At 41.0% G+C, this 288,358-nt stretch overlaps 1 protein-coding gene and 1 non-coding gene across 6 annotated transcripts; one reads left to right on the top strand and one right to left on the bottom strand.

Moving 5' to 3' along the window:
- Positions 1-69,301: 69,301 nt before the first annotated feature.
- LOC126186561 (U6 spliceosomal RNA) lies at positions 69,302-69,408 on the bottom strand. Its single transcript, XR_007537633.1, has one exon. It is a non-coding gene; the product is annotated as a U6 spliceosomal RNA (small nuclear RNA).
- Positions 69,409-95,407: 25,999 nt separating this feature from the next.
- LOC126184591 (peroxisome biogenesis factor 10-like) lies at positions 95,408-216,996 on the top strand. Of its 5 annotated transcripts, none has more exons than XM_049927030.1 (5): positions 95,408-95,513; positions 120,547-120,664; positions 137,946-138,103; positions 143,631-143,882; positions 216,463-216,996. In XM_049927030.1, exons 2-5 carry the CDS (start codon positions 120,553-120,555, stop codon positions 216,811-216,813), a joined length of 873 nt encoding a protein of 290 aa, XP_049782987.1. In that variant the 5' UTR covers positions 95,408-95,513; positions 120,547-120,552; the 3' UTR covers positions 216,814-216,996. The 5 variants fall into 5 exon arrangements, with proteins under 5 accessions (XP_049782987.1, XP_049782985.1, XP_049782988.1 ...); XM_049927028.1 differs by lacking the exon at positions 95,408-95,513 and adding an exon at positions 97,782-98,053 and having other exon boundaries at positions 216,463-216,995; XM_049927031.1 differs by lacking the exon at positions 95,408-95,513 and adding an exon at positions 98,181-98,201.
- Positions 216,997-288,358: the final 71,362 nt, after the last annotated feature.

Raw genomic sequence — 288,358 nt, 5'->3', positions numbered from 1 at the left:
CGACACGTCTCCATTCGTCCCTCCATTCACGCCTGTCGCGACACCACTGGAGGCGGGCTGCACGATGTTGGGGCGTGAGTGGAAGACGGCCTAACGGTGTGCGGAACCGTAGCCCAGCTTCATGGAGACGGTTGCGAATGGTCCTCGCCGATACCCCAGGAGCAACAGTGTCCCTAATTTGCTGGGAAGTGGCGGTGCGGTCCCCTACGGCACTGCGTAGGATCCTACGGTCTTGGCGTGCATCCGTGCGTCGCTGCGGTCCGGTCCCAGGTCGACGGGCACGTGCACCTTCCGCCGACCACTGGCGACAACATCGATGTACTGTGGAGACCTCACGCCCCACGTGTTGAGCAATTCGGCGGTACGTCCACCGGCCTCCCGCATGCCCACTATACGCCCTCGCTCAAAGTCCGTCAACTGCACGTACGGTTCACGTCCACGCTGTCGCGGCATGCTACCAGTGTTAAAGACTGCGATGGAGCTCCGTATGCCACGGCAAACTGGCTGACACTGACGGCGGCGGTGCACAAATGCTGCGCAGCTAGCGCCATTCGACGGCCAACACCGCGGTTCCTGGTGTGTCCGCTGTGCCGTGCGTGTGATCATTGCTTGTACAGGCCTCTCGCAGTGTCCGGATCAAGTATGGTGGGTCTGACACACCGGTGTCAATGTGTTCTTTTTTCCATTTCCAGGAGTGTATTATCACTGCTAATAACTGACTCAGCGTCTTCAGTGTTACTCTTCGTAACTCTCTCCTAAAGATAAGGCCGTAAGAACTCTTGTTTGACTCTCGTATTTCCATTTTTTACTTTTAGTAGCACCATCTCCACTCTTTCATTTGCGTTTGTTTATACTTCCATGACAGCTGTCTCTCAAAGCTTTCCATTTCTCTTTGCTACGTGCCTTGCTACTGGTGTTTCGCACAATATTTTCATTTGGGATATACAACTGTACAAGCAAACGTACACACTACATGTGCAGCCTTGTAATGCCCGCACCAGATGAAAAGAAGATGGAAGAACACTGAAAAAGAATTTTGTGAAAAATGCGATTATCCCAACTGCATTTGTGCACTAGACCGGAAAAACATACAAATTTTATTGCCACCAAAAGTAGCTCTGTTTTATAGTTCTGCTTCTTTTAGTAGATACATACTATAAATTTATGTATGTGAATGTTGGTGACCTTGGAAAGAATAGCGATGCGGGTATCTTCCCATGATCAGATTTAGCAACAGAACTGGAAACAAATACCTTGAATATGCGAGGCCTAAGAGAATTACAGGGAAGGCAGTTCGACTGCTTCGCGTGATTGTTGGAGTCAAAGCATTTCCATAAAAAACCTATTTGATGAGACACTATCCTGGCACACAATTACATTACCAATCGAAAAATGTATACTGTTACAGACATAACAGAGCTCGAAGAGTTTCAGAAAATGCTTCTGGAATATTGTGCCAAAAATTTAGAATTTACTATCGCAAGATCTGTCTCTGTCCGGAACTTGTAGACAATGTGATTGCGTAGGCTTCCCCTGCCAGAGTCAGTCAGTAACCATCGCCGAAACGTTGGTTTTCTCCAGCAGTAGTTTTGTACTATATGACGCGGTACCATAACCAGAACACTTTTATGTCGAATGTGGTTCTTGCCACTTGTGTCTTGCACACTTTTCTCAAGCATGATACGGTGTTATTTGACAATGAAGGGACTAAAAAGATACTATTAAGATCTTTCTCATATAGGAGGCAATTCTGTAAATAATGCTATCCAGATGCAGGATAAATTCAAAGATTATTTCAGTTCCCTCCAAACTAGGTTGGTTTGGAAAAACGACACGATAAATAGGGGATGTCGTCGAAGATAAAATGAGTACTAAAAACGTGTAATACTAAATATGTAGTCATAAAAATACATACCTGAGCGCCCACTTCAAAAAATAACAAAAAATGTAATTTTTAAGTATTTCTACGTTACGTTTGGAAGAAAAAGGTCTTGCACCAACAGAGAAAAAAAATGTAATTTGTTTATCCTTTCCTCCCATTTCCTTGGCACTTTCTTTCCAAATGCTGCTTTTTTGGTACTATTCATATAATTTTTACTTTGAAGGTCATATACAGTAGAGTCCCGCTATTCCGAACTAATTGGGACCTAACACTGTTCGGTTTAGCGGTAATTAGGAATAGGCGACGTTCACGGATAATATAAAAGTGTTGACTTGTTAAGGCGTAAATTAAGTGACCTTCGCCGACTCATAGGGCTGACGCCCTGCCTATCCCTCCCGCTACCGCGTTCCAAACACATTATTGCAAATTTATTGTTAAGCTTTCTTCCGTGAGTGTTATTTTACCGAGTCACTGTGTCTTTTTTCTTTACGTTCGTAGTCCTTGACGTCAACTGTTAAACATTAAACATCACAAGTAAACGAAGTCGTTCTTCGTGTACTTTAAAACAAAAACTTGAAGTCTTGAAAGGTTGGACAAGGAAGAAATTGCTACTAAATTATCACTCGAATATGGAGTAGGAAAAGCAACGATTAAAGACTGGAAAAAATTCGCGTTAAAATTGAGTAGTTTTGTTCTGCTTCAAGTGAAATAACTATTGAAAACCGGCAAAAAACAAATGTGTCTTAATATGAAAAACTTGACGAGGCCTTATTGTTGCGGTTCACTCAAGAAAAACAGAAACGAATCCCCATTTCTGGTCCTTTGGTAAAAGAAAAGGTACTCCAACTGAACAAGCTTATGGATGGGACCCATCATTTTCAGCTAACTGTGGTTTTTTTGGATCGTTGGAAGAAACGACACGGAATTAGACAGCTCACGATTGCTGGGGAGAAGCTGTCAGTTGAGAACGAAGGAGAGAACGAAGGAGCTGTCAATTACCTAAAAGAATATAAAGACCTTGTTTTTTTTTTCAAAAATGCTCGCTGCAGCAAATTAGGACACACATGAAATCTGACGGAATTTTAAGGCTTTACGTACCAAAAGTCTTGCTTCGCAAGAAGAGAAATCTGCCCCTGGGTTTAAAATTGACAAACAGCGTCTAACTGTCTTAGCTTGCAACAGCGCCTCGGAAACAAACAAACTTCCGCTCATGGTAATAGGCAAATCGGCGTAACCACAAGCGTTCAAAAATAGTAACATCAACTTACTTCCTGTGTATTATAAAAATAAAAAAAATGCTTGGATGGAGCGCGACTTGTTCAAGGAATGGTTCGAGCACGAATTTCTCTCTAAAATGAGTGCGTTCAGTAGAGAAAGTGTATTGTCTAATCATTCTCTGCTGTTTACCGACTATGCTCCGACCCACACAGGAGAAACTAAACTTCTTTGTGGAGACATCAAAGCAGTTTTCTGTCACCGAATATGCACTATGTGATCAAAAGCATCTGGACTTAAGAGTCTTTCCGTATCTGACGATATGTAGGGCACTTTGCAAGATTTAATTGGGGGTGCAATATGGCTATCTGTATAAAATAGTTTTTTGTGGCTGGAAGTCTCGTGCCGGTCGCAGTGGGCGAACGGTTATAGGCGCTTCAGTCTGGAACCGCGCGACCGCTACGGTCGCAGATTCAAATCCTGCCTCGGGCATGGATGTGTGTGATGTCCTTATGTTAGTTACGTTTAAGTAGTTCTAAGTTCTAGGGGACTGATGACCTAGTCCCATAGTGCTCAGAGCCATTTTAACCAATTTGAAAGTATCGCCTGCAGAAAGAAAAAAAGGCGGACGGTGCTTCCACACTAGCGGCATCAAATATTCGGCGGGTAAATTCGATAAGAGCGAATCATAATCCCCCATTCATTCACAAGACATCCTTTGTGCTGCGATATAGGAGTCTCTACATAGCGGTGAGAACGTTTGTGTATGTTGAAAGCAGGAAGGGTAAGAAGAGATGGACGGGGTGCCACGTTAGGACCATCAGGAGGAATGCATTCGGCGTTATTCCGCGTTATTTTCGTAAACAGGTTCTGTTAGGACAAGAATTTCCATGCGGACAAGCTGAGACATCATAAAAGCTCCTACAAAAGCGACCGTTAACTATTTCTGGGACACTATACAATTTCGAAGACGTCGACTTGGCTCTTATTTTACATAGCCATGTGACGTCAGTATAACATTGAGAACCTTTTAGATGGTGAGTCGCCATGCGGACGCTTCGCGGCGATGCGTCAGCCACGCTGGGGCAGGTAAGCACGGCTGGATGCAGTTCGTATGTCCCGTTAGGACCGCTAGGGAGAAAGCAGCCTTTGCTATTCTGGAACAGATTTCTATAGCGCGATCTCTGACGTCAGTATCCACAGGTATAGTGGCAGCCACAGTAAACACACGTGCTGCCCAGAGGCGTTTCGCGTATGGGATCGGTGTGAGTGCGCCTCGGAGTTCTGCGGCGAGGTGGACAGGGGTGCGTGCTGTACCTCACGTGTTCGGCGAGGACGTGACAGCGGAGGAAGAGATGCTGCAGCATCGGGCCGCTGCGAACAGCCTGGCTGCTGCATCCCTATCCCGCTAGCCTGATGGAAGGCAGCCCATGGACGCCAGAGGGATGCTGTGGCGGCCGGGGCAGTGTTGGGGCCGAGGGCAGCGGCGGCGGCGGCGTCGGGCGTCGAGTGGCTGGATGTGTTTCTTTTATTACCCATCTTTTGTTTAAACTGTATTCCATCGATTTCACTGACCAATAGGATGCTGCGTCCATACATGTGAAAAATATCGATTTAATTAATTTCCATAATTTTTTTATATCAACGTGGAGTTAGCGGTACAATAGTTAAGGAGAGCGTGTGCGTGAGTGGATGACATGGAGTAGAACAACAGGTTAAGTGCAGAACACTATGTTAATTTGCATAACTTTTATGTAAAATGCAGTACAATAGTTTAATGGGGTGGGTGACAAAGAAGAATGCGCCAGAAATGGCGTTCAAAAGCAATAGTGTACCAGAAAATTGTGTGAGGACATAACTAATTACTTAATCTGGTATCAAAGGCGGTACAATAGCTTAAGGAAATGGGGGTGACACGGAAAACCACTTAACAGAACAATAGGTTAAGTGCTGAAAAAGGGCCAAACATTAAGACACCCAGAATACAGTGCCGAACATTAGGTTATGCAGCATGTTTGCTCCCTGTAATTATTTCTTACAAGACCTATATGTTTCCAAACAGCAGAGGATGATGAGTAAGAGAAATCCAACCCCTACAAACTGTTTTTTTTATAAATAAACAACATATCCTTGAATTTCTTGTAATGAGACTCTTCCTCTCCACCACCAGACCACCGTCTTGGATTATGTCACAGAAGAGACGACAACGCTCTATGGTGGTGGTACTGTGTACTAGGCCCAGACCTCGTGGCGAACACACTGTTTCCCGCCATTTTCCCCCACCCCCGACCACCATCTTGGATTACATCATGGAACAGATGACCGTGCCCTCTGGTGACAGTACTGTGAACTAGGTCAGTTGGACTCTGGAGCTTGTGGTTAACATATTGGATGGAACTACCGCCTCTAATTGTTTAAATAAAGACTGAAAATAAAGACTTATGTCAAGCACGGGTTGAGTCCTCTTCCCACAATTTCCTGGGACGAGATGGTGGTCAGATGACTTAGGTTAGATGAGGTAGCCCTAGTGCCCTTTCTTTCCCACCATTTTCTTATGTTAGTAGAGATAGCCCAAGTGGCCTTTCTTTACTGCCAAAATTCAAATTTCCCTCCAATCACTAGGAAGAGGTGGTGGTCGGATGACTCAGGTGAGTGGAGGTGGCCCAAGTGCATTTTCTTTCCCATTTTCTTAGGTTAGTGGAGGCTGCATTGTCCTGATCGAATATGAACTTCCCACCAGGAGGGTGTGGCAGGGGGTGTAGCACTTTCCTGACATAAGCCGCCATCTTGGAAAACGGTGCTCACTTTATCAGCTGACATCATGGCCGCCATCTTGGATTACATCATGCACTGTTGCCAGGTCTACCGGCCGCCATCTTGGATACATCTGGCAACAATGGAGAGTGTCGCCACGCCGGCCTAGTTATCCTACTGATCCTGTTGAAAGGTGCAATCGCCATACCCGAATTGCTCTTCAACAGTGGGAAGCAAGATGGTGCTTAAAACATCAATGCAGGCCTGTGCTGTGATAGTACCACACAAAACAACAAGGGATGCAAGCCCCCTCCATGAAAAACACGACCACACCAAACACCACAGCCTCCGAATTTTACAGTTGGTACTACACATGCTGGTAGATGATGTTCACCAAGCATTCGCCATACCCACACCCTGCCATCGGACCGCCACATTGTTTACTGTGATTCGTCACTCCACACTTTTTTCCACTGTTCAATCGTCCAATGTTTACGCTCCTTACACCAAACGAGGCGTCCTTTGGCATTTGCCGGCGTGATGTGTGGCTTATAAACAGCCGCTCGACCATGAAATCCAAGGTTTCTCACCTCCCAGCGAACTGTCATAGTACTTGCAGTGGATCGTGATTCAGTTTTGAGTTCCTGTGTGATTGTCTGGATAGAGTCTGCCTATTACACATTACGACCATGTTCAACTGCCAGAGGTCTCTGTTAGTCAACAGACGAGGTCGGCCTGTACGCTTTGGGCTGTACATGTCCCTTCACGTTTCTACTTCACTATCACATCGGAAACAGGGGACCTAGGGATGTTTGGGAGTGTGGAAACCTCGCGTACAGACATATGACACAAGTGACACCCAATCACCTGACCATGGCCGATGTCCATGAGTTCCTCAGGGTACCCCATTCTACTCTCACGATGTCTAATGACTACTGAGGTCGCTTATTTGGAGTACCTGGCAGTAGGTGGCAGCACAATGGGTCTAATATGAAAAACTTATGTTTTTGGGGATGTCCGGGCATTTTTGATCACATAGTGTAGTTTCATTTCTTCAGTCAATGGACCAGGGTGTGTTGCAGGCCATTAAACAAAAATACAGAAAAGTATTCCATCGCACCTTACTTGAAGAGGCTGAAAATGAAATCGCAATATTGCAAAAACTTAAGAAAATTATAATAAAAGATCTGGTCTACTGGTTGGCCGAAGCATGGGTGTTTTACTAAAAGTCATGGATAAATCTCTGGCCTACAATGGAATTTGCTGAAACAATTTTAATAGCACTGAAAGACTGTGTCCTTCTTCCAGTAGTCAAGAAAATCGCAGGCTGTGAAGACACAGAAGAAAGCCGTGTTGAGGAGTGGACTGCTATTGACGACAATGGCCATCAGCAGTGTGGAGACGAAGACATCGTAGCAATTGAGCAGGGCTCATCAGATCAGATCGACGCGGAGGAAAGCGAGGGGGAGGTGAACGGTCAAACTGAACTCACATGACACACAGACGCGGCAATTGCACTTGACCTCGCCTTACGCTACGTCGATCACGCTTCATCAACACCAAATGATGTTACGTTCATGCAGCGATGGCAGAACACTGAATCCTCATGTCGATTCAGTGCTCTTCGTCAGAAGAAAATGACTTACTTTACTTCTTAAATGTGTGTAAATTGGTTATTTTTTGTGTTTAGCAGTCATTAAAAATGATTTTATACATGGAGCCGGCGTGTACTGTGTGTTTTGTATTGTAAGTAACCAGCTTTCATTTCAGTGTGGTTTCAGGCGTTTTCATCAAGCTTAGACACTGTGTATGTCTCTATTTGCCCACCCGGTTAGCTGTGCGGTCTAATGCACTGCTTTCCATGCAACCCTTATTCCGCCTCAGTTACACTATGTCGGCGATTGCTGCGCAAACACTGTCTGCACGTATGCGTACACCATTATTACTCTACCACGCAAACATTGGGGATACACTCGTCTGGAATGAGACGTTCCCGGGGTAGGAGGGGGGGGGGAGGGCGTATCCACTGGGGCCGCACTGCGCAATAACCCTAGGTTCGATGTGGGGCGGCGGTAGGGTGAGTGGACTGCTGTAGCCTGTTGTGGGGTTGTGTACCACTGAGGACTATGGCGGGGACCAAGCCTCTCTGTCGTTTATAGGTACCCAGTTCCATACAGTACAATGTCTCTGTTTAGCTTCTTTGTATAATGACAAATTTACGTTTTTTCACGGACGTCTTTTTAATTTCTCCTGTTTTTTTAAGTTTTAAAAAAATCGTTATTTTCTCTGAACTTTGTTCGGCATTTTCGAGACAGCGAGGTTCGGAACAGCGGTACTCTACTGTACATACAATTAACTTTTCCTCGTGTAACGCCAGTCTGTTACGCAAACTTTCGTTTCGCACGTCAAAAAAGTCACCATTTGAACAACGAGCTGTGTCGCGACGCTTGCTGTACCGCACTAGCGACAACAGAACTACGCGACGCCACACGGCGCATCACAGTTGGCCAGTTGGTCAACTTTGCCTTGCAATGTTGCGTGGCGCACTTCTGCTGCCGCGTAGTGCGTTCCTTTCCGTACGGTTTCATGTAAACAACATGTAGTCGCGTCGAGCGCCGCTCTTCTGCAACGCAGTTCCGCTCAGTGCAGGCTTTCTCACGTTTTAGCCGTTCTGGTGTAATTCGAGAGACGTGTTATGCTCCTGATTTCAAATGCAATTACGTGCCTGGGCACGTAGGTGGGTCCACATGATGCCTTATTCTGTTTATCTTAGCCCGAGCGGTTATCTTTGGTGACAATGTACAGCACTGTTCGATCCATAGCAGCCATGTGTGATCAGCCTGTTAACAAAATGTTCATGCATTTGATAGTTTTGTTGAGTGCTTCTGACCGCAACACTCATTGACAATAAACAAAGACACACTGGCATTCATAAGGCACTACACCGTTATTCGGGAAATCCAATTACGAAGATTATCTTAGCAAAAATATGAGAACAAACAACTGTATAGCACACGAGGTAGTAAACTTGAAGCCTGGTAAACTGAGAAAGGTTGTTTAACTTGAATTTATAAATCACATATTTCACACACAAATATGTGACAGTGACAACAAACTTCACTTTTTCTTTGTGTGCAGGCAGTTGTCTACGATATGTATATGTTTTTATAGTTTTGTGCTAACTCTCAATACCATACAAGCAACAACACATGTGATGCTATTTTATTATTTGTGACAGTAGGGGCTCTGGCTCAAATCGCTGAAGTAGCAACAGGTCAGTACTTTTTTCCAGTGTCATGTTACTGCTGAGGCAGTTGCGCCTGTTGTATTCAAGGTTACCCCTGGGGAGGGGGAGGGGTGAAGAGGGGTACGCCAGCCAATTGCTTTATGTCCACGTCATCATGCTCTTGGCTAATCGCCAAGGACCCTCACTGCTGTCGGACAATAGGCATCATTCGAGGTCTGTTTTGTAGTGAAATAACAGCAGGTCTGTAATGGAAGAATAAGATTTGTTCAAGTACTTATTTCTAAATAATAATATATACAGGGTGAGTCACCTATCATTACCGCTGGATATATTTCGTAAACCACATCAAATACTGACGAATCGATTCCACAGACCGAACGTGAGGAGAGGGGCTAGTGTAATTGGTTAATACAAACCATAAAAAATGCACGGAAGTATGTTTTTTAATACAGACCTACGTTTTTTTAAATGGAACCCCGTTAGTTTTGTTACCACATCTGAACATATAAACAAATACGTAATCAGTGCCGTTTGTTGCATTGTAAAATGTTAATTACATCCGGAGATATTGCAACCTAAAGTTGACGCTTGAGGACCACTCCTCCGCTGTTCGATCGTGTGTATCGGAGAGCACCGAATTACGTAGGGATCCAAAAGGAACGGTGATGGACCTTAGGTACAGAAGAGACTGGAACAGCACATTACGTCCACATGCTAATACCTTTTTATTGGTCTTTTTCACTGACGTACATGTACATTACCATGAGGGGTGAGGTACACGTTCGACGGGCGTTTCATAGGACGTGGATGATGCATAAATTGGCCAGCCCGTTCTCCTGATCTTACACCTCTGGATTCTTTCTGTGGGGTACGTTAAAGGAGAACGTGTACCGTGATGTGCCTACAACCCCAGAGGATATGAAACAACGTATTGTGGCAGTCTGCGGCGACATTACACCAGATGTACTGCGGCGTGTACGACATTCTTTACTCCAGAGATTGCAATTGTGTGCAGCAAATGATGGCCACCACATTGAACATCTATTGGCCTGACATGTCGGGACACACTCTATTCCACTCCGTAATTGAAAACGGAAACCACGTGTGTACGTGCACCTCACCCCTCATGGTAATGTACACTCTTTGCCATAAAACTCGACCGGCGGCCGGCCGCTTCAGAGACTAAGTCCGCGCCGATCGCGACATGGGACAAAAAAACTGGCCAACTCGCTAATTCTCTAAGTCCGGTTATCTGCACAATCTGGCAACACTGTAGACTGCGGCACTTCCTGGAGGAAAACCTGTCCCAAGATAGAGAGACTATAGGCTGATTACGCCTGTGGTCTAGCGGTAGCGTGTGTTGTTTCTGTTCATAATGTCAGTGGATCGAGAGCAGCTGGCATAGAATATTTTTATAGCCTCTTCTGCTGAATGCTGAAGACGTGAATGTAATGGTAGCGCAGATTCAATCTATTTCGCTTTATGACACACCGATATCAAAATTTTATCTAGTAACGATTTTGCGGCAGATTTCCTGCAGACTGTCCTCCTCTGGATGCCGTATGCGGCAAAGCTCCGGGATCCATTTGCTGGCTACTGGCAGCGGCCGTGGCGACAGCAGCGGCGCTGCATTCCCCCGTTCTTTATCGAAAGCGCCTGCTACCGCTCATCGCTTTTGATGATTTAAAACGCTTTATTATTAAATGTTGCTCCACAGAAAATTTCTACAATTTTCATTCACGCTCAAAAGCAACGGAACAGACGCCCTGATTAGTAGGCGGGTAATCGGCAAGAGCTGAGTATGGCCCGAAATTAATTTTATAGACTGGGACGAAATTAAACCACCTCACTACATTCGATGAATTTATAAATGCTTCGAACCTCGTTTCTTTTCCTTTCAAACTTAATTATTTGTGCAACTTTTGGTCAATGTTTGGATGTTTTCGTCAAGCCAGAGTGAGCGTCTGTGGTGTAAAGCGTATTACAGTTCTTGTTTCATTCCTTATGGTAAGTCTATGCGATAAACTGTGTGAATACCTTGCAATGCATGCTCTGTAGCAGTGCAGGCACACTGCACATTTGGAGTTCCATGTACGGGTTCATGAAGTATTTATTATTGATCGGAAGTGATAGTTAAGGTCATCAGATTTCAACCAGAAAAATGTGTCGTTTTGAAGGTTTCAGAGAACGGAAAGGAATTGCTAACGCCGGTGTTAGAAAACGTCTACAGTTAAATGCTATTGCAAAAATTTAGAAGATGGGAACTATATTAATGAACAGGTGCACTTCATAAACAACCTTCCGACATGTTAGACCTATATGACGAACAAAGCTCAAATTTATATCGTTGACAGTCGGTTTGAATCTTTTCAGGACCTATTTTACAGTGAAGCACCTTGGAATTTGCAAAGCAGAAATCCATGATATTAACTTAATTTACTAAGTCGAAATCGGACGAAGATTGATGTTTAAAGGCATTCTTCAGATTTCGCATAAGAAATTTTTACTAGCAGTTTGCAACTCCATTAATTAAAATGGAAAATAAAAGGTTGTAGTCAGCGGCTTCTACCGTGATTCGAACTTATAGTACAAGCACTGCAACGCACAAGGGAACCTCTGAGCTAACGACACACTGGCGGCCAGAGGCGGACTATAGTCACTGCGATGTTGCCTGAGCCTCAAAACGCAACCTTAAACACACAAACAGAGGAGGTGGAGATTACTGTTTTAACATCCCGTCGACCACGATGTCATTAGAGACGGAGCACAAGCTCGGATTAGGGAAGGATGGGGAAGGAAATCGGCCGTGCCCTTCCTAAGGAACCATCCCGGCATTTTCCTGAAGCGATTTAGGGGAATCATTGAAAACCTAAATCAGGATGGCCGGCCGCGGGATTGCACCGTCGTCCTCCCGAATGCACACACAAACTGGTGTTACTTATGTGAAGAACGCCGTTCTTGGAGTCCAGAAATTAAATATACTTTCTAATTGTGTCATCTTGCAGTGGATTATATCGTACGAGTCTTCGATGTGAAAAACGAATGTCAAGTGAATTTAGTGAGGTAACGCCGACCTACACCCGGAAGTAAATGCACTATCAGAGTGTTGACAAATACTTGCTACGACGCTGCCATTTCTCGGCTCTCTGACGAGGCAGCTCTTCATCGAAATGCTTGCCGTGATTCTCCGATACGGTTCTTCAGAGTGGAGACGCGCGCGCACGTTTGGTTTTTATGCGGCGTTCTCCCCTGATGTTTTCTGACGTCGCCTTGTGGGCTATGTATACATATGAGACATTCAATTATCATTAATCCAGAATGATACAAGTTTCAGCTTCCGGCGTGGAAGAAGGCTGTTGACGCCGACATTATATCATTTCAACGTAGGGAAAGCAAAACGGATCATTCAATGTTTCTCATTCAACATAAAGCATGTGAGATAAATTTCCGTAACGTTCATAATCATCTAAAAATACAAACGAAGTAAAAATACACCGGAAGCTTATTCGAATTGAATATAATGTAAGATACCAAACGCTTTGCACCTCGATGTCGAATTTGTCCACTTGCAATCATTTGCAGCATGCACATAGAATGTCATGATTACCACGAGAATGAAGAAATATGTTGGTAAGGATGGAAGCAAGAAGAGACGCAGTCAACAAATATTCTATTCCTCATGGCATTCATTTCATTTGACACGTAAGAAGAGGTAAAGCGGGAATTTACTTTCGTTAACACGAAAGATATGCCGCACATATTGATAACGAGGAAGTCTGCGTCTTCATACGTTTCCTCCTTGAAATCTGTATGCTCTATTATGTACTAAGTAGCCCGATCATTGTTTCAGTAATGTTACCTTCTTGTTTGACCCCGTAACGATGAACAGATTCCAAATGCATGTCTCTGCGTGAAAGTAGCTGTTCGAACCCTTCCTGGGTTGTTTTTTGTGTTTTATTGCTTGGAATTCCTGAAGCAGACCACTGTGCCTTCCCCCCTCGTGGGTTAGGTCTCAAAACTAAACCGCTTTGTATCTAATGGCATAATTTATTCATACAGCATCAGCATAAGACTCTTCCGAGTGAGAGAATGACAATAACAATCGTAACAAGAACAAGCAAATAATGAATGATGTTTATTCCAACGCAGAACGAGAATGGCTTTAAATATAAAAATCTATATCTATATCCATATCTATTGATCTTTGAGTTGGCACAATGCAAATATATTCTTAGCAATTAGTTACTGAATTTAGTTCTGGATGTTTGCAGAGAAAAGGAAAAGTCGGTACTTCACGCTAGTGTAATATAATGTGAACCAGCAACTACCCTTTCCTTAGAACACGACTCAAGCAGGTCCTCAAGCAGGCACTGCTGCTTTCTGTTCCGTGACATTGCTCTGATGACGGTTAATGCAGATAGTTCCGATTATGAAATACAAAACGTATTGTAGGTTAGTTCCTAGGATAGTAACATTGAATTTGCGTTGTAGATGGCACATGAACGTGATGACTATCCATATTATTCATCAATATAAAAAGACAATATTTTGGGAATTTAGCGGGATTACTCAAAATGAATTCTGAAATTGGGTGACTGACCGCACAGGTGCTAAACGTCGTCAAGAGTATACGATGTCCTAATCGCATTAGGAATATGAAGATCGTCTTCGACAGCTCGCCACTTTCACATTGCTATCTCCACCCTACCCCAGACAGCTCTCGGTGGAGTTGCACTACGTTGCCGATGTTATGGAAGGCCTTCAAACCGACAACAGACCACATATTGAAAAATACAAGCGAATTCTCTTGCAGCGTAAGCTTATTGTAACTAATCTAAAAATTATTGGAGAGGAACATTGTCCTATTCAAAAAAAGTAAAATGTTACACACTGTTGACGTCAAACGGACATTATCTATGTCCTGTCTTGTGTCCTACTCATCTATAATATCAAGTGTACTATGAAAATGATTATATATAATGGATTATAAGGTAATGCATTGATACCAGATGGTGGGGGCCGGCCGATGTGGCCGTGCGGTTCTAGGCGCTTCAGTCTGGAACCGCGTGACCGCTACGGTCGCAGGTTCGAATCCTGCCTCGGGCATGGATGTGTGTGATGTCCTTAGGTTAGTTATGTTTAAGTAGTTCTAAGTTCTAGGGGACTGATGACCTTAGAAGTTAAGTCCCATAGTGCTCAGAGCCATTTGAACCATTTGAACTATTTAACACAAAATGACATTAAAAATTTAAGTTATTCACGAGCAGCTAGTTGAGAATATGTATGAACATTAAATGACACGACGAACCGTCTTGTTCTGCATATGGATTCAAACCCAGCTCATGCAGACTAAGCAAAGATTTCGTGACTGACGGAAACTAACAGTCATTCCTGATTAGGCATACAGAGAGTGATATACCTCGATTTTAGACAGTATCAGTTAGCAAATATCAACTTTAAATTGCATAACGCAAACACTTTTAACAGACGTGAATTCCTACCCAGCATCTATTGTCCCTGTTAACGAACTACGAGAGATGTTAAATATGGCTTCTTCACAAGTAACTTACTTGAAATGCCGTGAGGTAAAGCTGTGTGTTGGACACGGATTCGAACCCGGAACCTAATCGGATTGCCATCGAAGCACAGTCAAATGTGACATATCGGAATTTCGCGGCAGTAACTAGATGTTTTAACTGAAATGACGAGACGAAACATTAATTTTTTCCTTCCCAGGACTCCAACCCGGCACCTATCGCTGTTATATTCTAGAGAAAACTAACGTTAAATATGGGTTTGTTGCACCAGCAGTGACATGTGAGCATGTTTGAACTGAAATAATATGACGAAGAGTTCAGCGCTCACTGGGAATAGAGCCCCACACATATCGTTGTTGACTACACACAAAGAGACGTCAGCTACCGAATTTTTCTCCACCAGCTGCTCAGAATAGCATCTTGAACTTACAGTCATCTCGCAAATAGTTCTGTGTCTCACTGGGAGTTAAAAACGTCGGATATCGTTAGTGTTGACAGCGAATGAAAATACATTAAAAATCAAAATTATTATCCACCAGCAGATAGGTGTTCTCATGCTAGAGCTTGATAATACATAATTAAATCTTTAGTGCTGGGCCAGGATTCGATCCCATTCACGCATAATATGTGAAGGTGTTGAGGAATCTGCAGTTTTGAACAAACAACAAATTGTAGTCGAGCTGTATTGTCACGAAGGGATCAAATATCGCGTTAAGGGCGGTCTGAGTTGCATTCCCAGTTCAGAACCAATTTTATCGACATACAGAAGCTCAAATAAATAATGGAATAAGTGTCCTGTGACCACACATAGCGTTTGTGTCGTCACTTGAAATAAATAACTAGTATAAGAAAGGTTACTGGTGATAGAGTTTCTACATGTCGCCACTCCAGACTTTATTGTGGTTCAACCTACCGTCTACTTGGTAAAGAAGGAATATCATCTTTAATGTGAATTTTCAGACCACGCAGCCATTATATCTCCTTCACTTGGTGTAGCCAGGAGAGAATGGAATCTGTCTCTCCCTATCTAAAATCATTGACAGAAGTGGGAATCGAACCCAGACCATAGGTATAACAACCTACCATCCGTCCAACAGACCACGAAATCCTATTCTCTGCGAGTCATTTTTCTATCGTAACGCAGTTGCGCCACACTGGATGAGAATTCTGACACACAGGCTCCCTGTAGTAATTTGCAGCATGTTCAGTAAATTCATTTACTTGGTTGACCAAATCACCATGAACTAGCTGCCTCGGCTACCCAGTGCATACATTCGACTATTTTGTAATCACAGAAATAAAATCACGTTACTGCCACCTACACACAACTGCCAACATTGTAGGATGCAGAAGTTTAAATAGGAAGTGTTCCTTTCCACTTGAGCTATTCTATTGCGCTATCTGTTACTAGAAAACGTCGTTCAGTCCAAAAGAAAAGCTGTAACTGTTTGTCTCTCAGAAGTCAAGACCTGGCCATATGCATAATCTCACAGTGCTGTGGAATCCAAAAGTTCTGGAGGAATAGTTGCCGAGCTCTGGAGCTGTTGTAGCTACGTGTCAGCTTGTAGCATAGATAAGATGTCGCGAGTTCGAATACATGCAGTACTATATTTTTTAAAACGCATTTCTGCTCTCTGCTGAAGTTATCAATCTAATGGAACTTTGAACATAATTCCCTTCACTTCTCAACCCAAAGTAGTCGCATGTGGAAAAAGGACTAACTACTGTGACATTTTGTTCTATTCAGGTTTAATAGACAGCAGGCAGCAGATGCATCTCGAAGATGTGCAGGGAGAGCGCATCGTGCCATAATATGTCAGAAAAGTATTTTCTACATTAGCCGTCGTGTGGTAGTGATATTTGATTCTTCTTCAAACTTTGATTGACAGCTTTAACTCAGATCAAATTTTCTACATGCATGTAATCAATAAACTGCATGTGCATTGTCAGACTGTCATAGGTAACATCAGAGAATTCGCATATATCGTTGATGATTAATTTCTCTCTCATATTTGCTATTGTTTTAACAACACTAAAGGAAACCTTACGAAAATTGTGCACTGTATTATAAGAAATGAAATAAAACTAACCATGATAACCTTACGACGAAAGTATCTGTACACAAGCATGCCTCTATCGACACGAATTAATAAAATTCTACTCACTTAGATTTTGATTGGGTCTGTGTTTAATTGGTATGCTGTGTCATACTCAAGAGGTATGCAAATGTGGCATTTCATAAATATAGTTACGTATTCCTAGAAACCCAAAATTCGCTTGTCAGCAGCGGAAAGAGGCGTTACCTGTTGTGCAGCATTGTAAGTTTTTCAACATTGCACTATGAGCTGAAAGCATTTTCTTGCGATTTCCTTATTGATGTTTGATCTGATTGCTTGTAGCTCTTTCACAGAAGGGATAAAAACGTTTCAGTCAGTGAGACTGGAACTGCGAACCGTAACAGACGCGGTTTCACAGGTCAGCACATTACCACAGAGCTGGCGAGGAGGTATGGGTCTCAGCTTCCTATTACGACGGCAATAGTAACTACAACTCGTAAACCGCTATTTAAAGGTCGAGATTAGTTGCGATTTCCACCTGCAACGACTTTCCTGGGCTGAAAACCGTAAAATTTCAATCTTTTGTTACCCTTCAAGCTATAATAACTCAGATTATTCAATGGAAATGACAGGTAAAATCAAGTGAACTTTGAGGCTTAATTCCATGCACACCAGGAAGTAACTCGTCGATCACAGAGTTGCCAAACATACGTTGCCTTGTTGCCAAATCTCAGTTACAGTACCAGCAGGAAGAAGACGAACCGATGTGATCCTACAGCGGTCTGGGAAGTGACCATAGCTGGTGTCTCCAAGTCGCGGCTGCTACGTCCTGGAATACGTAATGCGTCTGATTCGCTTTCTGTAACTAGGTTTAGGGACTGGAGCGTAGTTACTAATAATACTCAGAACTGACTGCAAACTGAGCATCATAAATCAGTAACTCTCATTATTGTTTTTATATTTCTTTCGTAAGTGCACTCAAAACTAAGAAAGTCATTCACAGGCGTTTTCGTGCCTCGCCGATAGTCGAGCACAACATACAAATAAAAAAGAATGTGTGTGTGTGTGTGTGTGTGTGAGAGAGAGAGAGAGAGAGAGAGAGAGAGAGAGAAATAAAAAGCAATGAGAGAGAGTGTAAAAAATTGTTGTAAAGAAATTGAATCATGGTATTTAAAAAAAATCTTTCATTAAAATGACACGTTCCACATCATTACGAAATGTCGTATTCATGATCTATGGAACAAGAGTTAATCTAATGTAATCTAATCTAATCTAATCACATCATATTGATGATTAGCCATGAAGAGTCATGAATTACCGAACGTTTTGCCAATACCAGTAACCAAATCTAAACTTGAAAATAAAAGACGACAATTTTTGTAATAAACCGTGACTCCTATCAAGACCCTTTCATCCCTGTTATCTAACCACGAAAGATGTCTGATATACCTCCATTCTGAAGTAACAAAGTGTGCATGCATTTAAAGATGAAGTGCATGATGTGAAGTTCTGTGACGGAGATACGAACCCAACACGTAATCCGATTGTTAACTAAGAAAAATCAAATGTTACGTATCGGTTTTTCTTACGAGCCGCTAGGTGTCTGAATCTAAAATAAGGATACAAACTTTTGTGCCTAAGCGACAATCGAACTGCACACCTACCGTGCATCCACGAATATAGCTTAAGTATCAGTTGCTTACTCATGAACAGTAAGATGTGTGCGTGTTTGACCAGAAATAACGACACCTGTTGCGATTGTTGGCAACACATGAACAGACATTGAAATTGCGCGTTAATTTTCACTAGCAGGTGGGTGTGCACTTGATAAAGCTAGAAATGAAATTATGAATATTTTTGTACTGGATCAGGTTTCAGACCCACATACTTACCTTTGGAGGAGACCTAGAGAAGATTGCAGTCTTGGGAAAAGGAACGAAATGACTGAACTATACTGTTCCGAGAGATTCAGATCCTCGAAAGAGGAGATACGAATTCGAATCACAGTCCAGCACCAAATTTTTAAACGTCTCTAGTTCAATCAAGTACAAGTAAAATAAGAGCCCTGTCCCTTTAAATGGCTATCGGTTCATCAAATAAAATAAAATTTTCTAATGTAAGTAAGCTTACTGGCGACTGTATTTCTTTTTACCATGACTTCCGCTGTGTCATTTCCCAACGTAAACCGGCTCTGCCCAGTTGGTAATGAAGGAACGTGATGTTTAATGCGGATTCTGGATTATAACGTCTTTCTCTTGAGGTTACCAGAGGTAAAATAAATCTGTTTGTGCCTCTTAAAAGTAAATGCCTGAACCCACGCATTGCACCTGTGATAGCTCGTTCCACCAGACCATTGTGGCCACATTACCCAGCCCCAGGAGTGTGCTGTAACGGATGATGTGCTTAGCTTACAAAATTAGTCACGGTGGAAAAAATGCGAGTCTATTAAATGGTCAAGTAGAAGCAAGCTTCTGACGCAGAGATTATGCTATTCTCATGTCAGCAGGATGTAAAGACTCTTCTAGGCATCGTAGGCTGGATGTGAAGCCATTTTGATTTTCCACAAATTCAGCAAATTTCTTAGTTCGAGAAAATCCACTGTGAAGTGTGAAGTTGCCGGATAATTCGATTATTACTGTTATTATTACTATCATTTTATTCATACCGCTGATGGAACACGACCGTAGTCTTGAGGTAAAACGCGAGACCAGCTAATATGACGTCTGGCGACCGAAAGCACATATCCACAAAATTTTTATCGCCCCTTTCCTCTCAGTGCTGAAGCTATGAGTGTAATTCAAGCGAATCTACAATATTATATTATCTGGTCTCGCGTTTAACCTCAAGACTACAGTCGTAGTCAAGAGTAATGTACTAAGACTGGAGTCAAGACTTCCTCTGGGAAGTACCGCAGTCTACATGTTGCTAGATCGAGCATATTGCCAGACATAGAATTCTGAGAGGAGCATGACTGTATTGTCCACCTTACGTGAACGACTCGGCGGTCAATTTTTTGGTCTGAGACTGTATCTACAACACATATTGCACGCTTAAGACCCAGAAGAATTTTTTTAAAAAAGTAGTTTATGAGAGCAACGTTAACCATAGCGTTCGAAGTATTCATAGTATTGTATACGTGTGTGTAAACGCCTTCCAATGACCACTCAAGAAAGACAAGGATACACAGTCTAGCTTCAATATTATAAATACGCCTCAGTTTGTGGATGAACTCAGACTTAGGTTGATAATAATTGTGAAAATATAGCAGCACTGTACCCATTGGTGTTAAACTCGTTTTCAACCAATGATTCCCACAGCTACAGGGATACTACTTGTGATACCTCTTAGACAAAATACTTAAGCAGTGTTATCAGACGAAAAGATCAACCTGACACAAACTGTGGGAAGTTTGTTTTACAACCTTCGTACCTGGATATTCAGCTTTTTCCTATTTGAGATATCTGTGAACGTTGCTGCTTAAGACGATTTAAGCAGAAACTAAATTCCCTCAGCTTCGACAATGTTTAAAGAAATCGTCTTATCGGCACTAAATCGTGGTTTGTGAATTGTTTACCGGCCGTACTCTTCCGTATTTTGCCGGTTGGAAGGCGAAAGCTTACTGACAAATTTCACACAGAAATTACTGTTACAGTGTACTTATGGAGCCAAATGAGTCAGTTGCGTGTTTTCCGGTGAGAAAGAGCACTGGCAAACAGTCTTCGCTACATTAGGTTATTTAAACTGGTGTCACTCTAAGCTAGAATTTATGGTCAGCGACTAAGTGTAAGGTCAACGTTTCGAATTCGAGTTTTGCGACTGTGAAATACTTTTATACATTATAGAAGCGAATATTAAAATTGCACTAATATTGCGAAAATTTTGTACTTGGACAGCTTAGAATGAAAATACTTCTGTTTATTGCAAAGGGAAACAATAGATTTTCTAAAACACTGTCTGTCATACACTACTTGAAACAGGTCATGTCGACCAAATCATGTGGAAGAACTAACAGCAACGTATATCGGAAGGCAGTAAGATCTCTTGCCTTTTGGTTTGTCAGTACTCGATAGCCATTTCTAGGCGAAAGTAAATGAAAAAAGGCAGTGCGTTTTTTTTACCAAGTAACGTCTTCGTCAATTACTTTAGTTTTAATGTAATCTACGAGTAATTGCTGGTGTTTGATATTAACATGAAAAGGATTCCGTAGACAGGGAAAGAACCTGTACTTGGGAAACTACTTCTATAGTGACCAAAAGGCACTAAATGATGTTCAAGCACTTGTGTTACAGCAGCAGTATTAATAAAATGATATTAATAATAACAGTAATAATCGAATTATCCGGCAACTTCACACTTCACAGTGGATTTTCTCGAACTAAGAAATTTGCTGAATTTGTGAAAAATCAAAATGGCTTCACATCCAGCCTATGATGCCTAGAAGAGTCTTTACATCCTGCTGACATGAGAATAGCATAATCTCTGCGTCAGAAGCTTGCTTCTACTTGACCATTTAATAGACTCGCATTTTTTCCACCGTGACTAATTTTGTAAGCTAAGCACATCATCCGTTACAGCACACTCCTGGGGCTGGGTAATGTGGCCACAATGGTCTGGTGGAACGAGCTATCACAGGTGCAATGCGTGGGTTCAGGCATTTACTTTTAAGAGGCACAAACAGATTTATTTTACCTCTGGTAACCTCAAGAGAAAGACGTTATAATCCAGAATCCGCATTAAACATCACGTTCCTTCATTACCAACTGGGCAGAGCCGGTTTACGTTGGGAAATGACACAGCGGAAGTCATGGTAAAAAGAAATACAGTCGCCAGTAAGCTTACTTACATTAGAAAATTTTATTTTATTTGATGAACCGATAGCCATTTAAAGGGACAGGGCTCTTATTTTACTTGTACTTGATTGAACTAGAGACGTTTAAAAATTTGGTGCTGGACTGTGATTCGAATTCGTATCTCCTCTTTCGAGGATCTGAATCTCTCGGAACAGTATAGTTCAGTCATTTCGTTCCTTTTCCCAAGACTGCAATCTTCTCTAGGTCTCCTCCAAAGGTAAGTATGTGGGTCTGAAACCTGATCCAGTACAAAAATATTCATAATTTCATTTCTAGCTTTATCAAGTGCACACCCACCTGCTAGTGAAAATTAACGCGCAATTTCAATGTCTGTTCATGTGTTGCCAACAATCGCAACAGGTGTCGTTATTTCTGGTCAAACACGCACACATCTTACTGTTCATGAGTAAGCAACTGATACTTAAGCTATATTCGTGGATGCACGGTAGGTGTGCAGTTCGATTGTCGCTTAGGCACAAAAGTTTGTATCCTTATTTTAGATTCAGACACCTAGCGGCTCGTAAGAAAAACCGATACGTAACATTTGATTTTTCTTAGTTAACAATCGGATTACGTGTTGGGTTCGTATCTCCGTCACAGAACTTCACATCATGCACTTCATCTTTAAATGCATGCACACTTTGTTACTTCAGAATGGAGGTATATCAGACATCTTTCGTGGTTAGATAACAGGGATGAAAGGGTCTTGATAGGAGTCACGGTTTATTACAAAAATTGTCGTCTTTTATTTTCAAGTTTAGATTTGGTTACTGGTATTGGCAAAACGTTCGGTAATTCATGACTCTTCATGGCTAATCATCAATATGATGTGATTAGATTAGATTAGATTACATTAGATTAACTCTTGTTCCATAGATCATGAATACGACATTTCGTAATGATGTGGAACGTGTCATTTTAATGAAAGATTTTTTTTAAATACCATGATTCAATTTCTTTACAACAATTTTTTACACTCTCTCTCATTGCTTTTTATTTCTCTCTCTCTCTCTCTCTCTCTCTCTCTCACACACACACACACACACACACACATTCTTTTTTATTTGTATGTTGTGCTCGACTATCGGCGAGGCACGAAAACGCCTGTGAATGACTTTCTTAGTTTTGAGTGCACTTACGAAAGAAATATAAAAACAATAATGAGAGTTACTGATTTATGATGCTCAGTTTGCAGTCAGTTCTGAGTATTATTAGTAACTACGCTCCAGTCCCTAAACCTAGTTACAGAAAGCGAATCAGACGCATTACGTATTCCAGGCCGTAGCAGCCGCGACTTGGAGACACCAGCTATGGTCACTTCCCAGACCGCTGTAGGATCACATCGGTTCGTCTTCTTCCTGCTGGTACTGTAACTGAGATTTGGCAACAAGGCAACGTATGTTTGGCAACTCTGTGATCGACGAGTTACTTCCTGGTGTGCATGGAATTAAGCCTCAAAGTTCACTTGATTTTACCTGTCATTTCCATTGAATAATCTGAGTTATTATAGCTTGAAGGGTAACAAAAGATTGAAATTTTACGGTTTTCAGCCCAGGAAAGCCGTTGCAGGTGGAAATCGCAACTAATCTCGACCTTTAAATAGCGGTTTACGAGTTGTAGTTACTATTGCCGTCGTAATAGGAAGCTGAGACCCATACCTCCTCGCCAGCTCTGTGGTAATGTGCTGACCTGTGAAACCGCGTCTGTTACGGTTCGCAGTTCCAGTCTCACTGACTGAAACGTTTTTATCCCTTCTGTGAAAGAGCTACAAGCAATCAGATCAAACATCAATAAGGAAATCGCAAGAAAATGCTTTCAGCTCATAGTGCAATGTTGAAAAACTTACAATGCTGCACAACAGGTAACGCCTCTTTCCGCTGCTGACAAGCGAATTTTGGGTTTCTAGGAATACGTAACTATATTTATGAAATGCCACATTTGCATACCTCTTGAGTATGACACAGCATACCAATTAAACACAGACCCAATCAAAATCTAAGTGAGTAGAATTTTATTAATTCGTGTCGATAGAGGCATGCTTGTGTACAGATACTTTCGTCGTAAGGTTATCATGGTTAGTTTTATTTCATTTCTTATAATACAGTGCACAATTTTCGTAAGGTTTCCTTCAGTGTTGTTAAAACAATAGCAAATATGAGAGAGAAATTAATCATCAACGATATATGCGAATTCTCTGATGTTACCTATGACAGTCTGACAATGCACATGCAGTTTATTGATTACATGCATGTAGAAAATTTGATCTGAGTTAAAGCTGTCAATCAAAGTTTGAAGAAGAATCAAATATCACTACCACACGACGGCTAATGTAGAAAATACTTTTCTGACATATTATGGCACGATGCGCTCTCCCTGCACATCTTCGAGATGCATCTGCTGCCTGCTGTCTATTAAACCTGAATAGAACAAAATGTCACAGTAGTTAGTCCTTTTTCCACATGCGACTACTTTGGGTTGAGAAGTGAAGGGAATTATGTTCAAAGTTCCATTAGATTGATAACTTCAGCAGAGAGCAGAAATGCGTTTTAAAAAATATAGTACTGCATGTATTCGAACTCGCGACATCTTATCTATGCTACAAGCTGACACGTAGCTACAACAGCTCCAGAGCTCGGCAACTATTCCTCCAGAACTTTTGGATTCCACAGCACTGTGAGATTATGCATATGGCCAGGTCTTGACTTCTGAGAGACAAACAGTTACAGCTTTTCTTTTGGACTGAACGACGTTTTCTAGTAACAGATAGCGCAATAGAATAGCTCAAGTGGAAAGGAACACTTCCTATTTAAACTTCTGCATCCTACAATGTTGGCAGTTGTGTGTAGGTGGCAGTAACGTGATTTTATTTCTGTGATTACAAAATAGTCGAATGTATGCACTGGGTAGCCGAGGCAGCTAGTTCATGGTGATTTGGTCAACCAAGTAAATGAATTTACTGAACATGCTGCAAATTACTACAGGGAGCCTGTGTGTCAGAATTCTCATCCAGTGTGGCGCAACTGCGTTACGATAGAAAAATGACTCGCAGAGAATAGGATTTCGTGGTCTGTTGGACGGATGGTAGGTTGTTATACCTATGGTCTGGGTTCGATTCCCACTTCTGTCAATGATTTTAGATAGGGAGAGACAGATTCCATTCTCTCCTGGCTACACCAAGTGAAGGAGATATAATGGCTGCGTGGTCTGAAAATTCACATTAAAGATGATATTCCTTCTTTACCAAGTAGACGGTAGGTTGAACCACAATAAAGTCTGGAGTGGCGACATGTAGAAACTCTATCACCAGTAACCTTTCTTATACTAGTTATTTATTTCAAGTGACGACACAAACGCTATGTGTGGTCACAGGACACTTATTCCATTATTTATTTGAGCTTCTGTATGTCGATAAAATTGGTTCTGAACTGGGAATGCAACTCAGACCGCCCTTAACGCGATATTTGATCCCTTCGTGACAATACAGCTCGACTACAATTTGTTGTTTGTTCAAAACTGCAGATTCCTCAACACCTTCACATATTATGCGTGAATGGGATCGAATCCTGGCCCAGCACTAAAGATTTAATTATGTATTATCAAGCTCTAGCATGAGAACACCTATCTGCTGGTGGATAATAATTTTGATTTTTAATGTATTTTCATTCGCTGTCAACACTAACGATATCCGACGTTTTTAACTCCCAGTGAGACACAGAACTATTTGCGAGATGACTGTAAGTTCAAGATGCTATTCTGAGCAGCTGGTGGAGAAAAATTCGGTAGCTGACGTCTCTTTGTGTGTAGTCAACAACGATATGTGTGGGGCTCTATTCCCAGTGAGCGCTGAACTCTTCGTCATATTATTTCAGTTCAAACATGCTCACATGTCACTGCTGGTGCAACAAACCCATATTTAACGTTAGTTTTCTCTAGAATATAACAGCGATAGGTGCCGGGTTGGAGTCCTGGGAAGGAAAAAATTAATGTTTCGTCTCGTCATTTCAGTTAAAACATCTAGTTACTGCCGCGAAATTCCGATATGTCACATTTGACTGTGCTTCGATGGCAATCCGATTAGGTTCCGGGTTCGAATCCGTGTCCAACACACAGCTTTACCTCACGGCATTTCAAGTAAGTTACTTGTGAAGAAGCCATATTTAACATCTCTCGTAGTTCGTTAACAGGGACAATAGATGCTGGGTAGGAATTCACGTCTGTTAAAAGTGTTTGCGTTATGCAATTTAAAGTTGATATTTGCTAACTGATACTGTCTAAAATCGAGGTATATCACTCTCTGTATGCCTAATCAGGAATGACTGTTAGTTTCCGTCAGTCACGAAATCTTTGCTTAGTCTGCATGAGCTGGGTTTGAATCCATATGCAGAACAAGACGGTTCGTCGTGTCATTTAATGTTCATACATATTCTCAACTAGCTGCTCGTGAATAACTTAAATTTTTAATGTCATTTTGTGTTAAATAGTTCAAATGGTTCAAATGGCTCTGAGCACTATGGGACTTAACTTCTAAGGTCATCAGTCCCCTAGAACTTAGAACTACTTAAACATAACTAACCTAAGGACATCACACACATCCATGCCCGAGGCAGGATTCGAACCTGCGACCGTAGCGGTCACGCGGTTCCAGACTGAAGCGCCTAGAACCGCACGGCCACATCGGCCGGCCCCCACCATCTGGTATCAATGCATTACCTTATAATCCATTATATATAATCATTTTCATAGTACACTTGATATTATAGATGAGTAGGACACAAGACAGGACATAGATAATGTCCGTTTGACGTCAACAGTGTGTAACATTTTACTTTTTTTGAATAGGACAATGTTCCTCTCCAATAATTTTTAGATTAGTTACAATAAGCTTACGCTGCAAGAGAATTCGCTTGTATTTTTCAATATGTGGTCTGTTGTCGGTTTGAAGGCCTTCCATAACATCGGCAACGTAGTGCAACTCCACCGAGAGCTGTCTGGGGTAGGGTGGAGATAGCAATGTGAAAGTGGCGAGCTGTCGAAGACGATCTTCATATTCCTAATGCGATTAGGACATCGTATACTCTTGACGACGTTTAGCACCTGTGCGGTCAGTCACCCAATTTCAGAATTCATTTTGAGTAATCCCGCTAAATTCCCAAAATATTGTCTTTTTATATTGATGAATAATATGGATAGTCATCACGTTCATGTGCCATCTACAACGCAAATTCAATGTTACTATCCTAGGAACTAACCTACAATACGTTTTGTATTTCATAATCGGAACTATCTGCATTAACCGTCATCAGAGCAATGTCACGGAACAGAAAGCAGCAGTGCCTGCTTGAGGACCTGCTTGAGTCGTGTTCTAAGGAAAGGGTAGTTGCTGGTTCACATTATATTACACTAGCGTGAAGTACCGACTTTTCCTTTTCTCTGCAAACATCCAGAACTAAATTCAGTAACTAATTGCTAAGAATATATTTGCATTGTGCCAACTCAAAGATCAATAGATATGGATATAGATATAGATTTTTATATTTAAAGCCATTCTCGTTCTGCGTTGGAATAAACATCATTCATTATTTGCTTGTTCTTGTTACGATTGTTATTGTCATTCTCTCACTCGGAAGAGTCTTATGCTGATGCTGTATGAATAAATTATGCCATTAGATACAAAGCGGTTTAGTTTTGAGACCTAACCCACGAGGGGGGAAGGCACAGTGGTCTGCTTCAGGAATTCCAAGCAATAAAACACAAAAAACAACCCAGGAAGGGTTCGAACAGCTACTTTCACGCAGAGACATGCATTTGGAATCTGTTCATCGTTACGGGGTCAAACAAGAAGGTAACATTACTGAAACAATGATCGGGCTACTTAGTACATAATAGAGCATACAGATTTCAAGGAGGAAACGTATGAAGACGCAGACTTCCTCGTTATCAATATGTGCGGCATATCTTTCGTGTTAACGAAAGTAAATTCCCGCTTTACCTCTTCTTACGTGTCAAATGAAATGAATGCCATGAGGAATAGAATATTTGTTGACTGCGTCTCTTCTTGCTTCCATCCTTACCAACATATTTCTTCATTCTCGTGGTAATCATGACATTCTATGTGCATGCTGCAAATGATTGCAAGTGGACAAATTCGACATCGAGGTGCAAAGCGTTTGGTATCTTACATTATATTCAATTCGAATAAGCTTCCGGTGTATTTTTACTTCGTTTGTATTTTTAGATGATTATGAACGTTACGGAAATTTATCTCACATGCTTTATGTTGAATGAGAAACATTGAATGATCCGTTTTGCTTTCCCTACGTTGAAATGATATAATGTCGGCGTCAACAGCCTTCTTCCACGCCGGAAGCTGAAACTTGTATCATTCTGGATTAATGATAATTGAATGTCTCATATGTATACATAGCCCACAAGGCGACGTCAGAAAACATCAGGGGAGAACGCCGCATAAAAACCAAACGTGCGCGCGCGTCTCCACTCTGAAGAACCGTATCGGAGAATCACGGCAAGCATTTCGATGAAGAGCTGCCTCGTCAGAGAGCCGAGAAATGGCAGCGTCGTAGCAAGTATTTGTCAACACTCTGATAGTGCATTTACTTCCGGGTGTAGGTCGGCGTTACCTCACTAAATTCACTTGACATTCGTTTTTCACATCGAAGACTCGTACGATATAATCCACTGCAAGATGACACAATTAGAAAGTATATTTAATTTCTGGACTCCAAGAACGGCGTTCTTCACATAAGTAACACCAGTTTGTGTGTGCATTCGGGAGGACGACGGTGCAATCCCGCGGCCGGCCATCCTGATTTAGGTTTTCAATGATTTCCCTAAATCGCTTCAGGAAAATGCCGGGATGGTTCCTTAGGAAGGGCACGGCCGATTTCCTTCCCCATCCTTCCCTAATCCGAGCTTGTGCTCCGTCTCTAATGACATCGTGGTCGACGGGATGTTAAAACAGTAATCTCCACCTCCTCTGTTTGTGTGTTTAAGGTTGCGTTTTGAGGCTCAGGCAACATCGCAGTGACTATAGTCCGCCTCTGGCCGCCAGTGTGTCGTTAGCTCAGAGGTTCCCTTGTGCGTTGCAGTGCTTGTACTATAAGTTCGAATCACGGTAGAAGCCGCTGACTACAACCTTTTATTTTCCATTTTAATTAATGGAGTTGCAAACTGCTAGTAAAAATTTCTTATGCGAAATCTGAAGAATGCCTTTAAACATCAATCTTCGTCCGATTTCGACTTAGTAAATTAAGTTAATATCATGGATTTCTGCTTTGCAAATTCCAAGGTGCTTCACTGTAAAATAGGTCCTGAAAAGATTCAAACCGACTGTCAACGATATAAATTTGAGCTTTGTTCGTCATATAGGTCTAACATGTCGGAAGGTTGTTTATGAAGTGCACCTGTTCATTAATATAGTTCCCATCTTCTAAATTTTTGCAATAGCATTTAACTGTAGACGTTTTCTAACACCGGCGTTAGCAATTCCTTTCCGTTCTCTGAAACCTTCAAAACGACACATTTTTCTGGTTGAAATCTGATGACCTTAACTATCACTTCCGATCAATAATAAATACTTCATGAACCCGTACATGGAACTCCAAATGTGCAGTGTGCCTGCACTGCTACAGAGCATGCATTGCAAGGTATTCACACAGTTTATCGCATAGACTTACCATAAGGAATGAAACAAGAACTGTAATACGCTTTACACCACAGACGCTCACTCTGGCTTGACGAAAACATCCAAACATTGACCAAAAGTTGCACAAATAATTAAGTTTGAAAGGAAAAGAAACGAGGTTCGAAGCATTTATAAATTCATCGAATGTAGTGAGGTGGTTTAATTTCGTCCCAGTCTATAAAATTAATTTCGGGCCATACTCAGCTCTTGCCGATTACCCGCCTACTAATCAGGGCGTCTGTTCCGTTGCTTTTGAGCGTGAATGAAAATTGTAGAAATTTTCTGTGGAGCAACATTTAATAATAAAGCGTTTTAAATCATCAAAAGCGATGAGCGGTAGCAGGCGCTTTCGATAAAGAACGGGGGAATGCAGCGCCGCTGCTGTCGCCACGGCCGCTGCCAGTAGCCAGCAAATGGATCCCGGAGCTTTGCCGCATACGGCGTCCAGAGGAGGACAGTCTGCAGGAAATATGCCGCAAAATCGTTACTAGATAAAATTTTGATATCGGTGTGTCACAAAGCGAAATAGATTGAATCTGCGCTACCATTACATTCACGTCTTCAGCATTCAGACAGAAGAGGCTATAAAAATATTCTATGCCAGCTGCTCTCGTTCCACTGACATTATGAACAGAAACAACGCACGCTACCGCTAGACCACAGGCGTAATCAGCCTATAGTCTCTCTATCTTGGGACAAGTTTTCCTCCAGGAAGTGCCGCAGTCTACAGTGTTGCCAGATTGTGCTGATAACCGGACTTAGAGAATTAGCGAGTTGGCCAGTTTTTTTGTCCCATGTCGCGATCGCCTCTGAAGCGGCCTGCCGCCGGTCGAGTTTTATGTCAAAGAGTGTACATGTGCGTCAGTGAAAAAAACCAATAAAAAGCAGTTAGCATGTGGACGTAATGTGTTGTTCCAGTCTCTTCTGTACCTAAGGTCCATCACCGTTCCCTTTGGATCCCTACGTAATTCCGTGCTCTCCGATACACACGATCGAACAGCGGAGGAGTGGTCCTCAAGCGTCAACTTTAGGTTACAATATCTCTGGATGTAATTAACATTTTACAATGCAACAGACGGCACTGATTACGTATTTGTTTATATGTTCAGATGTGCTAACAAAACTAACGGGGTTCCATTTAAAAAAACGTAGGTTTGTGTTAAAAAACATACTTCCGTGCATTTTTAATGGTTTGTATTAACCAATTACACTAGCCCCTCTCCTCACGTTCAGTCTGTGGAATGGATTCGTCAGTATTTGATGTGGTTTATGAAATATATCCAGCGGAAACGTTAGGTGACTCACCCTGTATATCATTTATTAACAATAATTTCTCAATCCCTATTCCTTTACAGCAACTGCAAGATCCTAGTCACAATAGTGAGAGGGTCAGGACGACAAACAGGGTTCATTCGAGGACTGCACTCTGTAGTGACAGGATGATCATGAAGCGCTATCTGCAGAGATCGTCCGAAAACCGGAGTAAGAAGGAAAGTATTTATTCATCAGTCATTAATGTTATTGATATTACTAATATATTCATTTATGCTTACGTTGCTGTTTTATTGTCCAGCAGCACAATGGGTTCCTGATCGGGTAGTAGTTGAAACTGAACAGCCCACAGATAGTCATCCAGATTTATGGAACCTGCTGTCATTCGACTGACAATAATTTCTGAATCCTTATTCCTCTAGCGCAATTTCATGTGTATAGCCGTTGTTGTGAGAGGAACACGACGGCTAATAGGGATCATTCGAGCACTATAATTAATTTGGTCAATTGGCATGCAGTTGCCTTATGTTAAGATAACAAATTAAGCCCAACACCTTCTTTTACTGCACATTGAATGCATGTCATACAGACATCACAGACACATCATTCCAATGTTGTATATGCATTTCGCCTCATGAAACTTTATGCTGATGTGTAAATGTTTCCATTCTTGTAGAAAAAATGTGTGCAATGCACGTTATTAATAAGTAGCTGCCTCACATTAAGATAAGAAATTAATTCCAACTCTTCCTTTTGAGCAATTGCATTTATACTCTGCAGTGATGGGATCGTATACTTTTGTAAATAATAATAATGATGATATATAACACAATAACATGCATTAAGACACTTTAGAGTTGTAGGATTAATGACATCATAGCATAATAGCGGTAAATGTTACCATAAAATATTTTGATGATGTAATGGTAGAAAAATGTTAGTCTATTCATTCCTACAGGTGAATGGTTATCTTAATTGTGATTAGCAGTAAAGTATTGGACATTGGCTATAAAACAGCTGCTAACACACCTTGCACTCTTTCCATAATTTCGGAATGATAATGTGCTCTAAGAGTATATTTCGTAGTGGAATGAGCCCCAGGCATGAATATGATAAGCAGAGAAAAAACTATTACTACACACCAAACAGTTGGCATTCACGCACCTACTGCCGCTGCCACAGTCGTTGATGTATTGAGTAGCGCCACCAGTAGATGTACCTGTCTAAATGTTTAACACTCGACACCACCTACTGTAAGCTCTCAAAGGGTATGCAACACTCCCCTACGCTAGACAGCCGCCGTATGAGTATTAACAACAATGAATAAAAATGTTGTCATAAGCAATATACAGGATGGTCCATTGATAGTGACCGGGCCAAATATCTCACGAAATAAGCATCAAACGAAAAAACTACGAAGAACGAAACTCGTCTAGCTTGAAGGGGGAAACCAGATAGCGCTATGGTTGCCTCGCTAGATGGCGCTGCCATAGGTCAAACGGATATCAACTGCGTTTTTTTTTATAGGAACCCCAATTTTTATTACATATTCGTGTAGTACGTAAAGAAATATGAATGTTTTAGTTGGACCACTTTTTTTTTTTTTTTTTTTTTTTTTTTTTTTTTTTTTTTGCTTTGTGATAGATGGCGCTGTAAGAGTCACAAACGAATAAGTACGTGGTATCACGTAACATTCCGTCAGTTCGGACGGTATTTGCTTCGTGATACATTACCCGTGTTGAAATGGCCCGTTTACCAACTGCGGAAAAAGTCGATATCATGTTGACGTATAGCTATTGTGATCAAAATGCCCAACGGGCGCGTGCTATGTATGCTGCTCGGTATCCTGGACGACATCATCCAAGTGTCAGGACCGTTCGCCGGATAGTTGCGTTATTTAAGGAAACAGGAAGTGTTCAGCCACATGTGAAACGTCAACCACGACCTGCAACAAATGATGATGCCCAAGTAGGTGTTTTAGCTGCTGTCGCGGCTAATCCACACATCAGTAGCAGACAAATTGCGCGAGAATCGGGAATCTCAAAAACGTCAGTGTTGAGAATGCTAAATCAACATCGATTGCACCCGTACCAAATTTCTATGCACCAGGAATTGCATGGCGACGACTTTGAACGTCGTGTACAGTTCTGTCAGTGGGCACAAGAGAAATTACGGGACAACGACAGATTTTTTTCACGCGTTCTATTTAGCGACGAAGCGTCATTCACCAACAGCGGTAACGTAAACCGGTATAATATGCACTATTGGGCAGCGGAAAATCCCCGACGGCTGCGACAAGTGGAACATCAGCGACCTTGGCGGGTTAACGTATGGTGCGGCATTATGGGAGGAAGGATAATTGGCCCCCATTTTATAGATGACAATCTAAATGGTGCAATGTATGCTGATTTCTTCTATCGATGTTACTACAGGATGTTTCACTGCATGACAGAATGGCGATGTACTTCCAACATGATGGATGTCCGGCACAAAGCTCGCGTGCGGTTGAAGCGGTATTGAATAGTGAATAGCATATTTCATGACAGGTGGATTGGTCGTCGAAGCACCATACCATGGCCCGCACGTTCACCGGAACTGACGTCCCCGGATTTCTCTCTGTGGGGAAAGTTGAAGAATATTTGCTATCGTGATCCACCGACAACGCCTGACAACATGCGTCAGCGCATTGTCAATGCATGTGCGAACATTACGGAAGGCGAACTACTCGCTGTTGAGAGGAATGTTGTTACACGTATTGCCAAATGCATTGAGGGTGACGGACATCATTTTGAGCATTTATTGCATTAATGTGGTATTTACAGGTAATCACGCTTTAACAGCATGCGTTCTCATCAATGTAAGTTCACAAAGGTACATGTATCACCTTGGAACAACCGAAATAAAATGTTCAAATGTACCTACGTTCTGTATTTTAATTTAAAAACCTACCTGTTACCAACTGTTCGTCTAAATTTGTGAGCCATATGTTTGTGACTATTACAGCGCCATCTATCACAAAGCGAAAAAAGTGGTCCAACTAAAACATTCATATTTCTTTACGTACTACAAGAATATGTAATAAAAAATGGGGTTCCTATTTTTAAAAAAACGCAGTTGATATCCGTTTGACCTATGGCAGCGCCATGTAGCGGGCCAACAATAGCGCCATCTGGTTTCCCCCTTCAATCTAGACAAGTTTCGTTCTTTGTAGTTTTTTCGTTTGATGCTTATCTCGTGAGATATTTGTCCCGGTCACGATCTATGGACCACCCTGTATATTTAACTATTTTTTTTCCTTTGGCTATAAAGCGTAGTAGTTGGGGTGCAGGGGGGGGGGCTACGATTGATCTGTCACTAGGTTGTGCCCTAGCTATTCTATTTCGCTAGCTCATGGGTGTAGGGAGGTGGATAGCTGCTATTAAACTAGCGTCAGGGTATGCTCTGGCCAATGTACTTCAGTAATCACTGTGTGTGAAGAAGATAGCTGCTGTTAATCTGAAATTAGTGATGATGTCTAGGAAACAGGAGCTGAAGATAAGAGCGCTTCTTCGACCAGAGTATCTACAAAGTGTACTTCTTCCACATGTCTAACCCGTAACCAGAAATTGATGGCTGACTTTACATAATTTCTTTACATAAAGTGGTATGCATAATTGCAATTTAACCTCAGTGATGCCAACACGACATCACACGGACACTGCACACGAGGTCTGCAGATGCTGCGTGGGGGCTGCATACACTATGTACTAATATTAGCTGCTATTCTGCGTCTGTCCGCCCCTGGTAGCTGAGTGGTCAGCGCGACGGAATGTCATACCTAACGACCCGGGTTCGATTCCCAGCTGGTTCGGAGATTTTCTCCGCTCAGGGACTGGGTGTTGTGTTGTCGTTATCATCATCGTTTCATCCCCATCGACACGCAAGTCGCCGAAGTGGCGTCAACTCGCAAGACTTGCACCAGGCGAACGGTCTACCCGACAGGAGGTCCTCGCCACATAGCATTTCCATTCTGCGTCTGATGTGCGCCTTGGCCGTGAACGTACACAGGCCTGCGACATCTCAATCCCACAGACGAGTGTAAGCAACTCTCTTCTGGCAGCTCCAGTGCTGTGCACCAGTGTGAAAACAATCAAATCGACGTAATTTGTTAATGAATGCACTGCCGAAATTGCTCAATATCGTATTTACTTATGCACCGTATGTGTCGGCCTCGAGGACAATGTTGTGCGCCACTGTGTGAAAAATTATTCGACAAGCTGCTTCCATGCAAACCACATAAACTGTACATGATGCGGACATTAATATGAGATCTTCAACCACTAATCTCATTTAAAAAAGAAATCGATGTGTTTCACCTTCTAAATATATACAGAAACAGAAACAAAATGTGATTACAGCAGCGTGAGGTATACTAACCATCTATTCTTCTCTGTCAATCACAAAGTCTCTGCCACTATGCAGCATTTTAGCAGAGGATCTGAAAATAATTGTTGAAGTAACGTAAGCATATTCCATAACTGAGCAGCTGAAAGAAAATGCTAAATTACAAGTCAGCTTGGGTCTTCAACATTTTCCTTCTAAAAGTCACTGAAAACTTGGAAACCTTTGTCTTTTTAACTTGATGGTAATACTCATTGCTGCTTCTGGCTATCTGTGCAGCGTCATTTATTAAATAATTATCATTTAACGGACTTTCATTATAATACAAATATATATATAAAGCTGCTTTCGTGGTTGGTAAATTCATTTACTCTTCTTCTTACACGTCATTTTTAACCTGTCGCCACTCATTTCCATGCACTTCTCATGTTTCTTCGGCGGTGACTTATAATTTCATGAAACGGTTTCCAAATGCACACTGAAGCTATAACGAGCTGTTCCCACAGTGACAGTGACCACATTGCATTACTTTTGCTTTGGCAGGTGGGTGCCAATGACAAACCGGATCGCTCCTTGTCAGAAAGCTGAAAAAAGCACCAGATATGGAAGAGAATGTATTACTCATTACTGGCGGCGTCAGTAGTCAGCGTGTTGCAGGAGCATGCACCCAATGTACACTTTGACATCATATCATGGATTCCCCGACTTATAACGATACACAAACAGTTGTACTTCAAGTCAGAATTGGGTGATGTGTTCACGGTGTCGCAGCAAACAAGCCAGGAGAATTAAAAATATCGTTGTGATCAGAGATATATAATCATAGTAGAGTATTACGACAACCAACACATATATGTGTTTTTGGTGGTACTGAACTGGTATTCCATGGAAGATAGTCAGATTATAAGGGGCATTCCATTTGGGGGCATTCTTGCAATGTATATGCAATATAGTATGACTCTGATGCAAGTATTTAAGCACCGACATCTAGGCAACGGATTAATGTGGCAGTCGTGTCTTTCCAATGTACATGTGGCTAATGTGGAAATGTGAACTATGGCGAGGTTATTACCAAATGCATACAAACAGGACCAACGTTCTGTTATTATTTTCTTAGCTGCCAAAGGAAAAGTGATGGCCGACATCCACTGGAGAATGAAGACTGTGTATGGGGCAGTATGTCTGTTGAAATCCACCATAGTGGAAAGGTGCGCTAAGGGGTGCTACTGCTTCATGATAACGCATGTTCTCATATCGCAAATGTCGTAACACAGAAGTTATACCAACTCACGTCAGGGACACTCCAGCATCTGTCCTATACACCTGATCTCGTTCCATGTGATTATCACTCCTTCAGTTCCTTAAAAAAAGCCTTGAAGGGTCAATGACTTCTGTCGGACGAGAATGTGTAGCAGACAGTTGCAGACTTCTTCCCACAGCAGAACACTGTGTTTTACCAAACGGGTGTCTTCAACATCGTGCATAGGTGGGTTGATTAGCTCAATGCTCATGGCGTTTTTGCCTGATTGACATATCGAGCCTCGACCATATGGCCTTCAAATGGAAACCTTTAGATCACCTGTTATAATTCTCACGATATCCTGGACTGTGCGACAATTCTACCTTCAGCATTGTCTATCTCACATAGAGACCACAGGATTAAGATAAGGGCATGTGTATACAAACAATACTCTGCTTATGACACCTAATGTACTGACATACAGTATTGGCCATTAAAATTACTACACAAAGAAGAAATCCAGATGGTAAACGGGTATTCATTGGACAAATATATTATACTAGAACTGACATGTCATTACATTTTCACGCTGTTTGGGTGCATGGATCCTGAGAAATCAGTACCCAGAACAACCACCTCTGGCCGTAATAACGGCCTTGATACGCCTGGGCATTGAGTCAAACAGAGCTTGGATGGCGTGTACAGGTACAACTGCCCATGCAGCTTCAACACGATACCACAGTTCATCAAGAGTAGTGACTGGCGTATTGTGACGAGCCAGTTGCTCGGCCACCATTGACCAGACGTTTTCAATTGGTGAGAGATCTGGAGAATGTGCTGGCCAGGGCAGCAGTCGAACATTTTCTGTATCAAGAAAGGCCTGTAACAGGACCTGAAACATGCGGTCGTGCATTATCCTGCTGAAATGTAGGGATTGCAGGGATCGAATGAAGGGTAGAGCCACGGGTCGTAACACATCTGAAATGTAACGTCCACTGTTCAAAGTGCCGTCAATGCGTACAAGAGGTGACCGAGTCGTGTAACCAATGGCATCCCATACCATCACGCCGGGTGATACGCCAGTATGGCGATGACGAATACACGCTTCCAATGTGCGTTTACTGCGATGTCGCCAAACACGGATGAGACCATCATGATGGTGTAAACAGAAACTGGATTCATCCGAAAAAATGAAGTTTTGCCATTCGTGCACCCAGGTTCGTCATTGAGTACACCATCGCAGGCGCTCCTGTCTGTGATGCAGCGTCAAGGGTAACCGCAGCATGGTCTTCGAGCTGATAGTCCATGCTGCTGCAAACGTCGTCGAACTGTTCGTGCAGATGGTTGTTGTCTTGCAAACGTCCCCATCTGTTGACTCAGGGATCGAGACGTGGCTGCACGATCCGTTACAGCCATGCGGATAAGATGCCTGTCATCTCGACTGCTAGTGATATGAGGCCGTTGGGATCCAGCACGGCGTTCCGTATTTCCCTCCTGAACCCACCGATTCCATATTCTGCTAACAGTCATTGGATCTCGACCAACGCGAGCAGCAATGTCGCGATACTATAAACTGCAATCGCGATAGGCTACAATCCGACCTTTATCAAAGTCGGAAACGTGATGGTACGCATTTCTCCTCCTTACACGAGGCATCACAACAACGTTTCACCAGGCAACGCTGGTCAACTGCTGTTTGTGTATGAGAAATCGGTTGGAAACTTTCCTCATGTCAGCACGGTGTAGGTGTCGCCACCGGCGCCAACCTTGTGTGAATGCTCTGAAAAGCTAACCATTTGCATATCACAGCATCTTCTTCCTGTCGGTTAAATTTCGCGTCTGTAGCACGTCGGCTTCGTGGTGTAGCAATTTTAATGGTCAGTAGTGTATTAAACAAAATATAAGTGGCAGACAAATAAACACCTACTACAATGGGGCCATGGAATGGTGCTATTCAAAAGTAATCACCACATACGTTAAGACATTTATCCCACTAGTAGACGAGATGATAAATTCCTGTTTCATAGAATGTGATCAGCCACTGATGGCCCCACAAGTGCACTCACTTCCTTGTCTGACTACAACCGACGTACATGCATGTGTTTCTTCTAGTCGCCAAAGATGTGAAAACCGCACGGTGAAAGATCTGGGGTGCACGGAGGATGCTGCAGTGTTTCCCAACCAAATCGGCTAAGCTTAGCTTTCGTCCAATTTTGCAGTGTGCGGACAATGTTATCTTGCAACAGGATGCTTCCCCTCCGCGTCATGTCCTCGAACGTGGAATCAAAATCAATGCACAGAGAAGTGAAGACACTTGCAGGAACTGCGACACGCCATGAAGACAAAACGACCAGAAATGCTGTTAGATTGAATCATCCAGTTGCACGAAAATGCCTACCCCCACTCTGAAATGTGACAAAAGCTACACTTCATCGATTTGGTTGGGAAACACTGTAATACCCTCCATATGGCACAGATCTTTCACCATGTGATTTTCACGTCTTCGGTGACCTGAAGAAAGACATACATCGACATTGGCTTTAGTCAGACGAGGAAATGCAAGAGCTGGTGCAGCTGTGGATGCATCAGTGATCAACCACATTCTATGAAACAGTTACTGTTCATCTCATCTCCCAGTGGGATAAATTTTTAACACATGTGATGATTATTTTTGAATGGAACCATTCCATGTTTGTGTTGTGTCGGGTATTCGGTTTTCATTCGACTGCCCCTCATGATATTACCACAACCGACCTATATGTGTGTTTTGTTGGTGGAACTGATATAGTACTCAGTGGAAAAAAGTTCCTGCGAACATCTTACCCCCAAACAAATACCCTACAAGGTCAGTATATGGTTAGGGCACATTGTACCATTATTATCACCGATCCCCCCCCCCTTCCCCCACAGGTCTTCCTGCAATTCGCTGCTCCCTTCTTATAGACAACTGTGCATTAAGGCCAATGAAGTTCTTTAACTTGTCGTGTTACTGAATTAACCCAGAGACGATTATGCAAATCTTCCACAAGTTATTTTCTAAATGAGTTAACTGCATATCGTGTCTGCGAGGGAGTGGTTCGGGGTACCACCAACATTGAACCAAGCTTTTTACTCGACGGTCTCCTACATAGTTGTTCGCGATGTCGGCAATCACTTTTATTAAGTCTCTATGCGAGCCTTCTTGGAAAAATGTTAAGTTGATATCGTTTCAGATCACAGTGGATTATCTACCCATTCAAATAGTATTCTAGACCTTGCTGTGTGGATGTGGAATGATGGTGTTCAATTAATGGTGGATAGGAAGGCAAAAAAAATTCAACACTTGAACCTGATGTGCTGGTATGACAGGTTATAACCAGTGGTACAGCAACATAAGCATAATGCAGATGGAGAAGCAAGGTGTCCAACGGACATACAGATCACAGGGAAAGTATAAAAATCGCGTCACCTGCGGGCACGCAAGAGTGCCTAAGGAATTTCAATTTAATGATCACGTGATCAGCTTATGACAATACACTGCTTTTATAATTAAAAAATATGTTTCTGTGGGTTTGAGTGGGTTTTTCATAGCTAATTTTAAGAGCAAACTTACCTCTATGTTAAGAACAACTTGCGATGTGCAAGGAACTCTCAAACTCAGTCACAAATCTAGTCTGATGTTTCCATGTTTTATTCATATGGTGACAGCATGGAACTGTCTCAACATAAATGCATGTATCTATCACTTTCTGGATCTCGTGGACGAACAGAGCGAGCTAAGTTCCGCACTGTCAATGTTTACGGAACGCACGGTGATAGTCTGTGTCCAGAAAAGGCATAAGTTGTGTTCTAATTCAGAGCCAGTTGACTCTAGCAGTATAGACCTTTCGTTGTGCACATCAACTCGATGATAGGTCACACAGTATCCTCGAAAAAGTTTTTTTGATAGCTACACTAAACACCTGTTAGAACTCATGTGGTTCAAATGGCTCTGAGCACTATGGGACTTAACATCTGAGGTCATCAGTCCCCTAGAACGTAGAACTACTTAAACCTAACTAACCTAAGGACATCGCACACATCCATGTCCGTGGCAGGATTCTAACCTGCGACCGTAGAGGTCACGCGGTTCCAGACTGAAGCGCCTAGAACCAATCGGCCACACCGGCCGGCTAGAACTCATAAAGTGAATGAGATGACGAATATCAGACATCACAGATATTGTGGAGACATACATATAAGTGCTGTAAAGCTGTCATATCTTTTTTCCTCACAACATAGACGAAACTAGTTCACAGAGAACACTTAATGTATGGAAGTATGCGCTCGGTGAAGTATTGCTACTTGATGGGTAGTATCATCGGCCAGAGCACTTTGTCACAGGGTCCAGATCACACGAATTTGATGACTAAGACATCAGTGTGAGTGCTCCTCAAACCATTATGGCCGAATTCAGCAGGGCAGGTTCATACTGCGGATTAAAACAGGTTCCCAACTAGTTGTAGTAGTATAGATTCATAACTATGGAATCTCAACTAGCTATACCACAGCGAGCACACATCTCTTTTGATGGGTGACAGTACTGATGGTACTGGTGTTTAACTAATACTGATTTTCGCTGTAGGTGTGTCTTGCTGTTACAGAAACTTTAAACTCCAACCATAGCTCCTACAAACACAATGTGATCGAATGAGCAGGATAGCACTGAATTTTAATGTGATTTATCACACAAACTGAAGTGTATATAGAATGAAATTTTCACTCTACAGCGGAGTGTGCGCTGATATGAAACTTCCTGGCAGATTAAAACTGTGTGCCGGACCGAGACTCGAACTCGGGACCTTTGCCTTTCGCGGGCAAGTTCGGAAGGTAGGAGACGAGGTACTGGCGGAATTAAAGCAGTGAGGACGGGGCGTGAGTCGTGCTTGGGTAGCTCAGTCGGCAGAGCACTTACCCGCGAAAGGCAAAGGACCCGAGTTCGAGTCTCGGTCCGGCACACAGTTTGAAGTGTATATGTTACACGTAAAGCATGCAAATTTCTCACCTCCACTCACTCTCAGCACCAGCCTCACTAACGAACAAGAACACATTGGAGGAGGACACACAGAATTGTTTCCAGACTTTGGGATTCACTATCACCAATCTCTATGTCACTAGGTTGCATTAACATGGTGTTACTCTCTACAACGTTAAACATCTTGTTAGAAGATTGTCACCAGATACAGAATTCAATATAATGTTAATTTTTTAAAAAAAACCACGATCTTCTGACACTGAAGTGACGCATTCTGATTATAGCTAACACCAGTAGAAAATTGCCAATCATTTAATTGTGAACTGGTGTACACTTAACAGCAAAAAAACTAGGCCACTGTAGACAAAAGACAGAAAAATAGGACCATTTAAAATAACAGCATAAAAACGGAGCCAGGGAGTGATGCTAGACAGAGATGGCTCAAAATGGTTCAAATGGCTCTGAACACTATAGAACTTAACTTTTGAGGTCATCAGTCCCCTAGAACGTAGTACTACTTAGACCTAACTAACCTAAGGACATCACACACATCCATCCCCGAGGCAGGATTCGAACCTGCGACCGTAGCGGTAGCGCGGTTCCAGACTGTAGGAAAAGTGATATATCCAATGTTCACTCTGTATTCACCGATGCCCGATGTGCTAAGGGTTGCTTACTTTGTGACACAGTTTATGGACCTGACTGAATGTTCGAATCGCAGTGACAGCATCTGGATACCAACAAATATGACTCAGTGAGGCTATAAGGCATTCAAGGATGCGCATGTAAGAGCTCGCAATCTACCATTCACGCTTAACTAAGAATGAAAGCCCAATTTTAACAACACGTTCTTCTTTCTAAAATCGCTCATATTCATCGTTTTCATTCAAATGATAACTTAGCCCATGTGATGGTTCAAATAGCTCTGAGCATTATGAGACTTAATTTCTGAGGTCATCAGTTCCCTAGAACTTAGAACTACTTACACCTAACTAAGGACATCACACACATCCATGCCCGAGGCAGGATTCGAATCTGCGACCGTAGCGGTCGCGCCGTTCCAGACTGTAGCGCCCAGAACCGCTCGGCCACCCCGGCCCGCGACTGTAAGTGAGATGTTGTCCATGTCAGAGGTAACATATTGATCTGATATTTATTTATCTCTCTGTGGATGTCGAATATGTTTAAATTAGTTTTCTTCAACCATACAGCTTGCCCTCCAATGTGAGGCCAGCTGCATCTGCACATGGACTCTGCAGGCACCTGCAGTACATCGATAATGTGCGCGTGTCACAGTGGCACAGTTATAAGTTTTCAGGTATCATGCATCCACAAGACAGAGATAAAGTGGCAGTAACATTTATTGTTAAAGGCTAAACAAGTTCACTTCAAGGACGACTATGGGATTAAATTTACCTGTGTTTTGGGAACTACAGATTAAATATCCACTTGTACGCTGATTGGAACCTGGGAAAGTCAAAGGTGTGTTCCTATAATCGAGCTCTGAATCCAATAAATGCATGGTATTCAGGACAAACCAACAACAGCCTGACATACGTTACTAATACAGGGTGCCTTTCCTAAGAGTAAAAAAATAAAAAAATAAAATTAAAAAAAAAGGCTCAGAGCAATATGGGACTTAACATCTAAGGTCATCAGTCCCCTAGACCTTAGAACTATTTAAACCTAACTAACCTATGGACATCACACACATCCATGCCCGAGGCAGGATTCGAACCTGCGACCATAGCGGTCGCTCGGTTCCATTCTGAAGCGCCTAGAACTGCTCGGCCACTACGGCCGGCTTCCTAAGAGTCGTCAGACGCATTTTCTCTGGTGTTTCGCCAAACATTTGCAGTTTCGTTTTTTTTATTGTGTAGCTAGAATCAGCCTAAACAAACACTGCTCATCACGTCTTTCACGAGACGTGCAGTGTCAACGGAAAAGTGTAGATTTGTTCCCCATTACAGACTAAATGATTTTTAAACCAGAATCTTACATGCCCATTAGACAGAGCGGTCCCAGGTTAATCTGGTGCGATATTTGTTTTATCGATATGTACTAACAGGAACAGCAGAACTCTCAAGAATAACCAGTACTCCAACAGCTACAGCAGTGCGCCGGGCCGCACTGACTGCTACCGCCAAGCGTGAACCCTTACCTAGTCGCTGCTGGACTACTGTTTATTTTCCGGGATTTACTGCCCCTGTTAATACATGTCGATAAATATAGGACTAGGCTAATTTGGGGGCCCTCTGTCCCATGAGCATACTAAAGTCTGATTTAAAAATAGTTTTATTAGTAATGGAAAACAAACTGACGCTTTCTGTTGACACTGGGCGACGCGTGAAAGACGTTATGAGCAGTCTTTGTTTGGGGCGACTCCAGCTACGTAATGCAAAAACCAAATTGCACATATCTGCTGAAACACCAGAGAAAATGTGCCTGATGAATCTTTTATATCCTTTCTGTATATCTGCTGTGGAAATTTCCAGCATACACGATTCCTTTTCCTTTTGTTTAAGAATTCGATGTTGGACATGTATGTGTTACATGGTTCATATTCTCAGAACTGGTATTCGACATTTAGGCCAATTAGCCATTTACAATATTTTATCATCATCATTATTACTGACTGAGAACGCAAAAGGACAACACAAACAATGTACGAAAATCACTGTGCCTTGGAATACATTTGAAACAGCGATCTCTGTCTTTTCACCTTTGTCTGACCTCCTGTTGCCCATAGATTTAAAAAAAAAGTTTCAAATGGCTCTAAGCACTATGGAACTTAACATCTAAGGTCATCAGTCCCCTAGAACTTAGAACTACTTAAACCTAAATAAGCTAAGGACATCACACACATCCATGCCCGAGGCAGGATTCGAACCTGTGACCGTAGCTGTCGCTCGGTTCTAGACTGAAGCGCCTAGAACCACTCGGCCACTAAGGCCGGCTTTCTAAGAGTCGTCAGACGCATTTTCTCTGGTGTTTCACCAAACATTTGCAGTTTCTTTTTTTTTTAATTGTGTAGCTAGAGTCAGCCTAAACAAACACTGCTCATCACGTCTTTCACGAGACGTGCAGTGTCGACGGAAAAGTGTAGATTTGTTCCCCATTACAGACTAAATGATTTTTAAACCAGAATCTTACATGCCCATTAGACAGAGTGGTCCCAGGTTAATCTGGTGCGATATTTGTTTTATCGATATGTACTAACAGGAACAGCAGAACTCTCAAGAATAACCAGTACTCCAACAGCTACAGCAGTGCGCCGGGCCGCACTGACTGCTACCGCCAAGCGTGAACCCTTACCTAGTCGCTGCTGGACTACTGTCTATTTTCCGGGATTTACTGCCCCTGTTAATACATATCGATAAATATAAGACTAGGCTAATTTGGGGGCCCTCTGTCCAATGAGCATAATGAATTCTGATTTAAAAATAGTTTTGTTTGTAATGGAAAACAAACTGACGCTTTCTGTTGACACTGGGCGTCGCGTGAAAGACGCTATGAGCAGTCTTTGTTTGGGGTGACTCCAGCTACGTAATGCAAAAACCAAATTGCACATATTTGCTGAAACACCAGAGAAAATGCGCCTGACGAATCTTTTATATCCTTTCTGCATATCTGCTTTGGAAATTTCCAGCATACACGATTCCTTTTCCTTTTGTTTAAGAATTCGATGTTGGACATGTATGTGTTACATGGTTCATATTCTCAAAACTGGTATTCGACATTTAGGCCAAGTAGCCATTTAAAATACTTTATCATCACCATTATTACTGGTCCGCAGCTCGTGGTCGTGCGGTAGCGTTCTCGCTTCCCGCACCCGGGTTCGATTCCCGGCGGGGTCAGGGATTTTCTCTGCCTCGTGATGACTGGGTGTTGTGTGATGTCCTTAGGTTAGTTAGGTTTAAGTAGTTCTAAGTTCTAGGGGACTGATGGCCATAGCTGTTAAGTCCCATAGTGCTCAGAGCCATTTGAACAATTATTACTGATTGAGAACGCAAAAGGACAACACAAACAGCCGGCCAGCGTGGTCGAGCGGTTCTAGGTGCTACAGTCTGGAACTGCGCGACCGCTACGGTCGCAGGTTCGAATCCTGACTCGGGCATGGATGTGTGTGATGTCCTTAGGTTAATTATGTTTAAGTAGTTCTAAGTTCTAGGGGACTGATGACCTAAGAAGTTAAGTCCCATAGTGCTCAGACCCATTTGAACCAACCAACACAAACAATGTACGAAAATCACTGTGGCTTGGAAGACATTCGAAACAGCGATCTCTGTCTTTTCACCTTTGTCTGACCTCCTGTTGTATATATACACTCCTGGAAATGGAAAAAAGAACACATTGACACCGGTGTGTCAGACCCACCATACTTGCTCCGGACACTGTGAGAGGGCTGTACAAGCAATGATCACACGCACGGCACAGCGGACACACCAGGAACCGCGGTGTTGGCCGTCGAATGGCGCTAGCTGCGCAGCATTTGTGCACCGCCGCCGTCAGTGTCAGCCAGTTTGCCGTGGCATACGGAGCTCCATCGCAGTCTCTAACACTGGTAGCATGCCGAGACAGCGTGGACGTGAACCGTATGTGCAGTTGACGGACTTTGAGCGAGGGCGTATAGTGGGCATGCGGGAGGCCGGGTGGACGTACCGCCGAATTGCTCAACACGTGGGGCGTGAGGTCTCCACAGTACATCGATGTTGTCGCCAGTGGTCGGCGGAAGGTGCACGTGCCCGTCGACCTGGGACCGGACCGCAGCGACGCACGGATGCACGCCAAGACCGTAGGATCCTACGCAGTGCCGTAGGGGACCGCACCGCCACTTCCCAGCAAATTAGGGACACTGTTGCTCCTGGGGTATCGGCGAGGACCATTCGCAACCGTCTCCATGAAGCTGGGCTACGGTCCCGCACACCGTTAGGCCGTCTTCCGCTCACGCCCCAACATCGTGCAGCCCGCCTCCAGTGGTGTCGCGACAGGCGTGAATGGAGGGACGAATGGAGACGTGTCGTCTTCAGCGATGAGAGTCGCTTCTGCCTTGGTGCCAATGATGGTCGTATGCGTGTTTGGCGCCGTGCAGGTGAGCGCTACAATCAGGACTGCATACGACCGAGGCACACAGGGCCAACACCCGGCATCATGGTGTGGGGAGCGATCTCCTACACTGGCCGTACACCACTGGTGATCGTCGAGGGGACACTGAATAGTGCACGGTACATCCAAACCGTCATCGAACCCATCGTTCTACCATTCCTAGACCGGCAAGGGAACTTGCTGTTCCAACAGGACAATGCACGTCCGCATGTATCCCGTGCCACCCAACGTGCTCTAGAAGGTGTAAGTCAACTACCCTGGCCAGCAAGATCTCCGGATCTGTCCCCCATTGAGCATGTTTGGGACTGGATGAAGCGTCGTCTCACGCGGTCTGCACGTCCAGCACGAACGCTGGTCCAACTGAGGCGCCAGGTGGAAATGGCATGGCAAGCCGTTCCACAGGACTACATCCAGCATCTCTACGATCGTCTCCATGGGAGAATAGCAGCCTGCATTGCTGCGAAAGGTGGATATACACTGTACTAGTGCCGACATTGTGCATGCTCTGTTGCCTGTGTCTATGTGCCTGTGGTTCTGTCAGTGTGATCATGTGATGTATCTGACCCCAGGAATGTGTCAATAAAGTTTCCCCTTCCTGGGACAATGAATTTACGGTGTTCTTATTTCAATTTCCAGGAGTGTATATATATATGGTTCAAATGGCTCTGAGCACTATGGACTGAACATCTGAAGTCATCAGTCCCCTAGACTTAGAACTACTTAAACCTAACTAACCTAAGGACATCACACACATCCATGCCCGAGGCAGGATTCGAACCTGCGACCGTAGCAGCTACGCGGTTCCAGACTGAAGCGCCTAGAACCTCTCGGTCGCAGGGCCGGCGCAGATAGATCTAACAGACTTTTTCTGTTTATTTGGATATACATGCACTGAAGAAATGTCTGCTATAGATGCTAACTACTAGCGCTTAGTAACTTGAAGAAACTGCCTGCAATAGACCTAACTACTGGCGTTTAGCAGCTTTACAGTACAGATATCAATTATTTGTTAAAACTTAAAGCATTTTTTTAAGAACCATTTTCAACATGTTTATTCAGGGACACACACATAGACGAACACAATTTCGAGAAAAAAAACGTCAATTTAAGGGCGGGATTCATATGCATGATCTCTCAAAAAGTATACAAGTATCTTACTTGTTAGTCTACTCGGTCTTCACAAGCTGGAGCCACATGAGCTTAAGGGCAGACCTAAAGCAGTAAGAGTTTTTGAATAAGTCTTCCTTCAGTCTGAAACAACTAAGTGTCCTTTTGACTGAAATATGTTTACTTCCTCCCCAGGCAGCAGTATAGGAATGACAAGCAGAAATCACATGGCGGGCAGTTAGTTGCGATGCCTCCCTGGGAGCATTCAGTTCAAGACAGAGTAGGCGCTCTGACTGAAGAAGGCAGGTGTCTCTTAGAGATGTTGAAAGGAGGTATGGTGTGCCACATACTATGGACACTCGAGTTCGAGTTTTAATCACAAGCAAACCAATAGGCCTACCGCAAAATGAGTTACACCAATATTTTTCTTGTTTTATTCTGCATGACGCTATATGGAGCAATTAGGTTTTAAAGTTTAATATATAATATACAATTTTAGATTGCAGTAAGAATCGTCTGGTTTTCGACGTCTTCGCTACGAACTGCTCACTTCAAAACTATGGAGTTTAAAATGTATTTGCCCGATGTTAATGAAATTTTAATATGCTATAGACACATACACTGGCAGTGGAAATCTCAAGTTACAGAATTTTTCAATCATTCACCAAAACGTTCATATCATTTTTCTAAAGTAACTTTTTCTCAGCCCAGAATAAACACAAAACAGAAAATGTGGGTTTGTTTTGAAGGTCGCTTTTGTAGTTGTAAGAAGCTGCAACCACTGTAACTGTACAGTGTGATACGCATTTTATGAAAAGTGATATTTAGAACTGGTTCTGTGCGTGCTGGACCTCGCGATCAAGAGAGTGCACGACTGTGAAAATGAATGCGTCGTAGGCAAGAATCCCTGGGATGTTGGAAAACAGCTTCCCTGTTACTGGAAACGCAGTTCCACTGCGCCCACTGTCATTGCAACGGTCCAGCAAGCTCGGAGCCAGTCTTAAATATCACTCTGTGCATACAGGGTGTGTCACCTAACATTACCACTGGAAACAACTCTAAAACCACAACAAACACTGAATAACCTATTCCGCAGACCGAAAGTGAGGAGAGGGGCTGTTATAATTGGTTAATACAAACCATTGAGAAATGCACGGAAGTATGATTTTCAACATATGCTTACGTTTTTTTTTTTTAATGGAAACCTGTTGTTGTTTTTAGCACAACTGAAAATAGAAACAAATACTTAATCACTGCCGTTTGTTTCATTGTAAAATATTAAGTACATCTAGAGCAATTTGAAACTTAAAGTTGACGCTTGAAACCTCAGATGTTTAGTCGCGTGTTGTAACAAACAAGATCTGTTGGGGTTTGTTTACGAAGACTACGATGTTTACAAGTTTAGCTGTCTCCGTGTCTGCATGTAGTGCTTGCTGAATTAGTCCTTGTACTCAGAATAACTGTAGTACTCTGTGTTACCGGACGTCTGTGATAGTGTACTGTACACAAGTAAGTACAGAAGTACGCACAGTAGGAAAGTGAGAAGGTCGCAAGTAAGCAGTGTGTACAGTGTTGTAAAAACTGTGAAAATGGTTTATTCTAACTCTGAAAAGGCAGAGATGATACTCATCTATGGCGACTGTAGATAAAATGCAGCTGCAGCCTGCAGGTTGTATACAGAAAGGTACCCGGACAGAGAGCATCCAACGCGCCACACATTTGAAAACATCTACAAACAATTGTATGCAACAGGTATGGTCGTAAGACGCAAACGTGTCCGTAACAAACCCATCACAGGAGAAGCAGGTGCAGTTGGTCTGTTAGCTGCTGCTGCCGTGAATCCACACATGAGTTCACGTGACATCGCTAGAGGCAGTGCAATGAGTCAAAGCAGTGTAATGCGCATACTTCACCGTCACAAATTTCACGCGTATAATGTGTCACTGCATCAGCAATAACATGGAGATGACTTTAACAATTGAGTGAATTTCTGTCAATGGGCATTAACAGAGAATGCTTGGCAGTTCTACCTGTTGACCGATGAAGGATGTTTCACAAACCACAGTGGAGTGAATTTACGAAACATGCATTACTGGTCCATGGACAATCCTCGCTGGCTTCGACAGGCAGAGCGACAGCGACCGTGGAACGTAAATGTATGGTGCGGAGTAATTGGCGACCATCTCTTTGGTTCTTACTTCATTGAAGGTTCCCAAACAGCTGCAAAATATATCGAGTTTATACAAAATGTTCTGCCAACATTGCTAGAAAATGCCCCGCTGGAAAAGCGTAGGCTTATGTGGTATCAACATGATGGTGCTCCTGCACATCCTGCAATGAACACTAGGCTGACCCTTGACAGAATGTTCGACGAGCGTTTCATAGGACGTGGCGGACGCATAAAGTAGCCAGCCCGTTCTCCTAATCTTACACCTTTAGACTTCTTTCTGCGGGGTACGTTAAAGGGAAACGTGTACCGTGATGTGCCTACAACCCCAGAGGAAATGAAACATTGTACTGAGGCAGCCTGTGGCAACATTACACTAAATATATGAAGATAGTAACTATTCTCGAAAGAACAGATACCATTGATGACCGTGCAGCTTCTCTAAATGTACTGCGTCGTGTACGACATTCATTAGGCGGTAGATTGCAAATGTGTGCAGTAAATGATGGGCACCACTTTGACATTTATTGGTCTGATAGGTCAGGACACTCTCTTTTACATTCTGTAATTTAAAACAAAAAACAAATTTGTAAGTTTAACTAAGTTCTCATGTTAATGTACAATTTCTTCTAACAAATGAGTGCCGTACAGTATTCTTCAGAGAAAAAGACTAATAAAAGTGTTAGCATTTGGGCATAACGTGCTGTTCAAGTCTCTTCTGTACCTACGTTACATCACTGTTCTCATTGTATCCCTAACTAATTCGGTTCTCTCCAATACACACGATTGAACCGCTGACGAGTTACTCAAGCGTCAACTTTTCGTTACAAATTACTTAGGATGTAATTAATATTTTACAAAGTAAGAAACGACATTGATTAAGTATTTTTTTCTATTTACAGTTGTGCTGAAAAAAATAACAGGTTTCCATTTACAAAACGTAAGTATGTGTTGAAAATCACACTTCCGTGCATTTCTCAGTGGTTTGTATTAACCAATTACACCAGCCCCTCTCCTCACTTTCGGTCTGCGGAATTGGTTATGCCGTGCTTGTTGTGGTTTGGGAGGTGTTTCCAGTGGTAATGTTAGGTGACTCACCCTGTATTAAATCCCTACCACACCGTACAGTGACAGTGGTTGTAGCTTCTTACGACTACAAAAGAGACCTTCAAAACAAACGTACACTTTCTGTTTTATGTTTATCCTGGAATCAGAAAGAGTTGCTTTAGAAAAATCATTAGAACCTTTTCGTGGATGATTGAAAAATTCTGTGACTTGAAATTTCCGCTACCCATATATGTGCCTATAACCTACTAAAATTTCATTATCATTGGGCAAATACATTTCAAGCTACAGAGTTTGGAAGCGAGCAGTTCGTAGCAAAGACGCTGAAAACTGGACAATCTTTACTGAAGTCTAAAATAAAAAATACATATTGAACTTTAAAACCAAATTGCTTTATATAGCCTAACGCAGAATAAAACGAGAAAAATATTGATTTAACTCATTTTGCGACAGGCCTATTGGTTCGCCAGAAGTTAAACCTTAAACTCAAGTTACAATAATAAAAAAAATCCGATAGTAGTACCGCAGAGAGATGTCTCTGCCAGGAAGAGACTCAGAACGCACCAGCAGACAGTTTCCCTTCCTGAATGCGAAGAAGTGCGGCGAACGACCAACATGGTTCAAATGGTTCAAATGGCTCTGAGCACTATGGGACTTAACAGCTGTGGTCATCAGTCCCCTAGAACTTAGAACTACTTAAACCTAACTAACCTAAGGACATCACACACATCCATGCCCGAGGCAGGATTCGAACCTGCGACCGTAGCAGTCGCGCGGAACGACCAACATCTTCAATTACAATGACACAGTCCGCCAAAGGGTGAGGTAAAGTGACTGGACGCACAAAGATCCGATGTGAACAGGAACTTAGAGAGGCAATTATTTCACACCGGCTGGCATTCATGGAGCACCTGGTGCGGGAAAACGTTTTCACAAGCAACGACGGCTCCAGAGTGGTTTAAAGGTCGCGAGGGATAAAACACAGTGAAGAATATGTAGCGACGACAAGATGAAATGGGCGTCTGTCGGTTTCCTGCTAGAGCTGGATTTGTATGAGAGAAGCACGAATATTTCACAGAACTGAGAGAACTATTGACAGGAGGCACTACGCCCATATAGTGAAGAACGTGATGCTTCGTTAAGTGCGAAAGTTATATAGAGAAGGAAAAAATGAAATGTGTGTACCGTATTATTGGCAAGGAGACCCGATTGGCATATTCGACCAACTAGTACAAGTCTTTTTATTTGAGGCCACTTGCGGGTTGATGGTGAGAAGAACACACACATACAGTCCCGAGCAGAGACTATCACTAAATCGGCCGGGAATCGAACCCGGAGCCCCATGATCGAGGGTCGGTAATGTTAACCAAAAGACCACGAGCTGCTGACATGGTGAAGGAGAATTCACGTTGCAGGAAGACCGTTCTCTTGTTCATAATTCCTCATTCGTTCAGCAGTAGGTGTCTAACATGGGCATCAACGTCATGGGCTGGTCCCCAACAGGCTGCTGCTGTGAATCCCATGAGGTACAAATGGGCTGAGGTAGCATGAACACGGTTACCCGTTACATTTGACGCCTTTTGAGGCTCTGTTATTAAAGCTTGGGAGGAAGTTGTCTCCTCCGGCAACTATGTCCGACTCCTCATTGGATTAATACCAAGTCACATGACTAAAGTTAGAAATAATGGGGGATTTTGGACAAGGTATTAGATCTTCGAAAACATTTCATTTTCTTTACTTGCTCTTTTGCTCAATTTTCTGTCAATGAGAGCCACTGAAATATCGCATGGCTGTAAGAAAGTATCGAACCCGAGAAAATAAAATCTGATTCAATTTTCTGGTAAGTCACCATTTTAAATGATATTAATTTTTTTTAAATATGCTTTTTAAATATTACATTTCTCTTCCATTTGCTTTCTGCCTACATACTTAAAATAATAAATCACGAGGGGCTTTTTTAAGGCTATTTTCTGTTACTTAATTTCTCTCTTGCCCTCTATTGCTACCTCCTGGACCTTCCTAACATTTATTCACTTTTAATTTCCACTCGCAACTTTTTCTCTAATTCTAACGAGTTATGGGCTGGGGTTGGTAGCTAAGCTTTATGCCTCTGTTCGTACACAGCAATTAATTATGGGAATCCACTTTTCTCAGCTGTTTTGGACTTGATGTGACGGTTTCCCGTGACATCATGAGAAATTTTCTGATGTTTAGAGTGAGAGAGTTACTTGATCATAACATTACAGAGTAGTGTTTCTTGGGACGCAGGAGGCTAGACTAGTGTACTGGCCAGTGGGTGTGGCAAGATTGATCGCCCGCAGCTTGTGGTCGTGCGGTGGCGTTCTCGCTTCCCGCGCCCGGGTTCCCGGGCTCGATTCCCGGCGGGGTCAGGGATTTTCTCTCTGCCTCGTGATGGCTGGGTGTTGTGTGATGTCCTTAGGTTAGTTAGGATTAAGTAGTTCTAAGTTCTAGGGGACTGATGACCATAGATGTTAAATCCCATAGTGCTCAGAGCCATTTGAACCATTTGAAGATTGATTCATGCAATAGTTACAGCACCGACTAGCGAAAATGCGCATGAATCAAAAATTTCAAGGACCGCTGTGGATTAATGGAAACGGCGAGTCGGTTGTTATCCCTCGTCGGGGATAGAGGAGAGGTCATAGCGGCAAACGAACGCAGATTTAATTCGGTAGTATACCAATTTATCAAAACTGACATTTGGGATCCATAGGGATGTTCAAATGTGCGTGAATTCCTAAGGGATCAAACTGCCGAGGTCATCGGTCCCTAGACGTACACACTACTTAAACTAACTTATGCTAAGAACAACACACACACCCATGCCCGAGGGAGGAGTCGAACCTCCGGCGGGAGGGGCCGCGCAATACGTGACATGGCACATCAAACCACGCGGTCACAGCGCGAGACCCAGAAGGATAGTCAACCTCATTTCGAGTATGGAAAGACTGTGAGAATAATTTCTGTTTGCGTATGTGAGCGACCAGTATCCGACATTATTGAAGGCGAGACCCGTGATTTGGTGCAGAAGCGCTTGAGTTGACGGTGGGAGCTTTCGTTGTTGATAAGTGATCAGCAGTTTTGTTCTTTAAAGTGTAGAGTGTGGAGACAGAAGAAGATGGGGCAATTAAGCGAATGTAGCATCATAGAGCAAATAACTATGCGAGTTAGTGGTCGTTATGAGGCTCGTTAAACTGGGAATAAACCACGTTATTTAGTTTGACTTGCTTTCTTATTTTGCTGAAATTTCTAATGACATTGCAGGACGGTAGTATGGGGTCATTTTACGATTTTCCAATGGCTTTTTCATGTTTGTACATGCTGAAGGCAGCTGGTAGGCCTCTAGTTTCATGTCTATTGCCCATTCTGGTTTTGCACTAGTCGCGTATCCAAGTGTTTTCAATTAAGAAAAGAGCTGGTGAGCTGCTTTGGCAGACAAGTAAATGTGCTCAAGGCATTATTAAACTTGTGCAGCGGTCTACAGGTTTTATGATTATTTTGGGACATGTTCAACGCTTCAACGTTTCAGATCAAACAATGAGCGCAACCGTGTTTCGCAAATTGACACAGTACATAACAGTTTGTTCTAGCAATTGCTCTTCAATGATTCTTATGTAATTATTGTGATGGCCTAGAGAAGTCATTAATATCATACTATCACGCAACAACAGAAGAAAAAATTGCACTGGCTACGAGGCATTACTTTACGAATGTGGCTCACATTCAACTAGATGAATCTCTTTTTGCTATTTCTGTCATACTCATACTGAAAATTGAACACTTTATTCATAAGAACATTTTCGTTTTGTTGATATTTCGGCCCGTGGGCAACTCGGCAGCGCATCTTTGAGACGCAGGCTACATCCTAGTACAGACGGATTCTTTTCGTACGTGTCGTGGATTATTTATATATGTTGCGCACACATTTTAAAAGTATCCATTTGATACCGGGAATAAACCAGCTACGTAACTTTTAAGGGCAAGTGATATTGCATTCTACTTCTTTGCGATAGGTGTCACAGTTCAGATGCACTCGATTTTTGGTAGTTTTCGGTATGATACGGCACTTTATAGTATTACAGAGCCTGATGTACATTTTTGCAGTGATAATCTTGCAAAACAACACCGAATTTGCCACACATTACCGATTATATCCCTGCTAATTCGTCCATTTTTCTGCTCTTTCTGCGTATTTATTTTCTCGTTTTTGCGACCTAAAGCACAATTTTTCTTACTGGTGACGCTTTGAAGTGTTTATTTAACGCATTTTACGTACTTGCTCCCAGTTTATTAAATAAATAGTAGACTGAGTAAGAAGGGGGAAAAACGGCGATCGGAGAATAAATGTACTGTAAAGCAAATACAGTTGGTCATGTAACAGTCAACCCATATAACACCATTAAGGGAATGTGGATAGTGACACAAATGAAAGAGTTTGGGGAATGTTTACTAATATTTTACGCTTCTTAATCAAATGGTGAAGAAAATAGATTGAAGGCAAAATACACCAAAGAAGATGAATGTGTACTTTGATTAGCTACACTATTGTGCTTTTTATTTGATTTGTGCAGAAAATGTATTTAAGCTGAATGCAGAAATTGGTAGTAGGTGCTGTGGAAAATTAAAAATTGTTGGTATAGCATCTACCTTCAGCCGCACACGTCCAAATTTTTCTCTGTCTAAACATTCCTCTTCAAAGTGTTTTGAACAAACTTTGGAATATTTTGTGGGGACAAAATTACTCCTTATTTTCTGGAGTCATGTTTACTCATTGTTCATCCTTCGGGAAACTAAAATATAAATCACACATAATCATTCTCCATGTCCTACACACTTAACATGGTCTCCTACTGTAACTTTATAGTAAACAAAAAGGTTTGGACACACATATTATACCAAGACAATTACAGACTCCCACTCTATTGAATTTATCTGTCTCCCGTATTTCAAATCTATATACATAATCGACAAGTCACTGATAAATGCATGGAGGATAGTATTTGCTGAAACAACTAACCATTCCCTTTACTGTTCCACTGGCAAATTTACTAGAGGAAGCGATTGTTTGTAAGCTTTTGCACGAGCCGTAATATCTATTATATAGTCATAAAATCGAAGGAAAAATAGGTCTACAGAATCAAGTCTTAATTATAATGCGTCTCGTAATTTTTAAACATAGTACCCATGAAAAGTTACTATTCCTCCTTTCACATATTTTTCTTTGCATCCGTAACAGCAACAGTAATTCACCATCGCTATTACACTATCAACAAACGGTGAAAACACAACAAAAACTCTTTGTATTATAAACTTCAAACTCTGCGGGAAGGACACACGCACAGCGAAGTCCCGAAAACACGTGACAATCCTGGTTTAATGTTGACAACATGCGCAGAACGCAATGCTCACTCCAGAGATATTTACTCTCTGGGTTCCAGGCTGGCTAGAGGACTATTATAATGCATCTACGTTTTTCATCTTCTTTAAATTGCCGTACAGAAAATCGGAAAGGAAATGTTAAGAACACTTCTTCATTGTAAGTCTTCTCCTAACCATAATTCAGTACGTTTTAGATTTGAAAGTGAAGAAAGTTACGAAATTTCTGAATTACACATCTTTTAATCCAGCATTTTTCTGCTTCAGGAAATAATAATCGCGAGACGTTGATAAAAAAGGCGTCACACATTACTATTCTGTAGCTCTTAGCACGCTCATTACCAGCGCCGGATCGACGATATTTAATTTTCTTGTTTTGTGAATCGTAATTTGATTAAATACTGAGTGGAAATGAACAACTGGTTAAGTAGGTAGAGCACTTAATTGACGAGGAAACGATCAAAAATAGTTCCAGACTATCAACTCCCAGCATATAGATGGAACGTAAATTATGTTCCTGGACATCATTTACGGCTGTGTTAAGTGAATATCGTTCTCTGTATCGGCTAAACCCTCTGCTAGAGAAATGTAGCTGAAGTGTTTACGGTTACGGTAGATTAAAGAAATCGTTTGATATCAGCCCATAAAGTGTTCAGCATGTCCTAAACTAGTAAAAATTCTTGGAGGCTATTGTAAATTACACTACTGCGTTCGAGATAGGGTCTGCTAACATCAGCCTGTCTCCTCATGCTACTGTTCATTATCTCTTGCTTCACTGAAAAATTATGGCTTGCATAAATATAACAGAAGGGAATGACAAACAGATATCGAGACTAGCAACCTCACATCGTCATGCAAGAACTTGATAAAGCCATTAAGAAGTCGAAAAATGCTGAAGCAACGGTTTTAGATTATATGAGAAAGGAATGGAGGAATGGATTGAACATTTAGGCACCAAAGGAACACCATTGGATCTCTCAGTTTTTCTCTATTTATTTTTCCCTCAATGATTAAAGAACCTCTAATAGACGTCATGGACGATTTCTTATTTTCGCAGCTTGTGGTCATTATGTCGAGCATCAATGTATTCACGGGGTAACTATACCATTACGCGAACATTTTATCAGCGGATCCGGATCAACTGCCAACACTTCAGTATTACCGCAACAGTTTAGTCAAAGCTCGTCAGCCTCCCTTGACTGGCGAGACATGGATAAAAAAGGCGTCACACATTACTATTCTGTAGCTCTTAGCACCCTTATTAGCAGCGCCGGATCTACGATATTTCCGAACCGAGGCAAAAACTTGATAGTGCCCCCTACCCCTCGAGCGTTTGATATAGGACGTCAAAAAATATTTAAAAATCGATTTTTCAAAAAATATTTTCATTTTGCAGCGCACGTCTGTTTCAAGACTTGGATATATGAAACATATACGTTCGAGGAAATGTAGGAATGTTATTCGGTCTTAAGCGTGCCAAAGTGCAGTGCCACGCCTCTTCTTCACACTTATTCTTCTATCGCACACCACTGTATTTCGCTCTGTGGCATTCAAACGTGTATATTTTTTAACGGAAGCCATCAAACCGATATTCATGATAGTGGAAATTAAATTGTCCTGCGGTGACTCTTCTGGTCCCAGTCGGCCGGTTTGACATCCTACTCCCACAAAAAAAAAAGGATGGTTCAAATGGCTCTAAGCATTATGGGACTTAACATCTGAAGTCATCAGTCGCCTAGACTTAGAACTACTTAAACCTAACTAACCTAAGAACATCACACATAACCATGCCCGAGGCAGGATCGAACCTGCGACCGTAGCAGCAGCGCGGTTCCGGACTGAAGCGCCTAGAACCGCGAGGCCACATCAGCCGGCACAAAAAAAAAATAATAAAAAACCCTCACGCTTAATACTGAGGGGGATTATTTGTGACTGAGAGAATAAGAACTCTTCAGAAAATATGTACTCTTCATTGTATATTAGCTAATAACTTTCTCTTTTTGTGTGACATAAAATTAAACATAGGAAGCATAAAACCAGTAAAGAAAAAAAGACAAGCAAGACAGGGCACATTTCTTCAATCCTTAGGTCCCAGCATTTTTTTTCTCTCTAATCTTGCTACAACCTTACCTGACGTGCTTGCCTTTCTGCGAAAGAATCTATCACCTGATCAAAGTTCGTCAAACGTTTTGCTACATGAAAAATCAAAATGTCGTCTAATACTGAAAAAGCTGTTAGTATAACACTACTCAAGACTAGTGTGGTTTCTCGATTTGATTGCGTCTATTTTTTCACTATCTGCTGGATAAAACGAAATAGGCGTTTCTAATATTGCAGCAATGTAAGACACGCCAAATAAGCGTGGCTGTTTTGGCACAAATGGTCATTTTTATCTACTTCAGCTACATAAACAACACGACGGAACGTAATTCACTGAGCCCGGCCGCGGTGGCCGTGCGGTTCCAGGCGCTTCAGTCCGGAACCGCGCGACTGCTACGGTCGCAGGTTCGGATCCTGCCTCGGGCATGGATGTGTGTGATGTCCTTAGGTTAGTTAGGTTTAAGTAGTTCTAAGTTCTAGGGGACTGATGACCACAGATGTTAAGTCCCATTGTGCTCAGAGCCATTTGAACAATTTTTTTTAATTGCTACACAACGAAGATGACGTGCTACAGACGCGAAATTTAACTGACAGGAAGAAGATGCTGTGATATGCAAATGATTAACTTTTAGGAGCATTCACACAAGGTTGGCGCCGGTGGCGACACCTACAACGTGCTGGCATGAGGAAAGTTTCCAACCCATTTCTCATACACAAACAGCAGTTGACCGGCGTTGCCTGGTGAAACGTTATCGTGATGCCTCGTGTAACGCGGAGAAATGCGTACCATCACGTTTCCGACTTTGATAAAGGTCGGATTGTAGCCTATCGCGATTGCGGTTTATCGTATCACGACATTGCTGCTCGCGTTGGTCGAGATCCAATGACTGTTAGCAGAATATGGAATCGGTGGGTTCAGGAGGGTAATACGGAACGCTGTGCTGGATTCCAAAGGCCTCGTATCACTAGCAGTCGAGATGACATGCATCTTATCCGCATGGTTGTATCTGATCGTGCAGCCACGTCTCGATCCCTGAGTCAACAGATGGGACGTTTGTAAGACATCAACCATCTGCACGAACAGTTCGACGACGTTTGCGGCAGCATGGACTATCAGATCGGAGACCATGGCTGCGGTTACCCTTGACGCTGCTTCACAGACAAGAGCGCCTGCGATGGTGTACTCAACGACGAACCCGGGTGCACGAATGGCGAAACGTCATTTTTTCGGATGAATCCAGGTTCTGTTTACAGCATCATGATGGTCGCATCCGTGTTTGGCGACATCGCGGTGAACGCACATTGGAAGTGTGTATTCGTCAACGCCATACTGGCGTATCACCCGGCGTGATGGTATGGGGTGCCATTGGTTACACGTCTCGGTCACCTCTTGTTCGCATTGACGGCACTTTGAACAGTGGACGTTACATTTCAGATGCGTTACGACCCGTGACTCTACCCTTCATTCGATTCCTGCGAAACCCTACATTTCAGCAGGATAATGCACGACGGCATGTTGCAGGTCCTGTACGGGCCTTTCTGCATACAGAAAATGTTCGACTGCTGCCCTGGCCAGCACATTATCCAGATCTCTCACCAACTGAAAACGTCTGGTCAATGGTGGCCGAGCAACTGGCTCGTCACAATACACCAGTCACTACTCTTGATGAACTATCGTATCGTGTTGAAGCTGCAAGGGTAGCTGTACCTGCACACGCCTTCCAAGCTCTGTTTGACTCAATGCCCAGGTGTATCAAAGCCGTTATCACTGCCAGAGGTGGTTGTTCTGGGTGCTGATTTCTCAGGATCTATGCACCCAAACTGGGTGAAAATGTAATCACATGTCAGTTCTAGTATAATATATTTGTCCAATGAATACCCGTTTATCATCTGCATTCCTTCTTGGTTTAGCAATTTTAATGGCCAGTAGTGTATATACACTCCTGGAAATTGAAATAAGAACACCGTGAATTCATTGTCCCAGGAAGGGGAAACTTTATTGACACATTCCTGGGGTCAGATACATCACATGATCACACTGACAGAACCACAGGCACATAGACACAGGCAACAGAGCATGCACAATGTCGGCACTAGTACAGTGTATATCCACCTTTCGCAGCAATGCAGGCTGCTATTCTCCCATGGAGACGATCGTAGAGATGCTGGCTGTAGTCCTGTGGAACGGCTTGCCATGCCATTTCCACCTGGCGCCTCAGTTGGACCAGCGTTCGTGCTGGACGTGCAGACCGCGTGAGACGACGCTTCATCCAGTCCTAAACATGCTCAATGGGGGACAGATCCGGAGATCTTGCTGGCCAGGGTAGTTGACTTACACCTTCTAGAGCACGTTGGGTGGCACGGGATACATGCGGACGTGCATTGTCCTGTTGGAACAGCAAGTTCCCTTGCCGGTCTAGGAATGGTAGAACGATGGGTTCGATGACGGTTTGGATGTACCGTGCACTATTCAGTGTCCCCTCGACGATCACCAGTGGTGTACAGCCAGTGTAGGAGATCGCTCCACACACCATGATGCCGGGTGTTGGCCCTGTGTGCCTCGGTCGTATGCAGTCCTGATTGTGGCGCTCACCTGCACGGCGACACACACGCATACGACCATCATTGGCACCAAGGCAGAAGCGACTCTCATCGCTGAAGACGACACGTCTCCATTCGTCCCTCCATTCACGCCTGTCGCGACACCACTGGAGGCGGGCTGCACGATGTTGGGGCGTGAGCGGAAGACGGCCTAACGGTGTGCGGGACCGTAGCCCAGCTTCATGGAGACGGTTGCGAATGGTCCTCGCCGATACCCCAGGAGCAACAGTGTCCCTAATTTGCTGGGAAGTGGCGGTGCGGTCCCCTACGGCACTGCGTAGGATCCTACGGTCTTGGCGTGCAACCGTGCGTCGCTGCGGTCCGGTCCCAGGTCGACGGGCACGTGCACCTTCCGCCGACCACTGGCGACAACATCGATGTACTGTGGAGACCTCACGCCCCACGTGTTGAGCAATTCGGCGGTACGTCCACCCGGCCTCCCTCATGCCCACTATACGCCCTCGCTCAAAGTCCGTCAACTGCACATACGGTTCACATCCACGCTGTCGCGGCATGCTACCAGTGTTAAAGACTGCGATGGAGCTTCGTATGCCACGGCAAACTGGCTGACACTGACGGCGGCGGTGCACAAATGCTGCGCAGCTAGCGCCATTCGACGGCCAACACCGCGGTTCCTGGTGTGTCCGCTGTGCCGTGCGTGTGATCATTGCTTGTACAGCCCTCTCGCAGTGTCCGGAGCAAGTATGGTGGGTCTGACACACCGGTGTCAATGTGTTCTTTTTTCCAGTTCCAGGAGTGTATTTGTATTACGTATTACACTTGTGTTATAAACAGTGCTGCACAATTTTTTTAATGATTTCTTGAAGCCTTCATCTGCCATTTTTTTATTTCCTGTACGATTGTACAATTTCGGCCTTAGGCCATTTTCAAGTATTTTATGGATGATTTTTTGGTATATATTATGTCATATACGTCGTAGCTTTGCCATAACTGCTCGAAAGTAACGTGCTCTTAAAATAGCGTGAACAGCTGGAACTAATTTATGAGCATAACATGATGTCATAGGAGCAACGACGTATATGACATAATCTGTTACCAAAAAAATCATCCATAAAATACTTGAAAATGGCCTAAGGCCGAAATTGTACAATCGTACAGGAAATAAAGAAAATGGCAGCTGAAGGTTTCAATAAATGATTCAAAAAATTCATCACAGCTGCGGACCCTATCGCATTGAAAATTATAGCTGCACAGATAGCCGGAAGCAGCAGGTGGTATGGAGCATTAAGCTAAGTAGACAAAGGTTTCCAAGTTTCAGTGACTTATATAAGAAAAATGTTAAACATCCAAGTTGGCTTCTAATTTAGCATTTTCTTTCAGCTGCTTGGTTATGGAATATACTTACAGTGCTTCTACAATTATTATCAAATCATCTACAATGATGATGTAGAGGGCCAGGGACTTTGTGAGTGACAAAGATGAATAGGTGGACAGTATACCTCACTTCCTGCAATCACGTTACTTCACTCTGTTTCTGTATATATTTAGAAGGCGGAACACATCGATTTCTTTCTTAAATATGACATCTCATCGACAGATCTCAAATTAATGAGAGGATCATATGTAGTTTATGCGGTTTGGGTGGAAGCAGGTTGTCGAATAATTTTTCGCCCTGTGGCGCACACCACTGTCCTCGAAGATGACTTGTGTTGCGCGTATGTAAATCCGATGGTGAACAGTTAAAGCTGCACATTATTTAACGATCTACGTTGATGTCCCATGCACACTGCGTGGATTGATCGTTTTCACATAGAGGCACGACACAAGGGTCCCGGCGGAGAGCTGCTTACATTCGTCTGCGAAAATCATATGTCGCTGTTTTGTGTATGTTCTAGGCCAAGGACGCATGGCCATGGTACCCCTGAGGCAGAGCAGTGGATGATGTGAGTACATCTCACGTGCAGCAGCCGCACACCTCAGGTGCAGTGACCGCGCGATGTCATGTTGGCATCTCTGAGGTTAATTTGTAGTTACACTTGCCAACTTTACATTTAAAAAAATGCAAAATCAGCCATCCATGTATGGTTACAGGGAGGACACTTAAAAGAAGTATACTTTATAGATACTCTGGCTGGAGGAGCGCTCACAGCTCCAGCTGCTGATGCCTAGATAAGTAGGGCTGTTATCTAGTACTAGATCAAAAGCAGCTATCCTCACCACTCCCAGCAGGTATTGAAACAGCCTGGTGCCAGATCAGTGGCAGCTACACTCCCCAACTCCTACATTTGGCAACCACTGGAGAAAAAAGTTATTAGTTAGGTATATACTTTTTCCGAGTACATTCTTATTCATCAGCACTAATACTCACAGGGTGGCTGTTTTGCACCGCGGAGTGTTGCTTACCCTTTGAGAGCTCATAGTAGGCAATATAGAGTGTTAAATTTTTAGGCAGGTACATTTGCTTTTGGTACTAAACAATACATCAAATGGCTCTGAGCACTATGGGTCGTAACATCTTAGGTCATCAGTCCCCTAGAACTTTGAACTATTTAAACCTAACTAACCTAAGGAGATCACACATATCCATGCCCGAGGCAGGATTCGAACCTGCGGCCGTAGCAGTCCCGCGGTTCCGGACTGCAGCGCCTAGAACCGCACGGCCACCACGGCCGGCAAACAATACATAGACAATTGTGGCAGTGGCAATGGGCGTATGAGTGCAAATTCTTTGGTAATTAATAATAGTTTGTTTCTCTGCTTACTGTGTCGTTGCCTCAAACCCATTCAATTACCAAATATACTTCCTAGAGCACATAATAATTTCGAAATTATTGAGACAGTGGTTGGGAAGGGAGTGGGACAGGATTGTAGCCTCTCCCCGATGTCATTCAATCTGTGTATTGAGCAAGCAGTAAAGGAAACAAAAGAAAAATTCGGAGTAGGTATTAAAATCCAGGTAGAAGAAATAAAAACGTTGAGGTTCTCCGATGACATTGTAATTCTGTCAGAGACAGCAAAGGACTTGGAAGAGCAGTTGAATGGAATGGACAGTGTCTTGAAAGGAGGAGGAAGATGAACATCAACAAAAGCAAAACGAGGATAATGGAATGTAGTCGAGTTAACTCGGGTGATGCTGAGGGAATTAGATTAGGAAATGAGACACTTAAAGTAGTAAAGGAGTTTTGCTATTTGGGGAGCAAAATAACTGATGATGGTCGAAGTAGAGAGGATATAAAATGTAGACTGGCAATGGCAAGGAAAGCGTTTCTGAAGAAGAGAAATTTGTTAACATAGAGTATAATTTTAAGTGCCAAGAAGTCGTGTCTGAAAGAATTTGTATGGAGTGTAGCCATGAATGGAAGTGAAACATGGACGATAAATAGTTTGGACAAGAAGAGAATAGAAGCTTTCGAAATGTGGTGCTACAGAAGAATGCTGAAGATTAGATGGGTAGATCAAATAACTAATGAGGAGGTATTGAACAGAATTGGGGAGAAGAGGAGTTTGTGGCACAACTTGACAAGAAGAAGGGACCGGTTGGTAGGACATGTTCTGAGGCATCAAGGGATCACAAAATTTAGCATTGGAGGGCAGCGTGGAGGATAAAAATCGTAGAGGGACACCAAGAGATGAATACACTAAGCAGATTCAGAAGGATGTAGGCTGCAGTGAGTACTGGAAGATGAAGTAGCTTGCTCAGGATAGAGTAGCATGGAGAGCTGCATCAAACCCGTCTCAGGACTGAAGACCACAACAACTGTGGAAGATGTGTATCACTGGTTTTATAGCCAATGCCAAATACTTTACTGCTAATTGTGTTATAGATGGCCATTCGTCCAGAGGAGTGAATGGACTAACATTTCTTTACCATGACATCATCAAAGTGTTGTATGATAATGTTTACCGCTATTTTGCAGAAAATGCTATGATGTCATTAATTTCCCTTGTATTATTTTGTTACATATAACTGTTATTATTTACAAAACAACACAATCCCTTCATTGCAGAGTATAAATGCAGTTACTCAAAACGAGGAGTAGGAATTAATTTGTTATCTTAATTACAATTATTTTCAAAGTACCTCCAATACATCTTTTCTACAAGAATAGAAACATTTCCATATGAGCATAAGGTATGGTGAGGTGATGTGCATGTGACATAGGTACGATGTGCATATATTATGTAGTAAAAGGAGGTGTTCAAGTTAATTTAACATCAGGCAGCTAATTACTTACAAAGTGCATTGCTTGCATTCTTTCTACAAGAATGGACGCATTTACGCATCGAACAGCTACATCTGCATGCCAACTGACCAAATTAATTATAGTCCTGGAATGACCCCTGCTGGTCGTCCTGATCCTCTCACTACAGTGACAAGACTCACGAAATTGCTCTAAAGGAATAGGGATTGAGAAATTATTGTTAGTCGAATGCAGCAGGTCAGATAAATCTGGAAGACCATTTGGGGTTGCTGCATTTCAGCTACTATTGGATCAGGGACCTGTTGCGCTGCTGGACAGAAAAACAATAACATAAGTATAAACAAACATATTAACTATATCAATAATATTAATAACTGATGAATAAATACTTATTTTCAGTCTTCTTCTGCTTATTGGCTGATGTGTGCTGACAACTCTTCTTCACAATCCTTTCACTACAGAGGACATACTTTGAATGATTCATATTGGTTATTATTATTAATACACAATATACATTATTATTGATAAATAAGTACCAAAACAAAACTTATCCTTCCACTACAGGCCTGCTGATCCTTTCACTACAGAGCACAGACCTTGAACGAGCCCTGTTGCCTAAGAACAGCGGGGAGACTCCAGTGATCAGCTGAGAGCATGATGGATGTTGACATAAGATAATTGGTCAACCTATACCTCCCCTCCCCTGCCTGTCCCCACTGCCTCTTACTAGGGATGACCTTGAATATGACAAACACAATTGCCTCAGCTGTAACAAAACATTGGAAAAAAATGCTGACTAGTTGCTGAGTCAGTGATTTGAGCCAGAACTCACATTGGCCTGATCCTTTTTTGTACATAGGTCACTACTGTCCAAAGCAGTTTCATTACACAAGATCTGAAATGAAATAAAATTCATGTAAACTTCATAATCACATCCTCATGTATTTCAGTTTCGAGAATTTAAATAGTTTACAGTTGCGTGAATTTATTGATTAGATGGTGTCTATAATAACCAACACTCTAAGTCCCCAATATGCATGCTTTATTGTGTTACACAATCAATGAAAGCTTGAATATTTGTAACTCAAGGTGTTGGCTACTGCACTTCCTGTATTTCACATTCAAACTTGAATAACCTGTTTACATTTAATGAAACATCATGACCAATCTTAACCATGTGCGCAGTGAGTGTTTCAATTCCGGTTCAAAAAAATAAAGCAGGAATGCCGACAATCAAAAGTTAGTAGAAATTCGAGCTTCTATAAAAAGATCGATGCACGAAGCTTAGAACGTCCGCCCAAGAACGCAAGCGAAAAATCTTACCGAGAATTCTAGAAAAGTCTAGTCCTACGTGAAATCGTTAAGCGGTTCAAAGGCTTCTATTCATTTACTCATAGATCAGTATGGTGTGGCAATAGAAGACAGCAAAAGGAAAGCTGAAGTTTTAATTTCGCGACCACAAAAATCATTTACGCAGGAGGACCATCGTTTGACTGCCGCACAAACACCCATATGGATGGCACAGGATCATCCATCCCTGGAATTGAAAATCAGGGGAATGAGGTGAAAACAAATAAGTCACCAGGTGTAGATGGAATCCCAGTTCGGTTTTACAGGGCGTGGATCATTGGCACCACACTTAATTTGCGTTTATTCCGAAAATATTACATTATTAACTGACGTCAGGTGGGTCGTGTACATCTTTCCAGTGTGCTAATACGATTAGTTTCTGGTTATTAGTCATCAATTCCGTTTTCATTCATTAGATTATCTGCAAGTATTTACACAATTTGTTTAGACAACTTCGATTTGTCCATAGAAATATTGCCAATAGCAGTACTGCTGATTACCATAAATCTTGTTATAAAGACCATCACGGCACTATCACGTCGGTGTGTATTCACACTGTCCATCACATCACGTCATGTCAAGTCAATTCGCTTAGCCCATTACTGAACGGTGAAACTGAGGTTATGAGTTACGATCGATGATTAACAAAAATCTGTGTGTAGTCTCAATACTGAGGAACTAACAGCGATGAAGTTTACTAATGGCCAAAGCAAACTTCATAACGTATGATCTTGACCAATTTTGTGTGTAGAAGTGAAACAACATTTCAGAACATCGCTTCGCGGGATTAGCCGAGCGGTCTTAGGCGTTGCAGTCATGGACTGTGTGCCTGGTCCCGGCGGAGGTTCGAAATGGTTCAAATGGCTCTGAGCACTATGGGACTTAACTTCTGAGGTCATCAGTCCCATAGAACTTAGAACAACTTAAACCTAACCAACCTAATGACATCACACACATCCATGCCCGAGGCAGGATTCGAACCTGCGACCCTAGCGGTCGCGCGGTTCCAGACTGTAGCGCCCAGAACCGCTCGGCCACTCCGGCCGGTGCGGAGGTTCCAGTCCTCCCTCTGGCATGGGTGTGTGTGTTTGTCCTTAGGATAATTTAGGTTAAGTAGTGTGTAAGCGTAGGGACTGATGACCTTAGCAGTTGAGTCCCATAAGATTTCACACACATTAACATTTCAGAACATCGACGTTTGTTTACTAGAGGAAAATACATACAAGCACATACAACAATATATATTCTGGGTGTCCCTCCTAAAAGGGTGCATTTTCTCTGATATTTCGGCAGACGCTTGCAATTATGTTTTTTGCAAATATTTAGGTGCGGCCAGCCGAAACAAATACTGCTCACCAAGTCTTTTATGTGTGTCCTTACGTATCCATTCGATAGAGCGGTCCCAAGTTAGTCCAGTACGATATTCGTTTTACCGATAGGTATTAACAGGGACAATAAAACACAAAGAATAACCGGTGGTACAGAAGCGACTGAGCAACGCTTTTGGAAGACGGTAGCAGTCAGGGCGGGCCACGACGACACACGAGTAATCCTGGAGTAATGGTTATTCTTCGTGTATTACTGTCTCTGTTAATACATATCGATAAAGTGAGTATCGCACTAGAATAACTTGGGACTACTTTATCGAATGAGCGCGTGAAATTGCGCTTAAAAAATTGTTTGTAAATGGAAACAAACCAATGCTTTCTGTCGACATTAGGCATTTAATGAAAGATGTGATCAGCAGTATTTCTTTGAGCTGACTCCAGCTACACACTGCAAAAACGAAAGTGCAAATATCTGCACCTAACGACTCTCATGAGGGACAACATGTACACAAACACATCAAATACTACGTATGGAAATAAACCGAGCATGTTTACGTTTACTATACCATTTTTTTTCTTACGTAACTAAAAACGTCATAAACAACTGTATTTTTCTCCTACATTAGAGCTTACTTTCTCGCTTTCTCGCATTCACATATATGACTTCACTTGGTGAAGAACACTGAACGTATAAAAATATCCAAGTCGACATGGAACATTTGCAAGTTTCCACGAAAACAAAGTGTTGTGGGTTGGCAGGAGAGCCAACACCGAGTACTAGAGGAAGCCGAAAGGCACGCGTTTTAGCTCACGCAGGCTGGCGTGAGGTCTGGAACAGGACAAGGAAATTAGACTTTAGAAAAACGGACGTAGCTGGTGGAATACTTAACTTTAATCCATTAATGATGAGCGTCGCTCTTGACGGTACATGATTACAGTATCAATAGTAACTGGTACTGGCGCCTTGCTAGGTCGCAGCAAATGACGTAGCTGAAGGCTATGCTAACTATCGTCTCGGCAAATGAGAGCGTATTTTGTCAGTGAACCATCGCTAGCAAAGTCGGTTGTACAACTGGGGCGAGTGCTAGGAAGTCTCTCTAGACCTGCCGTGTGGCGGCGCTCGGTCTGCAATCACTGATAGTAGCGACACGCGGGTCCGACGTATACCAACGGACCGCGGCCGATTTAAAGGCTACCACCTAGCAAGTGTGGTCTCTGGCGGTGACACCACACAAAGCACAACAGATTAAGAAAAAACAAAAGCACGGACTGAAATGCATTGTGGAATTTTTGACGTGACCTGGCCACCAGTGTGAACTGACCTAAAATTGTGTGAGAGAGAGTTAGATTATATGACATGACAAGGAACTTGAGTATAGCTCTATAGTAGATTTGCCCTCAACATTTAAATAGAAATGTCCACTTAATTTTACAGTGGGTCATCCTATTTTGAATGATAATTAATTGAAACCCTCAGCTGCCGACAGGTCCCCCCTAGATGGGGACAGCTGAAAATGTGCGCCCCGACCGGGACTCGAACCCGGGAACTCCTGCTGACATGGCAGACGCTCTATCCATCTTCTTTTTTTGTGACATCCGTTCAAGTTCGTTTGTTGAGCCTTCCACTCAGTTTTTTTATTACAGAGGCCAACCAGCTCTCTGACCGAACACGCTGAGCTACCGAGACGGCATGAAATGATGATGATTAGGACAACACAACACCCAGTCCCTGGGCGGAGAAAATCTCCGACCCAGCCGGGAATCGAACACGGGTCCTTAGGATTGACAATTAATGTGGAACGCTTCACGATTTTGCGTGTCAGCCTTGTGCAGGGGCCATGCTAATCTTCTCTGTATCGTTCCAATTTTAGTATACGTACCGCCGAAGCGAGTACGCTAAGGTGATGATTCCCGTAAGGGTTCGGGCAACCTGTGCGCATTCGCACAGACGAAGATCAATGGCCGGGTAGCCTTTACTTTGATGAAATAGATGACGAGGAATTTAAGAATTCTTTCAAGCTCAGATTTAAAACGGGGCCTCGGGACCGTGATGTAGTACACCACGTCGCCGAGGTCTCTGCACCAATGTGGAAAAGAATCGGGTCAATGGGCAGATTATATGTAGGCTTCCACGCGGTAAGCACGAGGGATTATATCGTGGTACCTCGTTGCCACAACTGTGGCGACCTGGATCACATTCTGAGGCACTGCACCAGGGGGTCGGCTTGCTTCAAGTGTGGTAAGAGTGGTCACACTCGGAATGAATGCAGAGCAGCAGGAGATTGCATTCCATGTAAAAGTCGCGGCAAGAAATCCTGTGGTGCCACGGGACGGAATTGCCCCACCTACCGGATGCTCGAACAACGCTTAATTTGAAGAATCGACTACGGCTGAGCAGCGCTCAGTAAACAGGATGCCTAAGCGTAAATCCCCGAGTAAAAGGAGGAGGGATGCCATGAGGGCAAACAGATTTAAAGAATTTATAAGGTCGCTTTCGGGCGCCGCTAAAGTGATAACAGCAGAGAAAGGTATTCAAACAAATCTCCCTATGATGGACATAGCCACTCAAACAGATTTCCCTGTGAAGACCACAGCTCCCCCCTCCCAAAACCGGGAAACGAGGCCGATTAAAGATCAACAGCGGCAAGAGCATCCTGTAGTGGCAGCCCCGCCCCTGTTACTTTCGAAAGATGAACCAAGCAAAGTAGAGCATCAGCCACTTCAAGAATGCAAAGTCACCAGCACCAGTGCACACGCAACCGTATCAGACACCCCCGTAATCAGGCTACCGCCTGATAACACCCCACTTCTGTTGTGGGTGGTGGTTCGAATCCCGGTGCAAATAACGGTCCGTGTGCGTGGGTTTGCTGTTGGGAATCGACACAGAATTCATCAACCGACCACGGCATAACAGCCCGGTTTGCGGTTGGGAATCGACACAGAATTCATCAACCGACCACGGCATAACAGCCTGGATAATTATAACGGACATGATATTTCCGGCCGTGAAAGTCTACATTTTAGTATTAGAAAGGTCACTTTCTCGGTAATGGAGGCTGTAGACAGAATACAGCTTAAGTCAGTGAACCTTCCCACCGACTTCGGAGTCCTGCGAGACATACTTAAGAAAGTATTTGAAAGACGTGGTGAGAAATTTGATCTAAATGTCATCTATAGTCAGTCAGTGCTAGCCAACGGTCGTATCGCCTTTGATTGGAGCAAGACCTGGCCTGACGACAGAATACATACTTACTTCCCGTAATGACCAAATTAACTATCGGACAACTGAACGGACGTAACAGCAGACTTGTGATGCAGGAGCTTCGAAGGGAGGTGGAAGAGAGGAGGCTTGATGTGCTCTGCCTACAGGAGCCGTACTCTCAAGCTGGGAAACTAACGTTTGCAGCCGCTACATGGCAGATTGTCAGCAGTGGGGATGCCCCCAGAGCGGCAATAGTCGTCACAAACCAAACCTTACGGGTAACAACACTCTCGCAACACTCCAACAGTCACTGCAACGCCGTGGAGATACAATCTCCTGCGGGAGTTATAACTATCATAAACATGTATTTCCAGTATGAAGATAACATTGAAAAACACCTAGTCCACTTAACTAGAGTAGCCACGGCGTTGCGGGGGCGAAGAATGGTTATAACAGCTGACATAAATGCAAAATCCCGCCTATGGTACAGTGGCACAAGAGATGAAAATTGTGGTAAAGTGGAGGAGATGATCATGGCTTTACAACTTGTGGTGGCTAATAAATGCCACCTATGCGGCGGGAGGGGGCCGAGGTACCAACATCGATGTGACACTAGTCACACCGAACGCTGCAAACATGATACATAACTGGAAAGTCGAAGAGAATGCCACAAAAAACGATCATTATCTTATTACCTTTACTTTAGGAGACAGTGTGTGCCACTGGGCCATGGGGTGGGAGCTGCAACTGAATTACAGAAGAGCAGATTGAGAGCGACTAGCGAGAGAGTGCGACATTCCTCCATTGCCAGAAGGTGACGTGCAACAGGACCTAGACGTAGACAAGAGGGCTGAAGAACTGGTGAGTGCAGTAACCAGAGCGGTGAAGTCAGCCGTTCCAACCACGAGGAGCGCCATGGCGGCCTCTCCGTCACCGTGGACAGCTGAGCTACAGGAATTGCGTCAGTCTGTCACAAGGCTGAGGAAGCACTACCGGCGCAGTGTCGTCTGGTGGGAAAAGCAAAGATGGCTATTGCAGTACCGGGAGGCAAAAGGGAAATTTCAAAAAGAACTTCGAGCAGTTAGAATACAGAGTTGGGAGAGCTTTGTATTAGATCAATTAGCACTAGACCCATGGTGTGTACCCTATAAACTAGTTAGGGAAAAGATCCGCTCCCCAATGATGATATCAACGATGAGGCATAGGGACGGGATGACGGAATCCTGGCAGGAGACCGCCAAGGTCCTTCTCCGGTCCCTATTGCCTAATGACGATATGATTGGAGATACCGAAGATCAGTATCAACTACGGAATGAGGATCTTGACAAACTTGTAAACGATAGGGCAGTCGACCCCTTTTCCAAAGTGGAGGTGGCTGCCCACATTAAATCACTGAAAAGAGGGAAAGCCCCCGGGCCAGACGGCATTGTGGCGGAGGTTGTGCAGTTCCTAGCACCCCAACTGGTAGCCCCACTTACCCACTTATTCAATGAATGTCTTAGACAAGAAAAATTCCCTAAGATCTGGAAGGTAGCCAATGTAGTAATTATTAAAAAAGGACCTGATAAAGACCCAGCTGAAGCTAAGATCTGGAACGTAGCCAATGTAGTAATTATTAAAAAAGGACCTGATAAAGACCCAGCTGAAGCTAAGTCTTACAGACCAATTTGCTTATTAGACATTTTTGGGAAATTATTCGAGAAATTGCTAGCTGACGGAGCGACCGCACACCGAGTGCTGTGGGATGAGCAGCAGGCAGTTCGGCTTCAGGCCGGGGCGATCGGCAACCGATGCAATCGCTCTGGCGGCCGAGGTCTGTGGCTCTACCCAGTACAAGTACGTTGTTTGCATCATGGTTGACATCAGTGGCGCCTGTGACAACCTGTGGTGGCCTTCGCTCTTCTCCTGCCTGCGGGAGAAAGAGTGTGCTAGGCCGCTATATGGTTGCCTGAGGAGCTATTGTGAGGGTCGGGAGGTGTGGCTATCATCCCCTAGCAGTAAAGTTGGAAAAACCTTAACTAAGGGATGCCCCCAGGGTTTCGTTTTAGGTCCCCTATTTTGGGATATTCACATGGAACCACTTCTAGACAGTTTGCAACAGAGTGAAGAGGTGCTAGAGGTGATAGCCTACGCAGATGACCTCCTTCTGCTGGTTGGCAGCCGGACCCGCGAAGACATAGAACCCAAAATAGAAAGGGCCTTCGCGAAATTGCAACTATGGTGCAGTAATACTAAAATTTCAATTTCACCAGCCAAATCAACATACCTATTGCTGAAAGTACAGCTAGTAAGAAATCCTACAGTGAGGATTGGGGGCTCACCAATTCTCAGACGACAGGAGACTCGCTACTTGGGATTTATCATCGATGAAAGGTGGAACTTCAGGAAGCACATTGAATCTGTAACCCAAAGAACATTACAAGTATTCAATAACCTTATCTCCACAGGACACAAAAGATTTCACCTCTCCCCCCCCCCACCTAATAAAATTGTACCATAACAGTATACTAACTTCAATAGTGGATTACGGCTTGGGAGTCCGGGCACACAAGCTCACAAGGATGGTGCCTGCCAAGACAGTGAGAAGAGTACAAAGGAACATGCACCGGATTTGACGTAGGTTAGTTAGTAGTTAGTAGGATTAGAAGTAGATACTAAAATAGGAACCTGCAGCGACTAGTAGTTTTGGCCTGCCCAGTGTCAGGGGCACGCTCATCGGGATTAACACGATGAGCAAGGCCTTGTAGTAGGTTTATATCTATACTGACACATTTGTAACGCTGCAGGCAGTCAGGATTACTAACAAGTAGGTAGTAGTGTAAAGTTTAACAAAATCGTAATTTTGCCCATTAACCTGCACTGTTCATACTGTCTGTAGGCCGGCCGGATTGACCTTGCGGTTCTAGGCGCTACAGTCTGGAGCCGAGAGGCCGCTACGGTCGCAGGTTCGAATCCTGCCTCGGGCATGGATGTGTGTGATGTCCTTAGGTTAGTTAGGTTTAAGTAGTTCTAAGTTCTAGGCGAGTGATGACCCCAGAAGTTAAGTCGCATAGTGCTCAGAGACATTTGAACCATTTGAACACTGTCTGTAGTTTACAAATTAACTGTAATAACTGTAACAGCTGCAAATAACATAAAACATTGTATTAACATAAGGACCCACTAATCATTAAGGTGGTGGGTTATTTTGTATAATTATTATGTATTGCAATAAAGATTTTTTTTTAAAAAAAAGCCTTTACCTATATGTGAAGATAGTAACTGTTCCCAAAAGAACAGATACCATTGGTAACCGTGCAGCTTCTCTAGAATAAATGGTAATTAATTGACAACCTCAGCTGCCGACAGGCGTTGTTGATATCCCTCGATGGGGACAGCTGAAAATGCGTGCCCCGACCGAGACTCGAACCCGGGAATGTATAGAGCGTCTGCCATGTAAGCAGGAGTTCCCGGGTTCCAGTCCCGGTCGGGGCACGCATTTTCAGCTGTCCCCATCGAGGGATATCAACAACGCCTGTCGGCAGCTGAGGTTGTCAATTAATTACCATTTATTCTAGAGAAGCTGCACCGTCGTCAATGGTATCTGTTCTTTCGGGAACGGTTACTATCTTCATATATCCTATTTTGAGTTAAAAATCGACTTTTATTATGAACTTCTTGTCAGTCTACTTCTGCAGCACAAGTTTCACAATGCTAACCACTGCAAAATCGGTAGGTGTATTTTGTATTACTTCTTCATATAAATGGCCACTTCAGCCTCAACATCACATCTAGAGTGGTTCAAAAATGGTTCAAATGGCTCTGAGCACTATGGGACTTAACATCTGAGGTCATCAGTCCCCTAGAACTTAGAACTACTTAAACCTAACTAACCTAAGGACATCACACACATCCATGCCCGAGGCAGGATTCGAACCTGCTACGCGGTCGCGCGGTTCCAGACTGTAGCGCCTAGAACCGCTCGGCCACTCATGCCGGCTCTAGAGTGGTTCGTGGCTCCCGAAATATACGGCGTGATTTTTTCCACCGTGCACAAACTCTAGGGATTGACTGATGAGAGGATACAGAACAAAAAAAGTCTAATCAACTTATGTCCAGAAATGCATGGTTTCCATGTTAGAGGCCATTTATTCAATAATACATTGTTACAGAGACTGCGGTCTAATACGCGCTGTATCGTGCAGCCACTGTTATAAAATAAAACTCGATCAAAGCGAAACTTGTATAATTCGGAAATCTGCCCACATCCTACAAGTATTTCAGTCCCGACGCATTCAATACACTTTTATACACTTATACACTCCTGGAAATGGAAAAAAGAACACATTGACACCGGTGTGTCAGACCCACCATACTTGCTCCGGACACTGCCAGAGGGCTGTACAAGCAATGATCACACGCACGGCACAGCGGACACACCAGGAACCGCGGTGTTGGCCGTCGAATGGCGCTAGCTGCGCAGCATTTGTGCACCGCCGCCGTCAGTGTCAGCCAGTTTGCCGTGGCATACGGAGCTCCATCGCAGTCTTTAACACTGGTAGCATGCCGCGACAGCGTGGACGTGAACCGTATGTGCAGTTGACGGACTTTGAGTGAGGGCGTATAGTGGGCATGCGGGAGGCCGGGTGGACGTACCGCCGAATTGCTCAACACGTGGGGCGTGAGGTCTCCACAGTACATCGATGTTGTCGCCAGTGGTCGGCGGAAGGTGCACGTGCCCGTCGACCTGGGACCGGACCGCAGCGACGCACGGATGCACGCCAAGACCGTAGGATCCTACGCAGTGCCGTAGGGGACCGCACCGCCACTTCCCAGCAAATTAGGGACACTGTTGCTCCTGGGGTATCGGCGAGGACCATTCGCAACCGTCTCCATGAAGCTGGGCTACGGTTCCTCACACCGTTAGGCCGTCTTCCGCTCACGCCCCAACATCGTGCAGCCCGCCTCCAGTGGTGTCGCGACAGGCGTGAATGGAGGGACGAATGGAGACGTGTCGTCTTCAGCGATGAGAGTCGCTTCTGCCTTGGTGCCAATGATGGTCGTATGCGTGTTTGGCGCCGTGCAGGTGAGCGCCACAATCAGGACTGCATACGACCGAGGCACACAGGGCCAACACCCGGCATCATGGTGTGGGGAGCGATCTCCTACACTGGCCGTACACCACTGGTGATCGTCGAGGGGACACTGAATAGTGCACGGTACATCCAAACCGTCATCGAACCCATCGTTCTACCATTCCTAGACCGGCAAGGGAACTTGCTGTTCCAACAGGACAATGCACGTCCGCATGTATCCCGTGCCACCCAACGTGCTCTAGAAGGTGTAAGTCAACTACCCTGGCCAGCAAGATCTCTGGATCTGTCCCCCATTGAGCATGTTTGGGACTGGATGAAGCGTCGTCTCACGCGGTCTGCACGTCCAGCACGAACGCTGGTCCAACTGAGGCACCAGGTGGAAATGGCATGGCAAGCCGTTCCACAGGACTACATCCAGCATCTCTACGATCGTCTCCATGGGAGAATAGCAGCCTGCATTGCTGCGAAAGGTAGACTGTGCAGCAGTGACAATGCTGTGGAGCAGTGCAAAACCAAGAAAAAGAGTTTTGGCGCAGTGCGGCGTTGCTGGTGTAGGCACCAATCCGCGCCGCTCTGAGCGACAACGAAGAAATTGGGCGCAGTGTCGGTACACCAAATGGTTCGCTCGTTTGTCGGCTTTTCTCGTTTTCCATTATTACTGATACGCCCTGGAGAACACTGGAAACATTGTTGCGCACTCACGAACACTCTGCTGCAACATGCGCAGTGAAAGAACTGGCCGTTGTTCGGTTAAACAATGGCTTTACCCAGCATGGTCAAGCATTCCAAATAAATGCACTGTGTGCATTATCTTCTGTCAATTTTAGTTCACTAGGAGCACTTTAAATGATACCGGTAACATGATGTCGAACAAAAAGTAAGTGTCGGTAACATTTTACGAAAAGATTAAGGTAGTCGAGGCGTGTCAAAAAGAAACTCTCGGTGCGTGAAATGATAGTGCGTTTGAAATGCGGTAAAACACAATGATACCTTAAGAAACAGGGATAGGTTAGATGAAAGGGAACGGTCAAATGAAAGCGAAGAAGACGGGAAATAAAGACACTAACGAGATAGTGTGGGAATGGTTCGTAGGCGCACCGGAAAAAAAAAACTCGCCTTTGTCTGGACCCGTGTTGCAGAGTGAGGTTCTGAAAGTCGCTAAAGAGCTTGGAAATTTGACATCCACATTATGGCTTGACACATTCATAAGTAATCACCACATCGTGTAACATGAAGTGAGTGGGAAAGTTAAGAACGTGAAGGAAAGAGTAGCAACACAATGGATGACAGCACTACACAACCTAATAGCGAATTAATTAAAATGCAAAACACTCCATGTAGTGCAGACGACTACATTCGAAGTGACGTCTTCCTGTCATCTCGCTCTACTTTTACTTCAGCAACAGTAGAAATCCGCAACACAGAAGATGATCAGGAAGAAACAAAGAAAGAAGAAGAGGAGCAAAATGACGTCCCTAGAAAAATTAACACGTCTGAAGAAGCTATTGCACGCATAAACAATGTTATGCAATTTGCAGCATATGCAAATCCTCCCAAGCTGTTGGAACCACTGTATAGGGCCAAAAATTGCATAGAATAAACATACTTGAGGAAGAAAAAAGTGGCAAAAAAGTGAAATATAAGGCAAATAAACGCAAGAGTAATATGTATGCATGTACGTACAACAATAAAAGAATTTAAAGTTAGAGAAACAATGCAGAAATGCCGTGTTATTTATCAATTTCTGTAAAGTCTAGTGTTCTGCTGTACATACAGAAAAATCAACATCTATTTTGCGAAAGTGAAGGTACGTAAATACATGCATAATTATAAATTTATACTACGGTATATTGATAATTTTTACTTATGGACCGTCTGACAGCAACTGAATAAAACACAATTTTAGTGCCATACGCGTTTCGCCTTTATTTTCTGCAAGGCATCATCAGTGGCCTGGAATATGTACATATGTTAGGTATTTAATTTACATTTTTCTCACTGTGCCTATAGGTTATAAACAGATCTGTTGGTTGGTATTTCCTATTAAGTAGTAATGTTTTGAACTGTACTTACAGATTGCGTGGACAATTTCTTACATATTACGCTCCTGTTGCATTTTTGGTGTTGTTCTTCTTCTTATGAATGCCAATTTGCTGTTTTTTTCCCACATCCCACAGCACTATGAACTGAACGATTGTTTCAATGCAATGTTTCTCTTGCCGCCTGTCAAATGTTTTTGCCAAAGATCGCATGTTATTGCCAAATTTTGGAAGTATCTGTGATCTGTTCGTGTATGCAATTGTGTGTGCGTTTGTTTGAGTGTGTGTGTGTGTGTGTGTCCAGATGGTGTGGGGAAGAGTTTTTTTGTTTTATGTTATCATTTCCTTTATTAAGTGTAGTAGGGAGCCTGTGCTGATGTGTGTTTCTTCATTTATCACATGTTTGTTTTCTGCTATGGCTTTCTGGATGTGTAAGTTTTATTACGTTTGTATAAGATTCAGAAAGCCATAGCAGAAAACGAACATGTGATAAATGAACAAACACACATCAGCACAGGCTCCCTACCACACTTAATAAAGGAAATGATAATATAAAACAAACAAAAAACTCTTCCCCACACCATCTGGGGACACACACACACACACACACAGTCCACAAAAAAAATTATACCACACCAAAATACACACACACACGCATAATCAGAGCCAAAAAGAAATTACCACACCATAACACACACTCACTCACTCACACACACACACACACACACACACACACACACACACACGTACACAGCGCACACACAAATGCATACACGAACAGATCCTTCGAAAATTTGGCAATAACATTCAAAATGGTTCAAATGGCTCTGGCACTATGGGACTTAACATCTGGGGTCATCAGTCCCCTAGAACTTAGAACTACTTAAACCTAACTAAGTGTCGGAAGTTCCATGCGGCTTTTCGCGGATGATGCTGTAGTATACAGAGAAGTTGCAGCATTAGAAAATTGTAGCGAAATGCAGGAAGATCTGCAGCGGATAGGCACTTGGTGCAGGGAGTGGCAACTGACCCTTAACATAGACAAATGTAATGTATTGCGAATACATAGAAAGAAGGATCCTTTATTGTATGATTATATGATAGCGGAACAAACACTGGTAGCAGTTACTTCTGTAAAATATCTGGGAGTATGCGTGCGGAACGATTTGAAGTGGAATGATCATATAAAATTAATTGTTGGTAAGGCGGGTACCAGGTTGAGATTCATTGGGAGAGTCCTTAGAAAATGTAGTCCATCAACAAAGGAGGTGGCTTACAAAACACTCGTTCGACCTATACTTGAGTATTGCTCATCAGTGTGGGATCCGTACCAGATCGGGTTGACGGAGGAGATAGAGAAGATCCAAAGAAGAGCGGCGCGTTTCGTCACAGGGTTATTTGGTAACCGTGATAGCGTTACGGAGATGTTTAACAAACTCAAGTGGCAGACTCTGCAAGAGAGGCGCTCTGCATCGCGGTGTAGCTTGCTCGCCAGGTTTCGAGAGGGTGCGTTTCTGGATGAGGTATCGAATATATTGCTTCCCCCTACTTATACCTCCCGAGGAGATCACGAATGTAAAATTAGAGAGATTAGAGCGCGCACAGAGGCTTTCAGACAGTCGTTCTTCCCGCGAACCATACGCGACTGGAACAGGAAAGGGAGATAATGACAGTGGCACGTAAAGTGCCCTCCGCCACACACCGTTGGGTGGCTTGCGGAGTATAAATGTAGATGTAGATGTAGAACCTAAGGACATCACACACATCCATGCCCGAGGCAGGATTCGAATCTGCGACCGTAGCAAAAAAAATGGTTCAAATGGCTCTGAGCACTATGGGACTCAACTGCTGTGGTCATTAGTCCCCTAGAACTTAGAACTACTTAAACCTAACTAACCTAAGGACAACACACACATCCATGCCCGAGGCAGGATTCGAACCTGCGACCGTAGCAGCAGCGCGGCTCCGGACTGGAGCGCCTAGAACAGCACTGCCACCGCGGCCGGCTGCGACCGTAGCAGTCGCGCGGTTCCGGGCTGAAGCGCCTAGAACCGCTCGGCCACCAGAGGCCGGCGGCAATAACATTCGATCTTTGGCAAAAACATTTGACAGTCGGCAAGAGAAACCAAAACATTGCATTGAAACAAGCGTTCAGTTCATAGTGCTGTGAAATGTGGGAAAAAACAGCAAATTGGCGTTCCTAAGAAGAACACCAAAAATGCAAGAGGAGCGTAATATGTAAGAAATTGTCCACGCAACCTGTAAGTAAAGTTCAAAACATTACTACTTAATAGGAAATACCAACAACCAGAATTGCTTATAACCTATAGGCACAGTGGTTTGGTTGTTTGGGGAAGGAGACCAGACAGCGTGGTCATCGGTCTCATCGGATTAGGGAAGGATGGGGAAGGAAGTCGGCCGTGCCCTTTCAGAGGAACCATCCCGGCATTTGCCTGGAGTGATTTAGGAAAATCACGGAAAACCTAGATCAGGATGGCCGGACGCGGGATTGAACCGTCGTCCTCCCGAATGCGAGTCCAGTGTCTAACCACTGCGCCACCTCGCTCGGTATAGGCACAGTGACAAAAATGTAAATTAAATAGCTAACATACGTACATATTGCAGGCCACTGATGATGCCTTGCAGCAAAATAAAGGCGAAACGCGTATGGCACTAAAATTGTGTTCTATTCATTTGCTGTCAGACGGTCCATAAGTAAAAATTATCAATATACCGTAATATTACACGCAACTGAGGAAGACAGGACTACAAAAGATAAATTTATACTTTTGTGCACGATACCTGCCAAATTTTATGTAGCCTAATGAGTTTTGTGTAATCCGGAAACTTGTCCAATTCGGAAAATTGTTTCAGTCCCATGCGTTTCCATTTTGAGCAAGTTTTACTCTGTTATGTGTTGAAAATAGTTTCCATGTGCCTCGGCGCATGTGTGTACCTCCATAGCATGTACTGCCTCACACGTTCACATCAGCCAGACTGCGTCCGAACAGTGTCAAAGGCAGCATGAGTATGCTTGTCCAGTGTCTCCACATCTGGAATGAGTTCTGTATGCAGAATACTTTTGAGATGACCCCATAATCAGATGGGTTGAAATCCGGTAAACGAGCAGGCCATGCAACTAGACCCCCTCGTTCAATCCATCGATCAGGGAAGGCCCGATTGAGATGCGTCCGGATGTTAACGGCTAAGTGGACTGGAGCGCCATCATGTAGCAGCCACATAAGCCTTCGAATCATCAATGGCACTTCTTACATCATGCGAGGCAAAGTCACCCACAAGAAACGCTGATAGACTGTTAGGCGACGCGGAAGGAAGACTGGTCCCAAAACATGGTCGCCAATTATCCCAGCTCACACATTCTGGCTGCACCAATGCTGATAAGTCGCTGTCTCCATACCATGGGAGTTCTACATACTACCCCACAGACGGCTGTTATGAAAGTTGAAGACACGACTCTGCGTACAGGTGGCCTCACTTCTGAATAGGATGGAGGACACAAATCCCAGAATCGTCGTTGCCTGATGAAGAAACCAGTGATAAAACTGCTCCCGATGTGGAAAGTCTGTCGCTTGTAAGACCTGCACACGCTCTAAGTATAAGGGTAGTAACAATGCTCATGGAGAATGTTCCACAAGGTCGTCTGGTTTACCCTGTACTGGTGGGCCAAATGTCTGGCACTTACATGGTGGTCACTTTCCACAGTGTTAATCACATTTTCCTCCAAGTATGGTGTCCGAACATTTCGGCTACGTCCTTCATGATTTCTTGTGTCTTGAATTGATCTTGCCTCGGACAAACGGCGAAACACTGTTGCAAACGTTGAGTGCTGTGGTAGTTGTCAGTGGGGATAGGTCTCCTGATACAACCTTGGGACCACCATCCATTGCCATTTGCCTTTCCATAAGTAAACACCATGTCGACAAACTTTCAATTCGAATACGGAACCATTGTGTACAACGCTGTATCCCATCCACTACAAGGTGAGTCAGCAATACAAGTGTATTGGACACAACATTCCCAATTACTATGGCAGGAGAGGGCACTACGTACATGACGTATGAGGAACAGTACCACCCTCTAGGAGGGAACCATGTATACTGTAACTGTGGCTGCATAGTACAGCACGTATTACACGCGCTGTCTCTGTATCGAGTATGATTGAATAAATCGTCTCTACTACGCATTTCTGAACATAAGTTCATTAGACCTTTCTTGTTCCATATCCTCCTATCTATCAATCCCTACAATTTGTACAGGGTGGAAAAAATTACCCTGTATACGTTCTAACACAACCAGCCAAGCGGCAATACTAAAAGCATGAATAGTATGAGCGCTCCGTCAGACTGCCTGAGATTTCCATGCGATCATCAGAAATAAGGCTATCGTCAGGAGTCTCCCAGGGAAGTGTGATAGGACCGCTGTTCTTCTCTATATACATAAATTATCTGGTGGACAGTATGGGCAGCAATATTCAGTTGTTTGCTGATGATGCTGTGGTGTGTGAAAAGATGTCGAAGTTGAGTGACTGTAGGAGAATACAAGATGACGTAGACAAAATTTCTAACTGGTGAATGGTAGCTAGCTTTGAATATAGAAAAATATAAGTTAATGCGGACGAGTTGGAAGAACAAGCCCATAATGTTCGGATAAAGCATTAGTAGTGTCCTGCTTGACATAGTCAAGTCGATTAAATATCTGAGCGTATCGTTGCAAAGCGATATGAAATGGAACGAGTATGTAAGGACTGTGGTAGAGAAGACGAATGATCGACTTTGGTTAATTGGGAGTATTTTGGGAAAGTGTGACTCATCTGTAAAGATGATCGCATATAGCACGCTAGTGTGACCTATTCTTGAGTACTGTTCGAGTGTTTGGGATCCATACCAGGTCGGATTAAAGGAAGCCACTCAAAGGCAGACTGCTAGATTTTTTACCAGTTGGTTCGAACAACATACTGTATAAATGCTTCGGATACGCTTCAGGAACTCAAATGGGGACCCTAAGAGGAAAGGTGACGTTCTTTTCGAGGAACACCATTGAGAAAATTTAGAGAACGGCATCTGAAGCTCACTGCAGAACAATTCTACTGCCACCAACATACATTTCGCGTAAGAACCACGAAGATAAGGACGAGAAATTAGGGCTCATGCGGAGGCATATAGATAGTCGTTTTTCCCTCGCTCTATTTAAGAGTGGAACAGAAAAGGAAGTAATTAGTAGTGCTACAGGGTACTGTCCGCCACATACCGCATGGTGGCTTGCGGAATATGCTCACCCAAGTGCAAGCTACGCAGTAATCAATCGCCCATGCGACCGACTGTTGCGATCCGTTGCTTGTTTGTAAGGGCCTAGTGAATATGCTATTTTGTGATACTGTACTGTATTCTGAGTTTCAATAAAGTTTAATCAATTCTGTACTTCCAGAACAGATAGAGAGAGAGAGAGAGAGAGATCTGCTCAGCGCCTGTACTTCTTGTTAAATCAAGCTTTCAAAACAATAACGATAAAGACTGTTGTGTACATCATCACTAGCTTTTATTTCTGAACCAGGGATCGACTAAACTGTAGCTTTCAGAGATCAGTGGTTTCTGTGAATGCTACTTCTCGATTGCGATTTTTAGTTAACATCACTGTAAACGAATGTTTTCGCGATTTCTGCGGCTTACGCGATTTACCACCGTAGATAGTCGCAAGTAACGACTAAGAAGCACTGGCAAGTATAGTATACCTCACTGTCTGATAACTGATATTTCTGGCCTGGTGAACTGTGTCAATGTACCCACGTGATACGTTTTCGCCTGTAAAGGATCTACTAGTCAGGACCTAAGGTTAGCGTTTTCAGAAACTCAACTGGTAAGAAGCTACGTTGGAGTGTATTGTTAATATTTTTAACTATTCTTCCTGAGTTGTTACATGATATACAACAGTTGTGCTTGTGCAGAGAAAAAATTTCATGTCAACAGAACAGTCAGAACTAAGTATGGTTTACATTTCTTATTCCTTAGGCTTTAATTTTGTAATGATGGAACAAGTGCGAAAATATTAATAGCGCGTGTTGAGAATCGTAACAGAAATTGCCACACAGTACGGTAAGCGTCTGTGTTTAGAATACTGATTCTAACTGCTTTGTTACGTTCGCAGATATCTGAAATACATTTTCTGTCACACAATATAGCGATAATTCAAAATAGCACAGACTGCAGAACTAGAGAAGATGCCAGAAGAAGGTGTCTTTGTCAAAAGAAAGCTTAGTTGCTACGCTTGTGAATGAACTTGGTGAGATCTCATTTATTGCCAAGTGTGAAACCTCCATCATTTTACTGCTTTCATTACTGCAACTATTCACATATGTATACTAAGATGGTATGTGTCCTTTCGGACATGCCCGAAATAACAGATACCATCGGTGACCATGCAGTTCGACAGAATGAAATTACAGTGAAATGAACACCATTAGCTGCTTACAGGCGTTGACATACGTCAACGGGGACAGATGAAAATGTGTGCCCCGACCGGGACTCGAACCCGGGACTCCTGCTTACACGGCAGACGCTCTATCTACCTTTTTTTTCGTTGTGTTTGGTCGTTGCGGACGTCGCAAGACATCCTGTTCAAGTTCAGTGGTTGATCCTTCCACTCAGTTTTTTATTACAGAGGCCAACCGGCTCTCTGACCGAACACACTGAGCTACCGTGCCGGCTTCATTACTCGCAGCGCGTTGCCGATTCCCGTAAGAGTTCGGCCACTGTTTGTGCATTCGCATCTGTCCTTTCGGACAAGCAGAAAAGATGAAAATCTGAGGGCACAAGATTAGGTGAATTAGGTGGGTGCGGAATGACTTCCAAACCCAAGTTCTGTATAGTGTTTTTTGTCAGAATATGGGCAGACGTTATCGTAGAGTAGCATCCCTTTGTGCAGTCTTCCTGATCGTTGTTCTTGATTATGTCTGCAACATGTCTCAGTTGTTGACAATAGATGTCAGCAGTGATGATTATACCTTGGGGAATCAATTCGTAGTACACCATACCACCACTGTTCCACCAGATGCATAACATTATCTCTTGATGATGCACGCTCTAAAGACACCACTTTTCGTCACGAGTGATGAGACAGGATACGAATGTTTGGTGTTATTCACTAGTCAACTGATGACGAGAGATGCACATATGGCCACCCACTGATTTTTGTGATTTTGACTTACAGCATGCGGTACCCATACACCTGATTTTTGAATCTTTCGTATTGTGTGCAAATGTCGTATGATGGTGGAAAATTACATTTCATCAGATTTGCCAGTTCTCGAGTACATTGTCGTGAATTATCGTGGCTTAATGTGTTTAAATGATCTTCATACAACCTCTAAGGTCGTCCTGAATGGGGAGAGTCACTAATGTCGAAACAGTCCTCATTAAAACGAGAAAACGATTTTCTTGCTGTGGTCTGTACAATGGCATTATTCCAATACAAGGCGCAAAAGTTTCTGGCTGCCTCCGCTACCGTCACCCGTCTGTTGAATTCAAACAGAGAATATCTCTGAAATATTCCGATCTCTCTTCTTGACAGTCCATTTTCTAGCGTCCACAGCTCCACTTACTACCTCCAAATGACAAAATGCAAACGCAAATAGTAACAGTGAAGTAAAAATAAAAAATGAAAATCGATAAATAAACCTGTAGCAACCGGAATATTAACATGCAAACAAAAACGCTGCTAATTTCTCCAACAACCTGTTATGTGTTATGACACCTAGACATGTCATTATAGACAGATCTGAAGTCAAAAGACAACTTATTGATCTAACTCCCATACATGGAGACAAAAAGGTAACGCTAGGGCTTTGTACAACCATACCAAAAATTGCACAGAGAGGTTTCAATTATCTGTTGATAGCATTCTAGGGTTTTGCATAGATAAAGGCCACGTTATGTCACATAATACTGAATCATTCAACACCTATCTCTTAGGTGGAAACTCAGACACAGTTGTTTACAGTTATTTTTGTCATTCATCAGATTTAGTTGATATAGTCGGTTCACAAGAAATTCCTAGCTATATCGAAGCTCTGATACAGAATATTTACAGATCTTTTTCTCACTCTCCAGAGTATATTACTGTAGTCTCAGATGTTCACACATTCTCCTCAATTAAAAATATTAAGCAACAGTAACACAAGATGGTTAGAACTTTCGAACTGTGTTCGTGATGCACTGCAACAAAGGAACGTCCTTGTTGAGACTTTTATTAGGAAAGCAGCATTCAAGGACTAGAATCCTGTAGAAAATATGATCTTTTGTGCACTCCAGAAGCATTGCATAAAGCCTTAGCTTCATTTTTTGAACCACATGCAGTCACTAACTAATCAGTTCATTGATTTTTCAGTCACAGAAAGTCTCTGTACAAAATCCATATCATGCGAGTAGAAGATTTATCAGAATTCTGGAAATCATATCTATCAAACATTCCTTCCTCGGCAAGGGTGAGAAGTCAGACAATTTAAATGTATATGACCCTAGTGTGTTGTTCATTATTGAATAAGTTAATGTGGGGGTACAACCTGCGTTAGCACTGAAAGACTGTAATGAGACGGTTGTTGTTGTGGTCTTCAGTCCTGAGACTGGTTTGATGCAGCTCTCCATGCTACTCTATCCTGTGCAAGCTGATTCATCTCCCAGCACTTCCTGCAGCCTACATCCTTCTGAACCTGCTTAGTGTATTCATCTCTAGGTCTCCCTCTTCGATTTTTAGCCTCCACGCTGCCCTCCAATACTAAATTGGTGATCCCTCGATGCCTCAGAACATGTCCTACCAAGCGATCCCTTCTTCTAGTCAAGTTGTGCCACAAACTCCTCTTCTCCCCAATTCTATTCAATACCTCCTCATTAGTCATGTGATCTACCCATCCAATCTTCAGCATCATTGTGTAGCACCACATTTCGAAAGCTTCTATTCTCTTCTTGTCCAAACTACTTACCGTCCATGTTTCACTTCCATACATGGCTACACTCCATACAAATACTTTCAGAAACGACTTCCTGACACTTAAATCTATACTCGATGTTAACAAATTTGTCTTCTTCAGGCAAAGAGCAATTCTTACTAGTTTGGTGAAATTTTACGAAAAGTGTGTAAATGATGGCTGCCAGGTTTTTCCAGTAAACACTAGTTTACAAGTTTATGTAAGCCTTAGCTTAGCTTGTGAATCAAAAAATTGCCCTTAGTCTCGATACAAATGTGTGATATGACAGAACTTGCCGAGAAGTATGACAGGAAGTATGAAATGAAGATCTATAAACCATAAAGCCATCAAAAAGATAAACTAACTAAGGGTGTATTTTTCTGGTGCAGAAGAAGAGGCATTAGGTTCAAACAATAGCATCGAATGCTGGAGTGCAGTAGGTGAAATAAAAAGTTTTGATGAACAGTATGTGCTCTCGAATATTGTCAAACTATGAAAAATAATACTAGTGTTGTCACATGGGAATGCAGGTTCCAAATGGGCTTTCCCCATGATGACTAAAAAATGTAATAGGCTAAACCCAAGAATACTAAGTGACTTGTTAAGAGTACTACTAGACATGCAAAACAAGCGCCATTGTTGTACTAGGTATCCACTACATAAAGTTTGCAATATTTTACTTTTTATCCAACAAAATCACACACTTTTGTGCAGTTTTTTTTAAATAGTACACATAAATGAACTGTTAGAGAATTGAATTTTACATTCTGAAAAAAATATAGTATCTCTATAGCAAATAAATTTTCGTGTGAAGTTAAATTCCAGGGTTTAAACTTGCGCATAAAAATTGTCCTAGATAGGTATAAAAATAAAGTCTGCAAAATTGCATTTAGTCTGGGATCAACTCGGAACAAATTTGATTTTAACAGCTACATTAACAATTTTATTTCAGAAACAAAAAATTCCCCATTAAAACTGTCCTGAAGTCCTTCCTCTGAGTAATCCTCTGCTAGCAGAACTGTGATCACTGGCTATTGTGAAATATTTTCTAATAGGACTTGAAGTTCTACTTGACAAAGCTATTAAACAATTCCCATATTTAACAGTAGCTGGAAACCTAACCACAAAAGAGCAGCTGTACAAAATGTTTTCATGATGTAAATACATATAATATGAAGCTGCATGTATATAGCCCAACGAGGAGCACTTTATCATCAGACACCATAATAGATAAAGTTTTTACAAATTTAACTTTAAATAAACTGAAAGCACATAGAATTATCAGTTATTTCAGATCACCATGGTCAGGTTATCAGAAAGATAAATACTAGATACAGTAAGAAAGGGATTACCAGAGATATCACAAATGCTTGATAAGTGTTAAAATATTTGTATGAAAGATATAGGAAATGTAATAGTCAAACAGCCTATGAAATGTACATACATAAGAATAAAAACTACAACAAACTATAAGACAAGCAAAATCGAGATATTATAAACATCAAATAGGAATTTCTTCAAATGTTTCTAAGACTGTTTGGTCACACATAAAAATAAGTTAGAAAGTGGAAACATAGTACTTACAGAGAAGGAACTGACTGACCCATGTGAACGATGTTCCATCTTAAATCAGTATTTTGTAAATACAGTTCAGAAGCTAATGAAAGAAAACAAAACATTGATTAAAAAGAGTATAGCTTCATCACAAATAACAGAATGACTATTTCTATTTCCAACAGATGGAACAGAAGCTACAAATATAATCAGATCACTTAAAACAACGAAACAAGAGTGCATAGATGGAATGTCTGCACTGCTGATGGTATTTAGTTAATCCTCTGACACTCCTAATAAACTTGGTAATGGAGAAAGGACTGCCCCCCCCCCCCCCCCCACATGTCTGAAAAAGAGTAAAGCAGTCCCAGTTCACAATGGCAGTGAGAAAAGGAGGATCCTGGCAACTACAGACCTATAACAATTACACACACCTTATCAAAAATTGTAGAAACAGCTATTAAAACAGAGTTATAAAATTCATAGAAAAACAAAATATTCTGGATTAAGTACAATATGGGTTTAGGAAAGGGAAATCTACAAAAACATCTGTGACAAGTCTAATGACATATAATCACAGGTTTGGAAGAATAAAAAAAGATTTTAGAGCATTTCTTGATCTATCAAAATCCTTTGACTGTGTATGCCATACTACTCTATTACATAAAATGTGTAGATATAATACCAGGGGTAATGCACTCAGTGCAGGAAACCTTTTACATTGATCTTCAAGTGGTAAATTATGGGATAGGACAAGGCTCAATACTTAGTCCATTAATGTGTATACTGTATGTAAATGATATGACAGCTTAAGTAAAAAAAGTTATCATGTATGCAGATATTGCATCCCTCATTGTGTGTAGTAGCTCAGTCAGTGCTTCACAAACAAGAACTATCATGGACACATAAAGGGCACATGAATATTTAAGTGAAAACAATGTATTTATACTGAGAAAAACACCCTACATGGAAATACTCGCAAAGAAAACAGCAAATGAAGAGAAACTAAATATAAGACTTAAGGGCACATTGCCAACAGCCATTGACAGTTGAAAGTCTGGGTCTGACAATAGGCAGACTTAGAACTTGGGGAAATCATACAGAAAAGATCAGTTCAAATGTAAGAAGCAATGTATTTGTAATGAGAAAAATGTCCCCTACAGTTGATGTAGATACAGTATTAAAAGTTTATTATGGACTAATTGATCCACATTTATTTTACTGTGTAATAATATGGGTTGGGGCAACAAATGTGCATATGAACAGACTGCTGAACCTAAAAAAAAAAAAAAAAGCAGGTGGGGGGGATTTGATGTATTGGAAGGCAATCACCAACAAAATCCTGTTAAATAAAAGTCAAAGAATATAAAATTACGACTTACCTTCTGTGTATATATTTGAAACTATAACGTATCTCAAATTAAATTATAACTAATGCTAAACAGAGAACCACTTAATTACAGCACAGTACATCAACAGTACTCGACTACAACTTGCCACTATAGATCCAGATCCTATTACAGCAGGGTGCTTGTTATGCAACAGATTACTACACAGTTTAAAAATATAAAAGCACTACCAGTTTTGAAAACAGAACTAAGAGAGTACTTAAAACAGCATGTTTGTACAGTGTTATTTTGAGATCAGTCCAAAAGAATTACATAGAAAGAATTTGCTGTACTAAAGCCATATCTTGAAAATTGCGCTACACACGCTGTGTCAATAAAAAGCTAACTTGAAAACTTTTTATGTTTCACCTATTGCAGCAAAAATTGAAATTTGTTGCCTATATGTAGTAAATAAAAATAATGCCAAAATTTTTGTTATGTCTACATTTTCATTAATTATTTTACATATACAATGTTCAAATAACTTATGGGAATGCAGGAAAGTGAAGTCGTCGACAACCGTCGATATTTCGACAGGAACACACCCCATCAGTTTTGCCTTGAAAATAGTAGGGTCTGCTCCTGTCGAAATATAGGCGGTAGTCGACGACGTCACCCCGCTGTATTCCCGTAAGATATTTAAATAATATATGTGCTCAAATCGTAATTTGCCCTGTGATTGTAATTGTAAATGTATACTGATGTATCCAACATAGCTCTAAACAGTGATCAAATGATGAATAAATAAATAAATAAATCGTCGTCTTTTTCGTATATTTCTTGATCTATGTCACTGACCTTCTTCCTCCATCCACCAAACAAAATTTGAAGAGACTTGGGATCGTTTAAATTGAAACGTTCCAGCGAAGAGTGTGTTAATCGACTACGATATTATTGCACATGGGAATGAGGGCGCTTCGTTCGGCTTATCGTTTATCGTGAAATTTCACGAGGGTATTCTGAAACACTTGATAGTGTATGCACAACTGTTTTCGAATCATTCACAGTGCCATGAATTTTCCTTATTCCCCACTGAACTTGTTTTCTGTAACGTCACCACGTGTTTCCGGTAACGGCCACAGCAGACCAAAAGCGTAGTAAATATAGAGGTTGGGTCATTACCTATGCCAAAGAAAGAGTTCACGAGGCGTGGTCTAAGAGACCCCAACATGTATCAGTAACACGTCTCGACAACACACAAAGAAGGCGATAATGCAACCGGCAGCAAATCATTCTAGGATTGGCAACTTACGGAGGGTAGTAGGGATGTAGAAGTATTCCGCCAGAACTGAGCTTGGGGAACGAGTTCGAAAATTTTCGCGCTGAGACACCACACCACGCAAAAGCGGCGTACGTGTTGCATCAAACTACGATTATTATATTAAGAGCGACCTTTGAATATTCCTTAACCTTTCTATAAATATGTGGAAATACTTTTTTATAGTTTTAAGTCTTTATTTAGCCTATGTATCTTCTGTAATTTGTGTAGGCTATATTATAAATCTGACATTGTGTCAGAAATACCTTATTTTTGGCTGCCAATACTGGTTATTGTGAACACTGTAGCTTCTCAGCCATTGTGTTGCAACCACAGAGATATGTGTACACGATGCCTGTTTTCTCGTGAGCAATTGCAGACACATGGGAACAAAAGCGCATACACAAATGTTAGTGGAAGGAAAGCAAGCAACGAATGGGCGTCCTCGTGACCATTGCGCGATCAATTTGCTTTCTGCTATGCTTCTTTCCTTGGGAGTTTGTGCTGAGGTTATTGTCATGGAAAGGCGACGGGAAAAGAAAACACAAAGGAGACTGTGGGTAAAAAGGGTCTAAACACAGTAATAGAGGTACTAGAAATACAAAGTGACGACAACGTTTTGAATGGAAATTTCGGAAGGAAACAACAGCGAGACATTAGATTTTCAACTTCGAAAACTGCAGCAATAAGGTGAAACTATTTATTTCACATTTCAAATCAAAACATATCAATGATTATTCCTAAAACCAAGAAATATTTGGGGAAGTTCTTAGTTGTTAGGTGAGGGCTAGTTCAATGCATCGTTTGTATTTTACTTGTTAAAAAATGTTTACACAAGTTTCATGAATGATTATACCAGTATGCAGTGGTTGATTTGAAAAAAAGAAACTACACAGATTTGAAGTGTAGACTTTTTAGTACATTGTTTTACCGCTTTTCTGGGCGTTTTTAAAGTGTGAATACAACATTTGTACTGGCAAGAAAAATCTTCTATCGTACCGCATCTGACCATCTGCAGTTCTGGTTTTTTTCGTCAGAGGTACCCATGCCTACCGTCACAAATGAAGCACTGCCGGTACGTATCTACATCTACATCTAGACTCTGTAAGCCGCCGAGAGGTGCATAGCAGAGGCTACGTCCCATTGTACCAGGAATTAGGGTTTCTTCCTGTTACATTCACAAATAAAGCGCGGGAAGAATGATTATTTGAGTGCCTCTGTGCGTGTAGTCACTATTCTAATCTTATCCTCACGATCCCTATGTGAGCCATTCGTAGGGGGTTGTAGTATATTCCTACAGTAATAATTTAAAGCTGCTTCCTGAAACTTTGTTAGTAGACTTTCTTGGGATAGTTTACGTCTATCTTCAAGAGTCTGACAGTTCAGTCCTTCAGTATCTCTGCGACTCCATGGCTTAAATAAACCTGTGACCATTCATGCTGCCCTTCTCTGTATACGTTCAATATCCCCCATTAATCCTATCTGGTACAGGTCCCACACGGTTGAGCAATATTCTAGAACTGGTCACACGAATGATTTGTAAACAACCTCTTTTGTAGACTGATTGCACTTCCTCAGTATTCTACCAAAAACCCAAAATCTACCAACTGCCTTACCCATGACTGAACCATTATGATCATTCCATTTCATATCCCTACAAAGCGATACACACAGATATTTGTATGGGTTGGCCGATTGCAACAGTGACTCATTGATATTATAGTCATAGGATAGTATGTTTTGAAGTTTTGTGAATTGCACAGTTTTACATTTCTGTACATCTAGAGAAATTTGCCAGTCTCTGCACAATGTTGAAATATTATCGAGATCTAGCTGAATGTTTATGCAGCTTCTCATGGATGGTACTTCATTACAGATAACTGTATGAAGAGCCTGATTTTACTATTAACATTGTCTGCAAGGCCATTAATACATAATAGAAACAACAAGGGCCCCAAAACACTTCCCTGAGGCAGACCCGAAGTTACTTCTACATCTGATGATAACTCTCCATCCCAGATAACATACTGTGTCGTCCCTACCAAAAAGTCCTCATTCTAGTCACAAATTTCACTCGATACCCCATATGATCGTACTTTTGAAAATAACCGTCAGTGTGGTACTGAGTCAAATGCTTTTCGGAAATCAAGAGACACTGCATTTACCTGGTTGCCTTCATCCAGAGCTTTCAGTATGTCATATAAGAAAAGTGCGAGTTGGGTTTCACGTGATCTATGTTTCTGAAATCCATGCTGGTTGGCATTGAGGAGGTCATTCTGTTCAAGATACCTCTTTAGCTTTGAGCTGAGAATATGTTCTAAGATTCTACAACAAATCGATGTCAAGGATATTGGATGTTAAATTTTGGATCACTTCTACTACCCTTCTTGTAGACGGGTGTGACCTGTGCCTTTTTCCAACCCTGGGCACAGTTTTTTGTTCAAGGGATCTACGACAAATTATAGTTAGAAGAGGGGCTAACTCAGCCACAAATTCAGTATAGAATGTGACAGTGATTTCATCGGAGCCTGGAGTTTTGTTCAATTTTAATGCTTTCAGCAGTTTTTCAACTCCACTGCACTAACACTTATTTCATTTGTCTTCCCAGTGGTACAAGGATTAAACTGGGGCAATTCTCTTATGTTTTCCTTTGTAAAGGAAAATTTGAAAATGGAGTTAGGCGTTTTAGCTTTTGCTTTGCGACCCTCAATTTCAGTTCCTGTTAACTTTGGTGCCACTAACAGCCTTTACATACAACCAGAATTTTTTGGAATCTGTGAAAAATCACTTGACAATATTCTGCTATAGCAATCACTCAGTGCATCACACATTGCTCTCTTGACAGACAAACGTGTTTCATTCAGCATCTCTCTGTCTATAGTCTTACACTTTGTTTTACACCTATTATGCAGTAATCTCTGTTTCTTTAGAAATTGCTTTATAGTGATTGTATACTATGGACGTTGCCTGCCATTATGCACTGTTTTACTGGGCGCATATCTATCCTGTGTATGGTCAACTATTCTTTTAAGTTTGAGCCAGAGTTCGTCTGCATGCTCCTGACCTGTGCTGAAAGTATCAAGCTCCTCATTGAGGTATGACACTACTGATTTTGTATCTACTTTACTGAATGTTTATAGCTTTCTGCTTGTTTTCGTTGTCCTTTGTACTTTGTTAATCACTGTTGCCACACCTGCATTATGGCCACTGATACCAGTTTCGATGCAAACATCCTCAAAGAGGTCAGGTCTATTTATTGCTGTTAGATACAATATATTTCCATCATAAGTGGGCTTCCTGACTTATGTGTTATAGTTAGTTTTCAGAGAAGGCATTTACTTAATTTCCACAGGTTATCTCAACATGCCCACCACTAACAAAACTGTAATTTTCCCTATTAATTGTTGGATGATAAAAGTCTCCACCGATGATTACATTATGACTGGGGAACTTATGTACATTTGAACTGAGGTTATGTCTAAAGTTTTCGGTTACATCATTAGATGAGCCTGGTGGGCGATAGAAGGATCCATTTGCCACCCCCCATACTGAGTCTTGCCCAAAAAATCTCACATGCAGCTTCAATGTCTACTGTGACAAATACACCACTTCCATTTCCCATTTGCCTATCCTTTCGATATACACTTCAATTTTACCCAAAAATCTCACTTCTATTACTTTTTTATGTTGTGAGCTTCGTTGCTTTTCATGAGCACTTCAAACTCTGGCACTTTGTTACGAATGTTTTGGCAGTATTAGGATTTTAATTCTCCCACCTGTGGGAGGCATTTCTTTCGATCTTAAACAGATACTTCTGGGTTTCCTACACCTATCGTTATCTGGACTGGATGGAGTGTCGCCTCATCTAAAAAACGCTTGTATGCACCCCACACACAGTCAGCTACCTGAGCAGCAGCCTCTGAAGTGTAGTGCACACCTGACCTATTTAGGGGGTCCCTACAGTTCTCAATCCTGTGGCGCAAACCCAGGAAGTCGCAGCCTAGCTTGTCACAGAACCTTCGAAGTCTCTGGTTCAGCCCTTCCACTAGACTCAGAACCAATGGGTCACGATCAGTTCTGGGGACAATGTTGCAAATTGTGAGCTTCATTGAAAATCCACACCAAGGCTGGTCTTCTCAACCTTTTCTGCAGTCGCTGGAATCACCCAAGAATGACCACAGAGCCCAGGCAACAGGCGTCATTTGTTCCAACATGCGCCACAATCTACATCTACATACATACTCCGCAATTCACCATACGGTGCGTGGCGGAGGGTACCCTGTAACACAACTAGCATCTTCTCTCCCTGTTCCACTCCCAAACAGAACGAGGGAAAAATGACTGCCTATATGCCTCTGTACGAGCCCTAATCTCTCTTATCTTATCTTTGTGGTCTTTCCGCGAAATGTTTGAATGAGGTTATGTTGACCAAGGTCCGAGCTAACTGCCTGACGTCTGCGATTTGTTTCTTTCGACCGCTGCTTACCGTATCGGGAAACGGCGGAAGGCAAGTTGTACACCTTGTACTTTTCTAGAATGAATGGACTTCCTCTTCTATTTTTCTGCTTCGAGACTTATGGTATTTTATTCGTTACAGTATGGTAGAAGACTGTTTATGTAATACTTGACGTTCATGACATCACATCTCAAATTTTTATTTAAATAATCCTTAGAGGCTACATTCCTTATGACTTTACTGTTATCATTTATAAATTTCAACGTACATACTTTGGAGTCAAAAGACAATACTACACAAATCGTCTTACAGAGGGAGCTGAACGAAGTACACAACGAAACTCACATGGGCGTTATATACAATCGCACCAAAAAGTATTGGCACACGTGCGTATTTATCGTTGCTGGTTACAAACGCCGCACTTTCCGGTACACAGTACATGTACGTGCTACCTCACATACCAGACATTACAATTCTGCCCATAGTGCCTACCATTAACAAAGAAATGCAGTGTTATGGGCAAACACGTATCTCCTCTGCACACAAAAAGTATTGGCACAGAGCATGGCATCTCGGTATATTGCTGGGTTTTCAGGTACCGGAACGCCATCTGCTGACACATTAGACACTGCGTGTTGTTGACGGCCCGGTCGCCAGTATGTTGCTGTAGTGCGCGATAGTGGTCAGCATGGGGCCGAAGAAGAAGGAACATTCAGTGGCGTTGCGTGAGAGAGTGGTATTGCTCCATTCACAAGGGAGAAGCTATCGACAAATCGGAGCAGAGGTGTCTGTGAGCTACACCACGGTAAGAGCCATCATTCAGAAATATAAAGAGACTGGAACAACAGTGAATAAGTGTCGTCCTGGACGTCCAAAAGTGCTTACAACCCGAGAGCGTCGCCATATCATCGCACTTGCTCGGAAGGAACCTGCTACAAGTGCAGCAACTATTGCTGAGATTGTTCAGACAACGTCCGACAAGACGGTTAGTGTTCAGACTATACGAAATGTGTTGAATGAGGCTGACATGCATGGACGTTCTCCCAGGAAGAAGCCATACATTTCGGAAATTAACCGGCAGAAACGCCTGCAGTTTGCCAAGGACTACATCAGCAAGCCGATGGAGTTTTGGAACACTGTGATATTTAGCGACGAATCGAAGTTCAATGTGTTCGGATTTGATGCAAGAAAGAAAATTTGGCGCAAGCCGAATACGCACCTCGACATCAAACACATGCATCCCACAGTCAAACACGGTGGGGGCGGTATCATGGTCTGGGGCTGTATGGCGGCTTCCGGCGTTGGAAATCTAGCTGTAATTCACGGCACAATGGATCATATGAGATACATTGACGTGTTGCGAGGTAATTTACACGCTAGTGCACAGAAATTGGGCCTTACTGGGGTGTTTCAGTTCCAGCAAGACAACGACCCAAAACATACCGCCATGAAAACCCGGGAGTGGTTACTGTACAATGCCCCCAGAAGGGTTCTAACACCACCTCAGAGCCCTGATTTGAACCCCATTGAGAACCTGTGGGCTCATCTTGACACACAAGTCAGAAAAAGGCGTCCGTCCGGTAAAAACGACTTGGAGAAAGTGCTCCTGGAGGAATGGTCGAAAATTACCCCTGATATCACCCGGAATTTAATACAAAGCATTCCTAGGCGTTTACGTGCTGTTATAGATGCTAAAGGGATGCACACTAGCTATTAGATGGTGAACATCAATGAAGAAAACGAACACACTGTCCGATTCATATGCGTGTGCCAATACTTTTTTGGGTGCAGAAGAGCGATGTTTTTTTTCATGACACTGTATGTTACTTTAAGGACAGGTGATTTTGACATATTTGTAAACTATGTAATGTAAGGTGTCACATGTATGGGTTCTGTTCTGAAATATATGTTTCGTTTAACCTACAACCACTAAAATGTAACTGTGCCAATACTTTTTGGTGCGATTGTACCTGTCGGCTGCTGAACAGCACAGTACAAATGCGCAAGAGTAGTTGCGCTGTTGGTTAGGGAATATAAGCTCATGCGCAAGATTGAACAGAAAAAATGCATCATGTGGACGCACCTAAATATTTCACTTTTCTTGTAACAGTTCGCAATTTCTTGCCCATGACTACCAACCTGAACAACCAGAGCCATGTAGAATAAGGAATGCAATTTTGCGTTGGGGAAAGTGCATTCCAATGCTAGTTTTACGGAATGGAAAACAAATTTATAAATTCTAACTCCAACTTGCAGAGCAGAAAAAGCATTTGCAATTATGTTTAAGATGAGAATGTTCTGTGAATTTTTTTTCCCGCTGACTAGGAGATGGGGTACAGCAATGGATTGTATCAATGTTATCTGATGTTCAGTACTAAATCATTTAACGCTTCTTCGTAAATTATCTAATGAAGAAGTTTTTGATTAATTTGCGCCAGTAGAGCGCAGAATATCAATTCTTGCTCGTGCTTTTGTTTGTAATTGTGTCCTGTAAGGTTATAGAGAGACGTTGTAGTGTTGTGACAGCTTGTCTTTTGCTTTTATAGTTAAGTTAGAACGCCCTACTGCAGCAAAAAACACATTTTAGAGTGGTGAGTAGGTCGACTTGTGTCATTCGTTTGCATTGTAGATATCGAAGCGAAGCTATGCATTTGTCTTTAATCAAGCTAATCTTATTTTACATGCGATTTTGAATGTTGTGCACATCATAGGTTTTGTTATTACGGTTAGCTACCAAAGGTACTGTTTGGCATTCAAACAATAAATGATACGAGATAAAAATCATTAAAACAGACATTCGTAACGTTCTTTAAAAATGACAACGACACAAGTATGTCTTCGTGATCTGTCGTAATTCTTGCATAATGTAAGTTGGACTGTTTAGAAGTGTGTTTGCTTACAATATTGCGTTTAATGGAAGCGTTGGGTACCGTTTCGTCAACACTCTACGAAACTCACAGTTTTAACCTAACCTAGACCGTGAGGTATGCGACAGATCAATATGTCACTACTACGTTAAGGGCATGCAGAAAAGTAATGCCTCCGAATTTTGTGTGTGAAAACTCACTAAAGTTTCTAAATACAACAAACATTGTTAACATTCTACATCTTTCTTTTTCATGTCTACATATTTATTTGTCAACACAGTCACCCTGGCAACGAACACATTTCTCCCAATGAGAAACCAGTTTATTGATACCGTCAATGTAGAATGATTAACTTTGTTTACGGAGCCACAACCTCACATCAGCCTGCACCGCTTCATCACAAAGTGCAGTTCTTGAAGTTGTTCCTAAAGTTTTGGACACATGAAAATTGGATTGGCCAGTTTGGCACTATATGGAGGATGACTGATGATAGTGAACCCAAGATGTCAGACTGTTGCAGATGTCACAGAACTCGTGTATGGTGTGGCATTGTCTTGCTGAAAGAGAGGGTGGCACATGTGCGGACAAAAAAACTCATTACACCACACTGTTCCTCAAAGACTGATTTAGTTAAGTTATACACCACCATGTTACACACTACAATTTGAAATCCTCAGGTGGCAGAGGGCTGCAGATATGTAGACATGGAAAATAAAGATGTAGAATGTTAATAACCCTTGTTTTATTTTAAAAGCCTTAAGAGCTTCCACAAAAAATTCGGAGGCATTACTTTTCAGCACTCCCTCGTACATTTCAGAAACAAATGGAGACTCGGGAGAAACATTGCCAGTGTTCTGTTTGCACACGTATTTCATCGCAACCCCACATCATTGGTACATTACAGGATGAAGCTGACATTTGGTATTGGTAGGCTCAGTTGATCTAGTTGTTTTGCACTGTGATGAATTTAGTGTTAATGCACAACACTGCAATATGTTGATTACAATTACTTCCCTAAAATTCCATTTTCAAGACAAAATTCAGCCCTAAGTTGAAAATAGTGTACCTGCACATGAGCAAAGTTAAATCCTGACCCGTTGTACCGAATGATAAGAAGTACAAATAGCAAACCATAAACTCTCCATTCAGATCTATACAGCAATACTTGTTTAGTAATGTTAGTCGAGGGAGCAATAACTCTCTCAAATACGCATTGGTAAATATAATATTTGCCTTCTTCCGCATTTGAAATTTACAGCTCTGTAAATGCTGTGTATAGTAAATCTCTCTGATCACTGCAGAAAATACGGCATTCCCTGATCACCGTTGTACCAGAGAGGCTTGATTGTAAATGATTTATTGTGTTTATTATGTTAAAACACTCCAGCCAGTGACGTTGTAGTCCAGTTAATGACTATCTCTACAGCACGGAACATTGTTTAAATATGACTTGGTACACAACATTTGCTATAGAAGTTCAAGTAAGCCAGAAATGCATCTTTTCTTTTGACTCAGCTTTCTAACTTGTACATTTTCTATTACAGCTTTTCCACTGGATACCTTATCACCTCCTGGGTATAGTTAGAAATATTCTTGTTTGGTATTATTCAGAGCTACAGTTCACATAGTAATTGGAATGGCCTTGAATTATTCTGCACTTTCAGCAACATACTCAGAAATCGTATTCAGCCACTGAATTAGGAGAACATATGGCAGCTCAATATTGTCAATGGAGATGTATTTGTCAGCAATTTTAAAGTGAAAGTGATGAAGCTGCTCATGGAAGGCAGCAGTTTCTAGGTTTAACATCTCAATTGATAGAGCATAAGCTCAAATAGGGAAGGGTGGGCAGGAAATTGTATATGTACTCTTAAAAAAAAAGCCACACTGGCATTCACCTGAAATAAATTTATGAGAAAATGTAAGTAATACCTGCCTAATGGATTGTTGACTCCCTCTCCTTCCAAATGCAAGTTCAGTTTCTTAGGTTAGAGAACATTGTAAGTTCGTTGTTACTCTCGTTCTGTATAGGAGGCATTATTTCAGAATTGAGCATGCATCAACTAATTTGGTATTAGATATATTTTCGTTTGGAAACCTGCCGATACAACCCATCTGTTTTGATGCATGGCATCATCAAAACAGTGGACACAAAATCACTCATGGAAATCCAGTATGTGTAAAATATGCACCATAACAAGAATTATAGTTATTCTCATATCACATTGGTTGGTGTCACTACAAATTAAGATTTTGTATTGACATTCATAGGGTTTTGCTTGCAACCAGACTAACCTTCCAGCCAAACCTAGACCTTAAGCTACACTACAGATTAGTTTGTTACCACAGTGTACATTCCAAATAATAATGTAACAAATAAATAGTTATTGTCAATGTTGGGTTCTATCTCTGTTTGCATATGTATGACATCGCATGCTACATCATTATGCTTCATATTAAAGCCCAAAATGATATCAGCTGATTGAACCTACTCCTCCTCTTTATTAATATTTGATTTTGTTTGATACATAATTCAGTCTGCAGCAATTTCTGGGTAATACATTATACAAAATGGAAATTTTTGATGTTTTAATTCACTTTTGTTTCCTTTTTCATATCACAAAAGCAAAGGAAACTTCAAGTGAATGGAAAATGTGTAGTAATGTCCTCTGTTCTACAAAAGGTGTTGACACAAACTAAGAACAAAGCCAAATGATGTTTTTGCTTTGGTTCTGACAACGTAAGTACATTGCTGTTTGTTGTTGGTACTCACAATTTTAAATTGTTTCATATAAGTAGGTGCTAGGAGGAGAAACCCTTCCTGTATCTTTGACTGGGTGACCGTATAAGAGTTGACTGTTTGCCAGTCAGGACTGCTCAGTTGTCCCTTCCGTATAAGCACTTTGCGTGACACACAATTGTAAACTACAGTGCAGTGGATGATGCCATTAACTAAGTATTTCACACATCATCCCAAACATCAGGTTAACTGTTCAAAGTCTTTATATTGTTTTTGTGTGCTGAATGAACTGCCCACGGTGTTGCCATAGTACATTACTTAGTGAAAAGACACACTGTATCAAGTTTTTGATTCTTGTTTGTCAAGATGGAGTAACATCTATAGCTACTATCTTTCCTGTTTCATTCATGAATAGTGCATGTGAAGCCTCCATATGAACACAAATTTATGTGATTTTATTGTCATGGTGATTTTGCAAGAGATATACGAGAGGGAGCAGTGTGTTACTCATCTCTTCTCTTGAAATATACACTCTCGAAATTTCTGTAATGTGCAATGCATCTTTTGTAGTGTATTCCAAAGTAATCTCATGGATGTCTTTGTGATGCTCTTGCACTTACTAAATTAACTTGTTGCATTACATGCCACTCTCTTTTTCTTTGTTATCTAATTCCTGTAGTGATCATATCTCATAAGACTCGTAAACTGATCAGAAATATTTCCAACTTGGCACCTGATTTCTTTTCAGCTTGTTTTATATGGTTATTCTACTTCAAATTGTTCTAAATGCAGACTTGTATGTATTTAACAGATGTGACTTTTGATTCTTGATCATGTTATCAAACAACAATGCCACTTTCCACCTCTAAATATAACAAATAATCAAAAATGTTACTATCCCTTATAAGTCAGCTTGACTAGATAATGTCAGATGCAGGAACACTGCCTCTAGACAGTGTGTGCTCAAGTGTCACCAGCTGCCAAGTATTCTACAAATAAACCAGTCTACTACCTGTTTTACCCATGACCGAGCCTGTGTGATCATTCCAATTTGTATCTGTACAAAGTGCGATACCCAGGTATTTGTATGAGTTGGCTGATTCCAACAGTGACTCATCGATATTATAGTCATAATATACTATGCTTTTCATTTTGTGAAGTGCACATTTATACATTTCTGAAAAGTCTGAGGTTAGTATCGATATTGTCCACAAAGTCATTAATATATGACATAAACAGAAACAGTCCCAACACACTTCCCTGCAGCACACTCAAAGTTACTTCTAATTCTAACGACAACTCTTCATCCAAGATAACATGCTGTGTCCTCCTGCCAAAAAGGCCTCAATTCAGTCACAAATTTCACTTGACATCCAATTAATTGTACTTTTGACAGTAAGTGTAGGTGTGATAGTGAGTCAAATGCTTTTTGGATATCAAGAAGTACTGCATCTACCTGACTGCCTTGATCCAAAAGTTTCAGTGTGTCATGTGAGCCCAGTCAACTGATTGGCTATCATACCATGCTACAAATTTACAGAGAAGCATTCTTGAAAATTTGTTCACAAAAGGATGTGGATTTTCATCAAGTGACCAATGTGAGTTACAAGTGTTATTGATACAGTCATGAACGTGGCTTTCTCAGTAAACAATATTAATGGGATTACTTGGAGAATTGCAATTAGCTAACGACAGAAGTCCAGTTGACTACCTTCATATCCATCTTGAAGGTGCCTAATTCACTATAAATGGTAAGCACAGAGGCTGTGCACACATAATATCCACCATATTCTTGTATTTGGAACGCTGACATGTGTAGAAATCTGTGTGCAGTTGTTGAACTATCACATTCTACCAAGTGAATAATGTCCTGTACTTCATTTAAAGTATTTATTTGTGTGTTTAAATGAAATACAACGTCTGGGCTCTGCACAAGTCTCTCATAGTTTAATGACAACATGAATAAACACTCTCGAATCTGGTATTCTGCAGTTAAGATATCACCTATTGTATCCACTACAGGCAGTAGCAGCATATCTATTACAAAACCTGTGCACAAATGCAATATCAGTATACTCAGTGTTCGTAAATACATAGGGTATACTTAAATAGTACAATAGAACTGCCCAACAAATCACAGTCCCCATTGCAGATCAAAAATTCAATTATGTAAATGCAAGCACAACTTGAACATCAAAACAAAAATGGCAATCAGTAAATAAATCCATAGCAACTGGAGTACCAACATGTGTAATAAAAATTCTCTGTAATAAACTGTATCTCTGTAAACAATAAAAAATTGGACACATCTTGTATAGACTGTTTTATTAGCATTGGTCTGTCCTTCCATCTCTTAAAATATTTACTATTCCTCATGGAACACACTTTGTAATGGAGTGTTCAGTGAATCTAGTTGTACATATTGATAAGAACTTTAACTGTAAATCACACATTATAGTTCTTCATATGTGTTACATATTCTTGACATGGTCAGTCTGAAGATGATCTACAATGTGTGGCCAGTCTGAGGGTGATCTGCAATGTGTGATAACTGAAGAAAATGTCACAAACAAAGATCACTAAAAAAGCACTTTATTTGATAACTGGTTTCGACAGAACTAAGCTGTCACTATTGGATGTTATGCTTTAAATTTTTTTTAACAACATGTTGTCCAACAGTGTCATAAGTTGCTTCACATTTTATATACACTTCCCACTGCCACGAAGGTCAATATACATCAGTATGCCAAATGTGAAAGTATTATGTACAAACATAAGCATAATTATATTGTTTATACATAATACTTCTACATTTGACATGCTGATGTATACCGATCTTCATGGTAGTGGGAACTGTATAAGCAATGTGAAGCAACCTGCAACACTGATAGACAACATGTCGTAAATTACAGAATAAGATCCAATGATAACAGCATAGCTCTGTCAAACCTGGTCATCCAATGAAATGCTTTTTTTTTTTTTTTAGTGATGTTGGCTTGTGAAGTTTTTCAGTTATCATCTTTGTATATGCTTAAGGTTGGAACATTTTATCTGTGTTTGCTTATTTATTTTGATAATAAGGATAACATGTATTGTGTATGTCATAAAGCCTCCTGAAGACAACCATTTAGGCTCCAATGCATACTAACACAGCTTATAAGATATACTTGGTGCATACGGAGATTCTCATTAACAGTTGTTTAGAATTTGAAAACAACAGTAATATTCTTAAATGTAACACAAGGAATAAAAATGAATTACATTATTTGTACACTGTCCAGATATAAATACTGAAGTAAATGCAAGTCATGATGGAAAACAGCTAAAGTTACAAGCAATCAAAGTCTACCAGTCTCTCTTAGAAACAACGGTATGAGGTAAGGCAACCATTGGCCTTATAGAGTTCTCATTAAGCAGCTTATTGGCAAATAAATGTGTTCAACATTATAGCTCAGCTTCTGAATAAATATGGACAAACAAAATGTCAAATGTTAGCAAGCTTTCAGGATGGTGCCATTTTATCAGTTGACTTCAGATGCAGAGAAATATAATGTTACCCACTTCATATATAGTCAAAATATAGTAGACTTCGACATCATATCATGATCTTAATCACATTGTACAGTGTCTGGGACTGGTGGAAACCATCAACTCCTGTAACATAGTTGGTGGAAATTAAATTTCCAGAAACTTCTCTCTGAAGAGATCATTATGAAAAAGCAGCATTCTGACTATTAAAGAATAGGGTTACCTTACAATAAGCTTGTGTGCTGTTCATAAAAACCTAAGCCAGCTCCAATATATTTATCCACTGTCTTTGGAGAGTACTTTTTAAAAATTATAGTGTTTGTGGAGAGGGTTAACAAGACCAATTAGGCCCAACTGCAGCCCAAAAGCTTACAGAAATCCATAGAGTTTTCTGATCATGACATTATTTGAATGTTGTACACCTCAAAGTATTGGATAGCCAAATTGGTTCTCTGCTGATGGTGTCTTTCACATTGTAGAATGCTTTCTTGCCATTTTAGATGAAATTATTCAGCCCTACAATTCCAAATGATTTGGCAAGATCTCTAAAAAGCCATAGCCTTGAGCATGTAAAGGCTGCAAGCGGTACCAAAATTAGTGTCCTCTCCCTTCCAAAAGAGACAGGAATTGAAACTGAGGGTAGCAAAGCAAAAGCTGAAATGCTTAACTCCGTTTTCATATGTACCTTCACAAAGAAAAACACAGGAGAATTGCTCCCGGTTTAATCCTTGTGCCACTGGAAATATGAATGAAATAAGTATTAGTGTCACTGGTGTTGAGGAACTGCTGAAATCGTTAAAACTGAACAAAGCTACAGGCCCCCATGGAATCCCTGTCACATTCTATACTGAATTTGTGGCTGAGTTAGTCCCTCTTCTAACTAGTATCTGTTGTAGACCCCTCAAACAAAAAACCATGTCCAGGACTTGGAAGAAAGCACAGATCACACCCATCTACAAGAAGGGTAGTAGAAGTGATCCACAAAACTACCATCTAATATCCTAGACATCAATTTATTATTGAATCTTGGAACATATTTTGAACTCAAACATAATGAGGTATCTTGAACAGAATGACCTCCTACATGCCAACCAGCATGAATTCCAAAAACATTGATCATGTGAAACCCAACTCGCACTTCTCTCACATGACATACTGAAAGCAGTATTTCTTGATGTCTAAAAAGCATTTGACTCAGTACCCTTCTATGCTTACTGTCAAAAGTACAATCATATGGGGTATCAATTGAAATTTGTGACTGGACTGAGAACTTTTTGGCAGGGAGGACACAGCTTGTTATCCTGGATGGAGAGTCATTGTCAGATGTAGAGGTAACTTCAGGTGTGCTCCAGGGAAGTGTTTTGGACCTGTTGCTGTACGTATTGTGTGTTGATGACCTTGCAGATGATATTGATAGTAACCTCAGACTTCTGCAGATGATGCAATTATCTATAATGAAGTACTGTCTGAAAGAAGCTGCATAAATATTCAGCAAGATCTTGATAAGATTTCAGAGTGGTGCATAGACTGGCAAACTACCTTAAATCTTCAGAAGTGTAAAATTGTGCACTTCACAAAATGAAAAAACTGTATTGTACTACTATAATATCAGTGGGTCACTTTTGGAATGACTCAGTCAGGGGTAAAGCAGTTGGTAGACTTCAGTTTATTGGTAGAATACTGGGGAACTGCAATTAGTTTAGAAAGGAGATTGGTTTCAAATCATTCATGCGAACCATTTTAGAGTATTGCTCAGAAGTGTGGGACTCATACCAGATAGGACTAACAGAGGATATTGAACATATACTGAGAAGGGTAGCATGAATGGTCACAGGTTTGTTTGACTTATGGGAGAGTATCATAGAGATGCTGAAGAAACTGAACTGGTAGACTCTTGCAGATATATGTAAACTATCCCAAGAAAGTCAACTAACAAAGTTTCAAGACAAGGCTTTAAATGGTGACTCTAGGAATAAACTACTAGGCCCTACGTGTCACCCACATAGGGATCATGAGGACAAGATTAGAATAATTATGGTATGCACAAAAGCATTCAAACAATCATCCTTCCCACACTCCGTATGTGAATGGAATGGGACGAAACCCTAATAATTAATACAATGGGACATACCCTCTGTCATGTACTTCATGGTGGTTTGCAGAGTATATATGTGGAGGTATGGTTTCATTTGTGATGAGGATCAACTGCCTTTTCTTGAGTTTCCATTTCACTTGTGCTTCAGCCAATTATAAATATTCTCATGTGGGGAAGTAAGTAGTGGTACACAGATCACCACTGCCCTGATATGCGGGCCACTTTCCTAAGGTTCTAGTTAACTCAACTTACATTAGGAAATAGCCAAAATGTCTTCACACCTTTGATTTATTGTAAAATTACTGCTTATTGAAAAATTACAGTGGTCAATATTACATGCAGTTGACTTTCATTGTAGTTCTGAACTTTTATAATTACCAATGCATCTTCCTATGCCTTTAGGCAACCAAAGGATGAATATTGAGCTACCTTGTTATGTAGACCATCTTGACCATACATACAGTCCTCTACTTCCCTACCATTGCAACTGATCACACAAAAACTACCTGTTCAGCATTTCAGTTGTCTTCTTCACAAGTCCTACAAAATTATTCTAAATCTGTATCTGCACTCCAGAAGCTACCTTACGGTGTGTGCAGAGGGTACTTTGTGCACCATTGTCACTTTCCCCTTTTCTGTTCCAGTCACAAATGGTTTGCAGGAAGAATGGTTGTTGGTAATCCTCGTGATGGCTGGGTGTTGTGTGCTGTCCTTAGGTTAGTTAGGTTTAAGTAGTTCTAAGTTCTAGGGGACTTATGACCACAGCAGTTGAGTCCCATAGTGCTCAGAGCCATTTGAACCATAGAACTTCAACAGTAAATTCTGAATTAGCTGTTTAGTACTTCTCAATGGAGAGCCCATATAGTTCAACAGTGCAAAGTTTCAGTCTGCAAAGACAGCAGTGTGTATTTGTAACTACTTTAAGCTGAGTATGGCCATGATATCTTTTTCCCTACTATTTTGCATTTGTTCACCAGAAGATAGTAAAGATTACAAAAAGGTGTGCTCATTGTTCCATTTTTAATTTATGCTGGATATTGGAATAACTCCATATTTTCCATGTTATTGGGGGTATTTTAATTAAATATGAGTAATTACATGAAAATGCATGATTTTCCTTCCAACATTGGCACCACACAATGCAAATTCCATCACAGTAAGGCTCTCTATGAAGTGGCTGTGTATTGGAGTTGCTGGAACAACAAAGCATTCAAAGTGATTGGAAAAATGTGCAGTACATTTCCGTCAAGAAAAATCACCAGACAGATGTGCTTAACTCAGTGCCCATATCTTTGATGTCAGTCTGTTGAAAAATAAAAGAACACATTCTATCCATATATTATGACTTTTCCAGAGCCCAAAAATTTCCTCTGTGAGAACCAACATGAACTGCTCAAACAGTGATTGTGTGAGGCTCGGCTCACTTTGTTCGTCCATGAGATCCAGAAGACATACATAGGGAAACCCAAGTCAATACCGAATTTCTTGGCTCCCAGAAGGCTTTCAATGTGAAGCTAAGAAGAGAGAAAATACGTCTTGTACAAAGGCATATAGACAGTCGTTTTTCACTCATTCTGTTTGCCTAGGAGCGAGAAAGGAAATGACTATTAGTGGTACAAGGTACCCTCTGCCACGCACCATTCAGTGGCTTGTGGAATATGTATATAGATGTAGGATACAGTTCTGCAGTATTGCACAGCAACAAAATGTGAACTTATGAAACAGTGAACCAGCTTTGTGGCTGAAATGATGACTTCCTAGCAAATAGAACACATGATGTCCCTTTCACTGGGGATAAATCATTAGATGTGAAAGAAGCTTCAGTTTTGCTCATAGGAAGTGGTTATAAGGCAATTACTGTTCACAGTGTATATAAATGACCCAGTGTAACACATTGGAAACTCCAGGGGGCTGTTTGCAGATAATTATGTTGTATATGGGAAATCACAACACAATAAAACTGTGCCAAAATACAGAAAACCTACAGAGAACTGAAGCATTGTTGAAGGACTATCTATTGACTTGCAGCATAAACAAATGTAACATATTATCCACTAACATATCTGAGTTTGGTGGAATTTAGGGCTGAATGACTACATAGACTAGTTGAAGAAGGAAATGAGTAATTCATCAATTAAGGGGCAGCTTACAAAATTATTGATCAATGAAGCTCATTGCTTTGGGGTCTTATCAGGTAGGATTTATAGAGAAGATGTTGTACCCTACGACTAGTGCATGTGAGTTTGAGTGCAGTGAGTGTGGTGTCCCTAGGTGCAGGCTGCCAACTATATCAGCATGGGCTGGCCGCTGGAGACTATCTGTGGGAGGCGTGCACCTGTGGGAGGTCTCTACTGCACCTTCTGTCAGCAACTCACGCATATATGTGCACGAAGCAGCATTAACTGATCCTCGTGATCGAAAATTGACTTTGCTGTTCATAAATCATCAAAATTACAGCCAATGCTGACCTTCCTTCTAATTTTATTTATCATATGGTCGCCAATCAATTAACCAGTTGAATAATGATTAGGAACACTGTCTTGCAAAATAACATTTGACAACTCTGTGATCTATGAGCAATTACAGGACTGTACTGTAGCTAGAAAGGGGCAGTCTGTATCAAATCAACCAATGATTTGGATCTCTTAGTGTCAGATATTTACAATTCGTTGTTTAATGTAAGTACCATCAAGTAAACAAATATTACAAAATTTCATACTTTCTTGATGCATGGATCATTTGTTTTTCAAATTTCAGGAAATAAAAATTTCTCATTTTTTCTGGTAGCACCATGAAACAAATATATCTGTAACTTCAAAACTATTGATATCAGGAAGCTGAAACAGATGTCATTGTAAAGGTCTTGGTTTAAACTGTAGTTTGACATGTAACACAGCAATGGTGTAACATTTGCTTGATTTTACTGATCTCTGAAGAAAACATATTTTGGAAAATCTCAAAAACATGCCTTTAATTATTTTTAAAAAGAGTTTATGTTTTTCATATTGTGTTTACAAATGGTGGCTTAAATTTTAAGATGGAGAAAGAATTGGCTCCCGAGATATAAAATTTAGAACGTCATGTTATGTAAAATTACAAAGAGTAGGTATTCTTCCAGGCAGTTATTTTTATTGTAATGCTATTGCTTTGACACCAGTTTTGTAACCAAAATATCTAACAAGGATAGAAAAAAACCTTATTGTCTTTGTGGTTAGATGCGTTACTCAGAGGTGACATAATTGTCACGTTTTCCAGATGACGTTCCAACATATCTAAAGCATGAAGAGCTAACACATTCATGATTATGGACTCTGTTTTGTATATGCACAAGAAATTTAGTGTCTAATATTGCTTGAAGAAGGTTTGATGGACAATCTATAGACCTGAAGCTATGATTGTGGTGGATTCTGTGATATGCAAAGACCGTGTCAGTTGCAACTTACGTGTCCCCTGACCACGAAGTTTCTCAGGTACAAGAATGACTTTATTATTACGCTTGATGCTGCTGTGGAGACTTTTATTTTAAGTTTGTCACTTTTTAAATGGAGTTGTATATCTCAATGTCCAATGTGACTTTGTGAAACCAGAAGCACATTGTTACATCTCACTTTTCTTTTGAGTCTAAAGAACTAATTTCACTGATGAATAGAAATTCTTTTTACAGTTGTTCATTGAAGGACCACTTGCACTTCTTTGAACTCATTCTTGTCAGGATGTATAGTTATTGATGGAGAAAAGCAATTAAGCATATTTAATGCAATATAGTGAAACATTACATAGCACAAATACAATCTAATATAATTTCGCACATATAAAACACATAGATGGTGCTAGAAACCAGATTTGTGCTGTGTTTGCTACAATGTAAGTTGCTACACTTTGGTAAGAGTAGAATCTCTTTGTCAGACAGTTCTGACAATTTCACACCCAACTAATAATAAAATATAAAGATTCAGGTGAAATAAATATCTAATTCAGTGTGAATCAATTCATAATTGTTAAATCTGGGATAAATAGCTGTACAGAATTCAAGACAGAACAACAAAAATTGTGACTGCCCTGAAAAAAGGACTGATATACACTATGTGATCAAAAATATCCTGACACCACCAGAAACATACATTTTTCATATTAGGTGCATTGTGCTGCCACCTACTGCCAGGTACTCCATATCAGCAACCTCAGTAGTCATTAGACATCGTGAGAGAGCAGAATGGGGCTCTCTGTGGAACTCATGGACTTCAAACATGGTCAGGTGATTGGGTGTCACTTGTGTCATACGTCTGTACGCGAGGTTTCCACACTCCTAAACATCCCTAGGTCCACTGTTTCTGATGTGATAGTGAAGTGGAAATGTGAAGGGACACAAACAGCACAAAAGCGTACAAGCTGACTTCGTCTGTTGACTGACAGGTACCGCCGACAGTTGAAGAGGGTCGTAATGCGTAATAGGCAGACATCTATCCAGACCGTCACACAGGAATTCCAAACTGCATCAGGATCCACTGCAAGTACTATGACAGTTAGGCGGGAGGTGAGATAACGTGGATTTCATGGTCGAGCAGCCGCTCATAAGTCACACATCATGCCAGTAAATGCCAAAGGACGCCCCGCTTGGTGTAAGGAGCATAAACATTGGATGATTGAACAGTGGAAAAACATCGTGTGGGGTGACGAATCATGGTACACAATATGGCGATCCGATGGCAGGGTGGGTGTATGGCAAATGCCCAGCAAACGTCGTCTGCCAGAGTGTGTGGTGCCAACAGTAAAATTTGGTGGTGGTGGCGTTTTGGTGTGGTCATGTTTTTCATGGAGGGGGCTAGCACCCCTTGATGTTTTGCATGGCACTATCAGAGCACAGGCATAGATTGATGTTTTAAGCACCTTCTTGCTTCCCACTGTTGAAGAGCAATTCGGGGATGGCGATTGCATCTTTCAACATGATCGAGCACCTGTTCATAAAGCACGGCCTGTGGCAGAATGGTTACATGACAATAACATCCCTGTAATGGACTGGCCTGCACAGGGTCCTGACCTCAATCCTATAGAACACGTTTGGGATAATTTGGAATGCCTACTTCATGCCAGACCTCACTGACCAACATCGATACCTCTCCTTAGTGCAGCACTCTGCGAAGAATGGGCTGCCATTTCCCAAGAAACCTTCCAGCACCTGACTGAATGCATGCCTGTGAGAGTGAATGCTGTCATCAAGGCTAAGGGTGGGCTAACACCATATTGAAATCCAGCATTACCAATGGAGGGCGCCACGAACTTGTAAGTCATTTTCAGCCAGGTGTCCAGATACTTCTGATCACATAGTGTAGTCACCTTATCAATAAGCATGTAAGTGAATTAACTGACACTTGAAAAGTGCACATGCAATACGGTAATATCTGTAAACATGGCAATGGAAAAATTACCTTCTAACAGAAGGATAAAAGCTACAACAAAAATTCCATACTTGTAAATTGTTGACCATTCCATGCACCCCCCCCCCCCCCCACACACACACACACAAGCCTTAGCAAAAAGTACAAATCCCTGAACACAAAAAAATGCAGTGTGTTATTAACAAAAGATCAGCCCCTACTTTCCATCTCAATTTGTCTTGGACTACTTGCCATGGTGGATGAAAGGGAGAGGAAAACATGTCTTTGGTCAGTGGTTTGCAAACTAGAGCAGAATAGTGATGAGACGTGTAAATCTGAAAAGAACCTAATAGAGACCAAACTTGTTGGTATTTGTCAAGGTAATAAATTTTAAGCTTAAAGTCTGTATCAGGGATCAAAGTCTCTGCAGGGGAGATAGCGAAGTGCCTGGGGAAGATTAAAAAAGAGTGTTAAATTATGCTGATAAGTTCCATCACACCTCATCATTTGCCAGTGATGCTAATTTACAATCATTATTAGTACCAGTTTCAGTGCATCCACTGTATAGAACATTACTATCTTGTCTCATTGCTAGGATGTAACTCTCAACAGTGAGTCTCAAAAAATTTCATTAAAAAATCTCTCCCAGACTTTACTATACTACACGTCCCATTGGAGATTATCAAACAGTGGAAAATCTAGGATGGAATAATGACAATATTATGAAAAGGATGGACTGTTACCATGTGGAGGAGATGTGGAGCCACAAACAAGCCCAATGAAAAGACTGCTACACGTTACGAGCAACTGCACCTGATAGGAGAAATGGTCTGTGTGGTGGGACTAGGGAGGAGGCTTCAATGATGAGTGGGAGGGATAGCAGGTAGGGATAGAGGACTGTATAGTGTAACTTGTGGAAGCATCCAGAGATCTGGTGGGCACAGGGTAGGGCTGCCTGGTGCAGTCAGGACGTTTGGGGGGGGGGGGGGGAGAGTGGAAAAGGTTAGAAGTAGAGGAGAGGAAAAAATGAAAAGGGGAGAGACTAGTCGATGTGTTGATGGAAAAGAAGTCTGTGTAATGCTGGAGTGTGAGCAGGGAAGGGAGTAAGTGGGTGAAAGAAAGGGGCTAGTGAAGCCCAAGGCCTGGGGAGTTACAGGAACATAGGATATACAGCAGGGAGAGTTACCAATTGTGCAGCTCAGAAAAGCTGATGTTGATAGGAAGGATCGAGCTGCAACAGGCTCCGAACCAGTCACTGAAATCGAGCATATTGTGCTGGGCAGCATGCTCAGCAACGGGGTGGTCCTGCTGTCTCTGCACCACAGTATGTCAGTGGCCTTTAATGTGGACAGATGTGGGCTGTCATGCCCATGTAGAATGCAGCACAGTGGTTGCAGCTTAGTTTGTATGTCAAATGAGTGCCTTTGCTGGTAGCCCTGCCTTGATGGGCTATATGAAGCTTGCGACTAGACTGGAGTAGGTGGTGGTATGAGAATGTGTGGGACAGGCCACATTCATCTAGGTCTATTACAGGGATATTAGCGATGAGGCAGGGGTTGGAAGCAATGGTGGAGAAGGGATGGACAAGGATATTGTGTAAGTTCAGTGAGTAGCAGAATACCCCTATGGGAGGGGTGGGAAGGCAGTGGGTAGGATATTCATCATTTCAGGGCACGACAAGAGGTAGGTGAAACTTTGATGGTGAATGTGATTCAGTTGCTCCAGTCCCCAGTGGTACTGAGCTATGAGGGGTGTACTGTTTTGTGGCCGGATGGTGGGAATGTGGGAGGTGGAAAGTGTGGTAAGTGACTGGAGAGACAAGGCATGAGATATCTGTATCCGTACAGGGTTGGGACCATACTTATCGTCTGTGAAGGCCTCAGTGACACCCTTGGTATGTTTGGAGAGGGACTGTTTGTCACTTCAGATGTGACAGCCATGGGTGGCTAAGCTGCACGGACAAGACTCCTTGGTATGGAATGTGTGGCATCTGTTGAATTGGAAGTACTGCTCGTTGTTGGTACGTTTGATATGGATGGAGGTAAAGATGTAGCCATCTCTGAGATGGAGGTCAACATGGAGGAAGGTGGCTTTTTGGGTTGAGAGTGGACAAGTGAAGCAAATTTGGGAGAAGGTGTTAAGTTTCTGGATGAATGTGGATAGGTTGTCATCACCCTCAGTCCAGATCACGAAGATATCATCAGTGTATCTGAACTAGATGAACAGTTTGGGATTCTGGGTGCTTAGGGAAGATTCCTCTAGATGGGTCATGAATAGGTTGGAATAGTTGGTACTATGCACATGTCCATCTCTGTATCGTGGATTTGTTTGTAGGTGATGCCTTCAAAGGTGAAGTAATTGTGGGAGAGGATATAGTTGGTCATGGTGGTTGTAGGTTTGGTATCAGTCGGGCATTAGGAAAGGCAGTGTTCAGTGGCAGCAAGTCCATGGGCATTAGGGATGTTAGAGTAAAGGGAGAGAGCATCAATAGCAATGAGCAGGGAGCCATGTGGCAAAGGGACAGGAACTGTGGAGAGTCAGTGGAGGAAATGGTTGGTGTCTTTGATGTAGGTGGTTAGGTTAAGTTTAATAGGCTGAAGGTGTTGGTCCACAAGAGTAGAGATTCACCCAGTGGGGGCACAGTGACTGGCCTCAATGGAGCTTCCTCCTGGTTGGTTGGGCTTAGGGGCTTTAGGAAGCATGTAGAAGCTAGGAGTGTGGGGTGAGGTAGTGGTGAGGAGGGGGGGGGGGAGCAGATAGGGGGGAGAGAGAGAGAGAGAGAGAGAGAGAGAGAGAAAGAGAGAGAGAGAGAGAGAGAGTGGGGGGGAGGGAGGGAGGGAGGGAGGGGGGGCAGGCAGGCAGGCACATATGTATGTATGTATGTATATATGTATTGGTTGGTTGGAAGCAAAGGGTGATACCCTTTGTCGGCAGGTAGGATTATAAGTTCAGGGTCAGATTTTAGGTGCTGGATTGCAGTTCTTTCTGTAGATGTAAGGTGTTGTTGAGGTATTAGGTATTAGAATAATGATAGTGAGGCAACGTTTGAGGTTAAGAGACTCTGGAATGTTAGTAGTGGTTGATTTGGGGGCAGTGAGGGTTGATCATGGTTGGATGGAAAAGTGAACTGAGTCAGGCAGGGTTCAACATTTGCTTTGGGCTCAGTTTTATTGGTAGAGTTGATGGTGAAAAAGTGTTCCCATTGTAGGGATCGGGAGAAGGTCTTTAACAAGCCATGCATGATTGTATTTTGGAGTGGAGCAAAAGGTGAGGCCTTTGGGAAGGCTTGATACTTCTATGGGACTAAGGCTTTTATGGCAAAAGTTCATAACTGTGTTTTGGGTCTGTTTAGGTTCTGTATTTGGTGTGGTAAATGTAGTATGTCTATAAGGCAGGGTTTGTCAGCTGTGAGAGGACATGGTTTTGGAGGTTGTTGTTGAGGTGGTGGATAGCGATAGTCAAAGTGAAGAGTAGGAGGTGAACAAATTGGAGAGTTTTTGAGGTGGTGTTGGGCATGCTGCTCTAGTTCCTGGTGTGCAATAGTTTCGATGTGGGAGATAGGATACAAGAATTTGTGATTGCAGAGCAGGAGAATTTTATAGTTTGGTATTGCAAGGAGGTTTGGACCTGATTTACATGGTTTTGCAAGACTAAGTGAGGACCACGGACTGGCAGAATTTGAACAGATAGGGTCATTGTGGAAGGAGAGGTTGCAGCCGGAGATAGGTGATTTAATGGTAAGGCCATCTGGGGGGGGATTCCATGAGGCAGGCAGCAATGCAGGAACAGTATGGGGGACAGGATTCCAGATAGGGTTACTGTACCCCCATTGAGAAACTGTGCTATTGTGGACCAATACCTTCAACTTATTACCCATAACCTATCCTTGTATATTGAAGATACCAACATTTTCTTCCGACAACTCTGCACAGTACCACATGGTGCCCTACTCGTCACTTTTGGTGCCACCTCCCTTTACACTAACATCCCTAATGTCCATGGCCTTGCCACTATTGAACACTACCTTACCTAATGCCCAATGGATTCTAAACCTACAACTTCCTTCCTTGTCACCATGACCAAATATATCCTCACCCACAATTACTTCTTCTTTTAGGGTATCACCTACAAACAAACCCGGGGTACAGCAATGGGCACCCGCATGGCACGATCCTATGCCAACCTATTCATGAGCCATCTACAGGAATCCCTTCTAACAACCCAGAATCCCAAACCACTCGCTTGGTTCAGTTTCATTGACAATATCTTTGTAATCTGGCCTGAGGGTGATTACATCCTATCCATGTGCCACCACCCCTTCTCCCCCATTCGCTCCACCGGTCCCTCCTCAATTCCATAAAGCACTTTCCTCATTGTTGACCTCCACCTCAAGGAGGGGTACATCAGTACCTCCTCCATATAAAACCTACCAACCACCAGCAATACCTCAACTTTCACAGCTGCCACCCATTGCATACCAAGAATTGCCTTCCATACGGCCTAGTCACCCATGACTGTCACATCTGTAGTGATCACCAGTCTCTCTCCAAAGATACCAAGGGTCTCATTGAGGTCTTCACAGACCATAAGTATGTTCCCAATCCTGTATAGAAACAGATCTCCCATGTCTTGTCTCTCCAGTCACTTACCACCTCCCACATTCCCATCGTACAACCACAAAAGAGCACTTCCCTCATAACTCAGTACCACCCAGGACTAGAGCAACTGAATCACATTCTCCGCCAGGGTTATGGCTTTCTCTTGTCATGCTCTGGTATGAGGAATATCCTACCCACTTCTCTCCCACCCCTCCCACAGTACTGTTCCTTGACCATAGGTACTCCACCCCTGCTCCCAACATCTTGCCTCATGGCTCATATCCCCTGTAACAGACCTAGATGCAAGACCTGTTCCATACACCCTCCCACCAGTATCTACCAAAGTCCAGTCAGAAGTGTCACCTATCTCATCAAGGCAGGGTTACCAGCAAAGACACTCATTTGACATAAAACTAAGCTGCAACCACTGTGCTGCATTCTGCATGGGCAATGACAGCCCACATCTGTCCACATTAAAGGCCATTAACAAACTGTGGTCCAGGGACAGCAGGACCACCCTGTTGCTGAACATGCTGCCCAACACAATGTGCTTGACTTCAGTGACTGCTTCACAGCCTGTGGCAGCTCGATCCTTCCTACCAACACCAGCTTTTCTGAACTGCAAAATTGGTAACTCTCCCTGCAGTAAACCTATGTTCCTGTAACTCCCCAGGCCTCTGTCTTCACTAGTCCCTTTCCTTCACCCACCTACTCCCTTCCCTGCTCACACTCCAGCATTACACAGACTTCTTTTCCACCAACACATCAACTAGTCTCTTCCCTTTTCATTTTTTCCTCTCCTCTACTTCTATCCTTTTCCACTCCCCTCCACTCCCCAGACCTCGCGACTGCACCTAGCAGCCCTTCCCTTTCCCCACAAGCAGCACTACACCCTCCCCCACCCCTACCCTGCTATCCCAGAGATTTTAATGCACATACTATGGTTTAAGACTTCGTAAAACTGACTGACTAAAATTTAAGTTTCTACTTATTTTGTTAGGGTATGGCATTGCTTCAACCATATTCTGCAACACAGTGTTGACACATCATGTCAGTTCACCCTGCTGACAAGTTAGTGTTCATCATGCCAGTGTAGAAAGCTGAGAAATGGGAATATGACAGCTGGTATATGATATGAGCCATCTCACAGCTTGTGAGGACTGGGGATGGGGGTATTTTCACAAGCCCACTGCAGCACCTCTCCATTCCTTTCTTACATCTTGCGTTTCAGAGGACTGCACTTCAAATCACCATTTGTCCATTCTGATTTAGTTTTTCTTTGGTTTCGCTAAGCTACTTAAGGCAAGATTGAGCTTGTGCTTCATTCCTCATGACCTTGTTGTCAACATGATGTTAAACACTAACCTTCCTACCTTCCTCTCTAGCTAGCCTAGATAATTACCATTCAGTATTAATGTTACCCATGTTGTTGTTGTTGTGGTCTTCAGTCCTGAGACTGGTTTGATGCAGCTCTCCATGCTACTCTATCCTGTGCAAGCTTCTTCATCTCCCAGTACCTACTGCAACCTACATCCTTCTGAATCTGCTTAGTGTATTCATCTCTTGGTCTCCCTCTACGATTTTTACCCTCCACGCTGCCCTCCAATGCTAAATTTGTGATCCCTTGATGCCTCAAAACATGTCCTACCAACCGATCCCTTCTTCTAGTCAAGTTGTGCCACAAACTTCTCTTCTCCCCAATCCTGTTCAATACCTCCTCATTAGTTACATGATCTACCCACCTTATCTTCAGCATTCTTCTGTAGCACCACATTTCGAAAGCTTCTATTCTCTTCTTGTCCAAACTAGTTATCGTCCATGTTTCACTTCCATACATGGCTACACTCCATACAAATACTTTCAGAAACAACTTCCTGACACTTAAATCTATACTCGATGTTAACAGATTTCTCTTCTTCAGAAACGCTTTCCTTGCCATTGCCCGTCTACATTTTATATCCTCTCTACTTCGACCATCATCAGTTATTTTACTCATGTTACCCATATGAATGATAAAAGCCAGAAACAGCACAGATTGATGAATTTGTTCCCAGAGGTCTTCATGCCTGATAAGTTGCCTATACTAAGTATACACTTCTGTTGAAACGCATACTGAAGAGCTACTAGACACATCATGCCAGTCCCAAGAAGTCATGCGTGAGTCCACAGAGCTTCTTACAGCACCTAAATTAGACTTCCCACCTTCTACCTCCATCCAAACATTCAGAAACATAATCATCCTGGCTGTCATATGGTAGATCATTTGAAACTATCCATCAATACATGTGTATGATTCTATATCTACATCTATACTCCCCAAGTTACCTTGTAGTATTTAGTGGAAGGTACTTCATGTACTGTTATCTGTACTGTTATCATTTCTCCTTTTTCCTGTTCTAATCACAAATGGGGTACAGTAAGATTGACTGTCAGTAAGTCTCTGTATGGGCTTAAAATCTGATTTTTCCATGATGACCACTTCAAAGGCTATGTCTACCATTTGAGTTGGATGAGGGTCTCCAAGACTCACACTTTTGAACTGAATCTGTGAACAAATTTTCCGCTCTTATTTAGCTCTTCTGTATTTCCTCTGTTAATCTGACAAGATAAGTGTTGCAAATTGACAAATGCTATTCAGTAATTAGTTGAACAAGGGTTTTATAAGCTCCCTCTTTTGTGGGCAAATTAACCTTCCTTATGATTCTTCCAATAAATCTCAGTCTGGTGTGTGCTTCTGATACAATTTTATGTAGCTGTTCCACTTTGACAATATTTGCAACCTGTTGCCAGAAGCTTTACCCTATAATGTGGTCAAAAGAAGTTGAGTATCAGATAAGACATCACACATGGTGTAAAAATAAACTTTTGAATGCCATTGTTTCTACACAGTATAATGGCACATACTGATGTAGGTGTTGTATGATTCTGGTCCGATTCATTATACGAAGGGATAAATTTTAGACCTTTGATGGAGAACAGCCATAAGCAATGTTCCCTAATTCAGACATTGCATGAGTGTAGTTGCGCACCACAGTGCAAATCTTTCTCCCGTTTCACATACCTGATCTGACATCTTAATTGTAGTTTGGATTTGTGAACAACAGATTATGGAGCCAGTGGCAGATTATCAATTTTTTTAAAAAATATTGGATGAAGTTTCAAGTTCTTTGCATTCCTGTGTTTATACTCTCAGAATGACAGAGGAAATATTATAAAGGTGTTATTCGGGCTGGGATTAGGGAAAGAGTGGTGGAAATAATATAGTTGGTAAAGGCAGTATTAGCTTTCTCTTAAATTCAAATTAATAAATATTAATTTGAATTCAAGAAACTATTTTTAAATGATAAATGGTAGTAGTGATGATCACTCAGTCCACAAGGGATGCAGGAGAGTTTCTGTGAAGTCTGTAATATAGAAGAGAACTATTGGTGCAAGCAAAGCAGTGTGGGTGGGTCGTGAGTAATACCTGGATTGCTCAGTTGACAGAGCAGTTGCCCGGAAAGAGCAAAGGTTCCGGTTTCCTGTCCCGGTCAAGCTCACAGTTTTAATCCACCTGGGGGTTCCATAAAGTCTTTGTTTGCACCTGTGCCTCCATGTTTAATTTATGACTTGTCATGTGTTTTACACTTGAGTTAAACTTAATCACATTTATAGCAAACAACTTTTTACCAATACTGGTAGTAATTACAGTTTTAATGGTTTATCAAAGCAAAGATATTTAGTGATTTAGAAATTAAAATTTCTGTTAGGAATAAAATAATCTTGTTTTGGTACATCCTCATTTCTATGCACAGTGAAACCACCTGTAATTTGGATTATAATAGCCAGCCAAAAGGAAAATTTGTAGAGTCATATATAGAAGTCTTTTTGTCTTTTAACAGTTTGAAATGGTTTTCACTACTGCTGGACGAGCAGAAATACTGCGAGCAAGTCAGAAAGATGAACTGGTGTCTGAAAAAATGCGATCACAGTTGGCAGAAGTGCTGCTAAGGACATTGGGTGAGTAACAGAGATTTTGTGCCTTTTAATGTTAAACTAAAAAATGAACTCTCCTTGGATATATTGTTGTTTTCTTGAGGATATACGTAATACAGAATTAATTGTGAGTAATAACTTCCAAGTTGAGATATTGAGAGAGAGAGAGAGAGAGAGAGAGAGAGATAGTACACTCCTGTTGCTATGATAAATGTAATATTCCGTTCTTTTTAATTCAGACACAGTTGCTTCATATGATACAAGTCATAACTGGCAACTGTGAACTTTGCAAAACTCAGAAACATAGTATTTTATGACTACAATATCAATGAATCACAGTTCGAATCAGTCAACTCTTACAAAAATGTGGGCATACGAATGTGCAGAAATACGAAATGGAATGGCCACATAGACTCAATTGTAAGTAAAGCAAGTGGCAAACTCCATTTGATTGGTAGGCTACTGGGAAAATGTTCAGTCTACAAAATTCTCAAGTAATCCACCCTAGAACACTAATAAATGTTTGGGACTCATACAAAATATGACTGATAAGGGATATTGAATGTATACAGATAAGGGCAGCGTGAATAGTCAAGAGTCTATCTTATGGGGCAGAGTTACAGAAATGCTCAAAAATTGGAAGTGGCAGACAGCTAAGGACAGATGTCAGTAATCTTTTGAAAGCCTATTGACAAAGTTTTAAGTACCAGCATTAAGTGAAGAATCTAGGAATAAATGACATGCTGCTGCGTATCACTCCTGTAGGGACTGTGAAGACAAGATTAGACTAATGAAATTGGCTTAGAGGCATTTAAGGAGTAATACTTCTGCTGTCCATACAAAAATGCAAAGGAAAGAAACACAAATGTGTGTTACAAGCAGGAAGTAGCCTACACCATGTACTTCACAGTGATTTGCAGAGTATGGATGTAGATTGTGAGATAGCAACTGCCAAATACAGAAGCTTAGATTGTTGTGCTGTTACAAGTCATGTCAGCAGTGCCTCTTGTCTTGATGGAGGTAAAGATTCCTGCTCTCAAACATCCCACAGTAAAATAATCTTAAAAGACTGTATGAGTTTGGATAATATTTCAGTAGTTCTTGTTTGCTGAATCTTCAGATTAGTTTGTGACTCAGGAATAGCTTGTTTGCCACCCAGAGTAACAACTATTACTAGCATGTAATTGGCAATGATAGGAGAGGTGGTGATATGATGTTTTTGATTACAGGGTGGAATGTCTACAATAGTATTGTAAACCCCACCTTTCACCTACATTCTAAATACACAGAAGGAAACTGAAAGCATTTTATTGTGAAGCACCAGTCTGAGCTTATCAAACTTTATTTAGATGTTCATCACATAATAGATACGAAGCAGCAGAAAGTGTGACCCCCAAAGGCACAAATACATGCTTGAACTGATTGTGGCATAGAATCAAATAGGCTCTGAATGTCACCCTGTTGAATTTCTAGCTATGCCAGAAATGCATACTGTATCACTTTATGAAGACTGCTGGCTGGATGCTGTTATGAAAGTATATGTCTTTTCATCACACCCCAGACATGCTGTGTGGGAGACAAATCATGGGACCGAGCAGGCCAATCAAGGATCTGTACACTCATTCATTTTCAGCACTACTGATTGCAGTGGACATTGAGACATGCACCTGTTCACTCTGTCGTTACATAGGCATGCACCCTTATCCATCTAATGGCAAGTTGGGGGCTCAGCGTTCTTACAGGGACCGCATCTTCTTCTGTGGACAGTGGCATTACAAGGCCTTCAAAAGTTTAAATTTTCCAGCCTCCAGCTTATTATTCTTTTTGAATGTCCATTATACATACAGGCGAATAACAATTACTCCATGCTCTGCCAAAGAAATTAAGGATATAACTACCGTCCACAAAACCAAACTCTCTCACATTTTATAATGTTTATATGTTCTCCACATATACGTGAAGTATTCCGTTACATTACTATTACACATGATATTTCCAGACAAAATGAATTCTCCGACTCCTTTACAAGAAAGATATTATGACAGACATTAATAATTACCAACTAGTCTCAGTACTTCATCTCGAGCACTGGAAAAGATAAGGTACTTAGTCTCAATTTGGAAAGGATCTCACCATAAAACATGCTATTTTTTAGTTCACAAAGCAGATTATACAAAATTTAAAAAGCAAGATAATGCCAGGTAGCATTTTCTATAACTTGTCAAAAACAGTTGATTCTGCAGTTCACGGTATTCTCCTAGGGAAGCTAAATATTATGTTATCAGAAATCTTGTTGGTAACTGATAGTCATCCTATCTAGCTAAAAGGATACAGAATATTGCGTTAAGAAACTCGGGCAGTGTATAAAAGGAAACAGTCTGGTATCAGGTGCTGCAGAGGTTGAATGCCCACCGGAGGAGATGAAGCTCGATAGCCAATAGAGAGCGCTACATCTGCACTATGCTCACATCTCGCCATGTGAGTTTATTTATTTATTTATTTATTTACATGTCAAGTTCCGTAGGACCAAATTGAGGAGCAAATCTCCAAGGTCATGGAACATGTCAGTACATGAACTTACAACATAAAAGTAATAACAGATAAAAATAAATGTTCATGAACCTGAAAGAAAATCAGTCCATAAGTTTAAGCAAATGCTATCAGCAATACAATGAGAATCATCTTAATTTTTCAAGGAACTTCTCGACAGTGTGCTGGGCAATACCATTCCACACGGCTGGTATTTAGGCAGACACACAGGGCGCAGATAGTTACTTCAGTGCTCATGCTTGATGCCTATGGATCGCTCTTCGCTGTACTAGAACTTTTGGATAACTACCTTGCATGTCACCCGGGTACTCCCTGTGGTTGCATCTTTGATTTGTCTCTCCAATGCTCTTGATCTTGTTGTCATCACATCAGTGTTGCGCCTCATTGTCATAAGGTTGTTTGTCCTTGTCCTGATTTGTCGTCTCATCTGTAGTCTGTCTGTCATGTTTCGTTCTCCATACTGTTGGTTGTGTTGCTCTTCTGCTGGTGGCTCTCGACCTGGTGGCTCCCTCAGTTTCTGCATTCACCAACAAGTGCACTAATGTCTGGTTATTGTGGATCTAGCATTGGTGATGAGGAAAAAAGAAATTATTTGAGGAAAAAAGAAATTATTTAGTAGCATCGATGCCCAATTGGCTCGCTTGCTGGAGCAACAGCAGCAGTTAATGCAGCAGCAGCAGCTCCAGTTAGACTAGTTACAAAAATTGCTTCAGCTTCAAGTGGACAGGCTCAGAGCAGACAAGGCCCAGTTGCACCAGCCCTCAACATCCCCTGCTGCTGGCTCCTCCATATGTCCTCCATCATTCCCACCTTTCAATGATGCTATGGAGGACTGGGACACTGTACATGCCTCTAGTCTGTAGTTGCACTAGATGACTCTTTCATGCTGAAGTTGTTTCTCATACTCTGTATTTTTGACAAGGATATCCATTTTCAGGTGGACACTGGGGCCACCATCTCTGTGATGAGTCTGGCAACATATGCATGACTGGGCCCACCCAAGTTGTCTCCTCCCTCACAATGTGTGGTGGTAATAATAATAATGTCGTGTGATGAGGGCCTCCCGTCAGGTAGACCGCTCGCCTGGTGCAAGTCTTTCGATTTGACGCCACTTTGGCGACTGGCGCGTCGATGGGGATGAAATGATGATGATTAGGACAACACAATACCCAGTCCCTGAGCGGGGAAAATCTCCGACCCAGCCGGGAATCGAACCCAGGCCCTTAGGATTGACAGCCTGTCACGCTGACCACTCAGCTACCGAGGGCGGACATGTGTGGTGGTGTATGGGGGTAATTCTATCCCCCTTTGAGGGCAGTTCTTGGTTACAGCAGACTACAAAAAATAAACAGCTCATTATGTTATCCATTGTTGACCACCTATTGGCTACTAATATTTTTGGCCTCGACACCTTTGCAGTGTTTGGGTTTTCTATCTCTGATGATGTCAAGGTTGTATTCAATGCAGACCCTTTCCAGGAACTGGGAGATCTTTGCTTGAGGTTTGCATTAGAATTTAAACTGGATTTGGAGTGGGCTTTGGGTTTTCAGGTATACATCACCCTTGAGCCAGACGCCATGCCTCGTTTTTGCAATGCGAGGCCCATTCCAGTGGCCTTATGTACTGCGGTGAAGCAGGAGCTGGATTGTCTACAGGCTGTTGGAGTTATCAAACCTGGAAAATCTAGCACATGGGTCACCCCCTCATCATTTGTAAGAAGCCTGATGGTTCTCTTCAGTTATGTGGGGATTTCAAGGCTGTCAATTCAACTAAGTACCTGGGCGTTAAAATTACGAACAACTTCAGTTGGAAAGACCACATAGATAATATTGTGGGGAAGGCGAGCCAAAGGTTGCGTTTCATTGGCAGGACACTTAGAAGATGCAACAAGTCCGCTAAAGATACAGCTTACACTACACTTGTTCATCCTCTGTTAGAATATTGTTGCGCAGTGTGGGATCCTTACCAGGTGGGATTGACATTGAAAGGGTGCAAAAAAGGGCAGCTCGTTTTGTATTACCACGTAATAGGGAGAGAGTGTGGCAGATATGATATGCGAGTTGGGATGGAAGTCATTAAAGCAAAGATGTTTTTCGTCGTGGTGAAATCTATTTATGAAATTTCAGTCACCAACTTTCTCTTCGGAATGCGAAAATATTTGGTTGAGCCCAACCTACATAGGTAGGAATGATCATCAAAATAAAATAAGAGAAATCAGAGCTCGAACAGAAAGGTTTAGGTGTTCGTTTTTCCCGCCCGCTGTTCGGGAGTGGAATGGTAGAGAGCTAATATGATTGTGGTTCGATGAACCCTCTGCCAAGCACTTAAATGTGAATAGCAGAGTAATCATGTAGATGGAGATGCAGATGTAGATCAATGCTCAATCGCTGGTTGAATCTCATCCTTTACCTCAGACAGAAGACCACCTTCCGAGACTTGCTGGTGGGGAACACTATTCAAAGATCGACTTCGCTGATGCTTACCTCCTGTTGTCTTTAGATGAGGAATCTCAGAACATTGTTTTTGTCAAATTTCATGTACAATTTTTTGAGATGAAGTTCTCTCTCATTATGGATCACAGGCCCTTGGTTACCTTATTTGGGCCTCATTCAAATGTCTCAGAGCAAACAGTTCAACACTTACAGTGCTGGGTACTGTTTCTGAGTGCTTACATTTATACTATCCAGTTTAAGCCCACAGCACAACATTCTAATGCCAAAACATTGTCGCATCTACCTGCTGGACCGGACCCAGATTTCGATCAACTTGAGATCCTCTGCTTCCACATTGATACTGCACGGCAACATACATTTGATGGTTTCCCATTATGACCACACGTGTCACTGCCACCACATGGCACAACCCCCAACTGAGGCAGGTTCTCCGATATGTGACCCATGGCTGGCTGACCTTCCTCACCTGCCGGTTGATGACAAAGCTCCAACTGTGGAAACTAATTTTTCACGGGCTCCTGGTTGTCAGTGATGCTCTTCTTGTGGATACTCAGACTGACATACATCAGATGATCATTTCTGCTGAACTACAGCCACAAGTCCTGTGCTTACTCCACTGCGGACATTTGGGTATGTCCCACATGAAAGTTTTGGCTCAGTGACATGTGTATAATAGTAATAATATAATGTAATAGCAATGTCAAGCAAATGGTCCTTGGCTGCACGGTGTGCACCCAGCAACAAGCAGCACCCCCAGAGTCATTTGAACCCTGCCCTACAGCGTGCTGTCCATAGGACAGCATCCATTCACTGATTTTCCAGGCCCATTTTTGGGCTCAGTGTGGTTGCTCATAGTGGATGCCTACTCCAAATACTGATATGTGGTACGCACGGTGTCCACCACAACTGACGCCACCCTCACTGCCTTGGCCCAGGTTTTGGCCATCAAAGGGTTACCTCACACTTTGGTTTCTGATAATGGCCCACAATTCATGTCATCTGCTTTCAAAGAGTCCTGTGTGGCCAATGGAATAAAACATATTCTCAGCCCTCTGTTCCATCCTTCCTTGAATGGTGGAGGAAGAAGGCTGTCAAATTCTTTGCCACTTCCTCAAGCCTAACACTGGTTTTGAACACCTGTTGTATCACACTGACTGACAGTTGTAACCACACTGAGTTGCTCCATGGGCAGCAACCATGGACACTGCATCGTCTTCTGATGCCACCCCCTCTCACATTCCACTCTTGGCTGTCCTGGCATTACGCACCTTGTGCCGCTGTGTGGACCCGCTCTTACGAGACGAGAGTCCGGCAGCTTGGATGCCGGCAATAGTGGTGGAGACCCATTGGTGTCAAGTTGCATCTGTCCAAACACAGAAGCAGCTTGAGCACCACCACCATCAGAGGAACCCTTCAGTGCCTTCACCTCCAGAGACATCACAGTGGACATCACAGATCACCATCCCTTTCCCCATCCGGCAGTCAACAGGTCCGATTTGTCACCCATACATTCTTCCCACGCCCCACTGCACCATCTGGGGCACTTCCACCCATACGCACCTGTTTTGGTGGTGGTGATGGGCGGGGGGGGGGGGGGGGGGGGCTGCTGCTTAGGGCACTGCAAAGGTTGAATGACCACCGGAGGAGATGAACCTTGATAGCAATACGGGGCACTGTGGCTGCACTGCGCTCACACAGTAAGTACGCTTCTGTTTCGCTACATGAGTGTGCCAGTATTTAGGCAGCTGCACAGTGCACAGCCAGTCAGTTCAGTGCTCACACTTGATACCTATGGATCACTTTTTGCTGTGCTAGAACTTTTGGGTAATTACCTTGCATGTCATCCAGTCACTGTCTCTGGTTGCATCTTGGATTTATTTCTCCAATGCTCTTGATCTTATTATCATTGTTGTTCCGGCGTAAAGTCAAGTGCCAGCATGCCAATCGGGAACTTTAGAACAGAGAGGGCTGTGATGAAGACGTCAGTCAATTGCACATGGACCGACCCCTCTCTAGAACGACTATGCGATGGCAGTGCCCTATATGCGAAGAGAACAGTACACCTGACTGGTTGCAGCCCAGTTGAAGACTAGCCTGTTCTACAAGTTCTACAGCACTGATTTCAAGAATAGCATCAAGACTAGTCCTTTCGCTTCTACCATGTAGCATTGTCTATACTGAAGAGATTTATTGTTTGACTGTCACCCTTTGCTCATGACACATCTGTATTTCACAAAGTTAAGTGTTGTAATCATTTCCTTTAGTAGTAAACTTCATTAATACGATTTTCTTGAATTGTTCTCTAGCAATCCAAGGAAGCAGGTTTCCTAGGCACCCGATATTTGATGAGTTTAGGCAGGATACAACAGTTGTAGTGACTGCTTTGCATAGTGCGTCATTGTCATAAGGTTGTTGTCTGTTGTCTTCTCTGTAGTCTGTTTGTTACATTTCATTTTCTGCACCAATGGTTGGGTTACTCTTCCACAGGAGACTTTCCCACCAGGCAGCTCCCTCCATTTGTACATTCATCAATGTGTGCACCGATTCCAGCTTGCGCGAATATAGCAAACAGCATGTCTAGAATAGGGGCTAATCACTACAGGTGTAACTCAAGAATTGATATTGGATCCACTCTAGTTCTTCTTTTGTCATATATCTAGGAAGTAGGAATATTTCACCTTTACTGCTGACGCAAATAACAGGTGCTGCTGTGAAACGGGCAATTTAGCAACCATGGAAATATGTTAGAAATCAGAAAGTGGGAATGATGCCATCTGGACAACAAACCTTTGCCTCTAATCCCTAATTTCAGTGTTCAGTCAATATGGTGTTGTGGACCGATGAACAATGTACTGTTGCCATGAAGGTATTTTACAAAACCAGTGACGGCTATGTGGCTGTGCAGTTTGTATTTCATGCTCATTACAAGCTTGCCCATCATGCCCCAGTCTCGTTGGCACATGCTATCAAAGTAGGGATACAGAACTTTGAGGAAATGGAAATGGGTGATACAGTGTGAAAGGGGGATGGAAGTTGAAACCACATGTGCACATCAGAGAGTGTTACAAGAGTGGAAGAGGCCTTCAGCCAAAGTCCTGGGCATTCTGCACCTAAGCATGCAATGCAGCTTGATATATCGGATTGCAGTGTACAGTGGCGAGTACTGCACAAGGAGCTGCAATGCCACCCATACAGATTTCAGATAGTGCAAAAACTGAATGCGGACAACATCCCAAAGAGACTACTCTTTTGCCTGGAGTTGTTGGAACTTTTGAATGACAACCCAGGCCTGTGCTACAATTTGATTGTGGGTGATGAGGCCAATTTTTATGTGTAAGGCTTGGTTAACAAGCAAAACTTTAGATACTGGTCACACAAAAATCCTGAAATGCTTCATGAAACACAATTTCACTATTGAAGAGTGGTCGTGTGGTGTGGCATATCCTCATTTGAAACCATGGGCCCCCTTTGGAAGAAGGAAAAAAAAAAGTAAGAAAAAAAAGACAACTGTACCCAGTGTTATTACTGTGGGTATATAGAATATTATGTTCACGCGTTGAACCATTTCATAGTGTGGCAGCTTGCTGATCTTCCTGTAACTGCAAACACATTCTTCCAACAAGATGGGGCCACATGCCAAACCTCACAGCATGTAATAGAACATCTTTCCTGGTCAGGTCATCTCCAAGAACAGGGATATTTCCTGGCCTCTAAGATCCCAGACCTTTCAGCATGTGATATTTTTCTTTCGGGTCATTTGAAATCTCGGATCTTTTGGTGTGATCCACCACACACCATCTAGAAACTGAAGGATCAAATTCGAGAGGAAGTTAATTGAGTTCAGGTGCCAGTCTTGAAAGATGTGAAAGAAAATGATGGCCACCTGCATGATGTCTTTTTCATGTGATGGGCATTTTAAATTGCAAGCTTTGTAAATTCATGCTGTATTTCTTTTATATAACTGTGAATACATTTGTATTGTTGATGGAAGTATCAAAATTGCCCATTTCACTGCTGTACCTTTTATTATAATCAAGCCTAGTGCAGTAACTTCAATACTTGGAAATGTAAATAATATTTTCCAGAAAATTAATAACTTCTCTGTCATTGAATTTACACACACACAAAAAAAAAAAAAAAAAAAAAAAAAAAAAAAAAACAAAAAAAAAAAACACACACACACAAAATGTGGAATTGAATGCTGCACAACTGTAGACCAGACCATTAGAAATAATGCATGAGGGTAAATCAGTAAATGAAATATAATGTTAAAAATTCTTAGATTTTTATGTTGATATGAACCTGAACCCCCCCCCCTCCCCCCCATGAACCATGGACCTTGCTGTTGGTGGGGAGGCTTGCGTGCCTCAGTGATATAGATAGCAGTACCGTAGGTGCAACCACAACGGAGGGGTATCTGTTGAGAGGCCAGACAAACGTGTGGTTCCTCAAGAGGGGCAGCAGCCTTTTCAGTAGTTGCAAGGGCAACAGTCTGGATGATTGACTGATCTGGCCTTGTAACAATAATCAAAACGGCCTTGCTGTGCTGGTACTGCAAACGGCTGAAAGCAAGGGGAAACTACGGCCGTAATTTTTCCCGAGGGCATGCAGCTTTACTGTATGATTAAATGATGATGGCGTCCTCTTGGGTAAAATATTCTGGAGGTAAAATAGTCCCCTATTCGGATCTCCGGGCGGGGACTACTCAAGAGGATGTCGTTACCAGGAGAAAGAAAACTGGTGTTCTACGGATTGGAGCATGGAATGTCAGATCCCTTAATCGGGCAGGTAGGTTAGAAAATTTAAAAAGGGAAATGGATAGGTTAAAGTTAGATATAGGGGAATTAGTGAAGTTCAGTGGCAGGAGGAACAAGACTTCTGGTCAGGTGACTACAGGGTTATAAACACAAAATCAAATAGGGGTAATGCAGGAGTAGGTTTAATAATGAATAGGAAAACAGGAATGCGGGTAAGCTACTACAGACAGCATAGTGAACGCATTATTGTGGCCAAGATAAATACGAAGCCCACACCTACTACAGTAGTACAAGTTTAGATGCCAACTAGCTCTGCAGATGACGAACAAATTGAAGAAATGTATGATGAAATAAAAGAAATTATTCAGATAGTGAATGGTGACGAAAATTTAGTAGTCATGGGTGACTGGAATTCAGTAGTAGGAAAAGGGATAGAAGGAAACGTAGTAGGTGAATATGGACTGGGGCTAAGAAATGAAAGAGAAAGCCGCCTGGTAGAAGATTGCACAGAGCACAACTTAATCATAGCTAACACGTGGTTTAAGAATCATAAAAGAAGGTTGTATACATGGAAGATTCCTGGAGATACTAGAAGGTATCAGATTATATAATGGTAAGACAAGGATTTAGAAACCAGGTTTTAAATTGTAAGACATTTCCAGGGGCAGAAGTGGACTCTGACCACAATCTATTGGTTATGACCTGTAGATTAAAACTGAAGAAACTGCAAAAAGGTGGGAATTTAAGGAGATGGGACCTGGATAAACTGAAAGAACCAGAGGTTGTACAGAGTTTCAGGGAGAGCATAAGGGAACAATTGACAGGAATGGGGGAAAGAAATACAGTCGAAGAAGAATGGGTAGCTTTGAGGGATGAAGTAGTGAAGGCAGCAGAGGATCAAGAAGGTAAAAAGACGAGGGCTAGTAGAAATCCTTGGGTAACAGAAGAAATATTGAATTTAATTGATGAAAGGAGAAAATATAAAACTGCAGTAAATGAAACAGGCAAAAAGAAATACAAACGTCTCAAAAATGAGATCGACAGGAAGTGCAAAATGGCTAAGCAGAGATGGCTAGAGGACAAATGTAAGGATGTAGAGGCTTATCTCACTAGGGGTAAGATAGATACTGCCTACAGGAAAATTAAAGAGACCTTTGGAGAAAAGAGAACCACTTGTATGAATATCAAGAGCTCAGATGGAAACCCAGTCCTAAGCAAAGAAGGGAAAGCAGAAAGGTGGAAGGAGTATATAGAGGGTCTATACAAGAGCGATGTACTTGAGGACAATATTATGGAAATGGAAGAGGATGTAGATGAAGATGAAATTGGAGATACGATACTGCGTGAAGAGTTTGATAGAGCACTGAAAGACCTGAGTCGAAACAAGGCCTCGGGAGTAGACAACATTCCATTGGAACTACTGACGGCCTTGGGAGAGCCAATCCTGACAAAACTCTACCATCTGGTGAGCAAGATGTATGAAACAGGCGAAATACCCTCAGACTTCAAGAAGAATATAATAATTCCAATCCCAAAGAAAGCAGGTGTTGACAGATGTGAAAATTACCGAACTATCAGTTTAATAAGTCACAGCTGCAAAATACTAACGTGAATTCTTTACAGACGAATGGAAAAACTAGTAGAAGCCGACCTCGGGGGAGATCAGTTTGGATTCCATAGTAATGTTGGAACACATGAGGCAATACTGACCCTACGACTTATCTTAGAAAATAGATTAAGGAAAGGAAAACCTATGTTTCTAGCATTTGTAGACTTAGAGAAAGCTTTTGACAATGTTGACTGAAATACTCTCTTTCAAATTCTGAAGGTGGCAGGGGTAAAATACAGGGAGCAAAAGGCTATTTACAATTTGTACAGAAACCAGATGGCAGTTATAAGAGTCTAGGGACATGAAAGGGAAGCAGTTGTTGGGAAGGGAGTGAGACAGGGTAGTAGCCTGTCCCCGATGTTATTCAATCTGTATATTGAGCTAGCAGTGGAGGAAACAAAAGAAAAATTTGGAGTAGGTATTAAAATCCATGGAGAAGAAATAAAAACTTTGAGGTTCGCCGATGACATTGTAATTGTGTCAGAGACAGCAAAGGACTTGGAAGAACAGTTGAACAGAATGGATAGTGTCTTGAAAGGAGGATATAAGATGAACATCAACAAAAGCAAAACGAGGATAATGGAATGTGGTCGAATGAAGTCAAGTGATGCTGAGGGAATTAGATTAGGAAATGAGACGCTGAAAATAGTAAAGGAGTCTTACTATTTGGGGAGCAAAGTAACTGATGATGGTCGAAGTAGAGAGCATATAAAATGTAGACTGGCAATGGCAAGGAAAGCATTTCTGAAGAAGAGAAATTTGTTAACATCAAGTATAGATTTAAGTGTCAGGAAGTCGTTTCTGAAAGTATTTGTATGGAGTGTAGCCATGTATGGAAGTGAAACATGGACGATAAATTGTTTGGACAAGAAGAGAATAGAAGCTTTCGAAATGTGGTGCTACAGAAGAATGCTGAAGATTAGATGGGTAGATCACATAACTAATGAGGAACTATTGAATAGGATTGGGGAGAAGAGAAGTTTGTGGCACAACTTGACCAGAAGAAGGGGTCGGTTGGTAGGACATGTTCTGAGGCATCAAGGGATCACCAATTTAGTATTGGAGGGCAGTGTGGAGGGTAAAAATCGTAGAGGGAGACCAAGAGATGAATACACTAAGCAGATTCAGAAGGATGTAGGTTGCAGTAGGTACTGGGAGATGAAGAAGCTTGCACAGGATAGAGTAGCATGGAGAGCTGCATCAAACCAGTCTCAGGACTGAAGACCACAACAACAACAATGAACCTGAAATGGAAGTCATATGTTATAGATCTTAAACATCAAAGCTATGCAGTTCTTGCTTTACTGATAATGTCAAATCTTGGGGATGAAAATGTCAAACATTTCATTTAATTGCCATATTTCATTCAATGTGTTATGGCATCATATTCTGTGGTGAATCATCATGGAGGCAAAAAAAAAAAGATCTCTTTGTCACACAGAAGCATGTAATAAAGATAACATGGTGTTGAGGTGTCGACTCTATACCGTCTTGGGGACAGCTCTTTAAGCAGTTGGGCATATTGACAACGGTATCACAGTACATCTATTCCCCTGTGTAATTTATTGTCAACAATCAGTCCAGTTTCAAAACAACAGTATCGTTCATAAATATAATACTAGAAGGAGAAATGATTTACACTATCCATCACTCAGCCTCAGTGTGGCACAGAAAGGAGGGAAATACATACAGCTATAAAAATGTTTCACCATCTATCCAGTATGAAAATAATTTAATCGATTGTAAATTAACTTCTAACAAAAACTGAAATCATCTGCGTGACAATTCCTTGTACTCCATAGTTAGTTTTAGTTAACTGTAAATTGCTGAAACTAAGCAACTAACCCGTTCCTGAGACAGATTGTGGTAACACTCTGCCTGGATTTCAGCTGTTGTCATCTATGAATTAGTCACAGCAAGATGAATCATCCTACAATCTTCTCATAGTGTAATGCCTTTTGAAGGACTTCTGCCTATTCTTCTTGCCATACTTGTCCTGAGCTAATGTCATCACCACTCATTCTGCAATCATTGCACTACAGTCAACTGTCTGTGCAGTCTGTCGAAGCAATGCTCCCATGTCCCTTCAGCTAGTGATTCCACTTTCTTCTAAGCCCAAAAGCTGCAATAGCATATTCTTTGGGCATATTGTGTTGTGAACGCCACCTGAAAAGTTCCAATAACTTAAGGCACAGTCAGTAGCTATCATGTGTTCACATCGTTCTTTATCGCCAAGAATGGCTTTTCTGTACTGAAAATAACTCACACAAAGACAAAATTTTGATTAACATACCCCACCAGCATGGAAATACTGAAATATCAATTTGATAACCTTCAGTTGAGGTCAACTTGACCTATATCACTTTACACTTAGGTGACAAAAGTCTTGGGATAGCAATATGCACATATACAGGTGGCTGAACAACAATCGCATACACAAACAGTGGAAAGAAAATACAGCACTAACCTGACTATAGCAGATGTATTCACCTCTCGGCTTTTTTGGGCTCTAGTCAGCAAATTTCTGAATGCGGATTGAAGCTGCTGTTGGAATTCCTGCAATCTCATTTTAAATGTTCTACTACAGTTCTTAAAGACTATGATGGTTGTTGTGACACATCTTAGACTTGAAGCCTCCCCACACAAAGTAATCACTTGCTGACAGATCAGGTGACCTGGATGGCCAGCTAGGGCTGTGACTGCACTGACGTCTGGCTGACAATGTGCCATGTCACTGAGCCACAATTGCTCGCAATTGGTTTGAAGGATATTCTGGACAATTCGAGTGAATGATTTGGACAACCATTGAACATTTGTGAGACATAATCAAGAGGTCAGTTCGTCCACAAAATCATGCATCAGCAACACTTTTGCAATTATGGACAGCTATAGAGGCAGCATGGCTCAGTGTTTTTGCAGAGGACTTCCAACAACTTCTTGAGTCAACGCCACATTGAGTTTTTGCTCTTTGCTGGGCAAAAGAAGTCTGACACAATATTAGGAGATATCCCATGACTTTTGTCACCTCAGTGTATGCTTTGTTAAGTTTCTACCTTGAACTGAACACCATCATTTTGTGTGTAGTAAAAGTGTTGGAGTGAACGCATTATTGTGGCCAAGATAGACACGAAGCCCATGCCCACTACAGTAGTACAAGTTTATATGCCAAATAGCTCTGCAGGTGATGAAGAAATTGATGAAATGTATGATGAGATAAAATAAATTATTCAGCTAGTGCAGGGAGATGAAAATTTAATAGTCATGGGTGACTGGAATTCGAGAGTAGGTAAAGGGAGAGAAGGAAACATAGTAGGTGAATATGGATTGGGAGTAAGAAATAAAAGAGGAAGCCATCTGGTAGAATTTTGCACAGAGCATAACTTAATCATAGCTAACACGTGGTTTAAGAATCATAAAAGAAGGTTGTATACATGGAAGAATCCTGGAGATACTAGAAGGTATCAGATTATATAATGGTAAGACAGAGATTTAGGAACCAGGTTCTAAATTGTAAGACATTTCCAGGGGCAGATGTGGACTCTGACCACAATCTATTGGTTATGAACTGTAGATTAAAACTGAAGAAACTGCAAAAAGGTGGGAATTTAAGGAGATGGGACCTGGATAAACTGACTAAACCAGATGTTGTACAGAGTTTCAGGGAGAGCATAAGGGAACAATTGACAGGAATGGGGGAAAGAAATACAGTAGAAGAAAAATGGGTAGCTCTGAGGGATGAAATAGTGAAGGCAGCAGAGGATCAAGTAGGTAAAAAGACGAGGGCTAGTAGAAATCCTTGGGTAACAGAAGAGATACTGAATTTAATTGATGAAAGGAGAAAATACAAAAATGCAGTTAAGTGAAGCAGGCAAAAAGGAATACAAACGTCTCAAAAATGAGATTGACAGGAAGTGTAAAATGGCTAAGCAGGGATGGCTTATCTCACTAGGGGTAAGATAGATACTGCCTACAGGAAAATTAAAGAGACCTTTGGAGAAAGGAGAACCACGTGCATGAATATCAAGAGCTTTGATGGAAACCCAGTTCTAAGCAAAGAAGGGAAAGCAGAAAGGTGGAAGGAGTATATAGAGGGTCTATACAAGAGCGATGTACTTGAGGACAATATTATGGAAATGGAAAAGGATGTAGGTGAAGATGTAATGGGAGATACGATACTGCGTGAAGAGTTTGACAGAGCACTGAAAGACCTGAGTCAAAACAAGGCCCCGGGAGGAGACAACATTCCATTGGAACTACTGACAGCCTTGGGAGAACCAGTCCTGACAAAACTCTACCATCTGGTGACCAAGATGTATGAAACAGGCGAAATACCCTCAGACTTCAAGAAGAGTATAATAATTCCAATCCCAAATAAAGCAGGTGTTGACATGTGAAAACTACCAAACTATCAGTTTAATAAGTCACAGCTGCAAAATACTAACGTGAATTCTTTACAGATGAATGGAAAAACTGGTAGAAGTCGACCTCGGGGAAGATTAGTTTGGATTCCATAGAAATGTTGGAACACGTAAGGCAATACTGACCCTACGACTTATCTTAGAAAATAGATTAAGGAAAGGAAAACCTATGTTTCTAGCATTTGTAGACTTAGAGAAAGCTTTTGACAATGTTGACTGAAATACTCTCTTTCAAATTCTGAAGGTGGCAGGGGTAAAATACAGGGAGCAAAAGGCTATTTACAATTTGTACAGAAACCAGATGGCAGTTATAAGAGTCTAGGGACATGAAAGGGAAGCAGTTGTTGGGAAGGGAGTGAGACAGGGTAGTAGCCTGTCCCCGATGTTATTCAATCTGTATATTGAGCTAGCAGTGGAGGAAACAAAAGAAAAATTTGGAGTAGGTATTAAAATCCATGGAGAAGAAATAAAAACTTTGAGGTTCGCCGATGACATTGTAATTGTGTCAGAGACAGCAAAGGACTTGGAAGAACATTTGAACAGAATGGATAGTGTCTTGAAAGGAGGATATAAGATGAACATCAACAAAAGCAAAACGAGGATAATGGAATGTGGTCGAATGAAGTCAAGTGATGCTGAGGGAATTAGATTAGGAAATGAGACGCTAAAAATAGTAAAGGAGTCTTACTATTTGGGGAGCAAAATAACTGATGATGGTCGAAGTAGAGAGCATATAAAATGTAGACTGGCAATGGCAAGGAAAGCGTTTCTGAAGATGAGAAATTTGTTAACATCAAGTATAGATTTAAGTGTCAGGAAGTCGTTTCTGAAAGTATTTGTATGGAGTGTAGCCATGTATGGAAGTGAAACATGGACGATAAATTGTTTGGACAAGAAGAGAATAGAAGCTTTCGAAATGTGGTGCTACAGAAGAATGCTGAAGATTAGATGGGTAGATCACATAACTAATGAGGAGTTATTGAATAGAATTGAGGAGAAGAGGAATTTGTGGCACAACTTGACAAGAAGAAGGGGCTGGTTGGTAGGTCATGTTCTGAGGCATCAAGGGATTACAAATTTAGCATTGGAGGGGTGTGTGGAGGGTAAAAATCGTAGAGGGAGACCAAGAGATGAATACACTAAGCAGATTCAGAAGGATGTAGGCTGCAGTAAGTACTGGAAGATCAAGAAGCTTGCACAGGATAGAGTAGCATAGAGAGTTGCATCAAATCAGTCTCAGGACTGAAGTCCACGACAAGAAGAGTGTTGGGTTATGTTACAGATCAGTATCACTGGGCTCAATATTTATAGCCACAACATTAAGATCTCAAAATTATAATGAGGTGTCTATAGTATTTTATGATTCTGCCCTGATAAGTAACCTTCAAACAGCATTCATATGTGCACTGAATCAGTGATCCTTACTTCAGTGATTAAGATTAGTTTTTTATGTCTGTTTATCAAATAAAATTTTGTGTGATCCACAATTACTAATATTACTTATTCTTAATTTCTTAGGCAGTCATTGGTTTCGTAAATACAGTAAATGGACTTCACTTGGTTCAAGAAACCTGTATTACGCTTTAACTACATTAAGTGGTTTTCAAACACTAGGAGAGGAGTACACTGGAATTGTAATGGTTGACCAGTCACTGAGAAAAGTTCCAAGCAAATCTGTAAGTATTATGTGCATCTCCATCCACTTACAGCAAGCAGACTTTCCTCACTCAAGTCTTGAGTTTCATGTAGTCTTTTTGCCACAGACTGTGCTGTGTGCAGTGTGTAGCAGTGGTTAGGGTCACTGGCCTGTGTACTGTGCATCGCCAGTTCCGATCCGATCAGTAGGAAATATTTGTTATGTAGTATTTATCATTTCTAGAAGTTTCTCAAAATTTATTATGTTAGTTACATTTGCATATTCTGGAATATTCAGCGTTTGTATAAATATCAGCGCACACTATCCAGGAGACAGTATTGTGCTGTCTATACCTTGGTGTCCATATAAATGTGCTTTCATTGCTAAGTGTTATACGACATTGGCATCCCTACTTTTGGATTTGGAGTTGATTGTGGTTAGATGTGGGACTATTTAGTCAAAACACCAGGTACGTCAATACATCTGCATCACCATGGCTCCAATTACGCATTGTAAAAGCCATTGAATTCATGGAAAGGAAATGAAATACCAGTGCCACATCAGTGATAGTGTCCATATATTCAGAGATGAGTGGACTCAAAAACAACAGTAAGTCAGCTACGTGTCATGCTTTCATCAGTGTTTTTGGAGATGCTGGTTGGGATCCTATCAAATTTGCTGAAAGGTTCAACTGACACTTGCCAAGTAAAATAGGTAGGATGACATGATGTGCTTGGCAAATGTGTACAACCCAGTAGTCGTTCAAGAACAATGAACAGAAGCTCAATAGTTGGAACAAATTCCAGGCCAAATTGAAAAAAAGAACAATTGCTGACAATCAGCAGCAACTCTGCTTAACACAAGAACAATTGAAAGACAGTGCCCTACATCGTTAGGAAATGTCAGTGTTACATACAGAATGTTTTGGCCGTATGCCACATTGTGAATCCAAATATGATAGAATCCAACAAAATGTCACATTTGTTGAAAGGAGGCACAGAAGACATTTAACAATCTCTTCTGACAAAGGAAGTCACCACAATAGAGGAATTCATCAAGAGGTGCCAGCAGATCAAGAAAATGCAGCAAAAAAGAAAGAGAGAGAGAGAGAGAGAGAGAGAGAGAGAGAGAGAGAGAGAGAGAGAGAGAGAGAGTCGGACAAAAGAGGTATGACTCACTCCAAAATGTGGTCCCTATGGCAGCTGTGAAAGGCCATCACAACCTGGCCTCTCTCATACACCAGGTAGTAACAGAAGAGAGACAGCAATTTATGGCATCCAGAAATAATGGATCAAATACACAAGAGATAGCAGCTATGAATTTCAACACTAGGCATTAGGAGGCAATAGAGAACGTTGAAGAAGAGATGTATTGATTATTAGCAACAATTGTTGCCACTATCCGAATGTGCCATGAAGAGTGGACTCAACCAATTCTCCTATGCAACAACCTTCAAACAACAACTGAGCATACGACCAACACAGATACAACAAACTCCTCTTGTGAGTATAATGCCCTGCAGAAGAACAGGTGTTTGGGAGGATAACAGTTCAAACATGCACCCAGCCATCCTGAGATAAGTTTTCTATGATTTCCCTAAGTCACTTCAGGCAAATGCCAGGATGGTTCCTTTGGAAGGGCATGACCAACTTCCTTCCCCATCCTTCCCTAATCCGATGGGACTGATGACCCCAAACCAAGCAATCAACCAACCAACCAACCTGTGGAGATGAGGCCACCACAGACTAAAATCCTCAGTGGATGACAGTTACTAATATTTCAGGAAATCTAACTGACGTTATCATTGACATTCGAACTGTCAAGGCACGAGTTGACTTGGTGCCTTCTTTCTCTTTAATATGAAATACTGTTCATTGCCAGCTGAGGAAGACTATGCTCCACAATAAGAAAGCAATTGTGCTGAAGGTCGCAAATGGGAAATACATCTAGCCAACAGGAATATGTATTACAAGAATGACTATCAATGACAGAGCACCGGCCTTCGAATTTGTTGTTCAACAGAATGTAGACATCACAAGCAGTTGTAGATTGTGGAAGATCAGAGCTTGAGACTGGTGATGCTATTCCAACAAGCACACATAACGAAATTGCTCTTGGCAGAGCCAGTCATCAGTCTAGATACTCAGTTAAACTGTGAAGGTTTTTTCGATTGGAAAAAAAAATACTCAGGCTCATAAAAGAAATCCTCATACCAGTGACAATTTTAAGTATTACAGGTGTGGCCAAGGAAAACTTTGGATCACTAATTGTCATGAGTAGCAACAACTCAAACCAGAAGGTATATGCATTGGAACAGTCAAACCAATCCAGGCAGCTCAGTGTGCCATCTTTGAAGAAACATGCTCTACTCCCATTACAGATGAAATTTTGGAGGAACCTACTATGAAACTGTCAAAAAGATTTGGCCTGACTGAGGAACAACATTGGTGAGTGTAAGCCAATCCGCGCCAATTTTTTGGTGCTTTCAAATCCAGGTGGGGGAAAAGACATACCAAGGGGCCTATGGTAAAACACCATATCAACAATGGAGATCATCCACCAACCAGCCAGCACTCATATCGTGTGTCGCCAGCTGAATGACACATAATTTGGAAATGGAGAAGATACCATCTGAGAGTACTTGGTCCTCTGCTGTGGTAGAAGAAGGATGGCACATGGCATTTCTGTGTTGACTATAAAAACAGAACAAAATCATGAAAGATGATGTTTCTCCATTGCCGTGCACCCTAGACAGCTTGAAGAGAGCAAAGTATTTCTCAACTATGGGCATGCAGACAGGCTACTGGCAAGTCCAGGTTGACAGGTCTGACCAGAAAAGACTGCCTCTAAGAGTTAAAAGATTGCCTTTATAACACCTGATGACCTCTATGAGTTCATTGTTATACTGTTTGAATATATAATGCCCTAGCAACCTTTCAACATATGACAGATAATCTGCTTGGACAGCTTGACTTTGCTATTTATATGACATCATTGTGTTTTCAAAGACATTTGAAGAACACCTAAGTTGGCTCACAGCCATTTGGAAGTGTGTTCTTACTGCAGGCCTCCACCTGAATTTGAAAAAGTGCCACTTTGTCTCCCATGAAATAAAAATCTTGAGGCACCTAGTTAATGACAAGGGAGTCTGTCATGATCCAGAGGCAATATGAGCAGTCATGAATTTTCTGACATCTTGACACATTCATGATGTGAGAAGTTTTCTTGGAATATGCTCGCACCACCAGTGATTCACTGCTGTACCAAGGCATATCCCTTGCAAGAACTACTGCAGCGAGACAGCAAATTTTCCTGGAATAAGGTGCAGGAAAGATGTTTTGTACTTAAAGAGGTGCTACCATCTTCTCCAGCCATAGCATTGTATGACAAGAATGCCAAGACAGAACTTCACACCAACACTAGCTGTGCTGTTATAGGATAGATTCAGTTCTAACGCAAACAAGTGGACATCAATGGGTAAAAATCTGTACTGTGAGTACTTCACCAACTACATTGACACCAAAGCTGTGCCAGATGCTGAAGCTCCAAAAATTGCAAAGTCTCTTGTAGAAGACATCAATTTGAAGCACAGAGCACCACATGTCATGATTTCTGATTGTGGAAAAGTTTTCCGGTCAAGACTACTCGCAGAGGTAATTTCACATTGTGAAAGCACCACAAGATACCACCCACAGATGAAAGGCCTCACAAAATGCTATAATAAGACGATGTGTGTTGGTGTCGAACAGAGGGATTAGGATACAGTACTGCCCGTCATGACATTTGCATATAACACAGCAAAACAATGTTCATTCTGCTTCACAGTCGTGAGACTGAAACAGCAATGGATACATGGTTTCTGTTTCAACTGGACAATACTCAGGATGACTGCATGAAACACCTCATGCTGTACTTGGCTGCAGTGAAAATCTCAGAAATAGCAGGTCACTGTCTTTCCAGGAGAGGGAGCAATGCTGCGAAGTATGGTGCATACAATCCAGAGGAGTGAATAGTAGTGGTGGCTGCCGTGCTGTAGCCTGCCACATCAGATGCAATCAGCAGAAAATATTTGTTATTTAGTATTTATTATTTCTAGAAAGTTCTCTAAATGTCTTATGATTGTAATGTTTACATGTGCTGGAAGAGTCTGTGTTTGTATAAATAGAAATACTCTCCATCTAGTCCTGTTCTGTTCTGTTTGTACACTGGTGTTCCTAATAAATGTGCTTTCAGTGCTAAGTACTGTACTTCACTGACAACAATGCTTTTGGATTTGGACAGGATTGTGGTTATGACAGGACATTATTATAGTACTCATGGGTGTAGTAAATGTACCATCGTCACATTAGTTTACTATCGAGAAGTGCAGAGCAGTTCAATAGCTGATCATGGCAGCAGTTGAGAAATGTGATTTCAATTGAGTAATTTTCACTCCTGCATGGAGAACTTATTAACCTTTCTGCTACAGTTAAACATTTTTCATTGAAGATGTGAATTATAATCTCCTTTAGTTTTTCAATGCATCAGTTTTGTAGCATAGTTTTTATTAAATATGTTAAGTTATTTGATGTCATAAAAATTAGTTTTGCATCTGACCCACATCTGCTTCTGATATAAGAAAAATTATTAAGTGGAAAAGAGCTGCAAAAAATCAAGAAGCATGGAGGAAAATAGTTGAAGAAGCCAAGGCTCACCAAGGACTGTAGTACCACAGAAGAAGATACTGCAAGTTTTTATTTGCTTTGCACTAACCATGTTGATAGCAACAGCTAAATATAATAGAAATATTAATATGGAAGATAAAAATTTATATTATTACGTGATATGGAGTGGGTCCCACATTTTACCAGTTTTTCCTTAGCACAGCAGATATAGTGTTAAGATCATGACTATAAGGGCTGGCATTCAGTTCTATTGTGGAATTTCATTTTCTTCCACATACTGGGCATATAATTTTGTTTCCTCTACATACATGCAATCAAGATTTTCCATGGAATCTATACTACAATCATTCTGTTTCTGCACCTTTAATTAATATAATTATTGCTGACACCACTCAGAAGGTAGGATTGACCCAGAGAGCACTTTACTGGGAATGTTTGTGTAGGAATTTAACAACTAAGATGCACAGGGATTAGACACAGGTAATTCAGAAGTGGTACCTGGTGTATGCAGTTATGATTTTAGTTGTGAATACTCAAAACTATTGGATAGTGCCGTGTACATTTTTACTCCTAATAATATTTAATTTGGTCCAAATGCTAGTATTGTTGTCATCTTTCATTGACTTGTTTTTTGTAGTCTGTCCTAGTGGTCACTATAGTTATCCTGCAAGATATACAACTAATTCACGAGTATGCTGTGAAGCTCCTCCCGAATGAAATCTGTGAGATGTTAAACATAAGATATAGTGAATAGTGTTAGCTCAGTATTATGTCTGTATAACAATTAATCTGAAATTATATACTGTTAACTGATTTACTGTGTTATTTAAGTTGGTGGGGGTTCTTTAGCATTGTTTTTTGCGCATAAGATATATTCAGTACTATAAATGTTCAATTTTATAGGAAAGATTTGTGATGATTTCTGCACAATGTGAAGGACTACTACTACTTACTTGGTTAATGAAGAAATTACGAGTGTACATAGATAAACTGCCATCAACAAGTGATGCTGATGAGGAAGCATGCCAGAAAGCATCAAAACTGATGCTATTGGCTGAAAAGTGTTTACCATTTTTTGAGAAGATACATACTACATTGTTTTACTTAAATGGCACATACTTAGCATTGTCTAAGCGTTTAACAGGGATTCGATATGTAAGTAAAATCAGTTTTACTATTCATATTTCTGGATGTGTTAGGGAATATATTCATTATGTCAGATTTAATGCTTTTTAATCTTCTTTTTAACATTTGAGGACTGCTGTTTCTTTGTTCACAAAAAATGCATTTCTCAAAATGATTCTTATTTTTGTTACTCACTTTGGATAAAATTTGCACATCAGGTGAGCAATGAGACAACTTATACAGATAGCATATACAGATTTTCAGTGACTACTGATGATGGCTTACCTTGTAATTGAAGTGTCTTCTCCAAACTAGTGGTGAAAATAAAGCTAATGTTGCAAAGAAACAACGTTTGTTGCAAAATAGAAAGAAGAAAAAGCAACATGGTGAGTGTTACAGTTGCAGTGTTGTGGTTAACAGTATAATGTAAAAATCCACTTCTATGTATGTTGTAATACTTTCTTTCTCTTTACTTTGATGTACTCTCATAACAATTCAATGAGAGGTAGCTGCTCTATTAGAGAGGAAGATTATGCCTACCATTATAGTGAATGAAATAGTTTGGTGTGTCGTATGACTGGGATGCGATTGGACTTTGTACTGGCTACTTGCATGAGACATATTGACAATATGTCAATATGTTGCAGGACCCACAGATATTATAATGGATAGTGGGAGAAAGCCATCCTGCTCGTTCTCAAACAATACAGGAGCCTACTATCCAGTAATGTGCATCCATTTGTTCACCTACAGCACTCTGCAATGTTCATTCACCACAACAATATTCTATACAATCATTCTCAGATTGTGTTGAAATGGGGTGAGAAACACTCCATAGACAACATGTCTGGACCCAGTTCCAATCAATTTCTGTGAGTTGTGAGTGACTGTTGAACAGTCATGGATCAGGATGAGTTGGTAATACTGTCAAAGTTTCATGGAGCCATTGTCACAAAGTGTTGCTGCTTTCATCTTGGGAGAACAATATACTAGGCATTACTATATAAGTGTTTCCAACTCGATTGCTCGTGATATAGAGCACTTGCATGCAAAAGGTAAAGGTCCTGAGTTCGTATTTTAGTCCAGCAAACAGTTTTATTCTGAAAGAAAGTTTCGCTCATGATATATTTTGGGAAGATGGTTCTTCTCAGCTTCTACATATTTGACAAATGAAGAAGAATTTACCCCTGGGTAGCTGCAACATGACTTTAAGTTATTCAATGATTTGATTCAGTAGCATTATAACTACACTCCTGGAAATGGAAAAAAGAACACATTGACACCGGTGTGTCAGACCCACCATACTTGCTCCGGACACTGCGAGAGGGCTGTACAAGCAATGATCACACGCACGGCACAGCGGACACACCAGGAACCGCGGTGTTGGCCATCGAATGGCGCTAGCTGCGCAGCATTTGTGCACCGCCGCCGTCAGTGTCAGCCAGTTTGCCGTGGCATACGGAGCTCCATCGCAGTCTTTAACACTGGTAGCATGCCGCGACAGCGTGGACGTGAACCGTATGTGCAGTTGACGGACTTTGAGCGAGGGCGTATAGTGGGCATGCGGGAGGCCGGGTGGACGTACCGCTGAATTGCTCAACACGTGCGGCGTGAGGTCTCCACAGTACATCGATGTTGTCGCCAGTGGTCGGCGGAAGGTGCACGTGCCCGTCGACCTGGGACCGGACCGCAGCGACGCACGGATGCACGCCAAGACCGTAGGATCCTACGCAGTGCCGTAGGGGACCGCACCGCCACTTCCCAGCAAATTAGGGACACTGTTGCTCCTGGGGTATCGGCGAGGACCATTCGCAACCGTCTCCATGAAGCTGGGCTACGGTCCCGCACACTGTTAGGCCGTCTTCCGCTCACGCCCCAACATCGTGCAGCCCGCCTCCAGTGGTGTCGCGACAGGCGTGAATGGAGGGACGAATGGAGACGTGTCATCTTCAGCGATGAGAGTCGCTTCTGCCTTGGTGCCAATGATGGTCGTATGCGTGTTTGGCGCCGTGCAGGTGAGCGCCACAATCAGGACTGCATACGACCGAGGCACACAGGGCCAACACCCAGCATCATGGCGTGAGGAGCGATCTCCTACACTGGCCGTACACCACTGGTGATCGTCGAGGGGACACTGAATAGTGCACGGTACATCCAAACCGTCATCGAACCCATCGTTCTACCATTCCTAGACCGGCAAGGGAACTTGCTGTTCCAACAGGACAATGCACGTCCGCATGTATCCCGTGCCACCCAACGTGCTCTAGAAGGTGTACGTCAACTATCCTGGCCAGCAAGATCTCCGGATCTGTCCCCCATTGAGCATGTTTGGGACTGGATGAAGCGTCGTCTCACGCGGTCTGCACGTCCAGCACGAACGCTGGTCCAACTGAGGCGCCAGGTGGAAATGGCATGGCAAGCCGTTCCACAGGACTACATCCAGCATCTCTACGATCGTCTCCATGGGAGAATAGCAGCCTGCATTGCTGCGAAAGGTGGATATACACTGTACTAGTGGCGACATTGTGCATGCTCTGTTGCCTGTGTCTATGTGCCTGTGGTTCTGTCAGTGTGATCATGTGATGTATCTGACCCCAGGAATGTGTCAATAAAGTTTCCCCTTCCTGGGACAATGAATTCACGGTGTTCTTATTTCAATTTCCAGGAGTGTAGATGACAGTGCACACTGTTGGCAATAACGAATGGTGAGCTGGTATGGTGTGTCTGTCATCATAATCTTAACACACGCATGGAATACTCATAGTGCACTAAAAATTTTGAAATGGAGAATGTCTCCATCAGTCTCTGATGGCTCACCTGAGGATGGCTGGCAGATGCTTAGTCGAATTGTCATGGAAGGTAGTTAATGGCTATTAGCTACAAGCCTGAAATTTCTTTGAGTATTCGATTTCCTGGGAAAATTTTAAAATTCAAATCAGATGCCTGTATGGGGAGGAAGTGATCTCACAGTCCAGAGTTTTGACAAGCTGCATCTTAAGAGAACAAAACTTCATAGTTCTTCAACATTTTTATTGAACTTTGGGGGCCACAGCATAATACTAAAATTTGCCAGAGTGACACACTTACGACTACTGCTGCACAGATGATGATGGAGAAGGATAGTCGTGCTATTGTCCAAGAGAGGGTTTGTTACATAAGACAAAGGTTGGATGCCATTTCAAATAAATTGTACCACCTGCATTTAAAGCTGCAGCACACCTCTATCCTGTATCATGCGATTGGGCTGATGATGTGACCTTGGCCAAGTTCAATTGGGCAAGTTCTTCACAGGTAAAATCTGATCATCTGTTGCCATAGTAGTCAACATCACAGGGGATAACTGCACAACGTACTGTTGTCAACTTCATGGAGAAAAATGTGGACTATGCAATGCTCTTGGCAATAGGTGAAGGCCCCAGTTTTGCAGCAACAATAAGTTTTGTGAGTGATGTATCAGAAGCCGTGTGACACCTTCCATTGGATGCTGCAGAATAAATAAGAAAAGGAACTTGCTGGGGTTGTTTTGAAAGCTCCTCATTAACACAATAACTTAACCTCAACAGAAAGTGCTGTGCTATGAAATCTCTGAGAGGACCCTGATATAATGGTTCTGAAGGCTGGCAAAATGTAACTGTAATTTGTATGTTGATAAGACATACTGTCTACTAAGTGATTCTACTTATAGGAAGATCAATTATTATTCTACAGGACACGTGCAACAGAAAACGTCTGCAGTCATGACATCTTTCTCGTTACATCCAGAGACCATCAAGAGGTTAAGACTCCTTGGTTGAGCCCTACCAAAACTGTATGGCCTTCTAAAATTCATGAAGGAGGTCTACTTTTATGGCCAGGTATACCTTTATGGCCAATAGTAAGCAACATTGGGGCTCCTACATTTCTTCTTCTTCTTCTTCTTCTCTTCTTCTTCTTCCTCTTCCTCCTTATCGTTTGTCCTGTGTGCTGGCGGGGTCTGCTGTTTTGACATTGTTACCACTTCTTGCGATCTTTTGGCTGATCATTGTGCCTGATCAGGGTGAAGGCCTGAGATCATGAGATCTTAATGCAAGGTGTCAAGCCATCGCTGCCTTGGTCATCCTGCTGGCTATTTCCCATTTACATTTGGATTGAAACAAGTCTTTGCCACTGTTGTCTCGTCTGCTCTAAGGACATGCCCGTTCCAATGTAAGCGGCTTTCTCTAATTTTGTGAACTATTGGTGCAACACCGTATAGCCTGCATACTTCATTATTCGTGTCGTGGTCATGCAACATTAATCTCGATGTCCACCTAAGCATTTTCGTCTCCATAACAGCAAGTCGTTGCTCTACTTCCTTTGTTGAAGGCCAGCAGTCAGCCCCATACAGTGCAACTGGATGGATTAACAATCAGTATACTTTTCATTTGAGCCTGTTTGGAATGTTCTTGTCACATAGTACTCCAGTAATGGAACACCATTTGAGCCATGCGCTGCTAAGGTGGCTGGAGATTTCTGCACTGAGATTTCCATCGGCAGCAATTGTCGAGCCCAGGTACTTAAAAGTCCTTGGTGTTGTGAGGTCAACACCATTGATTCTGATGGTTGCAGAGTCATTTAAATCTGTGGAAAGGTAGTATGTTTTCAACATATTGAACCATAGTCCTACATCTGCAAGGCAGTCATTCCAGGTTTGAAGTTGTAGATCATTCTTATCTTCACTGGTCTGTAGCACATCATCAGCATACAGTAACATCCAGGGTGTTCCTGCATATGATTAAGCCAAACATCTTGCTTCCTTGCTGAGATCATTGGTGGGCAAAAGCACATCATACATGTAACTCAGCTGATTTTATTAGTAGACTGGGGATTCTCCTTCTAAGCAGTTCAGACCATTTACTTAGCTTTGATGTAGTCTCACTTTTCACAAAGGCCCCTCTTGCAGATACTCTGGCACTAACTGGTAATAAGTTTCAGGTGGATCAACACTGTTTTGTTTCAGCATGCTCTTTTCTCAACCATCTTTATGTTCAAACAAGAATATTTTGAGCAGAATGATGGCATTGCCATGCTCTGTCTTTCCTGGTGGCCAATATTTTTGTGTAGTACTTTGAGGACAGAGGGCTTGAAACAGCCAACTGTATTTTGGAGATATGTAGGTGATACTTTCATAGTATGGCTCACTGAGAAGATAAAGTAATGAAGTTTTTACATCACCTCAACTCCATTCATATGAATATCTGGTACACTGTGGAAATAGAGAAATATGGATGTCACCTTTCCTGAATGTTTTGGTTAGACAGAAGAGTGATGCCTCTATTGGCATTTAGTTTATCATAAGCCCACTCATATGGATCTGTATTTCCAATCAAGTTGTCATCAATCGTTGCAAACTATGAGTGTGCTTAAAATGCTTGAACACAAAGCTCACACAGTCCCAGATCCAGATAGTTGGCCTAAAGAGCTTGCCAACTTAAATACAGTTTCAGGGAAAATGGATATTCTACACACAGATTAACAGTTAAAACCAAGAAACAGGACACAGATAAAGAGATCATGCTGGCAAAATCTCTAGCTTTTCCCCCTTTGTCGGCAATTATTCCATTTAAAATAGCACAAATTCTCATCACGGAATGTAGTTAATGGAGACTGGCTGCAAGCTCGAAATTTCTGTGAACATTCAATTTGCTGGAAAGAGTTTAAAATTCGAGACATTTGTATGTTAATACACTGTGTGTAGTTTGTTAATAATGTGAAGAGTTTCATTTATTTTTTACCAAATGTTTTATTTGCTCTCATCGTAGTATCACAAACAGAAATGGGATCAATAAGAAAGTATGTCATATCACTGATTTTACCATACGATAGAGTGTAGTTACCTCTGTTCGCATAAATGCCCATGGTATGCATCAGAAGTAGGCAAGAATTTTCTAGAGTTAAATCTCATATACCAACACTTATTTGGAAAACACTTAAATTCTCTAGCTGAATCTGTGATGTGAGAGCAAAGTGAGGTGTCATGTATACTAATCTCTCTCCTTAAAGTCAGTCAGAATCTTGGTAAAGACTAGACTGTGAGCTATTGTTTGATTTGTTTATCCCTCCTGTGTTCATGTTCATCATCATTGGCACAACAGCCCTTTGTGAACCTTGGACTTCTGTAGAAGATTATTCCACTCTTTCCTGTTTAGTGACAGACTGCACAAATTCTGAATTTAAGTTTTCCTTGTATCCTCTCTCACATTTCCCACCCATCTTACCTTTGATCTTCCAGCTCTCCTGGTTCCTTCAGGCACTGCATTGAATATCTTCTTAATCATTCTCTAATTAGCTTTCAGTACACATCCTTCTCATTCCAACCTTTTACTCTTAATGAAACTGACAAATGTCTAGTTCATTATATAGATTGTATAATTCATAGCTGAAAATCCTTCTCCAGACACAATTTTCTCCCACTGGCCCAAAAATTTGCCCAGAAATTTTTTTCTTTTTCAAATATACCAAGTTTATTTTCATCAAATCTCGTTAATATCCATGCTTCAGCACTGTATGTGAGCTGCAGCCTCACTAAAACTTTAGCTTTAGCTTTAGTTTTCCTAAACAGCAGCTTAGGTTTCAGATGTTTTCTGAGGTCGTGGTAGCATGTGTAGACGGACAATATTCTTATTGGTATTTCAAAGCTGACATTGTTCTTACTTCAGATACAAAGTAGGTGAAACTACTCATGACATCTAACTTACACAAAACATTTTCTATGAATGGGGGCTTATTAGGATAACCTTCCTTAGCTGTGGACATATGCTTAGTTTTCCCTTCATTCTTTATAGCATTTCTTATAACCTTCTCAAAGGCTATAGTAAACAGAAGGCTGGATAATGAGTCTCTCAGTCTTACTCCATTTTTTTGAAGTCACAGCACTTGATAACATATTCTGTATTTTAACTTGACTCCAATTTTTTGTCCCCACAGTAACTTTCACTAAGGTGATCAGTTTATTAGGAGTCTCTAACTCTTCCACTGTTATATATAGCTCCCTTCTGTTAATAGTGTCATAGGCTGGCCTGAAGTTTATTAAGAGGTGATGTGTATCAATCTCAGATTTTTCACATTTTTCTAGTATTTGTTGTATAGTGAAGATCGGATCAATAGCAGATCTTCCTTTACAGATTTCACATTAATAGTCACTAACACCATTTTCAACATAGGGTGCAAGTCTACAAAAGAGGGTATTTGAGAATATTTTGTGTGCTGTAGATACTAGGCAAATTCTCCTATAGTTAGAGCACACGATGATATCACCTTTTTTGAGTTTTGGGTATATGACACCTATGTTCGATTCATCAGGAATATGTTCATCAATCCAAATCTTAAAAATAATTTTGGGAAAATGTTTGACAAATTCCTAGACTGCATTTTTAATCAGCTCTGCTTGTATTAGATCCATTCCTGGGCCTTATTATTCGTCAGTTTCTTGATGGCTGCCTCTGCTTCCTCAGCAGTTTCTGCTTGTTCCTCTGTTTCTGAGTTCCTTGTATTCACAGAGGATAAGATTCTTTGGTTCTCCGCTAAATCCTCATTCAGCAGTTAGACAAAATGTTGTCCATGTTTTACATATTGCTTCATCACTACTCGTAACTGAGCCATCTGTATTTCTACATAAATTCATCACCATCCCTTCAGCTCTTACTTAACTTTCAATAAAAAGCTCTCACCTCATTCATCCATTTCAGCTACTCCTTTTCTTCCAGTTCTTTCTTTTCATGCTCTCTGTTTATTTTTGTGCACCGTCTTTTCTTTTCTTCTTGCTATCTTCTGCAGATCTTCGGATACGGTTTACCTTTGTGTTTTAATGTAGGCCTTATTTTGAATTGTTGTAACTCATTTCTCATGTGTACTCTTCATCAAACAGGTCATTGTGTGTGGCTGAATCTACTCTTCCTACACCTACGTCAGCAGCTTTTGTAAGGATGTCTTGTAGGTTCTTCCACAGTTCCTCAATATTCTCATTGTCAGAAAAGTGTGCCTGGTCTCCCCTGAGTAGGTCAGAATATCTCTGAGCAATCTCGGGCTCCTTGGAATTTATTTGCATGAAATCCATGTACCTCTTTTGCATTAGATATTCAGATTCTGATTACTGCTATTAAAAGGTAATGGTCAGAGTCAAAATTATAAAATGTAACCTTTCACGGCCAGAATTGTCACAATTAATAAAATATTCCAGGCTATTATAATGGCCTGGAATATTTTATTAATTGAGACTCAAAATTAGCACCCCTATAGCTTCTAACATTCATTAGGTTGGACAGATGTCTTGCATCTATTAGGAGATAGTCAATTTGATTAAAGTTATACCATCTGGAGATTTCCACATCATTTTATGTATATCTTTGTGACTGAACATTGTACACCTCACTACCATATTTCTCAAGGGAGCAAAATGTGAAAGTCTGATCCCATTATCATTTGATTTATAATGTAGACGACTTTCCAATACAAGACTGGTATTCATCTTCTTTTCCAATTTTGGCTATCATATTTTCAAAAATTATCTTATAGTCTCCTCTGAGCCATTTGTTGTATACTTCATCTAACTCATTATAAAAAGTAAATATTATGAAAAAAATAATATTGTCATTATTCCATCCTGGGTTTTGCGTTATAAAAAGCATCATTCTCTTCTTCACTTCTCTCTTCAGTTGAGGCATGAGCACATACGAGACTATAGTTGAAGAATTTGCCTCTGCTGCTGAGTTTGCACAATCTGTATGATTTTGCATGAAAGACTCACTTTTTCGCTCCTGCATAACTTAGCCATGTACTTCCAGTGTACCCATTGCCCAGGGGCTAGTGGCATGGAGTTGGTGGGAATACACAGCATTTCTTGTGTTTTGGTAATACATTTCTACCAGGAGGAAATGCACCCATAGGGCCACATACTACCTCTTTGACTCCCTCTCACTATGTGTCACATATATAAAATCACGCCATGCACAAGCATGCAACAACAGCAATTAGTGTGACAGGCCACAAGCATAAGAAAATATTTTAGACTTTCTTTCTACAAGCAGAGCTGATATTTTCAAGAATGTCACCAAAAAAGAAAGGGTTAGTGACCATGATGCTATTACAGGGATGATACTCACAAAGAAGCCATAAGCGATTTAAAGAAATCACAGGAAACCTAACTCTGGATGGGTGCACAGGGATTTGAACCACTGCCTTTCCACTGTGCTATCTCACTCATTATAGATGTAGAAGATTTTATTCAAATTCAAAAAATGTAGAAGAATTAATATTAAAACTCCAAGATGATGTAAGCTGCAGTCTAAATAAATAAACCAAGAAGAGTAATAAAAGCTAATTATCCATCTTGGTTTCATTTCTTCATTTGGAGAATGTTGCAGAAATACTCTCATTACAAAGGTAATGTAGGAACACCAATAGAAAAAAGTAAATGGCAGATCATGCATCTGCAAAAGACCTATGCACCAGGTCTACAATAATTTCCACAGTCAGATCCAGGTGAAAGATATAGGGTAAATGCTAGGAAATGTTGGTAATCTATAAAGTCAGTGATCAGATCAAAACCTTCTACCCAATATCTTGTGCATCAATATGGTGCTGAAACTGAATACAACAGACAGAATGCTGAAATATTAGATTCCACATTTACAAATTTATTCATGCATGAGACTATTACTGTACAACAGTTGACAATAGTATGCATCACAAATTCTGCTAGACTGTGCGACAACTGGCTCAATAATATACACTGCCAGACAGAAAACTGAAGCACCCTGAAGGGGAGGAGGGAACAAAACGAAACATCATGGGTTCAGAGAATATGTAATGTTACTGCAGTGATTACAAATCGAGTCAATTTTACAAAGAACTTAGTAGCTACCAGTATGACAGTGCGCGCCCTCTGGCCTGGATACGTGCACTTATTTGGTTAGGAAGGATGTCATAAACCCATTGTACCCTCCCTTGAGTCAAAGTGGGCTACAAATGTTGTATCTTGTCTGTGATATCCTGTATACTGGCACTGGAACAGAGTTGACGTCCAAGCTGGTTCTCCACATGTTCTATCGGGGACAGATCTGGCGATCTTGCTGGACATGGGAGTAGCTTAAAATCACACAGACAGTTCACAGAGACCTATGCCTTGTGTGGACAAGTGCTGACCTGTTCAAAAATGGCACCATGTACTGTTGCATGAGAGGAAACACATGAGGATGTAGGGTATCGGTGACGTACCATTGTGCTATCAGTTCCCTCAATTGTTAACCACCATGACCTGAAATTATACCTGCTGGCTCCCCAGATCATGACACAAAGAATAACACTGCTGTGCCTCTCCAAATACTACATAATTCATCATCAGTCGATGATTCCCAGTCACAACACCACACCAAACACAGTGTGCTTTTAATGGCAGCCTGAGGTTGATAATTCCCTAGTCTGGTTTCTGCAAGCCTCTGTCCACGCATGATGCAGAATGTTGCAGGGAGTCCATTGCTTGTTCTCTAATGACAGGTGCAATTGTGAATGGGTTATGATGTGCTTGGAGCACAATATAGTGATCCTCCCTTGTTATGGTCAGATATGATTGACTTGAACCTTGGTGACAAGTATGAGTGCTCTCATGTTCCCATGCTGACCAACACTGCCCAAAAAATCTGGATAGAGCATGATTCGATCAAATGGCTAGAGACCCACTGTGAGGCCCTTTTCAGACACTATCAGATACCGGTAATGTTGTCTCTCACGAGTATGCAGCATATCTGTGTCCTTCACAGTGATCACTCAACATGTGGTGCTGTTCACACCCATTATATGTACCCTTCCAAGTCTGCTAACAACACTAATGCACTCTGGTGGCTGTTCTACCTGTACGTGAAATTTATTTGCAGTTGTGAATATGGACAGTAATCAGCTGTATAAGGCAATCATGACAATGAAAATTTGTGCCAGTCCATGACTTGAACCCGAATTTCCTGCTTTACGTGAGCGGTCACCTTAACCACTATCTGTGCACAACTCGTGGCCAGACCCAAACTTCCATATCTTGTCATTCCTGCATCACAATCTGTACTTGTATACACATCATATAATTCCTGTATAGGGAAGGACATTTTAATTGAAAGTCACTGCCTGATATCGGTGGATAGATACAATACTGAAGTGCCTGTGGTATTAAAAAAAAAATGATACACTGTTCCTTTGGACATGCATGTATGTCGAAGGGTCATTGTACCATTCTTCTTAACAATAGAAGAAGTGCAATATCGTGTTCTACCTGTCACAGAGGACTGCAACTCTAAATCATTTACATACCCAGCAATAGTGTGTACATGTACAAAGTTACATTGGCACCTGACCAGATCTTCTGAATGCTTCACTTTTTTTGATAGGCAGTGTATATTGCACAGGGATCACAAGAATAGGATAAGAGAGTTTTAGAGTGCTTACTAAACCATAAAGGCAACCATTTTTCCCTCCCTCAATATGCAGATGGAATAGGACTTACAATTGCTAGTATTGATACGTAGTACATTCCACTGTGCTCTGTAAGTGCCTTGCAGAATATGCAGGGTGTCCCAAACATTGAGGGTCAAAATTATGTACAAAAAAGCATGCCAAATTTAAAAGAATGCAAGACCCCCCAAGATTGCCAAGTTGTACAGAAGCTAGGAATTCAGCATGAACTTCAATGTGAGATGATTTTAATAGTTTCCACAATGAAATTCTGTCTGGCAGAAAACCCAAAGAGATTCTGGTTGTATGTTAAGTACACCAGCAGCAAGATGCAGTCAATATCTTCACTGTGTGATAACAATGGCGATGTTACTGGTGGCAGTACTGCTAAAGCAGAGTTACTAAATATGGTTTCCCAAAATTCTTTCATGACAGAAAACAAAGTAAATATTCCATTATTTAAATCATGAACAACTGCCAACACAAGTAAATTAGAAGTGGATCTCCTCAGTGTAGTGAAGCAGCTTAAATCACTTAATAAAGGCAAGGCCTCTGGTCCACACTGTATACTAGTCGGGTCCTTTTCAGAGTATGCTGACCCAATAACTCCATACTTAGCAATCATATACAACCACCTGCTCATTGAAAGATCTGTACCTAAAGACTGGAAAATTGCACAAGTCACATCAAAACCAAAGAAAGGAACAGGAGTAATCTTCTGGATTACAGACCCATATCAACATCGATTTTCAGTTGGATCTTGGAACATATACTGTGTTCAAACATTGTGAATTACCTCAAACAAAATTATTTATTGACAAACAACCAACACAGATTCAGAATATATTGTTCTTGTGCAACACAACTAGCTCCTTATTCTCAGGAAGTAATGAGTGCTATTGACAGGGGGTATCAAATTGATTCTGTATTTTTAGAGTTCCAGCTTTTGGTACCATTTCTCATTAGTGTCTAGGGCAGAACATAGAAGCATGTGCTTGTGGGCTGTTATTTCAGAATGCTTTCCTTATAATTTTAACAGTGTACAGATCCTCACTGGGGAACTTTCCAATCTGATTTCAGTAGCAATATTTTCAACTCATTTACAAAAGGACACTGACTGATCCCATTTTTGTAGACAGCGTTCAAGCTGACGAAACATATATCACAAGAACAACACAAGTAATATATATTTGTACTCCCCAAATAGAGGAATCTTTGAACAGCAGATAGAAATATTTAAAAGTATTAATTTTTAAAAGCTATCAGACTGTCATACATAAAATGAAGAAACTCATACACACATTCATATGTGATCAATTCACGCACATGTGGCCACTGTCATCTCCAGTCACTGTGGCATCACTGGGGCAAGTAGCACTCTCAGCTGGGGCAGTCAGTGGGGGTAGAGAAGATGTGTGGGGAAGGAATGGATGGACAGCGATGTAGGTATCAGTGGGCGATACTGTAGTGTCACCTGTAGGAGTGTACAGGGACGTGGTGGGGACAGGATGATGGACAGGTAGGTAGAGTGTTAGGAGAGCTGTGATGGGGATGGGGGAAAGGAGAGGAGAGAAACACAGAAAGGGAAAGAACTATGTAGGTGAGTTTGGGGGTAGGGGGGGGGGGCAGAAAGCATGTGTGCGAGTGGAGCGAGACAAAGGAAGGAGATAAATAGGTGGAGGACAGAGATTAGTGAAGGCTTGAGGCCAGGGGGGTTATGCAAACAAAGGATGTGTTGTGGGGAGAGTTGCTTTAGCGGAGCATGCTCAGCAAGTAGGTGGTCTACTGATTCTTTGCCATGGTTTGACAATGATCATTCATGCAGACAGACCGCCTGTTAGTGGTCACACTCCTGTAGAAAACCACATAGTGTTTGCACAAGTCACTACACTACATATCTGTTCACAGGTGGCTCTGACTTTGATGGAATAGGAAATGGCTGAGACGGGACTGGAGTAATAGGTAGTGGGAGAATGTATCAGACTGGTTTTGCATCCAGGTCTTTTACAGATATATGAACAATGGATTAAGTGGTCATGAGCAGCAGTGGAATAAGGACAGGCAAGGATATTAAGTAAGCCAGGTGGGCAGTGGACTACCACTATGAGAGGGATGGGGAGGATATTACTCACTTCAGGGTATGATGAGGGGTAGATGAATATGATTGGGTTGCTCCAGTCCTGGGTGGCACTGAGTCATGAGAGGGTCACTCCTTTGTTACCAGTCAGTGGATATGTGGAGATTGTAGGTGATTGGGGGGGGGGGGGGAGGAATAAGATGCATCAGATCTGTTTCTGGACAATGTGGGGAGGGTAATTTTGATCTGCAATGGCCTCAGCAAGACCCTCAGCATATTTTGAGAGGAACTACCTGTCACTGCTGATGTGATGACCATGGATGGCTAGACTGTATTGAAAATACTTCTTGGCATGAAATGAGTCACAGCTGTTCAGATGGAGGTGTTGTTGGTGGCTGATAGATCTGATGTTGACAGAGGTACTGATGGAGCCATCTGTGAGGTGGAGGTTGACATCAAGGAAGGTGGCTTGTTGGGCCAGGTGAAGTGTATGAAGGCGAAGGTGTTGAGTTTCTGTAGGAATCCTTCCTAACCAACTAGAATCTGGAACTTCTTACCTGTTTCAGATTCATTGATGACATCTTCTTTATCTGGACTAAGGGGAAGGCCTTCCTACCCACACTCCCAATTCACTTCCCTTGGTCATCCTCAGCCCAACAACCTATCTTCCTTGATGTCAATGTATCCTTCATGGATGGGTACATCAGTACCACTGCCCACATCAAACCTACCAACCACCAATACCTCCATTTCAAGAGCTGCCACACATTACACACCAAGAAGTGGTTTCAGTAGAGCTTAGCCACCCATGTTTGTCGCATCTGCAGTGATGAGCAGCCTCTCTTCGAACATGCCAATTTTCTCCCTAAGGCCGACGCAGAGTCATATTGCATTCCTCACCTCCTCCAAAAACAGAGCTCCCGCATCTTGTCTCCGCAGTCACCATTCCCCTCATACCCAATGACCAGCCACAAAGCAGTATTCCCTTATGATTCAGTACCATCCAGGACTGGAGCAACTAAATCATATTCACTGCCAGGGTTTCAACTACCTCTCACCATGCCCTGAAATGAGAAATATCCTCTTCATTATATGCCCCACCTACCCCTCAGTGGTATTCCACCACCCACTCAACACACCCAATATCCTTATCCTTCCCTGTTCTGCTTCAGTTCCCAATCCCTTCCACCATGGCTCATATGCCTGTTAAAGACCTAGATACAACAGTCTCAGTCATCCTCCCGCTACCACCTACTCCAATCCTGTCACAGGCATTCCCCATTAAAGGCAACACCATCTGTAAATGAAGCCATGTAGTCTGCCAACTTAGCTGCAACCACTGTGTGGCTTTCTATGTGGGCGTGTCCCTCCCAATGTTCCACCTAGCTGCCTATCATCCTGTCTCCACCACATCTCCACTCTTTTCTTCTGGCAACATTACAGCATTTCTCCCACGTCTACCCTGTTATTCCTCTTCATCCCCACCCCCACACCTCTTCTGTATGTCCACTACCCAATCCAACCAAGATAACTCACAAGGAGACCACACAGCAATCGGATTTTTATAATTTTTTGTATGTATGGTGCATGAATTTCGGAATTCAAATATACCTCTCCCAAAGGAGATCAATGCAACTCTCAAAAATTCTCCAGAAAATTGACTTTGAAATTTTCTGAGCACATTTATTATGCTAAGATAAGGTAGGTATTTTTTGACAAGCAGTGTGGCTCTGTGGTAGAGTGCTCACTTGCTTTGTTAATGGCCTGTGTTTGTTTCCTGGTGGTATCAAATTTTTAGACAAAGGTGCATGTTCTATCGGCATTTATGTGAAGTGCAGAATGAATAAATCACTCAAGCGGCTGGAGATAGTGGTCATGTGCGCATGAGGTGTGCTTGCTTGTGTGACTGTGTATGTGTTTTCTTTTCTGAAGAAGGGTTTGGCTGAAAGCTAAATGTTTAACAGTCATTTTGTTGTGGCTGTCTGCAACTTAACATGTCGTTTTTATGGTGAGTAGCAATTTATTCTTTTCATAATAGTGTTAAGTAGAAGTAATTTACTTAGTACATCATAGTTTGTATTCCAGAAGGATTACTATATTGAGAATGTCATTTATGCATATATTCATCAAAAATTACAAACATTAAATTACTAAATACCACCAGTCTGTATTTTCTGCATTCTGTCCAAGGCATTTGGCTCTGTAGATCATGTCACTCTTTCAGAAAAACTTATATTTTAGTGGAATGATTGATCTTCCACTTTAGATACTGTACATAATGTGTTCCTCATATTTTTCAAAGATTGAATATGTTTAGTTTAGTTGAATACGTTTAGTTTGGCTGGATACGTTTAGTTTAGTTTATTCATTTTAAGATCATTTTACATCATATCAGACATGTCAATTTAACACAAGCAATGATAACAGGTTTTTGTGTTACAAGATTGATAAGAGATATACAGCTGTATGCACATACACAGGAACATAGATACTAGGTACATAAACGTGAAAACCATACACACACACATACATGTACACTCTGTGACTAAGTCTTTATGCAGACACACACACATCCATATGCACATACATGTTTGTCTGTAGTTGCAATGATGTTAGTGCAGGTATTCTGGTAGAATCGGATGTGCCCATCCTTCACCTATATGATGGCTGGAATTCTGCTAGTGACACTTTCAGTGAAGTGTCTGAATATCTGTAGTGTAATGGCAGCCCATTCTTCTGCAAGAGCCAAAACCAGAGAAGGTAGTGATGTTGGACACTGAGGTCTGGAGAAAAGTCAATGTTCTAACTCATCCCTATTGGGTTCAGATCAGGACTGTGAGGAGGCCAGTCGATTTCAGGAATGTTATTGTTCACAAACCATTGCCTCACAGATTCTGCTGCTTTTTTATGATGGGGTGCACTGTCATGTTGCTACAACCAGTCATTGTCTCTAAACTGTTGCCCTATGATACACAGTAAACAACACTGTAAAATGTGTTTGTATCCTGCATTCAGTGTGTTCTTAAGTGCAGTAAGTGGACCACACGATATACACAAAAAAGCCCCCCCCCCCCCCCAATACTCTAACACCACCTCTTCTGTCTTTCACCATTAACATTCTCTGGACGCTATCCAAACCCAAACCCTTCCATCAGATCGCCACAGGATATAGCATGATTCGTCACTTCAAATTACTTGTTTACGGTCATCCACTGCCCAGTGGCATTGCTATTTGAATCAATTCAAAGTGTTACTTTGCGTTGACTACCGAAATGTGTGCCCTATGAGGAGTTGCTTGACCATTGTACCCCACTCTTTTTAACTCCCTATGCAGTCATTGTGCTAGCCAGACTGATGATTTTGTGTGATTTTTACAGGCACCCTCCACATTGCTCAGGTCACAGCCCATCAGGACATGAGATCTGCCATGTCTTGATTTAGCTGGGGTTGTTCCCTTGCATTTCCACTTCAGTCACATCACCATCAGTCAGTTGACTTGGGCAGCTTTAGGAGGCTTGAAATGTACCTGATAGAGCTGTTACTCAGGTAACATCCAATGACTAGTCCATGTTTAAATGAACTCTCCTGAAATTCTGCTTCTCTACTAACAACTCAATATTCAATAACATTACTAGCAATATGTTTTCTCCAGTTCTTTTTCCCTGATACCGTTTCCCATGAGAGACATACCATCAGCATGCATTATAATGTTTGCCATTTGCACTCTATGGTACACTCATGTCATTTATTTAAAGAATGAAAAGCAGTGGGGCCAGTAATGATCATTGATGCTCTACTTATATAACGTGTTGACATTTCGAGCATATATTTATGATTTTAGTTTCCATTTTATCTTTTATTTCCACCAATTTCCTTCTGTTTTTAAGAGGTGATTTGAGCATGACAACTACATTTGCTCTGATGTCATATTGGTGAAGTTTTTGTAGCATTGAATTATTCTTTCTTTTTGTCATAGAATGCTATTGTTATGTGGCTCACTTGTGTAGGAAATGTACCAATTTGTCTTTTATGACTATTTCCACATTAGTGAGGTTTTGTGATTGATCTGTAATTTGTTAGGTCATGCATGGTTCCTGTTTTGTCCAAAGGAATGACTGCACTCAATTTAAGGCATTCATTCAGGGAATCTCTCTTCCTCCAAAGACTGGTCTATTAAAAATGTCAGGGGCTCTACTAAATACTGTGAATGGTACTTAAGTACCTTTGTGGATACATCAATCATCCACCCTTTGCATATTTTTTTTGTTTTCATTGAGCACATTATTTTTGCTGTTTCACTCCTATATATGGCAGACAGGCCATAGCCTTTACATCTATTTTCACTCCCTTTTCCTTCAGTTGGTCTGGCATTTTTGCATACAGAGCTCTCTTAATCTAATATTTTGTATATCCATTTTTACTGAATACCTCTTCCAAGTGTATCAGTTCGTCTTGTAGGTTGTCAGTATCGGAAACTACATGGGCCTTGTGTACTAAAATTTTAAGTATTACCCTAGTTTGCAAAGTGTGATGACAGCTTGATGCCTGGAGAATTGTAGGGTCCCTCTTAATAGATCAGGGAAGCACTACATGCAAGAAGAGTCTTCTATGATAGATAGCAGAGTATGTGTGATGTGGACATGTGGGTTTTTTAGGATAAAAAATACCCACATAGACAAAATAATATACATTCCGGTTTCAGCCAGGGAAGAATATAAGCCCCATTAATTAAAGAGAGCAGCATTCATCATTGCAGATCAGAAAAAGGAAATATTAATGTAGTATTAGTTAAATGCAGGAACATCCATTGAAAAGTCCCAAAACTCATCTCGTGCAAATGTCAATAACGTCCATATAGTACGGAGGACAGAAGGCTTGCCAAACCAGGCATTAATAGCAATGAAATTCTAAATTATAGTTGAAATACACATAACAAAGATAAGCTGGACACCAATGGTGCAGGTATGTTAATAGCTGTATATAATACAGGATGTATGTAAAGTTCAGGAACACTTTCAATTAATTATTGCACAAGAACTAAACATTGTACAGATGTCATACATATTGCATTTTGAAGAGAAACTCTGAAAGTTTTTTTTTTGCAAACATTCGATATGCGAACCATGGGTGACCCGGCAGACGTCAATACAGTAATCGAATTCTTGCCATATCCCTCCCAGCATGGCATCGTTGACTGTAGCAGTCACCTCCTGTATTCTCTCCCGGACCTCTGCTACATCATGTGGTAGAGGCAGTACAGACACCAGATCTTTAAAATGTCCCAACAGAAAAAAGTCATACAGAATGAGATCCGGTGATCGGGGAGGGAATTTCGAACTCCAACCCACCAAAAGCTCGCTCTGCACCTGAACTCCCCATGCTTGCAACTAGCACTAACTATCGGCAAATTACCAAACTACGCTGTGGTGGTATACGTGGAAAAAAAAAAAAAAAAAAACACTTTCAGGGTTTCTCTTCAAAATGACGTATGTATGATATCTCTACAATGTTTGGTTCTTGTGTGATATTCACATGTGTCAATGGCGAATACTTTAAAATATTTTCACTATGTGGATCCTGAACAATGAGCACGACTTTGATATTCGATTTTGACTGGAGTGCCGTTTTAGGGCGAGGACATCCATTGGTTTTCCATTGCGAACTCTGAATTGTCATATCCATAGACCCAAGTTTCATCACCAGTTACCATTTTGATATGAAGTCCAGATCTAAATGAAGACAATCCTTCATCTCCCAGATCTACATATATACTCTGCAAACCAATGTGAGATGCATGGCAGTGGGTATTTTGTATATGTGCACTTTGGTAATGATTGTTGCCACAACTGGCTCATGGTTATTGATGCCATTTCGATGTGGATAGCCTCAAAGAGGTCAGTTCTATTTGTTGTCATTAGATCTAATATGTTTCAATCATGAGTGGAGTTCAGAACCATCTGTTCTAGGCAGTTTTCAGAGAAGGCATTTGGTAATGTTTTACAGGATGTCTTTTCGTTCTCACCACTAACAAAACTGTGCCTTCCCCGATTGACTGTTGGATGATTAAAGTCTCCACCTTTTCTAACAGGATGGGGCCCCTCCACGCCCACACCAACGTGGTGACCAAACCAACTGTCACCTCCGTATAGCATGTTAGTTTTCGAATCGTGGGTCACAGGATGTGGGCTGTGATGTTATCCATGGTCTGGGTATGATTACTCATTGACATGGTCCATCTTGAGACAGACAGTGGACGAAAGCGATCGAAGGGTAGCAGTTTGTAAGGGCAGAGGGAAAAAAGTGCCTAGGCAAGCGTCAAGGGAGAAAAAACTCTGCGACAGTAGGGCGGGTAGTAAGGGCAGTAGCGGCTTGCTAGCTGCGACAGTGCTTGCAAGGTGTGGTCATGTTAGTGCGAGTTATCTTGCATCGTTACCTTTGTCGTTGTGGAAGCTCGTTGTAGTGCTTTCTGCTGCTGCTGCATCCCTGTAACAGTTCAAGGTCATCGTACATTCCTGGGCGATTGGTCATAGATCAGCTCACAGTGTAGGGGGTGTGTGTGGCTGGTTTGCATGCTGTGTACAGTACGGTTTCCCTGTTTTTCGGCGGGTCGAGCATCTGGGGTTACTAGTAGTAGCTGTGTTGCAGGGGTTCGCCAGTACTGTGGTGTTAGCGTGCTATAGACCATAGAATTTTAGTTTCTTGCTAATAGTGTCTTTGGTCTATTATGTTTCCATCTATGGTTGTAGTCGTAGTTACCCAGAGAAAGGATAAACGGGTTATGCGAGTGTCTCATATTGTACAGTCTTGTGGAGAGATTCTGGAATACTTGCAAGATGGTATCTAGCCGATATTCCCGGTGAAGGTCCGTGGTGCATGTGTAGTGCGGAGCGTTGCTTATGATTCTAATTACTTTGTTCTGTATGAGCTGCAGACGGCGCAGGCATGTGGGCGCAGTGTACCCCCAGACAGGGGCTGCATACGTCATCAAGGGTCGAATAAGTGTCATGTACATGGACCTAGACACCCTCCTATTCAGTGTGCTACGCCTGTTAAGCATAGGGTAGAGTTGTTTGAGCCTCACGTTTACTTTGTTGGTCATGTGTTGAATGTGGTCTCCCCCCCCCCCCCCCCCCCCAAGATTAGTTTCCGGTCCAGCCAGACACCGAGGTATTTGACCTTCTTGCGGAAACGTATTGGGCATATATATATACGTTTTGGGTTGCAGTGCTGATGTTTGCGCAGTAGTTTCGGTCTTCTAGTGAACAGAATGGCTTCGCACTTGTCGATGCTTACTCTAACATGCCATTTCACCAGCCAAGGCTTTGCCGTTCTGAGTGCAGTCTGTAGTCATGAGTTTATGTTAGATGGCTTCCAATCTTGCGGAAGGATGGCAGTGTCATCCGCGTAGATTGCTACTGTTGTGTTGTGTGTAGCTGGGAGGTTGTTAATGTAGAGGTTAAACAGTAAGGGCTCTAGGATGCTTCCTTGGGGTACTCCTGCCTGGATACCGTGTCGTGTCGATTGTTTGCCCTGCATGTCGGTGATGAAACTCCTGTCCGTGAGATATGAGTGTATGAGACGTATGAGCCCGTCGGGGAACCCTGCGTCGCTTAGTTTGTGTTTGAGGCTGTTGTGCCATAGACAATCGAAAGCCTTTTTGATGTCCAGGAACACTGCCCTAGTTGCTTTGTTTGTGTTGTATCCATGTGTTATGTACTCAATGACGCGGAGGAGTTGTGTTGTCGAGTGGTGATTCCTGAGACCGAATTGCTCTGGTCTCAGGGTGTCGTTTGTGATGCAGTGCCTAGTGAGTCGTATCAATAAAAAAAAAAAAAAAAAAAAAAAAAAAATGAAAAAGTTGTTATATTAACTTAAGTATGTTGTTAAATTAACTTAATTATGTCATGTATTGGAAAATTTGACTCATTCCACATCATTACGAAATATCGTATTCATGATCCATGGAACTAGTATTACTCTAACCTAATCTGATTACTATTACTTTCTCAAAGATCTTGCTGAGCGCTCTCAGCAGACTGATGGGTCGGTAATTTTGTGGGAGGGAGTGGTCTTTGCCCAGCTTCTTGAACATCAGCACCTTGGCCGTCTTCCAAAAGGCGGGGAAGTGTTGGTGTTTAAGTATGGCATTCGTGATATGTGTGAGGTATTCTACTGCTTTATCCGTGAAGTCCTAGAGGACACGGTTTTGAATGCCATTGTGACCAGGGGCCAGCCTAGTGGTGGTATGCATGATGGCCCATTTGACTTCAGCTGTGCCAGGCTGTCGGATGACGCTGCGCGCTGGTTGGGCCAGGATGCGTGTTACCTCCTGGTCGGTCGCTAGTGTGAATGCTGTGTCTGAGGGGTCCAGGTTCAGTGTGAATGACGCTACGAGTGTGAGGGCCATCAGTTCCGCTTTTTCTTCCGCAGAATATGCTGGTCCATCGGGCCCTTGTAGCATGGGTGTGTACAGTTTCTCCCTGGTGAAGTGTCGGGCCATCTGCCACACTCCAGGTCACGTGGTGTCCAGCCCTTCGAGTTTCTGGTTCCACTGTTGTGTTTTAAATGTTTGTATTTTGTCCCGGATTATTCCCTGGAGCCTGTTCGTGTGCTGTTTGAAGTGCTGGTGCCTGGTACACTGCCAACGTTTTCTGAGGCGGTTCCTCATTGAGATCAGGCCCGGGATCTCCTGGAGCAGGGCAGCAATGTGTTGTTGTGGTGTGCGGGTTGGTATGGTGGCGGCTATTGTGTCTTGGATGGCGCTGGTGAGGGTTTCAATGGCCTCATCAATTTGCGCTGTCTCGTTAATTGCGTGGGTGGATGGGATGCGACTGTCAAGCGTTTCCTTGAACAAGGTCCAATTCACACGCCTTTAGTTTTAACATCCTGCGTTGATCCATGTGCTGCAGTGTTTCTTCGATGTACAGTATTACGGGTTGGTGATTTGAGGGCAGATCATTTTCAGCGGTAACGCTGAGTGTCGTTGTTATGCCCTTGATGAGGGCCATGTCTAACACATCTGGCCTGTGACCCCTCCGGTAGGGAATGTGTGTCAGTTCGGTCGGTGCTAGTGTGATGTAGTTTTGTCCTAGTGCGTGTTTGTATAGTTCCTTGCTGTTGGAGTTTTGTATACGTGAGTTCCAGTCAGGGTGTTTTGCGTTGGTGGGGGAATATTGCCAATATTCCCTCTAGTGTTATGTTGGTGTTGTGTGTGTCAGCCTGTGGCTCGATTGTAGTGTTAGCGGCCACTGGTGCGGGTGTTGTCGTTACGTGTGGGCTGGCGCTTGTGTTGCTGCTGTGTGGTGCCTATGTTACAGTTGTGGTGAGGGGTGGAGTAGTGTGTGTGCTGGTATCACTGGCTTGCTGACTGTGTGCCTGCGTTTCAGTGTTCTGTTGTGGCTGGGTAGTTTGTTGGGGTGTGCATGTGTTCCCATTCCTGTTTCCTCATGGTCGCCTGCACTTTCTCTGGGTTCTCGGTTCTGGGGCTTCTTGTTTGGGTGCATCTTCCTGTGTGCTGTATGTGGATTCGCAGGCCGTGGACTCGGGGTGGAGTCGTGTTGTTTTGGGAAGTGGTGTTGGTACCGGTGTGGTTGTGGTGTTGCATGTTGGCTGAGTCGGTTGTGTTGTTGTCACAGTGGTTGTGTTAAGTGCGTGTGCTGGGCATGGAGGTTCTGCGGCTCGCCCTGCTCCTCCAGGGCGTGTAGCCATGGCGAACGATACTCCGTTCGTAACAGGGTTTGGTGCGGGCCTTGGACGTGGTATTGCGTTGGGTGTCCTCAATTTTTGAGTTTTGCGCCTCTGCGCCTCTTTGTATACATCGCAGCCCCTGTAGTTGGCAGAATGTGCAGGCGTTGGATGCGTGTTTGCCAGCCCATCCGCGACAGTGGGGTGCCAGGCTGCAGCGAAGGACCGAATGACTGAATCGCTGGCAGTTGTTGCATTGTAGGGGGACGTGTGGTGGTTCGTATACTTCTACCCTTATGTCCATCCGCAGAAGGCTCTTTATCTGCAGAAGATTGCGGGAGGCGGCCGTGTTGGCCATCTCGACCAGGTAGTGAGGCCGACGATTGTGTGAGCAGAAGCCTGTCATCCGGGAGGCACCTTTACAGTTGAATCCCAGGAAGTTGAGCGCTGCTTGTACTGTTGTGTTAGGGGTAGAGGGGTCCACTCCTTTGACCACGTACTGCTGTGTTTGTTCTTCAGCTGTTCTGTGCGTGTAGTTCTCGATCCCCTTTTCTTTGAGGAAGGTAAGGAGATCTTTGTATTCAGTGTTCATAGATACGTACTGTGAGGCCCTATCCCCAGAGCACTTTGTGTGAAGCTTACAAGGTGTGTGCCTTTCCGCGAATGGTGTGTTGAGGACACTAAGGTCCCCATAGTTTTGTATTACGACTTGGGGAAAACCAGTCTTTTGTTGTGCGGGCATAGCTGCGGTTGGTGTTTCTATGGTGTTGCTGACCGCAGTGTGGGTTTTGGCGTAGGCAGCAGCGCCTTTCGGCTGCCTAGCGAGTGTGGTTGCTCGCTTTTTTGCATTGCGTTCTTGGGTTTGCGTCGTGGGTCCTCCACCTGCCAGGGCCCAGTGTAGTGGTGTTCTGGGTCTGCATCTGCAGCCGCTGATTCCACCGCTGGAGTCAGCTGCCGCAGTGGGGCGGTTGTACAGGAACCACCAGTTGCAGGCTAATGAAGTGTTATATGTAGAGTACTTGTTAGTGTGGGGGAATCGCTGGGGCCACAGAGGTCGGTGATTAATCGACGCTGGTTGAGCAGTTCCTGCACTTGCACAGTGATCTGCCAATTGTTGTCAGCCAATACATCCTCAACGGCGGCAAGCGGGACGTTGACGGGAACAGTCGACTCATGCGCTTCTTTCACTGCAGCCTTGCTGCGGGGGAAACACCGGCGGAATCTGCCATCTTCGTGTTGTAAGGAGCTTTATTTGGAGTGGGTGGGCACGACAATTTGCTTTTTCTGACAAGAAAGAGCTAACTAATAGGCCCTATGGAAGCGGGGAAATGCCCTACGGCCTAACGTGTGCCGTTGGTGCAGTGGCGTGGCACCTAAAGGAGGTGAAGAGGAAGAAAAGTGGCCTACAGTACGCGGGCTGGTCCGACGTGAACAGGCCCCTGGCACTGGTCAACCCTAGCAAAGAACGAGATAGCCTCGATGGGGGAGTTTGTAACCGAAGTTACGGGGTAGCTGCGACTCTGAGAATCTTACGACAGTTTAGCTTCTCCGCGAGCTACGCGGCTTTTCGACAAAAGGGAGCAAAGTTCAACCTTTCGCCGATCCACCGAACGCTACTGATGCTTCGAAAGAAGACTCTCTGTAGAGCAGAGCAGTCAGCGAGGTCTAAACCCCAATTGCTACCAATGCATCGGCCATCACTGGCTGAGAGCTCCTTCTGCTGCGACGACTGGAGCGTGTCTAATGACAGTCTCCACCAATGGGTAGAGTAAAATGGGGAACTTGAGTGCAAGTAAACTGACGCTTTCCCTGAAGTTCCCGGTTACATCAGGAGATAAGACTAGTGATTGATAGAAGGATACAATTATAATTTTACGTCCCCCAAAAATCTCACAGCTGTTAATTTCAGGTTTTAACCAGCATTCTGCACCTAGTATTATGTGAGCTTCACTGGTTTTCAGGAGCGCTTCAAACTCTGGCACACGTGCTTTGACAGTTAACTGCTAGGATTTTAATAGTCTCACCTGTGGGGGATGGGGCATATTGTTTTGGATCTTACACTAATGGTTCCGGGTCTCCTACAGCTGTCGTTATCTGGACTGGCTGGGGAATCGTCTAATCTAAAAACCTCTTGTGTGCACCCCACACACAATCAGCTACCTGAATAGCAGGCTCTGATGTGTAGTGCACACCTGACCCATTTAGAGGGACCCTACAGTTCTCAACACTATGGCGCAATTCCAGGAAATCACAGCCTAGCTTGTCACAGAACCTTTCAAGTCTCTGGTTCAATCCTTCCCCTTGACTCAGAAACAGGAGGCCATGATCAATTCTTGGGTTGATGCTGCAAATTGTGAGTTTTGTTGAAACTCTGTGCACAAGGCTGGCGTTCTCAACCTTCTCTGCTAGTTGCTGGAAAGGTTCAAGTATGACCTCATAGTCCAGATGACAGGCATCGTTTGTTACAACGTACACCACAGTCTGCAGTTGGTTACACCCTGTTCCCTCATTGGCTGCCAGAATAGCCTCTTCAACATGTTGAATGTGGCCTCCAGGCATACACACTGAATGCACCTGATGTTCCGTCGTATCCCTTGCTGCCATGTCCCTAAGGGGTACAATTATTTGGCATTTGTTGGAAATGCTGACAATTAACAGACCCCTATCCTTCTGTGTTTGTCTTCTCTTGACACAGAACAAAGCAGCTTTCTTAACAGGTGAAGTGAGTCCCGCTGACTCAGAGTGGAAAACAGTACCTTGAACCTGTTAGGAGGACACTAAGAGTCCTCCCTTTTCCCCCTCTATCCTGTACAGGGTGCCTAGATGTATGACCGACACACCACTCACAATCAGGTGGGCAAGTAGTGACAGATCCGATATTTCTTGCAGAGGAGACAGGATTCACAGGACAGGACTGGATAGTACTTGAGCTACATTTCATATGTCTGTTACATGACTCTCGGAAGCTCTCCCAACAAACCAAATCGCAGCAGATGCCAATCATTTGAAAGTAGTAAGGGTGATTTCCAACTGGTTACGAAGATCAAGTAACTCATCCCAGGTTTGAGAGCAGTATTCGCAGTGGGGCTGCATTGTGGCTGGTGCAATGTTTAACAGCACAACAAACATATAACTTTAAACTAAGCCTGCTGATTATTTTGTAATCTGTTGAGCTAAAAATATTACCAATACCCCTTAAGAACTGAATCACTTAGTACACAAAATGATATTTTTATTAAGGCAACAGGAAAACCTGTGGAAAAAATTACTGGTCTCCTAACTTTTTGAGTTTATAGTCGCTATCAAACTCGAAAATAGTATCAACTTACGATAAATGTAAATAATGTGCAATTCTCTTGAAAGGGGGGAAACTAGATGTAAGACAGTATGTTAGAGATAATGTGTGCTACTCTAACTAAATCACAAATGCCAAGTGCTACGGAATACTTTATGTAATGGACAAAGGTAACTTCTAAAAATTCTCAAAATGTACATTCATCCACGATGATATACCAGATTAGAGACATTCAGAGTGAACTACTCTTTGGTGATGACAGTAAATCACGCACACTGATTTTCTATGAAATAAGTTATCTACAGCACTCATAAATTATGAAAGTTTTCAAAAATATGCCTTTGTAAACGCCTGAAAACTCTTAAAAATGAACCTATTTCTCACTTAATTGTGCAAGAAATTAGGGTATATATAGTATGACACAAAGAAAAAAATCACAAGGTGGCTTGTATACGTAAATCAATGTGCGAATTGCACTGGGATGAGCCTTGATCAGCTGATGTATCAACATTGTTTTGTCTATAAACTCAAAAATGCATTTCAAGATAGCGAGTCTGCTTGAAACATCCACATTAGTTGACTAATGTTCTGTTATTCATTTTTTACCTGCTAAAGGCGAGAAACCAGTGAATATATACTGTAGAATGTCTCAAGTTTATGGTGAAGGTTATATGAATCGTGCAAATTTTTACAAGTGGGTAGAGCAGTTCAAAAATGGTCGCAACTCAGTGACTGACGAACACCGTGCTGGTCGACCAGTTGCAGTTTCAACTCCCTCGCCCGCATCTCGTGGTCGTGCGGTAGCATTCTCGCTTCCCACACCCGGGTTCCCGGGTTCGATTCCCGGTGGGGTCAGGGATTTTCTCTGCCTCGTGATGGCTGGGTGTTGTGTGCTGTCCTTAGGTTAGTTAGGTTTAAGTAGTTCTAAGTTCTAGGGGACTTATGACCACAGCAGTTGAGTCCCATAGTGCTCAGAGCCATTTTTTCAACTCCCTCACTTGGAAGTTGAATTGATATTATTCATGCCGACCGCCGTGTGACTGTGGAAATGATAGTTGATAGGGTTCAAGTTAGTACTGGTACAGTTCATAACATTATCTGTAACAAGCTGAAGTACCGCAAAACATGTGCTAGATGGGTCCCAAAGGAGTTGACCGGCTACACAAGGAAACAAGGTTGTGAGTGTGCACAGAGCTAAAGGAACGTTATGAAAGAGATGGTGAGCAGTTCCTCAACAAAATTTTAACTTGTGAGGAAACTTGGGTTCACTATTATGGCCAGAATCAAAAAGGCAAAGCATGGAGTGGAAGCACACCAGCTTACCTGTCAAGAAAAAATTCAAAACCCAAGCATCAGCAAGAAAAGTCATGTTGACAGTGATTTGCTTTTATACAAGGCGAAGCCAGCCATGAGAGAGAGAGAGAGAGAGAGAGAGAGAGAGAGAGAGAGAGAGAGAGAGAGAGAGTCGTCATGGATCTCAGAGGAGAGGTGTGACTCACCAGCAAGGAAACACACGTCCTCATATTGCTCAACTACCCATGAAACCACCGACAAAATGAGCTGGGAAGTACTGCCTCATCTCCCTTACAGTCCTGTTTTAGCACCTAGTGATTTCCATTTGTGTGGTGCACTGAAGGAGGCAGAGGTTCCAGGACAACGAGGACATGAGAAAGTTTGTGGGAAATTGGTTCAAACATCAAGATAAAGAGTTCTTTGCAGCCAGAATAAAAAAACAACTGCATAAATGTTCAAGGGGATTATGTTGAAAAGTAAAAAAAGAATTGTTTTGTAAAAATAAACGCTTTTGTCTCCAGTTCAATTTGTCTCTTTAATTATTTAATGACCTTCATATTTATTTTTCATTCCTGGATCACTTTTGGTAGTGGTAGTAGACCCATCAGGCATGTTACAAAGTATTTGGTAATTACATAACAGCATAGATATATACAATTTGTTCAGACATTTGTAAAAGAGCTTAAGAGTTTACACCATACAAATCAAATTACGCGGTGGCTGATGGGAGTGACCACAAAGGCATTTCCCATTTCCCATCTCCCCCATCAGCCACCACACTGAGTGTCAACTTTGTTTGCATGAGTACATATGTATCTGACAGAGTTAAAAACAATACATACAACTGAACTTACATGCAGTGCCAGAATGATGTCTTTATATTATTTACAGGGAGTCTGCAAAAGAATCTCTTATTTAAGAATTTTGTATACTTGCATCTAAGAAACTCCTTTACCCAGAACACTGAAGCATCAGTTTGTCTCAGTCAAATTGCGAAGATAAAATACAATCAAATTTCTGAAACAAACAAGTTACTCCTGATCTCTCATCGACAGCTGTTGATCCCTCATTAATGCATTTTTCCCTCTATTTTATTACGTACTGTAAAGTGTGGGGTTACTTTGCTCTGATGTTGGGCAGTTTTTAGACAAAATTATGTAATGCATAGCAGTTTTGTAAAACGAGTTTTGTCTATTCTAAAACAGCGTAAAAACCATCTAATTAACACATAAAGATACCAAAGATTTTCAAAATTTATAATGTTCTAAAAATTAAAGTAAAGTAGCCCCTGAAGTGGGTTACTTGGATAATAGCGTGGTACAATGTTACCCTCTCTAAAATGTATTGTGTTACCTTATAGGACCATAGTAAACCAACATTTATGTAATTTTTGGTATTAAAGGGACAAAAAAGATGATAAATTCAGGGTAGTGCAACCTTTCTTTCATTTAAGGTGCAAAAAGAGTAATGAACTGTAACAAGATTTGGTGCTGTTTTGTTATTGTTTTATAAACAATTTAAACATTGTAATATATTTTTAACTGAGAAGCTACTCAGCAGAATGACCTGATTTTTCTTGAGTCTTTTGATATTATATTTTACATATACCAAATAAATTTCAAATCTTTGTGTTGTTTAGTTTTTCAGTTATGAGGGAAATGGACCAAGAAAACATGAAGTGCAGGAAAGGAATGATACACATTGCTAATGCAGTTTTTGTACCTTTCTGGTTGTATTGGTATAAATGAAAAGCAACCACCAGAGTAGGTAGTCCCTCCTAATAACAATTCTCTAATTTGAGCTTTTCCTTCTTTATCTTGCGTCTTTTGTGGTTTCTAGCTTTTTTTTCTCTGTTGACTTTATTCACATTGTATCTACTTGGTCCAGTGGAAGTTTACAAAACTTTCCAAGCTCAATTACTAGTTGCTTAATTACTGCCAGTCTACCTTTAATACCACCAATGAATGTAATTACTGCTTCATTAGTTGCAATTTTAATGAAAATTTTTCCACAAAATCCAGTTTTGGGACAGATTTTCGCAATTTTGCTCTTCAGTAACTCATTAACATTTTCTATATTACTTTCAACACATCTTTTTAAGAGTTCTGTGGCAACTAAATTTTTAAACACAGGCTTGATAGCTTCCATTACTGCAGGTGGTAAAGTATTTTTGTGCCCATAGTTTTTAACAATTCCTTCAGACACTATATGTTCATATGGAGACCGTGACTCATTTCCCTTGGGGAAAAACATAATGCATCAGGTTGGAATCAGAAGAGCATTTGTGAAACCACACAGCCCATGTAGCTGCTCTCATGTTAATAACAGAATCAGAATTTTCTCTAATTGAATTCACACAATATGACGTTTTTTGTTTATGGCAGCATCTGTCAGTCTCATTTTAACACATAGAGGTTTTCTATAGTAAGGCTCTTTACTCTTGTACAGTACAATTTACTTCACACAAGATGGCTAGAAGTATGAGCAATTTAGCTTCCAAACTGATGATTACAATCATGAGAAATTTAGTTTCGAAAATGTATGCAACAATAGGAAAAATTTTGTGAAATGCAAGATTAGATTCAATGAAAATTAAAAGTTGTTCTCTGGGGCATGGCTCTCGACAGACAGAGTGGGGGATATTGCTTTACTTTTTAATCAATAACTCGAAAACAATTACAGATATTGCAATATTTTTTCACCAAAATGTTCGCAAACATTCGGAGCATAATAAAAAAATTGAAAAATCGACTTTTTGAAAATCTTAAGCTGTATCTGGCCCCTTAAACTGTTTACTAGTACCTGGCACTGGTTTAGAAACATTTTGTGGCATTTCAAGCAAGTCTTCAATTTCTTATGGTTTCCAAGCTTTCTTTGAGATTTTCGTAGCTGTAAACTGCATATTGGCGAGGACCTTGTTCCCGTTTACACTCATACGGTACAATAACACTAATATCGTAGCAGTACTCATTTTCAACATAGTAGGATTCATCTCAAGCTGAATCAGGTCTAAAATAAAGTAATGAAAATACTATGGAGCTACTTTGATCCACTTTGTCAGTGGGGCAAAGCTGTCCCATTTTTTCTCACAAAATAACCTTCATGGCCCTTACGACTGGACAGTGATAAATAACTTACTGATTACAAGTCTGTGGGTATGATTTAGACGATAACTAATTTCTGCACATAAATAAATGTCATTTGCCTTTTGTTTAAGTAGATGTCTGGTAGCTAAATACCACTTTTACTTCACAAAAATTACCTCAAAAATACAATAGCACAGATTTGGTTAGCTGCAATTATTCAAGATATTGAATAGCAAAATAACTCAAACATATGAGCTGGTAGAAACTGTCAACTGTTGAACAAAATCAAAACTGTTCCAAAATGTTTATTACACTACTGGCCATTAAAATTGCTACACCACGAAGATGACGTGCTACAGACGCGATTAGCTTTTCACAGCATTCACACAAGGTTGGCGCTGGTGGTGACTCCTACAACGTGCTGACATGAGGAAAGTTTCCGACCGATTTCTCATACACAAACAGCACTTGACCGGCATTGCCTGGTGAAACATTGTTGTGATGCCTCGTGTAAGGAGGGGAAATGCGTACCATCATGTTTCCAACTTTGATAAAGGTCGGATTGTAGCCTATCATGATTGCGGTTTATCGTATCGCGACATTGCTGCTGGCGTTGGTCGAGATCCAATGACTGTTAGCACAATATGGAATCGGTGGGTTCAGGAGGATAATACGGAACGCCATGCTGGATCCCAATGGCCTCGTATCACTAGCAGTCAAGATGATAGGCATCTTATCCGCATGGCTGTAATGGATCATCCAGCCACATCCCGATCCCTGAGTCAGCATATGGGGACGTTTGCAGGACAGCAACCATCTGCACGAACAGTTCGATGACGTTTGCAGCAGCATGGACTATCAGCTCGGAGACCATGGCTGCGGTTACCCTTGACTCTGCATCACAGACAGGAGCGCCTGCGATGGTGTACTCAACAACGAACTTGGGTGCACGAATGGCAAAACTTCATTTTTTCAGATGAATCCAGGTTCTGTTTACAGCATCATGATGGTCACATCCGTGTTTGGCGACATCGAGGTGAACGCACATTGGAAGCATGTATTCTTCATCGCCATACTGGCGTATCACCCGACATGATGGTATGGGGTGCCATTGGTTACACGTCTCAGTCACCTCTTGTTCACATTAGCACTTTGAACAGTGGACGTTACATTTCAGATCCCTGCGAAACCCTACATTTCAGCAGGATAATGCACGACCGCAAGTTGCAGGTCCTGTACAGGCCTTTCTGGATACAGAAAATGTTTGACTGCTGCCCTGGCCAGCACATTCTCCAGATCTCTCACCAAATGAAAACTTCTGGTCAATGGTGGCCGAGCAACTGGCCCGTCACAATACGCCAGTCACTACTCTTCATGAACTGTGGTATCGTGTTGAAGCTGCATGGGCAGTTGTACCTGTACACGCTATCCAAGCTCTGTTTGACTCAATTCCCAGGTGTATCAAGGCCGTTATTACAGCCAGAAGTGGTTGTTCTGGGTACTGATTTCTCAGGATATATGCACCCAAATTGCGTGAAAATGTAATCACATGTCAGTTCTAGTATAATATATTTGTCCAATGAATACCCATTTATCATCTGCATTTCTTCTTGGTGTAGCAATTTTAATGGCCAGTAGTGTAGAATAGGTTCTAGACAGGACTGAACTATTTTCAGAGATGGACCAAACTACCCCTCTTTACAGTACCGATATTAATAATATGTCGTACGGTGTACGACTGATCCAAAAATAGTTTATGAAATCTTTTGGGAACGTGCTTATGATCTGTCAGTGAATTAACATGCGATAGGTCGCTCCTCTTTTTCAGCCATTTTCCTCTTTTTCGTTGTTTTCTGTTGTTACAGCTAATGTAACTGAGTGATGAGTTGGAAAAGGGCTCATACCCATTCTTCTTTCAAATTGAGTTCACTCGACATAAATGATGTTTTTATCTGTACACATCATTTAGTGTGACAGGGGATCATGCCCCATCAACAGAAGTGCTCGTTAGAAGAGTATTGATGGGTTAGAGTAGGGGCCATATCCGTATAAAGAAGCGTATAGTAGACCTGTTCCAAACTAGACGATGTTTTTAGATTAGATTTACTTTCATTCCAATTGATCCGTAGCGAGGAGGTCCTCCAGGATGTGGAACATGTCAGAAAAACAACAATACATGACAAATATTTACAACTAAAACAAATAAGCTAATGTACCGTTCCACAGGTCCCAAGTGGAATGATCGTCATTTTTTAATGAACACTAAGAGTCATTTTACAAATACTAATGCACTGAATTTAAAATAAAAAAGTTTTTTATTTATTTATAAGGTAATAAACATGTAATACAACTACTGTAATACTTATTTCCAATGAACACATTACTGCACTGAAATGGTGCAGAAGTTAGATTATACTTACACACAACCACACACACACACACACACACACACACACACACACACACACACAAATTTTCAGTGAACACATTACTGCACTGAAACTGTGCAGAAGTTATGTTGTACTTATATACAAATCAGTTGGTTTTACTAAGAAATTCATCAATGGAGTAGAAGGAGTTGGCCACCAATAAATCCTTTAGGCTTCTCTTAAACTGAATTTCATTGGTTGTTAAGCTTTTTATGGCTGCTGGCAAGTTATTGAAAATGTGTGTTCCTGAATAATGCACACCTTTTTGTACAAGACTAAGTGACTTTAAATCCTTGTGAAGATTATTCTTATTTCTAGTATTGATTCCATGAATTGAGCTGTTGGTTTGAAAAAGTGATATATTTTTAATGACAAATTTCATTAAGGAATAAATATATTGGGAAGCTGTAGTTAGTATCCCTAGTTCCCTAAACAGGCTTCTGCAGGATGTTCTTGAGTTCACACCACATATAATTCTTACTGCACGTTTTTGTGCCCAGAAAACTTTAGCTTGGCTTGATGAATTACCCCAAAAAATAATCCCATATGACATTATGGAATGAAAGTAAGCATAGTATGCCAGCTTTTTCATTTTTATATCCCCTATGTCTGACAAAATTCGCATTGCAAACAGAGATTTGTTAAGACGCTTCAGCAATTCTGTGGTGTGCTCCTCCCAGTTGAATTTATTATCAAGCTGTAATCCCAAGAATTTAACACTGTCCACTTCTTCTATCTTCTTGTCATCGTATGTTAGACATATACTCTTGGGACACCCCTTACAAGTTCTGAACTGCATGTAGTGTGTTTTTTCAAAGTTTAGTAACAAAGAATTGGCTAGGAACCAGTGATTAATGTCCACAAATATTTTATTGGCTGATCTTTCTAAGACTACACTTGATTTGCTATTTATTGCAATGTTTGTATCATCAGCAAACAAAACAAACTTGGTATCTGGTAATGTTACTGATGAAAGGTCATTGATATACACAAGAAAAAGTAAGGTTCCCAGTTGGATGATGCCTGATAGCTTGATACATGTCTCTTTCCTAATAACACCCTTTGTTTCCTGCCAGAGATATAAGATTTGAACCATTTTGCAGCTTTTCCTGTTACACTATAATATTCTAGTTTACTTAAAAGGATATTGTGATTTACACAGATCACAAAAATACCAGTTGCCTGCAATTTTTTGTCTAATGAATTAAGTACATTTTCACTGTAAGTGTAGATAGCCTTCTCAATATCAGAACCTTTTAGAAATCCAAACTGTGACTTTGACAGTATGTTATTTGAGATAAGATGGTTATAAAGACGACTGTACATTACTTTTTCGAAAATTTTTGAGAATGCTGGCAACAGTGAAATTGGACGGAAATTTGATGCTATTTCTTTATCTCCCTTATTAAACAGTAGCTTAACTTCAGCATATTTCAGCCATTCAGGAAATATTCCACTGATAAACGACTGGTTACACAGATAGCTTAATATGTTACTTAGCTCAGAATCACATTCTTTAATTAACTTTGTTGATATTTCATCATACCCACTAGATGTTTTTGATTTTAAAGATTTTATGATGGACATTATTTCTGTTGGGGTAGTGAGGGTCAAAATCATATTATGGAAGTTACTTGAAATGTCTGGTCTAAGGTAATCCATAGCAGCATCTACCGAGCCTGACAACCCCATCTTTTCAGTAACAGTTATAAAATGTTTGTTAAAAAGTTCTGCAACACTATACACATCTATCACCAATGTATCATTTACTCTTAATGCTATTTGTTCCTCTTCATGTCTGGTTCTACCGGTCTCCTCCTTCACTATATCCCATATTGTCTTTATTTTGTTATCTGATATGACTATCTTTTCCTTGTAATATATTTGCTTTGACATCCGTATTACAGTCTTTAATATTTTGCAGTATTTCTTATAATGTGCTATAGCATCAACATTGGAAATGTTTCGGATTGACAGGTACAGTTTTCTTTTTGTTTTACAAGATACCCCTATTCCTCGAGTAATCCATGGCTTCTTTGTAGACTTTGCTCTAACCTTGGTAAGTTTTGGGGGAAAGCAGTGTTCGAATAAGGTAAGCACTTTATTAGCAAAAATGTTATATTTTTCATTCATGCCATGAGCACTGTAAACATCAGTCCATTGAATGTCTCTGAGGAGTGTCCTAAAATAATCAATTTTTGGCTTACTGATTACCCTCTTGAGCTCAGATTTAACAGATTTTATATCCTATTCAGTATTAACATTTAACAGAAGGAACTGCATGTCATGGTCTGAGAGGCCATTGACTATTGGTTTAGTAATATAATTTTGTTCGTTTGACTTTTCTATAAAGATATTATCAATGGCTGTTTGTGAGCAAGTGGCTATCCTAGTGGGGAACTTTACTGTGGGAATTAAGTTGAATGATAGTGTTACTAACTCAAATAAGTTCTTATTGGGAGAGTCTTTAAGGAAATCTACATTGAAATCACCAGCAACCACTATTTCTTTGTTTTTGGTTGTTAAATGGGCCAGTACAGCTTCAAGGTGGTTTACAAACAGATTAAAGTTACCTGCAGGTGCTCGATATACACTTAATATTATGAAAGATTTTTTGTGAAAATCTAATTCTGTTGCACATGCTTCCATATGCTGTTCTAGGCAAAATTTATGAATGTCTATGTTCTTAAATTTATGACAGTTCCTGATGAATGTGGCAACTCCTCCTTTCTCCATTTCTGATCTACAAAAGTGAGATGCTAACCTAAACCCTGTAACACTTAAAAGTTCTATACCAGTGGTCACATGATGTTCAGAGAGGCAGATTATGTCAGCTGGGTTTGAAGACTCTAATTCATCTATGCAAATAGTTAATTCATTAATTTTATTTCTCAGTCCTCGAATATTTTGATGCAATAAAGATAGCTGACATTTCATATTGACTGAGTTAAAATTGGGTGGAGTTAAAATATCTGCTGACAGTTGAAAATTCTTAACCAATGGCTGCTTATGCTGATGTAATAAGCTGAAATTATGTTTTTTGATTTCTTTCTCAAACTGAAGGTTTGTCTCAGTTCTAACCTCTCTTAAAATTTGCTTTCTTTCTGTCCTCCCTACCCTAAAAAAGGGTCTTTTCTGAATCCTATAACCACTGGTATTTTACCACTCATGACAGTGCCTCCCCCCTTTAACTTTCCTGCTATTTCCCCAGCCAATTTACTCTTCCCCTTCCTGTTGAGGTGAAGGCCATGCCTAGTATAATCCCACCTACTGAGAGAATCAATATGAACCACACCAATGTGTGACCCCGCACCCGACATGAGCAGCCGTTCCAGCTCCAAATTAACTCTCTTGACAGAAGAGTTCAAATGATGTCGGTCATGGCGCCCAAGAACAGATACAAACTCAACACTGGTATGCTTCGATGCTGATGCAATCTTCGGCAGGTCACACTCTATACTGTACCCAGGATCTCTGTCAATACTGTTACCTGCCCCACCCACTATAACCACGGTGTCTTCCTTAGTGAAATCTTTGCAAAGTGATCCTAAATCCTCTGTCACCTGCTCCAGACCAGCACTAGGTTTAAAAAAATTGGTGACCTGGTATTCTGATCCTAGTTCATCCTGCAAAAGTTGGCCGACACCTCTTCCATGGGAACTACCTAACAACAACACTTTCTTTCTCTTTACTGATTTCCCTACATTCTTACTTTTCAATTTGCTGCTGAAAGTTTGTTGTGCCCTGTCTACACCTGCAACTGATTGAGGCTCACCAGCTTCTAACTGAAGCAACAGGTCAAATCTATTTTCCACATTCACCATAAAGCTGTCAGACAAAGTTCTAGGCATGTTCCTCCTGTTGCCTGTTGCCACTTCCCACCTCTCTTTACCCTTCTCCCTCCTTAACCTGTCAAGATCTCCCCTGGCCTTGTCTAACTCAGCCTGAAGGGCGGCAATTTTCCCCTCCTGTTCTAGTATCTTCCTATCTCTACTACAAATCCTACAAAACCACTGATGAGTCTCATTTACTTCCCCTATTCCCACGCCACTACAGTCACCCACATGGAAAAAACTACAGCACCCATCACACCAAAGCCCCGACCTAACAATTCTACGGCAAGTCAAGCACTTTTCACTCATGATAAACGTAATAGTTTATTAAGAATAAATCAGTTAAATTACAGATAAACACGAAAATATGGTTACACAAATTTGGCCTATACGCAACTGTGTGTAAACAAAAACAAAAGTGCAAAGTTTTTGAAACAACAAGTTAAACTTTACGCTACTTTCCGGAAATGCTAGTTAAATAATGAAGAGCTACGCTAAGTTAAATTGCTGGAGAGAGCAAGGAACAAAGAAAATTCTCCAATACACACCTCATGAGCAGAAACCATTTTATAATAGTATCTGCCAGTGACCACTGAAGGATGGGCAAGATGAATATGAAGCATACCCACCATATCTGCTTAGCTGTATCTTGATTGTAGTTGTATTTAGTTTACATTATGAATAGACTTTTATGCTCATAACAAACTCTATTATTACTGTAATGAATATGAATAATGTAAACTTGCGTAACTGAACCCATCCAGTGTGTAAAGAACGCTAGTTACGTCATCAACATCATCAATTTCGAAAAAGGGTCATCACCAGCACATTCAAACTCGATCACCGACTGCAGTTCGATGCCTCAAGTATGTTGTAACGGCGTAAACAGGATCACCTTGTATAGGCCTATTGTTAATTGTACTTTCGAGCCAGCTTCCTAAACCAATGTTGTAGAGTTCATAGGCGATTCTCATACTTGCATTATCGGTATCGTATCTAACATTTCAGTGATTATTAACACAAAATTTATTTTCATGTGGTTAGTTAGTATCAGTTTATCAGAAATATTTTATGTGGGCAAGCACCTAAACTGCTACTTACCGAGCTATACAACTGTATCCACAGCATCCGGCCACATCCAACTAACTGCGTACTAAATTTCATTTCTCGTGCCCTGGTTCGTGACTTACTGATTCGTCCGTTAAAATGCGCGCGCCGTTGACGCAACAATTGCCAACTGCACTCACACGATTTACACACACGTTAACTTCAAATTTCAAATCATATACACTATCTGCAAAAGCCGCACAAGTGTTCAGTCAGTTCTCGATAACATTTCAAACAGATGCGGTGATTGGCAACATACTTTAAATACACAGAAGTGTAAAATAGTGCACTTAAAAAAAAAAGAAAGAAAGACGACGACCCTGTGGCTATATGAGTCAGTCACATTTGAAATCACTCAACTTATACCAGGACGTAATAACTTGGAGAGCCGGCCTAGGTGGCCGAGTGGTTCTAGGCGCTTCAGTCCGGAACCACGCTGCTGCTACGGTCGCAGGTTCGAATCCTGCATCGGGCATGGATGTGTGTGATGTCCTTAGGTTAGTTAGGTTTAAGTAGTTCTAAGCGTAGGGGACTGATGACCTCAGATGGTAAGTCCCATAGTGCTTAGAGCCATTGTTTGAATAACTTGGAGATGTATGCAATTGAATGGCCTCAGAGGCTCAGTCGTAGGTAAAGTAAGTGACAAGACTAGGAAAATGCAATCAGGGTGCCGAAGAGATTGCATAGAAACACTCGTGCAACCCGTCCCAGAATACTGCTCAGGTGTGTGAGACACATACCATATATGACTAATACGGTATGAAGAAGTGTACACAAGTGCAAAGACTGGAGGACAGCCTTCAACGAGTACTGCGAAAACATATTTATAAAGTTCCAAGAAGCAGCATGAAGTGAGGGTTGCAGGCATACCGTATACCATTACCACCCCTAGGTATCGCTCCCTTAAGGACCGCAAAGAAAGGGTGGATTAATTACACCGCGCACAGCGGCATTTCAACAATAATTCTTTCCACGGACCACACACGAATGGAACAAGAAAAAGCTCTAATACGGGAATAAGTGTAGATAGGACATTAAAGTAGAAATTAAAAATAAAATCATCTTGTATCATTTGCAAACTTTTTACATGATAATGCTCTTAGGAAGCACAAGACCAAATATTTCTCAAAGATATGTGTGTTTACCGGTAACCTTTGCTGTATTTAGTTTTTCTATCAGTATTTGTGTATTATGAAATCGGTTTTTATTTATTAGACAGTAGTCATGGCAGCCGAAATTGTTTCATAGGAAACAACTGCAGTTCTTGAGCATATCACCCGTAATGTATTCTGACTCGTTCTGTACGGTAGACCTACTGTAGTCGAACAATATCAAGTTTATGGGAAATAGCAACTTACCCGTACTCCTATCCATTCAAACAACTCACCATCCTGCTGACGGTTTTGAAACGGCATAGACGTCTTCGTTTACAAATAATATACGCGTTTACCACCTCATTCATTTATTCAGAAAAGACAAACGTACGAATTGGTACCATATTCATAAACTAAAAGTCACCACTTTTCACACACGACCACCATCATTTCTGTAACATTTTATTTTCTGCAACTTGGTCGTTCGGAATTCCTGTTCCTAAAACACGATTTAGTGGAATCACGTCGCTATCACAGCGTTTTCGTCAGGCGCAACACTTGGATTACCGGTATGGAATTGGGCAGAAAGAGAGAGGGATAAAAGACATTTTACAACCAGCTCATTGATTAAGTATGTAAAATTTTGCTTGTACAACTACAAATGTCTGCCGGTACATTTTTGTTTACTCACTACCAGTTTAAGGTCTCTTAGATTTCGCAGCCAAACGATTTCTTTAATAATGAGTATCCTAACCGATAAATCTTGTAAGGCCCCGATTTCAAATCAAATCGGTTATAAAAAAAAACATTGTACTACGGGTACTGGGGTCATATCATCGTTTTCTTTTATTTCAGAACTTAGTTCTTTCTGTATTTCATACCGTATGTTCGTTAATAGACCAGGCAATGAAGATCAAATAATGTCGACTTGGGGAAAAAATCGTGCAGTCGCAAATTTTTGCACAGTACTAGGAAGGAATGTTCTGAATAACATGCTAAAAATCAGGACCTGTGGGGAATGAGCGTTGGGGTAGGGGACCTTTAAATGTCTCTTTTTTGTTATTATCGAAAACCGCTACTTCTATTGAAGATATCCTCCTAGTACAGAGTTGAACTACATCAAATTTCGTACAAAATAGATTATATTCATTTTTTTTTTTCTAGGAGCAATAGTTTCTGCATTGCGGGCAGTGGAAAAGTAGTGGATTACTGAAAAAATTAATTCAGGCAGAAGTAATTTTCACTTCAGAATTTTACAAATTTGGTATATATTTATTTATTGCCATCAAAGAAACATACTACAACAAGAAAAACAAAAAATAATTGATCACTGAATCAAAAGAAGGTGTAACATACATGTCATGCTTTATGCAACTTATATTTTAAGTGAAATACGGGATAGTAAATAAGATAAAGCAATATATGTCATTTATATGGTGTTTAGGCAACAGCACTCATTTATCTGTGATATGGTGTAAAGCACTCTGTGCAAAAATCAACATTATATCTGCAGCACATTGTTCTTGGAGTTCATTTGCAGTTTTCTGCAATGCAGCATTGTTTTTTTTTTTTTTTCTGTGGAACCATAGCTGTCAGATAATTTTTTTCATCATATCTGATGTCATGCACCACTTTGCCTTGATATGAATTAAGACCTCTAGGGATTGTTGCATTGGAAGTCAGGTAACATTTCACAAAGTAGTTCTGAAATTGCAGTTGTGGAATATTCATACCAGTCTTTCTGTAGAGAAGCCTTGCATTATTTACAGACACATTGAGTAGCCATGTAAGAATTGGCCACCACCACTTCTTTCCTCTAATAGTCACACTATATTCTCTTCCATTCAGTCGGTTCCCTCCATATGTTTCTTGTATTCTCCAATAACATATGGCCAGGGTGCAAGGATTCATTCTTCTCATCTGGAATATCGGCCCAGAGAATTCACTGGCTTGATCCCATGGCTTGTCAAAGCAACTGCTGCTGCAGATTTATCTAGCCATCGGGTAATAATCGTTCCACTTTCCTTGCTGCTTTTGTAATCAAAATTTCCTCTCTTATTGCTTTTGGACATTGTCTCAGAGGGTACAAGTTGACATTCTATAGACAGGCATTTCTCACGAGTGGTACCAGTTGCATCACAACCCCAGTCTCTTAGGTGAACCAACGGTGTTGGTGATCTGAACAGGTTGTCAAAATAAAATATGTAGGGCAGATTTTTACTTCTTTCAGGAAGAGAATTGGTCATCTGAACCACAGGTTCTGCACATTTTCCAAATGCTTTCTTGTACACTTCATTCCTTTGTGGATCAGTTCCTTGCTATATTTAAAAATCCACTAGGTAACAAATGTTTTTGCTTAGGCACCATGCTTTGTACCAAAATCTAATGGGTTTACCTTTCAGAAAGTGTGTGCATTCATGCCTACCAAAATAAATGCTCTCATCATAGTCCAAATCTTGCTCAGGCTGAAAGTGGAGACAAAACACTTCTTCTAGCATATCTATTAAGGGACCAGTTTACACATTTTATCATTTACATTTAATTGTGTGATATTACATGAGTCAATGAATCTCATAAGTGTTTCAAATCCGTCTCTTCTCCCTATGTTGTGCACCATTTCATTTCTCATGTGCAACCTTGAATCCCAGTAACATCTCCTGCTAGGTAATGGACTATAGATCGAGAGAATTAGAATTCCTAGAAGACATTTTATCTCTTCATGTGTTGTTTTGAGATTCAGCCAATTCTTGGATAAACCATGCTTTGTTGATTCAGTGATGATAAATTTCATTATTTCGTCATTCCAAAACAGTTCAAAGCACTGAACTGGAGACAAGCTTCTATATTTACTATGCTCACTCTCAGGAAATAAAGAATTGTCAGTTTGCAGATCTCCCTTCTCGAATCTCTGATTACAGTTTTTAAGATCTGTAGCTTTTCTGTTTCATCCGAACCACAATTTTCTGGTCTATCATCGTGAGAGAACAACCAGTCTCCGGTTCACCACCTAACCTGTTTTTGTTGGTCAAAACTGCTACTGCACCAGCATGAAATTGCCTTGGTCCAAGATTATATATCTTTCCACTACCATCTTCTTCTCCAGAATCTTCATCCAACTCCACATTGTCCGCCCCAGTAGCTGAGTGGTCAGCGTGACGGATTGCCGTCCTCCGGGCCCGGGTTCGATTCCCGGCTGGGTCGGAGATTTTCTCCGCTCAGGGACTGGGTGTTGTGTTGTGTTCATCATCATTTCATCCCCATCCGGCGTGCAGGTCGCCCAATGTGGCGCCGAATGTAATAAGACCTGCGCCAAGGCGGCCGGACCTGCCCCGCGAGGGGCCTCCCGGCCAATGACGCCAAACGCTCATCATCATCATCAACTCCACATTAGCTTCACGGGGCTCAGTAAATATCTCTGTTGCATCTTCTTCCTCCTCCTCAACAATAGCCAGGATTTGATGCACAGCCATGCCTCTGAGAAAGAAGGGGGTCGGTCATCGTGTGACTAGGGCCTCCCGTCGGGTTGACCATTTGCCGGGTGCAAGTCTTTCGATTTGACGCCACTTTGGTAACTTGTGCATCGATGGGGATAAAGGATGATGATTAGGACAACACAACACCCAGTCCCTGAGCGGAGAAAATCTCCGACCCAACCGGGAATCGAACTCGGGCCCTTAGGATTGACATTCTGTCGCGGTGACCACTCTGCTACTGGGGGCAGACTCTGAGAAAGAAGAAATCATTATATTGACTGTTCTGCCCAGCATAACATACGTGCAACACACAGTTAAAAAAACTGGATTAGGAACCATAATAATTAATAGCATTTTATGGCTAACGTATACTGTAAATTTCGAAACCTTTACCATTATAATCAAGCAAAAGTTTTAAAAATTGTGTGGTATCTTGTGACAGAAAATAATAGACTACTTACTTCTTATTTAAAGACATAATCTTATTCAGAAAAAGTCTTCAGTGACTGAACTGCCAGACACTGTCCTCTTCCTGCTTTCTACTGGCAGAAACACCTTAAATATTGCCATGCAGGGTAGCTGCATGGTCTGAGGCACCTTGTCATGGTCCTTGCGGTTCCCCCCATCGAAGGTTCGAGTCCTCCCTCGGGCATGGGTATGTGTGTTGTCCTTAGAATAAGTTAGTTTAAGTTAGATTACGTAGTGCGTAAGCTTAGGGACCAATGACCTCAGCAGTTTGGTCCCATAAGACCTTACCACAAATTTCCAATATTTTTTTTACCCTGAATATTGACAGTAGAACTTCTGTATCTGAGATACATGCAACAATAGGCATTTAAAATGCTTGCATTGTTACCAACAAGAGAAAACAATGGCAGACTGATACATGACATACATATTTTGGTAGGCGGAAATGGTTTAATGGTATAAATTGACATTTGCTGTTAAATGAAGTGGATTACTAACAAATATTATATGTGTGTACCCAATTTAAGTGCAGTAGATATGAGTTAAGGGATAAATCATTTTCTAAAGCTGTAAAAGAGTGGGCGAAGGCAGTGGGGGCGGGGGGAGGGGGGGGGGCAGAACTGCGAGGGAAGGTAGGTTGCCAGATTGTAATTATACAGTTCTCTCCTAGTCTGCAAACTAAAGACCAAGCAGGTGATTCCCCATTCTCTCCACAGCACTATCTCACAAAAAACATGTATAGGGTGTTTCACAAAGTTAGACTCGCCTTTCCATAGCTCGCCTTATATACCACCGGTGACACAATGTGCAGACACTCCACTGGAATGCTTATTTTCCATATTGTGTGTTAACACTACATTAAATACAGATATGAGATACTAATAATAGTAATACAAGAAAAGAATATGGACAAATTCTATGTAAATCTCTGCAAATTATTCTACACTGCTAGAGGAGAAATTGATTCTAGTCATCCTGTACAGTAGTTGTAACATTCTTTTGGGAAAGGCAACTTCCTCCATCATGAGCTCTGCCCACTTTTCCGTTTACAAACAGACTTTCCAGTCCAGTTTACTTATGTAAGTATACAGAATAAATTCATTGAGTTCATGTTTGTATAGTGGAGTTATATTCAGTTTATTGATTACTTATTTGCAGTTATTAAGTGACATTTTATGTAAATTACATTCCTATAAACAGTGGCAGAAAAGTGCTTAATTTGAAAGTGTGATGTTGTTAGTGACCTATGTAGTGTTGTTGGGAAAGAAACTGGATTGGTATATGTGGCACATTGATGCTGTCTATCATCAACAATGTATTGTAAAGCTGTCAGTTGTGTTTTAGTTACTTGGTGGTGAATTAATGAATGACCAAAACATTGCTGCACTTCTCTCACCAATAATTGCTCCATAAATCTCTCCCATTAAGGAATTGCTGGCACTTGTAGAGTGGGCTACACTGAGTGGAGCCACTTACCACACATCCACAGTGTGTCTTGTGAGGCGGATTAGAATATTTCTGCTGGAATGAGACTGATCATGTTCATGTCTAGAACAACAATCAGTTGTAATGCATTACTTGACTTATATTGAAATACCTGAAGTTCCATAACTCCTAGGTTACCTATTTCCATTGCAGAGAGATGCAGTTTAAGTGTTTGTCTTCTTCAGATGTACGAAGAACTGAAACTGGACTAATGCCTTTGATACCCCTCATGCTGTGAGAAATATTTCAGCTATTGATAGTGGAGATGATGAAATCAACATTGTTGAATATGTATTGCCAGCATGTTACTCTGGGGTCTGGCATTTTTGTGTGGTAGACGGGTGAGGGCTCCCACTGTTCAGCTTTTTTTACATAATAGCTCACTTAACAACTGCAAATAAGTATTCATATAATAAACTGAAAATAAATCCACTATTTAAACACAAGCTCAGTGAAGTTATTTTGTATACTTACATAAGAGAGCTGGACTGGATTAGATTAGATTAAATTCGATTAGATTCAGTTTTAGTTCCATAGACCAAAAATTGAGATGATTCTCGTGGATGTGGAACATGTCAAAAAGTATAACATAAAAAACATAAAACATTTGGATATAATACTTACTACTGTGCTCATTTGTCAGGAGAATGTGAAAATAGGTGATTAAATTACAGTAAACTGAAACTGCTAATATTTACGAAATTAAAATGCTGTCAGAATGAAACATTATTATGCAATTTTAATAAATTTATCATACACAAAATACCTAATCTTGACTGTTGTGATCAAGTGCTGTCAAAACTGAAATCTAACAGACATTTTTACTTAAGCTGATCTAACAGTCCCTGTTAAGATATTCATCTATAGAGTAGAAGGAGTTGCCTATCAAAAAGTCCTTCAAACTGGAAATTATGGACAGGTATAGTGTGTTTGTAAACAGATAAGCGAGTAGAGTTCATGATGGAGGAAGTTGCCTTTCCCAGAAGAACAATACAACCACTGTACTAGACGACTAAGATTCAATTTCCCCTCTAGGAGTGTAGAATAGTGTGTGGAGATTTGCGTACTCTCTGTCCATATGCTTTTCTTGTGTTGTTACTATTATCAGCATCTCATATCTGTATTCAATATAGTATTGACACTAAGCATCCCATGGGAGTGTCTGCACACTGTGCTGTCTGCTGGGAGCTCAGTTTGCAGACTATCAAGGAGGGAATTACATGACCACAATCTAGCAACCTACCTTCCCTCGTAGTTCAGCCCACCACTCACAACCCCCATCACTTCCACTCTATTTCGCCCCCAGAACACAATTTATCTGTTAATGCACATCTATTGCACTTAGATGTGGTACATACATTTAATATTTCTTCTTAACCCACTTCATTTAACAAAAATTAATTTTGCACCATTAAACACTATTTCTTATAACTGCATTTTTTTCCATCCCCTGCAACATGTAAACTATTAGTCCTAGAGAACATTTGAATAGAACCTTTTTTATAGGACATTAAATGTAGTTTAATTTTGTTCTGGAGAACATTTTTTCCTAGAAGCTGCAGTTTTCCAGAAAGAACACAAGAAAGTGACCTTTAAACCCCCGCCCCAATGCTCACACAAAAATGGTCAAGATTTTAGTATATTGTTCAGGGCATTTCCTCTTAGCATTGTTAAAAAATAAGGGACTACATGACTTTTCCCCAATTTTCCTTCATTGACTGGACTTCTTCTTCTTCTTGTCCTACTGCCTTTGTCCCACAACGTGCGCAGGGTCGGCAGGGTTAAGTACGGATTTGGCCTGGTTAATTTTAAGGGGTGGCCAGATGCCATTCCTGTCGCCACCGCATACCTCCTGAGACAGACTTAGTGCACCCCAGCTGTCTGCATGTAGTGTAAACCATGAAATAGTGCGAATGTTTTTCAAATATCTGCGAGGCATGTAACTGTGGCGGGACATGGGAACCAGCCCAGTATTTACCTAGTGGGATGTGCAAAACCGTCTAAAAAGCACATCCAGGCCTGTCAGCACACTGGCCCTCAATGTTAATTCGCTGGGTGAATTCGATCTGGGGCTGGCGTTCCTACCCGGGTCCAGGAAGTGGTGCATTAGTGCTCTTGGCTAACCTGGCGGGTCCTTCATTGACTGGACTATAATACATTTTTGTCACCAAACTGATGTTCCACTGGTCATTGTTGACTGAACTGCCAAATCAAGCCAGTATAGCAGACATCTCCATCTCTTTAGGTTCCATTCACAAACCAGGTGCTTTGAAGAGAACTTAATGTCTTTTAATCAGAAAATATTTTTATAATGGTGCTATATAGGTACTGTCAAAATTTTCTCAATGCCCATAAAAGTTCCAAGAGATGCTATTCCATTACACTGTGGTTCCCCATATATTTGTTATTCAATCTGACTGGAACTTGATGGCTAATCTAGTGATATCATGGTATGTCTTTATGCAGAGTTGTAATGGTAAGCTCAGATCAAACAATGACATACTATTGCATTACTTCTCTTTAAATTGCTTGAATTCTTCTTACGATTTCATTCTTCATTTCCATGTTCTGCACTTCCCCAACAGTTGATTCATGGCACCACTGTTTAATGACTGACTCGGTACAAACTTTTGATAAAATGCAATTACCTTAAAACAGATTTTAGATTTGTTTGTGCACTACATTTCTGTGATTATGACACAAACTTCTGGGGATTATGGAGGAGGTGGGGGCGGGGGTGTATAAATTTGAGATAGGGAGGGCACTCTTGCTCTGAAACAACTGTGTTGAAAGTTATCAGCAAAATTTAGAAAATCTGCTGACAATGATAAAAATTCAAATAGACTTGTAATGATTTTGTTTATTGTCACAACTTTTTTGAGGTGCTCCATCCTCAGTGGTTCACCAAAGTGATATACCCCAGCTTCAATGCATGCAAAAAAAGTCACACAAAGTTCTTCCATATCTATTTGAAGCACCCTAATTTTGTTAAAAACTCTTGTACACAGTGGGAATTCTTGCTGGCGGATCCTTTTCATCCTTGACAAATGTCTTGTACACATGACTTTTTGGTATCCCTGCCTACATTGAGTATTGTAGTGACACTAAGTGGCATCACCACAATATCATAGCAGCTTCTTCCACCAGCTGCAAGGGGTAGAATCAGCAAATCATGTGGGCCAAGCTGGTTGCATGATGCTTGGGCTGGACAGCATCTTTTTGTTTCATACTATACGAAGTGCTTTGTCATACTGCTACAACCCCACTTTGTAACTTGACTTTCAGATTTTCACTATTGGTATCCATTCTGTGCATAGATTATAATGACTTCAGCTCTATGGTTTACACTTCCGTAATGGGTGTGGACAGAAAAGTGACAATGAAGACTCACCCTATCGTGCAGTCTGCAACACAATCACACCCAACAACAGTGTTATGGATTCAAAGTTTCTTGAACTTTGGCTAGTACAGCTCTTTCTGTATCAGCAGCAATAGCAACAGAAACAGAACCAGGAACAACAAAAACTGCAACAAGAACAGCATGCTGCTGTCCAGCAGTTCTTGCCTCAACAGCACAATGTCTTGTCAGTGGTCACAGCTACACCCCCACCACCATTCAGCTGCTATGATGAGGCTTAAAAGAGCTGGGAGGTATACCTCCAACATTTTGAATTACATTTTCTTGCTGATAGCATATTTGGAAGCAACAAATTGCTTTATTCTTGTTTTGTAGCATTCATTTGTACAAAGTGATGCAAAAGTTACAACCATTCTCGAACCCTAGTGATTTTCCTTTCTGTTGACAGAATTTTATTATCATCAGATGCACATTGTTGCAGCTAGACTACAGTTTAATCAGTGTCATAAACAACAATGACAGCTTTAGCACAGGTTGTGACCTGCAGGGTTTAGCACGCTAGTGCAATTTCACTTGCCAGAACTGTAAAGTTTCCTGTATGGAATCATTGATTCAAAATGTGGATGTGCACCTAACCTCCAACAGGGAAGTCACAGAAAAAGCAGTAGCCATATCTGATCCTAACCTTAGTGCAGCTCTTAAGATTGTGATTGCTAAATGTTTTGAGGTTGCCTCCAAAGCTCGTCATACCTTGACTAATTAAATTCAGGTCAATCATAGTTACTGTCATGAACAACAGCCAGTTGATGATTCTGATTCATCATATTCATTTTACCCCCCTAAGTTTCATCCAAGTTCGTGACCACCTGGATCACAGGCATCTTGTTAGAGACTTAAGTATGTCAATGTTAATGATAACTCTTTGGCATTGAGTAAGCCCTTTTTTAATTCTTAACAGCTGGGTCAGAAATGCCTTCACCCCTCAACACTGAAGCATTCACCATGCAAGCTGACAGTGCTCCAGTCATGCCCAGACTGCAGCCATCATTGACCAAGCTGTTGCCCACATCATGCCACGCAGTGTTGGATGTGTAGCAGACATGGGTACATGACGGTTGTGTCTCAATAAGTTGCTCTCAGACATCCTGTACCAATGACACCACATCACTCCATGCAGTCATGGCATCTGACCAGGACGTTCTGCCCACACTGTTGAAGCTGACATTGACTCTTACTATTTCTGGCCAGTCAGTGGAGTTCCAGCTGGGCACCGGAACTTATGTGTCATTACTCAATGAAGGCATGTATTGGCACTTTGGCTCACCTTCACTGCAAAGGGCTCAGTGATGTGTCATGTCTTACGGCCAAAAGACAATTCCTCTCCTCAGAGAATCATCCCTTACAGCGAAGTACAAAAACATCGAGCACATACTTAAGTTCTTAGCAGTGGAGTTGCCTGATGCTGTTAACATTTTTGACTTCGATGCTATTATGGCATTTGGTTTCAGAATAATGGACCACATCAGTTTAATGTCCAACAGTGCCATTTTCTGGTCTTGAATTTGTTTGCAATGCATACAATGTGATTTTTGCACTATCACTGGGTTGTGCAACAAATTTTGTTGCTCTTGAATCTATGAAACGATCAATAGAGCTCACCTGCTGCCATTCACTCTTGGAGATTGCTATTCAGGCCAGCTTATATGGATCTACAACTCATTTCACCAGTCTCAACCAGTCAATGGTGACACCTATTGTGGTTATTAAAATACCTAACAAGTGGCAATTTCAAGGCAACTGTCAATGCTCAGTCCAGCATTGATCTGTATTCTATGCCTTGCTCAGATGATCTGTTAATAAAACTAGTTAGAGACCAATATTTTTCATAAATTGATTCAAGAGATGCTTACGTACAACTCCCATTAGATTTTGAGTCAAACTCTTGCTCTTCTCCATCTCACAGCTGTCTCTTCAACAAGATTCCTCCATTCTGCTCTCTCCTGGTTTGAGTCCTGGACCATCACAAATTTTCAGCTCTCCTCATTGCATTGCCACAATGCCCTGTGTGGCTGGAAGTAATTATTTCCTTCCTATCTGTTTCCCACCCCATTTCCTTTTCATTCCTTTCACCCCAATTATTTAATTGCAGTATTTTCTGAGCAAGACCACTTACTATGCAAAGTTTATTCTTCTAACAGCACAAATCATATACCTGCTCAAAAGACCAATTGCCTGTGTCTCAAAAAAATAAACAGTGGCACAACTGAGCTATTCCTAAGTTGGGAAAGAACCTTAAGCAATAATTTATGGTATCAAGAAGTGAGCAGTGTACTTTTATGGCTGTAAATCCCACTATTAAGTGACCACAGATGTTTTTTTCTTTACCAGAAAAGACAACATAGCATCTGCAGTGATGGGTGTTGTTTTTAAGTAGGAATAACTATGAAATTAATTTTTGATCCACCACCCAACATGCCAATGCCGACACCCTGTCCCACCTTCCCACTGACCCTGAAGCAGATTTTGATTACGAGAAAACCATTTGTTTTGTACTTGATCACCACCTGCAATAAACCCTGGACAAATTCCCACTGACAGCTTGTGAGGTAGCCTCAGCCTCAGGCTGTGACCCAGTGTTGCACAGTGTTGCAAGCAGTGCAGTTCTGGTACCACCATCACTTACCACAACAAATAGACCTGTTCTTTTTTGCAACTGTTGTGCAATGCAAAGCAGCCTCAGTGCCACAAATGACATCTTAAAATTGGCCACTGATTACACTGAATGACAGGTTGTCAATGTATTTGTCCATGGCAATGCCCAGACTACCCATGGGAGAGACTACACATTGATTGTGTCAGGCCATATTAGGGGAGCTGTGTGGCTGCTGGTAGTGGGCGCACACTCCAACTTCCCTTTGTGACACAGATGCTGTCAGTGACCACCCATACTATAATACGTGCCCTCTCTACAATCTTAGTAATCGAGAGAGTACCACATACACTGGTTTCTGACAATGGTGCCCAAGTGATGTCATTGTAGTCCAATCTTTTATGTTACTGCAATGACAGTGAGCACCTGACCACCAACTCCTTTCAACCAGCCTCCAACACAGAGGCCAATCAGATGGTCAGCGTGTTTAAGGTTTTCTTTGCCAAGTAGTGATCCAGCCCTGTCAATGGGGACAGTCTGGGCAAAATCTTGCACAGTTGAAGGAATCACACCCTGTTAGACCTCCTGTGCCCCTGCAGCATGCCCATTTATTTCATATTGTGGCTGATTGCAGGCTCATGACCCACCACCAAAACCAGCTCTGACTGTGAGTGCATGTGTAAGTAGTGACCTCGCTGCCACCTCCAACACAGGGACCTGGTATCCCGGTTACCTCTCACCTCACTGCTCACCCCCTCACCACCCACTCGCCAGTGCAACCTGTGCCCTTATTACCCCATTTGATAGTGTCCAGACTAGTGGGCCACAGAGTGGGAGATCATATATGCAGAACCACTACCACCATCCAAGACTCTTCTAGCCCCAGTTGTAGCAACACAGCACTCTGTGTCTCCCCTACTGACAACTCCACTGTCCCTGCAGTGCCAAGTGAATCATCTGAGTTGGCAGTTTCGGTTAGGTCATGCCACTTGATTCCTTGGTGGGGAGCTCACCTACTTCTCCCACCATTTTATGCTGACAGAGCCACAAATCTGGCCATACAGCATTATATGCCAATTTTTTTTTTTTTTTGGGGGGGGGGGGGGGGGGGTTAGTATATTCACCTACAGTGAGTCTCCACAGCTACACTGATTTGCTGCACCTCAACAATACAGCAGCTGCCACCACTGTCCACAAGGGGCAGAACCAGTGTGTCATGTGGCCCACACCAGTCGCATGATGCTAGGTCTGCTAGCCAGCCAGTATCCTATTGCTCCATGCTATATGAAGTGCTTCTTATCTCATCATATTGTTCTATGTACTATGACCTTTCTTTGTTACTTGACTTTCTGGTTTTCACTGTTGGTATTCATTCTATACATAATGACTTTGGCTCTGTTTATGATTTACAGTTTTGTAACGGAAGTGGACAGAAAACAAGAAGAAATCAAGTACACTATGCTGTCAAAAGTATCTGGACACCCACAAAAACATATGTTTTTCGTATTAGGTGCCGTATGCTGCCACCTACTGCCAGGTACTCCATATCAGCGACCTTAGTAGTCATTAGACATTGTGAGAAAGCAGAATTGGGTGCTCTGCGGAACTCAAGGACTACAAATGTGGTCAGGTGATTGGGTGTCACTTGTGTCATACATCTGTATGCGAGGTTTCCACACTCCTAAGCATCCCTAGGTCCTCTGTTTCCGATGTGATAGTGAAGTGGAAACATGAGGGGACACGTACAGTGCAAAAGCGTACAAGCCGACCTTCTCTGTTGACTGACAGAGACTGCCGACAGTTGAAGAGGGTCGTAATGTGTAATAGGCAGACATCTATCCAGACCATCTCACATCAAAACTGCATCAGGATCCCCTGCAAGTACTATGACAGTTAGGTGGGAGGTGAGAAAACTTGGATTTCATTGTCAAGTGGCTACTCATAAGCCACACATGACGCCAGTAAATGCCAAATGACACCTACTGTGGTGTAAGGAGTGTAAATATTGGATGATTGAACAGTGAAAAAACGTTGTGTGGAGTGACGAATCATAGTACAATATGTGGCGATCCGATGACAGGGTGTTGGTATTGCAAATGCCTAGTGAATGCCATCTGCCAGTGTGTCTAGTGCCAACAGTAAAATTTGGAGGCGGTGGTGTTATGGTGTGGTTCCTGCATTACGGATGGAGGGCGCCACAAATTTGTAAGTCATTTTCAGCTAGGTGTCTGGATACTTTGGATTACATAGTGTATCATTGGATCACATGAAGAAATTGGTCGCAAAACTCTTAGGGAATATCTCACTCACACATTCAGGTGCAAGATGGTGAGATTAAATGGGATGTTTTTGAATGACGTGGGGAATATATGTCTCAGAAATACAATTTACACTTGAGCAGTTAAGTCAGGAAGAACAAAATATGGGCTGACTGGCCAATCATTGGTTGTCTCCACCCTCAAGTTACCAAAAAGTCTATGTTGATGACTCTTTGCAATGGTAGCATGGATATTCTCAACAGCTCATACATAATAATTGTGATCAGTGAACATTCTGCTCTGGTGAAACAAGCTTAATCCAAGAAAAGTACATATGCAGGAAAATAAGGATCAGTCATATAGAGCATACACTTGCAATGGCTCAAGATGACATGAGGTCTGCAGTCAACTCCAGATGAAACTTGGATTTTCTGTGCATAGTAAGGGTGTGGTTGCTGTTCCTGTATTACTTTTCACGCAGTACTGTGTGTAATCTTAATTCATGTGTATCTAATTGAGTGCTAATTGAAGCCACGTCATCCAGAAAGACAAGAACTGGTTCTTCTAAGTCAGTCCATATAGTGTGTATTAACACGATTCACGTTGTCCATCGCGCTTCACATAGTGTAGACCGGGAACTGTCTGCTAGGCATGCCCGATGTGAAACTGGCTGGGCACGGCCCGTGCTGCCTGAGTTGTTGTTGTTCTGCCGGCAGAGGGCGCGGCTGAATTCTCGCGTGCCCTCTGGTGGGCTTTACTTGTGGCAACTAGTGTCCGTGACGCGTCGTGCCGATGTGCGCCTCCCGCGATCTTTCTGGTGGTTACTGCACTCCTCCTCCTTTGGGGGGTGAGGCCACTGTGATCCACTGTGTCGGAAGGTGGAGCGTCGTGCAGTAGCGATGACCTCCACGTCCATTGGAATGCTGGAGTCGGGGGGGATCTGCCAACCCTTGAGCCCTTTGTGCTAAATTTGCAGGCATGGAGCATGGCAAAGAAACCTCCTGTAAGGATAATATCTGGTGTATGTTCTTGACCCTAACGTTGGCAACTGTTCAAAAATGAAGCACACTAACAAGAGCATCACATTATCTTAACCTACTTATGAATTGCTATTAGTAATCAAGCAAAATTTGAAAATAATTGTGGCACCCACAAATATAAAACTTCAAATAGTAAGTAAAGCTGCCACCAACCCACATGTTGCTTTACTGTGCACAGTCCAATTTGGAGATTGTATGCCACTGTCTTTCTTCAACCTTCGAGCTAACTTAGCTAGTTAGTTGTACGGGAACATATAGCTTAACGTATGAAGAGTACATTTTCTGAAGTCGCACACATTATTTCTCTGTCAGTTGCAACAGTTTCCAATGGACGGAGGCTTTAAAAAATACAGTAAAGTACTTTGGTTATGTCAAGGTGCATGCCTGGAATGATTTTTCAATTTACAATCCTGGAGCAACTCAGAATTTTTCACATATGCAAATCATTGCCAGAGGTGAAATAAGTGATAACTGACAGATAAAAATGCATGGACTATCTTGGGAACAAACCGGAGACATTTGGTATTTTTGCAATTTAGCATTGAGTCAAACATTGCTCCCAGTATTGAAAACATCACTCTTGCAATGAAGGGGGTGTTTCTTGCATTGATAGAACTCGACCCTAGCCACCACAACATGTGTGCGGCGGCGATTAATATGAAGACAGCAATGAACACAATGCGTCAAAAGACAAGGACGAGGGTGCCTGCAACGGCGCTAGCTGCCGCAAAACTTGATACAGTGAGGGAGATATCCAAAACAAGAAAAGGGCATGAAATACCTCCACATCGGCAACATGAAATGCCTGGAAATGCTGCCAAAGGCGATGTTCATATGCGTCCCAATCCTCCGCCGTCTCGTCATACGGGGAAAGGGAGGAGGGTACGGCACTGGAGCAGACTGCGTGGAGAGCAACACCAGAAGCGGCTGTTGCACGGTTGGCATGAGCTCCTCCTGCTGCCCAACCAAAACCCGCACTAAATCCTCCATGCCGTGGATAAGCTGTGAAACCGGAACAATGACGCAACACGTGAAAGAACGACCCTACTCGTCGCCAATTGTGTATTAACACGATTCACGTTGTCCATTGCACTTCACATAGTGTACACCGGGAACTGTCTGCTAGGCATGCCCAATGTGAAACTGGCTGGACACGGCTTGTGCTGCCTGAGTTGTTGTTGTTCCCCCGGCAGAGGGCGTGGCCAAATTCTCGCATGCCCTCTGGTGGACGGGACTTTACTTGCGGCAACTACTGTCCGTGACATGCCGTGCTGATGTGCGCCTCCCGTGATCTTCCTGGTGGCTACTGCATAGTGTGTTGTCATCCGTGATCATTATGTTGTTGTACCACTTTCTCTGTTTTCCTTAATCATTGGAAAATACTTGGAAATATGATGTGTGCAGGATGTCTCATACATGGGTAGTTGGCCAGCTATGAGCTGTCAGCTTCCACACTATCTCCATTTTCTTGTCTATGCAAGAAAGTCACATTGGCTAACTCTGTAAGAGGTTACATTGCTATTTCTCTACAGCTGAACAGTTTCATATTTCAACTTGCAAAACACACACTGCAATTTGACAGGTTTCCCATTCTCACCTCATGTATTATGTCCTTACACGTTGCTTAGGCTTGTCTAACCCACATTGTTAGCGACTATGCAGTGGTAAATCATTTTAATACATCACACAAATAGTAATTCATAGGTTCTTATATTATACTGAAAGAGATACTTGTAATATGTTTTGCTTCATGACTTTCAGCTCTGTTGTTTCAGAATCAGGATTCCATATCTGAAGCCGATACACTTGCTCATTTCCTTTATCCTTGGAAGTTTGTATTTCATACAAACTGTCTGTACTATTTGGATGCTTTTTCTTACTTTTTTTTTAAATATTAGGCCAAATTTCTTAATTAATTAGATGTTTCAAGGGAAAAAGAAACTCTAATTTCATAAATGTACTTTCTGAAAACTTTGTACATATCCTCTTTTAATGTCTAAAGCATGTTCTATAGTAGTTCATAGTATTCTTTCTACAGCCATGTAGCTGTTAGAATGTCATCTACATATCTTATTGGCCCCTTTTGTAGTATTTTATGTAGTGCTCTTACTTATGGGTAATGATGGATTAACTCTGAATAGCTCTTCTCTGAACAGATAACATCCTCCTTTATAGAGGAAAGTGGTACACATTTACACAATTATTTGAAGTGCATTTGCCAGCCTCTTGTTTTGGTATAGATAGATAACATGTACATGTATTTAAAATGAATATAAGGTTTTTGTGACCTCATGACAGAAACAAATTGAAATAATTATTGTGTGACATCATTAAAGAATTAAGTTTTGTTTTCATAGGCAACATAGTACTGTTCGCACACAGTGTTTACACAGCACATGAAAGACAATTTCCACACAGTAAACAACCTTCTCCAAACACAGAGTGGTATTTGTGGAAATGATTAAACTCAAGTAGTAATGTTTACCAACATGGTCACTTGACTAGAATACAAATGAGATACTGGAATCCATAAGGGCCTGAAGCACACTGCCGTCAACCACATATAAGTAAATACCAGAGAAACCAGTGATGCAAATTTTCATGTACTTTCATGTATACAATGTAGATTTACAGCACAGATAAACCTAACTCACCACAAGATCAACAGATTCCAGAAGTATGAATAAACGCTACAATCTCACAGCTGACAGTGATGTGCTTGAGGCCTTTATGATTCTCAGCACCTAAAATGAATTACTGTATGATAAAATTCACAAATTAATATACTATAATTCATTCAGAAACCCACAAAATAGGTTTACTGTCAGTACAACTTTAACATATACTATGTCCGATCTAGCCCACCCGGTTGGCCGTGCGGTTTAACGCATGGCTTTCCGGGTGGGAAAGAGTGCCTGGTCCCCGGCACGAATCCGTCAGGTGGACTTGTATCAAGGTGCGGTGAGCCGGCCAGTCTGTGGATGGTTTTTAGGCAGTTTTCCATCTGCCATGGCGAATGTGGGCTGGTTCCCCTTATTCCGCCTCAGCTGCACTATGTCGACGATTGGTGCAAAACAAGTTCTCCACGTATGCGTACACCACCATTACTCTACCACGCAAACATAGGGTTTACACTCGTCTGGTGTGAGACGTTCCCTAGGGGGGGTCCACCAGGAGCCAAACCGCACAGTAACCCTGGGTTTGGTGTGGGGTGAAGTGGACTGTGGTAGTCGTCGTGGGTTGTGGACCACTGTGGCTGTGGCGGGGATGGAGCCTCTCCGCCATTTCTAAGCCCCCGGTTAACATACAATACATACAGTACAATGTCCGATCTAATTTTGCTGCAGTATATAGTGAGATAATTAGCATATCTGAGGAGTTTGCTTTCATCTAGCAAGATTTATGCTGACTGTATAGGGATAAATGTCTGCCACAGTGCGCTACCATGTGCTGGCACTGACATAAGCTTATAGTTGAGTGGCAAGGGCTAGCTGTGCACAATGTGAACTGTGCACATTGTTTATTAAATCTGTATGTGTTTGGTGCATAAGGCAATTACATGATGTGAGTTGTATGTGTGTAAAAGCTCCTTAAAACATGCACAACTGAAGGTTTGCTCACGACCCTGATGCCAAGTTTCGTGCAATCTAAAGGTGCAGTCATGTGGTAGATTTAAGTGTCATATCTTTCAGATTGCAGCAGCTGTGTTACATATAATGGTATTCAGAGAAAAATAACCAATAAATCTGCAAGGTATCGAAAGTTAGGGAGTTCATGTGCTCTTACATAGCAGCAGCTACTGATTCAGAGTAACATCTTGAAGGTGACAAAGCAATTCCTAAGGATCTGTTGAATTCAAATGACGGTCTTGTGTTACGAGTTTGGTCTTAAAATGTTGATTGCTCATAAAATATTATCATTGGGTATTCCAATGAATGCTGTTATATCTTTCATAGTGAGATGATAGCATCTACAAAAAATGTTCAGGATGAGCATGGTGGACCACGATGTGTGGCGACTGCAAAAACCTAGGTGTCAGCCTAACTGATGACCAGTGTATCTTGAAGTGCAGCCATGGATGAACATAGACTGTTAGGGTGAAACATCATGAAGAATTCACAGCATTTATGCAGGCGAGCATAGGCCGAGTAAACAAGTATCTGGGCTCGTGCTATTATCCGACTGGGTTCGGAGTCTGTATAGTCGAACTAGGAATGCTATGACTCCAGAGGCACTGCAGTCACATCACTTAGAGTGGAGTTGCGGATCACTCCAACTCTTGATAGTGAACAGCTGGGGGGATGCCAAATCCCTCCCCCTTTAAAAGGCATGTAGGGCCAACAATTCACAGGTCTGTGTTGGAGTTGGTGAGTCATGGGATGAGGAGTGACGGGAATCGCAGCCTGGTGTTCCACATGGGCACTCTCCTCTGGGACATCGTGGACAAAGCTTGAAGCACCTGCAGACCAATTCTCCATCAGAGATGGGAGGTCAAAAACTTGTTTGCTGATTTGTGTTGTCTGTTGCTCAGTGTTACAAAGGCATAGTTGCATGGGTGCTCTGGCACGGACCACGAATAAAATGCCTCAAGCAGGGATGCCTGATTGCCAGCACAGGCTGATGAACTGGCATGCATTGTGTGTTCGATGGCCAAATTGATTGTTGGCCAATAGATGTATCACCATGCCAGCACTTTCATATACCAAATTCCCTAATGGAATGTGTGTAACAACTGCAGAATGCAACATCAAAATGATGGTGGAATAACAACACAGCAATTGTGAGCTTCTGTAGTGAGCAGCGGGATCCCACCTACAATGCTGAGCCTATCATGAAGTTTGAAATACATCTAGAGCACTAGGTCTGACCTGCAGGATAACGCTCCAACCATTCTTGCTGGCTTGCTGTAATGATCTTCCACAAGATTGGATCCTGTGTTAGGCCACTGTGACTTCCCATGCTGCAAAAGGAAATTCATTGAAGATACTGTGAAGGCTCTGGTTCAGCACGATACAGATTGTCTTCTGCTGGTTAAAGTCGGTGTTGGGACCCACCCGTAAGTGTGACGAGGCATCCACATTCACATGCTGTGAGGTTGGTCTGTAGTGAATTTCTTAGGTATAATTACTCAGAAACAGTACCCAGTGCCATAAACACTGCGGTATTTTAGCTTGGATCTTAGCCTGGAGACGAAATAATGAGATGTGCAGTTTTGGTCTCTAAGGAGATGGAACTTATTGCCATACAAGAAAACATGGAACTCTTTTGCGCCATATGCAATCATGAGTGGCTCTTTCTCAATCCAAGGATAATTCCTCTGTGCTGCTCACAAATTCTTAGAGGCAAACACAATAGGGTGCTATGAGCCTTTGGGATTTTTGTGAGAGAACAGGGCACCAGTGTCATATTGAGACCTGTCAGTAGCCAGAGTCAAAGGTCTACTTGAAACGAATGTGGCCAAACATTGTGTGCAGTGGTGGTGTTGCTTCAATTTCTGTAATCCCAAGTGACATGCTACTAACCACACAAACTACACCCTTTTCTTGTGAAGTTCAAAATGGTTCAAATGGCTCTGAGCACTATGGGACTTAACATCTATGGTCATCAGTCCCCTAGAACTTAGAACTACTTAAACCTAACTAACCTAAGGACATCACACAACACCCAGTCATCACGAGGCAGAGAAAATCCCTGACCCCGCCGGTAATCGAACCCGGGAACATGGGTGCAGGAAGCGAGAACGCTACCGCACAACCACGAGCTGCGGACATTGTAAAGTTAATTCTGCAGATGGAAAATGTGAGTAGTCCATTGAATGAATTTTGTATATCAGTTTACCTTCCCTAAGAAATGACAGCAGCTTCCTAACATTCTTAGGAATTGGAAAATTTTCTATTGGCTCAATATGCTGTGCTGTTGGAACAATACTGTCCTTATTTAGCACACCCTAAGAATTGCACTCTAGGACAAAAAAAACTAAATTTCCAAGTTCAAAACACAGTGCATTGGCTAACAGTTGCTGAAAACTGCCAACAAATTTTGCAAATGCTGTTTTATTATGGGGCCAGTAACACAAATGTCATCCAAATAATTGACACAGCATGGAATGTCTGTGATAAGTTTCTCAAGAAAGCACTGGAAGACTCCTGGAGCTGAAGCTACTCCAAATAGCAATCAGACTGGTAAATCCCAAAACAAGTATTTAGTACTAAAATCTGTCAGGACGTAGAGTCCAGTGGCAACTGCAAGTATGCATCTCTGAAATCAGCTTTGAAAAAATACTAACTGTCTGCCAACTTAGTCAACAATTCCTCAGGACACAGCGTTGGATAAAAATCTGTTACACTCTATGCATTGATTTGTGTACTTGAAATCACAAAAAAATCTAACATCGCTATTGGGTTTCTGCATCATGACCACTGGGGCTCATTGGCTTGATGAAACTGGTGACGCCACCCCGAGACTTTGCCATCTGTCAAATTCTGCTGTCGCTTCATCTTGCATAGCAAATGTCACGGGGTGAACTCAACAGAACTTAGTTACTGCCAATGGTTTTAGTGTTACATGGGCTTCAGAATTGGTGGCTCTACCCAGTTCATTACAAAAAAGTAGGTCAAATGGCTGCAGTAATGCATCCAAGTCTTGAAATTGTACTGTCTGAGACACAAGGTTAACTTTATTGACCACTTCAAATACAAAAATGATGAAAGCATCTAGGCCAAAAATATTTTCAGTAACTGTGAATTTACTACCAAAAGCATGAGCTCGTATAATGCATTTGTGTGTTTGGCTATGACTAGTAGTTGTCCCCGCAAGGGAATCTGCTGCCCTCTATAAGATACATTTTTGCGCTGAGAGCACTGTAAGGGGACACTCCAACTGGTGGTAAGTATCAAGAATCTAAATTAGACTGGCTCAGGCCCCTATTTCTAATTGAAACTTCGTGCAACACCCAACTATCTCCAAGTCTGTTACGATATAGTGTGGCTGTAGGCCCACTGACACGCTTGTGGGCTCAATTGGAAACACGGGAATGTTGACCCACAACACCATTCGCTATCTTTTGCTGTGCACAGCTGCTAAATATAAAGTGGATCATCCATTTGCAAAGAATTAGGTTCATTGTCACCTCTAGTGTAATGACAAGCAATGTGGGTGAGACTGCTGTCCAAGTGTGACACTTTAGAGGGATTGTGCTCTGTACTGTGATCTCAGTGACTCTTTCATCAGAGATTGAGAGTAGTCCAATGTGGTCCATGTCTGGCCTCATGATGTAGGAGAACCTCTTCTGTTACTTCCAATAGTTGCAAAACTACCATAGGCTACCATAGACTATCACAAGTAAGTGTAGAGTATGGTGGTTTTTTGTAGTAGTCTTGGTCAGTTAACACTTGAGTGGATGTGCCAGTTTTCATAACACAAGCAAGCACACAGTGTACTCTACACACATAAAAAGAACAATTGTCTTATGTCATCAAGATAAACATGTATGAGCAAAATCACAGTTTAATCATAGTTTATTTAAACAACAATAAAATAAACTTATATGAAGTAAATCAATCTTTAATTAAACAATAATAAAATAAACTTTCATTGTATCACTATGTTGCTGTATACAAGTGTCACTCCCACAGTAATGACCCAGCCAGAGCATTAAACAGTGCAGTTGCATCAGATCCCAGTCAAACTCGTATTTGATTACTAATTATCTCATAGGCAGCTGCCTCATTGTGGGTTTGTGCTGCTAGCTTGGAATGTGGGTCATTTTCTTGCACCTCAATTGTAAAACAACAATGGAATGGTAGAACATAATGTTATTTGTGGGTGGCGCACTTTATACATAGGTATGCCCACTCCGGGGTTAAAATTATAGCAGTGTTACCTGTACAATTCAGTTCAATTTATTAGTGTCCTTGTAGTACATCATCAAAATGACATAGGACTTGTCAGTAAACATTACAATTTAAAATACATGTACATGAAAATTTATAATTGAATTTACTTGTCACTTAGACATTACAATTTTAATAGAACTATAAGAACATTAACATAAAAATATACAAGTAGGATAACAACATACACAAAAAAGCTAGTGATTCTCACATCAAAGATTATTTTCATTCTTACATTAACACTGTTTCACACTTTCATAGAAACAGCAAGTATTTAAATGTGATCAATTACACATATTTATTATGTCAGGGAAATATTAACTGTGCTTTTATTGTCAATGATTCATAAACTCTTCAATACTGTAAAATCTATTGTTCAATAACATGTTTTTTAATTCTCTTTTAAATATGTGCAGTTTTGGTATTATTTTTAGTTCTTTGGGGAGAGCACTGTAGAGGATTTTGGGTTGGTATAGTACATTTTTGTGATAGATAGCTGTTTTATGAATTTCGCTGTGGAAATCATTCCTATTCCTCGTTTCGTAGTTGTGAAATTGTCTGCTTAATGTAGAAAATTCCTCGTATTCTTTTAAGAAACGTATGCTTTCATATATGTATAAGGATGGTAGTGTCATGATTTTTAATTCTTTGAAAGCATGCCTACAAAAGTCTCTATATCCTATACCTTTTATTATTTTGACTGCCTTCTTTTGTAGTCTAAATGAATGTTTTGTTAGACTGTTGTTCCCCCAAAACTGTACACCATATCTTAATAAACTGTGCATGAATGAGAAATAAACACATAACACTGTTTTAATATTACGAGCTTTTAAGCATTCTAAGTATATAACATGTTTGACTTAATTTTTTGTTCAATGATAGTACATGCTTTTCCCATCTTAAGTGTTCATCAAATCATACTCCCAAGAATTTAGTGTATGATGCTTGTTCAGTCTTACACTTATCCAGTTCTACTGTAAGGTTAGTTTTTATTTTATTTGTAATATGTCTGAAGTTGATCCACTTTTTTTTGGCATTCACAGTGAGTCTGTTTTCATTAAACCATCTGTCTGCTTTGTCTGTTGTTAAGGTGACTTTTTCCTGTAAGTCAGCTTCACTATTTGCTTTAACAAACAAACTTGTATCGTCAGCAAACAGTACTGCCTCTGCTTCAGATAGTTGACTTGGTAGGTCATTGATAAACATTAAAAACAGTAATGGCCCTAATACAGATCCCTGGGGTACTCCGTACAAAACTCTCTCGAATCTTGATGAATATGTCCTATCTGCATGGCTTATCTCCACCTTCTGATACCTGTCCGACAGATATGATTCATATCATTTGTGGGCAACTCAATGTATCCAATAGGCATATAACTTCCAAAGCAGTAACTTATGGTCAATGACATCAAAGGCCTTTGATAAGTCTAAAAACAATCCACAATTTAATTCCTTTCTATTTATGGAATTTAGAACAAGTTGCAAAAAACTGAAGATAGCTGTTTCAGTTGATTTATTTTTACGGAAACCATTTTGCGCATTAACCAATATTCTATTCATAATAAGAAATTTGTATAGTCTATGATACATTATCCTTTCTATTATTTTTGAGAAACCTGACAACATTGATAAAGACCTAAAGTTCCTAACATCATATTTATCACCGTTCTTGTAAAGTGGCTTTATAGTTGACATTTTAAGTTTTGATGGAAACACCCGTCTTAAAAGATTCATTTACACTCCTGGAAATTGAAATAAGAACTCCGTGAATTCATTGTCCCAGGAAGGGGAAACTTTATTGACACATTCCTGGGGTCAGATACATCACATGATCACACTGACAGAACCACAGGCACATAGACACAGGCAACAGAGCATGCACAATGTCGGCACTAGTACAGTGTATATCCACCTTTCGCAGCAATGCAGGCTGCTATTCTCCCATGGAGACGATCGTAGAGATGCTGGATGTAGTCCTGTGGAACAGCTTGCCATGCCATTTCCACCTGGCGCCTCAGTTGGACCAGCGTTCGTGCTGGACGTGCAGACCGCGTGAGACGACGCTTCATCCAGTCCCAAACATGCTCAATGGGGGACAGATCCGGAGATCTTGCTGGCCAGGGTAGTTGACTTACACCTTCTAGAGCACGTTGGGTGGCACGGGATACATGCGGACGTGCATTGTCCTGTTGGAACAGAATGTTCCCTTGCCGGTCTAGTAATGGTAGAACGATGGGTTCGATGACGGTTTGGATGTACCGTGCACTATTCAGTGTCCCCTCGACGATCACCAGTGGTGTACGGCCAGTGTAGGAGATCGCTCCCCACACCATGATGCCGGGTGTTGGCCCTGTGTGCCTCGGTCGTATGCAGTCCTGATTGTGGCGCTCACCTGCACGGCGCCAAACACGCATACGACCATCATTGGCACCAAGGCAGAAGCGACTCTCATCGCTGAAGACGACACGTCTCCATTCGTCCCTCCATTCACGCCTGTCACGACACCACTAGAGGTGGGCTGCACGATGTTGGGGCGTGAGCGGAAGACGGCCTAACGGTGTGCGGGACCGTAGCCCAGCTTCATGGAGACGGTTGCGAATGGTCCTCGCCGATACCCCAGGAGCAACAGTGTCCCTAATTTGCTGGGAAGTGGCGGTGCGGTCCCCTACGGCACTGCGTAGGATCCTACGGTCTTGGCGTGCATCCGTGCGTCGCTGCGGTCCGGTCCCAGGTCGACGGGCACGTGCACCTTCCGCCGACCACTGGCGACAACATCGATGTGCTGTGGAGACCTCACGCCCCACGTGTTGAGCAATTCGGCGGTACGTCCACCCGGCCTCCCGCATGCCCACTATACGCCCTCGCTCAAAGTCCGTCAACTGCACATACGGTTCACGTCCACGCTGTCGCGGCATGCTACCAGTGTTAAAGACTGCGATGGAGCTCTGTATGCCACGGCAAACTGGCTGACACTGATGGCGGCGGTGCACAAATGCTGCGCAGCTAGCGCCATTCGACGGCCAACACCGCGGTTCCTGGTGTGTCCGCTGTGCCGTGCGTGTGATCATTGCTTGTACAGCCCTCTCGCAGTGTCCGGAGCAAGTATGGTGGGTCTGACACACCGGTGTCAATGTGTTCTTTTTTCCATTTCCAGGAGTGTATAATTTCAGTGAGATGTGCGGCTATGTTTTTTGCACTTTGCTTAATGACTTTGTCAGGAATCCCATCACACCCACATGACGTTTTATTTTTTAACTTATTTATAGCATTTAATACCTCTGATTCAGTTGCTGGATAAAGGAACATAGTCATATCATTCATGGGAATTTTTACCTTGCTTTCGGAATTGCATTTAGTTTTAATTAAATTTATGGCTATATTTGTGAAATGTTTGTTAAATATATTGGCAATCTGAAGTGGGTCCTTAACAGTTTTACCCCTACTTTTAATGACAAAGCTGTTATCTTTTCTTTTGTGTCTACCTATATTTTTATTCATTACCTCCCAAGTTGACTTTATTTTGTTGTTACCTTTCTCAACATATATGAATCATTATCAAGCTTCTTAGCTGCAATTATTACTTTCTTGTACAGGCTTCTATAACATTTCACATGTGCTTTCAGTGCTACATTCTTCCTGGCTGATTTATTTAACTTTCTGAGAGTGTCTGATGACTTTCTAATCCCCTGTGTAACCCATGTTTTGGTTTTATGTTTAGTTTTGACTCTTTTTTTATAGGAAAGGCAACATCGAAGCAGTGTTTGTAGCTTTCAAGGAATGAGTCAAACTTTGTGTTGACATCACCTCTTGATTCACTACCCCAGTTGTTATTTTCCAGAATGTAATTAAAAATTCTTATGCTGTCATCATTTAGGAATGTAATTAGGCATTTAGGAATGTAATTAAAAATTCTTATGCTGTCATCATTTAGGTGTGTTGAATACCGTTCAGTTGTTACCTCATTTCGATCTCTTTGATTGCTTGTGTGATCAGTGTCATACTGTATTCTCTTAGAAACCAGGAGCAATGAACCATCTAGAAGCTGAATGAGCATAAGTAAAAGACATGTAACCTACAGAATATTTTTTTTTCCACATCATTATCTTTCTGTCCACTATTTCAAAATAAATAGTGTTTATAGCGAAATTGAAACTGTCAATGTTTAGTTCAGGTTTTACTTGGAAGTTGTTGATTTTTTTATGTAAAACATAAGAATGTTGTAGTTAAAATTAAGAAAAAATTACAGATTTATCATATAGCACTAGAAAATGCAATTTCCTCGCAAAAATGTAAAATTAAAAACACATTGCACAATGAAAACATATCAAACATCACTTCAGTACTTCTTTGAGCTTATATAAATCATGTTTCTGTTATTTATAAACAGCTTTTGTACTTATCAATAATAATAGGAAACTCTTGCCCTTTGGTCATGAAGAAGATGAAGAGTACAAAATAACAACAATTCTTATATAATTTTTTTTATGCTTGTTCATGTAAACTGTACTTGCATCAAAAACAATTGCTTTGGTTACATAAAAATGCAGAAGTTACTGAACCAACTAACTTTTATAACCTATAAAATTCAATTTATATTTTGTGGGGATATAAAATACCCAATGGACTAACACTGAATGATGTGCAGTTCTCATTATGTGCAACGCAAACAAAATAAAAAGAGACTTCTTTATTTCCCAGTTTCTCTTACACGCCCATTTGTGTATCTTTCCCTATTAATGCTACCAATATTACTCATAATCTTACCATTTATTAATTTATTTATGTATATCGCAACTGTAGCCATCTGCCATTCATCTGGATACACATTTTTCATTGCAGCAATCATCTCTTCCAACTCCTGCATATAACATAGGATCTGAATATGCTTATGCTTTCATCTGTACTGCCCTTTCTGGCATCAGTTGCACCACCAGATGCAAAGTTATGGAGTCAGTTTAGGAAGTGCTACAATGTTTAAAGTCAAAATTACATCTGTATGCTAACCCCTGTAAGTCAGTGAGCCATGCTTATGATGTTGATAGAACTGTAAGCAAGCAGTTACCATGTGCATTTGCTGACCATAGTAGTGTGTTAGTAATTGACACAGCTCTGCAAATTCTACTTTTTTATATTCTGTAAGAGGCTGCAGTTTCTATGCTATGTCATACAAACAACTACTACTGCACCTTACCTGGCACTGCAACCTAAAATGGTGTAGTTAATTTTTCCACCTTTCTGTGGTATCTGCAAATAGGGCTAGCTGTGCAGGGGACCAATAATGAATGTCATAACAATAATTACTGAGACAGAGTGTTCACCTTTGCAATCAGTGGGCAGTCCAGTCCATTATCTTAAAACGAAGGCCAAATGATGAAATAAGTGGCTTGTGGCCAGTGACGGGTAGGGACTTTGTTCCATACAAAAGAACATGGAACTTTTAACATCAACAATGATAGCCAGCACCTAGTTTTCCACCTGAAAATAGTTTATTTGTGCCATTAAAAGCATGTTCAATGTGTAAGTGATGGGCTGCTCGGTGCCATGTGGGTTTTGATGTGATAGAACTGCATCAATGCTTCACTGGAATGCATCACAGGCCCCTGTTAATGGATTACCTTGTGTAAAAGGAGCCAAACAGGGTGTGCCACGGTATAGGTGCAAGTTCATAGGTTGGCACTACGACACCGACACCGACGACAGCACCCTCTAGCCAGCGCCCTTCAGCTCTGGAGCGCCGCTGCAAATTCTACCCATTTGATGCTGAGGAGAAGACCTAGCAACATGTTTTTATTTCATAGTGGGCGAACCACTACTTGTAACTGTATAACTTAATACATCTGGCTTCGCACATACGTGCTCCTCAGTGCAAAGTTAGGTATTCACGTTATTATGTATTCAGTTAATATTGTGATATAGTAAAACCATTTATAGGAGCAGTACCGAGAGATTTTCACCTTTTCCTGCTCCTACTCACTTCCTATATTCGGCCTACCCATTCAGTTTACAGGAACAGACCCACGCGTCACCTTCCAGGCAGGATACAAAACAGGGAGTGGATCAAAAACACTGTTTGAGAGACTGAAAAGGTCATTTATAGTCTGCAGACCACATGCATCTGAGCCTTTTTAGTGAAGTCGGTTAAAGGGGATGGCAGATGTGTACATGCTGGTGAATGAACTTATCATAATAAGAAATCTTGCTCAAAAAGGACTGGAGCTCCTTCAGGTTTGGTTTGGGTGCTGGCAGGTTGACTATGAATTTGACGTATTAGTTATTAGGGATGAGGCCATATTTGCTAAGCACATGTTCCAAAAACTACACCTTCGCAGCAAAAGGACTACATTATTCCAACTTGTAAGAAGGGCCATTCCTCAGAAGGCATTAGAAAACCATCTGTAGATTCCGCAAATGCTCCTTTCACATGGAACCTGTGACCCAGATGTCATCAAGGTAGTTGACACAACAAGGGATCTCCTAAATCAGAAGCTTGAAATACCTTTGATAAATTCCTGGGCCCGACAAAACTCCAAAGTGCAAACAGATAAGGGAAAACAGTGGTAGAGGCCAAATGGGGTGTTGAACACCAAGAAGTGCTGAGAAACATATCCAGTGGGAAATGTAGGCATGTGGCACAAAAATCAATATGGGGAAAATGCTGGTTCCCTGACAACTTCACCAACAACTCCTCCAGACACAGAATGGGACATGAGTCCATAACACATTGCGCATTGATCATTGTTTAAAATTGCTGCAAAGGCGCATGGCGCAGTCTGGGTTCTGAATCAATACCAAAGAGGTGGCCCCTGCACTATACGAAACAGCAGAAATGACACAGAGTGCCTACCCATGCTGCAACTTGGTCATGACCTTATCACAAATGGCGAAGGGAATGCAGTGGGGGTGACAAAATTTAGGTATTACTGACAGCTTAAGGGAGACATGGCCTCGGCACTTTGTCTGACCCAAGGCATTTTCAAACAGCTGGTCATACTACCATAGTAAAGAGTCCAAATCATGGAAGGGGAACCGGTTGGGACACTAAGTGGACTTTGTCAATGATCTGCAACCCAAAAGTGGAAAAGGCATCCAGCCAAAAAAAAAATATTTTGCACCAACAGTTACTTTACCACCAACAGCATAAGTTGCCGTTCCACATTCTTATAACACGGTGAGATGAAGAATAACCCTTGCAATGGAATACACTGTTTACTATAAGATACCAACTGATGTAGTGGTCATTGCAATGCAGGGCAGCTCAAGGGCTTGTACGTGTCTAAGTTAATTAGGCTAACCATTTTCCCTGTGACTACTTGGAACTCAATCAGCTGCCTATTGATGACCAACATAAGCAGAATACACCGGGATGATGCTTGTGGAGTATATTACAGTCTCTGAGCCCAGGGAAAGCAGTGGGGACTCTGATGACTGATCTGCAGCTCCCCAACTGTCACAAACTGGTGCCAAATGAAATGGCTTACTTTCTGGCATAACCCACACGTGGCATCTATGTACACACAGTCCTGTCTAATATGCACCAATTAAAATTGGAACAGGATCGATAATTTGCCCTTTGAATGGAAACTGATGCAGAAGGGGAGTGAGACAAAGAGACTGAAAAATGTTGCAAGCAAGGAACGTGGCTCTTCAACTTACACATACCTCCCAAACTTGCCACATGTGAAGATGGTCAGCACCAAGACATTATTGCACTCAAGTTGTTTAAGCTGTCATCATACAGTGGCTCAGTGGAAGGAAAGGTCACTTGACTGACCTCTTGGGGAACTAGGGGCTGTTTACCACATGTATCCAACTTTACCACCTGCCAGTTGTTGGGAAGTATGTCCCTTGCCATTGCCATAAGTTCATGTGGTTCAGCAATCTGGGCAACTTTATTTAAGGAAACATCAGACAAGGCCAATGCCCTAGTTTGGACCTCAGACCTCAGAGTTGGGTGCTAATTGGACAATCATTTACCTAGTTAGTATATGGTAGTACATTGAGGTCTCTGAAACTGAGACTTGCAAGAGAGACTTTGCAGGTTAGTGATCCAGGTAGCATGTAACTGACGAGTGTGGTTGTGGTGTTGGTAAACTGCAATCATACCAACACCTCATGAGTTTGATGCCAAAAATACTGCTTGAGCAACTGACAGTTTCACAAAGTTAAGTTTTTCATGCTTGGCAGAGAGCTACAAATTTTGTATGATTTGGTACAACCACATGCTGGTGGGCAATAATAAGATGGCCTTATCAGCTGGACTGACAATAGTATTACTTGTCAGTGTAACAATATCCAGCAAAAAACATCTGGATTAGTGGTTTTGCTCATATGATGCTCTGCACGTGCTGTTCATGGTAGTTTTCCTCACTACTCTGTTGCGGCTGCCAGGGATACTAAGGTAGTGATATTGGACGCTGTGGTCTGGTGTGAGGTCAGTGCTCTAATTCATACTGAAGGTGTTCAGTTGTGTTCAGGTTGGGACTCTGGGCAGGCCAATCTATTTCAGGAATGTTACTGTCCACAAAAGAAAAAAAGGTTCAAATGACTCTAAGCACTATGAGACTTAACATCTGAGGTCATCAGTTCCCTAGACTTAGAACTACTTAAACATAACTGACCTAAGGACATCACACACTTCCATGCCCAAGGCAGGATTTGAACCTGCGACCATAGCAGCAGCGCGGTTCCGGACTGAAGTGCCTGGAACTGCTCGGCCACAGCTACTGTCCACAAACAATTGCCTTGAAGATTCTGCTTTATGATGGGATGCATTGTAATGCTGATGCAAATATTCATCGCCTCCAAACTGTTTCTCTGTTGTACACAGTACACAATGCTATAAAATGTCTTAATATCCTTGCACATTTAGTATCTTCTTAAGTGCCATAAGGGACCACACCATAACCATGAAAATCACTCCATACCATAACGTCACCTCCTTTCTACTTCACTGTTGGCACTACACCTGATGCCATCCTTTCTACTTCACTGTTGGCGCTACACCTGATGCCATGTAATGTTCTCCAGGCATTCGCAAAACGCAAGCCCTTTCACTTGATTGCCACAGGATATAGCACTATTCATCCATCCAAATCACTCATTTCCAGTCATCTGCTGTCCTGTGATGCCACTCTTTGCACCATCTCTAGTGACTCTCAGCACTGATTACAGAAATGTGCAGCTTATGAGGATTCGCTCAGTCATTGTAACCCATTCTTTTTAACTTCCTATGCACAGTCATTGTGCTAGATGGACTACTTGTAGCACTTTGGAATCCATGAGTGATTCCTTTTACTAATTTTGTGTCATTTTTTTACAACTTCCCTCTGCAATATCCAGAAGTCCCTGCAGAACTGATTTAAGCTAGGAGAGGGAGGGGGGGAGTAAAATTAAAAATCATGTAAAAACTTGAAGTAAATCGGTCACAAACGTTTTGAGATTTTTGCTAATGATGTGTCCTCTTTCTATATTATTATCTATTTATTTCTAATATCACATATATTTAAAAAATGTGTACCTGTACTGTACGTCTGTCTGAACGTTTATTAGAGTATGACATAAAAATTTGAACTAAATCAATCAATAACTTTTTCAGATTTTTGGTAACAATATTAAATGACGATTTATCTTTCTATAGTAGTATAGATTGTTTACATGCATTCTTTTTCTAAGCGTTTATTCACGAGCCCTTCCCTTCTCTCTGAAAAATTCACATTTCCTTTTTATACTGGCTTTTGTTTGTCAGTCTTCAGATTTTTTGCTTTCTGCTCTTTGCATTTCAGTTCCCTTGCCTTTCACATTGCTCTCTGTTTCCAAACTGAATTCTGGAAGAAGACACCTGTCCGTTTTCAGTTTTTTCTGTAGTTGTGCATTCCATCATTTATTTCCATGTTCAGTTAGTAAGTGTACAGGAAGGAGGATGAGTAACTGTGATACAAAATAGGCTCTGCCATACTTTGTATGCTGGCTTGCAGAATACTTACACATATGTAGCTGGAGGTGTGTATGCCGATGTAGATGAAGCCTACAAGTGTTTGTCTTATCATTTATATTTCCACTATGAATGGCAGTTAATTACATGTACATCACCAACTGAATTTATTTGTAAATTAACATAACATAGATATTGGTTTTATGTGTACACTTTTCTAAATTTTCTAGCGTATGATATCATGAAATTTTTTTTCGGAATATCATAAACCTAACATCAGCATACATGCTATGTAAAGTATAAAATAAATCCAGCTGATTATGGAGGTATAATTACAGTGTACATTTATTTTTATTTTTTCAAATTAGAAAATTATATATACAAGACCAACATGTTACATTAATTTTAAAATGAATTAACAATTATTGTGCTACATTTCTCCAAAATGCATAGTGGCTGTATAAAGAAAGGGCAAAATTAAATTGACAAGCCAGTGTAGCCTGTTTGCATAAATTTTTGTATTTGTAGAATAAGTCATATTAATTGTACTGTAAAATAACACACAAAAAACAAATGTAAGTCAGTGCTCAGATTTGAAGTACTACTTCTGAAAAGAAAATTTTAGTTATAAATATTGAGAATTTAGTGAATCTTAAGTGAAAGGCTAAATTATATAACTAATTGTTTCCTTTTCTTTTTTTAGGTTCTTCATCACCACTGGATCAAAGATCACAGCACAGATACCGTATTCAAAGCAGTGTTAATTTCATCTGTTACATACTTATTACTTGCATTGTATCACGGATATAGAAAACTTTTACATGAGTTTTCACATTCAGTAGAAAAAACACAGTATTCTACTAATATCCAAAGAATTAAAGGACATACTTGTTCATTATGCTTGGAAGAATTAGCCAGTCCATCAGCTACACCATGTGGTCATGTGTTTTGTTGGTCCTGTATTTTGGAGTGGCTGAAATCACAGGAACAGTGCCCTGTATGCAAAGATGGTGTAACTCCTAACAGAGTGATAATGCTACAGAATTTTCCATGAGCTAAAATTTGATTACTTCTTTAATTATTGAGGATTGACAGTTTATAAACAATGCCATCCATAGTGATTGTGATGTGATGAGATTACATATGTTTCTAGTCCACTTCCTTCTGTACATGGAAAAAGCTGTTCATAATTAAAATTAAACATCCAGTTTTTCAGTTCTTTGCTTCCTGGAAGTATATCACCTGAATAACCCCTGTTCTCTGTTAGTCATCAAAGCTGTAAACATTTATCCACTCTTCCTAAAATTTCAGCACAGTGGATTGATGATTAGATTAGATTAGATTGACTTTCATTCCAATTGATCCGTAGTGAGGAGGTCCTCCAGGATGTAGAACATGTCAGAAAAACAATAATACTTGACAAATATTTACAACTGAAACAAATAAGCTAATGTACCTTCCACAGGTCCCAAGTGGAATGATCATCATTTTTTTAAATGATCGCTATATGAGAGTATCATTTTATAAACAGTCATTTACTAAGATCACATTAATGCGATGAATTTAAAATTAAAAAAAAAGTTTTTATTTATTTATAAGGTAATAAACATATAATAGAAATATATAGAAGTTGAAAGATACCAGGGTATAGTGACTGCATGACTAGCTTGATTGTATGTGCAAAAAATAATGGCTTACATCATTATAAAACACAAGAGAAAGACAAAGAGAAATTGTGACTATGTTAAAATGTTGCCAGACTGTGTGATTTTGAGTGTTGTAAACTTCATATTTAGCTTCTTGGAGTAGACAGAAGCAGCCCCTTATAACATTTAGTATTGTGAAACAGATTTGTTCAGTGATGGTAGAAATGATGGTGAATGGTGATTTGTGAAGAACCTTCCATGCTGCTTTTGTGTGTGCTATAACTTCAAGTCGAACAAATATATTTCAAGGACGGCGCAATACATGAACGTCACAGATCAAGTAAACAGAGTAAGACGTGTGTACATTTTAACAGTCAAATCATAACTGAGTCCGAGTCTAGCAGCCGCTGGCTGGCTGGCCGCTTAGGTGGCGCTGTTGCTGCATGGCTGGCAGACAGCGCTGCATGTAGAGGACGCGCGTAACTGCACGGCGGCACTTTGAAAGATCGGTGAGTCTCAACAGTGTGGCCATGACACCTTTTTGAAAATGGCATCTGCTCTTTGCAGTAAGAAGATGGTACAGATAATGTTAATACCCTCAGACTTCAAGAAGAATATAATAATCCCAATCCCAAATAAAGCAGGTGTTGACAGATGTGAAAATTACTGTACTATTAGTTTAATAAGTCACAGCTGCAAAATACTAACGCGAATTCTTTACAGAGGAATGGAAAAAGCTGATAGAAGCTGACCTCGGGGAAGATCAGTTTGGATTCCGTAGAAATATTGGGACACAAGAGGCAATACTGACCCTACGACTTATCTTAGAAAATAAATTAAGGAAACATACGTTTCTAGCATTTGTAGACTTAGAGAAAGCTTTTGACAATGTTGATTGGAATACTCTCTTTCAAATTCTGAAGGTGGCAGGGATAAAATACAGGGAGCGAAAGGCTATTTACAATTTGTACAGAAACCAGATGGCAGTTATAAGAGTCAAGGGGTATGAAAGGGAAGCAGTGGTTGGGAAGGGAGTGAGACAGGGTTGTAGCCTATCCCCGATGTTATTCAATCTGTATATTGAGCAAGCAATAAAGGAAACAAAAGAAAAGTTCGGAGTAGGTATTAAAATCCATGGAGAAGAAATAAAAACTTTGATGTTTGTCGATGACATTGTAATTCTGTCAGAGACAGCAAAGGACTTGGAAGAAAAGTTGAACGGAATGGACAGTGTCTTGAAAGGAGGGTATAAGATGAACATCAACAAAAGCGAAACGAGGATAATGGAATGTAGTCGAATTAAGTCTGGTGATGCTGAGGGAATTAAATTAGCAAATGAGGCACTTAAAGTAGTAAAGGAGTTTTGCTATTTGGGGAGCAAAATGACTGATGATGGTCGAAGTAGAGAGGATATAAAATGTAGACTGGCAATGGCAAGGAAAGCGTTTCTGAAGAAGAAAAATTTGTTAACATCGAGTATTGATTTAAGCGTCAGTAAGTCGTTTCTGAAAGTATTTGTATGGAGTGTAGCCATGTATGGAAGTGAAATGTGGACAATAAATAGCTTAGACAAGAAGAGAATAGAAGCTTTCAAAATGTGGTGCTACAGAAGAATGCTGAAGATTAGATGGGTAGATCACATAACTAATGAGGAGGTATTGAATAGAATTGGGGAGAAGAGGAGCTCGTGGCACAACTTGACTAGAAGAATGGATTGGTTGGTAGGACATGTTCTGAGACATCGAGGGATCACCAATTTAGTATTGGAGGGCAGCGTGGAGGGTAAAAATCATAGAGGGAGACCAAGAGATGAATACACTAAGCAGATTCAGAAGGATGTAGGCTGCAGTAGGTACTGGGAGATGAAGAAGCTTACACAGGATAGAGTAGCATGGAGAGCTGCATCAAACCAGTCTCAGGACTCAAGACCACAACAACAACAACAACAACAACAACAACACCGTCTGCCCATTATTAGTGGATGAGTGTCTCTTCAATAGTAGGAGAAATCAAAGTTTGATATAATACAACATTGCATTGTAATAATAAATGACTGTGTGCAATGAGGATGTAGGACTGATGTAGACTTTACTTCACTGCCATGGATATGAATACAGGCATTACACTGTTGCAGAGGGAAGAAATAGAGTACTGACCATGCTAAAATATCAGACGTAGTAAAAACAATGAGCATAGTAAAGGTGTGTGAGGTGGGGGTGGGTATGGTTATTCATTTTACAGATAATTTTAAATTTTACCCTTTGCTTGTTAAGCTATAATTTGTGTGAAACATCCATTACATACAGTCACCACATACACTGCATGCTTCTGATCTACTTTAGAGTTTACCATAAATTCACATAATTCTAACTTCAAAATTTCATCCAGTATAAGGAAAAAATCCATCAATAAGCAAGATGTCATTATGTGCCTCAGTTCTTGACACTCAGGGAGGCGCAAACCATATCCAAATTTAAACATGTACCCTGTCCTCTTCAGCATCTTGTGCGGAACAACTGCTGTCCAACCATTCACTCAGCCTGCAATCCATGTAAGAGCAGTCATCACTCTCTCTTGCAGCTTCTTGTGCTGCAAGCCATTTAGGAGAGAGAGAGAGAGAGAGAGAGAGAGAGAGAGAGAGAGAGAGAGAGAGAGAGAGGGGGGGGGAGGATGATAATAATAATAATAACAACAACAATAATAATAATAACTGTATTCAACATAATATGATACAAAGATGATTTTTCTGCATTTGTCAGTTCATTACAGATGAAATTTTGTTGTACATAATTATGTTTTACACTGATCAGCCAGAACATTATGACCACCAATCTACTATCAATACAAACCCATCAAAGTGACAGGAGCATCACCAGGTGAGGAATGACTGCTAGACAGACGTAGGCACAGTGCATATAGTATCAGTGAGCGTACTGTCTGTGTGTAGGATGGGGGAGGTGTATGATCTATCTGAGTTTGACCGAGGCCAGTTTGTGATGGCCTCGAGTCTTGGCATGAGCATTTCGAAAACTGCACGACTTTTTGGCTGTTCGAGGAGTGTTATGTCGAGTGCCTGCAACACTGGTGAAACCAAGGTGAAGCAACATGCAGATGTAGTGGGTTTGGGCAGCCACCCCTATTACACATGTCAGTTGTTGTAGGCTGGGCAGACTGGTAAAACAGAACAGGCAGCAAACTTTGGCAGAACTAAAATCATACTTTAGTGATGGGCAGAATACAAATGAGTCTGAACACACGTTGCACTGAACACTCCTCTGCGGCCAACGGCCCATGCTTGTGCCATTATTAACACAACAGCATTGGCAACTACAACTGAAATGGGCATGTGACCCTTGGCACTGGATGTTGGTGCAGCAGCAGAGCACTGCGTGGTCTAACGAATCGTGATACCTTCTTCATCACACCAATGGGAAGGTGTAAATCTGTCATCTTCCTGGGGAACAGCTCCTTGACATCTATACTGTGGGATAAAGACAGTATGGCAGCAACTCCATTATGCTCTGGGGAACATTCACATGGGATCCACGGGTCCTCTGGGGCTCTTGTTTGGCACTGTGATGGACAAGGAGTATGACACACTGTTTGCAGACCACGTACACCCCTCCATGACGATCATGTTTCCCGGCGGTAGTGACATTTTTCAACAAGATAATGCACCATGTCAGAAGACCAGGAGTGTGATGGAGTGGCTGGAGGAACACGGTGGTGAGTTCCAATTGATGTGCTGCCCCCCCCCCCCCCTCCCTAGTTTGCCAGATCTGAACCCGGTCGAACACATCTGGGATGTGATTGAATGTGGTGTCAGAGCTCATTGCCCTCTCCCCAGAATTTATAGGAATTATGTGACTTGTGTGTGTGTGCAGACATGTTGGCATCTCCATTCAGTGACCTAAAAAGTCCTCATTGCTTTCATGCCATGATGCACCCCTGCCGTTATCCGTGCCAAAGGTGGACATATTGGTTATTAGGTAGGTGGCTGAGCAGTGTACAACATAATGTGATATGACAAGACATGTTTACATAGTAAACTGTTTACATAGGAGGATTGACTTGAAGGTAGGAAAATGTCTGTCTGCTGCTCAGTATCTTTTCTATGCACTGAGTAGTTAACTGTTCTCATGTAAATATTTATGAAGATTAGTTGCTAATACAATATTCACAGAAGTGAAATACAAAGCCTCATTTGAATTAGAATTTTAAAAATGTGATGCTTGGAATAAATAATTAAGAAGTGTATTGTGAATTTTTAAGAAGGTAACCTCAAATTGTAGTGAATACTTAACTGAAATATAATATGTATCAATCTACATGAAACTGATCATTAACAAAAATTATTATTTCCTCATCATGAATAATATTCTGGAAAAAAACAAGAACTAATAATTATACTGTTGTCACAAACACACTGAAGTTGTAACATGTTGTTTTGTAGGGCGGGCAAGAACAACCAAACTTCGACATTTTTTCAAAGAAAATTCCGCACTGTTTGTATGAATAATTTATATTCAATCTGCGACTGGTTTTTCACCACTTATCGATGCATCCTCAGGGAATATACACTATTTATAACATAGTAACATTGAACATTGCCCTGTAGCCACTCCCCACCATTCATGTCCAATATACCATCATCTGGTGAAAGCTGTAGTTAAAATTTAAAAATCTTTATTTAAAATTTTTTTAAATGATGGGAGCGGCAATGAGCGTGCACGTTGAGAGGAGTGGCATGGCAGTGGACACGGCCTGACTGACTGACTAAAACCCGGAAAGTGCTCACGCAGTGGCGCAAGAATCGCCAGAGGCCGGATGGCATGTACAAGGTGTGAAGAGTGGGGGGTGCTGTACATTTGATAAACAATTCCTTATGTCTGTTTTTTTTTTCACACCTTATACATGTCATCCAGGCTCTGGCGATTCTCGCGCCACTGCGTGAGTGCTTTCCGGGTTTCAGCCAGTCAGTCAGGCTGTGTCCACTGCCACGCTGCTCCTCTCAACATGCTTGGTCATTGCCACTCCCGTCATTTAAAAAGTTTTAAATAAAGATTTTTAAATTTTAACTACCACTTTCACCAGATGACGGTATATTGGACGTGAATGGTCGGGAGTGGCTACAGGGCAATGTTCAACATTACTATGTTATAAATAGTTTATATTGCCTGAGGATGCACTGATAAGTGGTGCGAAACCAGTCGCAGATTTAATAAAAATCATTCATACAGCCATTGCGGAATTTTCTATGGAAAAGCACTGAAGTTGGTAGAATGGTACTGCGGTATAATTTTTCGCAGGTTTCAGACAAAGGCCACTGGGAGCTATTAAGCAGGTCAGTGGCAGATATTTGCTCAACCACAAGGTGGTACGAAGTGAGGCACCAGGCACTCACTCACAGAGCGCAGCACTTCAGTGGCATTTCAGCATGAAAACTGGGCTGCAGTCTGCTGGAGGACCTGGTTTAGTTTTTGGGGTGATAGCAGAAAGTCTTTTAATTTTGAATTAGGCTAGAAACTATTATCATTAATCAAACACACGTAACAGGTATATCTTTCAACGATGTAGTGCTTTGTGTTGGACTATTTATCATTATACGTACACAACAAAAATTCTTATCTTTGCAGGGTGTAACACTGTGCATTATAAACCTGGCAAGAGCTATGTGTGGTTGGCCGCACAAGACCAAAAACAAAGAAAGAATCAAGTAGGAATTAAAAAGCAATCAATCAGATGACAGATTCAGGACCTTTTGGTAATGATTGGCTCACTAGTGTATCCATAATTTCGCTATCAATTTTATTTCAAGTTACTTGAAAATAAAACTGTGATTTAAACCATTACCGATGATGAAATTTCCAAGAGAAAAGAAACTTCATGATAATGATTCCTAACATAATGAGGAATCAAAGTCTGCAAATGGATTTCGAATATTGTCACTTTGAGAGGTATTACTAACTTTACTCTTCCTCATGGGTTGTGAAGCGATACAGTAGAAACTGCATTTCCAGTGGTTGGAACTACGTCGGTGTAGGAAACCTACTGTGTCTCAGCAGGCAGGCATTTGTCCCCCACATAGTTGGTAACTGGTCTATTTTTTTGAAGTCTGAAGATTACCAAAGTGTAGCACCAGTTAGGCCACAGAAGATCTGGCTGTCACCATGTCTGCCCATTCAGTCTGAGCTTCAAGATGTGTACCAGCAACTGCAGCCCGATCACAGTTGACCTCTGCATCTCGCTATAGGAAGGTACCACCCTGCAGTTGTAGCAGTTTAGCTGCTCATTACTTTGAACAGAACATAGCAATGTTGTTGGAGTTCACTCACCATTTCATTCGCTCGGTGAGCATGAATATCTCTCTCTCTGACTGCAAACCAACAGCGCCAGCCATATAGTAAGACTCACTGAAATCTCCCCATTTGTCACCTTGATGGTCTTCTTATGGTTCAACTTTCTCTATTTATTTTAATTATGGCCTTGTCTATTTAGTTATGATTTTGCACATGTTCTCTCTCTCTCTCTCTCTGTGTGTGTGTGTGTGTGTGTGTGTGTGTTTGTCATTGTGTAACATCAGTGAAAGTAGCCCTTGCCTTAATATTGTATTTTGCTTGGTTCTGATGTCAGGATATACCTCTGTTTTTATTACTTTCTTATTAATGTTGTCATACCCTCCCACTTTTCCCAGTACCCAAAAAAATCAGTGACCAGTACAAGTAGGTATGTTGATGAAGCCTTGCACAGTCAGGTAGTGCATAGGAAATCAATTTAAAATCCCAGTGACTTGTTAATATTTACTGTGCCTGCAAATTGGGGCAAGCTTATTTCATATTTGCTGCCTGGGACTGTAAGAGCTGTAAAACTCAGCTCTACAAGGTAGCGCAATGTGAAACAGCAACTTCGTCTATAGAGGTGACAGTCTCAGTACTAAAGAGTTGTTTACATTTGACACTTTTCTCCAGAAATATGCCTTGAGTGTCAAACAGAAAATCACTTTCACTGTTTACATACTGACAGTAATCACTAGAAATTTATGTTGTGGATATGTAAATGACAATTCCTGAAATGTTAAAATTTGTAATAAATGTACACCCCATTTAGATATGTTTAAATTTGACATTTATTACATGATGCATAGAAATGTGTACTGTGTTGTTCATGACTTTCATTCTGCTTGCCATGTTGAAACATCAAAATGCAAAATAGCATCCTGTGTGATTATTCCAAAGATGTCACAAAAGAAGAAAAAAATGAGTGAGTGCATAAAATATGACCAGTTGTCTTTAATAAAACAAATATTTTATGTGATCTTGGCTGTTGAATGGTTTTTAGCAATTAAAACTGATCGAACTTCAGCACTCTCATAATGAGAAAATTCAATAAAATTTCACTGTCTAAAGTCAATTAATGTCTTAAGCTCTGTGTGCAGTTTTTGATTTTTTACAAATAAAATCTGTTGATTTCAAGAAACGAGCTTGTAAATTTGGTCCACCTATACCAAAGCAACGTACCAAATTCAGAAACATTATTAGAGTAACAGAATGATTTAGTGTAACTTTGCAATTTTTGGCATCAGATAGGTAAGTACATACAGTACTTGATGAAATAGTGTTTTATTTTATGAAATTTTTATTAGAATTATATTGTCTGAAATTGAATGTTATATGTTCCAGATGATTTTCACACAAGCCTAAGTTATTTATTCAGAATAGCAAGTGATACAATAATTCTCATTGTCCCTGAAGTATGCAAACCCCTTATGTTAGCATAAAAAATATTGCTTTAACCCTTTGTTTCCTGACATAAGAAAAAATTTACTTTTTAACATTTTCTTTGCAGAATTGATGCTATTGTGGCCTCAAATGATGGTAGGGTTTTTTGTAAAATTTTATTTTATTTTTCACAACTTTTTTCTCTCCTGGTACTCAGAAGTACCGTCAGACTCCATGGACAGAATCACAATATGCGCAGAAAAATGCTCCAATTTTTATAACTTGTACTTTATTCCACATAAATATTAAATATTTTTACAATAGAAAATTAACTAACAGAAATATGATATTTCTGAATTTTTTTTAAAAATTTCGCATAAATTTATTCTAGAGCAACTTCACAATACATAGTAACTTAGCTATACATTTTTGACAGTATATACATATCACATATTTAGTGTTAGTGATACCTCATGAAATTGTAGGAAACAGTTCTTTTTCTCATTGTAGTACAAATACACTTTACATGTACTACATTGTGAATGTGGTGTCGACTGAATTTCATTTTTCGCACACATTTCGCATCGTCCTCTTTTACAACTGAACACTACAAAATGGTTTTCTCAGTTGCCAAGAAGTACATTCTGCGGAACAGAAAAGTTATCCTTCCTTCTCTTTGGGGGAGTTATTTTATCTTTACCAGAGTTTCTCTTTTTGAGATTTGGCACTTGCTGTTCATTCATTACCCTAGTGCCAAAGCACTCCTGAATTCCAGCAGTGGCAGTGCCCCATGTAGATCACTGGAAATCACGTAAGCATTGACAAAAGCAATTTCTATTGCTCCCCAGAAGAGACGGTGCCACTGTTTCTTTGATCGCCTGTCAAGACCATACGTTGAACGTAATCTGTCTGCATGATCCACACCACCCATGTGTTTATTGTAATCAAATACAATAACTGGTCATGGTATAGTCATACTAGTTCCAGCTTTCTGTTTTCTTGTCACTACGCTCTGTTCAGTGCCATGGAAGTTTGACGCAAAATACACTACTTTATTTTCCCTCCATTGAAATACTGTCAGGTGTAAAGATGACTCTCTGTGATTTGATTCCCCACGGTTTAGACATTTTTCTTTAGGTAAATTCTCTGGAAAACCTTTCCTGTTTGTTCTAATTGTTCCACAAGCAAATGTATTTACGGATTTCTGTGTGAGAAAAAGTGGACAGAACAACTAGTGAGAGGTAACGTATTGTTGCTACAATAAACTGTTCGCACAACCTGACGGTACTAATAAGTCCGCCTTATATTTTCCACTTTATCTCATTCACTTGTAACGTAATGCTTCAAGCTATTATAAAAAAAACAAAGAAGGTAAGTACGTACAATGGAAAACTCAACGGAAGTTTCAATAAACTGCACACAAATTCAGGCAACACCATGGAAACAAGCACATACAATCTTCTGTTTTCACAGCAGCGCGCGAAAAACAATTTCAAGCTCTGACCGCCAGAGAGGTCTATGTATTGCACAATAACATCTATGAAACAGTAGAGCAGAGTTACTGTTACGTACCGACAGGCTTTCAGATCACGAAACTGCGCCACGAGAAAATAATGAGAGTCGAAACTTACTGGTACTTTTAAGTACCGTCAGGCAACAAAGGGTTAATGTAATTGTTCTTTAATAGGTGAAAAGGTACTTTTAGTTTCAAGCAATATGTAAGATGCTGCTATGGTTGTGGTGGTTGTAGATTTATATATTCCTCAGAATAGCTTGACAGTTCAAAAAATTCACTGCTCAGAGTAACCAGATTCATATAAGAAAGATTTGATGCCTTCGTTTGACTCCACTGAGAGCAGCAGACAACACGCCACACTCATCAAACAATTGTGCCCAGCAAAACTCTAGTTGGCTAGTGTAGTGTCACCTTACCAACACATCCACGCTAGTAACGTCCACCACAGGTAGATCTTTGACCGCCACCTCTTCGCGGAGCCACAATAACAAACACAAGGCTCAATCCTTGCTCCTGCTTCAATGAGGCAACATCTCCTGACCATGTGTCATATCCCGAGAGGGAGTAAAGAGGACATGTTTTGATTGACAAGGGCTTACCTCGATCAGTGCAATCTAAAAGCACCTTTTGCATGGGCAGCTTGCAGGACTCCAACCTGTAAATAACCTACAAGCTAAAAGGGTGTTCAGAGATACAGAACTCGGTGCAATTCTCAAGGAAACTTGGGGCCAATGAAACTGCAGATAACAATGTTCAATGGATGTATACTCCTGGCATTACCAAATGGAGTTGCTCTAACACAATGCATGTTATTACTATATATGGCACATTCATCTATACTTGTCAGCTGCCTTTCGTCTTGCAAACCAGAGTATATTTTTTCAATGATGCTACCCTCTTGACATTCTCCATACAATTTAAGTCTGCAGCCTGGCAACAACTGACAAAGGGGTAGCATCACAGACAACTACCAAACTGTCTCCCCCACTTCAAGGTAGGTCCACTCTTTATAAGACTCACCTAATTTTTAGACAATTCTCTCTGACATATGTGGCAGTCATGTGTGTGTACATTACCATATTTGGCACAGATCAGCCACTGTCACCCACTCAGTACGGGACCAGAGTCATGCACTCGCTGGGGCTGCCCTCCACATGGGTTTATAGCCTGTGTTCGATCTGGTGCCAAGTGTTGTCCTGTTTGAGAAAATGATTGTATAAATGCTTCCTCCACCTTCCCAAGACAGCTATGAGCTACAATGTGAATTAAATGCCATATTTAATTTCTTAATATTCGATTTTGCAATACCCGCTCTTGGTGTCTCAACTCCCACAATGTCATGTTGCTTGTGACCTCGGCTGCCACACATCACCGGAGTTTGTTTATCAATGAAGTTTCATATTCAGCATCAGTTTACCACCGATCTCACAGTCCGGTATGCAAAAGATATTCTACCATATCTTCCACCCTGGTTTTGAGCTGCACTTTTTCAGAAGATTTCATAGTTCTGCAGTAAAGTCTGACGCTGGACACCCAGTTCATCCCACCAGTATCAGCACTGGATTAGTGAGCGATTGCAGTAATCAGTTCAGTGTAGTTACAAGTAAGTACCATAAGTAGCTGGTGACTATTTTGCCCATTTTATTGCCATCCGTTTTCGCACTCCTTTATAGCAAGCGTGCCAAGAAACAAATTCCTTTCTGATCGCACTGGCTCCCTTCACTTCCAGAGTCTCTTTCACTTCATAACTTAAATTTCTCCTATCTTTATTGTCCACATCTTTTACCTTGCTGTTAGGTGTGAGGTACAAGTGCTGCCAAGTGAACCTCCAATCTGCCCTAAGGCAACGGGCTTCTTATACAGTGGTTTCAGTTTAATATTTCCTAATATTTATTTTTGGTATTACAAGATATGAACGTTGGTATAACGATATCTTTCGTGATGGTTTTATTCAGCGTCTATTGTATATTGCCCTAGCATGAGATGCAAGGTGCCAGACGTTGTCCTGTCAAACCTTGTAATTTATTGCCAACTTTTACTTTGTTTCTGAACTACACTGCCATGAGACAAGACTCCATTTAATTCCGTAAGTTAAATTCTGTATTATTCTAAACTACCTGTTTTGTTGTTGTAGCGAGATCTGAGGAATAAAGTTAAGATTATTTTAGTCAGAATCAACCTTGAAAGTCATTTCGATGTCCATGATAACATGCCAACCATCTTACGTGTCCCTTTCGGTGTATTGTATTACTATATTGTTTATTTACTTATTTAAATTTGCATATCGTTAGAAGTGTGTACTGATTTCCCTAGTACGCTACTAGTCACCACAATAAAAGAAGAAACAAAGCTGCTCCTACAGTAGCTCATCCTCATCATTTGCCTCCAGTAAGACTTGCTGAAATTTTCTTTTCATTTGTTAATGTAAATATGTGGAAGATAAATTTCACATAACGGATGCAACATATCTACCAAAAACATCATATTGAGCGTCTTTTTCGTTCATTGTAGCGTTTTGCATGAGTAAATCATTTGTTGATACAATTTTCCTCCTCAGTTTGTTCATTGTGTGTGTGTGTGTGTGTGTGTGTGTGTGTGTGTGTGTGTGTGCAGCTTTTTGAAAGAATAAATCATTTGTTGAAACAGTTTTGCTCTTCGTATTGTGATTTACTCTATTTATTCTATTTATTTTGCGTTGTGGGTGCTACATCAGAATGATTCACTTCCTCAGACAGTTCCAGCCTCTGTAAATTGTCAGATGGTGGCTTGTTTTAATTTGCAGCATCCTCTATTTCAGTATCATTTAAGTTAGGGAGGCTTATCAACTGTGACAAATGCCATTATTTTTTCATTCTTCTTACAGGCACTGTCTACATCAAAATGACAAAATGCTGCCAACAAATTCTAGTAGAAGGTGAGCTTCCCCAAATGTTTGGGCGCTGTTTGCGTTAAACATGTTCTAATCGAAGCTCCACAGAATAGTTTCAGTTATTATTTTAACCGTAAAGGGCAGCATAGTGTTGTCTTAATGGAAATTGCTGCCACCTACAAATTTCTCACTGGTACAATTGGCAGCACTAGTAGCTTATCATCCGATGGGAGACTTTTGAGAACCAGTGGAGCTGCAGAACTGCATTAACATGTCTCGAAGAGAGACATCTCCCAGAGAGAAGATTATAAGCACAGCCTAACATAACAGTCGCGACACTCACTGTTGTGAAAGTTGTTATCGTTCTACAGCTGGAGCGACAATAGCGCTCCAAGTGGCGAGAAAGTAAAACGTCAGATGCATCGTAAGCACAATGTTTGTTTCGCATTCTTTTCCTACGTGATTTACGAAATATTTGAATTATTATTTTACCTCCAAGATTTGTATTATATCAGAAGACACAGATGTTTCTAAAAGTGATTCTCAAATAACCGCAAGCAGGGATAAAAGTCATGAATCCAATGGCAAGCTACAAAATATTCGTGAAGAAACACTTGTGATGTTGGATAGAACTGCAGCTTACCACATTGATATCAAAGGAATACAAACACACAAATTTACACGTAACAAGCACCTCGTCATGCAAAAGGGATCGACGTGTCATTTGTCGTTCCTTAGGCTTACTGTGTTTTAGTCGTCGTAATCTGTTGCCACAAATACGACCTTCATTTTTATATTGTTTTAAGCGGGACAAGCAACTGCCAGATAGTAGGAAAAATATGCGGTGCGTGTAAACTCCAAGTCCTGAAAGCCAATAACAATGCCAGAAGTGCTAGCATATTTTAAATGTGCCATTAGAGACTTTTTTTTTATCCAATGACATATTCTATAGTTTATCAGTATCGGAAAAATGTTGTACCTTCTGCTTTAAAAGGTGGAATATGTTGTCACTTATCCTACATTTTAGTCGTATGCCTTCCACATACTTCTGTAATGTACGCTCTGATGAAAACATAAAATGTTTTGAATAAACCTGTAAGCCTGAGTGCTGTAATATAATAAATTAGGAGCAAATAGCTTATTTTCGTCTTCCCATCTTGCAGCATGTTTCTCCTTCAATTGCATGCTAATCGGGCTTAACAAGAAGTCAAGGGCATCCTATAGTCTTCAAAATTTGTTTGCTGTTCTTCACTCGATCCTTCTGATAAAAGTTTCTGTTGCTGTCTGTATTTTAAATGATAGGCACTTTCCTTGTCCCGTAATAGTTTTGCACGAAGTCTAGCAATCCGCACATTCTGACACTTCACACGATTTTGCATGACACAACTAACTGTTCTAACCACTTCATCATCAAAGCAGGTCTCTGTTGACGATTCAAAAAAACCTGGCGCTGATATATGGAGAGTTGAACTGGCCGCGTCTGTGCCACAGGAGTGTTTTACACCTTTAGACGGATTGCCGAACTTTTGTGGCAGTTTCCCTTTCATCGTCAGTTGAGGTGGCATATTAGGGATGTGAAATAGTTGGGCACCGAATTCAACACGAGTTTATTACTGTCTGCATTCATGAACTGGTTTTGTTTGAAGTGTAGCGAACAAAACTTAACACCATTATAAAGGTAAACAGGGTCTTTTTTCGTAAGATTTTCTAGTCTGCTATTCAGTAGCCATTTTCTACTTCTAAAACAAAAGATTAATCATTAATACACATGTAGTTGCAAGCGAATTCTGTCGATACGCTTTAGTAACATGATGGTACATACCTCTCACGATCCTTAGGAAACTTTAAAAAAAAGGCAGATGTGGTATCTTATCCAGGAAGAAAGTGGAAGATATCTTCCGTATAATATCTAGCATAACAAGGAGACCGTGCAGGCTGTAGAAATGTGTGCAGGCTGTAGTTTTGGCTATTTACAGTTTGGTTTTTCTTTTATTGTGCATTTGTATGGCATGAGTGGAGGGTGGGTTTGCTTAGCAGGGGATGTGGCATGGTTATTTTAAGAGGTGGTTGGATGCCTATCCTGTCGCCATCTCAAGGAGACCGCTTCTCCTTGCTCAGAAATGTGTGCAGTCTGTAGTTTTGTCAATTTATAGTTTGGTTTTTCTTTTATTGTGCATTTGTCACGCATCAATGGAGGGTGGGTTTGCTTAGCAGTTGATATGGCATGATTATTTTAAAAGGTGGTTGGATGCCTATCCTGTCGCCATCTGATAACCCCCCCCCCCCCCAACCCCATCCCTCCTCCAGGGACGAAGTATGTGTGCCCAAACTGTCTTCGTGTGGTGTTATTCATATGAAATTGGACGAAAGTTTTCTAAATGTTTGTGAATTGTTTAACTGAGGCAGGACTTGGGTACCAGCCGAGTCTTCACCTAGTGGGATGTAAAACTGCCTTCGACTGGCGAAATTTTATCTGTAAATTGTCGAAGTATTCGTAACAAAGTGCCACAATTTACTGCCCTCCAGGAAATTTCTCACGCTCAAATTATTCTCGGGGCCGACAACTGGCTGAAATCCGAGATGGAAAGCTCTGATACATTTAGCGATTCATGAAACGTATATCAAAAAGACAGATTAGATGCCATTATAGGAGGGGGAGTGTTAATTGCAGTTGAGAAAAACATTTCTTCTATTGAGGTCGCTGAGTGTGACAGTAACGTTGTATGTTCGCGTATCACAGGTCTATGTGAAATCAAATTAATTGTTAGACGTTGTTACTGGCCACTCGATTCTGCTCTGGCAGTTTTAGTGTCATTCAAAGAAATACATACATCATGCAATATCGGTTGGAGGCGACTTTGACCTACTGAGTATACATCGGGAAGTCTATGGATTCGTTGCAGATGGTACAGACAGACTGTCTTGCAAAGTACTTTTGAACAAGTTTTCCAAAAAAACATCTTGAGCAGCTAGTTAAACAGCCCGCACACAACGGAAATATTTTAGACTTGGTAGCTACAAACTAAAGTTAATAAATCAATTAAGAAGGCTAGGAGATATATCTGCTAGAAAAAGGAGATAAACAGTTAGAAGGCGAGTGGTCGACTTGTTGGAAGAATTTCAGGAAAGTGTCACTAGTTCGACCTGTTTTTGGGGCTACTCGAGTGTTTGGGATCCCCGCCAGGTCGGATTGTAGAAAGACATTGAAGCAGTTCAAAGGCGGACTGCTAGATTTATTACCAGTAGGTTCGAACAACATGCAAGTATTCTGGATGTACTTTGGGAACTCAACTGGGAATCCCTGGAGGGAGGCGAAGTTCTTTACAAGGACCACTAATGTGAAAATTTATAAAACCGGCATTTGAAGCAGACTGCAGAATGATTGTACTGTCACCGACATAGCCCGCTGTGTTGGCTAAGCGGTTCTAGGCGCTACAGTCTGGAACCGCGCGACCGCTACGGTCGCAGGTTCGAATCCTGCCTTGGGCATGGGTGTGTGTGATGTCCTTAGGTTAGTTAGGTTTAAGTAGTTCTAAGTTCTAGGGGACTGATGACCTCAGAAGTTAATTCCCATAGCGCTCAGAGCCATTTGAACCATACATTTTGCTTAAAGACCACGAAAATAATATAAGAGAAATTAGGGCTGGACAGTCGTTTTTCCCTCGCTCTATTTGCGAGTGGAACGGGAAAGAAAGTAAGTAGTAGTGATGCACAGTACCCTCCGCCATGCACCGTACGGTGTCCTGCCGAGTATGAATGTAGATAAGACAAAAAATAGAAAAGACGACGCACCATGGAGGAATTATCCAAATTGGACGAAAATCGGTATATATGATGTACATTACTGTACAGAAAAACAAGTGATTGCAGTTTCGGAAAAACTGGATGATTTATTATGCCAAATTATTTCCAATTGGCACGTAAGATTACCAAAATACCGAGACGGTTGGAGGTCCCTGCCCACAATGCACCAAATGTTCTCGATTAGGTAGAGGTCAAGCGACGTTTCTGGGCAAGGTAGGGTTTGGCAAGCACGAAGACAAGCAGTAGAAACCCACGCCATGTTCGTAGTTCGTGTGGGCATTATAATGCTGAAATGTAAGCCCAGACTAGCTTGTCATGAAGGACAACAAAACGAGACGTAGAATATCGCCGATGTACCTCTGTGATATAAGGATGCCGCAGATGATAACCAAAGCGGCTCTGCTATGAAAAGAAATGGGATCCCAGACCATCATTCCTGGTTGTCGGTTCCTAAGGCGGGTGAAATTCGAGCTGGTTTCTCACCACTGTATGGGGCGTCTCCAGATACATCTTTGGCCTGTAATCTCATTAGCTGGAGTATAATTGTCTCCAGTGATAAATCCTGCTTCGAATTGAGGCCCAATGACCAACGAACACGTGTCTGGGGACACACCAGACAGTGGTGGGATACCAACCCGACTGTCGCCTGCCATGTGCCTGATAACCAGTAGTGATGATCTGGGGTGCCATTTCTTTTCATAGCAGGATCCATTAGGTTGTCATCTGCGGCACCTTTACAGCACAGTGCCAAATCTACGATATTCTATGTCCTATTTTGTTGCCTCCATAGCAAGCCATCCTGGGCTGACAGTTCAGCATGATAATGCCCACCCACACATGAGGAGAGTTTCTATTGCTTGTCTTCGTGCTTGCCAAACCCTATCTTGGCCATAAAGGTCCTCGAATCTCTCCCCAGTTCCGAATGTTTGGAGTATTGTGGGCAGGGCTGTCAAACCAGCTCAGGATTTCGACGATCTGACTTGCCAATTGGACAGAATTTGGCACGATATCCTTTAGGATAACTGTTTGCATAAGGGCCAGAGGTGGACCCACATGTTATTGACTTGCTCAATTTCTGAAGCTCTTTCTCTTGAATGAATCATCCAATTTCTCTTTCTTTCGCCTTAACGTATTCTTGGAAAATAGCAGAATGATCTGTCAGCTGATAACCTGCTACCAATGTTAAAACAAGGTAGTAATCACTACTCAAAGAATGCTAAAGAAGTACATGAAGAGTAAATGGAATATTTTGCTAGCAGCCAAGGTCAGGTTCGTTGGGAATAGAGATAATGTAAACAATTAAACTAGAATAAATAAACAAATAAAACATTATGGAGTTTTTCAGTTACCATTTGTAAATGTCCTATTATTGGTTTGTAGGCCGAGCCTCCTTGCAGAAATAACAAAAACTTATATTACAGCCATTTTGATACACTAAAGTGCTGTGGACAGATTTTGACTTGACACTTTCTTTCTTTAAAGATTCATTGTTAAATTGACTTCTTAAGCTATGAATTCTTTGGCCGTGCCATACTACATTCTTCTGTCATTTCCATTAAGGCATTATGTTTCTTCACTCTGTCTCTATAATTTTAGCATGTAACGTCTCATAGTTTATGTTGACCACGGTACATATTAATTAATTCTTCAAATTTAACCGTTAACTAATTTCTTTTGTGACCCATGTTTACTCGAAACACGTTGCTCAATTCCAGGAAAGTAGATGACAGTCAACTTGTGCGATATCCGTTGGAGAAATTTGGACTTACAAATACCGGCAATAAATTTTTACATCCGTTGGTATAAGTGTCGATGCATATAACTGTGGTAGACATAAATTTTTCATTGTTACACAAGATTTCTGTCTGATATAAATATCATGCAATGTAGCCAGATTTCCCCCTCACATAAGTCAACCTACACGTGGAAACACCCTACCTGCACACAGTCATGTCACCTCATGTGTAATTTACGAAAGTTAAAAGGATTTTTAACTTTCTTGCACGATTTCACTTCCCTCACAAACGCCTTTGAGCTTCATCAACTACTAATAGGTGGACTTGCTCTCATTCTGGTTGGACAGTACATGTCTTGAATCGTTTGTTTACATATGTTAGTAGTTAGCCTCATGACAAAATAATGGACTTAATCTTCAAGTAAATAAATAAATTCTTTGCAAAGTGCCAAAATGTTCTAACTCATGCTATAGAAATCCCATTCCAGCATTTAGCAGTTCCTTATAATCACTTCTTTATAGTAAAGTAATGCAGCATGTGAAGTGACACATAGCTTAGAAAAATATTGTAACTGAGAATGTGGACTTTCTAAGGTACATATTACTGCATAACAGTCAATATTGTAAAGGTATTTTTTACTCCAGCAATATGATGGTAATTTTTTGCTTTAGTCATTGTGTGTAAATATTACGTTGAAGTGGAAATGCAAAATTTAGTTGTGTGTTCAGAGATGTGTAAATACAACAGTGATCAAATTGATGCAACCACTGAGTAATGACTCATCTGCACAGTAGTACAAAGTTTGGTTGCAAAATTAAGTACCATACCAATAAAGAAAACATTGATTGATTGATTGATTTCTTTATTAATCCATGTAACAATTTACATTGTGTGGATTTCGTCAGCAAAATCATATACAATACAATATACCTACAATTATACACATAAAATTTGTATTTACACACATTTTTGAGGTATCTTAAATTAGTTTTATATCCTTGTGTAATTTGTAATTTTCTTATAGTACTGTACAATTTTTGATTTCATATTATAATTATTTCCTCATGTATTACAATGCAGGCTACTTTAATTACACTACATGTTTTAATTAAGATAGTCCATTACTGCGTAATAACTTTTATTTAATAAAAAAATTTAGTTTTCTTTTGAACTGTCCGATAGTGTCAATATCTTTTATTTTTTGGGGTAATTTATTATATAATTTAACAGCATTGTACAACAAGCTCTGCTGAGTTTTAACTTTATTTTTTCCTCTCTGGATGCAGATTGTATTGGTTTCTAGTTTCATAGCTGTGTACTAAAGAATTTTTCATGTAGCAGTCAATATTTTTTTTTACATACATAACACTTTGAAAAATGTATTCATAGGGGTCAGTTAGGATTTCCAGCTTTTGGAAATGTTCAAGGCAGTGAGCCCCACTGCCACTCTTGGTTATTATACGAATTGCTCTTTTCTGTAATTTGAAAACTATTTGAATATTTTTACTGTTGACTCCCCAAAATATTATTCCGTAGGTAATAACAGAGTGGATATAAGAAAAATATACAGATCTGACACATGTAGTATCACAAACTGCAGTCAGAATTTTCAGAGCATAGCATGCTGTAGCGATTCTGTTACTAAGTATTTTAATATGTTCTTCCCACTTTAACGGACTGTCAACATGCATACCAAGAAATTTTGTGTAGTCTACACATTCTATAGTTTCATTGTTTAACGTAAAGTTGTTATAGTGTGGTTTTTTGCAGACATAGAAGTTAACAGCATTTGTTTTTTTAAGATTTAGTGTTAGTTTATTATTGGATGCCCACTCACGTACACTGTTTAGTATTTGTTTGGCTTTTTCTTTTAGTGCATCTGGTGATTTGTCATTGATTTACAGCATATATTTACAGCACCTGTGACTTAACAGAATCGTGGCTAACTCTAAGAATAAAAACAAGACAGAACTGTTGAGAAAAAACTTTACTTTCTGATGAAGCTTCAGTTTATTGTAGACAGAATCCAAGTACTTAACAAAAAAAATAGACTGAGTGCTCTTCAGAATGCGATATATATATTGCAGTGATATAGTGCCTTCAGTTGTCGGATATTGCAGTGTTACTTGTAATTTAATGCTAGCTATCATGATATCTCCTGTACATGTATCATATTTTTGTATAGAGTCATAAATGTGGCTCAAATGGACACTTGTAAACAATTCATGCATGTGGAAACCCGACTTAATTGTCAGATACGACTGTACCTTTATGTTCACCTTTCTCCTGTTCAAAAGATGATGACTGCGTCCTAGAAAATGATAATCTTGACCTCATAGGGGTAACCTCATGGACAAATACTTTAGTAAATGATGCAGCAGTTGTTGTTATCAGCCCCCTCTTGTGTCATAAATGTAATGGAGCACATTTGGGATGCTTCAGGGTGGTGTGTAGTTAACTATAAACTTCTTTCAGGACATTTGTTCTACTGAGCCTTGTTTGGTAAGAACATTGGCACTGGGTTGTCTAACAAAGAGAACAGAAGTGATATGACATGCACCCTTGTCTATCTGGAAGGAGCCTCTTGCCAGTGGGTAACACACTGCTGCCTGCTGGGTATGTCATAGCCTTCCAAACTGATGCATGTGAACATGTAACTGAGAGCAGCATATAGTGGACCATTTTTGTTGCTAAACTTATAGTCTGTGTATTGACTGGATGATATTTGCAAAGACTTATGTACTACTGTAGTTATTGTGCGGTTACTTATTGGTGAGACTATGTAGTGGATGGTGTAGCCTCAGTTGTGGAACTGGCTGAGGAAGATGCTCTGCTGTTGACAAGTGAACTGTCTCAGCTGCCATTCGCGCCTCAGTCCACTTGATATTCCCCCTAAACTCGAACAGCATTGCAGGTGCTCTCCAACTGTAATGGAATGATATCTCAGGATCGAATGAGATAGGGGATCCTCCCTGAAAACCAGGCATAGGTGCTTGAATCAAATGAAACTATATTTTTTCAGAGACCTTTCCAGGTCTCAAACACCTATGACATATACATGCAGACTTAAGGAACGAATGAAAATAATACGTATATGTATTATGCAGATACTTTAACATGGAAGTTAACATGGAAGTGGTGGGTGTTTTGAAGTATGGTCGCAATAGATATCCGTAGAGATCGAGCCTGAACTATCATGTTTACAGCACCACCAACTTCGAAAACAGTTACTCTGTAGCTGTTGTCAAATGTTTTGAGTACTCCACTTTTCTTTGTGTTATGCAGTGCTGGATATTTATTTCCAAGAATCAAAAGAGTAATCCTAGTTTATGATAGGGTTCAAGTATGATACTCATAGCACCATGTCGATGATAGGGTTCAAGTATGAACCTCGCGACACTAGAGGAGACTGGCGATCGCTGAGATTATGTCAGTTCTTCTTCGGTAGCAACACAAAACAACAACGTATGTTGCTGACCCAGCAACAGGGTGGAGGGTGTTGTTCTCCCACTCTGCTCCGCTCTCCTCTGGTGGTCTAAGTTCTCAAAGTTGTCATTTGCTTACACTCATGATCGACAGCCGTGTTAAAGCATCCTCGCTCGACCAATTTACTGGAGAGTTGACACTTTGCCTTAATGATAATCAGCATGGTGTTGTCATCCCTCAGGGTCTGCAGTTACAAGATCATCACTCTGATACACTGACTTCATTGGGGACTCACATGAGTAATGAACCTGACCCAATAACATGATGAAATCATCATCGATGATGAAACATGTATATTCACTAGGCATGAAAAATCTGTCTACTCCTGAAATAAGTGCACTGAGATGCTTAAGCAAGTTCCAAAACTTATATTTCCTCTATGGTGTACAAATTCGTATCCTTGGGAGGGATTGTAAGTAAACTTTGTAGTTGACAGTGGCAAATGCTTTTTGCAATTTCCTCTTATTTTTAAGATGCACTTCACTGACAGGAAGACAACCTTCAGAGTGTTACCTAAAATCCTAACAATTGAGGGCCTCTCTCAAACTAGTCCAACAGTTAAAATTTGTTTCTCTATGTTCCAGAAATTTAGACTTTTGCAGGAGTGATGATATGCAACATGTTTCATCTACTCCTTTTCACTTGCAGACAAAGATGAGGGAGAGATGGCGAAACTTTGATACACCCAGAAACAATTGAGGAATCGTCAACAGAATTTACCCTAAATTTATTCATCAATAATTATTGCACTACATGAGTGAATGGCTAGAGCCCAACTCAACTGCTTCTGCAGTGCAATCCGATGGTACCACCTGAGGAGTTATCCCAGTCATCAGCATGAGTGGCTGTGGGCGCTGAAACAGTGCCCACTCCTGCAGTACCAGCAGTCAGACTGCACTCCAACTGCCCCATGAAGGTTATGAAAACCTGGGTTGCATACACAGCTGTCTGACCCATTAACAGCCCTCGACAGTAACGCTGTCGCTAAATTTTGGGCTTGGCGTTACTGAATTAAAGCAGGTTCATTGCAGTTGCGTGTGGAGCAAGTAGGATGGCACAGAGGCCTTGATGTATAATTTCACAACAGAGCCCGTTTGTACGCGAGAAGGTGTCCAGATTAAGTTGCGCAATCATCGTGACATCACAGAAAGGCGATGTAATGACAAGCCGGCCTGCAGTATATTTCCACACCATTGGGACACAACTGTGTTGATCTGTCTGTGCCTGGAAGCAGTGTAGCGGCACAGCAAGGATGCTACTGGTTGCTACAAATACCCTCTCTATCTAGCACAGCTGTGTGCTGTCTGGCAGCACCCTTCATGACATCGGATCCACATCAGCCTGCAGCATGCTATGGTCCAGCCAGCAGCCAATGCCAGTCTTTGCAGCTAGCTCCACCAGACCAGCTCGCAATTTTAAGTCCCTGCGGATTTTGGCAACACAATGGAGAGCCATCCTCTAGGCGCCACAGCAGCACCTAACGTTTGCCTTGGAAGGCAATGGTTTGCAGCCAGGGCGGTACTTCTGCCATCCCTCCGCACCAGGGCGAGCTTCTAACCCAATAGTTATAGCTGCGTATGGGAATTCAGTGGATGTACACATTACTGACACTGCTCACTCAGGACTACATAGTACTAATTCAGGCATGTGCTGCTGAGTGAGGTAATCAGTGTCAGCAAAGCAGGATGTGAACGTCAAATGGCCATCCCACCACCACAGCCTACTGACATCATTGGCATCACAGGTGAACAATGCGTCAGCAGAGGGTGATGTATTACCCTGGCACTGTTATCCAAGACCAACAGAATGTGTTTTATCTTGCAGCTTATTTTTCCTAGCTAACCCTGGATAGCACCACTGCCCACACAACCCACCACTTCACTGCCTCCGCTCCGTAGTGGCCCCACTCATTCTGCCTCACTATAACGTGATGTTAGAAATACTTTCGCAATTGGTGCCAGCACCGTTGAGCCATGGCACACAGTTTCGTCAGACAGTGGGGTGAATGAGCAGACTATTGTTTTTGTGGTTATTTTCTCCCTATTCTATGTGCAGAGTGCACAGTGATGCATGGGGATTTGATTGTTAAGTTTGTACAGCCAGGGGAACTGGCTGATGTTTCGCAATTTTGTGGTGGTACAGAAGAGCATTATTTACGACATGTGAGATGTGGTCAGTGTAACTTGTGAGAATATTCTGTATTCTACAGGGTCAGTAACAGTAATTTGTGTTAATTGCCATCGCTTCTAGCATATGGTTAGTAGTGCACAGAGCCAAAATGAGTAATGATCAGACGTAAGAAACAAGTGTGTATGGCACCATAGAGCCTGTTATGAGTAAACTTCGTATCCCTTAGGGTATATTGGAGATTACTTAAGCGCAGGACGTAACTAGTCAGGAGGCTGTTCCAACATTGGTTAATCAAATGGCGCAACTGAAACCAACTCCTTTACTAGATACAGCCACAGCCAGACTGTTCATGCCCCTCTCTGGAAAGTCAACTGAGAGCATAATCCTTTTTTTTTTCTTTTTGATACTCTACAGTTAGCAGCTAATGTTGGGGGGGGGGGGGGAGGGGGTGGTTTCAGGGTCAGTTATTACAGATGATAAAGTTACGATTAGTAGAGGAAGCCAAGACATATGTCAGATGTACAAAGGGACTAAGAAGGACACAGCGCCTTAATGAACTGGAAAAAGGCCAGCTACAAAAGTACAAGAGGGAAAACATCGCGAGTTTTTTTCATGAGCAGTTGGGTGGTATGTGAAAGAAGCATAATGAGCCAGTAGCGAATTTTGTGGGCAGGATACAGAAAGTGAAGGCGCAGACATATCAATTATGGGACAGTGATAAGGCAAACAGAGTCATACTCGGTGAAGCGAAACAGAGAGCGCTGAACACATTTTTGAGGGGCTTGCCACCAGATATGTCTAGAAGGGTGGGAATGGGACCCCAAACGATTTACACTGGCCAGCTAGCAGATTATGGCCATCGAGGTACTATCGATAAATCCTGTCCAGGCGATAGCAGTGTCACCTGGTGAGAAATGACTGCCAGTCAGACACACGCATGGTGCACGTAGTATCAGTGAATGTGCTGTGCATGTGTAGAATGGTGAAGCCAGATTATCTACCTGAGTTTGATTAGAGGCAGATTGTGATGACCCAGAGGCTCAGACAAGCATTTCACAAACTGCACAACTTTTCAGGTGTTCGAGGAGAGCTGTGGTGAGTGTCATCAACACATGGCGAAACCAAGGTGAAAACACGTACAGACATCATAGAGCGGGGCAGTCACTCTTGATTACAGATGTCGGACGTTGTAGGCTGAGCAGACTGGTAAAACAGGACAAGCAGCCAACGGTGGCAGGACTAACATCAGACTTTAATGCTGGGCAGAGTACAAGTGAGTTTGAACACACAGTTCACTGAACAGTCCTAACGATGGGCCTCCAAAGTGACGACCCATGTACATACCACTGTTAACACCACAACATCAGCAACTACGACTTAAATGGGCACATGACCAATGGCACTGGACGTTGGGGCAGTGGCAGAGCATTGCATGATCTGATGACTTCTGATGCCTTCTTCATCATGCTGATGGGAGGACGCGAATCTGTAGTCTTCCAAGGGAACAGGTCCTTGACATCTGTACTGCAGGACAGAGACAAGCTGGCATCAGCTCCTCGTGCTCTGGGGAATATTCACACGAGCATCTGTGAGACCAGTGGAGCTTGTGTAAGGCACCATGAAGGCCAAGAAGTATTGTACACTAGTTGCAGACCACATACACCCCTACGTCATGATCACGTTTTCCAACGGCAGTGGCATTTTTCAACAAGATAAGGCGCTACTTCACAACAAGGCCTCATTGCTTCCATGTCACTATCTGTCGCGGCTGTTATCTGTACCAAAGATGGACATACCGATTATTAAGTAGGTGATCGTAATGTTCTGGCTGATCAGTGTATAGTCTGTCGTTAGATTAGCCATGGACTTTGAAGAAATTGTTGTATTAACAGGCACGCAGGACAAGAGAGGAGTATTTTCCACTGACGTTAGGTGGTATAAATGTGGGAGGATGGAACATGTGCAGAGGCAATGTCGCCAACCTCAGTGTAGTAGATATGGTGTGGTTGGACACCACCAACGTGACTGTAGGAGTTGTAAAGGAAAACAGGGATTGAGTAAGCAGGTGTTAAAAGCAAAAGTGAACCACAGGCGTGCCATATTGAGTTTATTATAAATGTCGATGCAAAGAATGGATGCAGAGGCGGAATCTAGTAGAGTGGGAATAGTGAAAGATAGAAAGCACAAGTTTTTGTTATACACAAAGCTCATAGCGCTTAAACATTCTAGGGTATAATATACATGGAGTTGAAAATTGTGATGCGGAATCTTTGGGTTCAACAATGATAGATTTTCAGGTTGGGCAACAGCATTTTGGGCAATACCAAGATGTTGTGGCTCATTGATGGTTATTGCATGCTCTTAGGATTGGATTTCTGACAACACAGCATGCCAAAACTGTCCTTAGCCACATAGTTGAACTTACGGGGACAACATTTCAACCAGGTGAGGTGGTCACCAATGAAGTATGATGCAGGATGCACCAATCTTAAGGGGTGAACCACTTTAACTGCAGTCAACAGTGCTAAGGATTACTCTAATTCGCTTCTTATTGTGCCACTAGGTATTAGTAAATTGGTCTGTGTAAATTTGGAACTGGAATGGCCAGTTAAAGCATGGTGCTTGGTAGAATCACTGGTAGAAAATGATGAATTAGACTCATCACACTGTTTTGCAAAGAGTACCTTAGCATACCTTTAGGAGGAATTGGATGAGAAGGTAGTGCCCATCAACTTAGATAATTTTGGTGCTGATGGAGTGCAGCTCACCGCGGGAATGTTGGTACCTTATTTGGAAGTACTGGATGATGTGGGTAAGGACTCAGTGAGTGTGCTCCAGGGTAATGTGCAAACGCCTTATGAAACTGCATTGCATAGGAACTTAGAGTATCTTAAAGGTATGGATAGATTTGAAATAGAGAATTTATTTTGTGAATTGGAGGATTTATTTTTCTTTGAGGGCCTTTGCCAGCAACACCTGTAATGTATCTTCATATCCCTACATGAATTAAATCGTCAGTGTATCATAGACCTTATTGTATTGTGTGAAGTATGCAACCAGTATTAGAGGAACTCATTGAGCTGCAGCTAGTAAGTAATAGATAAAAGCGCTTGTTTGAGGAGTGCAGCTGTTATAGTTGTACCAAAAAAGTCACTAAATGGGACCAAAAGATACAGATTCTGTTGTGACTACTGACATTTTAACAGTAAAATCATAACCAACACATATCCAACCCCCAAAATTATTGAAACTATTGAAAATTGGGGGCAGTTTAAGTAATTCTCTACCATACCTCTGAGGAGTGGGTACCATCAGATTGAGGTACACTCAAAAGACACTCCTAAAACAGCATTTTTGGTCATCATAGGACGCTTTTTGGGTTGAAAATATGCTCCAGTAATGTTTCAGTATGTGCTGGATGGAGTGCTGCGAGTGTTGAAATCTCGCCAGTGAATGCTGCACCTGGATGATGTTATCATTTTTGTAAATGAATGGCACAGCATATGAAACGTTTGTGGGAGGTTATTAGAAGATTATGAGCAGCGATTTTAACATTAAATATGGAAAAATGTCTCTTTACCTTAGAAGAAGTTACATATTTAGGGCACATTATTAGCAGTTAAGCGATTTATACAGATCCAAGGTTGATACAGCAAGTACAGGAATTTCCGATTTGTAGTAACATCAAGGAGATTCAGTATTTTTTGTGATTGGGGAAATATTATAGAAAATTCATAAAAAATGTTTTGCATATATAGTGGGACCACTTACATGACCGTTAACAAAGGGGATGAAATTCAAATGGATAAAGGGATCCTGAGACATGTTCAAAGACATAAAGAGAGCATTGACATCAAGTGCAGTATTAATTATTCTAGCCTTGTTGACCGACACTTCCATTCAGGATATAAGGGGTTGGTAAACGGAGATGAGCATCTGGTAGCATATGCCTCTAGGCAGTTGAACCGAGAAGAAAAAAATATTTGACAACAGAGAAATAGATGCTTAGTATGATATAAGGTAGCATGAATTTTAGGTGTTATTGTATAAAAAGAGGTTTAATGTAGTAGTGGACCATGCTGCCCTTGAATAGCTGTTGCGACTGAAGAACTCTTCTAGGAGGCTGGCTAGATGGGCATTGAGGCTAAAGAGAATTCGAGTATGAGGATGTATACAAGCCTGGTAAAAGACACACAAACACATATGGTTTAAGATGAAAAGCAGCAGCGATACAGGCGCTTGGTCATGACCTTGCACAATGACAAACAACAAACAGGCAGACTTGGAACATAAACAGTATGTGTTACAGCTGCAGTTCGCTGTGTGGGAAGGCTTAATGTGTATAACAATGAGGCTGCGACTGCAGATAGTAGTGCCAGTGAAGCTATAAGAGAAAATGCTAAAAGAAGTGCATGACCATGTGTTGTCAGGACGTGGGGGTTGTAGAACAATGAATAGGCAAGTAACTGAGTCCTGCTGGTGGAATTCTTGGAAAGAAGATATGGATCGGCATGTAAGGTGTTCTGTGCAATGCATGCAGTGAGCAGATATGAGCCATAAGTTAATACCTTTGTACAGTTCACCATCAGCAATGGAGCCTTTTAAAATGATGAGTTGGACATACTTGGAACATTCAACAACACTCCAACTGCGAATCTATTTGTGTTAATCATTACAGATCATTTTTCTAGATATGTGGAAATGATTGCAACCCTTAACAAGCAGGGAACAGTGGTAGCACAAGCATTGTTCAATAGCTAGGTGCTGGGATGAAGAGGGTGCATTGCACAACCAGAAGAAAGTTGAGTCATTATTTGGCAGTATACCATCATGACTGGAATATGTATTTATCTTTCATTGTCCATGTAAATAATTCAAAAGTCCATTCTGTGAGAGGTTCATCATTATATAAAGTAGTTCTTGGGGGGGTGCATGAATCGCCATTTGACAAAATAAGGCCAAGACTTGGCAGGGATTGGGAATCCATTAAGGATTTTGTTAAAAAGTTATGGGAATTTGGAAGTGTGTTCAGGGATCACATACCAGAGCCCTGGATTGTCAAGAACAGTTAGCGAATCGTGTGGGCAGATTTCCACAGTATAGAGGCATTTAGTGTGTAATGATGTCAAACCCAAAAAATCCGAATGTTGAGTCCAAGAAATTCGTAACTCATTGTCAAATGTCATATGAGGTAGTGGAGATAACATTGCCAGTAAACATTACGTCTGAATTAGCAACTTTTACGATTATTGTGCAAGTGGGGCAGCTGAAGCAGTTTTGAGGTACTCCAGATGTGTTAATGCAGGTGTCGTCATCCACTGCACAGTATACTTGTACTACCTGTATAGAGATTTCGTATGGATTAAGGTCAAGGAAGTAGTAGGGAATAGTTTAAGTTTGGGTTAGAGTATACATGTTATTTAGAAGCATGAGTCACGAGCATGTCAGTAGAGGATGAGGATAGGAGGAAGAAGTTTTGTTTATGTTACATGTACCATTATACCTTCATAGGTGTGTAAGTTTAGTATTTTTGTATCTGTTTGTAAAAAAATGGTTCAAATGGCTCTGAGCACTATGGGACTCAACTGCTGAGGTCATTAGTCCCCTAGAACTTAGAACTAGTTAAACCTAACTAACCTAAAGACATCACAAACATCCATGCCCAAGGCAGGATTCGAACCTGCGACCGTAGCGGTCTTGCGGTTCCAGGCTGCAGCGCCTTTAACCGCACGGCCACTTTGGCCGGCTTCTGTTTGTAATGGCAAACTTCTTGAAGGTAGGAGTAAATTATGGGTGTTCCCCATTCCTGGGTTGCCATGGGTCAAAGTGAAAGACAAGATTTGTCTTCATCGTAGCAGTGTGCACCTCTTCACAACCAGTGTTACACAGCTACAGATGTACTGGGTAGAGATGCAACTAGCCAGCCTCCCAGTGGAAAATCTGACATACCTGAATGAAACGTTGGAGCCTAGTCTGATGTTGTCCTTAAACTAGCTAACAGATGTGCAAGAGGGACCTGTTTGGATACAACTAACGTTTTCACATGTTCAACAAAAATAAGAGATGCTGCAGCACACAATCAAGAGGTTAGCATCACTACCATAGGCACAGTGTTAGTGTTGAACCTGTCTTGTACAGCCATTATCTGCCTTACGCAGAGGGCCACTTGACAATGCGATCCTCCAGAACATTAGATACTGTTGGACTGGTTAACAGTTTGTACATAAGGTATGATGAGTGCAAAAGCTAGTTATAGTAATAAGAGAGTCATACTGTAAGATGTAATTAAATGTGATTCGAAAGACAAGAAACACTGATTAATGTTCAAATAAGAATGTCTATTTACAATACGAGATACCATGAGCTCACAATAAGCCAATATTCATTTAAATAGTTCTTTAATGTTTTGGAGGGATTAATGCTTAAGAGGTAGCTCAAACGAGAATGGAGATTTTACGTAATAGGTTAAGGACTAATGCAGGCAATGAGCTTGGAATTGCAGAGGGAATGTGCCCCACTTTCAGAGCTTTATTGCTTGATGTAAGAGGGAAAACTATAAAATAATGTATCTCGTAACTTTGTTGTGAAGTAGTCTCTTGCAGACTGGTCATGCTTTCAGAACCTGTTCGAGGTCTTCAGTAAGAGGGAGGGTATGTAGTTTCAGGTGTTACTAAACTGAAGCAGCTCCACTGCTGCTGTGTTTCATATCATCTCCTAATTTTCACCTCCATTTTTCTTGAATATGCATATAAGAAAATGGAAAAACTCAATGAAACATTTATCAATTTTTTACATTTCTGTTGCAGATTTATTACCTTAAAATTTATTATACTTTTCAATATAAATGGCTTTCTTCAAAGTTTTGGAAGAGATAATAAATTTTGACATTACATATATTTTACAAGAAATATCAATGGCATTCTCTGATAAATCTTTGGGGTCAGTGAATATTTTCAAAATTTAGGGATGTTGTGAGTTTCAAAGAAGAATAAGATCAGAAATGCAGCTTAGGAATTAAATGACATGTAATGACCTATTTTTCAATGGAGAACACAAACATATCAAATGCCAATCTCATAACTATCCTATCAACAAAGTATATAAACTATTAAAATACATTAATGTAATTTTTTAGAAATTCTGTTTACTAATTACTTTATAATGACCATACGATAACATAAAAAAGTGGTTCAAATGGCTCTGAGCACTATGGGACTTAACATCTGAGGTCATCTGTCTCCTAGACTTAGAACTACTTAAACCTAACTAGCCTAAGGACATCACGCACATCCATGCCCGAGGGAGGATTCAAACCATAGCAGTGACATGGTTCCGGACTGAACTGCCTTGGTCACAACGATGATAATATATCTACCTTATTTTCCAAAACAGACAATTTATCATCATGAGTAATAAATGTTGTCTTATTAATCTCAACAGAATAAATCAGGTGTTTATTACTTCATACCATTTTCATAGTCCTGTATTGTTCAATATTAGTAATCAATCAATATTTGTAATCCTGTAGGCTTATTTTATTTTTTACAACATATTTCTTAACTCTTTTAGAATTTTTCCAACACAATAATACCAGTTTTATATGCATAATTCTTTGATCTTAAGCCACAAAATCGCTCCATTGTTTTTCCACTACATTCATCCATCATTTTGCCTAATACTTTTTATATGCTTGAGAAAGATTGTAGATATTATATTTTGGATAACCACTAGTATCAGATCTATCAAGCGTCTCCTTCACAACTTTATAAATATCTTCATTTTGTATGTTTTAGAGGTAACTGTCAGTATCTTTCTCCATTTTTTGGTTTCATAACTCTATAGTGAAAGTCATGCATCAATTCTTTAGATAAATAAAGTATTTTCATTCTAATGTAAATAAGCTTGTTAAATGTGAGTTTAAGTTTATTCATGTGAATTACAGTAGTGGATAAATCAACTGCTTTTAAAAAGGGAACATGCCTCGGATCACGGAACGGATCTAAAGGAAACCGACCAAGCAATGGAAAAGGATTACGAGATGGTTTACGACTGGGCACCTTAAACGTAAGGACTCTAACTGGGAAGTTAGAAGAAATTGTAGAAATGATGGAAAGGAGGAAATTGGACATCTTGGGACTTGCTGAGACTAGGTGGAGAGGAGTTGGTGAAAAACCACTAAGTAAAGGATGTAAACTGTACTGGATAGGGAATGAGAGGGGAAGAAATGGAGTGGCAATAGTGGTCAGAGAGGGTCTGCAGGAGGAGGTGGAAGGTATCAATGATCGAATGATAAAAGCCAGAGTACGAGTGAAAGGAAAAAGCATTGAAATCATCCAAGCATATGCCCCACAGGTGGGGTGTACAAAAAAGGAGAAGGAGGAATTTGAAGATGACATGCAAAAGCAGCTAAATGGAGGTAATCAGATTATAATAGGGGACCTCAATGCACATGTTGGCACAGACAGGAAAGGATTCGAGGAGATAATGGGACCAGAGGGCTGGGGGAACCGAAATAGAGAAGGAAAATTGTTGCTGGAATTCTGCAAGAGGAATGGGCTGACGATCGCAAATTCCTGGTACAAGAAGAGAAGTAGTCACAAAATAACTTGGTACAGTGGGGACTGGTCCCAAACTTCAGTAGTAGACTATGTACTAGTGGATAGGCAGATGATGAGCAGCCTCACAGATGTTAAGGTCGTTCCATCTGAGGCCTTAGACAGTGACCATCGGCTGTTGGTAGCCACCCTGAGAGAGAAAAAAGATAGGAGGGCAACAGATATACAGGAGAAAAGGTTGAAGACATGGATGCTGAAAGAGGATGAACGGAGGACCCAGTACCAGACACTGATCAGGAAGAAGCTGCCAAAGGAAGATCAGAGAACAGTGGAAGAAGAATGGGGAGATTTCAAGAGGGCCCTAGTTGAGGCAGCTGAGATTGTGTGCGGAAGAACTAGCACAAAGAGGAGAAGTAAGGAAACCCCATGGTGGAACAACATATGTAAAGAGGCAGTACTTCGAAAGAACAAAGCCTTCAGAGAATGGTTCCAGACCCGAACAGAGGAAGCTAGGGTAAAATATAAGGAAAGCAAGAAAGCGGCACAGACCATAGTAAGGGCGGAGAAGAAGAAGTGGATGGAAAAATGGACAAGAATGTTAGAAGAGGACAGTGAAGGGAACAAAAAAGTACTTTACACCATGGTAAGAAATAAGAGGAAGGACAGAAGCGAGTGCCTGAGGATCATGGATAATAATGGAAGAGTTGTGGAGGAAATGCATGAGCTCAAAAAGATTTGGAAGGAGTACTTTGAAGATCTGTTGAATGCCGCCAAGCGGGTAACTAACAGCGATGGAGAGCCTAAGGCAGCAGACGATGATAATAGTGGGGAAATTGATGATCTAACTTGGAATGAAGTGGAAGAAGCCATAAAGAGGATGAAAGGGGGCAAGGCACCAGGTTGGGACGAAGTAACAGTGGATATGATACGAGCAGCAGGAGAAGTAGGAACCCAGTGGCTATACAGAGTGCTGAGGGTGGTGTGGAAGGAGAACAGAATTCCTGAGGATTGGAAGAAAGGAATTATAGTCCCGATCTTCAAGAAAGGGGATAAAAGGAGATGTGAGAACTACAGAGGAATCACCCTGCTATGCCACTGTGGAAAAATCTATGAAAAGATCCTGGAGAAGAGAATAAGAAGCAGTATTGAAAGTAGACTGCAAGAGGAGCAGTATGGTTTCAGACCGGGAAGATCAACAACGGACCTCATATTTGCGGTAAGGCAACTGCAGGAAAGGCACTATGAGTACGGGAAGGACTTAATCATGGCCTTTTTAGATATTGAGAAGGCGTATGACAGTATCTGTAGGGACAAGCTCTGGGATGTGCTGAACGCAAAAGGGATAGATGAAGAGATAACACGAAAAGTCAGAAAAATGTATGAGGGAAGTGAGAGTTGTGTGAAAGTGGGGAGGGAATGTACTGCATGGTTCAAGCTGGAAAATGGGCTGCGACAGGGAAGTGCACTTTCGCCTTTATTGTTTATTATTGTTATGGATGAAATCCTACAGCAAGTGTCAGATGCAATTGGAGATCATAAAATGAAAGCAGTGCTTTTTGCCGATGACCTGATGTTATGGGGAAATTGCGAGAAGGAGGTGCAAGAGCAGTTAGATGCATGGGAGGCAACGGCAGCACAATATGGAATGCATTTCTCTGCAAAGAAAAGTAAAATAATTGTCACAACAAGGAAGACGAATAGGCCAAATGTGGATATAACTTGTGGAGGGGAAAAACTACAAGTGGTAGAGAACTTCAAGTACCTGGGAAGCGTGATTGAAAGTAAGGGGGGAAACGCAATGGAAATAAATGAAAGGTGCAGAAAAGCAGGGCAGTTCTACAAATGCATTAGGGGGCTTATTTGGAGCAAGGAGGTGCCACAGAAATCCAAGGGAATTATATACCGAACCTACTTTGTCCCCATATTGGCATACGGAAGTGAGACATGGGTAATGCACAAAAGCGACAAAAGTAGAATACAGGCTAGCGAAATGAAGTTCCAGAGGAGCAGGTTGGGTGTAACAAGACGAGACAGATTGCGAAATGAGTATGTGAGGGAAAGACTAAAGGAGGAACCAGTACAGGACAGGATAGAAAAATCAAGACTGCAGTGGTATGGACACATGAAGAGAATGGATGAGGGAAGAATTCCTAAGAGGATGTTTGATCTGCAACTGGAGGGGAAGAGGCCCAGAGGAAGACCAAGAGATAGATGGGTGAAGGGAGTGAAGGAATGTGTGACGAGAAGAGGAGAGAACTGGACGAAGTTGGAAGAGGGGGAATGGTGGAAAGACAGAACACGATGGAGAGGCTTGTGTTCCCGACAGACCCAGCCAGTGGCTGGAAACTGTCCAAGATGATGATGATGATGATGATGATTGTATTTCCTTTGAAACTTGGTTTAGTAAAAAGGTTTCCACTCTTATTTGCACCTGAAAAATACTTTTATCCACTCTTTTTCTTGTATTTACCATCGTTTCTCCAAATACTGAGTTCATTAACCGATAGAAATATTTTTCACAATCATTTGTAGCTTTTTTCCTCATTCCTACACTTAAATCAACCTACATCTTTAACCAATCAGATTTTTTAAATTTTAAAACTCTATGTGTTTTGTTAACTTCATACTTAGAGGTAGACACTCTTCTATATTTTTATAATTAACCACATAATTATCTTTTGTCATTCAAAGTAGTTAACAATTATTTCCTTTAATGTTAGGTATACTTTTATTTCCAGAAGGTGATGGTACATATTTGTGTTCATCATATAGTTTTTTTCGATATTCTAAATCAACTTCAAGTATATAACCGGTACAAGCATTATAAGCACTTTTCATTACATCAATGTCATCAAATTTTTTCCTCATTGAAAATTTCTGCATGGCAAATGTTGACTCACAGCCAAGTTATATCAGTTATTTGCATCTACCGAATTTAAAGCAAACTTGGTGCCATAAAATACCGAGATTATCTAAATCACAACCTCTTACACAAGCATTTTTACAATTCTCAGGTAGGTCAGGTAATAACAAATTGTCAATATTGAGGTATAAATCATGATAGTCACCAAAATTTCTTATATTAAATTTTTTCCAAAGTAATTTTGGATGTTCAAAATCTTCATCACTAATATCACAGTCATTCAATTTACTATTGATTTTTCGTTTCCTCAAACATCCAGCTATTGACATAATTATAAGGATAAATACGGTTTTAATTACAAAGTTCACTAGATCTTTTTGGAAACAAATTTCTTATGTTTGTCATTTGATTCTTTTTTAAATTCGATACAGGTTTGTTGAGACCTGAATCCATAAATTTAAATCTATGGGAAAACTATTTTCAAACTTTCTGCCATTGTACCAAACAAAATTAATATACCTGTCTTCATGTTGGATAGTAAATCTATTTGTTTTTAATCACAACCAAGTTCTTTAAAAACAAATGTGTAACTAAATTGATACAAAATTTGGATGTTTTAGATTTTAAATTACAATTATTATATAATGACTCTAAATATTTTCCAGTTAAATGATCATGACAATAAGCCTTCTTGTTTTTGCCAAGTAATGATATCTACATAATAACCATGTTTTTGATATAGCGTGTGTTGACTGATTTTCATATGTTAATGTTTTCCTTTCTTCAGTTTCAGAATATGAACTTGAAATTTCGTCAATTCAGTTTCTTTTACATGCATCCAGTGCATTTTTTGTAACAGTTTGGTTCTCTATGTACAGCTGGATCTTTATAATATCCATTCCTATCTTTAACACATTAACAGAAAACACTTGATTCGTGTTTTTGGTGTAACACTGATTGTTCAGATCAGGTTGACTGGTATCCATCCTCAAAAGCAAACTTTTAAAATCAGCATAAATGAAAAAAGTAAATTTCATTCTATGTTCATAACTTTTAAAACATGTATATGGATTTTCTTTGGTAATACATCTTTTAATGGTTGTCAATGGAATAAATTGAAATGGGGCTACATAATTTTTCTTTATAGGTGGAGTTCTTTAACCGTATATCACAACTAAAGTTACCTTTGGTATGTCATGTTAATTGAGATGAAACTAATCTTGAGGAACGTTTTATCCAATAATAATGTGACTTACTATCATCTTAGAATTTTAATTGATTAATATGATTATCTTTTATACATATAACTATTTTTCAATGAATATAAATGAGTAAAAATTAAGATTAACAGTAGTGAGTTCAAAATGAAAATAAAATTAACAGAGATAAATTGAGAGGTATAATTTTTTAAATATTGTGATATACAAACTTAATTGAGTCTGATATAATGATAAATTTAATTGGGTTCCGGCTAAAGATAAAAGATTTTTCCTCACCACATTTATTTATTTTGGCTACTTTCCAGAGTTCAGTTTTTATATCTACTTGAATGTTTATTATAACACAATGGATTTCAATCAAAACAATCAAAAGCTTTAACATCTTTGAGAATCAGTAGTTCTTTATAACCAGTTTATTGTACATCATCATCATCATTTTTCATCGATAACAATATTTTAGAATGTCTATCACTCAAAGTTCGTTTTAAATTATTAAATTAATTATAATAATATGCAGAAATATTTTATCCATATACGTATATGTTACACTTAATAGTTTTGATCACTTCCAAATAACAGAAAAACATTTATAAGATAAAAAACTTATTTAATAGTAAAATGTTAATGTTTCTGTGATGTAATTTATTAATATATTCATTACCTTTGGAATTAATGCGGACGGTTTTACGTAATCTATACCAAATAGAGATCAACCAGTTGTAACACTACCCTTTTTGTGAATCCATTAATGTATTATCCTCAAAACAATTACAACATACCATTAATGTACCTGAATGCAAAATTAATTACTGCAGACAAATCTCTACTTATAACTCCACACACTTTATATTTAAAGTTACATTCATCTAAATTTGCCTAGGAAAAGTCATCAAAGAAGAAAATGTTGTACCTGAATATGCAAGGACTTCACAATTTACATTAAAATCGTGACATAATCCTAAACTAGAATTCAGTATTCGATAACATGAGATTAACTGTAATATATTTAAATGTGTGATATACATGATGTTATCAATAAATAAACCAAATTCACAACTGGAACTTAGTTATACCGAAGTGTTAATTTGAAAATTTAGTGGTAAAACTTGCTATTATTACTATTATTATTATTTTTAATAACTGTGATTTAGAATTTTCTATCATCAACTATCGACATCCATTTCAGATATATAATTTCTGAGTTTTTATTCACAAATAATAAGTTATCAATGTTCTTGCTTGGATATAATGATTCAACTTGATCAGCAGGTGCATGTTTAAGTACATGTCACTTATTTGTAATTAAAATATCAGTGCTATTGATGTCATGATCATACTGAATATCAGGATATCTTTGCCATAAATGAAGTGCAACCTCTGCTATTTGTAATAATTTTTTTGTTGAACTTTACAATAGGATTTTAAATTCTCGATAGCTACAGCTACCAAATAAATGTTTTAGACTTCATCTAGGCATATTCATAAAAACTAAAGGTATCTTCACTTAACTCACCATTTATCTCAAATTTAAATATTACTTAAAATATAATTAATGCTTCTCTGAATGCCTGATCATGGACTTGACTGTTTAAATATTCTGGTATACCTAAGCAACAAACATTATTTAAATATATCACTTTTTTACTCTCTTCATCTGCAATTATTATTTTCACCACCAACAACAGGAGAACTATGTTCATTAATTTATACTTAAAATATTATAAGATGTAGACTACTGTGAAAAGATAGTCATACAAAACATTAAAATATGTTAAAAAATGTTACCCACACTCGCAGATTATTCTAACATACAATGAAAAAAATACCATGTTTATTAATGATCTAGCATATCCTTTTTAAATTTTTTCTTAAAAAAGGAGAAGCTAAATTGTAAAAAATTAAATAAATTTTTCTGTTGAAATGTTTCTTCTATTAAATGAAAAGTCTACAAGCTAAAAATAAATCTTAATTAACAGCTGTGTGAAATACGTTTTATTTTTATCAGATAAAACAAGTATCATTTAAATTTAGAAACATAATTTAAAAATGTAAAGGATTCCATTATTTGAGCAAAAAAGTGTTGATTACAAATCATACGTTATCTTTTACACATAGTAATGAAGAGGAATCAAATAATTTCCATAAAAATTTCTTATTACTTAAAAAGTTCCTTTTAAATTCCATAAAATTAACAAAATTCCACATAGAGAAAGAGAACATTATGATCCACTTACTTTAGAGTATAAATTTATTCAAAATTAATTAAAATCTTAAACCCAAACAATCTTTGTAAAGATGGATTTTATCAACACTGAAATAACTTTAAAGAATCAGTATTAACTTTTAAAACAGTAAAATGTAAGTAAGCACGAAAATATAATTTAACAACATAAAAGTAATGACAAATTTTATAAAATATGCATTATTATATAGATCACAAGAATTTTCAATTGAATTTGAAAGTAAATTGAAACTGGAAAAAGATAGCAAAAACAAACATCCAAGGTTAAAAAATTAATACTGATAAAACACCAAAAAATCTAAAACAGAGTGAATCACATAATCTATATAGTTACAACTGTATTACTTCAAAAAGATCTTTTATTCAAAGCATCTGGTACAAGTAAGTAAATAATTAGAATGAGGTTATCGACATACAATCCTGTTGAACATTCATATAGTATATTTTATTTCGCCTATACCAAAGAATGTGTCAACTGTAAAGTAAATGAAGAAAAATATAAGTCTCGGTTTAAGACTTTTAGAATGGAAGACGATATAGAGCTACACAATATTCAATTTTATAACATTATATATTATATAGATTGCTTTGTTGACCCTGAAAAAGTTTTATTATCACTTGGGAGCTTAAATCAAAGATTATTATGTGATAATTGTTAAAATTGTATAATCATTGAAGAAGAGCAAACAATAAAAAATGTTACTCAATATATCTTAACAAAGATAAAATAATAAGAAGTTCTGAACAACAGTTACATGACAATGTTTATGAAATAAAAAAAGAGATCCAATTTAATTTAAATAAAGAAATATTCAGGGATTAAATTAAGTGTTTATATTAGCCTCTTTTTGTAATATTTATGATCAGTGCATATTTAATCACCATTTAGAATAAATTTCTGATTCACATAATTATCAGTCAATTGATTTATGAACATATTTATATTTTCTGAAGGATAAAACACTAATAGAAAGATTGGAGTGCAAACGTCTTCATTGGAAGTCTATCCATTTATATAAAAAGTTCGATAGAATAATTTTATTTTTATTTACACAACTATTATGTTAATTATCAAATCCCACCCATTTAAATAAACTTTACCACTTACCTTTTTTATAATTTTTGCTACAAGATGTATGTCCAGTCTTAATGCATGTGATCCAACTTATGGTCACCGATGTTAATGTATATGGGCAGGGTAGGTGGAAGAAGGTTGTTACATATGTCTCGTGATGACAGTGTCCAGGAGGCCGAGGTGTCAGAATTTGAGAGTGGGTATCCAGGGCTGCCGTTAAATGACAAAACAGGAAAGTAAGTACAATAAAGAGAATATATTTCATTGAACGGTGTACAAGGGTCGTGCCTAGGGTCGGACGTTACGAGGTTTAGTCCAGTCTAGGACAATTAATGGAAATGGGCAATGGAAGGGGAAGCGGTTCATGATAACTTACACTGGTGGCCAGTCGTGAAAAGCAGAGCCAGGGGCTCTGCCTTCGGAAAAGATGTCAGTTCTGCACGAGGACTGGAGTACAAGAGAGAGATGCAACTCTGTTATGCACTGCAGAACACTCCAGCGTCCACAAACATCACCTGCATGCTATTAGCTGAAACTAGTGGCATTAATTCGGTGGCAATTTCAGGAGAGGTCTCAGGGTGTCTCTTGTCAGCAGCTTTAAGTAGACAGAACTCCCTCGGTTTTAAAAGACAGGCAACTTGTGTCACGTACGCACAGCGTAAGTTGCTCTGAAAGAAAACTTGTAAGGATTTCACTGGGCCTTTGAAATAAACTTTTTAAACCAATTCCCTAAGATATTTCTTGACTAGCTGCCACCATGTACAACAGATAATTTATTTTTGTAGCTCTTGCCTATAAAAACTTCCTATGATGTCTTTCAATTAGTGTGTAACTGGATCTGAAAATATAACGATTTCAGTTTCAAAAATTTCCGATGACAAGTATGCAGTATAAATTTTTTAAAATATTTCCTTTCTGTTCCCTTATTATCACTGTATTTCATAATGTAAATTTTGGTTTACCATCATTTGATATAATTTTGGTCAGATTAAATTAAATTTATCTACAGCTTTAGGTGTCATTTCTGGTATCAAATTTTTTCTATTATTATAGTCATCGACCATTTTTATAACTAAATCAATGTACTTATTAATTACCTTGAAGATAATTTTTTTTCACATTTCTGGCTAGAATTTCTGTTAAATTTTGCAACAATTCACGCCTTTAACTCGATAAAAGTAATACTAATTGTATTTATTGATAAGCTCTTGGAAACCCATGTGGTAAAATAGTTCTTCATTATCTGTTCAATGATGCCTTGGAGTAATTGCCACCAACTTCTTTCAAAAGCATCTGAAACATTGTTACCTGTTTTATCTTTAACTGGTGTAGACCAAGTACACTTTCAACTATCATTAATTACAGTTAATAAATATTTATATTCTTTATTTATTTATGCAATTCACTTTTAGTTGCCAGAATACATTTCTATTATAACTACTTGTCATAAATCATCTACATGAAGTGAAACAACATTTCTTCTTTTAATCATTTTCCTCAGTGGCTTATGTAATTCATTAACAATTTCTTCAAGAATATTTGTATATTTCTTTAACAAATTTACGTTTTTCAGTTATACATACTATACAAATACCTTCAATCCTCTGTTACACATTTTCGTTATTATTCTTTCAGGATGATGAGCTTCAGTAAATTTCCTTGCCCTTAAAACACCAAATTTTGTCATTCATATAAATAGCTCAAATTTCACCAAATAAAGTCATTTTTACATCGAATGGTACTGTTTTAACTGAACCTTTTAATCTTATATTCAGAAAATTTTATTGATTCCTATTACTTATTTTGTGCAGACTACACTATATACACTTACTGTAGTTTCAAAATCATTAAACTATGTTTTTATTTTTACCAATGACAATAATTTTCTTCAGTGTAAAATCATATTCAAAATTGACTATCTATAACTTATTTGTAGTCCTAGATGAAAAGTCAACAATTTGTTTATCAATAACACTACTCCCTAATTCATTATAAAGCTGTTTTATGTCTTCACTAAGACATGTCACAGTGACATATTATCATTATGATGCTGATTAATCTTTTCATGAAGATTTGTTTTAGTGAAATACAGAAATATGTGTGGAATACTTGTGTATTCACATTTTGTAACAATAATAACTATACATTTCCTAAATGTGTAATGTTATCTACATCTTTTGTATCAGTTGGATGATTTACATCCACTAATCTTCTAACGTTACCATTGATATACCTTTCAGTTACTTGAAAAATGTTACACAGTTCATATTGAAAGTATTCAAGAAAAATTTTTATTTTTGTATTAGCTCCTTTCTTAAATTGAATCTAGATTTTTCTAATTCTTTAATTTTTGTTCAGTGCTTTGCACGATTATGTTATTCCCAAAATTTGCATTTGTTGATTTAATAATTATAGGATTTATATTTATCTTATATTAACTTTAACACAATTATATGCAAATGGACAACTATAAATTCATCATAAACTAAATAGCTAAGGAATTCTTATGGTGTATTGTTAGCAAATAAATCCAGCCAATTTGTATATTCTTGGCTTTATAATTGCATTTCTAATTTCTGCAGACAGTATTAGGAATATCTAAATTTATTATTCCATATTAAAAATTTTTTAGTATAATAGGTAATGTGTCAATCATTAAAACACAACGAAAGTGTTTAATTTGCAAATGTTTAATTACATTTTAGGTAAAAATTTTGAAAATTTGTCTATCATACTTTTTAAGTGTTGTTGTTGTGGTCTTCAGTCCTGAGACTGGTTTGATGCAGCTCTCCATGCTACTCTATCCTGTGCAAGCTTCTTCATCTCCCAGTATCTACTGCAACCTACATCCTTCTGAATCTGCTTAGTGTATTCATCTCTTGGTCTCCCTCTACGATTTTTACCCTCCACACTGCCCTCCAATGCTAAATTTGTGATCCCTTGATGCCTCAAAACATGTCCTACCAACCGATCCCTTCTTCTAGTCAAGTTGTGCCACAAACTTCTCCTCTCCCCAATCCTATTCAATACCTCCTCATTAGTTACGTCATCTACCCACCTTATCTTCAGCATTCTTCTGTAGCACCTGTGCAGAATACTGTTCGGTTTTACATGCCAAAGCTGTTCGGTCAGATCACAGCTCTATAGAATTTGGTTTGCCGTGATTGGCAGCTTGCATAGGAAGCGGGAAGTCGTGCGACACTCGCAGTCAGTCGTTTTCGTGCGAAAACAACTGGTTGAACTCGTTTTCAAATTTTTCTCCCTCTGTGATGCAAGGTACCAACAGTCAGGGTGAACGACCTCTCCTGTAGCCTTAACCCTATTATGGCCCATCTCCCACCAGCTATCTCTGGCTCCCTTTTTTCTACGACTTTGCGATTTATTGCAGTTTGGGGATGAGCAAGTTAAGGCTTCAAAATGTATAATAAAAGAAGTGTACATGCTGAGAAAGAATAACGTCTAGGGGATGAGGCATCACCTCCACTCCTCTCTAATAAAGATGCCAATGATAAAATATATTATGAAAATCACCCCCATCCTGACCAAACACTGAGTCTTCATAATCAAACTCAGGAGACACACCTCCATGATAAGCCCTCTCAACATAAAGAAATTCCTTTATGGAGGTTTTTTTGAGAAATACTTCTTACAGCACTCCCTCCAAGATGATCAGAATATTGAGATCAGAGGAATACTCTCTGAAAACACATTAATGGTGGATGAGAATGAACCTTGAATCTAAACTCCACACCAAGCAGCTGTTGAGGATTTGCTCCCAGTTTTTCATCTGTGTAACAGGTTACTGTCACACTACAATAATTCAGGAAGCTGATGTGATCCTTTTGTTGATTTGGTACAGGATCATAATGGCCTCCATTCAAGAATCAGGACGTTCTTTCTAAGACCAAATTCTGTTGATGTCATTCATGTAGAAGCAATTTGGATGTCACAGAATATCATACTCTGAAATATTTTCCCCTGTCACTGGAGTTATGCATGCTGACTGGTTCAGACTGCCCTGCCTGTATCTCGTGGCCTGTACATATGGGGCGCAGACAACCATGACTGGCTCAGAGGACTTCACAGCTGAATACAACCCATCTCACTGGCTTTTGGGGCCCATGCTTGTTGGCTCTGATGTGTTGAATTCTGCATCCATCCTCCTTTGTTGTTTTGGTACTAATTATGCAAGAGAGGGTGGCAGCAGTTTCAGTGAAGTGCCAATTTCACTGTAATGTCCATTCATTACTATTATTGTTATTATTATTTACCTTCAGCTTGTTACAGATTCGATATAGGTATTTCTTTTACTAGCAGAGTGTATGGGACACCAATGAAAAATTACAGAAATTCTTTATTTAATTTCTCTAATAATTCTCGTTAGTTACAAAATACCACAAATTAAACATAAGTTGACGAATTTAAAGGCAATGCTTTCATGTAGAGTGGAATACCTGATGAACATAGTGTAAGAGCCCATTGATTCGTAGTGATCACAGAGTACAATTCGCCAAAGAGTCACATTACCCACTGTAAGGTTTACGATATTGCAGACAGATGTAAAACGCCCTGCAGTATCATAGGTGGGAACAGTAAATATCACAAGCAGGCTGGTGAACCAGCTGGCTGATGGGCTGGGTTAGTATAATTGTGTGTACATAAGAAGATGACTAGTGGAGCGATCAACAGCTGCAGAGGATGGTGTATCACTGATGCACCAATCAATATCATCATTCTGCCATGTCTGCCTGTGGTGAGCACTTCAGGGCGGGAATAGAATATTTAACGTTGATCGTCATGTTAGGCTAGTTGTGGTGAGGGCATTGAGTCGTTGTAGTGTTCATTATGACGGCCATACACAAAAAATGATAAATGTTTCTGAGGACATATTTTTTTGTAGGGAGCATCAGAAGCAGATATCATGGTCCAGTCTGGTGGTTACTCCAGAGTTGCCAGTAATCAGTGTACACTGTAGTTGGAACCTGCAGCATTGCATGGAGACAGAGAGCACACTGGTGATGCTTCAATGTGTTCTCTGTTTCCCTTTGTGCAGAATGATCACACACCCATCTCGTCAATTTCCTGTGGCTCTAGCATAGTGTCAGTGGTGTGGCGAACACGCCAGCCTGTACCAGCCAGCGTGAGAGGGATAGGCTGGGCGGGCTGAAACTTATGCCATGCATGACTCTACCTAGCTCTTTGCTGCGTGTCTTAGAAAGAAGCCACAAAAGCAGTTTTCCATATTCCTGAAGCCAGTCAAGCACAAACATCACATTACGCCATCCAAACAGGCCTCAGAAGGCCCAAGGTACCGGCCGACCGCAATGTCGTCCTTGGCCAATAGGTGTCACTGGATGCAGATATGGAGGGTCATGTGAACAGCACACCACTTTCCCAGCTGTTGTCAGTTTTCTTGACTGGAGCCGCTACTTAGCTGTCAAGTAGCTCCTCAGTTTTCCTCCCAAGGGCTGAGTGCACACCGTTTGCCAACATAGTTTGGTAGAACCAGACATCCTAGTGCTAGCCAAGCCCAACAGTGTTTCATTTCGATGATCTGACAGCAACCAGTGTTACACTGCAGCAAGGCCATTGGAAAAACTTACCTTATAATCCTCTTATATTTCACAGTGTCGCTTCTCTTGGAGATTGTTTGTTTGAAGTTGTTTACAATTATGTGCTCTATGGTTTCCAGTGAAGTTGCATGTTTTTCACAGTGTTTCCCATGAGTTCTTCTCACAGGCTCAAATATTATTGTTAAATGTGGAGAATGGTGGATGGATTACAAGACTACTTGATGCAATTTCTTTTTACTGTCTCTGAGAGCGAGTTTATCTTTCCCTCAAAACATTAAAAAAACTGTGATTTTCTCAGCGGATGGATCATATTGGCAATTTTGCAAAGTCACTAACCTGCCCATGTAATAGACACCTGTAATCCACCATTTTTAACTGATTATTTTGGAAAGGATGCATCAATAGAGCAGTGAGCCACTTTAGTCATGTGAGCGATGACGCTCCAAATGCTGTCTTGCTCTTCAGATACAACTAGTTCATTTCAATGCTTCAGTCACTGCTACTGTTTTTCCTGAAAAAAAATGCAAGTTAAGAATTGGTCACTAAGAAGCTAATTCTCTGTGTATTGCGTTGACTAATGCAAAAAGGTAATGTAATAGAACAATGGCAGAGCAGGATCCAGTTGCAGAGATGAAATGTGTTATTTTCTCCTTATTCATTTTGCAAATAATGGGCACAGTGAAGGAATCTCTTCACTACCTGGTCCCTGGAACAGGTGAATTTAGAGCCCCACTCCACTTGATATGCATTTAACTCTCCAAGCGTTAGTGAGCAGTGGAGTCAGTAAACGAGGATCTCCAGAACTTCACCAACAATGGGGCAGTGAAGTCGAAGAGACATTGCTATTTTTCTATCGTTTGTGTTGAAAGAGGTTACTCTGTAGTGTAGTTTTCCGCCGTAGAAGTCGGTAGTATCGCTTTATTTACTTGATTCCGTGACGTTCGCAAATAATAAATACTCAGCAGACCTCCAGCCTCAGAAGAGGAAGGAGTCCAGCAATAGCAGCTTATCGATTGAAAAGAGTTCGTTTACGTCGTTTAGTTTACTGCTGTTCTAAATTATTTCTGAGTAGAAGTGGAGAGCAGCTGATTATTTAGCTGTCTTTAGTATTGCTACTAATTTTTCTTGTAGAAGCTTATGTCATTTCTGGTTGTATGTGTCCAGTGAGTTCAATTTCCTGGGTTACATTACATTACCTGTGGTTCAAACAATAACTAATTATAGATGGATAGGGACTGTACCTGTTGTGTATAGGTGCAGTGGGAAACGGCCACTGTCCATAAAAAAATGGAAGGTGTGTTGGTCATGGTTGACAGGATTCAGGCTGCTGTCCTGGGCTGTGGTAGCATTGGGGCATCTGAGACAAATGCTTTGGCACCTCTGGAGCCCATAGTGTCACCTGGGACACCTGACGCCGCTGCATCTTCGGATTCGCACATCCTGGCTGGTCGACACTAATCTGATGGCGATTGACGATTAGTGGCAGGATCGCACATCTCTGGCTGGAAGGCGAAATTGGGTACCATCTGCATGGCTGTACCCGTACGTCTTAAAAACAAGTTTGAGTTATTGCTTGCTGTTTAAAATATGTATCACCCAACATGAGTGCCACGACAGTTAACACTGTGGCCGATCTTCCTTAGAGGTCCAGGCAAGTGCTGAGAGTGTAACTCCTTCCCATTGGGAGCTCCAATGTTATGTGGGTGATAGAGCCCCTCAGGAAAATAGTAGGCATGTCGGGGAAGAATGCCAGTTTCCACTCTGTTTGCCTGCTGGGGTGTCTTTCCGAGACATGGAAGGGGCTCAGCCAGCAGTGATTGAGAGCACTGAGGGCAGCTGGCTGCAAATCGTCGCTCATGCAGGCACTAATGACGCCTGCCATCTTGGTTCAAAGGCCATTCTCGCTTCCTACACGTGACTGGTTGATTTGTTGAAGACAGCGTCGCCCACAGTGTGGAAGCAGAGCTATCGTTTTGCACCCTCATTTACAGAACTGATCATGGTCCTCTGGTTTGGAGCAGAGTGCAATATGTAAACCAGAGGCTAAGGCGATTCTTCGACAGTATTGAATTAAAATTCCTCAACTACAGTTATTATGTGGAGAAGTATAGGTGCTGTCCCAATTTTTCAGTTGAAGATTAACTCCTTTATCTATTCCTTTTTCCTGCACCAACAATACCACAAACGCCACCATTCCCTCTTCTTATCTCTAGTCATTGTCACCTGCACCCATGTCTACGCATTGTCACCTCTTGTTCAAACTCCACTCGTATGCACTTCCAATCAGTTATATTCGTCCTGTTGAAAGTTTTCTAGCAATCCATATAGCATCACGTCCCCAGAATACATCCTGTTACCGTTCTTCTATCTCCTATACAAAACAAATGTGCCTAAATCTTCTCCTTCCAAGTACCTGCTTCAGTATACTAATGTAATTGCTTTCTTTGCTCTCCATCTTACACTCAATTCGTCCCTCTGACTCCACCTCAATAAATCCACAATCTGTCATGACCCGTAGTACTTCACCGACAATTCTAAAAAACAGGCAGTAATTACAGGGAAACCTACATGTACTTTCCACTGTCAACACCTGTACCTCAACATTCACAACCATCCAATTCATCTTACTAAAACACGAAAATACTCTTAACTAATACACGAAGAAAAGCTGACCTGGACTCCCCATCAACTAACCATCAACCAGGAAGCTTAGAAAACACTAAAATTATTAACTGGCCAAAAATGAGAACTAAATTAACTACTGGCCATTAAAATTGCTACACCAAGAAGAAATGCAGATGATAAACTGGTATTCATTTGAAAAATATATTATACTAGAACTGACATGTGATTACATTTTCACGCAATTTGGGTGCATAGATCCTGAGAAATCGATACCCAGAACAACCACCTCTGGCCGTAATAATGGCCTTGATACGCCTGGGAATTGAGTCAAACAGAGCTTGGATGGCGTGTACAGGTACAGCTGCCCATGCAGCTTCAACACAATACCACGTATTGCTCAACACGTGGGGCGTGAGGTCTCCACAGTACATCGATGTTGTCGCCTGTGGTCGGCGGAAGGTGCACGTGCCCGTCGACCTGGGACCGGACCGCAGCGACGCACGGATGCACGCCAAGACCGTAGGATCCTACGCAGTGCCGTAGGGGACCGCACCGCCACTTCCCAGCAAATTAGGGACACTGTTGCTCCTGGGGTATCGGCGAGGACCATTCGCAACCGTCTCCATGAAGCTGGGCTAGGGTCCCGCACACCGTTAGGCCGTCTTCCGCTCACGCCCCAACATCGTGCAGCCCGCCTCCAGTGGTGTCGCGACAGGCGTGAATGGAGGGACGAATGGAGACGTGTCGTCTTCAGCAATGAGAGTCGCTTCTGCCATGGTGCCAATGATGGTCGTATGCGTGTTTGGCGCCGTGCAGGTGAGCGCCACAATCAGGACTGCATACGACCGAGGCACACAGGGCCAACACCCGGCATCATGGTGTGGGGAGCGATCTCCTACACTGGCCGTACACCACTGGTGATCATCGAGGGGACACTGAATAGTGCACGGTACATCCAAACCGTCATCGAACCCATCGTTCTACCATTCCTAGACCGGCAAGGGAACTTGCTGTTCCAACAGGACAATGCACGTCCGCATGTATCCCGTGCCACCCAACGTGCTCTAGAAGGTGTACGTCAACTACCCTGGCCAGCAAGATCTCCGGATCTGTCCCCCATTGAGCATGTTTGGGACTGGATGAAGCGTCGTCTCACGCGGTCTGCACGTCCAGCACGAACGCTGGTCCAACTGAGGCGCCAGGTGGAAATGGCATGGCAAGCCGTTCCACAGGACTACATCCAGCATCTCTACGATCGTCTCCATGGGAGAATAGCAGCCTGCATTGCTGCGAAAGGTGGATATACACTGTACTAGTGCCGACATTGTGCGTGCTCTGTTACCTGTGTCTATGTGCCTGTGGTTCTGTCAGTGTGATCATGTGATGTATCTGACCCCAGTAATGTGTCAATAAAGTTTCCCCTTCCTGGGACAATGAATTCACGGTGTTCTTATTTCAATTTCCAGGAGTGTAGCAAAAATGGTTCAAATGGCTCTGAGCACTATGGGACTTAACAGCTCTGGTCATCAGTCCCCTAGAACTTAGAACTACTTAAACCTAACTAACCTAAGGACATCACACACATCCATGCCCGAGGCAGGATTCGAACCTGCGACTGTAGCAGTCGCGCGTTCCGGACTGCGCGCCTAGAACCGCGAGACCACCGCAGCCGGCTAGTTATAGCACTGACACCACTTATATGCCACGAGTAAAAAGAGTCTCAGAATTTTTAGACAGATGTTGTATGAAAATTTTGCACATGTTTTACCACTTCCTCCCAATCCTTCAGTGACATGCATACAGCCTCTCTTTCTGTATCCGTTTACTCTTTCCCATCCAGATCAAGTACAAGATTATAGAGTTCTCAGACCTTTTCAGACTCCTAAAATACCTTCGCCAGTCCTATATCTTCCATACTCGAATCCGAACACACGTCTGCATTCCTTGCCCTTGAGACCTTTGGCCAGCTGCTGCACCTCTGTCACCATCTCCCGACTTCCTTGCATCTGCACAGACTCCATGCCCTTTCCCAGGATAATTTCAACCTCTTTCCCCTCTCACAAGGGGAAGGCCTCAGACATGGCCAACCGATTCGGCTCAAATTTGGCAGGTCGCCTGTGTACAACCTAGAACGAAGAATGTAAGATATTTTGGGTCAATACCCCCGCGTTTTTGAGAAAATCACCACTAAAGGTTATGGCGAGCAATCGACTCAAAATTGGCGGGATCGATATATAATTGTAAATAGAGCATTTTCATCATCAGGTATGGGGTCCGCAAACGCAAACTTTTCCAGAAATCGAGGAAAGAAACTTTTACAACTGCCGCTTCTGTACCCCCATGGTAAACGCTTTTCGCCGACTGCAGCGATAGTCGCCGGCTCAGTAGCTCGGCGTGTTCGGTCAGAGGGTTAGCTGCCCTCTCTAATTAAAAAACTGAGTTAACAGCTCAACACTGAAGTTGAACTGGTGTCATGGGACATGCGCACCGAACAAGTGAATCGGAACAAAACAAGAACAATGAAAAAAAAAAAAAAAAGCGCAACGGCCAATGTAACTGTGTGGGATTCGGAGAAAGCGGGTTTGAATCTCGAAGAAACCTAGCGGATGTTCTTCTTTTCGTTTGTATTTTTCCTTATCTCAATTGATAGGGATAGGAGGGTTAATAAGATAAGTAAATCAATAAGGAATGATCATATTAAGGTAGACAAATAAATTTCTCAAACGTCGAGAAACAGAAGTGCCTGCTTCCGGTAGTGCGTTGATAATGCATCTGTCTTGCAACACTTTTACAAACCAAAACACAGCGTCGGTGACTTCCCGCTTGCCATCGTCTGTGACAGGCTCCCAACTACACAATACAGCGCTAGTCGAAGGGTGTACATCCTCCATTATTCAGATTATGCAGCTGAAAGATATGACACAACAAACAATAACTAGTTACTGTGGCATAAACAGACGAGCTAATTACTACAAACTACATACAGTATTCGTCGTATGTTACTTACGGAAGAACACTGTATTCATTCACAAAACGTATTTCATTCGGCGCATTAACGATGGAAAAATCACTACATGTATCCGCGAGGTTCGCGGCAGCCTACTGACGAAAAACAATTCTTTCCGATTGACCTCTATTAGGCTCGTGCTGGACACCTTCACTCTTCCACGTGCACAACTATGATATGACGAAGAGGCAACCGGGACAACGTAACTCTCCCCGTCTGCATTTTGTCCCATGCCTCGCTGTAAACAAGCGTCGCGCTGTTGGCTATCTGTGATCCCTCGTGAGGAATTCGCAGTACTTTTACTCGGAGTTGTTTTCGTGTGACAAGGCTTAAAACTTTAATACTTTACTAACTCGCGGCGTTTGGTGGAATTAATTTGCCTACCTTATTATTATCATTCCTTATTGATTTACTTACCTTATTAAGCCTCCTATCCCTATCAACTGAGATAGGGGAAAATACAATCGAAAAGAATAACATCCGCTAGGTTTCTTCGAGATTCCAACCCGGGTTTTCCGATTCCCAGCCAGTTACCTTGGCCGCTGCGCTATCGGCACTGTCGGCGAAAAACGTTTACCATGTGGATACAGAAGCGGCAGTTGTAAAAGTTTCTTTCCTCGATTTCTGGAAAAGTTTGCGTTTGCGGACCCCATATATGATGATGAAAAATGCTCTATTTACAATTATCTATCGATCCCTTCAAGTTTGAGTCGATTGCTCGTCATAACTTTTAGGGGCGATTTTCTCAAAATGCCGAGGGTGTTGACCCAAAATATCTTAGAGTCCTTCGTTTTAGGTAGCACACAAACGACCTGCCAAATTTGAGCCGAATCGGTTGGCCCTGTCTGAGGCCTTCCCCTTGTCAGGCTAAGAAATCACTTCCCCCTGAGGGGAGAGAAGTAAAATACAAAATTTTCGTTATTTTTTTCGTTTAACCATGGAAATTTTTAACTCAATAATTCACACAGTATTTCAGTCTGCAGGAGAAAAAGTGTAACAGAAATACAAAAAATTTCATTCAGTTTTCTGATGATGTGTTAAACATACATATCACGCAATTAAACTGTGTTAGTTGTAGTACTGTGCTTCTTGTTAACGTGGGTTCAGTTGAATATGGCCCTAATTATATGGGAACTGGTTGAAAATTAAGATTTCAAATACATTTGAGCTAATCAGGACAATTTTTCATATTGTAGTCAGAGTTGACAAGTAACCACAGATTCTAAGATATCTTACATATGACTCATTTGTGGACTAGTGTTTGCTGCAACATGTTTGCTTTTTACTGTGTGCTTTGTCTGCCTCCTTAGCAGAGTGATCAGTGGGATAGATTCCTGGCCAGGTCAGAGATTTTCTCTGCTCATGGACTGGATGTTATGTTGTCCTCATCACTATTTTATTATCATTGACATGCAAATTGCCCAAGTGGCATCACCTGGAAAGACTTGCAGCTCAGCAGCCGAACGACCCCAGGTAAGGTCTCCATGCCAACAATGCCCTACAATCATTTCATTTAATTTCACTCCATGCTTTCACCCACATCAGTTTTCACTACTAAGTGTGATACACTCTGTAAACAAATTTTGCTCTTTTGCGCCTTTTGCGCACGTCCCAGCTTGGCCACTTGTGTTGCTTGGGACTTAAACTGACTCTGAGCCTACCCATGCAAACATGAACTATACTACCTCTTCCTGTCCATGTGAAGGCTCTAACACACCCTTTCCCCGCCCAACTGTAATTGCAACCACGTTTTAGCACCTACATCCCGTCTCTAGATCATTCCTCATTCCATATCCTTTCTTACACCACTCCCACTCCAGTCCCATTACTCACAAATAAAATGTTACCTGGAGCCCACAGCACCATAATCCTTAGGGATCTTGAAAACTGCATACATCACGATGTATCAAGCTCAGCTCTTCCTTTTTATTCCTATCAATATGTATGTTTATGTATTTTAATTGTGTCAATCGAATGATGAAGAGTATCAACATGACTGCTATCAGCCCATATTTCCATACTCTTCTCTCCCCCCACCCTCTCTCAGGAAAATGTGTGCATCTGAAGGCTGGATCCCCTCTTCCAAACATCTTAAGCTACTCTCAGGATTACATCGTCATCAACACTGGCATAAAATACTCTTGCAACTATAGTCAGCTCTGGTAGATCCTTTTCATATCTGCTACACTACTATAAGATGTCATCACCATCTCCTGGTTCATTAATATACTAATGAGGATCTACTTTATCTACTGCAGAGGATTTGATATGCTTCCAGTCCTTGAAACAATCTCTGTGGGTGGCGAGGACACTGCACTTGAATATTCTGTGTTAATGAAAAAAAAAAGAAAGAGTAGTAATACAGAGCAGATGTGGAAAACATGCAGACTATCCAAACAATGTGTTTTACACAGTATTATACAAATTATAATACTTCTGTTTGGCTATAAGATACTATGCACTAACTATAGAAACACAGTTATGTTAATTTATATATATATATATATATATATATATATATATATATGAATTATTTGTTTATATTTGTCGCAGGTAGCTAAGATCTTCCTGCTTTTCATTTATGTCGGGCATACTGAAATCATAGGAGGATGGCCAAAGGAATATAGTAGTTTTTTGTTTGGAAGTAAATATAACTTTTTCAAACAGAAAAGTCATAGCACGATTTTTATTCCCTCGAACCTCCTGTTAAAAAATACACATCTATTACATTAGTTAAATACAAATATATCTTCTCCTTGTATCACAATGATACCTTACTTATGACTGCAATAATTAAACTCAGCTTACAACTGTTGTCATTGACGCTGCAGATTTGTTGAAGTTCTTGAAACAAAACAAGAACTAAATTGATTGTAGGTTGTTTTTCACCTTGAATTCATCCATGGACTCTTTACATGGTTTCAGGAAACCTACAGGTCTTCCTACAAGCTCATTATCATATCCCTGCAGTCTATAAGTTGCATCCTTTTTTGGCAGTAAGACAGCAGTTTCTATACACTGAGTCTGTAACGGTTCTAACATAGAATATAAGGGGGCTCGAATCTGTGGAGATGCCCTAACGCTATTAACACGATGCCAGCGACTTGTGCAGCCCACCATAGGTTTGAAACATTGTGAGTAGTGTGTTTGGAGTTTAAGAGTTATTCATCGAAATACAAACTTACGTCTGTGTAAAAATGTCTGCTTATGTTACCCATGGATGCACAAACAGAAGTGGAATTTGATGTTACTTTCTGTAGGTAAGCGCTTCCGCTGAAAGAATAATTTTGGTTTAAATATGGACTATTCCTTATTTTAGTCAGTGACTTTTGTGTTTACAGTGTGCAGGTTCACGAAGGACAACCCAAGGAAAACCTTGTAGATCATAGCTTTCTGGCGACATGGAACACTCCAGTCAAATACAGCACAATATGTTCAGAGCACTTCTGCAGAGCTCAATTTGATAGAAATTACATGTCAAGTGTTTGCATCAGTGTCTTGTATTTTTTCCGTTTCTCTCATACATACAAATACAAGTTTTACTACATGACTTCAATATTTCGGTGTATTATACCTATTTATTTGACGAAATTTCACGTTAAACTTATCTTCATTTGCCGTTAGAAGCTGGTGTCACAGCAGCTACTTATGCATTGTATATATGCATTGTATAATTTACTTTAGCATTCACATTTGAGATTATATAATTCTATACAGTGATGGCACTTCCTGTGTTATGCTATGCAAGCGAAAGCCGAGTTATGACAAAAATAAATAAATAAAATTCAGACAATGTAGATGAGGTTCCTAAGGAAGACAAAGGGCTGCAGAAGAAGAGACATCATTAGTAATGAAGGTATTATAACAGAATTAAATATTTTCAACGTGAATGAAAAAATTCAGAACTATTGCTAAGATTGGAGACAATATCTCTTCAGAATTCCAGGTCACAGAACACTCAGAAGCTCCTGAACTGCAAAGGAAAAAAATTAGAAGGCTTCAAAAAAGATGGGAATGATTTTGTTTGTGAGTTTGAACAGGCAATAGCGTAATCATTGCAAGGAAGATGATAATGATGATGGATGCAATATGTGTGTCCACGGAATTCCATTGATTTAATGGTTAATGACGTTGGGAGTAACTGTTTGAAAATGACTTTATTTCTGAACTTGAGTGCTGACATGAGACATTAGCAGTTACTTGCTAATCATTGGGTATTATGTCTACTATGCCTCATGTAGTGAGAATGTTGAAAGTCTTTTACTCACAGAAACAAAGCTGAATGCAAATGCAGTACAGTAATCTAATTGTCTTTGAAGGACAGTGAACTATATTTGTCATACATTACAGTGATTAATAAGTTGCAAGTTTGTTTTCTTTGTAAGAGCGATATAAAGATATAATTTTATAACGCACTGGAGTATTACTTCGTTGCATGTAAAACGATCTTTAAGTGTATAACCCATTTTTTTGGTGAAATTCACTTTACAGACATCATAAATGAAGATATGTGCCTAGTGAGTGTAAAGACGGGTTCACAAGCGTAACTAATGTGACACTGCAGCTCCTGGGATTTGTAGTGGCACCATAAACTATTGTTCACAGAGGACGCCACAAATTCTACATAGTTGCACAGCTTTCAATAATGTGTCAACTGAAAACATATGGGTGGTTATTAATGTTATAGTATAATCAACAGCTGGTATGTAAATGTCATCCACAGACATGCAACTCTTCCACAATTTGAAGATATTATTGTATTAATTGATTTATGCATTTTGAATAACTAGTTTGTAGTTTAACAGCTGTCACACAACACTTGGGGGCTATTTCCTGTATATAATCCACAATTGCTCGATATCACAAACCACAATACTTTTGATTACATGTTAAATTTACTTATATATTCATCCAAACATCTTTCAAGATTGTGGGATACATCGTTAATCCGCAAACATTGTGTACACACACACACACACACACACACACACACACACACACACACACACACACACATACATACACACACCATACACACACACACACACACACACACACACACACACACACACACGTACCTACACTGGTACAGAAAATTTAACTGTAATATTAGGTTGTTTTTCTTGCTGTTCCATAATCTGTAAAAGTGTACCCACCTACCACTGTTTTGACTTTTTTTTAGTATTAAAATGAAAACATGCTGGAATCAAATTGAGTACAGCAGAACTGTTCTATGATAAATACGAAAGAATGATTCCATTTCGAAATATAGCCATCAGGGAGCAGTGGCGTCTCGCAAGTGGCAATGCAAAGTAGATCCAAGTTGCACTCTTTGTGACATGAGCAAAGTTGCAGCACTTGAGTGATGTCACTGAAAAATGAGTATTCACAAGTGCAACTGTAGTGTCACTTCAGTATGCCATTAGCTGTGTCGTTACCTTAATTGAGAGTGTGAATCCACCCTAATGGTAAATTAAAAACATGACTGAAATATATATTCCTAATTGTGCAAAACTGTGAAATTAAATTGATATTGTGTAGAATGACCTAAACAATCTTAAAATGGGAAAAATGTGTGTGTGAGAGAAAAATAGTATTAACTAGACATTAAGTATAAGCTTTTGATTTTAGTGGTAATTCTTGGTTGCACCTAAAATCAATAGTTTTCATACAATATCATTTCGTTCCTCTAACTAAAAAGTATAATTTCTTTACTTACATTCTAAAAATCGTACATTATAGTAGGGAAATGATGGGAAGGTTCTTGTGCCTCTTCTGCTGTTAACTATTACATCTAATAGTTCAACTCAAATTACAACAATCAGCTGTTTTGCCACAATTTAGTAAATGCTTAATAAATGAAATTTTTTATCAACAAATTAAGTTCTCAACTGTCTGATTACGAGTACCGGTATTTCTCCACGAAGGTACGTCGCTTCTAAGTACATAACTGGAAGTGAATGTCAATTCGGTAGTTTTAGGTAGAGAGAACTAGTTTCACATGGAGTTTTAAGAGGGAAACCCTTATTTCAGCCACAAAAGATGGTGACGGCCCTGCCTCTTGGCTTCCACTAATTCCTGTTCTCAGCATAGATAATAACATATCTTTTTATTTTAATGTCGTTGATAGAATACAAGCCAATGAGTTAAAAGTTAAACTTGTTGATAGAAGCTATTCCAGTGTGTGCAGGTCTCTTCATGAAGTCACTTCACGTACTATGCAATACATTTTGCCATATTTCTTGTTGCTGCAAGTTGGGAACATCATTTAACAAGAAGTTATCTTTAGCAAAAGTGTAACTAAATGCAGTGTTAATACAATGAGCAGCACAAGAAAGCCTTTCATGATTTTCCATACCTTTTATTATATTGCCACTCTAATTAAACACTAAAAATGACCTACGCAACATGTCCAGTGAAGAGTTCCAGTCAGCCATCTTCTATTTATTTCATAATATTTTCTCTCATCTTCTTAACACCTGGGCATTTATTTTTAAATAAAACATTATACACAAGACACCAATCCATGCTTATGTCATATGCTGTAAGTGTCAAATAATGCACTTGATTGTGCAAATGTTTTATTAATCTTCTCTGACAACAAAGGCATTATGCTGTTTGAAATAGCATCAACTTATCCTTTGGTGTGTCTTCTTATAGTATATAGATGTGTTATGATAGTCCAAATGTTGACTTTTTTATAATATGCACCAACATCTATTACTTCTTAGCCTAGTTCATTGAAATCTTCATCAGAAGAAGTGTTAAAATGCCTCATATATTTGGTACAGTTGAGAATACACGTTTCTTTCAAACTATTTTTTTCTTACTGCCAGTGTGCCTGAAGGGACAGTGTCATCATAGGATATCTCGCAACAATATTTCTTTAAATGAGTGGTTCCTGACTGGAAACAATACTGGAGGGCAGTTTATGTGAGATGTATACCCAGTAGACTTACTACTTTCGTATACAACCAACAGATATTTATTCCAGAAGTCGCTTTTTAGGCCCTCCTATTTCTTCAATGTCTACATACTGATTCAAATCTCACATCCTACTGTGCTTGATTCCTCATGCTGCATTATTACAGTTAGACAAACCACGAATAAGAAGCCTGTACTGTAGTCAAATTTTACCTAGGATTGGGTCATGATGACTATGTTCACCCACAAAAACAGGTGCAAGCAGTTATCCATTTACACTGTGCTTATTCACATTTTGTTCTTGCTTACTAAGTCATACATGACTTCATGGTTTACTATAAAAATTACTCAAATATATTGTGGAATTTGTTAAAATGGCTAGAGGTCTGCCCATTATGTCTAAAATTAGTAATTAAGATAACTTGGTTATATCTACCTAGAAAGTAATAGTAAAACAAGAGTCAGAACATTAGACAACTGAAAGGCTATAAATGGTAATTCACAAGTAGCAGATGTTCTCAATAATGATTTCTGAAATATAGTACCAAGGTCAAAGCGTGCAGCAAAAGAATCTAAGCAGTAAGTTGAAACATTAATTTAATGGTGTTGAACTGTCACCCACTTCATTTGAAATTCAGTAAGTTGTCCATAAAACGATAACGTGGAACTGATGGTATTTGCAATGGAAAACTAAACACTTGTTCCTATATAAACAGTTCTGACCTTTCTGAAATATGTAACACATCACTATGCAAGGACATTTATTCAGAGTGAAAAAATACACTGATGGTAAAAAAACCGCATCCCCAAGAAGAATTTGTGTGACATAAACTAAAGTTTGTACGTGTGTTTCTACATCTGAAAGATAATGTTTATACAAATTTCGCATCAATCGCAAAAGAGTAGGAGTAGTATCACCACTATGAGGATGCAAATTAGCTTTGCTTTAAATACGCTCTTTAATTGTAGAGAGCGTCACTTATCTTTGAGATTGGAAGTGGTGCCTTGTTGTTAGTTAAGGATGCCTATAATGCAACAAAGACGCTGTTATGAGCACCCCACTGAGGTTGAACGATGTCGTGTAATAAGGCTATGTGAAGTCGAACATTCCTTCTGCGATACTGCAGAAATACTTGGCAGGAATGTAGGCACTGTACATGATAACTGGAAACGGTGGTCATGATAATGTACACTCACAGGACGTTTGGGCTCTAGACAGCTACATGGCACTGTGAAAGGGCTGACCATTGTGTTCCACAAGGGGATCTGGCGCATTGTACTGCATCTGTTGCTGTAATTTGGGCAGCAGTTGGCATCACAGGGACATAACGAACTGTTACATATTGGTTACTTCAAGGACAGCTACGAAACAGGCGCCCTGTAGTGTGCTTTCCACCAACCCCAAACTACCAGCATATGTGACTTCAGTGAGAGCTCATTGAGGAGCAGGGTGGTGGTCTGTTGTGTTTTCTGATGAAAGCTCGTTGTGACATGGGGCCAGTGATAGCCAGTTCAGGGCCTGCAACCAACCTGCCTGTCCGCTAAACACACTGGACCTACACCTGGAATTATGGTCTGGAGTGTAATTTCATATGACATCAGGAGCAGTCTCGCGACGATCCCACGCACCCAGACTGCAAATTTGTACATGAATCTGGTGATTCTACCTGTTATGCTGCCATTTGTGAACAGCTTTCCAGGAAGTGTTTTACAACACGATAATGTTCGCACACATACCGCTCTTGTAACCCAACAAGCTCTACAAAGTGTTTATATGTTACCTTGGCCTGCTTGATTACCAGATATGTGTCCAATGGAGGACATATGGGACAGCATTAGATGACAACTCCAATGTTAGCTACAAACACCATTCAGCGTGCCTGTATTGACAGACCAAGTAGAGCAAGCATGGAACTCCATCTCACAGACTGACATATGGCACCTGTACAACGCAATGTCTGTATGTTTGCATGCTTGCATTCAACATTCTGACAGTTACACTGGTTATTAATGTACCAGAATTTCACATTTGCAGAGACTTACCTTGTACTTACATTAACCTGTGATCTTACAATGTTACTCACTTAAATATGTTATCAAGACAATGTATTCCCGAAATTTCATTACTTTACATCTAAACAAGAAGCCAATAAGTATCTACTGTTTCACTATCGACATCTTTTTCAAAAATTTTCGAGACACTAATGAACTCCAGAACTGTGTACTGTTATCATAATAGCACCAAGCCAAAATTGCTCTCAAATTATCATCTACTTTGAAAACAGCAGTGCTTTACTGTGTGTCTGTATATATATATATATATATATATATATATATATATATATATATATATATATATATATATATAATGGGTGATCAAAAAGTCAGTATAAATTTGACAACTTAATAAACCACGGAATAATGTAGATAGAGATGTAAAAATGGACACACATGCTTGGAATGACATGGGGTTTTATCAAAACAAAAAAAAGTTAACAAAATGTCCGACAGATGGCGCTGGAAAGCAAAACGTCAGTGACTGCGCATGACAATCGTGTATAAAAGGAGCTGTAATGAGAGACAGAATCAGAATCACGAGCAGTCGCAACATGTTGACATTACCTGAAAAGGCGCTTTTATTGAAGCTGTATTATCAGAATAGGGAATGTGCTAGTTCAGCGTTACGATCTCATCGCCATAAGAAGGGGATTCGAATGGATAAAGGTCCATTGACAAATGCAGCTGTGGCGAGAATGATTTCGAAGTTCGAAGCCATGGGTTGTTTAGACGATAGACCCTGTAGTGGCCGACCGAGCACAAGGCGTAATGCTGCTGAGTCAGCTCAGGAAGAAATGGAGACTGTGGCGGGTTCGTCTATGCATGGGAAAGTCAGCACTCGTGCAGTCATACGTTGCACCAGCATTCCATACACTACTGTTTGGTTGGCACTTAGAAATACCCTCCGATGCTATCCGTACAAAATCCATCGGCATCATGAACTGTTACCTGGCGATTTATTGAAGCGGAGGGCATTTGCGGTGTGGGCGTTTCAAAAGAGGGCAGAAGATGACGATTGGTTGAGTAACGTGTTGTGGACCGACGAAGCTCATTTCACGCTCTACAGAATTTGGGCTACCGAAAATCTTAGAACTGTCGTGGAGACACCATTGCACGACGAGAAAGTCACGGTATGGGTTGGATTTACCACATCTACCGTTATCGGGCCTTTTTTCTTCGAGGAAATGCGTGATTCTGGTTTTGTAACTGCTACCGTGACAGGTGAGAGGTATGCCGATATGTTACAGAATCGCATCATCCCCAGCCTGGCTGATAAACACCTGCTGGAACGTAAGATGTTTATGCAGGATGGCGCTCCGCCCCATATTGCTAGATGCATGAAAGATCTCTTGTGCATGTCGTTTGGTGATGATCATGTGCTCAGCCGCCACTTTCGTCATGCTTGGCCTCCCAGGTCCCCAGACCTCAGTCCGTGCGATTATTGGCTTTGGGGTTACCTGAAGTCGCAAGTGTATTGTGATCAACCAACATCTCTAGGGATGCTGAAAGACAACATCCGACGCCAATGCCTCACCATAACTCCGGACATGCTTTACAGTGCTGTTCACAACATTGTCCCTCAACTGCAGCTATTGTAGAGGGATTATGGTGGACATATTGAGCATTTCCAGTAAAGAAAATCATCTTTGCTTTGTCTTACTTTGTTATGCTAATTGTTGCTATTCTGATCAGATGAAGCGTCATCTGTTGGACATTTTTTGAACTTTTGTATTTTTTTGGTTCTAATAAAACCCCACGTCATCCCAAGCATGTGAGTCAATTTGTCCCTCTCTATCTACATTATTCCGTGATTTATTCAGTTTTCAAATTTATATAGAGTGTGTGTGTGGGGGGGGGGGTTCTATTATGGGTGGTACACCCTTGCATTTCTTCAAAGTCAATTACACATCCAGTCACAGCAAGCTGTAAAGCACAAAAGTTTAATGTGGAGTCCAAACCATGAGACAAATGAGCGTTTTTCGCATTATAATGTCATTTTCAGAGATAGAAAGCGATAAGTGAGAAAAAATCCTAAGTCATACTGGAAATTAACTGCTCGAAAAACCTCAGAATTTGTAGTTGGCTACTTACCCACATAGCCACTGTGCCACAGAACAACAGTACTAACAATTACACACCTAATACACCAGAATTTGGATTTCAGAAATGTTATTACACTCATAATGCTGTTTACACATTCAGTCATTAAATTTTATAAAGATTAAATAAGAAGACAGGAGCAACCAGTATTTTATGTGGACCTATCAAAGTAATTTGTGTCAATCAAAACATTTGTTTAAAGAGAAATGTAGAATTGATAGTGCAACAAACAAATGAATCACATTAACAATAAAAATAGCACAGAAAATTATCTATATAAATTAACAAATGAATATTGGGATATTGTTCTGACTGGGGAGAAATCATTAATGGTATTTTTCAATGTTCAATATTGGCTCCACTATTGCTTCTCATACATGTAAATAAACTTCCATTTAGATTTAGAATTAGTTATTTTTGTAGATGACACAGATATTATAAGGAATCCTTGTACCCATACAGCAATAGAGGCAACCGTAAGTAATCCACTTAAAAAAATTCTCTACTGGTCTTCAACAAATGACCTATCGATGTATTCGATTCTGCATGGGTAAGGGTGTATCATCAGTGATAAAGTTAAAGCGTAGATAAGAGTTTATAAGCCCCAGATAATCGCAAAATTATTAGGGTATAAACACTAACGAGAATTTAAATAGTAAAAACGCATTTAGAGCTTTTTAAATGACTTTATTCAGTCAATTTTCCAATTCGCCTCTTTTCGCAACCCTGGAAAGAAACACATCAGTGGGTTAACATGATTTGCTTCCTTTTACACAACAATGAATTATGGAACTACATTTGGGTTGAACCATCTTTAAGAAAGAATGTAGTGGGCCTAAAGTTTAATGTGGAATTCAAGCTATGAGTATGTGGGCGGGACCATCTCTATGAAACAATGTTACAAGAAAGTGTACCATGATCATCTTGTGGAATACCATTCTAGGAGTCACTATTTAAGTATAACTTCACTGTACAAATATTATCATACAAAAGTTAATGTAAGTAATCCATTACATTTCAGAAGGATTAACAATTTCCATAAGTACAAGAGCAGAAGAAAACATGACCTTCATTACTCTTCAGTATGCACTGAGCTGACAAAAGACATGGGATACCTCCTAGCATTATGTCAGACCTCCTTTTGCCTAGTGCAACAACTCGACATGGCATGGACTCAACAAGTCGTTGACACCCCCTTCAGAAATATTGAGCCATGCTGCCTCAATGGATGTCCATAATTGCGAAAGTGTTGCCAGTGCAGGATGTTGTACACAGACTGACCTCTCAATAATGTTAAATAAGCGTTAGATGAGATTAATATCACGTGATCTGGGTGGCCAAATTATTTGGTAGAATTGTCCAGAATCCTCTTGAAACCAGGCATGAACATTGTGGCCTGGTGAGACGATATCATTGTTTTGGAACATGAAGTCAGTTAATGGCAGCAAATCGTTTCTAAGAAGCTGAACATAACTATTTCCAGTCAATGATCAGTTGAACTGGACTAGAGGAACCGACCCATTCCATGTAAACACCCCCTCCCCATTATGGAGCCACCACCAGCTTGCATAGTGCCTTGTTGAGAACTTGGATCCACGGCCACACTCAAACATTATCATCAGTTATTATCACATGAAATTGGGACTCATCTGAGCAGGCCACGGTTTTCCAGTCGTCTAGAGTCCAATTGATATGGTCACGAGTCCAGGAGAGGTGCTGCAGGTGATGTTGTGCTGTTAGCAAAGGCACACGAGTCAGTCATCTGCTGCCATACCCCATTAATGCCAAATTTTGCAGCACCATCATAACAGAAACGTCCGTCGTACATCTGACATTGATTTCTGCGATTATTTTATGTATTGTTGCTTGTTTGACAACACTATGAAAAAGAAGCTGCTGTCAGTCAAGTGAAGACTGTCGGCCACTGAATTGTCTGTGGTGAGAGACAATGCTTGAAATTTGGTATCCTCAGCACACTCTTGATGCTGTTGGTTTCAGAATATTGAATCCCAAAACGATTTCCAATATGGAATGTTCCAAGTACCATTCCATTGTGAAAGTCTATTGATTCCCGTCAGGCAGGCATAATCATGTTGGAAACCTTTTTACATGAATCACCTGAGTACAAATGACAGCTCGACCAACTCACTGCCCTTTTAAACCTTGTGTATGTGATACTGTTGCCATCTGTGTGTGTGGGTATCACTATCCCATAACTTTTGTCACTTTAGTGTAAACTGAAATTAGCTCAAAAAAAAGTGAAGAGGCTAATGCTGCTACCAAAATATTTCATCGCTTACCATAAAATAATTGACAGATCAAAAATCTAATTTGAAATGAAAAAAAGGATCCTTTGGGCCACATCTATTAATATCCATATAAATTTATAAACCATTGAACATGTAGATTATATGGCTTTCATCCGGAAATACATTTATATACATACATAAGTGATAATAATACCTAATATATAACACAATAAAAACGTTAATAATTGAGTAGAGAAATAGAGGGGAAAAAATAAAAATATATGGCACAATATACCACTTATACTAACATATAGCTTTCAGTTTAATTTTAAAAAATTGTCAATAGACCTACATACATTTTCCACATTGGTGTTAATTGTTGCCTATTTTACAGTTCATTTAAATAATATTCAACAGCATAGAAACTTTTTTGAGGAGATATGCTTCCTCAGTCTTTTTGAAGATATCTATTTCTGTTGCGTTTTCAATGTCGCTAGGTAATGTATTATATTATTTTAACACCTGGTATTGGATATTGTGTTTTGTTCTCGTCTTTGGTTTTCTTTCTATGTGATGGAATTGGCTGGTTCTTGTGTTCTTATGTTTACTACTGTAAAAGCCCTCTTCTGTCAACTGTTATTTTTTCTAAGTTTTTGTCTGTGCCCCAGAAAATTAGACCACATCTAGTATCTGAGTAAATACATGCCTAATAAGTTATTTTGGGGCGTTACCATCAGACAATGTTGCTAGTACCCTTAGTGGATGAAATTCCTTTTGCTGTCGTTGTTGTATGTTTTCTGAACTTCAATTGGTCTCCTATGCCCACCTCAAAAAATTCTGTGTCAGTTATGCAGCTTACTGAGTCACTATTTAAAATTAATTTAATGTCATCATTATCTTCATTTGTATAGAAATTTATACAGTTTTTCTTCTTAATGTTAAGTGTTACTTTATTCTCCTCTGACCATTTGTGTACACCTTTTACCTTTGTGCAGCAGTAGCTCTGGTGTCTTATCTGTGAGTATTATGTTGCTGTCACTGGCAAAAAGAATTTTGTCTCTTGGCATGATTTTTTCTGGTAAGTCATTTATATAGGTCATAAATAAAATAGAGCCTAATATACTTCCTGTGGGTGCTCCATCGGTTGCTCCAACTATGACGACATTGCCAACAACAGTAGGGATTATGCTTACGATGGATCAAGCCATAAATATGGACTTCAAGAGGACATGCAACTGCGACGGACGGCACAAAGAGGAAGTGGAATATCAAGAATTCTCGTTTGCAGGGAGTTATAGATGCTACTCAGTGGCCCTATGAGTCTTGTGAAGGGGGGTTTATGAAGCCACCTAGGAATAGACAAGGGAAGCAACAGATAGTGAATGCATCACCTGAAATAATGACGAACAACCCTTTCAACGAACTTGAATATGAAGAATGAGAAAATGACGAAGCAGTAACGCAACAATCACATCACCTACAACAAAAGATATGTCCTATAGTTGTGAGACATCGAGAAACATATATGAAACTGTGTGACTGGCTAAAACACAACTGCCGTCAACCATCCACGGTGATGATAAATTGAAGCTCAGAGTAACTTCGAATCAAGACTATAAAAAAGTTATGGACACGGTTTGGGACTAATACTGTACCTTGTTATACCTTCACAATAGTAAAACAGAAGATGCTCGACATTGTGATACGTGGAATTCCAGCGACATGAAGAGGTAAAAGAAGAACTGAAGAACAGTGGCTATGTTGCTACAGATGTAGATTATCACAAGATACCAGGAAAAAAGACGAACAGCTCACTTCATGTTGTGCTTCAAGACACAACTCAGCATCTAGAATTTTTTTAACTGAAGAGGCTTTGCACTCTGGTCATATCAGTGGAGAAGCTCCTGGTTAAACAAGAACCAAAATAATGCTATTATTATCAAGATTTCAATCACTTGGCATGCCACTGCACTATGCGACCTAAAAGCTGGCAGACCACACGACAGTCGACAGTATTCTCTGTCCAGAGACAAACCGCCAAGTGTGGACTACATGGACAAAGTCAACCAGCGAGTTACAGAGGACACCGAAAGCATAAAGAAGCAAGCATATGTGGATATGAGGAGAAGCCACGTGCAAAACAATGAAAATTGGACTATCATGGTTCCACCTCATCTTCCAGTTTCTGCTCAAAAACAAATGCTGCCGCTGATGCAAGAACGTGCAGCTTAGTTCTAGTACTCCTATATCACCAAATGAGTCGACGGCACCACTCCAACTGCACCTGAAGTCTTTCCTACCGCCTCATCTTCGCACTCACTTGATAAAATGAGGCCAGAAGAACGAGAACGATATGGGGCACAACCGAACTTTGGATTGTCAGACACTGCCGTCCTTCTCATCACAGTAACCGCAGCATTAGCAGAAATCAGTAAGGCAATTGTGAACCTCCCAGCTACTGTCACAGATGCAGTAGAAGCTGTCGTTAATGGCATTATAGCAGGAAGCATAAAAATTCTTCACCATCATGGTAAGAATTAGACGAGTTGAAGATTGTACAGTAATGACATACAATGCCAACGGCATCTTTCCTCATCTGTTCAAGTTTCAGAAATTTATGAAGAACGCAAACATCGACATATGCTTCGTGAATGAGTCAACTCTAAGATCAAGCTTGCGAACTAATACTGTAAACTACAGATGTTATCGCAATGATAGACAAAGAGGAGGTGGTTACAGCGATTTATATCAACAAATCACTATCTTGGCAAGCAGTTCCAGTTCCAATTACACCAACTATCGAAACAACAGCAGCTGCTGTGGGGATATCGCAAGGAACCGTCTTCAATGCAGTATATAGGCCACTGAGGGGCCACCTCGTAATTGATGATTCTAGACAACTCTACATCGTCAAGAGGAAGCTCTTTATCGTTGGCGATCTCAATTCAAAGCATAGCTCAGTGGACGAAGCCTTCTATAAGTCACTGAACAAGCACTTGCTCATGTCTGTGGTCCTGAATATTCTATAAGGGAACGACCAGATTGACATCGGAATAACGAGGGGACTCAGTTAATTTATGGTGGCTAAAGTAATTCATATGCTACTTTCGGATCATTTACCTGTTAAATTCCGACTCGGAGTCGAGCCACAAGCACCGACTACAAAACTCAATCTTAAGAGGACAGACTGGGATGCTTACTGTCGGCACATCTCTCATACTTCAGTACAAAAATGAAGATAACAACATAGAAAGTGGAACAACTCAGCAATACCGTCAATTAAGTGCTCGAAAATGTTACACCACAACCAAGAAGATCTGATTGTCACATTCCCTAGCTGCCAATGAAATTCTAGAAGCCAAACAGAAGCGAAATAAACTCTGTAAAGATTGCATACTTACTAGAGACCCACTTATTATACGAAGGGTAAATCATCTACGACGAGAAATTAGAGCAGCCCTTATGAACTACAAAAATCGGCCCTCGGCAGACAAATTGCCGCTGCTCAAACCGTACATAATAGTGTGGGATGTAGCACGCATTTTCAATAAAATCAGATCAAGAATGCCTCCTTTTGAATCACCTCCCGGAAATGTTTTCACACCTGCTGATAAGGGTAATGCCTTGGCAGATATCTTTCAAGCAAATTTTCGATCAGTTCACGAACTTCAAGATACGCCACATGCACAGAGGATTGAAGAAACGTCACTACCTTACTGGTAGACCAAGAAGAGGAAAATGAGACTGATATAACTGCATTCGCATCAGAAGAAGACCACTCCTTCATCAGATACTTGCTCAATGATAAGGCACCAGGGCGAGACGAAATAACCAGCAAAGTATTGGAGGAACTACCTCAGGAAGCCCACACCTGGCCAACATATTCAATGAAATAATAAGATGAAGAACACACAGACGGTTTGGAAACACGCCATTTATTTATTTAGTTATTTGATCACATGTAGTACACCCTTCAAGATGATACTAGACTTAACTAGGTCACAACAGAGAACAGTTTTCAAGGTTATACATAGTCCTAAATGCTATGTGTTACCAGATTTACATTTATTGTAATTCACGTATGGACTCACTGAATAGAAGCAGTGGTACTGTAGATATTCTGTGACAAATCTATCAAAAGCACTAATATTTAGTATATATTCTATATAATTTGGCAACTTATTGAATAGTTTTATTCCCATGTAGGATGCACCTTTCTAATGTAAACTTGTATTGGCTGGAAATAAATGCAAGTTACCTTTCAATCTAGTGTTGTGATTATGTAAGTCACAATTTTTTTCCAATGCTGTCCCAATTAAATTTTTTAATGTACATTAGTGTGTCAAGAATAAACATATGTCTTATACAAGCACTTTCAGTGTTTTAAATATCGTTTTACATGCCGGTATAGCTATGCTACCAGTAACAATCTTAATGGCTCTTTTTTGGACTCTGAAGGTCCACAGAGCTGCTGGTGAATTCCTCTAGAATATGAATCAGTATTTGAGATGCGCATTAAAATATGCATAATAGGCAGACATTAGAGCCCGTTCACTTATGCATCCTTTTGGAGTGCTTAAAAGAAAGTAGTCTGTACTCAGCTTGGCATCAACGTGTTCAATACGTTTTTTTTCCATTTTGAGTAACTTTGAATCCAAATGCCAAGTAATTTTAGTACTCCTGTATTCACAGTGTGTCGTTGGTTGAGGGTGATATGTGGATAACGTAGAGTGTTGTTTGGAGATTTATGGAAATTTATCGCTACTGTTTTCCTGTCATTAGTAAAAAGCTGATTTATTGCTGACCATTTACTTAGTTGATTTGTAACAGAGTTAACTTCATACTGTGTATCTTCATTTATTGCTGCTTTTACTAATATTGTTGTGTCATCAGCAAATAGAATTATTTTGCGAGATTCAACATGCACATCCAGATCACTGTAAGCTACAGGATGAACGTTAATAAAACCGACTAACTGCAGGGATGGATTCCTGACTTAAAATGGAGGAAAAAAGGTCATATGAACATGTGTTCAGAAATGCACTGTTGCCATGGAAGACTGCGCTTACAAATGACTGTTCCTCTGACCACATGCCATGTGTTCCTTGTGTGTTGCATGCCCTAGCGCCCTCTTGTGTCATATTGGTAATGTTGTGTCTGATTTACTTCACTTGCTGACTCACCTTGTAGTGGATGTGATACAGTATTGTACACAGTGGCTCCATATTCAAATCTAGAGCTTGCTGACATGGTGATTACTTACAGAAAGGCAAATTGCAATAGGTGCTGGGCGACAAGGTTGTATTAGGAGACCTATCCCCTTCAACAACAAAGGTGGTGGGCAACAATGTTGTATTTGGAGACCTATCCCCACCGACAACAACCACAGCATTGAATGTTTGTAACAATGTTTCGCTGTTTGCCTGAGACAGGGTCGTTTCAGGAAGCAGGAAATCATGAAGGATGTTCCCAAAATGTTCAGACACTAGACTTGGAGGAAAATGTAATTAACGCTGTGGAAGGCGACTGTCATGTCAGTACCAGACAATTGGCCTAAATGTGCAGGGTAAGTCAGACATTATCCATGACAATTGTTGCTACCCTTATCACTTACAGCGTTTGCAGGGCTTACCAGTGACAGACTTTCTACATTGTGGGCAGTTTTCTCACTGGTTTCTTCGCCAGGCAACTACAATTCTGGGATTTGTGGCATCCATCCTATTCACAGATGAGGCCACCTTTACACGGAGTGGTATCTTCAACTTCCATAACACTCATCTGTGGGATAGTATACAGAACCCCCATGGTATGGTGACAGCGAATCATCAGCATCGGTGCAGCCAGAATGTGTGGGCCTAGATAATTGGCGACTGTGTTTTGGGACCAGTCTTCCTTCCACATAGCCTAACAGGTTGGAACTATTGGCGTTTCTTGCTGGTGACTTTGCCTCCCCTGCTGGAAGAAATGCCACTGATGATTCGAAGGGTTATGTAGCTGCCACATGATGGTGCTCCAGCCCATTTGACTATTAATGTCCGGATGCATCTCAATAGTGTCTTCCCTGGTCGCTGGATTGGATGAGGGTGTCCAGTTGGGTGGCCTGCTCGTTCACTAGATCTCAAAACGTGCAATTTCTGATTATTGGACCATCTCAGAAATATCATGTATGCAGAGCTAATTGCGGATGTGAAGACACTAGAACAGCATATTCATACTGCCTTGACACTGTCTGGATGCAGCCTGCCCCAGTTGAACAAGTGAGACAGAACATGCTATGGTGTGAACATGCTTGTGTTCAGGCACATGGAAACCATTTTCAACACATACTGTAGCTGTGGCTGCATGGTACAGTCTATAATAGAGTGCAGTCTCTGTAACAGTGTATGATTGAATAAATGGTCTCTAGCATGGAAATCATGCAGTTCCAGACATAAGTTCACTATACCTTTTTTGTTCTGTATCCTCTCATCGATCAATCCCTAGAGTTGCACACGGGTGAAAAAAATCACCCTGTACACATCAGAAAAAGGAGGTGCCATTACTGACCCTTCAGGTACCCCATAGGTGACTGGGCGTTCTTCTGACAGGTATTCTGAGACTACTTGTGCTTTTTCAAGTACATGTATAATGTCTAATTTTTGCTTGCATTCACTGAGACATTCATTTACTAATAACCTAATGCCAAAATACTCAAGCTTGTTTTGAAGAGTTCTGTTGTTTACTATGTCAAAAACTTTATTTAAGTCAAAGATATACCTGCTGTTTTCATCAATGGCTTTTAAAACCGTGCTTATGCATTCACAGATTGCCATTTGAGTTAATTTCTTACTTCAGAGGCCATGTTGAGAACTGGATAATACTCCATTTTTGTTTATAAACTTTATTAACTTATTGTGCATTATTTTTACCAATACTTTTGTGTATGTAATAGGACGCTAGTTTATCACTTTAGCTTTGTCACCAGCTTTGAGTATTGAAACAATTTTGGATGCTTTTAGCTGATCCGGAAAGATGCCCGCCTCTAATGTGCAAGTTCAATCCAGAAATTTACCAAAAGAAGGAATGGATTTGTGGTTTTGAAGAAATCAACACTGTTTTTTGTTTTCCTTGGATGTCATTTGGGGGGAGATGTTCATTTGTGTAAGACTAGAATAACTGATATTGGGCATGTATGGTCTAAAATGAAAGTGCATGAAATGTCGA

Source organism: Schistocerca cancellata, chromosome 4 (genome assembly GCF_023864275.1).
Source record: "Schistocerca cancellata isolate TAMUIC-IGC-003103 chromosome 4, iqSchCanc2.1, whole genome shotgun sequence".
Lineage (NCBI taxonomy): Eukaryota > Metazoa > Arthropoda > Insecta > Orthoptera > Acrididae > Schistocerca > Schistocerca cancellata.
The sequence above is the reverse complement of the archived record's forward strand: the minus strand, read 5'-3'. Positions and strand labels throughout refer to the sequence as shown.

Coding starts and splice junctions, on each gene's coding strand:
- LOC126184591 (XM_049927030.1), top strand. CDS start 120,553: ATGGTTTTCACTACTGCTGGACGAGCAGAAATACTGCGAGCAAGTCAG. Junction 120,665..137,945: donor AGTGCTGCTAAGGACATTGG/GTGAGTAACAGA, acceptor TTAATTTCTTAG/GCAGTCATTGGTTTCGTAAA. Junction 138,104..143,630: donor GAAAAGTTCCAAGCAAATCT/GTAAGTATTATG, acceptor TCAATTTTATAG/GAAAGATTTGTGATGATTTC.